Source organism: Dendropsophus ebraccatus, chromosome 14, assembly GCF_027789765.1.
Source record: "Dendropsophus ebraccatus isolate aDenEbr1 chromosome 14, aDenEbr1.pat, whole genome shotgun sequence".
NCBI classification, from domain to species: domain Eukaryota; kingdom Metazoa; phylum Chordata; class Amphibia; order Anura; family Hylidae; genus Dendropsophus; species Dendropsophus ebraccatus.
In genome coordinates this window covers 19,636,335-19,924,692 of record NC_091467.1, presented here as the reverse complement: position 1 = coordinate 19,924,692, position 288,358 = coordinate 19,636,335, and the positions used below count along the sequence as shown (strand labels likewise).

The 288,358-nt window shown below is 43.9% G+C and overlaps 5 protein-coding genes and 1 long non-coding RNA gene across 21 annotated transcripts; 4 read left to right on the top strand and 2 right to left on the bottom strand.

Annotated features, from left to right (window-relative positions):
* The first annotated feature begins 7,498 nt into the window (after positions 1-7,498).
* YWHAB (tyrosine 3-monooxygenase/tryptophan 5-monooxygenase activation protein beta) lies at positions 7,499-32,474 on the top strand. Its single transcript, XM_069954022.1, has 6 exons — positions 7,499-7,689; positions 16,288-16,589; positions 24,975-25,098; positions 27,420-27,583; positions 27,947-28,042; positions 29,978-32,474. Exons 2-6 carry the CDS (start codon positions 16,296-16,298, stop codon positions 30,032-30,034), a joined length of 735 nt encoding a protein of 244 aa, XP_069810123.1. The 5' UTR covers positions 7,499-7,689; positions 16,288-16,295; the 3' UTR covers positions 30,035-32,474.
* Positions 32,475-37,586: 5,112 nt separating this feature from the next.
* On the top strand, positions 37,587-56,790 carry LOC138773107 (embryonic polyadenylate-binding protein). Of its 4 annotated transcripts, none has more exons than XM_069954081.1 (15): positions 37,587-37,677; positions 41,257-41,455; positions 41,786-41,979; positions 42,504-42,619; positions 43,554-43,693; positions 46,141-46,235; positions 47,646-47,783; positions 48,465-48,560; positions 49,430-49,696; positions 50,947-51,034; positions 52,658-52,780; positions 53,064-53,197; positions 53,946-54,039; positions 54,675-54,805; positions 56,544-56,790. In XM_069954081.1, exons 2-15 carry the CDS (start codon positions 41,263-41,265, stop codon positions 56,622-56,624), a joined length of 1,890 nt encoding a protein of 629 aa, XP_069810182.1. In that variant the 5' UTR covers positions 37,587-37,677; positions 41,257-41,262; the 3' UTR covers positions 56,625-56,790. The 4 variants fall into 4 exon arrangements, 3 of the variants coding, with proteins under 3 accessions (XP_069810182.1, XP_069810181.1, XP_069810183.1); XM_069954080.1 differs by lacking the exon at positions 37,587-37,677 and adding an exon at positions 38,147-38,269; XM_069954082.1 differs by lacking the exons at positions 37,587-37,677; positions 41,786-41,979 and having other exon boundaries at positions 41,339-41,455.
* Positions 56,791-66,154: 9,364 nt separating this feature from the next.
* LOC138771698 (serine/threonine-protein kinase 4-like) lies at positions 66,155-110,254 on the top strand. Of its 3 annotated transcripts, none has more exons than XM_069951606.1 (11): positions 66,155-66,384; positions 71,815-71,895; positions 74,635-74,763; positions 78,550-78,664; positions 82,661-82,825; positions 89,242-89,409; positions 98,921-99,058; positions 101,318-101,446; positions 101,610-101,802; positions 106,585-106,739; positions 109,233-110,254. In XM_069951606.1, exons 1-11 carry the CDS (start codon positions 66,350-66,352, stop codon positions 109,389-109,391), a joined length of 1,467 nt encoding a protein of 488 aa, XP_069807707.1. In that variant the 5' UTR covers positions 66,155-66,349; the 3' UTR covers positions 109,392-110,254. The 3 variants fall into 3 exon arrangements, with proteins under 3 accessions (XP_069807707.1, XP_069807709.1, XP_069807708.1); XM_069951607.1 differs by lacking the exon at positions 66,155-66,384 and adding an exon at positions 69,994-70,056; XM_069951608.1 differs by lacking the exon at positions 89,242-89,409.
* A 1,465-nt stretch (positions 110,255-111,719) lies between these two features.
* LOC138771699 (potassium voltage-gated channel subfamily S member 1-like) lies at positions 111,720-123,406 on the bottom strand. The gene is made up of 2 exons (XM_069951609.1): positions 122,441-123,406; positions 111,720-112,109 (listed from the first exon to the last, which is right to left on the bottom strand). The coding sequence occupies exons 1-2, from the start codon at positions 123,404-123,406 to the stop codon at positions 111,720-111,722; spliced, it is 1,356 nt and encodes a 451-aa protein (XP_069807710.1).
* A 20,313-nt stretch (positions 123,407-143,719) lies between these two features.
* On the bottom strand, positions 143,720-282,174 carry MATN4 (matrilin 4). Of its 11 annotated transcripts, XM_069951488.1 has the most exons (15): positions 281,969-282,174; positions 246,499-246,629; positions 218,373-218,474; positions 164,841-164,943; positions 160,844-161,413; positions 160,244-160,366; positions 157,732-157,854; positions 156,902-157,024; positions 156,335-156,457; positions 153,486-153,608; positions 149,770-149,892; positions 148,940-149,344; positions 147,942-148,094; positions 146,708-146,811; positions 143,720-143,988 (listed from the first exon to the last, which is right to left on the bottom strand). In XM_069951488.1, the coding sequence occupies exons 4-15, from the start codon at positions 164,911-164,913 to the stop codon at positions 143,929-143,931; spliced, it is 2,103 nt and encodes a 700-aa protein (XP_069807589.1). In that variant the 5' UTR covers positions 164,914-164,943; positions 218,373-218,474; positions 246,499-246,629; positions 281,969-282,174; the 3' UTR covers positions 143,720-143,928. The 11 variants fall into 11 exon arrangements, with proteins under 11 accessions (XP_069807589.1, XP_069807586.1, XP_069807590.1 ...); XM_069951485.1 differs by lacking the exon at positions 218,373-218,474; XM_069951489.1 differs by lacking the exon at positions 246,499-246,629.
* On the top strand, positions 260,817-264,990 carry LOC138772059 (uncharacterized). The gene is made up of 3 exons (XR_011359703.1): positions 260,817-260,914; positions 261,302-261,368; positions 264,891-264,990. It is a non-coding gene; the product is annotated as an uncharacterized lncRNA (long non-coding RNA).
* Positions 282,175-288,358: the final 6,184 nt, after the last annotated feature.

Here is a 288,358-nt window from a genome sequence, read left to right as displayed (position 1 = left end):
TAACTATCCAGATTACTGTACAGTCCGAGGAACAGGGCAAGCAAATCCAAAAAAATGGCCATGTTAATGTGAATCCAAGGAGAGACTGGAATTGGCAATGATTGCAGGAATCTGGCTCATCTTTGGTGGAAAAGCTTGTTATGCGCTAGTTGGACATGCTGCTACAAAGTCATTTATATAAAACCAATATAAAAAAAAGATATTAAATCCAATGGCAAAAGGCCCTTTTACATGGGCCGAATATTGTTAATGAGCATTCCTAGGAAATCTTTATTCACCTTATAATCGGCCTGTGTAAATGAGCCAGTGATCAGTCGCAGGCAAGCAAACACTTGACTGATTTGATCTTATGAGCCGCACATCTCTGTGTCTAAACAGGAGAGGTAACGTCGATAAATGGCTGCACAAATGATACGGCAATCGTTCACATGGTCTAGCAGCTCCATTATGCTGTGTAAAGGTACTGCAAGCGAGTGCTGATCTCGCTGATCAGGCTGTGTAAAAGGGCCCTCATGTATTTTAGAGTAGCCAGCCAGTTTTGAATCGTGTTGCAGTCTGTGGAACAGAAGTCTTCCTGACAGAAATGAGAAAGTGCTAGGCCAAGTAATGAACAGTGGTTCGTCTGTGAGATCAGAGCAATCAGAAGAATGTGACAGAGCATCAGTCTTGACATTTTTCTCTGCAGGGCAGAAGTGAAGAAGGAAGTCAAATCTGTAAAAGAACAGAGACCAGCGAGCTCGATGTGGATTTAGGCGATGAGCAGTCTGAAGATATAGCAAATTCTTGCAGTCAGTATAGTCACAGAATGACAAGCTCCCTCCAGCAGATAAAGCTACTCTACCAGAACCACCTTAATTGTAAGAACTTCACAACCACCAATATTGTTTCATTTCTGTTGAATGGAAAGTAGTGATGAGCAAATCTGGTGACCGTTCGGGTTCATCAAAACCGAACCCTCTTTTTACTTCCGCTACATCCATGTTTTTTAGGACTGTTGGACATTACAAAGACCCTCCTATTCCACGGGCCGAGCAGGGCCTGATCAACGATGTAAACGAGCGCCGATCTGCTAGATCAGCGCTCATTTACTGGGCCTATTCCACGGCCCGATGATTGTTGAGCGAGGGCTGCAGGGACATCGTTACCGATGTCCTTGCAACCCTTGCACCATACATTACCTGGCAGGACTTCTCCGCTCCGTCTACCTCCCTGGGTCCCGCGGCGCAGCATCAACTCCAGTGCGGCCAGTCTAAGCTGTCAGACCACTCAGCCAATCACTGTCCACGGCGGTCCTGGCCTGTGATTGGCTGAGCGGTCTGACAGCTCAGTCAGGCAACTCCGGAGCTGCTGATGCTGTGCCGCGGGACCCGGGGAGGAAGACGGAGCGGAGGAGGTAATGTATGGTGCTTCTCAAATCATCGGTCGCCCGCCGCGCACAGCTATTCCACCGTAGCGATGCGCGGTGGGGGACCGATGATTTTAGGTCTGGCCCTAAACAAACGATCAGCCAATGACATGATCATAGGCTGATCGTTTTCTCTATTCCACCGAGCGATAATCGGCCGAATCTGATTATCTGATTTTTTGGAGCCAAAGTCAGGAATGGACTATAAACAGAGAACAAGTAATAAAGGAAAGACTGAGATTTCTCTTTTCAAATCTATTCCTGGCTTTGGCTTAAAAAAATCTGTTGGTGTAATAGCGCCCTAAGGGCCCTATTACACGGGACGATTATCGTGTGAAAAATCGTTATATCGTTCGAATTTAAACGATAATCGTTCTGTGTAATTGCAGGCAACGATCGAAAAATCGTTCGTATGTCGTTGATTTAGATCTGAACCTAAAATTATCGTTAATCGTTCGCTAATTGTTCTCTGTAATTCCACGTTCGTTCAAGTTCCGCATTTTTTCACTAATCGTTCAGTGTAATTGCACATTGTCCATTGTTTTCCTGAGATCAGAAGGAGTAAACGATCATTATAACAATCGTAATAACGATCGTATCTAACGACCATCGTTCTGTATAATATGGTGAACGATTTCAAGTTAACGATAAACACTCTTGTTTGCGATCGTTTATCGTTAAAAATCGCTCCATGTAATAGGACCCTAAGGGTGCATTTACGCAAACAGATAATTGACCAATTTATCTGACAGATTTTTGAAGCCAAATGCAGTAATGGATTTGAAAAGAGGAGAAATCTTAGTTTTCCTTTATGACCTGTTCCTGGTTTTGGCTTCAAAAATCTGTACGATAAATTGGTCAATTATCTTTGTGTGTAAACACAACTAAAGGGTCCTATTAGGTGAAGCGATTTTTAACTATTAATGATAAACAATCGTTTATTGTTAACCTGAAATTGTTCACCATATTACACAGAACAATAGTTGTTAGTTACATGATCGTTTGCTGATGCCAGTAAATGAATGTGGAATTACACTGAATGAATAGGGAACAGAGAACAATTAGCCTTGGTTTTGATGTCAGCACCAAACAGACGGTTTCTCGATGGTCATTTGATTGTTGCCTGCATTTACACTAAATAATTATAGTTTAAATTCAAATTATATAACGATAATTTGAACGATAATCGTCCCAATGTAATAGGGTCCTAAGAGATTGAAATGCCCACCTCTGGTGCTGAATGCAGTGTTCAACTCTTCTTTATGAGTACAGAACTGAAAGCCCTCTTAAATCTAATAAACGAGGTCCAATAGGCCAATATCATCCCGTTCGATAGGTAATCAATTAACTGATTAACGAGAAAAGGCTGCTGAAAAAAATCACCGACCATTAACTGTGTCCCCATGTAATAGGGACGTGTGGCCAATAGCTCAATGCCAGAAAGGACCACACAAACGATGAAGCAATCTCTCGGAAGCCCCTTTAAAGAACTAAGGCCAAAATGAAAAATCTGCTGAAGGCAGAAAGGGGCCAGGAACACAGTAAGAAATGAATACTTACCTGTTCCCATGCCCCCACAGTACTGTCTCACAGGCTCCCTGACTGTTGACGGGCTCCAGTTTCTCCTGGGTTCCAATGTTCTTCTTTAAGGGAGAAGTCCCGCGAAAGGGGAGTTCTGGAACATAATAAACAAAGTTTACTTACCTACCCTCCTGTCCTGTAGCACCGCTCCTGTGTCCAGATGACAGCTGCTGGCAGGGCTGGACTGGGACTGAAAATCAGCCCTGGCATTTAAGAGCACACAGACCCACTCGCCGTGCGGTGAAAAGTTATGAGACGATGTTATGAGTGCAGCATGGCTACATGTTGTATCATCACAGCCATGACTGGAATTACAGATAATAACACAGTAAATGGGGTCAGAAACTTCTCTCTGTACTGTGTAGCGGTGCTGCAGTTACAGGCCATCACCACTACACCGTGTACAGAGACAGACTGAGACGGTCACTGAGTTTAAAGCGACTCTGTACCCACAATCTGTCCCCCCCAAACCACTTGTACCTTCAGATAGCTGCTTTTAATCCAAGATCTGTCCTGGGGTCCATTCGGCAGGTGATGTAGTTATTGTCATAAAAACAACTTATAATCCTGCAGCGCTGTGTCTAACGGCCGGGGCTCACATTTGTATATGCATTAGGCTGGCACCACCTCTCCGTCCTTCCTCCCCGCCCTCCTCATCATTAGGAATGATCCAGGAACATTTACTGCTGTTTGAGCTTTGCAAAGGTGTATTAACGATCCAGCCCATGTTCATTATACACACAGGTGGGGAATAGGAAGTAATCTGCCTGGAGCATTCCTAATGATGAGGAGGGTGGGGAGGAAGGACAGAGAGGTTGTGCCAGCCTAATCCATATACAAATGTAAGCCCCGGCCGTTAGACACAGCGCGCTGCCGGATTAAAAGTTGTTTTTATGACAATAACTGCATCCCCTGCCGAACGGACCCCAGGACAGATCTTGGATTAAAAGCAGCTATCTGAAGGTACAAGTGGTTTGGGGGGGTCAGATTGTGGGTACAGAGTCGCTTTAACACCACCACCACATACTGACTAATACCACCGCATGCTGACTAATACCACCGCATGCTGACTAATACTACAGCATACTGACTAATTTCTACACATACTGACTAATACCACCACATACTGACTAATGTCACCGCATACTAATACCACCGCATACTAACTAACTAACACCACCGCATACTGACTAATGTCTCCACTGCTACTGAATAAAATCCACTTTAAAAAGACCAATATCACCTCACATGGTTATATAGAGGTAGACCCAGCTCTACACAGGTTCTGTACACCATCTACATTACAGTGGAGTTACATCAGGTGACTCACAGGTAGCGTCTTCTCTATTGGAGTTCTTCCCTTTGCATCTTCTCCATCTGCCCTGGGCCATTATGAGAACTTCTCCGAGCCACAAATCCACAGAATCTGATAGACAGACATATTAGACTCCTCACTCTAGCACCATCCTCATCTCTCTACAAATTGCACATCTGTATTGGCCCCTTTACACCCTTATTTAGTGGGTAGGCCGAGTCTATGTGACCTCCCTTATAGTATATGCCCCCCTCTGTGTAGGCTCCTTATAGATGGCCCCCCTCTGTGTATCCCCTATAGTATATGCCCCCTCTCTATGTAGCCACCTTATAGGTGGCCCCTTGTTCAGTCTTCCATATAAATGGTTCCGTGTGCATCTACTTGAGAGCCCCCCTCTGTGTAGTCCCCCTATAGTAGATGACACCCTCTGTGCATCCCCTATAGTATATGGCCCTTCTCTCTGTAGCCCCTCCTTATAGATGGCCCCTCTGTGTAGTCGATTATAGTAGATGCCCCCTCTATACATGTCGTTATATACACCCCCATGTAGTCCTCATTATAGACGGCCTCCCTGTGTTGTCCCCCTTATACATGCCCCCCTTATAAATGTCTCCCCTGCGTTGCCCCCCTTATAGATGGCTCCCCATGTTGTCCCCCTTATAGATGTCTCCGCCAGTGTTGTCCCCCTTATAGATGGCCACCTATGTTGTTACCTTATAGATGCCCCTGTGTTGTTCCCTTATGCATGCCCCCAAAAGAAAGCCCCTCTGCAGTGCACTGATTGGCTAAGCAGGACGTGAAGCCGCCAGGACCACCAAAGCAAGCCGGAGCGGGGACCAGGGGAAGTATACGCTCCGGCAGCTGTCGGGATAACGTGGGGGGCTGTGGACATACTCACTGCGGATCCTTTACACGTGAACACACACTTAATATACTACAATACAGTCAATGGTGCTTCTGGCAGTTGTGTCAACTGCTCACGGCAGGAGAGGACAACAAGCGTACCTGCTGGCAATTTACAATGTATCTTACCGTGCCAGCCAAATGATACACTTTTAGGCTATGTTTACACTACGTAAGTTTCCGGCCGTAGCGCGTCCCGTGAATAAGCGGCCGGAGACTTACGTAGTTTGCGTATAATGGAAAGTATACGAAGTACGGCTGCACGGTTCACACTACGTACGAACTTACGCCCGGATCGTACGCGGCGGCGTAAAAAATGAACCAGACCATTGTTTGTGGACGAAAATGCCGTAACTTACGCCCGTAGCGTTACTTGCGGTCCCGTACGTAGTGGTGATTTCTTCATTTTTGCAGCTTTTTGTGCCGATCCAAAAGGTTCTGTGGGGTGTCCGGGGCTAGGCTAAGATTTCTAAGTAAAAGACCACTGTCAGATCGCTACGTAGGGCGCTCGGGAAGCGTAAGTAGACTTCGGGCATAAGTTCGCGGTCCGTACGTAGCCGGCCGCAAGTAGCGTAAATCTCCGGCTGCGAAATATAGGCAGTGTGAACATAGCCTTAGGTAGGGTTCACGCTACGTATATTTCAGTCAGTATTGTGGTCCTCACACAATGTTGAAATTGAGTGGATGGCCGCCATTTAATGGCAAATATTTGCTGTTATTTTAAAACAACGACTGTTGTATTGAAATAATGGCCGTTATTTACTGTTATATGGCGGCCATCCACTCAATTTCACCATTGTGTGGACAGAGCCTTTCGTGTTTTTAATCCACTCCTGGTTTTGGTTGCAATATGAGGACCACAATACTGACTGAAATGTACGTAGTGTGAACCCAGCCTTAGGGTGGGTTCACACGTATCGGAATTGCAGTGGATTTCATGCTGTGATTCCCAGCAGTCAGTGTGAATAGGTTTACATACTCGCTGAGGAATTTTCACTCTGCTGCAAGTATGTAAAGCGACCCCTTAACCCGCCGCGGACTGGTGAATAAATTACCTGTCCACTCTCCAGCCTGCTTCTGTGGCTGACCGACCTACCGCTGCTGCCACAGATTGGCTGAGCGTGAAGTCAGGGAGCCGGCAACCACAGAAGCAGGCCGGGGTGCAAACAGGTAAAGGGGTACGGGGTTTACATAAAGAGGCTATATCCACACGTCCGTCGTTCTGTGGGCAACTGCAGACAGAACATAAAACCAATGTAATTCAATGGCCCTGTTCACACGTCCATACGGGGCCGCGATCCGTGCTGAAAAAAAAGACATGTTGTAATGCGGACCATTTTTTGCGGCACCGATTGCTACGCTAATGAAGTGAAGTACGGAGCACTACAGATGCACATTCGTAGTGCGGGCCGCGGCTCCGCAGTCACAGGCTGCACTACGGATGTGTGAATCCAGCCTCAGGGTATGTTCACACTGAGCAAATACGCCTTGCTCAGTGTCCCACTGTGAGTGAATGAGGGCGCGCGCTCCTCCGCATTCACTTCTTCGAGTGGAGGCTGTGGAAAAGCGTGTTCTCTCCCTTAGACGGGCTATGGGACATTGAGATGGGGGGATTCCGCCTGTGGACATACCCTAACAGCGGAATGAAAATTCCACTGCAAGTATGTAAACCCATACAATTGGACAGCTCCACGAATCACAGCAGATTTCGCTGCGGGATTCCAGTACTTGTGAACCCACCCTAAAGGGAAAAGATGGCAAACTCTATGCCATTTAGGATGTGAACTACACAGATCCCCTATGAGGCGGTAACACACCCGTGTATAGGATAATCTATGAAAGAACACCGATCAAGGTTTCCTCCGTGCATATATGTGAATTTCTGTTCAGCACATCGCGGTCACATGACTGGTTTCTCTCAGCAGGCTGTATTTGACGCCATTTGTTTTTAGTGAGGGAATTATTTTATATTTCTGAGGTAATTGCTTTACAAAAATGTAAATCAAGACCCACTCAGTCCACTGTTTGAGCTCTACGGCCAAAATGGTGGAGGATTACAATAGAAAAGGCTAATAGACAAAGCCGCGAGCACAGGCTGAGGTAGCTGCCCCTCACCCTCTATCAGTGACGAGATCAGGGCGCCATTAGCAGCCAGCGCCGACTGCCTCCACCACACACACTGACGCGTCTCTCCTTTCCCGCCCAGACGTACTTCCTCCCCTCTCTCCCGCACTGCTGCACCCAATGACGTCACTGCGGTTGCTACGGTGACGGTGAGATCACCCCCTCCCTCCCCAACCAACCTCTCCCGGCAGCCGCGGGCCCCGCGTCGAGAGGCGGGTGACGAGAGGGGAGGGGCTTGTAGGAAGCGGAAGTGGCGGGCAGAACGGAAGTAGAACGGCATTGAGTCTGCGGAAGGGACAGTGAGGAAGCTGAGCTCGCGCGGATTGACATCGGCACGTTATCACCGGACGGCGGTTCTCAGGTGCGGATGGCGGGGAGGGCTGACGGATGGGGGGAGGAGAGAGCGGGGGATGGGCGAGGCTCGGGCTTCCGGTGAGCTCTGTCGGGGAGTCGCTTCATACAAGGGCGGGGATGGTGGCGGCCTGCTGCCCGTCTTCTCCATCCCAGGGCCCGTCATGGCCGTCTCCTCGGCCTGTCACCTCACTGTCCGCCTTGTCATTGTCACCTCCATGTGCTGATGATGTCATCCCTGCTTCTACTATTACGTCATGTCTATATATATATATATATATCTATCACCGGCAATCCATTGATTTAGCTTTATCTCTGGAATTTTCCTTCTCGATCTGAATATCTCAGGAAGGGGGTGACCTTTAAGAAGACATCATTTAACCCTTTGTGTTCTGATGTCCTTGTGTAGCAGATCTATCACCTGCTGTTTATTGATTTACGGCTGGTCGGTAATCAATCAATCATTGATCTTTGCTGCTTAGCCCAATTACCAGAGGCCACATGCTGCACAGTGTGAACAGTGCTTAAAGGGAACCTGTCAATATATATATATATATATATATATATATATATATATATAATTTTTTTTTTTTTTTTTTTTTTAATGCCTGCTCATTCTGGGCTTGGAAGTCAAGTGGGTGGTCCTGCACAGTGATTGACAGCTCAGTATTTATACCCACAGCTGTCAATCACTGAGCAGGACCTCCCCCTTTACTGTATAGATTAGAATCAGCAGAGATATAGGTGAATGTTAGGTTTTTCTTGAGCTTTTTGCATAATCTATAGGTCGTTCCAGCTTGAATGTAATAGATTCCCTTGAAGTGTTTGTACCATCAGGCCTGGGCTGAAGCACTGGAGACAGGCTGACCCACCCCCAGTGGGAGGAATCCTCCGCCCCTCTATGACACTGCTCCATTTAGAATCAATGGAGCTGTATCATAGAGGAATGGGGGTTTCCTCCCATTGAGGGTGGGTCAGCCCACCTCCAGTGCTTCAGCCCAGGCCTGGTAGTACAGTCCTTTTAAAGTGACAGTGCCACCAGGCCCAGGCTAAAGCACTGGAGGCGGGCCGACTCAACCTTAGTGGGAGGAAACCCCAGCCCCTTTATGATAGGGCTCCATTGATTCTAATGGAGTCACAACATAGAGGGGCTGGGGTTCCTTCCCCCTGGGGGTAGATCGGCCCGCCTCCAGTGCTTCAGCCTGGGCCTGGTGGTGCAGTCACTTTAAAGAGGATGTACCACCAGGTACATCCTCTTAAAGCTGAACCGACGTATTGAGCGGCACCCGTTCTATGCACCAGAACCGGCCGGTGCTCAAGCACTGGAGGCCGGCCAGGCAGCCCCCAGTGGGAGGGAATTCCCTCCCCTGTATGATGGAATGCAGCCGCGTCATACAGGGGAGGGAATTCCCTCCCATTGGGGGCGGCCCAGCTGGCCTCAAGTGCTTGAGCACCGTCTGGTTCCGGTGCATAGAATGGCGCCATGCATGGGAACCAGGGCGCGGTCCGAAAAACGGACCGCGGCACTGGCTTCCCCGTGGCGGCGCCGTTTGATCCGTCAGTTCAGCTTAAAGAGGATGTACCTGGTGGTACATCCTCTTTAAAGGGAACCTGTCACCCCCCGTGCCGGGGTGACAGGCTCCCGACCCCCTCTTAGAGCCCCCTATACTCACCTAATCCCGCCGAGTCCTGCTTCTGGAGGTGGTCGGGTGATGAAGATCTCGGCCGCTGCAGCCCGGCGCGCGCGCTGAGAGATGAGTCCAACACCCATAGAGAATGACGGAGCGCTGGACTCTCCTGTCATTCTCTATGGGTGTTGGACTCATCTCTCAGCGCGCGCGCCGGGCTGCAGCGGCTGAGATCTTCATCACCCGACCACCTCTAGAAGCGGGATTAGGTGAGTATAGGGGGCTCTAACAGGGGGTCGGGAGCCTGTCACCCCGGCACGGGGGGTGACAGGTTCCCTTTAAGCGTGGGCGTGATGGTACATTCACTTGAAAGTGACTGTACCACCAGGTCCAGGCTGAAGCACTGGAGGCGGGCCGACTCACGCCCCAGTGGGAAGAAACCCCAGCCCCTCCATGACGTGACTCCATTAGAATCAATGGAACCTTATCATAGAGGGGCTAGGGTTTCCTTCCACTAAGGGTGGGTCAGCCCGCCTCCAGTGCTTCAGCCTGGGCCTGGTGGTACAGTCACTTTAAAGGGCCCGTTCTTACTATGGGATTGGTGCCCCCTTCCCCCATTCAAACAAATAGCAGGCAGGATTTGGCGCCGAGTCAGCACCCAGGGTTTCCGCAAGGAATTTTGGCGCCGATTCCGTAGTGTGAGCGGGAACTTAGGGTGCGTTCACACGTACCACATCCGCAGCGGGTTTCACTCTGCAAGTTCTGCTGGGGTATACGGTACAGCTATTCTCAATGGTCTCACAGCAGCTTTTCAATCAACAGCGAGAATGCAGCCCCTTTGCCTTATTAACCAATCGTCTACCAGGCGCTTGAAGAAGCTCATGCATTACCTGCCCACAGTCCATCTTGCTTCTTCGGCTCCCGGGTCACTGACGGTGATCAGCCAATCAGTGTCTGGCAGATGGTTAAAGGGGTTATCCAGCGCTTAACATGCAAGAACATGGCCACTTTTCCCCTCTCTTGTCTCCAGATTGGGTGGGGTTTCAAACTCCGTTCCAATGAAGTAAATGGAGCCTAATTGCAAACCACACCTGAACTGGAGACAAGAGAGGGGGAAAAGTGGCCATGTTTTTGTAGCGCTGGATAACCCCTTTAATATGGCAGAGGGGCTGCATTGTCGCAGTAGATAGAGAATAACTGCATACTGCAGCAGAACTTTCAACGTGAAATCCACTGCAGATGCGGTACGTGTAAACGCACCCTAAGGGCGCATGCACACCATGATTATGCCTTTCGATATGGATACGTCAACATTAGATATGAGCGAACCGGGTTTAAGTCGATCCGAACTCAAACGTTCGGTATTTGATTAGCTGGGGCTGCTAAACTTGAATAAAGCTCTAAGGTTGTCTGGAAAACATGGATACAGCTAATGACTATATCCATGTTTTCCACATAGCCTTAGGGCTTTATCCAAGTTCAGCAACCACCGCTAATCACATGCAGAAAGTTCGGGTTCGGATCTACTCGAGCATGCTCCAGGTTCGCTCATCTCTAGTCGACGTTCCAATTTTGTCAGAATGCAGAGAAAGGTGTACTCGTATCTCTGCTTGGTCCTGGTTTATTTCTGTGCTCTGTGTCTACGTTTGCATGTATATGAAGCCCTAGAAACCTTACTTATTAAAAAAAAAAAAAAAAAAGAGATGTATGTGTGCGACATGACCAGCTGACTTCATTCGGCCATTGAAGTAGATGGACAGAAACAACATCAGTACTCGATTTTGACAGGGTGCAAACCCTCAGAAAGCATAGCCGTCACGTGAAACTCTGAAGGATCTTACACTGATATCAACTCATCTTGTAGATCTTTAGTAATTTTTTTTTTGTCTGCTCGCCTATTGGCTTATTCTCAATATATTCTGATGGTTTATTCTCAGAATGGGACTTGTATCTGACCCCCAGCACCCTCAGGGATAAGTTGTGTGCCAGAGCTGCAATGCCAGAGCTGCAACACCCTTGTATACAAGAAACAGAGCTTGAAGCGTACAACGCCGTACATTGTGGAGTGGCTGTTTTGGGGTACTGCAGCTCCACTCTTATTTGCTTCAATGCAGCTACAACACAATATATAGAGCGGTCCAACTTCAGCTCATTTTGGTTTAGAAAGGGAGGAATCCGCCTTTAAAAATCATAGAACTGAAGCAAAAAGCAACACTGGAGGTCCCCAGGATTTATTTGCATTAGCCCAGTCCATGTCCTCCACAGCTAACAGCTGATCTTTGGGGGTCCCAGGACGCGCTCATCCGTTCAGGTTACATTCACACGTTTCCAGAGGGGAAAATCCGCAGTATGTTACAGGCAAGAATTCTCAAGGTAGCTTCACATTTCTGTCACATATTCTACTTGCTGTCATGGAGGCAGTAAAAAATGTGACAGAATGGGGCTAAACTAAGTCCAAGGGACACGTCACTTATTCTGTTGTATATGAAATACGTGCTCAAAAAATGAGCCGTGTGTCGTTATGTAAACTTAGGCATGCATCCCCCAGTGAGAACAGTGCATGGGGTAAGAGTGACAAAAAAAGGTTAACCCAGCCTAAAAGGGGTTTTCTAGGAATATCGATGGTAGAGATGACCAAAACTACAGTAAGTTTGGGTTTGAGAGATCCCGGCCACTTGGCATTTGACCTCTGGTGGCTGGAGAAGATGGATGCAGCCCTACCTGGATCCTTCTTTAATGCTGAGTGTTCAGGGTTTCGCCAACCCAAACTTACTGTAGTTTTGTTCATCTTTAATGGCTTGCGTACAGTAAATGCGGACAAAACAGAAAATGAGGGCTAGTCCATTAATAATAACTTAGTGCTGTGCCACAACCACATCATTCAGCTGATCAGTTGAGGTTTTGGGAGTATGACCCCCCCTGAAAAAACTGACTTAAGGCCCTATTCCACGGAACAATTATCGTCTGTATTCGGCCGATATCGACCGCTACGGACGATAATCGTCCCGTGGAATCGTTCATGTCGGCTGATCGTTGCAGTCGCTTGTTTTTCAACATGTTGAAAAACAAGCGACTGATATAGCAGCGATCTGCTGCCGTCGCTCCGTGGAATAGGAGCGGCGGCAGCAGACTCTGCTGTATCCTATGGTCTGCCCGGACGATCAGCGATCACCCAGGCAGCCCCCCCCGCCGTCCCTCCTGCTGAGAGCGCTCGTTTGCTCCTCTAGACGACCCGTGAAATAGGGCCATTAGATGATCTATACTATACAGTTGCTTTCAAAGTGCTCTGGTTGGGATCATGTGGGGCTATAGTGCAGCCTCTTCATTGTATTCTGTAGTGGTTGTGCCTGGTAATACAGTGTGGTATAATGCAGTATCAGAGACCGCCCCTGCAGAAGGAACAATGAAGATGTAGTCAATCACTTAGTCATTATGGTGACAGGCGATTGACCCCCAACCAGTCTGATATTGATGGCTCATCCTAAGGTAGTCTCAGAATACACTTTTAATATTAGGATGTCTTGCAGAAGCTTTAGCAACTGTAAAATCGGTTTCATTTTCACTTAGCGACAAGGACATGGACTGGTTTATCTGAATCTACAATGACATAAGGAATTGTCTTTGGGCATTCGATTAGCTGCGTTACGCCACACGCTCACACTCTGTAGATTACGGACGCTACGGAGCACAAAGCTACATGCTGGCATCGGAAACTCCCGGCGTCCTGTATCATTGTGACACGGAGTTCCAAACCTATTCAGAACTTCCCCCTACTGTAGTGACACTGTGCTATGGGATGATTTACACTTCTGTTGATGGACACTGATGCATTCACTGGCGCTGCAAGGTGCTGATGGTGATAAAAAAACCCTGAAGATTAAGAGATATTACTTTCAGGAGGCAGCACTGTGTACATACAATAGTAGCACAGCTGTAAAGATAAGAGGAAAGCCATGCTTTATTATTTACAGTGTATGTCCACTGGAGAAGACATGCACACAGTCCAGTTGTGTTCTCTCTTCTGCACACACCCCATGCCCTGTGTTCTCTGCTGGTCTCTTTAACTCTAGATGGGCTGAGCCTAACAACTGGCAGTGACTGTAGGGAAGTAAGGCATCTAGTGGCCAAGACCGTTTTTGGGGGGTACAGAGTCATTGGAGTGATTTATGGATATGTTATGGATCAAATTGACATGATTTTAGTATTTGGCATCCCTAGTACTAAGGGCTTCTGTTTCCATACATGTATACCAAAAGCAAAACCACAAGTTATGTCCATTGACTTGTTGTTCTCTGTTAGATTAGGCCCTACCTGGCAGCAGGGGCACATTGTATGATGTCCATTCTCGCCCCATCCCCTGTGGCCTTCAGGTGCCTGATGTGGAGACGCTGTGATCAGATGCATGTCACCAGTAAATCCTCTCAGGGCCGTCCGGCTAATTACAGCTGATCCATAGCAGATCCACACACAGCCAAGCACAATGCCGGCCTATTGTAAGGACATGTAGTCATTAATAGGAAATCTTTAGCTTCATGTCTTGATTTACAGATTCTCTTCTAGGCTTGTAAAAGTCATTCATGTTCCCTATAGAGTTCTGGAATGAGACTCGGGGCTTTGAATCAGAACATTAGGGAAGTGGACTGACTTAGGGCCCTATTCCACCGGAAGATTATCGTTCAGATTATCGTTAAATCGTTCGAATCTAAACGATAATCGTTCGGTAGAAATGCAGTTAACGATTAACGACCGAACGAGAAATCGTTGATCGCTTTATAAGACCTGGACCTATTTTTATCGTTGCTCGTTCGCAAAACGTTCGCAAATCGTTAACATTGAATAAGACATTGTTCAGTCGTTCGCAGTAGATACGAACGCAATAGTGAATAAGAAACGATCGCAATTACATTCATAAGTAACGATTATCGTTCCATGGAAATGAGTGAACGTTTTCAGGTCTTTCGCAATAGCTGTCGTTTGAGATCGTTAATCGTTAACGATTATGCGTACGATAATCCCTTACATGCGGCCCTTACAAGACTAAAAGAATCCATGAGCCGATTCTCGTTAAACCTTACTGAAAGAACGGCAAACTTACCACTAACATCTGAAATGGCTTGAGCCCAGCTATAAAGGAGTCAAAGTATGTGTTCGCTTATGATTACTATGGTGACAACTATATCCAATACCTATTCTCCTAAATAAAGGTTAAGTCCATCATCAGCGACCTATACCCTGCTGGATGTAATTTTTTCGCAGCTTTGGGGTATGTCACGACTTGGCCCGAACATCATGAACGGGTGGCTGTAGCACTTCCCCCCAACCCCCCCCCCCCGTCACTGACTGGCTGAGCGGGGCAGTCCTGACGTAGCAGGAGGGAGAGATGAAGAATGCCGACGGGGCTCTAGTAAGGGGACACAGAGCTGCGTGGGCAAGGGGAACAGTAAATATAAGTTATGTTCTCTTCTTGCTGGACGACGACTTTAATTTTCCTGAGGAAATCCTTCTAGTGACTCATCAGTACGTCACCAGTAGTTATACAAACCATGGGGGACAACACCTGGTCTTGTGCAGTCACCCACCTTCTGTTGCTAGACTACTGCCAAAACATGTATGGACACTGCCTAGCAAAGTCACATGGAAAAATGTTCATTATAAAGCCTGAATGAGTGGAGGACCTCCTGATGAATAGTAGTAATAGGTAACCCAGCTTCCATGTGTTACATGTATGGATGTTACATAGCTTTGCTGCGTTTTTACGTGCAACACACTTTACTGTATTACAAACAGGCAGTAGATATAGGAATCGGCACTACTGGTTTAGCCAGGCATATAATATTATGGCACGCCCGCAACACTAACATCTGAACGGACACGTACAGTGGTGCTCACTTTGGTAGTGCAGTTTCATTAACAATAAAGGAAGTCCAAGGGCACTCGCCATAAACACATTTTACCTTTATTGCTTTATTCAGATAAAACCTCAACGGGTACAGGTATTCAGAGACACAACCCCCCCCCCCCCCCCCCCCCCCACGATGACAGTCGTTTCACATGTCGCTGTGCGCGTCATCAGATCAATTTATTGTATGTAAAACAGTAGTCACAACTATTTATGTAAATGTTTTGTCACATAACCTTTCCAAACTGCACTATATTGTGAATCCAGCTTTCAGAATTGTGGTTTTCGTTACAATGGAGTGGCCATTGATCAGTGTCTGAGACAAAAAAAAACTGCTAGGTTTTTGTCTCAGACAAACTGATAAATCTGGGCCTAAATGTGATTCAGTAGCTAAGCATCTCATGGTCACATGGTTCTTCTCCAATCTAGTGATAGCGCTGCCCCTAGTGGTTAGAAATCAGAAAGAAGCTTCTTCAGACAGTTAACAGTGAGCTACTGTTCACACTGCTTCTGAAGTGTCTATGGGATATAAATGCATCTACCAGTCCTGTTCGTAGAGTCTTCCCCCCCCCCCCCTCCATCTGCCTCATGCTGCTTTATGCTTATATGGTGGCATGTATCAGATTTATTCTCCTGATTTGTGTATCTGACAGAAGAGAAGGCTCAAATCACCACCCATAAGTAGGGTTGAACGGGTCTGTCAAACTGTTCGGGTTCCAACCTGGAAGTCTCCACATTTGATTCCCCATTGCTGCAGACGTATCCATATTTCCAGGACTCCCTAGGGCGGCATCCAACTTATGCTTCTGTGGGGAATTGAATGCCGCACACTTGGGGTCGTAGAATGTTGGGGTCGTAGAATGTTGCAGAACCTGAACAGTTTGACAGATCCGCTCAACACTACCCATAAGGCATTGTGGACTTGTGTGTTTTTACACCTAGTTATTTGTGACTATTTCACCTCAGATTGTGCTGGCAAGTATACAGTGACAGAGCATGACTTAATAGTTTTTTTTCATTGTTGCAAAACACAGGATTTTAACACCACTATATCTCCACTGTGTTATTTTGTTTCCAATAGATTTCATCATGGACAAGAGTGAACTGGTACAGAAGGCCAAACTGGCTGAACAGGCTGAGCGGTATGACGACATGGCTGCTGCCATGAAAGCTGTGACTGAGCAGGGAGGCGAGCTCTCCAACGAGGAGAGGAACCTTCTCTCTGTTGCCTATAAAAACGTTGTAGGTGCCCGTCGATCCTCTTGGCGCGTGGTCTCCAGCATCGAGTCGAAGACCGAAGGAAATGAGAAGAGGCAGCAGATGGCACGAGAATACCGTGAGAAGATTGAGGCGGAGCTGACAGAAATCTGCACAGATGTTTTGGTAATATACACAACTTGGATTTTAAAGGGAATATATTATGCGCTGCAGAATCTGTTGGCGCTATAGAAATAAATATTATTATTATGCATTTAGTTAGATGGGACTACAGCTGAGTTGTTTGCTAGCAGTACAACTAACTGGGCTTCCTATCCAATACTTATCTTGCAAGTCACAGAACACCTACTTGTAACCTGCTCTTATGTCTGCCATGCTGGAGGGAGGTCACTGGACTGAACATGCTGGCACTAAATTACAATGCAAAACTATTATGGTATGTGGGAGGGAGAAGGAAGTTATTGATGCACTAGCTTTGCAAGATGCTATGTAAGCAGAAGCACAGCAAGGAATCTGGTACATTACAAAAAGCAGTCCTGGTCCAGTAACCTGCTAATAATGATGGATGAATGAAGTGTGTGTGTGTGTGTGTGTGTGTGTGTGTGTGTGTGTGTGTGTGTGGGATTACATTTAGGAGGCAGCATTGTGTACCTAGGAAAACTATTAAGGAAGAGTATTTACACAAGGAACAGCTGCTCAGAACTTTATGGGTGATAGGTGAGACACCTAGAGGCCAGGATTGTAGTGTATTGTAGGCCTCGGTGCTGGGCTTGTATGATACTCACCGGTACCAGGTAGAAGGTATATGGTAAAAACGCTTTATTGAGCAACGCATTTCGTCGACGTGCTGCCGTCTTTATAAAGCTTAAGCAAGAGGAGTTTGATAAAGGCGGCAGCACGTAGCTGAAACACGTTGCTCAATAAAAAGTTTTTGCCATACCTTCTACCTGGTACCGTTGAGTGTATCATACAAGTCCAGCACCGAGGCCTCATCACTTATCTACAGTCCTTCCTCTATATTTCTGCGAGCGACTGCATCTAGACGGGAGTCGTCAGCTGCATACTAAATGCCTGGCTGCGGACTACAATTACAAGCTATTACTAGTGTTGTGCCTGTTGTTAGCACAACACTATAAAGTTAGTTTCTTTTCTGCACCAATACCAAGTTTTGTTCACTATTTTGGAATACTACACTATACAAGCGCCCCTCTGTGTCTATTTATGTTTGTCCGTCCTTTTCTCTACTTTGTATAAACAAAGTTACAGATAATAGTAACATATATAGTTGTTGGCAGGAAAAGACCTAGTCTGCCCTATATTATTTCCTTCATTATCTTAGGATAGATATGTTTATCCCAGGCAGTTTTACATTTACCTACCCCAGCTGCTGGAACTGTTCTGAGCATCTACTCACTTTTTGTAAGGGTAAATTCACACGGCAGATCCTCCGGACTCTCACGCACGAAATCCGCAGCTAATCTGCAATACACGCATTAATAATAATAAGAATACGTGTATTGTGGATTAGCTGCGGATTTTGTGCGTGAGACTCCCGGCGGATCCGCCCGTGTGAATTTACCCTTATGTTGCTCCTGATTAGGATGAGTGAATTTACTGTACTAGTGAAGTGCAGCTCGGCTGCTGTGCAGCTCCATTTTGTTCCTCTCCGGGTGACTGAAAAGGCTGGATCCAGTCCTGGGGAAACTGAGAAGCTTCTTAGGACTTGATGCGGCTTGTCCAGGCACCCAGAGTGGAATGGAGTTCAAAGGGTTTGCTATTGATCAGGTTGCCATCGACCCATGTAATAGTACCCTTACTGACAGAGAAGTCTCTACTCGTCTCTCACCTTCATGACCTCTTTGCCATTGTTGTAGGCATTAGTTTTATTTGGCCCCCAGCTTGTAGCAAGGTTTTATTTTATTGTTTAAGGGTTAATCCCATCTCATAAAGTCACTAAATATGGCTGATTGTGTTCCTCATTGTAGACATTCAGTGTGTGTGTCTCACAGACATCTATGACCTAAAGCCGGATGTAAGCATGACGGTTCGGCTGATGGCCATCTCTTGTCACCATACACACAGTGACTACATTTTTTTTCAGCTGGCAGAGGGGAATGTGTCGGTGCCAGACAGCTGCGCTAGAGATTCACTATCGGAAGCAAAGGATTGAGCATGTTGCAGTCCCAGACATTTATTAGATCCTTCCCTGACGGACATTATGACCGCCCTATATACATCACATTGTGTATTTGGCTTCTATTTAATGTATACACTGGGAACGTTCCCAATGTATATTTTAAACAAGGGCTTTAAGAGAAGCCATAGAGAGCGGCATCTGTTACCCATAGGCTATGATGGAATCCGTTTGAACAGATGCATCACTAACAGTTTATGATGTATGTGTTAAATGGATGCTATGGAAGCCTTTGGATTCCACTGCATGGCTTCTGTTACAGGCATCTGTCACCCAATGGTTGTTATGGCATCTAACGGAGGGCGTATATGTTTAAAGGAAATGTTCAGTAAGTTTATGCCACCCTCCCTGATGACCACATAAACTAGTGACAGGCGCAGTCTACGATGACGCATTATTTACAAACCCCATCCAGCGTAGCAATGCTCCTCCCACCCATTAGCCGAGGAATAACAGACTTCTACTGCCTATACAACAGAGTATAGTATTGACAGACAGCTGTCAATCAGTGGTTGGTGGGGGATGGCGTGAGTCCCCATGAATATCAAGTACTACTCAATGTGCACATTATGAGAAGGACTGGGGGTTAGTGTCCTTGATATTATTAGGGATGGCTGCACAAGGAATACATTACTTTAACTGGCTTCTCTATCACTAGTTTAAATAGAGCGTCTGTATAGAGGCATCCATTCCATGTTACTGGATGACTGTGGAGATGTTAGGCTTGAAGTTGTTAGCTTTCCTTACATACACACTAAGGGTATAAACCCACACACCGTATACACAGCGTATTTATTGCTGCGATACGCAGCGAATACGCAGCAAAAACGCAACAAATACGCAGCAAAAACGCAGCAGATTAGATCTAAATAACTGAACTCAGCATTAAATCTTCACCATCAAACTGCTGCGTATTTGCTGCGTATTTGCTGCGTATTTGTTGCGTATTTGCTGCGTATACGGTGTGTGGGTTTGTACCCTTAGGGCCAGTTCACATGGAGCAAAAGTGGCGTACCTCTCTGCCCCAGAATCCCACCTGCGTCAGTGTTACACTGTGGAGAGTTCTGCCACTATTCTCCATGTGAACAGGCCCTAAAAGTAGAGGCAATAATGGATAAGGATAAGGGCCTCTTCACATTGTGTTTGCATGTTTTTTTTCTTTGCCTGCTGGGTTACAAGGATATTGTTGAAGTGGTGTATTCTCTCCAGTCTGACACAGTGCTCTCTGCTGCCACCTCTGTCTGTGATAGGAGCTGTCCAGAGCAGGAGAGGGGATTTGCTTCTCCTCTGGACAGTTCCTGACATGGACAGAGGTGGCAGCAGAGAGCAGTGTCAGACTGGAAAGAATACACCACCTCTCACAGGGCAAACAGCATCTGATAAGTACTGGAAGACTTGAGATATTTTATATAGAAGTACAAACTTATATAACCTTCTGACACCAATTGATTTAAAAGAGTTTTTTTTTCCCCCACTGGAGTTCCCCTTTAAGAAGTTTTTCACCAGCGAGGTTTTGTGAGTCCCTTAATAATTCCTAGGTACCCTATTTACCCTATTTAGTATTGCCTATGAATACGTACAATATACTTGCTGAGTGAGCACTTGTAGCAGTTCTGTAAATATATAAGTAAGGCCAACAATGATGATCTCAGTCCTATTGTTAAGTCTTCATATAATGTAAGAACACTCCCTGGCATTCAAGGGGTTAATCTGTGCATATTTTGGTTGCTATAGAAATACTTGTGCTCTGCATCTTTTAATAGCATTTTCCTTTCTATTGGTTGCATTTGGCGTTAAGCTAGAACTAGTGTGATCCGCAGCGGGGTCACTTCTCTCCTTCTCAATGAACATTTAGCTGGATGCCGTATCTATATATAGTCCCTTCTAATTTATAATTGACCTCTGGCTGCTTGGAATTAGATCTTTATTCAGTTTTTCCCACCACCTCCGTGTAATCCTGGTGGTGGTTGGGGGGGGGGGGGGGGGGGGTCTGTACCTTGTTCTTAGGGAATTTCCATACACATCTATTTTTTTCTGTCATGTTCTTTTAAAGTGTCACTGTCGTGATTTTTTTTTTTTTGCAGAAATCAATAGTCCAGGCGATTTTAAGAAACTTTGTAATTGGGTTTATTATCCGAAAAATGCATTTTTATCATGAAAAAGCAGTTTGAAGCTCTCCCCCCTGTCTTCATTGTTCTCCTATGGAGAGAGCTAAAGAAAAGACCAAAACAGGACAACAAAGAGTTAATCTACAAATCCCTCACGGGATATCTCCTGTGACAGTCACCAGTGACCTGTCTGAGCTCGGATTACAGCTGTCACCCAGCTCCGTGCCTGTAATCCTCTGTTATCTGCTTTCTGCTGCTGGCTAACTCCCTCCTTCCTCCTCCCCCCTCCCCTCTCCCTAGAACAGACAGGGGACGACTCCTGCAACAAGTCACAATTTTCAGATTTTTCAGAGTGGATGAAAAAGAGGAAGGAGGGGGGGACCTGGGAAAAGGCTTTTTACATGCAGATAATGGCAGATTTGGCTAATAAACCCAATTACAAAGTTTCTTAAAATCGCCTGGACTATTGATTTCTGCAAAAAAAAAAAAAAAATACGACAGTGACTCTTTAAGGTTACAAACCCACTTGGCGGGTCTGCAGCGAGTCTCCTTGCTGCGTTTTTGCAGGGAGACTCGCTGCAGATCCTGGCCCTATACTTTCAATAGCAGAGAAACTCGCAGCAGGGATGTACATCCCTGCTGCGATTTTGTCTGCAGCCCGCCCCATTAACCCCCCGGCCGCCGGACATTATACATTACCCGGTCCCCGTTCCTGCTTGCTTCGGGGCTCCCGGTGTCTTCACGGCCCGCCCGGCCAATCAGTGCGCTGCGGCAGGGCAGCGCACTGATTGGCCGGGCGGAACGTGCCGGGAGCCGCTGAAGCAAGCAGGAGCCGGGATCAGGTAATGTATATCCTGCCCGCCCCCCTGCAGCCACGATCGCCCGCAGCCCCCGGCCACACGATCGCCCGCAGCCCCCGGCCGCACGATCGCCCCGCAGCCCCCGGCCGCACGATCGCCCGCAGCCCCCGGCCGCACGATCGCCCCCGGCCGCACGATCGCCCCCAGCCCGCAGCCCCCGGCCGCACGATCACCCCCAGCCCCCGGCCGCACGATCGCCTGCAGCCCCCGGCCGCACGATCGCCTGCAGCCCCGCAGCCCCCGGCCGCATGGTCGCCCCCAGCCCCGCAGCCCCCGGCTGCACGATCGCCCGCTGGGGGCGATCGTGCGGTCGGGGGCTGCAGGGCTGCAGGCGATCGTGCGGCCGGGGGCTGCTGGGCGATCGCGGGGCTGGGGGCGATCGTGCGGCCGGGAGCTGCGGGCGATCGTGCGGCCGGGGGCTGCGGGGCTGGGGGCGATCGTGCGGCCGGGGGCGATCATGGGGGCTGCGGGGCTGGGGGGCGATCATGCGGTCGGGGGCTGGGGGCGATCGTGCGGCCGGGGGCTGGGGGCGATATACATTACCCAGGGCTCCAGATGGCGACTAAAATGGTCGCCAATGCGACTGACATTTTGCAAATGGCGCCCAGATTTATTAATCTGGGCGCCATTTGCGACTGGCCCCGGCGGCGGCGCGCTGTCTCTTTAAGATGCGCGGCTGATGCGCGGCTGCCGGGGGTGTCCCGTCCTATTCCCGGCAGCGCGGCGCATCAGTGAGCTGCCTGGGGCCCTGACTTCCGGCACAGGAAGCGCGCGTCAGAGACGCTTCCTGTGTCAGAAGTCACAGCCCCGGCGTACAGGGAGCTCACTGATGCGCCGCGCTGCCGGGGATAGGACGGGACACCCCCGGCAGCTGCGCATCAGCCGGGGACAGCACCTAAAGAAGAAGAGGATCGCCGGGGGAGCGGGTTGTCAGGTGAGTTTGTGTGTTTGTTTTTTTTAAATATTGCTTAGCATAGAGGAAAGGGGGGGCTTTATAATGGGGGGAGAAGAGGGGCCATATTCAAGGGGGGGAGAGGGGGCCATCTATAAGGGGAGGGGGTATCTATAAGGGGGGGAGAAGAGGGGGCATCTATAATGGGGGGGAGAGGGGGCATCTATAAGGGGAGGGGGTATCTATAAGGGGGGGGAGAAGAGGGGGCATCTATAATGGGGGGGAGAGGGGGCATCTATAAGGGGAGGGGGTATCTATAAGGGGGGGAGAAGAGGGGGCATCTATAATGGGGGGGGGGAGAGGGGGCATCTATAAGGGGAGGGAGTATCTATAATGGGGGGAGAAGAGGGGCCATATTCAAGGGGGGGAGAGGGGGCCATCTATAAGGAGAGGGGGTATCATTAAGGGGGGGAGAAGAGGGGGCATCTATAATGGGGGGGAGAGGGGGCATCTATAAGGGGAGGGGGTATCTATAAGGGGGGGAGAAGAGGGGGCATCTATAATGGGGGGGGGAGAGGGGGCATCTATAAGGGGAGGGGGTATCTATAATGGGGGGAGAAGAGGGGCCATATTCAAGGGGGGGAGAGGGGGCCATCTATAAGGGGAGGGGGTATCTATAAGGGGGGGGAGAAGAGGGGGCATCTATAATGGGGGGGGAGGGGGGCATCTATAATGGGGGTAGAGAGGGTCATCTATAAGGGGAGGGGGCCATCTATAAGTGTAGGGCAAACTGGCTGCAGACACTGGGAGATAGATATATGCACAATTATTATTATCAGGGCCCCTCAGGTGTCTGTATTGTAGGGGGTCACTTGCATTAGTCACTAGGTGAGAGATATAGCTATCTATATACACATCTTGTGGGGGGGTCACTATGGCTGCAGTGAGAAGTCTAGCTCAGTATGTATAGACTGTTGCAAGCTTTTAAAGGGAACCTGTCACCCCCGGTGCCGGGGTGACAGGCTCCTAACCCCCCGTTAGAATCCCCTATACTCACCTCATCGCGCCGGGTCCCGCTTCTGGAGGTGGTCAGGTCACGGAGATCTCAGCCGCTGCAGCCCGGCGCGCACACTGAGAGATGAGTCCAACACTCATAGAGAATGACGGAGCGCTGGACTCTCCCGTCATTCTCTATGAGCGTTGGACTCATCTCTCAGCGCACGCCGGGCTGCAGCGGCTGAGATCTCCGTGACCCGACCATCTTCAGAAGCGCGGTGAAGATGAGGTGAGTATAGGGGTCTCTAACGGGGGGTTGGGAGCCTGTCACCCCGGCACGGGGGTCGACAGGTTCCCTTTAAGTTCAAGTTCAGAAGAGTAAGCCTCATTAAAAGGCTAGCCAAGTGAAGCTGAAGTACTGAGTCAGACTGGATATGGTTGTCAAGTTGCAAGTTTCCATGTTGAACGTTTTCAAACTAAGAAAAGAGAGAATCTAAAGGAGGAGGATGCTGCCGTGGCCTCTGCACACAGTAAGTCCCATTTAACATAACATTAATTTTACATGGTTTAAAATGTTGGCGACCAAATATTCTATTTGGCGCCTAAATTTTTCAGGTTAGGAGCCAATGGCTCCTAGGTAAATTTTTTAGTCTGGAGCCCTGTTACCTGATCCCGGCTCCTGCTTGCTTCAGTGGCTCCCGGCACGTTCCGCCTGGCCAATCAGTGCGCTGCCCCGCCGCAGCGCACTGATTGGCCGGGCGGGCCGTGAAGACATCGGGAGCCCCGAAGCAAGCAGGAACGGGGACAGGGTAATGTATAATGTCCAGCGGCCGGGGGGTTAATGGGGCGGGCTGCAGACAAAATCGCAGCAGGGATGTACATCCCTGCTGCGAGTTTCTCTGCTATTGAAAGTATAGGGCCGGGATCTGCAGCGAGTCTCCCTGAAAAAACGCAGCAAGGAGACTCGCTGCAGATCCGGCAAGTGGGTTTGTAACCTAATAGTTTATTATTTTTGAGCTACAAATGTTACAGAATCCTCATCTGATGTTTTTTATGCTTTTTGTTCTTATTCTTTAGTTAGTTTAGTTACATTTATAATATATTATAAAAAGCTGCTGTCATATCAATGAGCACAGATCTCATTGACTTCTGTGCAGATGCCAAACTCCAATAGATATGGTTATGGGGCCATGAAGTCCAGTTTCAGGTGGGCATCTTTCTTCTATAAGGTTTTTATGTAAGGTCTTTAGTTTAAAAGAGAAAAGTGGATATGTATAAAAGCATGTACCATCTGTATTGTGTGTATTCATCCTAATTATTACTGCAGTAGTTACGTAACCTTCTCTGTGTGACTGCCACTGCCTTGCTCTATAAGGGTAAGACTACTTACAGCGTAGATCTTTTTTTTTTTTTTTTGTAGTTGAAGTAGATTTCGCTGTAATCATTGGGGGCCTGATGTTAAACAGGGATCTTGTTATATGTTGTTCTTTCTTGTTGCAGGACCTGCTGGACAAGCATCTGATCGCAAATGCGACACCACCGGAAAGCAAGGTTTTCTATCTGAAAATGAAGGGGGATTATTACCGGTACCTCTCAGAAGTAGCCAGTGGAGATCAGAAACAAGGTAAGGTGCTGGTGTCGCATGCGCTCTACTGCAGTGTGCGATACACCAGTGGACACTTTGGGTCTTCACAACAGCATTTAACATTTTTGCTTGGTGTCCTATAGTTTTACACATGACAAGTAGGACTGAAAGGGTAAAAGTTCTCTTTTGGGGGGTTAGGAAATCAGTCCTATTCCTCCAGATGGAGCTTTTTCACAAGTCTGCCACATGTAAAGGTACCTTAAAATTAGACTTGGGATACTATTACATGGGCTGATTACGTCCTAATCATTTTAGTAAACAAGCGCCGATCTAGTAGATCGGTGCTCGTTTACTTGACCTATTAGACGGCCCGATAATTGTGCAGTAAGGGCTGCATGGACGTTGTTACCTTGCCCAAACACCTGATGCCTTACCTCTCCCCGCTCCCAGTCTTTTCTCCTGTGCTATGCAGCTTCCTGGCGGCAGCAGCGTCTGAGCGGTCTGTCCACTGACAGGCCGCTCAGACGCTGCAGCCGCCTGGAGCGGGGAGAGTTTGGGCAATCGTCAGCCATTACATGTAGCAATGCGCGGTCAGCACCTGACGATTTTAGGTCCAAACCATAAACAACGATCAGCCGATGATCGTTTCATCGGCTGATCGTTGTCTCTATTACATAGAGCGATAATCAGTCGTTTATCGCTCCGTGTAATAGGGTCCTATTAGACTAATCAATTTTTAACTAACGAAACAATCGCAAACAAGATTGTTTATCGTTAACCTTAAAATCATTAACCGTATTATACAGAACAATAGTCGTTAGTTACCATTGTTAAAATGATTGTTAGTACGATCGTTTATTCCATCAAATCCCAGCAAATAAAGGAACGGATTGGAATTAAACTGATCGATCAGTGAACAAATGCAGAACTATAGCGAAACAAAGGAATCAAAACGATTAACAATGACTTTAGGGTCAGATCTAAATCAACAACATATAAACCATTTTTTACTCCTTGCCTGCAATTACATGGAAGGATTATTGTTTAAATCCGGACGATTTAACGATTTCCTGCACGATAATTGTCTTGTGTTATAGGGCCCTCAGGAGATCCTGTTAGATGGTAGAAAGTCTGCCACACACCACCAGCTGAATCCTCAGTAGGATTCACTCAGATTTAAACTAACTGCTCCCCCTAGTGACCGGCCGGAATAAACTGTGAAGGTGACCTGGATTCTAGCCTTGTTTTAGAGGACTGTAGTGTTCTCTACTTTGTCAGTGGAATAATAGACACATGACCGATTGGGGCCATAATTGATAAAGGAAAGGACTGGGAGTTTTTGATACAGAATGAGAGGCTTTAAATAAGAATGCAGTACCTGACTTACTAGAAAGTTATGTTTTTTGTTCTTTCTGCAGCACACAGGTGACTTGCGTTTTTATTGATTATTAATCATCATTTGCCACTTGGCTGTATATAAATGTCATCTAGTCAGTGACTGCCCCATGCAAATGACTAGCTGCTAGGCCCAGTGTTAGATCATTAGCACAATATGAAGGAAGTGGAAGGTCTTCAGTGAAAGTAGTGATCAAAGCAGGAAACTGTTGGTAGACCTTGGAATTTGGATCATCTTACCTTTTATGCTGACTGTGTCAAGAGCAGATCTCAACCCTGGCACCTGTTTAGAAGCCAAAGGCAGACTCCCTGTTGTAACAAGTATTCCACTCAGAATTTCGGCACCTATTCCTCAGTGTGAACTGACCCTTAAAGGGGTTATCCAGCGCTACAAAAACATGGTCACTTTCTTCCAGAGACAGCCCCACTTTTGTTTGGGTGCAGGTTTTGCTACTCAGTTCCATTGAAGTGAATGGAGCTTAATTCCAAACCACACCTGAACTGGAGATAAGAGTCGTGTTGTCTCTGAAAGAAAGCGGCTATGTTTTTCTTCCACCGGATAACCCCTTTTAGTAAATACTTGTATCCTCTATAAATTAGCAATCCTAGAACCTCTTATCCTATAGCTTTGTGATGTGCCATCCGTCTTACTAGAAATGCGTGACTAGCCAACTGGGTGTTACCAAATACGAGGGTGGGGGCTATATGTGTTGTGAATGTAAAGGGGGATGAGTCCCTGCCAAACTCTTCTCCCCAAGAACAACAGGAAAGGGCATATACATAAAATAGTCAACCCATTTAGCTGACACATGTCTCATCTGTATTGGAGGCCTTGAGACCTTAGTAAGGCATTGAGTTTTCCGGCTTTGACAGGTCACCTGTAATTGTGATAGATCAGATTGACATTTTGCCTGTGCCAGACATTACATTGTAGTCTAATGCTTTCTTTGTTCTCTCCTTTGTAGGTACTGTAGGGAACTCTCAGCAGGCCTATCAGGAAGCTTTTGAAATTAGCAAGAGTGAGATGCAGCCAACACACCCTATTCGACTTGGACTGGCCCTAAACTTCTCCGTCTTCTACTACGAAATTCTCAACTCTCCGGAAAAAGCCTGCAGTCTAGCGAAATCAGTAAGTGTTTCACTCTCCCCCCTGAGGTCGAGTCTAATCTCATGTGGTCTAATCTAGCTTCTCGTGGTGTTACTTCCACAGCAATCTGACAGCTGGCACCATGATGCCATTTTAATTATGCTTACCAGACATGACCCAGTTGTCCGACCCGATCTAATAATTGGCAGTAAACTTGTCTCTCTGTAAGGGAGCGATGAAATCGCACTGCGTTCAATAGGATTCTTGCCGTTTCTCATGATATACGTAGGAGATCTCAAGCTTGCTGGTTGTCGCTCTCTTATAGCTGCACTTCAGAGACTTCTATTAGTTTGGCAGACAAAACATAAGGCTTCCATGTTTAATAGTGAATACTTGTCTTTCCAGGCCTTCGATGAAGCGATAGCTGAACTGGACACATTGAATGAGGAGTCCTATAAAGACAGCACTCTTATCATGCAGCTACTAAGGGACAATCTTACAGTAAGTATATAGTCCATTCTTCCTGCTTAGTGGCTCTTAAGTATGGGAATATATATTCAGTCATCCATGCATGTGACCCTGCTGATAGTTCCCGATAGGTCCCCTTACTGCCTTCCCCCTCTGATGCTCATGCCTGCTGATGCATATTCCAGTCTGCCTGCTTATGTATGTATGTATGTATGTATGTATGTATGTATGTATGTACGAGTAGGCGTGAGCAATGGAGGCGGCAGGTGGGGTGGTGGGAATTTGATGCCCCAAATGGCAAATGGGACAAATTCAGGGGGTCAGCTGTGTATTGCAGAAACACTATCCAGGATTATGGAAAAGCTTTGTGTCAGATAGCATATATGTTCTTGTTACTCTAATGAGGAAAAGAGAAGAAGATACGGCACAAGGTCTTTAGGATTTAGGATCAAGGTTTTTGAATGCCGAAAAGCTGTCAGGTGCAGGTATACAATGTTTACACAGCTCCCGTCTTATCTGTAGCGCTGACACGGTTATAGATGAAATGCAATAAAGTGTCAAGAAGTTCTGAGAGAACTTTATTGTTTGTACAGCTAGAAATATCTTTGTGCCATATCCCGCCACTATATTCCAGGAAATGTTATACTTCCAAAAGCAATTGATCAAGCAAATGTGTCGCCATGTGTCTGTTCTTTTTTAGGACAAACTCCACTCGTAAAATCCATAACTATACATGAAAAGGAACCTGGCACATTGAACACTAGTTTGGCAGCTTTTCCTTTACAGCTTTGTTGCTGCCAGCCATTTAGTTATTTTCCGTGGTGTTAAAGGGACTCTGTTAGAGCTCCTTAACCTGCTGATAGTCTTACAGTATATAGGGACTTAAAGGGGTTGTACACCCAAACATTTTTTCTTTCAAATCAACTGCTGCCATAAAGTGCCAGAGATTTTGTAATTTACTATTAAAAATTTACTATTAAAAAATCTCAAGCCTTCCAGTACTTATCAGCTGTTAAGTGCACTGGGGGCACAGTACTTTTCCCCTCCCATACAGCCTTGCTTGCCCCCTCCTCTTACTACACTCCTAATAAGTATGGAGGCCGCTCCTCTGCAGTCATGGCCCCGGTGATGGAGGGGTGGCTGCCATACTCATTAGAGCAGTGCTTCTCAAACTGTGAGGCGGGCCTCACCAAAGAGGCGCCCCCTAGTTGTTGGTGAGGCCCAGCTGGGGAGCCAGTTTTCACAAAAGTAACTATGATTTGCACATAATCCATTTTAGCAACATTATTTATTTATTTTGTACTTGCTTTATTAGTATATAGAGCTTAGGAGAGGGGTGAAAGGTAGCCCTAGCATTATTTTCAGCGTTTAAATGGACTTTCACCACAGATGTTGAGGCGCCGGCATCCTCTTGGTCAGTCCAGTGAGGCCCAGGCATTGCCTTGGTCTGTTGGGTGAGGATCCAGTAGAAATAGTTTGAGAAGCGCTGCATTAGAGGGTGTAGTAAGAGGAGCGGGCAGGGTGCCCTGAAGGGTAAGTACCACGATTGCTAGGAGTCTTCGCTGAGAAGGACGCTATGTGATCTGGCAAGTAGGACTTTTCCAAATTGGAGAACCATTTTTAAGGGGAACTCCAGGATTTGAAAATTATAGCTGCTTTCCTCTAAAAAGGCACCACCTTTGTCTTTAGTTTGTGTGTGATTTTGCAGTTCCATTGAAGTGAATAGAGCAGAGCTGTAATACCACACACAACCTGAGGACAGAGGCGGTGCTGCTGTTGGAAAAAAGCAGCTGCACTTTTTTTTAAACCCTGAATGACCCTTTTCAGTTAGTGCACAGAGATCTTTGGGATCTTGCATTTAGGGGCCTGAGGTAGTCATGTAGCCGGATGTGGTGGATGTTTTCAGATCTTAGCGGTTGAATTGTTATCATGCCATTATGACGCACTAATACTCTGTTTCTTTTCCAGCTATGGACTTCAGAACACCAGAGCGAGGAGGCTGACAACGTAGAGGGAGACAACTAACAACTGCCACGCATCCAATTTTTTTTTCCACTGTCACTCTGTATTGTATACCCCCCCTCCCCCTCGTGCGACCAGTAAATAGAATAGTACATCGACTTTCACAACCTCCGTGTAGCAGAATAATTTGTGGATTTAAGGAAAAAAAAAAATTTCAGGTGTTTTACCGGACAAATACATACTTCTAATACTTCTGTATATATGATATATTTGTACTTGTATATCATATATATGATTTAAATATGTAATTAAGTCTTTTTTTAACTGAACACTGTGATTACGGGGTTTTGCTAGTAACATTCTGAGTCAGGATCTTTCCCCCCGCTCTCCCTTTCTCTCTCTTTCAACATTACAACTTATTTTAGGACAAAAAAAAAAGTCGAAGTACAATTCTGCTGTACCTGTTTTACAGGATGTTGGTGACCATACTGTAACCCCCCCCCCACCCCCACCCCCCGGGATGAATTGGGTTCATAACATGGTGTTTTTGTTCCTGTATCAATGATCGATTTTGATTTGAGTTGAATATTACATATGGAACTTAATTTGTAAGCCTGGATATAATAATCAGATTTTTTTTTTTTTTTTTTTAATATTTAGTCATGTTGAGTTTTTCTACTAGTGTGATGCGCACTTTTTTTGCCACTATGTGTTAAAGGAAAAAAAAAATACAAATTATAACATCAGGGGCTCAAACAGAATATACTGTAAAGTACAACTATATTGGTAACTATTGTTAGTAGTATAAACTGTCAGATGCTTAAAGGTAAAAAAAAAATAAAAAAAATAGAACGTATGTGTAAGGTCTTCCCATCTCTGTTGTGGAGTATCTTAGAAATCTGGTCATTTTCTTTCTTCCTTGCCATAGTATTTTAACTGTTTACATTTTGTTTCTTTTTAATGCTCATAAGTCCTGGTGGTTTCTTGTTCTCATTCTCCTTTCATTCCTGTCTATAAATTTTTTTTTTTTTTTTATAGAGGTCCTCGTCCTCGATTGTATAAAAATCTGATTAATAACTCTGCCTTTCAGGTATCTGAAGCACTCGGACCTGAAGTGAACTTAGATTGTTACAGGTTACTGTAGTGATCTGAGTTTCTCGGTTGTACCCGATCTGAGCGTAATACAGAAGCTGTATTAGAGATGTCTAACATGGGACGTGAGGTGCCTCTATACCTTCACTAGTCAATTGTTATACGCTCCCCCCCCCCCCCATCTTACACATGTATGCTCGGCTTGACTGAGTGTGCATGCGTTTGCAGTGTGAAGAGGGGAGTAAGCTGCAGCAGTAGCTAATCTCCACCAACTTGATTCCTCTTTTGCTTGATATCGGGGAGAATTGGGAGGCCGTCTATACATATAGGGTTGTTGCCTTGCCCTCTGCAATCAGTGGGCTTGGTAGACTTTGGCCCAGATAAGGGTGTAAACTATAGACTGGTGTAAACTGCCCTCAGCAGCCAATCACAGCTCAGCTTTCATTTCATGTGTATAAAAGGCCTTTAAGATATGGAATGACATGGCTTGGCTTCTACACTGCTGCATTGTTTCTACCGTACTGTCACCCACCCACTGACAGGTTGGTTACTAAGGAGAAACTGCTTGTCAGTTGTCAGGCAGCACATCCTTAGCAACCAGTTTGCCGGAATTGACAGATCTTCAGCTCAAGGGACAAGAAGACTTGGCGGTAGTAAAGCGCATTTTCCTTGTCTCTTACTCCCTTATTAATCAGATTTTTGTTAAAAAAAAAAAAAAAGGTGACGCACCTCCTTAGTACACTCTCTTCAATGCATGGCCCGGTTTGAGACTTTTACACCCTTTTTTTTTTTTTTTCTTTGCACGCCAACTTTTTGGGAGTCTTTTACAATCCAAGTTATTCATCACCAATATTCTAGGCATTTATGCAGTAAGACGTATATCTATGACATCGGTTGTTGTATTAAGGCGCAGAGTACTGTATTTAGTTAGTCACTGTTCAGGCTGTCACGGCATCATTCCGACTTTTTACATTCCACCCGGCTGTATCTCTTTCTCAGTGTCTGTCCGTCTGTCTGCTTCAAGGCAAAAATCCATGCACTGATCTTTTCAGTCTCCGAACAAGACGTACAGTTAATACTTGCGCTTTATAAATGCAGTAGTGAATGTGGAACTGAGCCTGTCTGTATATCTGGTAGCTCTTTATTTTTTTATTATTATTGTTTTGGCTTTGTTTTTACTGACCAGTATTCTGCCTAAGGTTTGCTTCTGTGTTGGTTTGATTACCTAGCACACACGTGGTTGTGAAAAATTTAGTCTAGCGCAAAAAAAAAAAAAGAAAAAAACCTTAAAAAAAAAAATGGTTATTGATGTACTCAAATTTGTGTATGTATTTTCAACAGTTCTAGTTTCACCCTACACAGAATAATCAGGAACATGTAACAATTCAAGCAAAATAAATAATCCATGTTATCTGCGTGTCCTGTCCTTCTTTTTTTCTTTTTTCTTTTTTTTATTATTTATATATTCTAATACTGCTTGGTTTTGATGTGTGTCTGCTGTATGTTCACCACATTTGGGAGTAGTTCTTATAGGGGTTTAACCCCTTCCCAGCCAAGGACATAACTGTCGGGTAGGGGTGTTCAGAGCGGAGCCGCACGGCGACCCCGCTCTGAACCGCTGTGATCCCGGGTGTTATTAATAGCCTGGGACTGCGGCTATTAGCGACCCGCTAATCCAAACAGCTATTTATCCCCCATCCCTGGTGTTCAGTAAGCAGATGCCCCCCCCCGCATCAAATACAGAAAAATTGGAATAAAAAGCGATCAAAAAGTCACATATATGCAATCAAGGTACCGATAGAAAGTACATATCATGGCACAAAAAATTACACCTCAATCCCATAGACCAAAGGATAAAAGTGTTACATATCCCACAAAGTTACATATCAATCAATTATTCTGGTCGCCATTGGAGTCGGGGGAGAGTTTTCTCCCTGTGGTGGGGCTATTGTCGTCTGCCTCGTGGGGGGTTTTGCCTTCCCCTGGATCAACACAGTAGGGTTTCCCTAGGTTGAACCAGATGGACTCTTGTCTTCTTTCAACCTTATTTACTATGTTACTAATCTGCTGAGTTCTTCCTCCTCCATAACATGATTGGGATCGATTACATAGCATTTTCTTGGTGACAGGTTCCCTTTAACAAAAATTTGCCATGTGGCATGGATTGGGTGGGAAATAAATTAAAGGGGGGGGGGCACTTTATACTCACTCTTTGCTCACTCCCAATCCATGGTGACATGCTAATGCACTGTGCATGTGACTGAGGCTGTACAGTGATTACATTGGGGCACTAAAGCTGTAGTAGTGCTGAACTTGGAGAAACTTAAAGGGAATCTGTCAGCTCCCGGGCCCTACCTGAGGTGCGGACAGTGTGCAGTCCCCCAGTGAGCATGGCGCCTTTTGATAATTTGTCTGTGCAGCAGATTATGTACAATCTCATGTCTCCTACTGTAATGAAGAGTTGTTTGTGCCACACTCTGGCCGCCTCACCGCTCCTTTCTCCTCCCTCCTCTTCATGAATAATCAATGCTGCTCGGCCTCCTGCTCATTCAGTTGTCAGCCAGTGTCTCTGATTGCAGATCAGTGCTCTGTAGGTAGTTTATTTCTGAAAGAAACACTCAGATATAGTTGAATCTCTGAGCCCGAATTTGTTGGAGCTGTGGTCTAGGGGTCACTCACCTGTCTAGAGACCTACCAGCAGTTCATTCTTTGGTTAAAATCCACTGATGGAAATTAAAAATAGGTCATTTATTTTTTTTCTCATTATTGTATTATTTTAAGGCTATGTTCCCACAGTCTTTTTGCTCAGTATTTTTCAACCAAAATCAGGAATTAGTTGAAAACACAGGCCATGTTTACACACTGTTGAAATTGGGTGGATGGTCGTCATTTAATGGCAAATAATTGTCGTTATTTACCATTAAATGGCGGCCATCCACCCAATTTCAAAAGGGATTTGAACTCAAGAATGAACTGCTGGCAGGTCTCTACACAGGTGTGTAACCCCTAGACCACAGCTCCAACACATTTGGGCTCAGAGATTCAACTGCATCTGAGTGTTTCTTTTAGACATAACCTGCCTACAGAGGACTGATCTGCAATCAGAGACACTGGCTGATAGCTGAGCAAGCAGCAGGCCGGCCTGCATTGATTATTCATGAAGAAGAGGGAGGAGGAAGGAGTGGTGAGGCGGCCAGAGTTCTGCACAAACAACTCTTATTTGCCTCTTCATTACAGTAGGAGACCTGAGATAATCCCAGGAGCTGACAGATTCCCTTTAACTTGGTGATTTGTTTTATACCAGAAAATGTCCCCTTTCAGTGAGTTTTAAAGGGGTTATCCAGCGCTACAGAAACATGGCCACTTTCCCCCCTACTGTCATCTCTAGTTTGGGTGGGGTTTTGAAACTCAGTTCCATTTAAGTAAATGGAGCTTAATTTGCAAACCGCACCTGAACTGGAGACAACAGTAGTGGGAAAAGTGGCCATGTTTTTGTAGCGCTGGATAACCCCTTTAACAGCTTATGCTGGGGTTTGGGCCTCCATCGATCAGAAGAACCAACAAGCCCATCTAATACTTTACACACTGCTGCTCTCGTTCATGTGGCTGCGTTTTGTACTGCAACTTTGGCCACTTCAGAATAAGTTTGAGTTGCAGAACCAGACACATAGATGGTTGAAAGGGCTCAGACCACCAATTTATTTCTAAGGCCCCTATTACATGGGTCAATAACTGACTCAATAGGCTTATAGCAACCAAGTGTAACAGACTAAGGGGTGTATTACACGGCCCACCCCTACTCTGTAAGTGAGCGCCAGTCTGCTCGATGGGCACTTGCTTACCTAGCCTACACACGGCTTAATAATTGTGTACAAGGGCTGTATATATCCTTAGCGATGTCCGTGCAGCCCTTGTTTTTTTTTTGTTTTTTTTTTACGGGAAAAATAAAGTTTATACTTGCCTATTCTCACCTGTTGTCCTGCAGCCTTTCACCTGTGTTCCTTGCTCACTGCTGATGCTTCTGCCCCGCCTCACCAGTGACAGACCGCTCAGCCAATCACTGACAGAACAGTGTCTATTATAACGCTTATGTGATCATCTCTGTTCAGTGCTAGGCCCCATTCACACGGAGCAAGAGCGGCGTAATGCCATTAGCCTCCGTGTCACAATGACACTATAGGAGGCGCACACGCTGCATCGCTCAGCGTCTCTCCCCGCTGAAGAATGAACATGTTCATTCTTCCACACTGAGAGATGCAGCACGCGCCTCCCATTGAGTGTCCAGCGCTACAAAAACATGGCCACTTTTCCCCCTACTGTTGTCTCTAGTTCAGGTGCAGTTTGCAATTAAGCTCCATTTACTTCAATGGAACTGAGTTTCAAAACCCCACCCAAACTGGAGACAAGAGTAGGGGGAAAGTGGCCATGTTTTTGGAGCTCTGGATAATCCCTTTTATGGCAAACCACACCTGAACTGGAGACAAGAGTCGTGTTGACTCTGAAAGAATGTGGCCATGTTTTTCTCTCCTTTTCGTGAAAAATTATTGACAAAAAAAGAAGAAAATGGACCAAATGGCAGAAAGAGGGGTTTTTTTTTTTCCCCACTCTTGGAGGTTGAAAAAAAAAAACCAACAGGCATAGCATGAAAGTATACAAGCAACTTGAGATGAGCGCAACTGGTGCATGTTCGAGTCAGATCATTGGGCATTTGAATACCAGTGGCTGAAGAAGTTGGAGGCAGTCCTAAAGAGTCCAGGAAAACATGGATACAGTTATAGGACATAGGTTGTATCCATATTTTTTTCAGGGCTCCCTAGGGCTGCATCTATCTCTACAAGCAACTTTAACACATGGAGACATTACTGGCTGTATTACGCAGCCTGACACAAGCATTGCTCTCCTAGATCGGTGCTTGACAAGGCTCAGTTATGGGGCAGACAGGGCTGTAGGAACAATCGCTGGATCGTCTGTGCGGCCCTTTTATCCTCCCTCTGCTGCACGTGACCTATTACACAGGGCTGAAAAACAAGGATTTTTATTTACTTTTTAAGGGTACAAACCCACACACCGTATACGCAGCAGATACGCATCAAATACGCAGCAGATTTGATGCTGTGTTCAGTTATTTAGATCTAATCTGCTGCGTATTTGCTGCGTATCGCAGCAGTAAATACGCTGCATATACGGTGTGTGGGTTTGTACCCTAAAAGTTAAAACCATGTGATCGGCCAACAACCAACCAGTGGTGATCATCGGCCAGACATATAGACATACAACTGTGTATCACCTCAACTTACACTTGGTGCACAACCGGTATTTATGGTGCGGTCTTAGGGTACAAGCACACACACCGTATACGCAGCGTATTTACGGCTGCGATAAGCAGCAAATACGCAGCAGATTAGATCTAAATAACTGAACACAGGATCAAATCTGCACCATCAAATCTGCTGCGTATTTGCTGCGTATCTGCTGCGTATACGGTGTGTGGGTTTGTACCCTTATGGTGCGTTCACACCTACAGGATCTGCAGCTGATTTTCTGCAGCAGATTTCATTCAAATAACTGAACACAGCATCAAATCTGCTGCAGATCCTGTAGGTGTGACCGCACCCTAATAGTAGATTCCCTTTATTGCTTATAGCAATCAATCACAGCTCATCTTTCATTTTACCAGAACAATATGAGAACTGGTTCCAATGGCCAACAACAGGAATCCAGTGAGGGTCCAACCTAAGGGTATGTTCACACTGAGCAAATACGGTGGAATCTCGCTGTGCTCAGTGTCCCAATGTCAGTGTATGAGAGGGCGCGCGCTCCTCCGCTGCCGCCGCTCTTCACTCGAAAAAGTGGCATGTCACTTCTTTAAGCAGAGAGCGGTGGCTGCGGAGGAGCGTGTGCTCTCCCATAGACGGGCTATGGCACACTGAAACAGGCCGGATTCCAAGGTGGAAAGTTACGCCGCAGAATTCCGCCTGTCTCAAGGTGCCATACCCGAAGGGTTTGTTCACACTGCTAAAAACAGGTGGAAATTCTGAGAGGAATCCCGCCTGCCTCAGTATCTCAATGTTAAGTAGGGGGCGCCTCCACTCCGGACATAACATTGAGACACTGAGTCAGCCCGGATTCCGCTCAGAATTTCCACCTGTTTTCAGTAGTGTGAACAGGCCCCAATACAGTACTGAGCTAAACAGAAGGCGTTCAGGCCACAGTAGCTGCTTAGGAGACAATGCGCCTTCCCGATTTTACGGCTGTACAATTGATGTGTCAAATATATCAAATCAAATATATATATATATATATATATATAATTTTAAAAAACTATGTGAAGGAAGGTTTGGGCCGTTTTTCATGAGGGTAATATGAACGCATCCACATAGATAGGCTGCCCAGAGCACACTGCATTACGACTGGTTGCTATGGGTGACGGCGTTGTTAGGCATGTTGCTGACTTCCTAGAGCACTGATCCCGCTTGATACCCGTATGTAGTGATAACCGGCCAGGCCCCGCCCCCATAGGAGGCTATATATGAGGCAGGCCCCGCCCCCCCGGCCTGTGTCCCGCTCCTGCGCTGCTTTTGTACGTGCGGCCGCTGTGTGTGACTGACTCCACGGTAATGTGCCGCCCGCCATGTGTGGAGTAACGGGGGAGCGCTACCGAGCGCATGGGGGGTCTGAATAGTAACAGCTGTGAGTTTAGGGGTATTAAGCTGGACAGTGGCCTATGTGTGTTGTGCATGGGGCCTCGGCGTCTCAGCCGCATAGTGTGTATTGTGCCTGTCCAGCCCTATGTCATATCACGTGTGTGAACACAGCCTTGTAGCCTATCTACTGGCTGTAGCATAAGGGTATGTTCATATATGCAGGTAGATATACATTACCAGTATACAGTAACTGTAAAGCGGTGGTGTCAAACCTTCATCCTACACTTGGTGCAGAACCACAATTGCCATTTGGACAGCCAAAGCTTCACCAGACATGATAAGAATTGTAATTTTGCAGCAGTGGTGCAGTAAAGCGTCAAACTAGTCACCCAGATTGTTTAGAGGCCAGTTAAAAGCCTCTTTTCCTGTCAATCCTCTTGCAGGCCGCGCTGACGGGCAGAGAGAGGCGACTAGTCACGGCCCAGATGACTAGTTCCCAGCTCTCTGCTCGGAATTAAAGACTTTGAGCAGCTAAACTTATTCAGAAGAGACAGGACACATGGTGAGATCTTCCAGGTGTTTCTTAAAGGGGTAGTTCACAAGGAAGGAAAGATTTTTTTCAAATCAACTGGTGCCAGAGATTTTGTATTTACTTCTATTTAAAAAAAATCTTGTCTTCTGGTACTTATCAGCTGCTGTATGTCCTGCAGGAAGAGGTGTTTTATGGGGATTTGCTACTGCTCTGGACAGTTCCTGACATGGACAGAGGTGGCAGCAGAGAGCACTGTGTCAGATTGGTGAGAGCACATCCTGCAGGACTTACAGCAGCTGATAAGTACTAGAACACTTGAGATTTTTTTTATTAGAAGCAAATTACAAATACAAGAAAAAAAATGTTGGTACCCAACTCCTTTCAGGTGACAATAAGGGTCAATTTAAACAAAGATTATTTGACCAATTATCTGCCAAAGATTTGAAGCCAAAGCCAGGAATGGATTTGAAAAGAGGAGAAATCTCAGGCTTTCCTTTATGACCTGATCTCTGTTTATAGTCTGTTTCTGGCTTTGGCTTCAAGTCTGGCTTTACGTCGGCAAACAGTCAGAGCTGGCAGCTGATTGACTCTAATGGGCCAAACAAGGTCAATTGTGACTGGTCCATTTTTCCTATACTATACACTTTCTAAGGCTAGGTTCACACCAGTGTTTTACCCTCCGCCACAATTCCATTTTTTTTCTGTCTTGATAATTAGAGATGAGCGAACCTCGAGCATGCTGGAGTCGATCCGAACCTGAACGTTCAGCATTTGATTAGCGGTGGCTGCTGAAGTTGGATAAAGCCCTAAGGCTATGTGGAAAACATGGATATAGTCATTGGCAGTATCCATGTTTTCCAGACAACCTTAGAGCTTTATCCAAGTTCAGCAGCCCCAGCTAATCAAATACCGAACGTTCGGGTTCGGATTGACCTGAACCCGTTTCGCTCATCTCTATTGATAACAGAGAAATGGAACCTAGCGAATCTGTCAAACATCCCGTTGATTTCAATGGGTTTTTATTGTGGTCCGTTTGCAGCAGTTGTGCTCCAATCCGCCAATGTTCCATTTTTTGGACGGATGTAAAATTTGTTCATGCACAATTTTTTTTATATATAAAAAAAAAAACGGAAGAACGGAGAGTGCACATTCAGTCATCGTCGACATCGTCAGATTTTTTATTTTCTCTGAGTATATGCAGAAGAGGAGAGAAACCAGCAGGGAGTATAAAATGATATGCAAACCGACACTGACTGAAGTGAATGGAAGGACAAAAGTCAAATTTTTTTTAGCCAAAATGCAAACAGACCATTAAAAAGAACTGATAGCGCAAACTGATTCCAAAATTATCAGGTTTTTTTTAATGGTCTGTTTGCATTTTGGCTTAAAAGGGAACCTGTCACCAAGACAATGCTATGTAATCTATCGCCGCCATGTTATAGAGCAGGAAGAGCTGAGCAGATTGATATATATCATTGTGGGAAAAGGTTCAGTATAACCTGTAACATGTTGAGTGAAATCCCTGCTCATTCTGTGGTAAGGAGTCCAGTGGGCGGTGTCACTCAATGGACTGGACTCTTTAGCATGGAGACATCAGAGATTTTAACCAATAACAAGTTTTACTGAATATTTTCCCATACAGATATATATATCAATCCGCTCAGCTCCTCCTGCTCTATAACATGATGCCCATAGTTTAGGTAACATTTTCATGCTACATCCGTCTGCATATCAGTTTATATTTCTTCCTGGTTTCTCTCTATCTGCACATGCTCCAGTCCACAATTAACAAAACTGCTGATGATGTGAATGGAGATACCTTCTTTTCACATTCTTGTTTGGACGGACAAAAAAAAACTTGTGCATGACCAAATTTTATGTGCCCCCCCCCCCCCCAAAAAAAAACCACTGACAGATTTGATAAAAATGGAGCACAATGAAAACTCATTGACGGGAAGCTTAATGGGTCTGGTAGGTTACGTATCTCTGTTACCAAGAGGAAAAAGAGAAATTGTGGTGGAGGGTGAAACGCTGGTGTGAACCTGGTCTACATGGGATTTGGTAGATCATGCTATAAAGTCTTGTACAGAAACCGTATACATATGAGGGGAGATTTATCAAACATGGTGTAAAGTGAAACTGGCTCAGTTGCCCCTAGCAACCAATCAGATTCCACTTTTATTTTTCCAAAGAGTCTGTGAGGAATGAAAGGTGGAATCTGATTGGTTCCTAGGGGCAACTGGGCCAGTTTCACTTTACACCATGTTTGATAAATCTCCCCCTTGGAGTCACAAATGACTTTCTTAGTCTTGCGAGTTTGTCTGCCCATAGAGTGTACAGGGCAGGGATCCGCTGCGGATCCGTTACGTGTGATGGCACCTAACTTGTCTACCCATCCCAGTGTAACAATGTCCACTGGTGCATTTTACACAGATCAGTGATCAATATGCGGTGATTTAATGAAATTGTGGTTTACAGAGATTGTCCTGGAAAATTCACTCCTCTCTCCACAGGATGGGTGGAAAGAAGGTGGTTGCGGGAGTCTTAATTCCCTCGCCGCCTCTGTTACGAATAGAGCTGCTGGTCGAGTGCCATAGCTGGGGGACCGATACGGAGATCGGCGTGGGGTACAGAGGTCGGACCTCCTGCGACCACCTACTTTTCTCCTTTGCTGTGGATAGGGGATAAGTAAATTTTCCCTGGACTACCTCTTTAACATAACTTTTTGCAAACACTGCATACAACTAAGTGTAGACTACATAGTAACTTTCCCTTTACACGAAGCCCAGGCTACATAGTAACCCTTGGTTTGCAATAGTTTACTAAGACCTGATCCACATGAGTGTAATATAAGCGTGATCCCATGTCTAATGACACTAGAAATGCACCATATTGCGATCAAGTGGTGCTGACCTATGAAGTTACTGACCATCTCACGACAATAGGAATTAATCTGTATTGGTCACATGATGCATCTTCCGAATTGAGAAAAAAGAATTTTTTAAATCCTCTTTTAGCAAACCATGAATGCAACAGGGGCGGGATACCCACTGGCCTCGCTGTATGTAGGTGATCTGCATGCGGACGTCACAGAAGCAATGTTGTATGAAAAGTTTTCTCCGGCTGGCCCGATAATGTCCATCAGAGTATGCCGCGACATCTCTACCCGCCGATCCCTTGGCTATGCCTATATCAACTTCCAGCAGCCAGCGGATGGTAAGTGCACCCATTTAGACCTACAGGTCTAGGTTGTAAATAGACTGGACATAGTTACACTGATTTTGTGTAGGATTCTCAATACTTCGTTGTTACAGTAACCCGCAGAAGTACATGACTGGGTTCTCTTTGCCATATACCTCCAATATATTCCCCTTGGTCATATATCACTTAGTGGCAGCATCCATTATACAAAGATTCCTATGTTATAAATGTATAATTTATGGCAGATATACCAAATCTTCTGTGAACCTAGCCGTAATATATGTATATATAATATGTATATATATTTTTGCGATGCTATCATTTGTCTATAACGTTCTCTCGTAGCTGAGCGAGCTTTGGACACGATGAATTTTGAGGTCATTAAAGGCAGACCAATCCGTATTATGTGGTCTCAGAGAGACCCCGGGCTGAGGAAATCCGGTGTAGGGAATGTATTCATCAAGAATCTCGATGAGTCTATCGACAACAAAGCTCTGTACGATACCTTCTCTGCATTTGGGAACATTTTATCATGTAAGGTAAGGTGGTTTATTGCTAAATTATACCACCCAAATATATATTTTTTTTGTTACAAATGTCCATGTGCAAGAGGCTGTACATGGTCCCGTATCACTAGAGATAAATGGACGGCATTTGATTACCGGTGGCTGAAAAAGTTGGATGCAGCTCTAGGAAGTCCTGGAAAACATGGATATAGCCATAGACTGTATTCATGTTTTCCTGGCAGCTCTAGGGCTGCATCTAACAAATTCTGCCGCCATGGCCAATCAAATACCGAGTGTTTGGGTTCAAACCTAAACAGCATGATATGAGTGAGGTCTATTAAAGGGGAACTCAGCAGGTTAGATAATAAATAACAATGCTTTTATTTGTACAGTGCACACAGATTCCGCAGCACTTCACCTATCTGTATGTCTTTGGGTGTGGGAGGAAACCAGAGTACCCGGAGGAAACCACATAAACACGGAGAGAACATATAAACTCTTTGCAGATGCCCTTGGTGGCATTTGCTAATTGCTACAGTCTTTTTTTCATCTTCTAGGTGGTTTGTGATGAAAATGGATCAAGAGGGTACGGTTTTGTTCACTTTGAGACACAAGAAGCTGCCAATCGGGCAATACAGACCATGAATGGCATGCTACTCAATGACCGCAAAGTGTGAGTACATTTAATGCGTTAGTTTTGCTGCTATTGTTGGGACTGGCCGACTCTATAATGTGTATAGGGGGTTTCCAGCTCCTCCCAGACGAATGAGTAGAGATGAGCAAACCTCAAACATGCTCGAGTCGAGTCGATCGGAACCCGAACTTCCGGCATTTGATTAGCGGTGGCTGCTGAACATGGATAAAGCTCTAAGGCTGTCTGGAAAACATGGATACAGCCAATGACTTTATCCAGGATTTCCACATAGCCTTAGGGCTTTATCCATGTGGAAATCCTGGATAAAGTCATTGGCTGTATTCATGTTTTCCAGACAACCTTAGAGCTTTATCCATGTTCAGCAGCCGCCACTAATCAAATGCCGATCGTTCGGATTCGGATGGACCCGAACCCGGTTCGCTCATCTCTAATAATGAGGGAAGAATAGGATCGACATGTTGAATTGAACTGTGCGATCCTTTTATTCTTGGATCTTACCCCTCCTCACTGTATTCAGAACACATGGATGCTCAGCCGAACTGAACGTTCATGTGTAGGAAGGGATTGAGAGACAAAGCTATTGGCAGAATGAACATTTAGCCTCTAGGTATCATGTGTGTATTGGTACCTTCAGTCCACCCATGGCAGATATTTGCTGTGAAGCATCGCTGTGGATTCACTGCAGTTTTCACACCTGCAATACTAAAAGGGGTGAAAATCCACAGCTGCAGAGATAATCCTTATCCTGCTGGCCACTTTACACAGCATGTGAATAAGAAATCTCATCCACGTGCCTGCTACTGAACTGTAACGGGCCCTAACAACCTGCTGTGGACTTCTTTTATTCTTACAATTCCAAATTGAATCATTTGTGACCTGTTTTTACAAAATTTTCTTAACAATTAAAGTTTGCGTACATGGGCCCCGATGCTTACTTTTCTTTGATTCTCAGATTTGTTGGCAATTTTAAATCACGGAGGGAGAGAGAACTGGAATATGGGGCAAAGGTTATGGAGTTTACCAACGTATACATTAAGAATTTTGGTGAAGATATGGATGACGTAAGACTAAAGGAAATCTTTTCTGCCTTTGGTATGTAGCGCAATAAATATCATATTGCAGGCCACGTCGATGAGCAGTTTTCTATTTGCCCCCTTGTTCCTTAAAGTCCAGCCAGACCCCCCCTTTTTTTTTTTTTAAAGCAAGTGCTGGGGAAGGGGAGGATATAAGAAATACCACGCTCTTACCTCCCCTGCCCCAGCACTGGTGGCTACATATAGCCGCTCTGGTCCCCGGCCGCTTCCTGGTCTGAGCGGGGAGCCCCGGGTCGTGACATGTGAGGTCTGCTCAGGCAGTCAGTGGCCGTAATGGGGTCCCGCCTCGCCCCCGCTGACTGGCTGAGCGGACCTCACACATCATGACCAGGCCCCCCCCAGACCAGGAAGCGGCCAGTGACTGGAGCGTCGGTATGCAGCCACCGGCGCTGGAGCTAGGGAGGTAAGAGCATGTTTCTTTTATCCTCTCTCCACAACACTTGCTAAAATTGGATCTGGACGGATTATTGAGTTATTTGTTGTGGCACATATGGTTATGCTGTAATCCATGGGGGTCATACCTGTCAGACCGTTTATGCACCCACTGTTCAGGGAACTACAAGACTGTCCCATTCTAGTGACTGGACTGAAGCCACCCCTATGCTGTGACAATCAGAAGGATCCTAGCAGTCAGCAGGAAATAAATGTAACATGTAATGATTCTTTGGCCGTCCGTGGCCGCAGTGTAATCCTGCTGTCTTGCAGCCTCCTTTTTTTTCATTTCATACAGTGTACACCTAGTGGTGATACTTTGTGATACACAGTAAGTAGTGTTCCCAGGTGCTATGAGATGGGAAGCACTGCTAACCGTACCCCTGATTTATAAAGATTGGGTATGTACAGAAGTTACTATGGACTTAGGGTTCTATTCCACGGGCCGAGGAGGGCCCGATCAATGATGTAAACAAGCGGCGATCTGCTAGATGTCCTTGCAGCCCTTGCAGCATCATACATTACCTGTCCAGGCTTCAGCTGACAGGCCACAATCAGCCAATCACAGGCCGTGGCGGTCCCGGCCTGTGATTGGCTGAGCGCTCCGTCAGCTGACCGGCCATTCTGAAGATAGAGCGCGCGGGACCTGGGGAGGAAGACAGAGCGGAGGAGAAGCCCTGCAGGTAATGTATGATGATGCTGCTTGTCAAATCGTCGGGCGCCCACCGCGCTCCGCTATTCAACCATAGCGATGCGCGGTGGGGGAACAATGATTTTAGGTCTGGCCCTAAATGAACGATCAGCCGCTGACTCGATCATCGGCTTATCGTTCTCTCTATTTCACCAAACGATAATAGGCCGAATCGGGCCAAATGGGGCCGATCCGTCCGATTATCATTACTGTGGAATAGGGCCCTTATACTATATCATAGGATGTAGAACTATACAGGCCACAGGTGTCAAACTCAGGCCCTCCAGCTGATGCAAAACTACAATGCCTACAATGCTTTAGCTTTGGTTGCTCAAGCTTAATGGGAATTGTAGTCTTGTAACAGCTGGAGGGCCTGAGTTTGATATCTGTGTTCTGTATAGTTTAGCACATTAATAGAACGTGTTTTCCTTCAAGCATTGCCCACTGTAGCGGAACTATTCTCCCCCGGGACATCTCTTGCATTGCTCCTCCTCTGGAATTTCCTTCCACAGACTGAGACACTTATCTCCTGCAAGCCGTTATATAGACCTTAATGGGGTGGTTCAGGCTAAGAAAATCATGTCTGATTTCTTCCAGAAACAGCACCACTCCTGTCCTCATTCTGGATATGGTTTTGCAGCTCAGTTGTGTCGAAGTGAATGGAGCTGAATTTTAATATCACACACAACCTGAGGACAGTGGTGGCGCTGTTTTTGCAAGAAAGTTAGCTGTGCTTTTTCTGATACTGTGTAACCCCTTTAATAATTCACCCCTTCGCAGAAAACCTGTCATCTGTCCTAAACTCTGCCTCATACTATTCACGCTTTATAGCCTTTGTTTACCTATGATGTATGTTTTATACTCTTTATACTCTTTGTAAACCCCAAAACTAAACATACTGAAATCGTGAAATGGAAACAAGCGCAGTGTGAACATAGCCTTAGATTTTAAGCCTGGTTAGGGGTGTAGTGTCAGTGTCTGTTATTGATAGATTAGGGTACCCTGAAGGTTCTGTCACTTTTCCTTTTTTAAAGGAGTTATCCAGCGCTACAAAAACATGGCCACTTTTCCCCCTCTCTTGTCTCCAGGTCAGGTGTGGTTTGCAATTAAGCTCCATTTACTTCAATGGAACTGAGTTCCAAACCCCACCTGAACTGGAGACAAGAGAGGGGAAAAAAGTGGCCATGTTTTTGTAGCGGTGGATAACATCTTTAATGCATTTTCATCTTTTTCATCCTTTGTATATTTATATTACCTTATTGTACAGGCCATGGAATTTAATGTTTCTATATAAATAAAAAATATGCAGTTTTCTTCTATAGGAAACACTTTAAGTGTAAAAGTAATGATGGACGATAGCGGACGCTCACGTGGATTTGGCTTTGTTAATTTTGGAAATCACGAAGAGGCCCAGAAAGTAAGTGTCCACGCCCTTTATTACATCAGCTCCACGACTTGGAGTTGTCCAGGAAATACTTTACATTGAGATGACAGGCGTAAAAACAAAAACTTCACCTGGTCACTGCTTTTGCCACAGATTGGGTTTGTACATCCGTGGACTGGTCATGGTCAAAATGGCATCTGCAGATGAGAACACGTTTTTGTTTGGACACTAGCTTTTGCTTTTTAACTAAAAAAAACCAAAAAACTACCCCTACCTGCCATAAATTTGCCGAGTTAGGCTTCATTCACACATTCAGTAGTTTTTATAGGACCATGTATGATGTCTGCAATCGGCCGCAGTCTTCATCTGCAATCCGAAAAAATGAGTCCGTATTGCGTCCGTAATCCAATTTTTTTTTTTTTTGTGGATCAGCGATAGTGATAAAGTGTGAATTGTTTAAAATTACTCGTCCAAAATTTTTGCAGACGTTAGACATTTCTTCCACAAATATTGCAGATGCTCCCATAGATTTCTATGGGACAGTTGGCGGTAAGTTTTGCGGATTACGTATCCATATACCTATGGACAGTGTGAACAGCTCCATTGACATCAGTGGGCCCTAAATTTGCAGATACGCAATTGCAGACAAAACTACGGAACGTGTGAATGAAGCCTAGGAGCTCCTTTTTACATGCAACACTTTACTTCCTTTGCATTAATACTTTTTTGTTTCTTATTTCAATCCAAAAAAAAAAAATTAAATCTTGACCCCACAGGAATTAAAGGGGTTATCCAGCGCTACAAAAACATGGCCACCTTTTCCCCTCTCTTGTCTCCAGATTGGGTGGGTTTGGAACTCAGTTCCATTGAAGTAAAAGGAGCTTAAAGGGGTTATCCAGCGCTACAAAAACATGGCCACTTTTCCCCCTACTGTTGTCTCCAGTTCAGGTGGAGTTTGCAATTAAGCTCCATTTACTTCAATGGAACTGAGTTTCAAAACCCCACCCAAACTGGAGACAACAGTAGGGGGAAAGTGGCCATGTTTTTGTAGCGCTGGATAACCCCTTTAATTGCAAACCACACCTGAACTGGGGACAAGAGTGGGGAAGAAGTGGCCATGTTTTTGTAGCCCTGGATATTCCCTTTAACTTTTCTCTCACTGAAACCTCAGCTCAGTCCATTAAATGCGGATGAGGCAGCTTACTGTTACAGAAACCTTCCCCGATCCACTCTCTCCAATATTCAGCCCCACCCCCTGGATGTAATGGGAAAGATCAGGACCTGTCTGCAGGACTTTTATTTATTTTTTGTACCAAAAATTTTTTAAAATAGTTTTTAGAGGGATTAATGGTAGAATTATTGCTCAATTTACTATATATTCTGTGTACTGAGGTTTTGTTATTGATTCATAAGAAAAAAATTCATTATCATTATCCACATCAGGCAGTTGCTGAAATGAACGGCAAGGAAATAAATGGACGCATGGTTTATGTTGGAAGAGCCCAAAAGAGGATAGAACGTCAGAGTGAACTGAAACGCAAGTTTGAACAGATCAAACAGGAGCGAATCAGCAGATACCAGGTAATAAATGTTGTTAGGTGTCACAGTGTCTAGTGTAAGGGTCCATTTGCACAGAAAGATTTATCTGACAGATTTTGGAAGTCAAAGCCAGGAATGGATTTGAAAAGAGGATAGATCCCAGTCTTTCCTTTATGACCTGATCCCTGTTTATAGTCTGTTCCTGGTTTTGGCTTCAAAGATCTGTCAGATAAATCTGTCTGTGTAAATGCACCATATGGGTCCATTTACACAGAAAGATTATCTGACAGATTATCTGCCAAAGATTTGAAGCTAAAGCCAGAAACAGACTATAAACAGAGATCAGGTCATAAAGGAAAGCCTGAGATTTCTCCTCTTTTAAAATCCATTCCTGGCTTTGGCTTCAAATCTTTGGCAGATAATCTGTCAGATAATCTTTCTGTGTAAATGGACCCTGAGGCTCATGTTCTGATACTAAAGAACAGGTGAAAGGTATTTGTTTATTGTCCCCCTGATGAAACATATCACAGGGAAACACGCTGAAGAGCAGTAGAAGTTTTCTGTTTTTTTTTTCTATCTTAAAATTATTTGAATTCTTAATCCCATAACCCATAACATACAATGTACATGGTAGATAATGCTGTGGTTAGTGTCTGTATTGCAGTTTCCTTCCATAACTGTGTCTTTTAAGCAGTTTAGAGTCTTAATTTATTTTTATTGCAGGGAGTGAATTTATATGTTAAAAACCTGGACGATGGAATTGATGATGACAAGCTCAGAAAGGAGTTTTCTCCGTATGGTACCATTACCAGTGCAAAGGTGAGCAGCCTGTATTATCAGACTGACATGGCAGCGCAAGATGAAGCTTTACACCTTATACTTTTACACTCGTTCTCTGAGGTGTATGGGACTCTCCCAAACGACCACCACCTTCTGGGGTGATAGTGGTCAGGTGTGAGGCCTCTGTTACGGCAATGCCAAATGTTCCTGTTTATGGAGGTCAGATGGGGAGATAATGAAGATGTTTGGGGGACCTTGATAGAATTTAGTGGCTTATCTCTTTCAGAACAAAGGGGTCAGGTAGTGATTTTCCCTCATTAACCTCATCTGTTAAGTGGACAGTAGGGAGAGCACTATACACCTTATAGTCGAACCGTGATATGTGTCACAGCCCTCCTTTGGAGTTATTCTTTAGGGTATTCTCCTGATGTTCTCCAGTACAGGCTTGAAAAAAATTGTGAATAGAGCCTTAGGGTACTATTACACTTAACGATAATCGGCCGAATCTACCCTATCCGGCCGATTATCGTTCCGTGTGATAAACACAACGATCAGCCGATGATTGTTGTCATCGGTTGATCGTTGATAGAGGCTTGGACCTATAATTGTCGGCCGCCGACCGCGCACCGCTACGTGTAATAACAGTGCACGGCCGGCGCTGACGATTAGCAAAGTAAATACATTACCTATCCATGCTGCAGGGCTTCTCCTGCGCTCTGCTTCTCCCCGGGTCGGTTAAGACAGGACGCTCTGAAGCTGCAGCGCGCGGGACCCGGGGACAAGCGGAGCAAGAGGAACCCTGGACCATGGATAGGTAATGTATGCCAGTTTATAGAGCATATATATCTATAGAGCAAGCTGTTTGTCAAGTCCTTTGAAGTAAATGCAGCTAAATATTTCAATTTTAGGTCATGACAGATGGAGGACACAGCAAAGGGTTCGGCTTTGTGTGTTTCTCCTCACCAGAAGAGGCCACTAAAGCAGTCACAGAGATGAACGGACGGATAGTTAGTACAAAGCCTCTGTATGTAGCACTTGCACAACGAAAGGAGGAAAGGAAGGCAATTCTCACCAACCAATACATGCAGAGATTAGCAACAATGAGGGCTCTGCCCGGTCCTATGCTGGGAGCATTCCAGCAGCCAACAAGCTACTTCTTACCTGCTGTGCCACAGGTAAGGTTGTCACTGCTCCTTTACATCTCTAGAATAGTCAGTAGAGATTTTGAGGGGTGGTAGTGTGTCTCTTTGAAGAGACCGCCTAAACTGCTTATGCAAAGTAGCTCCCCTCCAGAAGAAAACAAGCGTGCTCTCTGCTGCCACCTATTGGAGGAATAGGTGAAATACATCCATAACGTCTATTTACTCGGTACTCAGTAAAATTCCCATTGCAGGTTAGAGCCACATTGGATATAGTGTAGCTCTCTCAGATTTTGCTAGTATTAACCTTTTTTTAAAGCATGGTTCACATGAATCATATTGTTACTTGTACTATTTATGGCATGTACTTACAATGAATCTAATACTTGAGTATTTTTTTTAACCTTACACTGCGTAAAGAATAACTACACTATGACTGATTTGTGGTAAATATTGTAGAGGGTGGCATTTGCTCTCTGTGTTACTGGGGGAAGGGAGGCCTCTTCTTTATGTCAAAAACCAGAGACCTCCTCTTCCATGAGTACTAGCTATGCCACTGGGCTGGTAGCTGATCGCTTGGTGCCATTTGCAGACACCCTGTCAGTATTTCAGAGGGGTGAGAGGGGTAGGCTGAGATACTGACTGACGGGGGGTTGGACCCTGTGTGGCCTGTATAGTGCAGGTGACACATCTGGCAGGGTATCTGATAGGGGTGACCTTGCTTCCTGTGGCCGCTTTCTGTTGTGGGCTTTGAGGCGCCCTCTGATGCAGCTTCATACTAGTTGTTGAGGCAGGGTTAGGACAAGCAGAATTTTTTTTCTTACAAAATTTATGGTTCTGCTCTGTGCCACGGAGCAGCACTATGGCGGGCCTTGTGTTTTAAATGTGATGTAGAGTATTGGAGGACGGTTGCCTCATGGAATGTAGGCAGTTTAGGGCCCTATTACACGGGATAATTATTGGCCGAATAGGCCCATATTGTCCTGTGCACCGGGGCCATGTTCAGCTTTAGAGTAAGCAAATGTTCTTTTGTTGAATGATTGCGACATCCTAACCTGCCAAGAACCATGACCAGAGGTAACTCCATCCTGATCCACAGATCAATGGCTTCCGAGCTACATGACACACATTGTATTTTAGTGGCCATAACCCAGAAGCAGGTGGACTTGGTAAAGGCCCATTAGGTGAGACTGTCAGCTTGTATGCAGATGATGTGCTTCTATGCCGGCCTAACCCGACTCACTACATGTGTCGTCATGCTCATATGTGTTTTCTTTTGCTTGAAGCCGCCAAGCAGAGCCTTCTATAATCCAAGCCCTGTGGCACCTGTACGTCCAACGCCTCACTGGACAACCCAGCAGTCCAGGCCTCCACGTAAGTGAAAAGAAGATGGGAAGATTTATCAAACATGGTGTAAAGTGAAACTGGCTCAGTTGCCCCTAGCAACCAATCAGATTCCACTTTTCTTTCCTCACAGACTCTTTGGAAAATGAAAGGTGGAATCTGATTGGTTGCTAGGGGCAACTGAGCCAGTTTCACTTCACACCATTATTGATAAATCTCTCCCATAGTCTTCTCATAAAGCTTTGGCATCCATGATATATGCCCAGGTTAGACTGTATATTTAAAGTGCAATGTGAATTAAAGGGATTGACCACTTTATAGCACAATTTAGCAGTTTACTGCGTCAGTAACTTTTTCCCATATAGGCGCTTATGATTGCCGCCGCAGTTATATTATAGGAAGCTCTGCCCCCTCGCTGTGCCTTCCTGCTTGGTGCTCAGAACGGCGATCCCATCTTTGGTATAGCTAAGCATGTGACTATGCCTTTCTTTCGGTGTCCTCCACAGAGCCTGTATCTGCCATTGAAGGAAGAGCATGGTCAGGCCCCTACTAATCGGTTATTTATTACCTGTAAGGCTCCTTTTAGGTCAGCTCTTGTTTGCAGTGCCTTTACAATGTGCAAAAAAACGAGCAGCCAGGCTGCATAAACGATCCTTGGATCATTTGTTTAGCCATGGAAACTGACAGCACAGATATGTATATATCTGTGCTGTCAGTTTCCTGATAACAAGCGTCAGTCTATACTTACCTTCTGCACTGCTGTGTGATCCGGCATCACACTCTTCTGGCTCTCCCATCCTGCCTCCTCCCGCTGTCAATCATTCTGGAGGAGGCAGCCTTAAGATGCCAGATCACAAGAAGCACTGATGGTAAGTATGCATACTGCTTGCGATCTGAAAGCTGTCAGCCCGGATATATATCTATCCTATGTACATATCTGAGCTGTCCATTTCCTTTTTTGTTATCAGCTGCACATTCCCTGTTTACACAGGAAGAAGTGAAGCCGATAAAAATAATCTTTAAAGCCTGCTCTTAAGACCCGATCAGCCGAGGATAGGGTGTTTGCTTAGCCCTCAGCTAATCATTGGCACTTTCACACAGGTCTATTATCGGCCGAAGGAACACTAGCAACACTTCTGGCTGATAATCAGCCTGTGTAAAACACCCTTAAAGGGTTATCCAGTGCTACAAAAACATGGCCACTTTCTTTCAGAGACATAACTCTTGTCTCCAATTCAGGTGCAGTTTGCAATTAAGCTCCATTCACTTCAATGGAACTGAGCAAAAAAAAAAACAGCCCAAGTTGGAGACAAGAGTCGTGTTGTCTCTGGAAGAAAGTGGCCATGTTCTTGTAGCGCTGGATAACCCCTTTAAGGGGGTAACTTTTAAACTTTTGGATAACTTTTTTAACAATATTTTTTGTGCCCTTAGTAACCAGTATACAGTATAGGCAGCTTTCACTACATGGTACCATATGGTTCAGCATTACCTGAAGCAATATTCTATTGCAGGTACCAAGTCAAACTAAATAACAGAATTAGCAAGTCTCATATCTTCCTGTGTCTACTGGTGGTGGTGGGGGGGGAGGGGAGTATTCTTTCAGACAACTCTTATATATTAAGTTAAATTTGTTTGCCCTCCATGTGACTACAGAGTACCATCAGCCTCCACCTATCATGCGGGCTGTTCCTCCAAGACGCGTCGCTTCTAACATAAGTACAATGAAGCAAGCCTCCACACAGGTGCCAAGGGTTGGTCCACAGAGTCAAAGAGTCGGTAAGTTTCCTTTTTATCTTCTCCAAGTGGCAAGTTCCAGACTGTTTCTCATCTGGATGGAATATCTACCCAACCGGTATGTCTGATGTTTACCAAAGCCTAAATGTGTGGTGACAACCTAAACAAGCATCTCAGGCCTTTTCTGCTTTTGTATTGCACTTTCTTTATTTCATTACATTCTGATGAAGCCGTTTTATTACGTTGATTATAAATATTGGTTTCATCTGCTTTTCTTTTTCTTTTGTAATACCTAGTTTTTATCTGTTTTGTTTCCTTTCCCCAGCAAATATCGGCACTCAGACTGCAGGTGCTCGGGCCCAGGTTAACACATCGGCTATGCGCTCAATGCCACAGTATAAATATTCCTGCACGGTCCGGAATGCACAGCCAGTTGTGAACAATTCGCACTTACAACAGGTACATCAGTATATTATATATCCCTTACACTTTTATTTAAAATTTTATAGCGATGAGCACACATCAAGCAGGCTTCATTTGTCTGCATTTAAATACCGGTGGCTGAAGTTGGATGCAGCCCTAAGGCTGCCTGTAAAACATGTATACAGCCATAGCCCTATCCAAGTTTATCAGGACTTCCTTAGATTACATCCAACTTCAGCCACTGGTAATCAAATGCAGAGCATTCTGGTTCGAGTAACCACTCACTAAGGGTCCATTTACACAGATAGATTATCTGACAGATTATCTGCCAAAGATTTGCAGCCAAAACCAGGAATGGATTTGAAAAGAGGAGAAATCTCAGGCGTTCTTTTATGACCTGATCTCTGTTTATAGTCTGTTTCTGGCTTTGTCTTTTAGTATTTCCCTTCTTATGATCTTACAATAGATATATGTTAATCCCAGGAAGGTTTACATTCAGTTATTGTAGATTTACCAACCTTATCTGCTGGAAGTTTGCTCCAAGCATCTACTACTTTTGCAGTAAAGCAATATTTTCTCACGTTGCTTCTGATCTTTCCCCCAACTAACCTCTCATTGTGTCCTCTTGTTCTTGAGTTCTGTTTTTTACTAAAAACATTTCCCTCCTGAACTTTGTTTAGTCCTTTAACATACTCTTAAGGTTTAGTTCATTAAGACCTGACCCCTTTGTCGGACATGGTGGGTAAGTATCTAGAACTAAATAGACCCTGTTGTCTCTTCACAGGTCATGGAACCAGCCGTACTAATGCAAGGACAGGAGCCTCTCACTGCGTCCATGTTAGCAGCAGCCCCGCCACAAGAGCAGAAACAGATGCTCGGTATTTGTTTTAGTGTCTTAAGTGATTCATGCTTATTGTGTTTGTAATATCAATGACCATTTTAAAATGTTCGAAAGTCCCTATTTATAAACCTTAGAGAATGAAGCATAATCAGGAACTACAGATAAGTGTTGCTTTCGGCATTTGAATACTGGTAGCTGAAGAAGTTGGATGCAACCCTAGGAAGTCCTGGAAAACATGGATACAGGCTTAGGCCATAGGCTGTATCCATGTTTTTTCAGACTCCCTAGGGCTACATCCACTTCAGCCACCGGTAATCAAATGCTGAACGATCAAAACCTACTGTCAAATAATGTACCAAACACCATTGAAATTTTGACTGTTTTCAGCCCATTGTGGTCAGTGGGCCCATACTGAACACGTCTGCATCCCTTTGCCCTCCTAATACAAAAAAAAGTTGGTTTGAATGTATGCTTTTAAAAAAAAAAAGTATGATTTCCTATAAACAGATTAAAATATCAAAGGTCGGACTACATTGAATATTTCTCAGTTTTACAATCCGTGACTGAGATCGTTCACACCAGCATGGACCATGTAGCCACCAGTCAGACTTGGCTAGTAGTGACATGGGAGCTGCTGTCACATTACTGTATTAACCCTGCTATTATTTACAGGTGAGCGAATTTATCCTTTAATACACAGTATGCACGCAGCACTCGCTGGGAAAATAACTGGTATGCTGCTGGAAATAGACAACTCCGAACTTTTACACATGCTGGAATCTCCGGAGTCCCTTCATTCAAAGGTATTTTAATACTAAGGTTGATGGCCATTCTATTAGGGAATTGTTCTTAAAGTGTCACTGTCGTTTAATTTCCCCCCCCCCCCCCCCCCCCCCCCAGAATTCAATAGTACAGGCGATTTTAAGAAACTTTGTAATAGGGTTTATTAGCGAAAAATGCATTTTTATCATGAAAAAGCAGTTTGAAACACTCCCCCGTCTTCATGATTTTCTATGGAGAGGGGAGGGTGGAGGGAGACGAGGCACCAAAACAGGATAACAAAGAGTTAATTTACAGGGCTATCTCCTCTAAAGTCAACACTGACCTCTCTGACCTCTGAAAATCGACTCCCACTGTGTTTGTTCTGTGCTGGCGACTAATCTCCCTCCTCCCCCTCCCCTCTCCATAGGTTACACAGGGCTCAACTGATGTAAAAGTCGAGATTTTTTTATAATGAGCAGTGGATGACAGAGAGGAGGGAGGGGGAGGACCTGGGGAAAGTCTTTTTGAATGCAGATAATGGCATATTTGCCTAATAAATCCAATTACAAGGTTTCTTAAAATCGCCTGGACTATTGATTTCTGAAAAAAAAAAGTTTTTACCATGTGGCTTAGATTTAGGCCCATTTGTTTTTTACGCTTTTGTTGCATTTCTTGCCACATTTGAGCCACACCCTCTTTTATGCAAAAACACATCTATTGTTTGCTAAGCTCCGGCATTCGGTCAGGTGGCATGCATTTCTTTTTTTCCCTTGTTGGTCTTGTTTGTCCGTATTATCGTCCGTATTCGGCTGATATCGGCCATTACAAACAACTGGGATAGCAGCGATCTGCTGCCGTAGCTCCACAGAATAAGAGTGGCGGCTGCAGATGCTGCTATATGCTATAGGCTGCCCGGACGATCTAGCGATCACCCGGGCAGCTCCCCGCGCCCCCCCTCCCCCCTGGACTCACCCGCTCTCTGCCGCAGCATGTAATAGCGGCGTCAGTGAGCGGGGAACGAGGAGCAAATGAGCGCTGACAGAATACACAGAATCCACCCAAGGAACTTCCCACGGACTCTGCCACTTGCCCCAGCGTGTTCCCGCTTAAATCGTTGCCCATCCCGTAGTCTCCATACTATGTCAATTCTTTGGCTGGACAGCGGAATCCACCTTAGCATAGAATGGAGTCTATGGGACAGGCGGAGATTTAAGCGGGGGCGTGTGATGGAATCCACTGGAAGTTTTCTGCACAGATTCTGTAGTCTGAATGCACCCTAACCCTAGAATAGCCTCTGTGCCCCTTCCCCATACAGCCTAACTCCTCTTAGTACACCGCAGAGTCACTAGGACCTGTGTGATGTCAGTTACATGTTTAGGGTATAAACCCACACACCGTATATGCAGCAAATACGCAGCAGATGTGATGGTGAAGATTTGATGCTGTGTTCAGTTATTTAGATCTAATCTGCTGCGTATTTGCTGCGTATCGCAGTAGTAAATACGCTGCATATACGGTGTGTGGGTTTGTACCCTTAAGGTGCTACAGACTTATGCAGAAACATTGCTTTACAGTCTACCTGTGATTTTTTTGCAAAGTTGTGGTAAAAAAACGGCAGAACTACAGTATGTACATGCAGATGTAATGAGAAGGAATATTGGGATGTGTGTTATGTATACATTTCTAATCTGAGCATTCTTCCATTTAAGATACTTTATCCTCAATGTCACATAAAACAAGGTATACTGTTACTTTGTGTTAAAATATATTCTCTTATAGGTTGAAGAAGCAGTAGCCGTCCTACAAGCCCACCATGCCAAGGAGACTACAACTAAAAGCGGTCCCCCTCCCCACATGTGAAATGCCCCTGAGGATCAGAGCAATGTATGGACTTGTGACTTCACTACACTTTGTATCAGGTGCACAGTGGAAGGACATTGTAAGGACAATCAGATTTTGTTTGTGTGAGTAGATATAGTATTATGTAAACTAAATTACATTTCCAGAAATGAAGGACAGCTAGCTGTATATATATATTTTTCCTTTTATTCTTGTTTTCTTGTTTCATCTTTTTTTTTCTGCATTAAACAAAAACTTGCAAAAGCAAACCTGTTTAATATTCGTATGTTCTATCTTATACCTTGTAAGAGAGTTAAAGGGGCACATTACAATTTGGGATAAATAAAAAATTTCTCTTATGCTACCAAATAGCACTTCCTGGTTCCTTCTATGCCCAGTTCTTGCCATAGCGGGGGGGGGTTGCGGTGGCTTTGGACATTGCAGCAGGTGAGTGCAGTTTTTTTTGTTTCTCTTTTATTATTCCATCCTGAACCCTTTTAAGTGTATAATTAAAGGGGTTATCTAGGGTTAGAAAAACAGCAGCTTTTTTCCATTAACCCCATCCTTGTGCTGTGTGCTATTGCAGCTCAATTCTATTGAAGTGTATGAGTTATATTACCATAAACATGTCAAGGAAATGTACTGTGTTTTGTAGAAGGCAGCTTTGTTTTCCTAATCGTGGATATCCCCTTTAAGGCTGCATTCACTTGCAGTGGAATCTGTGATAGGATGCTGGGAGAGGGGGAACTTTATAAATATGCACTGTAATGACAGCGCCGCACAGCTGTTTCATTACAGCACGGTGTATATATATATATATATATATATATATATATATATATATATATATATATATATATATATATATATATAATTAGTCTATTCCAAGTGGAAACAGCGGAACCTCAATTGCAATTTTTTTTATATATATATATATATATATATATATATATATATATATATATATATATATATATATATATTAAAGGGACTCAATCACTATCTGGCTGATGTAGGTCCCAGCTGCAGCTCCCTATCATATCTGGGGTTTCTTCATCAGTAAGTGTAGTTAATGCAAAACATCATTTTATTCTGGCACAAAGCAGGCAAGGAGAGTCACAAACTTATCATCTGGGCGGTGTCTGAGCTGTTGATTGACAAGCAGAGAGACTGGTTAGCACCGCCTCTGCCTGTCAATCACCTCGACAGAACTTGCTGACAGGTAGAGAGACGTGACTAGTCATGACCCAGACACCGTCCAGATGACAAGTTCACAGTTTTACCCCTACTTTTCCAGTAACTACACTTACCGATAAAGACCCCACAGATACGGTAGGGGGCTGTGTAGGAGTGGTATCTGCTGCTTTATTTGGTATTCATGTTAGATTCCTGAGAGACCCCACATTCACTAATGCAGGGATTACAAGTCGCCCATTCCTCTTCAGCCATCCCACATTCAACGCGGTCCTCTCCCAACTCTGTCATGTTATAGGACAGGCTCATAATGAAAGTCTATGAGGCATGTCTTTTCTCACTGAGACCTCTCTCCGCACGTTCTCACAATCTGTCAGGGTCTGAACTCTCACATAAAAAACAAACGAATAGCCAGCACTCCACTAACACTTGTACAAACTATGCAGTGTGTACACTGCCGCAGCTAACATACAGACAAGAATAGAAAATTGCTGCAGCAAACTGCAAGTGTCAGGGCATACATGATCAACTAATCTGTGTAAAACACCCACAGGAGATGGGTGGAGTGTACAGCTAAAAGGAGGTAGCCAGACACCCCACATGTAACACAAAAAGCAAACGAATAACCAGCACTCCAGATTGTTCACGCTATGCAGTTTTCATGTTGCCATGGCTAATATACAAACAAAAATAGAAAAATAAAATATGACATGGAGAGAGAAAGGAGCACCTCACACCTATGGCAGACACTAATGCCTCTCGGCTACATTTTAAAACCAACGCCAGGATGTTGGTATATAATTTGATCAAACCATATTGCCTCATGTACCACGTGCAGGTCCCCTGGATCACATGAGTCCCTACACCAAATCAACACTCTGTCGGTCAGCGACCGCCAACCCAGCAAAGCGAGCGCAAGCAGGCAAGGGAGGCCATAGAATGGCCCTGCAACCCCACTGTCACAGGACCAAAACCCAAGGGCCCCCCCAAAACCCAGCAGGCGCCGCCGGAGAAGGCTGCCACGGATTTAATGTCGTTTTTTTACTTTTCTCCCTTTTCTGAGTGCTAGCACTCCTCCTTGTAAGACCCATGTGACCCAAATCACCAGGAAGCACCTGTGCACACATGGTAAGTAACTCCTATTCTTCCCATTTTACCTGCAGGAGCAATGGTGAGTAGTTAGACCTTGTTCACACTTGTGTTGCTTGGTGGCCAGACCTTAAAGGGGTACTCCAGCGAAAAGCTTTTTCCCAGTAATTGAAAAACATTATCAAAACTTTTGACATATCTCTGTGACATGTCAGAAGCTATGTATTATGGCAGGTTCTCTGTAAGAAAGAAAACGCCAAAGCCAAAAAGCCATACCTATAAGCTAAATTTTTTGGGGGGAAAAGGCCTAAAATGCAGTGCAAACATGCTACCAGAAATAACCACTCCTCCCTATTATGGTCAGAATTACGCCAGTCTATAGTTTAGTATCTCCACAGATATAAAAGATTACTATGAGGCCCACTATGATCATATGTTACTCACTTAGTACTGCCATACTAAAGAATACTAAAGGAAAATATTGAAGAAAGAAAAAACTTTAAAATCGAGTGAGAGGAGGCAAGTCTGTAAATTATAATTTACAAGTAGAACAGTCGCCAATGAATAATTCAGTCTATGGATCTATAAAAGTAATGCCCTTTTGATCTGCTATATAAGAGTTCTGCATTCTGGCTCTATCCTATACAGCAGTGGTTGGGATACTGCAGCTCTCCAGCTGTTGCCTGGTCATTACTTTTATTGATCCATATATTTATTTATTCCAATCTTTTATTAAGTCTTCATTGTCAGACTTTACATTCTTAATAGAGTGTCAGCGTTGTAGCAGGTAATGCGCTCGCTGTGTAACCATCCAGGTAATAGTCTGTGGAATGCAGGAACTTCATACAAGTTAGGTCAGGAATGGCTCATCTGTCAGCTATAGTGACAGCCTTAAATTCTGCTACCTCAGGGGATAGATTTAACATTACACTTAGATTGTTGCAGTGCTCACTTTTTTTTTTTTTTTTGGCTAGACTGATAATTCCTTCTATACCACTGATACCCTTCCTTAAGCCTCAGCCTCTAGGGTCCAACGTCACTAAAAGTTATTGTGAAACTTTGATTACTTTTTAAAAGTAAGTTACAAGTTGGAATCTAAAACCCTGAACAGTAAGGGTTAATGGGCTTATTGCCACTGGGCAACCTCTATTGTTTTGCCCTGTTAAGGCATATAGAGATCATAGCGGGTAGGTTTCCAATTTTTGTTAAGGAGCAATGTTGCATGTAAACGGGCGGAATTCCGTGCGCTTTTTGCGTCAGAATTCCCTAAGAGTGCATATACCCTTAGGGTGCGTGCACACTACGGAATGACGACGGAAAACCGACGGAAACGCGTTCATTGGACGGATGAAGGAATCCGCCCGTGCATAGAATGGAGTCTGTGACTCAGGCGGAGACGCGCGCGCCCGCATCAGTTCGCTGGCGGGTGCGAGGAATGCGCAATGGGTTTTCCGTCACCATTCCATAGTGTGCACACACCCTTAGAGAGGAAAGCCTATTAGTTTTCTATGTGTAGTGAAAAGCTGGATAACAATATGGTCACCATTACAGCTCCAACACTTAAAGGTTTTGTTCACATGATAATTTAGAGATGGAAAATTTACATGCGGATTTCACAGTGAGAAACTCGCTTTTATTCCATGCAGAAAAACGTATTTTTTAAATTTTGTGTTGAACAATTTTCAACTCAGTTAAAAACAAAAAAATATATACATTTTTATAAAGAAACACTTTAGGGGCAAAAATCAGTGCAGATTATGTAGTGGCAGATTACCCACAACATGTCTAAATGATACAAATGTTTATCCACTGGCTGTGGACAGGACCCTTCAATTTACTAAAGTCTGAACATTAATAAAGTTTAATAAAGAAGTGATGTTATGGGAATGGTATCTGTTATCTGCTGTTCTCATTGTGTGTCTATATTCCCATTACAGGGCTATGTTCACACAACCCTCCCCCCCTTCCACCTATAGGGAAAAAATGGCAGTGTTGTCTTTTCACAAGAGTGGCTAACCAAAAATTTACCATGTGTGAGTCTCCAAGATTATTTTTTTTTTAGGTCCAATTCAGATACAGTGGTGCCTTGGATTACGAGCATAATTCGTTCCGGGACCGTGCTTGTAATCCAAATCACTCTTAAAGGAAAGCAAATTTTCCCATCAGAAATCACTGATATGCAGACAATTGGTTCCACACACCAAAATAGATTTTTTTTTATTCTGAATAAAATTTACTGCACAGTATAGTAGGCAGCATGTGGAGTATAATGTATGGTAAGTGCATAAACCTGAAAAACAGCAGCAGTTTGTAGATACAGGAACGAGCTGCAGGTCCCCATAATGCAGTAGTGTAGTACAACAGGCTAGAATAGAGAAACAGGGCTGCTGTCAGAGGTCTGTGTGGTCACATGACTGCAATGGGGGGGGGGGTGTTCAACATGGACCAATCAGAAAGTGAGACTCACATAGCTGTGCAGGAGCACAGAGACAGAAGCTTTATATAAAGCAGTGTGAGTATAGCAGAGTGTAAGTGCAGGCACATTATAGCAGAAATGGAGAGGATGTGAAACACAAGGACTGACAGACTGCAGGGAGTATGAAGGCATGAGCAGGGCAGATGTGGGCACATAAATGTAATACTCTGTCCAGGGAGAGAGGGGTTACAGGGTTAAAGAGATTACCCCCACAGTCCTGTCCCCTGTTACAAGCCCCAGCCTGAAGTGGATCTGCTATGATTTGGAAGGTGAGGGAGACTTCCTGGGTCAGAGTACAGGGCTGTAGACCCCTCTATGCAGACCATGCCCCTCCCCAGTCCCCCTCTCACCCAGTACAGGGAGCTCTTAAAGAGGTTATCCAGCGCTACAAAAACATGGCCACTTTTCCCCCTCTCTTGTCTCCAGGTCAGGTGTGGTTTGCAATTAAGCTTCATTTACTTCAATGAAACAGAGTTTCAAACCCCACCCAATCTGGAGACGAGAGGGGGAAAAATGTCCATGTATTTGTAGCGCTGGATAACCCCTTTAAACCAAGTTACAATTTTCAAAAACTGTGAGCTTTTCTTGCAAAACGCTCTTAATCCAAGTTACTCTTGAACCAAGGTACCACTGTATTCTGTCACAAGCCTGTGCAGCAGGGGTAGGGAATCTTGGCTCTCCAGCTGTTGTAAAACTACAACTTTGGCTGTCCAGGCATGATGGGAATTGTAGTTTTACAACAGCTGGAGGGCCCCTGCTGTACAGCATCGCTGCTGCTCAGCGTACTGAAACATCCAAAACTAATCGCAAAGTCCTGATTCTCACGAGTCTTTTTTTTTTTTTTTTGTGCTGAATTGATTCACAAGTCCACATGTCTCTACTATTCAATAATGTTTATTGTAAAAGTCACAAAGCAGGTCATTTACTGATCGTTCCACTAACACTGATCATTTCTATTAAGGGGGGGTTCACACGTAACGGATCCGTAGCGGATTTCTCGCTTCGAATTTGCAGCGAGATTCGCTGCAGATCTCTGCCCTGTACACTCTATGGGCAGACAAACTCGGAGAGGGATGGATATCCTGCTGCGAGTTTGTCTGCCCTAGAGTGTACAGGGCAGAGATCCGCAGTGGATCTCGCTGCTGATCCATTACGTGTGAACGCACCCTAACTGGTTATGTACTTACTAGAGAGGAGCAGAACTAGAGCATGAGTCAGATTCTTTGGCATTTGAATACTGGTGGATGAAGAAGTTGGATGCCTGGAAAACGTAAATACAACCATAGGCAATACTGTGTATCTAGGTATTCCCAGACTCCCTAGGGCTGCATCCAACTACTTCAACCACCGGTAATCATATCCCTATCCCATATCCCTAGTGATTATATCCGAGCATGCTCCAGTTGCGCTCATCTCTTATTATTTCGACTGCTTGGAAATTAGTAAATCATGGCTAGTTGGTAGTGCCTCAATAAAGGAAGCCATAGATTAAACGGGGTTATACAGCGCTAAAAAAACATGGCTTTCAGAGCAGTCATTCTCTATGGGCGTCGGACTCATCTCTGATGAGTGTGCGCGGCTTCAGACGGGGATTTCTCGGCGGCGGGATGGTCTCCGGGACTTCGTTGAAGCGGTAAGTATATGGCAAAACTACCAACTCCCATCATGCCTGGACAGCCAAAGCTAAAAGGGAGTTTTAGTTTTGCAACAGCCGGAAAGAGCCAAGGTTCCCCTAACCCTGGATTTGTCTTTCCCAACCTGTACTTCTCCAGCTGTTGAAAAACTACAACTCCCATCCTAACCTGAAAGCAAACTAGTTCTCCAGCTGTTGCTAAATTACAGCCAGGGGTGATTCTAGCCTCTCTGCTGCCCGAGGCGAACTATAGAATGACGCCCCCCCCCCCCCCCCCCCCCCGTCAACCCGCCCACATTATAATCCACTACGGCCCCCCCCCCCCCCACTGCTGTCCCCACTAAACATAATGTTTGGTCCCTTTCTGCACAGAGGATGTCAGGAGAGGAGGGGGCTGACTTTATAGGAGAGGTCCCAGCAGCACAGAGGATGTCAGGAGAGGAGGGGGCTAATCCTATAGGAGAGGTCCCAGCAGCACAGAGGATGTCAGGAGAGGAGGGGGCTAATCCTATAGGAGAGGTCCCAGCAGCACAGAGGATGTCAGGAGATGAGGGTGCTAATCCTATAGGAGAGGTCCCAGCAGCACAGAGGATGTCAGGAGAGGAGGGTGCTAATCCTATAGGAGAAGTCCCAGCAGCACAGAGGATGTCAGGAGAGGAGGGTGCTGATCTTTTAGGAGAGGTCACAGCAGCACAGAGGATGTCAGGAGAGGAGGGTGCTGATCTTTTAGGAGATGGTCCCCCTCTTCCCCCCTTATAGATGGTCCTCCTCTTCCCCCCCTTATAGATGGTCCCCCTCTCCCCCCTCCCTTATAGATGGTCCCCCTCTTTCCCCTCCCTTATAGATGGTCCCCCCTTCCCCCCCCCCTTATAGATGGTCCCCCTCTTCCCTCTCTCCCCCCCCTTATAGATGGTCCCCCTCTTCCCTCTCTCCCCCCCCTTATAGATGGTCCCCCTCTTCCCTCTCTCCCCCCCCTTATAGATGGTCCCCCTCTCCCCCCCCTTATAGATGGTCCCCCTCTTCCCTCTCTCCCCCCCTTATAGATGGTCCCCCCTCTCCCCCCCCTTATAGATGGTCCCCCTCTTCCCCCCCCTTATAGATGGTCCCCCTCTTTCCCCCTCCCATATAGATGGTCCCCCTCTTCCCCCCCCTTATAGATGGTCCCCCTCTCCCCCCCCCTTATAGACAGCCCCCCTCCCGCCCCTCCCTTATAGATGGTCCCCCCTTATAGATGGTCGCCCTCTTTCCCCCCTCCCTTATAGATGGCCCCCCCTTATAGATGGTCCCCCTCTTTCCCCCCTCCCTTATAGATGGTCCCCTTCCCCCCCCTATAGATGGTCCCCCTCTTCCCTCTCCCCCTCCCTTATAGATGGTCCCCCCTTATAGATGGTCCCCCTCTTCCCCCCCTACCTTATAGATGGTCCCCCTCTCCCCCCTCCCTTATAGATGGTCCCCCTCTTTCCCCTCCCTTATAGATGGTCCCCCTCTTCCCCCCCCCTTATAGATGGTCCCCCTCTTCCCTCTCTCCCCCCCCTTATAGATGGTCCCCCTCTCCCCCCCCTTATAGATGGTCCCCCTCTTCCCTCTCTCCCCCCCCTTATAGATGGTCCCCCTCTCCCCCCCCTTATAGATGGTCCCCCTCTTCCCTCTCTCCCCCCCTTATAGATGGTCCCCCTCTCCCCCCCCCCTTATAGATGGTCCCCCTCTTCCCCCCCCCTATAGATGGTCCCCCTCTCCCCCTCCCTTATAGATGGTCCTCTCTCCCTTATAGATGGTCCCCCTCCCCCCCTTATACATGGTCCCCCTCTCCCCCCTCCCTTATAGATGCCCCCTTATAGATGGTCCCCCTCTTTCCCCCTCCCTTATAGATGGTCCCCCTCTTCCCCCCCCTTATAGATGGTCCCCCTCTCCCCCCCCCCTTATAGACAGTCCCCCTCCCGCCCCTCCCTTATAGATGGTCCCCCTCTTTCCCCCCTCCCTTATAGATGGTCCCCCCCTTATAGATGGTCCCCCTCTTTCCCCCCCCTATAGATGGTCCCCCTCTTTCCCCCCCCCTATAGGTGGTCCCCCTCTTCCCTCTCCCCCTACCTTATAGATGGTCCTCCCCCCCTACCTTATAGATCGTCCCCCTCTTTCCCCCCTCCCTTATAGATGGTCCCCCTCTCCCCCCCCCCCCCCCCCCCTGCACAGCAGATAAAACAAAAACAAAAAACAGCACACAACTCACCTGCCCTCCGTTCCCCCGTCGAGCCTCTCTGGTCTGGTCCCGGCTGATGTGCGGCTGCCCGGGGTGTCCCGTCCTGTCCCCGGCAGCGCGCGCATCAGAGAGGAAGTCACAGCCACAGGCGCACGGGGATCTCTCTGATCCGCGCGCTGCCGGAGACAGGATGGGACACCTCCGGCAGCCGCACATCAGCCGGGGGACTAAGGCTGCATTCCCACGTTCCGTGATCCTGACGGATCACGGACGTGGAATGCGTGTACCGGAGTTCCCCCGCGCCCGGACAGCATCTGTAATGAGATGCTGTGAGCGGGGGAGACTGTATTCATAAGCGCCGCGCTGTAGTAACAGCACCACGCGGCTGATTTATTACAGCGCGGCGCTTATGAATACAGTCTCCCCTGCTCACAGCATCTCATTACAGATGCTGTCCGGGCGCGGGGGGACTCCGGTACATGGTACGATCAGTGGCGGATTATAATGATCAGTGGCTCATATTATAATCTGCCACTGAATGCCGCCCCCATGAAGACAGCTGGTGGCGCCGCCTGAGGCAGACGACTCAGGTCGCCTCATGATTGCGGCGCCCCTGATTACAGCACCTATTATGTGACCCTCAAGCTGTTTGCACACTACAACCCCCATCATGTCACCCCAGCCAAAAGCTGCCATGACATGTTGGGAGTTGTAGTTGTGCATCAGCTGAGTGAACACTACCATGTATGATCCAATAGATCAGTTATGAAATGCTCATCCTCCTCTTGTCCCATGGTTATATCCTGGAACTCTGTAATAGTCCTAAAGCACCTGGCTGGACACAGCAGCACAACCAATGACTACTCCAGCTGCACTCCACCAGGACAGGCACCTGCAGGGATCTCCACCATAACTTATCAGAGGTGACATCACATTGCTGTGTCTGCCCGGACTCGCTTCCTGTTCCTACTTCCGTTCACTAGTATAGAGTGTGTATACATATGCGTGTGTACACACTGGTGTCTGTGCACTAACCACAAGCTGCGATCATCCTGTGCTGCGGCAGGTACATGTAAGAGCTGGGAACCCCGGGGAGGCTGCACCCCCGATCACTGGACATAGCGCAGAGCCCGGCCACTAACGGCTGCAGCAGCATCATGGAGACCGTGCAGCTGAGGAACCACCCGAGGAGGTAGCAGAACCGTCCACCCTGTCACTTCTATCGCCCGATCGTCTCATCTCTGCGACTATTTCCTGACTTTATAGCTTACACTGTGTGTATATATATATATATATATATATATATATATATATATATATATATATATATATATAGCACTATATAGTCAGGCAGATAAGTTCTCCTTTCTTTTTTTATTACATTGTTCTCCTTTCTTCAAGTTTTTGTTACATTGTATCATTTGCCCTAATAATTGTATTCTATTTACAGAACAATGTGTGTGTTTTCATAATATTGTGTATGGATTGAATATGACTAAGTGGATCTGGATCCTAATTTATGCTATTTTAATAATATTATTATTATATATTTTTTTTTTCTTGTCTAGTTCAAAGGGTCAAATTTCAAAGAAATATTATCTGCCAAATATTTGAAGCCAAAGCCAGGAATGGATTTGCAAAGAGGAGAAATCTCAGGCTTTCCTTTATGATCGCTGTTTCTGGCTTTGGCTTTAAATCTTTGTCAGATAATCTTTCTGTGTAAATGGCCGATTCCACGGAACGAATATCGTCCGTTACGGACAATAATTGTCCCGTGGAATAAAAGGCAACTATCAGCCGACATCGTTCATGTCGGCTGATCATTGCGTCGTTTGTCTTTCAAACATGTTGAAGGACAAACGACCAGGATAGCGGCGATCTGGTGCCGCCGCTCCGTGGGTTGGGAGTGACGGCAGCAGAATGCCACTATCCCCTATGGGCTGCCCGGATGATCTAGCGATCACCTGAGCAGCCCCCCCGCACATCCCTGCAGCCCCGCTGTACTCACCTGCTCGCTGCTGCCGTGCGGAATAGCGGCGGCAGTGAGTGGGGAACGAGGAGCAAACGAGCGCTAATAGCGCTCGTTTGCTCCTCACTGTTGGCCCGTAGAATAGGGGCTTTACTGAAAACATAAACTCCTGGCTGCTTTTTTGAAATGTTTTTTTTTTTTTTTAACCGCAAAGCTTAAAATATGCAGTTGTGTACGTTCGCAAGTTTGAATATAACCATTTGAGTATAACCATTCCGATCATCTGACAAATTGTTCGTGATCAGCGAACGCAAACAATATGTTCATACAAGCATGTTCGCTTTATCACTAGTGCTAGAAGTCATATACCATGTTAGGCAGGGTTCACACTGCATTTTAATTGGTTACATTTAACGGACAGAAAAACGCAGTCAACACTACTTTTGTGTCCGTTAAAAAAAAAACAAAAAAAAAAACATCCGCTTTGATCCTTTTTATTTATTTATTTTTTTATAATAGATAATGGATGTCAATGGAAAAACACACACTTGGATATCTTTATTAGCTGTTCACTGGATTAACGTTATCACAATTGCTATCATAGTATTAAGCAATTTCATAGTAACACTGTGAAGGTTCATGCGTAAGCTGGTCAGCCCATTAGTTTTTGCCGATCGCAGTAGCTTTTATAACACAGAGCACTGTTTTAGACGGAACAGAAAACAACATTTTCTACAGGACATCCAGCAGCTGATAAGTAGAGGAAGGCTTGAGATTTTTTAACCAGAAGTAAATTACAAATCTATATAACTTTCTGACACCAGTTAATTTGAAAGAAAAAGATTTTCATTGGACAACCCCTTTAATGAGGAGCTTGTAATTCATTATTACCCCTGTGGTGGCGCTGCAGGGTAACAGAACTACATCTGCCAGGTTTAGGGCTCATTTGCATCAGAGATTCTATGAGGAGCCACAACTGCAGGTTCCCATGTGTTTTTTATAGTAAAATGCCAAACACAACAGAAACCTGACGAACCCCATTAAAGTCAGTCAGATCTGCTGAGCGCCATTGTCGTCTAGCTTGTTGATCCAATACCTGTGTGCTTTGACCAAAGCCTGATAGATGTAGGTTATTTTATCAATATGTTATTCTTTATATGGTATTTTGTGTGCACCTAGTACTGTCTATGTATGGTGGCAAGAACATATGCTGTAGTCTAACCATCAGCATAGAGGAGGCTGTGTAGGAGTCATGATACAGGATGTCTTCTCAGACATCAGTATAGTATCAGTATAGTCAGCCTCTTTATTTCACTCACACAATGGTGTAGCTGTGTAACGTCCACACTGATATGACACGGCCCTTGTGGATGTTCTTAACCGTACCAGAGCATTGCATAATAAATCATTGGGCAAGCCTCCTTCCTTTGCTTCTGCTTTTTGTACATCAGAAACCGGAAGACACTTGTTCTATTACAGTACCCTGCTTTTCACTCTGACTTCCTGCTTTGATGCTTCTATCTATCTATCTATCTATCTATCTATCTATCTATCTATCTGTCTATCTATTTATCTAGCTGTCTATTATCTATCCATCTATTCCAACAGCACTCCAGATAGCGTAAAAAAAAAGTGCAAATTTATTCCATCTTCAAATGTGCAGCACAGCATACTATGCTGTACTGCACATTTGAAGATGGAATAAATTTGCACTTTTTTTTTTACACTATCTGGAGTGCTGTTGGAATATTTTGGCTTATATACTCAATCCGTGTTCTGGATTCTCCGGCTGGCACCCACCATACCATTGAGCTCCAAGCTGTGCTGCTGACATTCACGTTGTCTATCTATCTATCTATCTATCTATCTATCTATCTATCTATCTATTTGTCTATTATCTATCTATCTCCTATCTATCTATCTCCTATCTATCTATCTCCTATCTATCTATCTCCTATCTATCTATCTCCTATCTATCTATCTATCTATCTATCTATCTATCTATCTATCTATCTATCTATCTATGATAGATAGATAGATAGATAGATAGATAGATAGATAGGAGATAGATAGATAGATAGATAATAGACAGATAGACAGATAGATAATCTATCTATCTATCTATCTGTCTATCTGTCTATTATCTATCTATCTATCTATCTATCTATCTATCTATCTATCTATCTATAGTTCATAACTTTATTTGGTTTGCTATATTTGTTTTCATAGTTTATGTATATGTTATCTGTTGCAATGTTCTATACTTCTTCTATGTATTATTATTCACTTCTATACTCCACTGTTCTGTGTATGCTAACACAAGCCATATGCCATAGCTTACAGCCAAATCCCTATTCACTCTAAAAAATTATGTTCATTTAAAGGGGTTATCCTAATGGTGCCTTTAGACAGAGAGATTTATCTAACAGATTTTTTTGAAGCCAAAGCCAGGAACAGACTCTAAACAGGAAACAGTTCATAAAGGAAAGACTAAGGGCCCTATTCCACAGTAACGATAATCGGACGGATCGGCCCCATTTGGCCCTATTCGGCCGATTATCGTTCGGTGAAATAGAGAGAATGATCAGCCGATGATCATGTCATCGGCTGATCGTTCATTTAGGGCCAGACCTAAAATCATTGTTCCCCCACCTCGCATCGCTACGGTTGAATAGCAGTGTGCGGCCAGGCTTCTTCTCCGCGCTGTCTTCATGCCCGTGTCCTGGGCGCTCTATCTTCAGAATGGCCGGTCAGCTGACGGAGCGCTCAGCCAATCACAGGCCGGGACCGCCGCGGCCTGGGATTGGCTGAGTTTGGCCAGTCAGCTGACCGGCCATTCTGAAGATAGAGCGCGCGGGACCCGGGGATGAAGACAGCGCGGAGAAGACCTGACAGGTAATGTATGATGCTGCAAGGGCTGCAAGGACATCGGTAACAATGTCCCTGCAGCCCTCGCTCAACGATCATCGGGCCGTGGAATAGGCCCAGTAAACGAGCGGCAATCTAGCAGATTGCCGCTCGTTTACATCGTTGATCGGGCCCTCCTCGGCCCGTGGAATAGGACCCTAAGATGTCTGCCCTTTTCAAATCCATTCCTGGCTTTGGCTTAAAAAATCTCTCAGATAAATCTTTACATGTAAACACACCATAAGATGCAAGTCTAGGGGATAACTAAGTGATCAGATCTCTGTTCTTGGCATTAGTAAGGCTCCCAGTGACTGGACCCCACTGATAGGGGATAATGTTGGGAAAACGCCTTTCATTGTTTATTTTTAGATATAGAGGGAGATTTATCAAACATGGTGTAAAGTGAAACTGGCTCAGTTGCCCCTAGCAACCAATCAGATTCCACCTTTCATTCCTCACTGACTCTTTGGAAAATGAAAGGTGGAATCTGATTGGTTGCTAGGGGCAACTGAGCCAGTTTCACTTTACACCATGTTTGATAAATCTTCCCCATAATGTTTATGCAAATATTGAGTGAATTAAGTAAATATTGTTGGTTTATTTACTTGCTTTGTAATACCATGTTCACACAGAACGGCCACTGTCTGAGATGTTCAACCCAGCCGATACTGCAGTATCAGTTGGGTGAACATCACTTCAACTTAATAGGAATGTAGGCGCATTCAGATGTGCCCGCACTCTAATTAGCCCTAGCAGGCAATAGAAAGTACAGCCGGGAGCCATACTTTACATTGCGTGCACAGTCTATTTTATGAGGCCGCTGTTTACTGAATATCGACCACACAAAATAGACATGGTAATTTTCTGTGCCGCATTGAATACCTGCAGTAGTGTGTACACTACGGCCGGGATTTCATAGGGGTTAATCGGATTGGCCGCTGTGAATCGATAACGTCCGTTGTTGCAAACCTGCAGCCATTGTTTAATAAAAAAAATAAATACATTGTATGAACTTGGAATAAGGGTGTGTTCACACATACAGAATCTGCAGCAGGTTCAAAGCAAATTTGCAGTAGATCCTGTATGTGTGAACCCACCCTTACAGCATGTTATAGTCCAGAGCAGCATTCATAGTTCTACTGGAATCTAAGGGGGGTTGTCATCACATCCATGCAAGAGACTGTATTTAGGCCACGGCAGCCGTTCATATCATGTTTTTACTGTTTGCCACCAATATACATTGGAATGCCATTAAAACAGTGTTCAGGTATTTACTGCAGCACAGTCATAACCTTTAGGAGACTAAACGCTTGTGTGGTCTGTTTTACATTACTGCGTTTGATCCTTTGAAGGTTATGGCTACGCCATGGTATATGTCTGAATGCCTCTTTATCTGCGTTTTGACATATACTGCTGAATATGTGATTGAGGCCTTATACCCCTTGATACCTCTCCACACAGGCTAGTAGAGGGGGTAAAGAAATCCCTCGAAGAAAAATGGGTAAAGGGAAAGGAGATGGATCTTCATCTACAAAGGGGGAAGAGGAGGAGGGGGCACCTGCAGATAAAGAGAGGCTTACACTTAGCATTCTACTTTTTCAACACAGTTCACTGCTTATTACTGCTGTATAATGTCCTCCATGTTGCTGGTGTCTGTTTCTCTCCATGAGATATTAGAAGTACAGGTACATATAGGACTTGGCTCTGTTTGCTAACACAAATGTCTTTTCTCCTCCTTTTTTATAGGCAGTTAAAAAAACTAAGTGAAGACAACTTAAATAAACAACCGGAGGAAGTATTTGATGTCCTAGAAAAACTCGGGGAAGGGTAAGTGAAGAGGTTCCAGGTCTTGTTATACTCCCTTGAATGGAGAACTGGAGTCACTGGTGATGCTTCTATTCTTATATGTTATATAGGTTGGACACTTACCAGACTAAGGGTACAATTACATGGCCCGTTAGGGGCCCCATAATAACTGTAAAAGAGCTCCGGTCTGCTAGATCAGCGCTCGTTTACTGGGCCTATTACACCGCCCAATAATCGTTTAACAAGGGCTGCATGGACATTGTTACCGATGTCCTTGCAGCCTTTGCTTTAAACTCTATACATTACCTATCCAGGCTGCAGGGCTCCTCTTGCGCTCTACTTCTCCCCAGGTCCCGCGCGCTGCAGCTTCAGAGCGGCCTGTCTCAGCTGGCGGTCCCGGCCAGTGATTGGCTGAGCGGACTGTCGGCTAAGACAGGCCACTCTGAAGCTGCAGCACATGTGGGACCTGGGGAGAAGCAGAGCACAAGAGGAGCCCTGGACCACGGGTAGGTAATGTATGCACTTTGCCAATCGTCAGTCGCCAGCCGCGCACCGCTTTTATTCGTAGTCATGCGCAGTCGGTGCCCGACAATTATAGGTCCAAACCTATATCAACGATCAGCCGATGATCGTTGTTCTCGGCTGATCGTTGTGTTTATTACACGGAACGATAATCGGTTGGATAGGGCCAATTCGGCCGTTTATCGTTCCTTGTAATAGTACCCTTATGGCTAATAATATAACATAATATAATCATAACATGAGCAGGTTTCTTTAGAAAACAGTTGTAACAGACCTACTGGTTTTGCTGGGGATCCTCTGTGCTGCTGTGGTATTGTGTGGTACCATGCAAAGGAGCAGAATCTAAGACCCTGGTTTTTCATTAACTCTTGCAAGAGGGTGTGAAAGGGAACAAACTCCCACCCTTCACGTACTCGTTGTTGGCATCTGCTGACACAGAGGTAATATGGTCCAGAAGGATGTAGCAGAGGCACAATCATAGATAGTAGGTCAGGACTGGCAGGTTTTATTCGGGGTCAGGGCAGGCAGCAGACAGAGAAATGGTCAAGATGCCAGGTCAAACACGGGAGAAGAAGACTGGAGCCGCACCATCTCAGATTACTGTAGTATCTTTGGCAGGAAAGAATTCCATTCTATATAGGCAGCAGAATTGGAATATGTGGAAGTGCAAAGTGTGTCTCTTTAATGGGGTTGTTCACCAATTTTTTTTTCTTTCAACTGGTTCAAAAAAGCCCCCAGAGATTTGTAATTTATTTTTATAAAAAAAAATTCTCCAGTCTTCCAGTATTCATTAGCTTCTGTATGTCCTGCAGGAAGTGGTTTATTCTTTCCAGTCTGGAGAGCAGGAGAGGTTCTCTGTAGGGATTTGTTACTGCTCTGGACAGTTTCTGACACGGACAGAGGTGGCAGCAGAGAGCACTGTGTCAAACTGGAGAGAATACACCACTTCCTGCAGGACACAGAGCAGCTGATAAGTACTGGAAGACTTGAGATTTTTTAATAGAAGTAAATTACAAATCTTGCACTTGCTGGGACCAGGTAATTTGAAAAAAAAGGGGGGGTAAACAACCCATTTAAATATGAGTCAGGGCTCATGAGCTAGGTGTTTAAATATATATATATATATATATATATATATATATATATATATATATATATATACATACATACTGTATATTAGGTTCATATTTTTATTGTGCCTTCTGCATGTATACATTTCCAATATGTGGCACTACCACTACCTATATGAGCACAGACAGGTACGGGCTATATTGACCACAATGGCTTGAATGTAGTCAGCTGCTAGAGACTACATTCAGGTCATTTTCCGCCCAATTATGTATGTTTCTACGTTTTGAGGCTATAGGGGGAGATTTATCAAACATGGTGTAAAGTGACACTGGCTCAGTTGCCCCTAGCAACCAATCAGATTCCACCTTTCATTTTCCAAAGAGTCTGTAAGGAATGAAAGGTGGAATCTGGTTGCTAGGGGCAACTGAGCCAGTGTCACTTTACAACATGTTTCATAAATCTCCCCCATAGAGTGTATAGGTATCACTAGATGACTACATTCGGGCCATTGAAGTCAATAAGCCCCGTGTCTGTCTATGAGTCGGAAGGCACAATCATAGTGTGACCCTACACTAACCCTGAGACACCTGCTCATTTTTAGTCAGGAACAGTAGTGGATTATAATAGGGGCGTTTCGGGCGGCAGCCCGGGGCCCTGAGCTCCTGGGGGGCCCATGACCACTCAAAAAGACTTATATTTTCAGTGGTGTACTGTCTCCTAGCTACACTTCCGCCATGATTTGCAAACAATCGCTGTTTTTTTATGGCAATTTTGCACAAATCAGGACATCATGACATTATCTGTCCTGTACTATGAAGGCCAGGCTAGTGCCGCCATAGTTACAGTGGGGTGGGGGGCCCAGGCTTGGTGAACAGCCCGGGGCCTATGGTAAAGTTAATCCACCCCTGGTCAGGAACCCCCCGTGCCCCTTTTTGCAGTACAAGCGTATATCTTTTAGGTGTTGTATTCATACCCAGGGCTGTAATGTGTCTTATTCTAAGGAATAGTGGAGATAGATCCCAGGCAGAGGAGATAGAAAAAGCTGTGAATTATTTATTGTGTGACAGTAGAACCCTTTACCCATCATTCAATGTTGTACATCACAGATTCGTGCAAAGCAGCCTGATTATCTGACACATTTCGTGTTGTGTGTTTGTTCTTCCTCAGATCATATGGCAGTGTGTTTAAAGCAAGCCACAAAGAAACCAGCCAGATCGTGGCCATTAAACAGATTCCTGTGGAGTCGGACCTGCAGGAAATCATAAAGGAGATCTCCATCATGCAGCAGTGTGACAGGTATACACAGTACATTAGTGTCCTTGTCACTTTTGACATGTCACAGAAACATGTCAAAACTTATGATCTGTCAAAGTCTGGGTATACAGACCTACAGAACCTCACCAGTCTTTAGATATGGGAGATGGGAGAAGCGTCTGGTTGAACACTTCTCTCCCCAGCCTCCTGTAATCTGAGGTGGTAACTGGGGAGTGATTGGTGTTGGTTTGGAACTGAACTGATCAAAACTTGTGGCATGTCTCTAGAGACATTTAAAGGGAAAGTGTCATCAGAAAATGACTTATTATTTAAATAATGTTTTTATGATAAACATATTTTTTTAAGAATTTTTGGTGACATATTTTTTTTATTTTGCATTTTTCTATCTCTATTATAAAATAATCCTGAGATCTTGCAGTTTTCATTCTCATCACTGGGGCTAAAACTAAGCTGAGACTTCTTGTTGTCTCTGTGGTGACAAAAGGAGGCTGAAGTAAAGTAAAGTGATCTGTACAGCATTGCAGCGTCATGTGATACCAGTAGATAGAGGGGACAATAGCAGCTCCCTGTGCAATGACCTCTTCAAAGGTCTCAGAGCGCACTTAGTAATATTTCACATTCATCTCAAGGGGACAGAGTCTGTCTTTTGTCGTCTATGTCCATGAGGCTTGCTGTAAAGCATGTCGCTAAGTGCTGTTAAAAACAGCCCCTATAACAATGTACAAAAAGTAAAATAAAAATAAAAAATACTGTCAGAAAATAGAAATAGTAACAAGTTTGAGTATCTAATCAATAAAATAAAAAATAAGAAAATACAGTAAAAAAAAGTTTGAACTAAATTTCTTATCACTACATAATGTAATTATGAAGTGATAAGAAATTATCATGCTTTATAATATCATTACGTGCATTGTCTCTATGACTGTTCACAGAATCCCATTGAGAGTACCACCATCCTTCTGATGATACTTGCAGTTTCTCCATAGTTTTGCATTCCTATAAATGGAATTACTCTCAGTCCTGTCTTATTATGGGGGATGGAGATGATTGAGAGTGGGAAGTGTCCTGTTTTCCTGATGAGAAACCTGACCGATCAAAACTTTTTACACATCCCTGTAACTGGACCTATCTGGTATCCATAGGAAAGTATAGGAACCAATCAAAGTGTAAGCCTGGACTAAATCAAAAATTTTAATTTGGAATTTTTGATGACGTTCATACATGAAATAATGTTGCGGTTTGGAATCTGTCAATTAGAAAATTAATAGGGAAAGATGTTCATCCCATGTGTGAGCAATAGATGTGATTTCCTATGGGAGTTTTTGCCTCGTTTTCCCATCACCCTCAGTGTTTCTTCCTCTTTCTGGAGAGTCTATGGAGAGAATGCTGTCGGGACACCAGGGATCCGGGGGTCATCCAATATTTAATGCTTTCTAAATTATTAAGTCTTGACCTTTTTATACAGCCAAGTGATTTCCTCTTCAGTTCCTCTAAATGAGTTTCCTGTGAATACACTTCTCATGCGGAATGTTGCTGTACATAGAAATGGAAATCTTGTATCTGAAGTGGATAAATTGGATTACTTTTATGTCGGCTGACACGTGTCCTGGTTTTTCCAGGACAGATTCTGATCTTACATTGTTAATGCTCCATTGCTTCTTTTAGAATGTAAATGAACCAATTCCTGTATAGGCCGCCACTGATAACTATGTGGTGTAGTGTTCACAACTAGAGATGAGCGCAACTCAAGCTTAAGTTAGATTACCTGTGGCTGAAGAAGTTGGAGGCAGCCCTAGGGAGTCTGGGAAAACATTGATATATCCTATGGCCTATGTCTGTATCTATGCTTTCACGGACTCCTTAGGGCTGCATCCAACTTCTTCAGCCACCGATAAGCAAATGCTGAAGGATCAGTCTCCTGCTTGATTTGTGCTCATTTCTATTCACAACCAGTCCAGTAGTATAGATTCAGCTATCTAAAAGACGTCTTATAATGCCATGACATATGTCCCAATATTAGAGAGGTAATCCAGCGAAAATCTTTTTCTTTCAAATCAACTGGTGTCAGGGAGTTATACAGATTTGTAATTTATTTCTATTTAAAAATCTCAAGTCTCCCTATACTTATCAGCTGCTGTATGGCCTGCAGGAAATAACACAGTGCTCTCTGCTGACATCTCTATCCGAGACAGGAACTGTCCAGAGCAGGAGAGGTTTTCTATGGGAATTTGCTGCTGCTCTGGACATTTCCTGTTTCAGCCAGAGATGTCAGCAGAGAGCACTGTGTCAGACTGAAAAGAATACATTTCCTGCAGGACATACAGCAGCTGATAAGTATGGAAAGACTTGAGATTTTTAAATAGAAGTAAATTACAAATCTATGTAACTTTCTTAAACCAGTTGATTTGAAAGAAAAGTACCTCTTTAAGTCATCAAAAGCTGTGTACACATATAAAAGTTGGATGAAGTGGTCGACATTGTACACTTATATTCATACTGTCCTTTATGATGGTTGAGGCTGTCAGCAGGTTCACAGTCATGTACGTATGGGAGGATTGGCTGATTGCGACCGACCAATCACCACTGTGCAAGCTTATCTGTCCCTCATCTACCATTGTTCCTTCTCTAGTATTCCACCGTATTGTGAGATGAGGTGTCCTGTGACTTCTGGTCATAGTAGCCATCATTGTTTTTTTCCCCCCATTAAAATCAATCAATCAATTAAAAATGTCCTATTAGAATCAATTTCCCATTCAAATGAATAGACAGGTAGCTGCACATGAAATATATGGAAAGAGATGAGCAGTAGACAAGGACTAGAGGTGAGACCCACACCTGTAGATACGCCATGTATGTATCCTCCTATACTGAAACTAGCTTCAGATCTGTTCCTTATCTGTCATTTTTCCTACTATAAACTTAACCTGCTTCCTCCTTTGTCGATGTGAGCTGCTCAGTTTTCTCCACAGCAGCCTTTCTACAGTTTCTTACCCTGCATGGGCAATTCAGCTATCCACCTGTCTACAAGCCAATGGTCCTATCCTGCCCTGTACAGTGAAGGCCCTATTACACAGGCTGATCTGGAGGAGCAAGCGAGGGCCAACCTGTCATGTCAGCGCTCGCTCCTTTTTTCCCTCTTGCTGTTGGCCCTATAAAACATGCTGTTAGTGAGTGGATAAGAGCGGTGGGGCCACAGGGATCTGCGGGAGGGGCTCCCCAGATGATCTTTAGATTCCATAGGAAATATCAGTGGTTGGCTGCCGCCGCTCATGTTCCTTGGCGCGATGGTCAGCAGACTGTTCTATTTTTTTCAACATGTTGTAAGACAAGGATCAACCGACCTGACGGCTGATCGTTGCTTTTTAACAGAAGCTATTGCAACAAGCGATTATCAGCCAAATACGCACGATAATCGCTTGGTGTAATAGGTCCTTAAGGGTCCTACTTGACAAAGCATTTTTTTTTTCTTCGTTTTCTCTGATTAATGATGACAAAACGCAAGTTTGAGTTAGAGTTCTTATACTCTAATATATAAATGATCCTGATAATGAACAAGCAAAAAGTTTTTCAACAATGGTTGATGATCAACGACACCTGTATGATATCTTGCTAATTGTTTGATTGTTGGCCTCTGGAGCCAGTGGGATTAGGGTTTATAACACAAGAGCTCTCTCAATACAAGTCAAGTGCCACCTGTTCTTCTCTGTTTATATACTTATTGTATATAAAATTGTCTTTTATTGTCTTTTTTATTTTTTTTATTGTCTTTTATATACTTATTGTTTATATGCTTATTGTCTTTTTCAGTCTCCACGTTGTGAAGTATTATGGCAGCTATTTTAAGAACAGTGACCTGTGGATTGTTATGGAGTATTGTGGAGGAGGATCTGTCTCTGACATCATCCGGCTACGGAAACAAACTGTAAGTCTTGAAAACGACCCACAATCTGTCCCCCCAAACCACTTGTACCTTCGGATAGCTGCTATTAATTCAAGATCTGTCCTGGGGTCCGTTTGGCAGTTGATGCAGTTATTGTCTTAAAAAAACAACTTTTAAACTTGCAGCACTGTGTCAAACAGCCGTATCCTAGAGTGTGTATGCATTAGACTGGCACAACCTCTCCATCCCTCCTCCCCGCCCTCTTCATCATTAGGAATGCCCCAGGTAGGTATTCTCCTATTCCTCACTTGTCTGAACACTGCACAGATGCCTTAACGATCCAGCCCATGTGCCGTGCTCACACGTGATGAATAGTAGAAAATCTGTTAAAGGGGCATTCTAGGACTTCTTCATTGAAGGCCTATCTTCAGGATTGCTGTGGGCCTAACAATCGGTAATAGCTTTTTGCGTCATGTTCCTGGCATACTTACAATGAATAGAAGTGCATTTTGTAGTGGTTGTGCTGGTCTACTGCAGCTCAGCTACCTTCCATGGTTTTTAGACTCCCACCACTGTGATCTATCTTGAGAAGTGATGTGTGAACTTATCGAACGTTAGTGTTCATCCCAACCTGAACCATCCACATTTGACTCCCGGTGGCTGGAGAAGATTAATACAGCCCTAGGGCCAGAAAAACATGGATACAGCTTATGGCCTATGACTGTATCCATGTTTCCAGGACTCCCTAGGGCTGCATTCTAATTCTCCAGCCACTGGAAGTCATATGCTGAGTGTTTAGGTTCAGACAAACAGACAGCCAGGCAGCTCTGGTGACAGCTTTTCTCCATAGAAATAAAATAGTCATCCTGTCCCGTTAAGTCTGGTGGCTTCATCTGCTTTTCTCTGATATATTTGAGAATCTTTACAGAAAGCCTAGAGAATGGCAGGAGAATATACACACTTAACCCCTTATAGCCTGCCTATTTTGGGCCTTAATGACCAAGCCATTTTCATACTTTTTCATTTCCTCCTTCCAAGTGTTGCACCGTTGTTTTATTTTTGCCCACATAGCCATATGAGATCTTTTTTTTTGCAGGACAACTTATACTATTTATTGCTGCCATTTTCAGGTTCATGAAAGTTATTGATTGATTTTTTATTAACCCTTTTTTGGAGGAATAATAGAAAAAAATTCATTTCTTTTTCTTTTTCTTTTTTTTTTTAATATTAAACTTATGCTATTCAGCGTGCAGTAAAAATAACATAATAAATGTATTCTCTGGCTCACTACCATTACAGTGATACCAAATTTGCATAGTTTTTACTTTAACTTTGGCACAGTAAAAACTATTTTATATTTTGTGGGAAGATGTATAGATTTATTGATACCAGTTTTTACACACGCACGCATTTTTATAGCTTTGGTTGTTACGAACGTGCCAATACCAAACATGTATAGTTCTTTTAGGTTTTATGTTAAAATTTATTTTGGATGGAGGATAAACTGACATAAATTTTCATTTTATCATATGGGGGGGGGGGGGGGCAGTGTCAGCGGCATTTAATGGATTAAACTACCCAGAAGGGACGATTCTCTGCTTCAGGTACTTACGGTGGGAGTCCAGCTGTCACACTGACAGCTGATCTCCCGGGATACGGACACAGGAGTGCGCCATTTACTTATTCCAATAGGTCAGTAAAAAGGCGAACATATGAGAATAAGGCCCGCTTCTTAGGTCAGTAAAAAGGCGTATTAGCAGTCATTAAGGGGTTAAAGGGAGAGAATTATCCCGCTGTCTTATAGTATAGCGACCAATCAGAGCTCAGCTTTCATTTTACAAGAGCAATTTGAGAAATGGAAGCTGAGATCTGATTGGTTGCCATGGGCAACAAAGAGAGTCTAAGGGTCCATTTACACAGAAAGATTATCTGACAGATTATCTGTCAAAGATTTGAAGCCAAAGCCAGGAACAGACTATAAACAGAGATCAGGTCATAAAGAAAGGCCAGAGATTTCTCCTCTTTTTTTCAAATCCATTCTTGGCTTTGGCTTCAAATCTTTGGCAGATAATCTGTCAGATAATCTTTCTGTGTAAATGGACCCTAAGGCTAGGGCTGCACTGTGCAGAGTGCGACATAGTGCAGGTGTGATGTGCCACTTGCAGAAAGTCCGCCCTCAATAGATTTTTGGTCACAGGCAACTTTGCTGACCGTTATCTTAATGCAGGTCATGCGTGAATTGCCTTTGACTTCTCTGTTAACAGTTACGTTGTAGTTGTGATAAAGTCGCACAAAACATTTTAGTCACACAACTTGAATGAGACTTGCTGACGCTATATAGGACATAGGACCACTATAGGACAGCTTGATAAATCTCCCTCTCAGTGACCAGTGACTGATCACATACGGGGCATAAACCACAATGCAGCTACTTTGTCCAGCAAGGTTTGAAATCAAACATTTTGGTGGCCCCATAAAGAATGAATAGTAATGGTCGTTCAGGCCCAGTCCACACCATTCATTCTAAGGAAGAGGGTGTTCCTGTTCTTGGGATCGGTGGCCCATCGGTCAAACCACCGCCTATCTGCATGTTGTGAACAATGGAAAGGATGCTGGGGGACCTTGTGAGGTCCCAAGATGTCAACTATGAAGAGGACTAAGGCATCAATGTTTCTTGTATCATCTTCATTAAATGTCCCGGTTTTTAAAGGGATATTCCACTCAAACATAATTTTTCATATGTTGCTACCCATGGTGAGACTAACAATTCCTTCCATACATGTTATTATCTATTCAGTCTCTTTCCCGCAGTTCTGAGCTGCTGCTTTCTGCTGAAGATACAAAAATCTGTGTGTGAACTTTTCTCTCCATTTCCTCCTTCTACCCCCTCCCTTCTAAGACAGCTGATGTAAACAAGTCCCCGGCAGGCTGTATCTGCAACCTTGTAGCTTCTTCATAATGAGTAAATCTGGGTCAAGTTGCTTATGAACTCGCTGTGATTACTTCTCCTGGCATTTTAAAGTTGTAGATAGGGACTTGTTTACATGAAGCATCTTGGAAAAATAGGGGGAGGAGGAGAGAAAAGCTCTGTCTCCATTTTGGTGTCTTTAGCAGAAAGCGGCAGCTCAGAACTGGGGGAAGGAGACTGAATAGATAATAAACAAGTATGGAAGGAATTGTTAGTCTCACCATGGGCAGCAACATATCAAAGTTAAAGTTTCAACGGAATACCCATATTACACGACTGGATACTGTCTGGACAGACCTCTTATAGGTGTTCATGTGTACAATAATAAAGAATAACAAGGGTTTCATAGGATTTATGACAGGACACAATGCATACAGAGGGCCTGAGATCATTGTCCTTGACCATTGATGATATTTACCTTGTTCTCTATTTACAGCCTCATACAAAGAGGAAGCACTTAGATTGTAGTTTCACTTCATGTTTTACCCTGAACAGGTGTATAGTACCGTATGAGAGATGTGCACACCCAGGATAATGTCATTGAAATAGAATTTTTTATACTAATCACTGTCATTTATACAAACTATTCACAAGTTGCCCAGACATTTTAAAAATTTAGATTGCATCAGGTTTCAGTCCATAGATTTGTAATTAGCATCTTTAAAAAAAAATCTCAAGTTTTCCCATACTTATTAGCTGCTGTATGTCCTGCAGGAAATGTTTTATTTTCAGTTTGACACAGTGCTCTCTGCTGACATCTCTGGCCGAGACAGGAACTGTCCAGAGCAGGAGAAGTTTTCAATGGGGATTCATAGAAAGCCGAGACAAAGTTTCTGTCTCGGCCAGAGATGTCAGCAGAGAGCACTGTGTCAGACTGAAAATAAAAACAACATTTCCTGCAGGACATACAGCAGCTGATAAGTATGGGAAGACTTGAGATTTTTTTAATAGAAGTAAATTACAAATCTATATAACTTTCTGACACCAGTTGATTTGAAAGAAAAATATTTTCGCTTTAAATTATGGTATCCATTACTATGACAATATACCATTTTATTCTCTCTCTCCAGTTAAAAGAAGACGAAATTGCAACTATCCTGCAGTCGACTTTGAAAGGACTGGAGTATCTTCATTTTATGAGAAAAATACACAGAGATATCAAGGCCGGGAATATACTATTAAGCTCTGAAGGGGTGGCTAAGCTGGCCGATTTTGGAGTGGCAGGTCAGCTGACTGTAAGTATTGTGTCCCATATTATTTACATAGTAACATAGTAACATAGTAAATAGGGTTGAAAGAAGACAAGAGTCCATCAGGTTCAACCTAGGAAAATCCTACTGTGTTGATCCAGGAAGGCGAAAAACCCCTATGGGGCAGAAGACAAACGCCCCACCACAGGGAGAAACTCCCCCCCCTCCCCCGACTGCAATGGCAACCAGAACAATCCCCGGATCAACGTATCACCAGAAATCTAATGCCCATAACTTGTAATATTATATTTTTCAAGAAAATCATCCAGGCCTCCCTTGAACTTATTTAATGAATCAGCCATGACAACATCATGTGGCAGAGAGTTCCACAGTCTTACCGCTCGTACAGTAAAGAACCCGCGTCGATGCTGATGATGAAATCTTCTTTCCTCTAGACGTAGAGGATGCCCCCTTGTCATTGTTACAGACCTAGGAGTAAAAAGACCACTACAAAAATCTCTGTACTGTCCATTCATATATTTGTACATTGTGATCAGATCGCCCCTAAGACGTCTTTTTTCTAGCGTAAATAACCCCAAGCGTGATAACCTGTCCTGGTACTGTAACCCACCCATTCCCTTAATGACCTTTGTTGCCCTCCTCTGCACCCGCTCTAGTTCAGCTGTGTCCTTCTTATATACCGGTGCCCAAAACTGTACACAGTATTCCATGTGTGGTCTGACCAGTGATTTATAAAGAGGCAAAACTATGTTCTCATCTTTAGCATCTATACCTCTTTTGATGCACCCCATTATTTTATTAGCCTTGGCAGCTGCTGCCTGGCACTGATCACTAAAGTTGAGTTTACTGTCCACCAATACCCCCAGGTCCTTTTCGGAAGTAGTTTTACCCAGTGTTTTATTATTTAGCACATAACTGTACTTATTATTTCTATGGCCCAAATGCAGTGGCGTAGCCACCGTGGTCGCGGGGGTCGCCGCCGCGACCGGGCCCGCCACAAGGGGGGCCCGCGGGGCCCCCCGATCAATCACTCTTGTGACCGCAAGCATTGTTTTGCTTGCGGTCACAAGAGTCGGGCTCCGTCTTACCCCCGGCAGCGCGCGCATCCCAGAACTCCCTGCGCGCCTTGGGCCCTGACTTCCGGTTCCGGCGCGCAGGGAGTTCTGGGATGCGCGCGCTGCCGGGGATAAGACGCGACACCCCCGGCAGCCGCGCAGCAGCCGGGGACAGACCAGGAGGAGTGAGAATCAACGTGGGAGCGCGATGTCAGGTGAGTTAAGTTTTGTTTTTTTTATCAGCCTGTACGGGTGGGGGGAAAGGAGGGGGGCATCTATGAGGGTGGGGGGAAAGGAGGGGGGCATCTATGAGGGTGGGGGGAAAGGAGGGGGCCATCTATGAGGGTGGGGGGAAAGGAGGGGGCCATCTATGAGGGTGGGGGGAAAGGAGGGGGGCATCTATGAGGGTGGGGGGAAAGGAGGGGGCCATCTATGAGGGTGGGGGGAAGAGGGGGCCATCTATGAGGGTGGGGGGAAAGAGGGGGGCTATCTATGAGGGTGGGGGGGAAGGAGGGGGGCATCTATGAGGGTGGGGGGGAAGGAGGGGGGCATCTATGAGGGTGGGGGAGAAGGAGGGGGGCATCTATGAGGGTGGGGGGAAGAGGGGGCCATTTATGAGGGTGGGGGGAAAGAGGGGGCCATCTATGAGGGTGGGGGGAAGGAGGGGGCCATCTATGAGGGTGGGGGGAAGGAGGGGGCCATCTATGAGGGTGGGGGGAAGGAGGGGCCATCTATGAGGGTGGGGGGAAAGAGGGGCCATCTATGAGGGTGGGGGGAAAGAGGGGCCATCTATGAGGGTGGGGGGAAAGAGGGGGGCATCTATGAGGGTGGGGGGGGGAAGGGGACCATCTATAAGGGAGGGAGGAAGGGGACCATCTATAAAGGGGGGGAAAGGGGACCATCTATAAGGGAGGGGGGGAAGGGGACCATCTATAAGGGAGGGAGGAAGGGGACCATCTATAAAGGGGGGGAAGGGGACCATCTATAAGGGAGGGGGGGAAGGGGACCATCTATAAGGGAGGGGGGGGAAGGGGACCATCTATAAGGGAGGGGGGGGAAGGGGACCATCTATAAGGGAGGGGGGGGGAAGGGGACCATCTATAAGGGAGGGGGGGGGGAAGGGGACCATCTATAAGGGAGGGGGGGGGGAAGGGGACCATCTATAAGGGAGGGGGGGGGGAGGGGACCATCTATAAGGGAGGGTGGGGGGAGAGGGGGCCATCTATAAGGGAGGGTGGGGGGAGAGGGGACCATCCATAAGGGAGGGTGGGGGGAGAGGGGACCATCCATAAGGGAGGGTGAGGAGAGAGGGGGCCATCTATAAGGGAGGGGGTATAGGGGGCCATCTATAAGGGAGGGGGTAGAGGGGGCCATCTATAAGGGAGGGGGTAGAGGGGGCCATCTATAAGGGAGGGGGTAGAGGGGGCCATCTATAAGGGAGGGGGGCAACATAGGGGGAGAGGGAATACACAGAGGGGGGCATATATTATTAGGAGGTCACATAGAGTCAGGGCTACCCACTAAATGAGGGTGTAAAGGGGACAGTACAGATGTGCAGTGTGTAGAGAGATGGAGATGGTGTCAGAGTGTGGAGCCTAATATGTCTGTCTGGCAGATTCTGTGGATTCGTGGCTCGGAGAAGTTCTCATAACGGCCCAGGACGGATGGAGAAGATGATGAAAAGGAAAGAACTCCGATCAGAAAAGACGTCTCCTGTGAGTCACCTGATATAACTGCAGTGTAATGTATATGGTGTATAGAGCCTGTGTAGAGCTGGGGCCACCTCTATATGACTGGATGAGGTGATTTAGTATACTGGATTTGGTCAGTAACAATATGGTGGTGATGGTAGTGGTTGTGGTGTGGCGGTAATGTTTCCTCCCTATATACTGGTATTACTGGTAATATTGGTCTCAGTATACAGGATTTGGTCGGTAACAGTATGGCGGTAATAGGTAATATCTGTCTTGGTGTGTGTGTGTGTATATATATATATATATATATATATATATATATATATACATACAGTGGTACCTTGGTTTAAGAGTAACTTCGTTTAAGAGCGTTTTGGTTTAAGAGCTCACAGTTTTTCAAAATTGTGACTTGGTTTAAGAACATTGCTTTGGTTTAAGAACTTCCTGTATCGGGTGGGAGCGCGAGTGGAGAAGGGGCATGGCCTGCATAGCGGGGTCTACAGCACTGTACTCTAAACACCTTCCAAATCATAGCAGATCCCCTTCAGGCTGGGGCTTACATCAGGGGACAGGACTGTGGGGGGGGGGGGTAATCTCTCCATAGCTGTAACCCCTCTCTCCCCGGACAGAGAGTGCTGCATGTATGTACCCACATCTGTCCTGCTCATTCCTTCATGCTCCCTGCAGTCTCTGTCAGCCCTTGTGTTTCCCATCCTCTCCATTACTGTACAGTACAGAATAATAAATATATTTGGGGTGCGGAACCAATTGTCTGCATTTACATGATTTCTTATAGGAAAATTTGCTTTGGTTTAAGAGTGGATTTGGATTACAAGCACGGTCCTGGAACGAATTATGCTCATAATCCAAGGCACCACTGTGTGTGTGTATATATATATATATATATATATATATATATATATATATATATATACACACACAAACACACACAACAACAGCATCACTTGGTCGTGAAAGGAGGGGGGGGGGGCCCAAGTTGGCCTCTCGCACCAGGGCCCAGGAGACATTAGCTACGCCCCTGCCCAAATGCATAACCTTACATTTATCCACATTAAACTTCATTTGCCATTTCTCCGCCCAAGCCTCTAGCTTCTCCAAATCCCTCTGTAATATGATATTATCCTCCTCTGTACTGATTACTTTACCCAGTTTAGTATCATCTGCAAAAATGGAGATTCTACTCTGTAGCCCCTCTACAAGATCATTAATAAAAATATTAAAAAGAAGTGGACCCAACACTGACCCCTGTGGTACCCCACTAGTAACTAAAACCCAATCTGAATATGTTCCATCAATGACCACCCTCTGTTTTCTATCACACAACCAGTTACTTACCCATTTGCATACGTTTTCCCCGAGTCCCAGTATCCTCATTTTGTAGACCAACCTTTCATGCGGCACAGTATCAAATGCCTTTGAAAAGTCCAGATACACAACATCCACAGCCTCCCCCAGGTCCAGTCTATAACTTACCTCTTCATAGAAGCCGATCAGATTAGTCTGACAGGACCGATCCCTCATAAATCCATGCTGGTGCTGCGTCATAAGATTATTTTCATTAAGATACTCCAGTATAGCATCTCTTACAATCCCCTCAAATACTTTACCTACTATAGATGTTAGACTTACAGGCCTGTAGTTTCCAGGATCACTCCTTGACCCCTTCTTGAATATTGGTACCACATTAGCTATGCGCCAGTCCTGTGGAAGAATCCCTGTCGTAATAGAATCTTTAAATAATAGGAATAACGGTCTGTCCAACACAGTATTTAATTCTTGCAAAACCCTAGGATGGATACCTTCTGGGCCCGGTGACTTATGGATTTTAATGTTTTTAAGGCGTTTCCCCACTTCTTGTTGTGTTAGGCAGGTGAGATTTATGGGAGGATTAACATTATCCCTAGTCATGTCGTCTGTTATGGGATACTCCTCTGTGAATACAGTAGAGAAGAATGTATTTAGTAGATTGGCCTTTTCCTCTTCCCCCTCCACCATTACACCCAGATTATTTTTGAGGGGACCAACATTTTCGGTTTTAAGTCTTTTGTTATTTATATAGGTGAAGAACATTTTGGGATTTGTTTTACTTTCTGTGGCTATCCTTCTTTCTGTTGCTATTTTTGCTTCTTTTATTTGCGTTTTACACATTCTATTCTTCTGTCTATAGTTGCTCAATGCTTCCCCACTACCTTCTTGTTTTAGTTGTCTGAATGCTTGTTTCTTATCATTTATTGCACCCCTTACAGCTGTAGTTAACCACATTGGATTTCTCTTATTTCTACTACGTTTATTCCCATATGGTATGTGTCGTTCACACGATTTACCCAGGATGCTCTTAAATATGTCCCATTTCTCTTGTGTACTTTTATTTCTGAAGGCATTGTCCCAGTCTATGTTCCCAAGGTCCTCTCTTAGTTTTTGGAAATTAGCCTTCCTGAAATTTAATGTTTTTGTAGCCCCTCTGCTAATCATTTTATTGAAGGATAATTGAATTTGGCATTCTGTGTTCGTTCTCTATCAGGCCCCAGGACATTGCAGAGCATCTGTATTATCAGAAACATCCTCTATTAGGCTGGGTTCACACTGCGCTTTTTTTTCCATTGACTTTCATTATAAATAAAAAAGGGATCAAAACGCTTCCGTTTTTTAGGGTACACAATAACGTGGTCAACCATGTTTTTGTGTTCGCTAAAAAAAAAAAAAAATTTCTTTTGATCCCTTTTTTTTTTATAATGGAAGTCAATGGAAAAAACAGATGCACACAAATTTATCTGTTTTTCTTGTTTTTCCCCCCCATTAAACGGATCCGTTAAGCAAACAGCAAAAACATGGTGTGAACCTAGCCTTATGGTCCTTTTACACGGAACGATTGATCGTTCGTTTGTGCACGATACCGATCGAATTCGAACGATTATCGTACGTGTAAACGCAGCGAACGATCAAACGACGAGCGAGAAATTGTTCATTTTGATCTTTCAACATGTTCTCAAATCATCGTTGATCGTTCGCAAAAAATTCGCAGATCGTTCCGTGTAAACAGTCTTTCAACGATTTCACCTATGTGTGAGGTAGGCTTAAACGATCGCATAGAGAATTTTACGCACGATGTATCGTTCCGTCTAAACGCTGATCGTTATAAAAAAAACATTGTTCATTCAAAATCGTTAATCGTGCGATTGGGCGAATTATCGCTCCGTGTAAAAGTACCATTAGATAGGAGTTTTTGAAATTTTTTTCAAATCAACTGGTGTCAGAAAGTTATACAGATTTGTAATTTACTTCTATTTCAAAACATCCAGTCTTCCAATACTTATCAGCTGCTGTATGTCCTGCTGGAACTGGTAGTGTAGGAATTGTATTCTTTCCAGTCTGACACAGTGCTCTCTGTCTGTGTCAGGAACTCTCCAGAGGCAGGAGAGGATCTTGCTGCAGCTCTGGGCAGTTCCTGACATGGACAGAGGTGGCAGCAGAGAGCACTATGTCAGACTGGAAAGAAAACACCACTTTCATAACTGATTGCAAAACTACCCTCAATATTCCTATATTTTGTCCAGCAATGTAGGGGCAGGGGAAAGCCTCTGTATACCGATAGGCAAGAGTTTACAGTAACACCAAGTATAATATGTGGCTGCTTTGTATTGTTTAGCTATCTTTAGTTATTTCTCATCAGGATACTATGGCAAAGCGGAACACGGTTATCGGCACTCCATTTTGGATGGCTCCAGAGGTGATACAAGAGATTGGATATAACTGTGTGGCAGATATTTGGTCACTTGGCATAACAGCAATAGAGATGGCTGAAGGGAAGCCCCCATATGCCGATATTCATCCGATGCGGGTAAGAAGGATGTAACCCGTGACTGTTGGGGACCTTGTTTTCTGCTATTGAAGAAGCAATTTGAAGTCAGTTAAAGGGGTGTTCCATTTTGACGTATTCATAGGATAGTGCAGGAATGGGGAATCTTTGGCCCTACAGCTGTTGCAAAACTACAAAAAAAGCTTCGGCTGTCCAGGCATGATGGGAATTGTAGTTCTGTAACAGCTGGAGGGCTGAAGGTTCCCCATCCCTACACTATACGCAGTTTCTGCTTTGTTCTGGGAATTGGTGTAGGCTGCATCTCTGTGACACCTTATTATATAACATATTTTCTCCTGACATTGGGGAGATATCGATATGTGAATATATTGGAGCAATACCTGTGATATCCACAAGAGGGAGACAATGATCTACCAGTGAATTGCTGCAATCCTTATGGCAGGGGGATCCCACAGCTGTGACATGTTTACAGATTCAAATAAGAATAACGTCTCTGTATGGTGATTTGGGATATTATAATGGAAATAAGATAAGCCCTAAACTATCTAAATTAGCATAAAAACAAATAAATGCTTGTCATTTTAAGTTTCGGCAATGGATGATCGTTGTCCTTTGACCAATGAGAAATATTAAATGCATGGTGCTGTGCTGCCAATGTTCACCGTTTGCACTGCTGATGACCAGAGGGAGACAGAGCTTAAAGTGTCACTGCCGTTAAAATTTTTTTTGCAGAAATCAATAGTACAGACGATTTTAAGAAACTTTGTAATTGGGTTTATTATCATGAGAAAGCAGTTTGAAGCTCTCCCCCCTGTCTTCATTGTTCTCTATAGAGAGGGGAGGGGTGGAGGGAGATGAGGCACCAAAACAGGACAACAAAGAGTTAATTTATAGCTACATCACCGGGCTATCTCCTCTGACATCAGCACTGACCTCTCTGACCTCTGAATACCGGCTTTCACACAGGTCCTGCTGTGTAATCTTTTGCTCTCTGCTGGCGACTAATCTCCCTCCTCCCCCCCTGTAAAAGAGTTGGGATTTCCTGATATTGAGCAGTGAATGAGAGAGAGGAGGGAGGAGGACCTGGGAAAAGTCTTTTTGAATGCAGATAATGGCATATTTGCCTAATAAACCCAATTACAAAGTTTCTTAAAATCGCCTGGACTATCGATTTCTGCCCCAAATTTTTTTTTAAGGACCGTGACACGTTAAGATTAAGGCTGGGTTCACACTACGTATATTTCAGTCAGTATTGTGGTCCTCATATTGCAACCAAAACCAGGAGTGGATTAAAAACACAGAAAGGATCTGTTCACACAATGTTGAAATTGAGTGGATGGCCGCCATTTAATGGCAAATATTTGCTGTTATTTTAAAACAACGGCTGTTATATTGAAATAATGGCCGTTATTTACTGTTATATGGCGGCCATCCACTCAATTTAATCATTGTTTGAACAGATCCTTTCTGTGTTTTTAATCCACCCCTGGTTTTGGTTGCAATATGAGGACCACAATACTGACTGAAATATACGTAGTGTGAACCCAGCCATAGCAGTAAGGAGCTCTAGTGTAGGCAGCCTTTAGTTGTTTTCTTTTAAAGGGGTTATTCACCCAAATTTTTTTCTTTCAAATCAGCTGGTGTCAGAAAGTTCCAGAGATTTGTAATTTACTTTATGTAATGTAAATTCTCCAGTCTTCCAGTACTTTTCAGCTGCTGTTTGTCCTGCAGGAAGTGGTGTATTCTTTCCAGTCTGACACAGTGCTCTCTGCTGCCACCTCTGTCCATGGCAGGAACTGTCCAGAGCAGTAGCAAATCCCCATAGAAAACCTCTCCTGTTCTGGTTGAAAGAATACAGCACTTCCTGCAGGGCACACAGCAGCTCATAAGTAGTGGAAGACCAGATTTTTCAATAGAATTAAATTACAAATCTCTAGTCGCTCATCTCTAGTCAGGGTCTCACTGCTGAACTAGACAGAGGACAGCGCCTTCTGTTATTGGCTCGGTTCTATGGTTATGGCCAACAGCTAATGGGCGCTGCGTCGGGTATTGGATCTGTAGACAGTTGTTGCCCCTTTCAGTACAAAAAAAGAAAACGACATAAAATGCCAGTAAAAAATAGATAGGATCCTTATCTCTTGACCAGTTCCATAGAGCGTCTCTCAGTCTGGAGGACCTGTTCTGCATTATATATATGAGTACTGTGTAATACCTAATTTCTCCTGTGGTGGCGCTGCATGGAAATTAAACCCAGATTATTACAGCTGATTCCTGGGAGCCCAGCAGGGGGATGCGTCGTAGTCTCTGCTTATTGTCAAGGAACCCTATTAACAAGCTGAGATGGAGTGTAGAAGGTTGGTACCAAACAGGTTAAAGGGAACCAATCACGCCGAAATTGCCCCCATTGATAAGGAAACGTGCTGGTACATCAGCCAGCACGCTTCCCAAACATCCCCCTGTCCCCTCCGTCCCCTCCTTTATTACCCCGTAATCTTACTTTTGTGATGTCCCGCGCCGTATGCTAATCAGCCCCAAGTAGTCAAGGTGGGCTGAACTAGTCAAGGTGGGCTGAACTAGTCACGGTCCCTGGCGCTGTAATCACGCCCAGAGGGGCGTGATTCAAAGAACTGCGCTCCGCCGACGTCATCTCTGGCCCGCGCTCACGTCGGCGGCGCGCCGCGTCTTTCGCATGCGCAGTACGGCGGGAGAAGACGCCGACGTACTGCGCGTGCGCGGCGTGCAGAAGACGTCCCGACGTCTTCCGCACGCGCAGTACCTCAGCGTCTTCTCCCGCCGTACTGCGCATGCGCGGCATGCGAAAGACGCGGCGCCGCCGGCGTGAACGCGGGCCAAAGATGACGTCGGCGGAGCGCAGGTCTTTGAATCACGCCCCTCTGGGCGTGATTACAGCGCCAGGGACCGTGACTAGTTCAGCCCACCTTGACTAGTTCAGCCCACCTTGACTACTTGGGGCTGATTAGCATACGGCGCGGGACATCACAAAAGTAAGATTACGGGGTAATAAAGGAGGGGACGGAGGGGACAGGGGGATGTTTGGGAAGCGTGCTGGCTGATGTACCAGCACGTTTCCTTATCAATGGGGGCAATTTCGGCGTGATTGGTTCCCTTTAATTTGGTTCTTCTTGTGCTTGGCCTAGTATTTCAGGAGGGGGATAAAATATAAAGAACAAAAAGAAGTATGTAATAAAACTTACAATATACCAATGTACCGCCATATACTAAGTACGTGCAGGCATGACAAGCTCCGGATAATGGACGCGGCACATTGTCAGACTTGTATCTCTATATTTAGATAAAGTCCACAGGGTGCTCAGATAATTTATATGATGGAATACACTGATGAGATGAGAAAAGTGGGTCATCAGGTAAAACTTCATTGTCGTCCCAGCGTAGAACAGTATAACTTCATTTGTCTGCCATTCTTAATCACATTCTTGATCGCCTCCGTCTTGTTGGCCTTCAGCTAGGATATGTGCGATGGTTACCATCTACAGATCAGGAACATACGTTTTAGATCCATGTAACTGGTCAGGCATATACTTCTACAGATGAACACGACTACGGTCAGCCTGTGATCTGCTATCTGAACTAATGGGTTATACAACATCTGCGAGAACAGCATAGGGCTGTATTCGCCACTAGGCACCCAAAGGCCTGTCCCTGGGGGGCAGTTACTACTTGTTTTTGGACAATTGTGATCGGGTTGCAGGGGGGTAATTACTTGTTATTAACAGTGGCGTAGCTACCGTAGAGGCAAGGTAGGCAGCTGCTATGGGGCCCATGCGGGAGGGGGGCCCGGTGATGCACAGGAAAGATAAGAACCATCCCGTATCCTTTTGCTTAACCCCTTATGTACTGTTGTGCGTAAGTGACCCAAAGTTAACTTATGTGCTGCAACACAAAAAGGGTTAAAAAGCAGAAGACAAGGAGATCTCTGCGTCACTGCTCTGATAACGCCTGACCTCTGTTCTCCAGAGCTCCTGCAGAGGTAAGAAGTTATCAGTGCATGAGCAGTGAAGCAGAGAGCTCCTTGTCTTCTGCTTTTTATCCCTTTTTGTGTTGCAGAATGTAAGTGAACTGTGGGTCACTTACACACAGCAGTTTATAAGGGATTAAGCAGAAGATAGTCTGCTCCTGCAACTACGTATGTAGTTGCTAATGGCCCCTTTGGCTACAAGAGATTTTATTTTTTGCCACATCACGGAGCCTATATATATGCAGTTCTTTGTGTTGTGCATAGGCGCCCTGTACAGTTTTTTGCTATGGGGCCCCATGAATCCTAGATACACCCCTGGTTATTAACTTATATTAGAAAATTGTTGTTCTTTGAAGTTCTCCTCCCCTATCATGTCACAAGGGCAGCATCAAATCCCAAAAGCCTCTTTCATCACTGACAATTAAGTTTTACTCTGAAGTTTTAAAGGGGAACTATCAGCAGGTTAGACAAATCTAACCTGCTGATATGTGGTTATACTGAGGAAGAATGGAGGAGAGGGGTATAAGGGTCCTACTACACTGAGGGATTTTTAACGACTAACGATAAACGATCGTAAACCAGATTGTTTATCGTTATCCTAAAATCGTTCACCATATTACACAGAACAATAATCGTTGAATACAATCGTTACTGCGATGGTTACTATAATCGTTTACTCCTTCTGATCCCAGCAAAACAATGATCAATGTGCAATTACACTGAACGATTAGTAAAAAAATGCGGAACTTGAGCGAACGAATGTTGAATTACAACGAACGATTAATGTTAATTTTGAGTTCAGATCTAAATCAACGATCAACGACATACGAACTATTTTTCGATCGTTGCCTGCAATTATACAGAACGATTGTCATTTAAATTCGAACGATATAACGATTTTTCGCACGATAATCATCCCGTGTAATAGGGCCCTTTTGTAGGTTAAATAAGTTTAGAGTGAGTTATTGTTGATGGCGCAGGATTGGCAGGTTCTCTGATAAAGCAAGTAAAATAAATGGAGAAAAGTAGATCGCTCTTCTTGATTATCAATCGGTGTATTAACTTATCTTGATGAATGAAACAGATCGGGTAAATGTTATTAGGTCATAACTGTAAGAGATTATATTGTTATTGGTATCTTTCTGCCTAATGTTGGTATTATATATGCTTTTCTTTTAAAATTTGTATGGAAAAAATAATAAAATGATTGAATTAAAAAAAAAAGTCTGGTGGAAAGGGCCATTGGTTGAGTTGGTTCAGGTCTTAGTTCAGGTATGGTAAAAAAAAAAAAAGTACAGCAGAGCAGAGTTCCTGAGGATCCCCTTCCCAGGGCCTGGCCTGTGGCCAGATCATTTTTATAAATTATTACTGGTGACTTTTATGACACACTTTGGACAACTTATTGGAGTATATGTTGACATAAAAGCAGAACAGTATGCCAATGTAGCTATGCCAAGTCCATTAAGGTTAAGGTGGTTGTCCCATTGGGTGGATTATGTGTTGGGTTTCCCCCCCCCCCCCCCTCTTGGAGACTGGCAGTTCATTCCATGCATGTCATTGCCTTGTCTGTCTCATTCCCTTAGTTTTGGGTGTGCTGCTTTCTGCTGGAGACATAGAATGCTGTATCTGAGCTGTTCACTCTCAAACCCCTCCTCCCCCTCCCCTCCAAGTTGGCTGGTGTGAACAGGTCCCTATCTGCAACTTTGTGTTGCCAGGAGAATTTATCACATTGAGTTTTTTAGCAACTTGACCTCAGATTAACCCCCCCAGCATTACAAACACAGTGTTGCAGATAAAGCCTCCCAGGGACCTGTTTACATCAGTTGTCTTGAAGGAAAGAGGATGATGGAGAGGAAGGCTCACCCAGGGTTTTGTGTCTTCAGCGGAGGGCAGCGGCTCGAAACTGGGGGAGGGAGACAAACGTATTTGTCTGTGAAGAGGGAGCCTGTCAGGAATAGATGCTGCCCATGATTCAGGCAGCATAAATCTGCCGAAAAAGCACCCTTTAATGTCGGGCCCTTTTTTACATGCAGATTTTTTTTCTCCTTGTGAAAACACCTAACATATCCTCAGTGAGAACGGCCTGAATAAGGAACATGGATCCTCTTATATTATTTGTACAGTGAAACTTTGGATTACAAGCATAATCGGTTCCAGGAATGTGCTTTTAATTCATATTAAAGCAAATTTTCCCATTATAAATAATTGAAACTCAGACAGTTTGTTTCGCAACTCAACAATAAGGTAGGTAAAGTGTTCTGTATCAGTAAAGAAGGGGTTAATCTGTTAACTCTCCCTCCACACACAACTCCCCAGGCGTGACTGCAAACCTACTGGTGCTGGCACCAGTGAAGGGGTTAATTCAGGGGTCAGAGGGAAGCAGCGGTGATGCGGACAAACGTAAACTTGCTATATTGTCCGATCATAGTAAGATCAGCCCCATTATGTTACTGACAGTCATTGATCTTTAGGTAATGGATCCACTTATAGGTCCTCGTTGTACTCCCTTCTTATTGTAGGTCTTTGCCCAGGAAACTTTATTGATTGGAATTTGCTCAGATGTAAAATTAAATCAGGTTGGAATATTAGATAGAAGCTGAGGAAGGAAATGCATTGATGCTTTAGACTTCACACATCCAGAATTGTATGTTACATTGCTTTTAGGGCCAGTATTATAGGTGATATAGGGACAATTTTAGATTTTGAACCCTGAAATACAATGAATATTAGTCCTGGTGTGAAGGTGTAAAACTTTCAGCACCAGTTTGTGCTGTATTATTAGTGACGGCTTATTGACAAGCTACCTTAGATTTTTTTTTTTGTGCTTTGGTATATGTAGCCCATGTAGAAGCTGTAACCACAAACATATAGAATGGATAGTTATAAAAAGGTGCCGCATGTCCTGAAAACTAACATTTTCAGCATTATTGATGGATCCTGTCAGGGCTTTGTGTCTGCTAGCCTGCCATAGGATGACCAAGAAGGGTGAGAGGAGGACACGGACAATGAGCCTTGGATTGCCCCACCCAGCTGTCTCTACCTACTTGCTACAAGACAGCCACAGGCAACTGGGTGACATCCCCTAACTTGCGCCTAAGGTGTAAAACACGAAACGGAGACAAGACAAAAAGAACACCAAGGGATGGTTGTACGGGCCGGGGTCAAACCTAACAGACAACATGGTACAAAGTTAAAGCCCTATTACATGGAACAATTATTGGCCGTTGCAGACGATAATCGTCCCGTCTAATAGAGGGCAATGATCAGCCGACATAAACGATGTCGGCTGATTGTTGCAGACTTGTTCGTCTTTCAACATTTTGAAAGACAAACGACTTACATAGCAGCGGTCTGCTGCCGTCGCTCCGCCTAATAGGAGCGGCGGCAGCAGACCGCCACTATCCTCTATGGGCTGCCCGGGCGATCTAGCGATCACCCAGGCAGCCCCCCCCCCCACAGCTCCCGCGGCTTCCCCCTGCACGCACTCTCCCTGCTATTACAAGCGGTGGTAGCGAGCGGGGAACGAGGAGCAAACAAGCGCTCGTTTGCTCCTCCAGTCGCCCTGTGTAATAGGGGGTTAAACATCCAAAAAGTAGTCAGAGGTACCAGAGCTGAGATCAGATAACAGATATGGAAATACAGAGATAAAGATACAGGGTACACTTAGCACGCTCAGGTAAGACTAATAGCTAGCAAAGACTGCTGGACAAACAAACACTATATATGAGGTTAGGGACCCAGATTGGACCAAGAGGGAACTCCGCAGGAAGGCGATGGGGTTGGTGATGATTCAGTTACCAGGAATTGAGCTGTGTTCACACTTGTTCAATTGAAACATAGAATTCAAATATTAAATCATGGCTATACCCCGCACAGAGGTCCAAACAGGCACGGGAATGACACTTTTTTTTTTTTTTAACAATATTTTATTTCGCACAAAAAATTGGGTTTCAAGATATGAATCAGGTAATACCACAATCAAGATACATAAAGAGATATAAAAGCATATTTGCAGCGAGCAGGAACATCTTGCTTGTAAGGTGCCTTTTAATATTATGTAGAGACAAAAACAAGTCTTGATGACACTCCCTTGTTTAGATAGTCCATATAGGAAGTAGAAGAAACGATGGGAGGTCTCTGGTACTATCGACAGCGGATCTTCACGGTATTGTACTCTTATTATGGACTTGTAATTTACTTAGCAATACTATAAGCTAACCTATAACAACAAAAGCCAGTCGTATGTCGAACTAAGTAGCTAAGTCGGCTCTTGGTTCCAATAATCCAGCCAGTTGCCTCCTCCACTAGGTGACCCTAAGGATCTTGTTAGGATTACGTAAGGTGTCTAACCTTTCTAGAAACAGTGGGGGAGATTTATCAAACATGGTGTAAAGTAGAATTGTCTTAGTTGCCCCTAGCAACCAATCAGATTCCACCTTTTATTTTCCAGAGAGTCTGTGAGGAATGTAAAGTGGAATCTGATTGGTTGCTAGGGGCAACTAAGACGATTCTACTTTACACCAGTTAGATAAATCTCCCCCATTGTTTTTATTTTTTATTAGGTTCTTTTACTAATAACAAAAAAATGTTTCCACTTAAACTGGTTGTCGGAAGACTGTTCTTTATATGCAAATTTACTCAGGCAGGGCTTATAAAAACATACAACCACTCTCCTGATCCCACAATGCCACTGTGAATTTGAAGGAACGTTCCAGCAAAATTAGTATCTAAATACATACATAGTTGCCAACAGTCCCGGTTTTGAGGAGACAACCCTAGCAAAACCATGTCCCCCGTCGTGAGAAGCCCCACTCCCTGCTGGGCCTGGCGCAGGTGACTTCTCTCATGCAGAGCAGGGAGAGAAGTAGCTGGGGGATTAGAGGAACCATACAGGTGAGTTAAGTATAGCTTTTTTTGGTTTAATTACAGATGAAGAGGGTAGTGGTATGATGATGAAGTGGTAGTAGTATGATGATGGAAGAGCAGGAGAATAAAGGGGCTAGTAGTATTATGATGGAGGAGCAGGAGGATGAAGGGGCTAGTAGTATGATGAGGGAGGAGGAGGATGAAGGGGTAGCATGATGATGGAGGAGCAGTATGATGAAGGGGTAATAGTATGAAGATGGAGGGGCAGGAGGATGAAGGGGGTGATGAGTGCTATCTCTGGGCCACAGCTTGTGTACTGCTGAGTGGGGTGTATAATATACTGGGGACCTGATACTGGGGTGTGTAATGCTCTTTTTGTGTTGTTCTGACTTGAAATTTCTCACTGGAAATTTTTTTGGGGAAAAAAACACTGGTGACAAGCCACACTGACGATAGGCCACACCCCATCAAGACACACCCACAATAAACCACACCCTAAATTGTCCCTGGAAATTTTTTTTCGAATGTTGGCAACAATGTACTCATAAAGTAATGATTAGTCCTAAAGACTTTTTCCTTGTCAAAAGAAGGATTATACAGAGTATGTACCAGTGGGATTTCTATCTAAATGCAAGATAAATTGACAATCATATTTATTAAATTCCTTAGGCCATTTTCATGATTCCATCAAACCCACCACCAACGCTACGAAAGCCAGAACTTTGGTCGAAACAGTTCATAGATTTTATCAACCAGTGTCTAGTGAAGAATCCGGAGCAGAGAGCGAGCGCGACAGAACTGTTACAGGTATAACCTTATTGACTGCTAAAGCTTTGGCTGTCCAGGCCTGATGGGAATTGTAGTTTTGCAACAGCTGGGGGGGAGGGGGCAAAGGTTTCCCATCCCTGCTTTAGATTGACAGGCTGGATATTGCTGGGTTTGGCAGGTCAGGGGAATGCTCTGTGGGCCTTATTCCTAATTCACATACAATTTCTAAAGCTTATATCTTAGCACTGGAGTGATAGATTGAAATAAGAGTAATATCTCCTTATGAATCCTATTGTACACTGCCTTTACTTAAAGGGGTAGTGCGGCGCTAAGAAATTATTCACAAAATAACACAAATTACAAAGTTATACAACTTTGTAATGTATGTTATGTATGTGAATCGCCCCCTTCCCCGTGTTCCCCCACCCCCGCACGTGGACCCGGAAGTGTAGTGTACCATACATACCTGACGCGCGTCGTCCCCGACCCCAATCTTCTGTCAACGGCGTAATCTTCGGGAGGTCGGCCGAATCGCTGCAGCCGTCCCTGATGCTGGCCCCCCCTCTGCCGCGTCATCAGCTGCTCAGCTGCGATTGGCTGAGCATAACTGTGCTCAGCCAATTGCGGCTGAGCAGCTGATGACGCAGACTTTCACTGTTCTTTAGAGAAATGTTTTCAGCAGTGTCCTCCTTATTATGACTGACAGGATTACAGTAAAAGATGACGCCAGTAATAAATAGGACAAGATCAGGCCAATCACAATATGTGATGCCCACAGCTCTCCTTCACCCCCTTTCTGCATAATCACCTCTACACAAAGCATGCCCCATATACGTAAATAGGGTCTTCTCCAGACTATTTTTTCCTATGGCCCATGAGACTTGCTGTAAAGCATATCTTTAAATGTTGTGCAAAAAGCCAGTATGGGTTCACTATATTTACCAGGTTTTTATTGCAGGCCAGTGGACACCATGTCATAGTGTACTCGAGCACTCGAGTAGCAGCCAAAATTTATTAGCAATAAAAGTGTGAAGAAAAAAATGGATGCCTTCTCGGCCTTATAATGTGTGTTTCTTTAGCAGTACTTTTTAGTCAGCCTCCGATACTCGAGACACCTGCTAAAATTGCCGTTCCTTTTAATTGCCTGTGCATCTTAAATGTGACAATTCAGTCCTTGGGAACTCTCAGAACAAGGATTTCCCTCCATAACGTGAGGATTCCTCTCTGCTTTTTTTTTTTTTACATTCTGAGGAAATAAAGTGGGCAGACACTCTGCGAGGGAAGACGTGACTACAGGAAACTAGGACATGTTGTGGTGGGAATTGTATGTACTGTAAATTTTTCACTGAATTATTTACGGACTTAAGATTTGGCCTCTGCCAAATGTAACACTTATTAAATGTAAAATAAATAGAACCAAGTGTTGTGTGGCATCAGTAATGCCTTCTATTATTAATGATCAGATGGATGTGCCCGTAATGTGGTCACATCCGTGTCACCAGCGTTGTGCATCCGCAGAGGGAGTAAAACGTGACTCGGTGTATCCGTTCTGCTTAGGATGTAAAAAGGAGAATTTAAACACACTTGCTGTAATAGAGTTCAATGTAGCTACAAATAGTATGTAGTAAACGCGTAAGCTCCCCCTAGTGGTGGCATAAGAAAGCCAGAATTTTTACTCTTATACCTATAGGGGTTGTGTCGCAGAAAAACTAAAATTATACTATAAAGGTCAACAAATTAACCATGAAAATGGTATTGGAGTGGACATTTACTATAAAGACATCAATGATTCACAAATTGTAAGGAGACCTTTATGTGTATTAAAGGAGAACCCCAGCAAAAACAAAAAGGCAGGGGGGAACATAATAAAGAATGTATACTTACCAATCCCCATGCCCCTGCAGCGCCCAGTGAACAGGCTCCCATACCCCTGCCAAATGTTTTTTTTCCCTCTGGCTTCCTGGTACGTCACAACCTGACCTGGCTGATGGATTGCCCACTCAGCCAATCGTGACTGCAGCAGTGCCCTGCCCCAGTCACTGTCTGGCTAAGCAGACAATCCACCAGCTGGGTTGTGGTGTTGCAGAAGGAAGAGCAAATGGATGCAGGGGGGCACGGGGATGGGTAAGTATACATTCTTTATTACCCCCCGCCCACACTGTATTTTTTTTCCTTTAAATGTGTATTGTGATGACATTCTTTAATTATTTATTACCAGTTTTACTTCTTTAGATCTTTATAATAATTTTATTGGATTCTACATTTAGTGATATGCTATTTTTTTTTTATCTTACCCAGCACCCATTTGTCAAAACAACCAAAGGAGCATCCATCTTGAAACACCTAATAAATGAAGCAATGGAGGCAAAGATCAAACGGAGTGAATTACAGCAGCGAGAAGTAGAACCAGACGAGGAAGAGAATGCGGTCTGTATTTTTTAAGGAATTTTACTTATATTTTACCAGTTACTCTGATTAACTAAACGATTATCGGCTGGAACGGCCGGTAATCGGCCATGTCCTATATCACTAGATGACCTAGACTGTTTCTAAAGTTATCCTTGTATTATTTTCCTCTCTTTTTTTTAAGGACGAGGATGATGTGGATTGTGGCACAATGGTTCAGGCCCAAAATAAAGACATGAACACAATGCAGGAGTTCAGCACCATGAGCGAAGGAGCTGATGGCACAATGGTGGAAAATGAACACTTGGAAACACAGCTTGGCACCATGTTAATAAATGAGGATGAGGATGAGGAGGTGGAGTCTGGTACCATGAAACGTAAGCTTAAATGGGCACTGTCTGTACCAATAATGTTAAATCAGCAGGGAAGGTGATACACTACATTTTTGCCGTTGACTTTATTTCTTTTGGCAGTTTTCTATATAAAATATGATGCTATACATTCAGCTACTAGATGTCTCACTTACCGGAAAACTGCAGTCCAGGCTCTGTCACTAGGACCAATAAGTCTTTAGCAAGAGCAAAAAAGAGACCAAATACAGGAAGTGATGTCAGTTGACTCAGAGAAGATGAATGCTGATTGGCTAGCAGCTGCAGATGAGTAAACTAACTGATAAAAAAGGCCCTGCCCACCGGCTCAGAGTGGGATGCAGAAGCATGAACAGCACAATAGACCACTAAACAGGTCATAGGAGAGACAAAATTTTAAATAAAATGAACCGTATACATAATGCAAGCATTCAGTATATATTTGCTACTATTTTAAAAAAATTTTTTATGTATGTCATGTTTCACGTTCTCAGGGGGACAGAGTAAGTGTATTGTCGTCTATGTCCCTGAGTCTTGCTGTAAAACATGTCACTTAATGCTGTTAAAAACAGCCCAGTCAGTACGGCAGCCCCCATAACAATATACAAATATTAAAATAAAAAAAATTAAAGTCAGAAAATAGAAACGGATTACAATAAAAGAACAAGTTTTAGTATTAAAAAAAAATGTAGGTGACACATTCCCTTTTATGTGCCTTTTATCAGCTAAATGACACTCTGTAGTATTTCGCCAGCCACAAAGCGTTGAGAGATTTGTAGGAACATATAGAGGTTGCAAATTATATTACCAACAGCTCCCCCCATTGTACTGCCGAAGAAATTCTGTTGACAAAAGGGTTCTATTTTTCCTTTAAATGGTCCAAAAGAGCTATAAAGTGAATGTTTGTGTAAGGTTCTGCCAGCTTGCCTTAAGGGACAGATAAGGCAGGCAGCCAGGAACCTGCGCCAGCAGTGTCCACACACTATTGAAACTATACAGCTGCCATTACAAAGCGTCTATTGAAGTTAAAGTTGCACAATATAGTTAAAAGGCTTTTCTCATAATAGACTTTTATGACGAGCCCCATGCTGATATTTTAATGAAGAGATGACAGCGAATGTATCGCCGTCTCTCCACTTAAACCAGTGGGAATTATGGAAACTTGTAAGACTGGGAAAGCTGCAAGTCGTGTCTTGTGTAAGCTCCCGGAACTCCTACTGATCTCCATGGCTGCCCATAGGGGTACACGATCTGTGGAGGGAGTGCTCTAGATCTCATGGTCTTGACACTCATGGCTTGTATTTCCAATCCCTCCTGACCCATCTACATTAATTAGTTTATTGACTGGACATTGTTATTTAGGCAGCTATGTGGAAGTGCTATTTGGTCACCATGGTGGGGATTTATCAAACATGGTGTAAAGTGAAACTGGCTCAGTTGCCCCTAGCAACCAATCAGATTCCACCTTTCATTTTCCAAAGAATCTGTGAGGAATGAAAGGTGGAATCTGATTGGTTGCTAGGGGCAACTGAGCCAGTTTCACTTTACACCAGTTTGATAAATCTCCCCGCAGATGTTTACATTAAGTTATGGGGGCTTATTTTTTTTAGTATAAATATATATTCATTCCATCAAAATGGTATTCCAAAGCATACCATGTCATGTGTGTATAGCAATATGGTTGTATATACCAAACTTAATCTGTGTGTCACTATGTTTGGGTTGCTTCTTGCTATTTGCAGGACACCAAAGTTTAAAGGGGTTTTCTGCCCCATTCAATATGTTGCTGCCCTTGGGAAGAACATGACAAAGAGCCTATTCTTAATTTTCTACACTCCCCTGGTGTCCTCCTATGTCATCTTCAGGTCTTGGCTGAATGATCCTGCCTCTATTTCCAAGACAGACTTGTCCCGGGGGGAGCCAATCACTGACTGACAGAGCCACGGATAGTGCCACGGTTAGTGATTGGCTGAGTGGGCTGTCATACCCAAGACAAGCCTGTTTAGAAAGTGGAGGTGGGATTGTTCAGCCAAGACCTGAAGATGACTAAGGGTCCTATTCCACGGGCCGACCAGGGCCTGATCAACAATGTAAACGAGCGCCAATCTGTTAGATCGGCGCTCGTTTACTGGGCCTATTCCACAGCCCAACAGTCTATAGCGAGGGTTGCAGGGACATCGTTACCGATGTCCTTGCAGCCCTTGTTTCATACTTTACCTAACCAGGCTGCAGGTCTTCTGCGCTCCTTCTCCCGATCCCGCGCGCAGCAGCAGCTTCAGAGCGACCTGTCTGAGCTGACAGACCGCTCAGCCAATCACTGGCCGCGGCAGCCCCGGCCAGTGATTGGCTGAGCAGTCTGTCAGAAGGAGAAGACCTGCAGCCTGGACAGGTAATGTATGATGTTTTTAAATCATCGGTCGCCCGCCACGCACCTCGATGCGCAGGGGGCGACCAATGATTTTAGGTTTGAACCTAAATAAACAATCATCCGATGACACGATCATCGGCTGATCCTTGTCTCTATTCCACGGAGAAATAATCGGCCGAATCGGCCGATTGTCGCTCCGTGGAATAGGCCCCTTAGAAGGACACCGGGGGATCTGTTATGTTGTAATCTTCGCCAAATGTTATGTTGGCCAAATCAACAGCTATCTCTCTTGATCTTTCCATACACATGAACTTTGGTCGTTTGTGGAGGGAATGCCCGATCCTTCTCTTCCCTGACATCATCTGTGGGGGAGTCAGAAGGCCACCATACACTTTAGACAGTCAGCCGAAAACAGTGGGTTTGGATGACTATTCACTAAAGGGTCCATTGTGTACCATGCTTTTGTCTGCAGATAAAATGTATACAACTATTGAGTAGACAGACATACTGTACTCACTAAAATGCTACACCTGATCTATTCAGCCCTATGTTTATTCCAAACTAGTGTTGAGCAAAAAGGCTGAACCGTTCGCGTTTGGCAACATTCTCCGAACCCGAACGCTCTCCATTTGACCCCCTGTGGCTGCAGAAGTTGGATGCAGCCCTAGGGAGTCCTGGAAAACATGGATACAGCCCAAGTTCGAAAAACGTTGCCAAACCTGAACAGTTCGGCCTCACTGCTCAAAACCATGTTTTGCAGAACTTGATAACCGCTTTAGGCCATGTTCATACCGGTCTCTGAAAAGGTCATCCAGACGTTACGGATGATCTTTTGGGCCGCAGAGTTCTCATGGGGGCACATCCGTGTGCGCCCGCATCAGAACTCCTCACAGCACACTATGGAGGGAGCAGCCGGAGCCGCTCGCTCCATAGTGTGCACTGACAGAGTTTTCTGCGGCCGCTTTTTACTGAATACTGAGTAACGTCCGGATGACAGGCCGTACTTAAATATATGTTGTGTGAACATAGCCTTAATATGTATATGTTCTTGTCATGATCTCCCTCTCTTAGGAAATCAAAACTCTCTACAATAAATCTTTGTGTGTGTCAGTAATATACCATAAGGAAAGTTTGTGACCAGTTCCCTGCCCGTCCATTATATCTTTGACATTGTATTGATTAGTTATATTTTTGAAGTTTGTCCTTCTGCTTAGACTTTTGAGGTTGTTGCAGTCGATGTAACGTAACTGTATCCCACTGCAGTCTTTAATCTGTTCCTAGCAGTTTCACCAATACTTGAGTCTGAAAGAATATACTCCCATAGGAAGGAAAGCTTTTACCGTATCTCTCAATAGGGACCTGTCAGTCATAACCTTCACCGTTAAGTCAAGGTCATATCAAAACAAACATGTCTCACCAACTCGCAGGGAAACATCTAATTCTCAGGCTTGTAGGAAATGCGCAGCATTCGTGTACGGTTCTTTGGATTCAAAAACTGTCTAATTTTCTAGTAGTGGAACAGGCTGAATAACACATAAGACACAGGACGTTTATTGTGGCCGGTGAAAATAAATTTTGGAATATAAATATTTATAAAAAAATTTTTTTATTTAAATTCTTTCAAAGCTCTTAAAACATATCAGTTTTTTAAGCAACTTTTCAGGATGAATTGCCAAGTGTGTGTACATGAGGAGGAGCACTATTTCTGGCCATTATGTAACTTACATATGGCACATTTCACAAGTTTTCTTCTATGTAGGCTTCACCTCTGTTTTAAAGTTGTCCCTGAGCAAGTGGATGGAGCCATGCCCCTATAATGGGTCCTATACACTGCACACACACAGAAGGAATTCTGCATTTTTATGTCTTTATAGACACCCTAACAATCAGCAGCAGTATAAAGGACAATATAGAGCGGTACTGTGCAGTCTAATCTGTGAGATCTAATATTTACTGTGAACCTGTGTACTCCCGTAATAAGCTGATGGTATGTCTTGTAGAGACAATATGGCATTGAGATGCTTGAGTCAGAGAGATTTAAATTGTATGATAACATGCCACAGGGAGGCAACATGTATAGTTAGAATTTTTTTGTTAGAATTTTTTCGGGATAAGCGAACTTCAAGCACGTTCGTCCAAACCTGAATGCTCTGCATTTGATTACCGGTGGCTGAAGAAGTTAGATGCAGCCCTTAGAGAGTCCTACTTCTTCAGCCAATGGTAACCAAATGTTGAGAATTGCGGTTCAGACAAACCCAATCTTTAAGTTCTCCTATTTCTCATTATTATCTTGTTTCCAGTTTATTTGATAATGCTTCAGAATGCTTACACCATCCAACATCTGTGTGTCCTTGCAAAAAATATATATAGTACGATATACAGAACTGAGAACCAGATCTAATCTTTACCATTCGACTTTGCAGAAAGTAACCAGCCTGATGAACAAGTTGCCAAGCCCTCCTTCCTTGAGTACTTTGAAAAGAACGAGAACCAGTTGGGTGCCTCAGATAACAAGACTCCAGAAAACTCTTCAAATTCTTCAGAATTTAAGATACCTCTTAATGGGGACTACAGCTTCGTAAGTATCAAATAACATTGTGTAGGACTGATATGTGCAATATTAATTGGCTTTCATCTCTGTGATTGGCACTAGAGATGAGCAAACCTCGAGCACGCTTGGGTAATCTGAACCTGAATGCTCTGCATTTGAATACCGATGGCTGAAGAAGTTGGATGCAGCCCTAGAGAGTCCTGGAAAACATGGCCTATGGCCATATCCATGTTTCCAGAACTTCTTAGGGCTGCATCCAATCAAAGGCAGAGGGTTCAGGTTCAGATAAGCCTAAGTGTACTTGAGGTTTGCTCATCTCTAATTGGCACTCATTTACAGAGCTTTCACAAGGCATGAGCAGTCATGCAACTTGGACGTACAAGTGATCACCAGATTGATCGTAAGGCCCTTTCCTACCATAAGCCATCGACCACATATCACCTATTACACATCCAATGGCCAATAGTAGTCCTGCAAATTCATGAGAAGCAGAAAACTCCACCCACCAGCTGCTGATTGTCAGTTATCTATCAATGCTGTGTATAGTCAGCAACTGTCAATCAGCAGCTGGAGGGCGGGGGGAGGGGTGTGGCAAGAATCCTATTCTCCTGCATATTAGGAGAACAGCTGAACAGAATGATGTAAGTAATACACTGATCTGTTGATCATTTATATCAATAGATTATATTGCCCTTATTTAAGGCGGGATAAACCTAGTGATAGATTCCCTTTAGGTAGATTGTAATGGCCTGATCAACTGATAAGTGGTGGGCTAGGACAGATAACCCATAACTGCACTGTGTAATAGGGCCCTAAGTGTAGTTGTGTCTTCAGTAAATGTAAAATATTTCTAACACTTTACACCCAGTACTGTAAGATTACATTGCTTGTCTCTAATGCCACTTAGGTTCAGGATTCCTGGAAATAGCCATTTTTAGAGACAGATAAAAACACAATAATTTCCCTTTCTTATGGAGACACCTGACACATCCAACGCTGCAGACCATTATCACCCTGGTCAGAGACGCTCATCCAGTAATCAGATATGGCAGGTTTTACACTCAGGATCAATACAGTTTAGAGGCTTCACTCCGCACTTCAGTAAAATACGCTCCACAATTGTCAGATTTTTTCTTTTTTTTTTTTCTTTCTCTCTCTCTTCTTTGAATCAATCACGTTTATTTTAAACATAATGCATCTATGGATTTTCTACCAAGGTCAGGCAGGAGCTGCAGTAAGAGATGAATTTCAGGAAGCTGGGAGGTCCACATTTAAAGGGCACCCATACCAGACGTAGCAGCCATAACAAAGCTTATGAAGGGAAACGGCGCTGTCATTCATACATCTGACTAGAGATGTTAGTGTGTATGGATGTTACTGATATAGATGTTAATTCTCAGAACAAGTCGTAAGTGAGATCAATTAGATCATAGGGGAGACATTTTCCATTGAAGAACACCACAGTCAGTCTCCCATAAGCCTAAAATGACTGATAATACGGAGTATGTCATGATCTGTAAAACAAATAGAAACGTGAGTCTGTTGGAATAATGTTCTTTTTAGCAGGGTGTCTAAAGGTCCCTATACTGATTATTGCAAATTCAGCGTTTAAGCCAGTATTGGACTCTCTCAAGGGCATGTTGGATTTCAACTGGTGGACCCTTTATTTTAGGGGAGGTAAGCCACTGCCAGTTATCTGGCAGCAGCTTACCTCCCCCCTCCCCATTCAGGTACAGGAGAATGGGAGCGATACCTATCGGCCAAGAGAACGTTCAGCCAACAGCTATTGAATTGTTATATGGGCACCATAAAGGGGTTGTCTGGGAGGCAGAAGACTGCTGAAGCCTTTTACTTCCTGTCATTCCATGTCTCTGAAGTATCCCTTTCAAGACTTGGAGGGGCAGGTCTAAGTACTGATGTCACATCATGATCCAGACCTGCCCCTCAACGTCTCGGAACTTTCAGTGCGGGGGAGCAGAAGGCTTTAGCCCCCTTCCTCTTCCCAAACAACCCCTTTAATCTTCGAATAAATGGTCGTCTTCTTTTCAGAAACTGCAATATGGCATGACCACTCTTGTCCATTGGTCATGCCATATTGCCATATTGGCCAAGGTGGCAAGAGCCGGACCAGACCTCTGTCAGTCTAATAATGGTCAGCAAATTTGAAAAGCTGGATAATTTTCTTGACGTGGTTATACTAGAGCATGGTACTGCAGTTTAAATTTATTTAAGTGAATGGGGCTCAACTTTAGTACCAGGCACCACCGCTAGAGATAAGTGAAATTACAATAAGTTCGGGCTCGCGAAACCCCAACATTCAGCATTTGACTTAGCATGCAGCCCTGTATCTTCGTCAGCCATAGGAAGTCAATTGCCAAGTATTTAGGGATTTGCAAACCCAGATTTTATAAAATAATTTCAGCTCCTGAGACTATGTTTCCAATGCATTGCATGTACTACTAAATATTAACCCTAGAGTATAAACTAGTCCAGATATTCTTGTTGTTTTGTCCCTTTAAGTTAAAAGATTGGAACGTGGCCGAACTTCAGAAGAGACTGAGTTCACTGGATCCAATGATGGAGAGCGAAATTGAAGAAATTCATCAGAAGTATCAGGCCAAACGACAACCTATCCTAGATGCCATAGAGTCAAAGAAACGCAGGCAGCAAAATGCCTGAATCCCTTTACACCATGACTGGACTTATTATATATATATATTTTTTTTTATGAAAAAGTTTTTGTAATATTTTTCTAGTCAAATGTTTTTATATTTTACTGTGATTTATTATTATCAGAGGTAGGAAATTGCTGCAGGGGCACAGGGATTGGTAAGTATAAGGTCTTTACTATGTTCCCACCCTGCCAGCATTGTATTTCTATGTTTCGGCCGGATTTCTCCTTTAAGAACGACAATGCATGGTCTTTTAAGTGTATTAGACTTCTCTGAAAGGAGAAGTTCAGCCAACATGAAAATTTGGATGCAGGCAGAAGCAGGGAACATAATAAAGAAGCTCTACTTACCCATCACCCCGCAGCGATGCCTTTCCTTTCCCCGAGCCCTGCTGCTCTCCTGGATCTTCTGCTTCAGTGACGCCACAACACGGCTGATGGATTGCCTGCTCAGCCAATCAGTGACTGGGGCAGGACACCACTGCAGTCACTAACTGGCTAAACAGACAATCCATCAGCCAGATCGGGTACTTGAGTTCTAGAGGGGGTCTGGAAGCCTGTGACGTGATGCTGCAGGGGCAAGGGGACAGGTAAGTAGAGCTCCTTTACTATGCCTCCCCTTTAAGTCCTGCATCCTTGTCAGTTGGAGATAGCTATGATGGCTATGTGCAAAATTATGTTTTCCAAGGGTGTGCAAGGATATTGACCTTGTTCACTTATAGCAGTGGCATACCTTAAGTTGTTTCACAACTTGTGGAGGGTCACAGGCTGGGGAACACCGACTTATAGCATACTTTTTTGATACAGCGTTCATGCTTTAGCAGATGCTCATCTTATCCAAGGGCAGTAACATATTACTATTATCCATGGACACTTCAAAGCAAGTAATCTTCTATTTCCATGGGTGATGAAGAGTATGTTAGGTCAGTCATTTTGGGGTAACACAGGAACTATGGCACCAGACACGAACTATAGCAAAGCAAACATGGAAATGTTATCACAAGCATCCAAATAGTTCCTTAGAATAGAACTATACCAGCGACAGCCCATAAATCATATAGCATGGTGGTGAAATGGCCTTCCAGATGGTCTTGTTACTCAAGGCAGATCATCAATGCCCATGTCTTTTTTGACTGTTTTTGCTTATTTTAGTCCTTGCTAATAGCAGGTTTGGTCTTTTTGCCAGAGGAATCCATCCATGCCGGATGTAGGTGTTGCTTGTGCCTGCCCAAGGTTATTCAAGAAACCATTATAGTCCAGATGTCAGCACTCCGTAGCTATGTGGGGCTTGTAAACTAGGCAACAATGATAAGTATACAAAGAAGTTCCAGCACTTATGGAACTCTTGCAGAACAAAGAAGGATGCATTTCGGCATAGGCTGACATAGGCTTGTGCTGAAACATGTCCTTTTTTTTATCGCTGCATCATGTGAATAAACCACCAAGAGTTTGGTAAGTGCTGACACTTCTTTGTATTCTTACAATTTAAGGGACCATTGACATCTGTTGGCCAGCATATGTGGCTTTTACCTGTTCATGGTTTCCTTGAGACAGTTTGCGAGTATTATGTGGACAAGGTCTTACTGTTGGGTCTTCCTGTTTACGAGCAGGAAAAGGTCCCATTGATATCCACGTGGTCATCCACACATCCGTTTTGACAACAGATCCATTTTTGGCTGCTGATCTTTTCTGCAAAAATGTAGGACTTGCATGTTCCGTTTTTGTGGAATGGAAGCTCCAATGGAAGTCAATCGGTCAGTTTTGAATGAACGACATATGTATGCACCATCCCTGGGCCATTGGCTTTTACTGAAGCATTGCCTGGCAACCCCTAGCGGCCTTTTTATCCTCCTATTGGATCTGCATCACTGATGCTATACGGATGATTTCTGAGATCCCAGAAAAACACTGTGGACCGGGCCTAAGACCTAGGGGCATCTGAGTACAAGGAGCCATTATTAGATAGGTGGCTTATATAGGTCCAGCCTGGTTCTGCAGCCTAGTTACCCGCTAGAATAGTTACAGAATTACTTAAAAGAGTGGATTACCTTAGACGTCTGTATTTGTTACTCTGCATTGTGGGTTTTTCAGAAATGCACACAAGTCAATTTTTTTGGGAGATTTTATTTGATATTTTTTTGTCTGGAGAAGTTGGAAATAAAAGACCCATGTTCGAGCAACATTTTTGCATTGTGGTAGTTTAATAGCTTTTTGGAGTGTATGTATGCCTGGGGAGAGGCACTTGCAGGGCAAACATCATCGTTTTGGTTACCACATATGTATGCACATGCATAGTCACAGAAAAATAAATCCAGGTCACGCTCATTTGTTACTTCTTAAAGTTCGGTAAAGTTTTCTGATTCTCCTTCACCATTTACACTATGTTCTTTGCTCGGCTTCCTGTCGCTGTTTCTCACTGCATTTTCTAGAGCTTTCTGTCTTCGGTAGAAGTGTGAAAACTTGTTGAATATAATGGTTATTGGTAATGCCACAACTAATATCCCACCCAAGATACAGCCAGAAGCGGCTAGTTTTCCAGCTACGGTGGCGGGTACGACATCACCATAGCCTACTGTGGTCATGCTTACAGTTCCCCACCACCAACAAGAAGGGATAGTGTCAAACCCCGTGTCTTCATCCTTCTCTGCCGTGTATGCTATTCCAGAAAAGACGGAGACACCAACAGCCAGATAAAGGAGCAGGATGCCCACTTCTCTGTAGCTATGCTAAAAGAAGAACATAACACAAATGTACAGAATGTGCAGATCAAGTAGTAGGTAGAATTTTACTCTACATTGGCTTTACTGCTGTCTATAGCTATACCTTGTCAGCGTGAAAGATTTACAACCTACCTGTACCGGACAAGGGACCAGTTCACGATCCAGAAGAACCCGTTGTATTTAGAGGATCTCAATGTACATGGTTTTGACCTATTTTTATATACTTTGCACACCCCTGAGGTCAAGCAAACTGTTGGACATAGGGACTAGCTTCAGGCACAAGAGTTTAAAGGGAAAGAAGCATCTAGCCTGTCCCTATTGCGTATGGAGCACTGAGAATGAAGGTAAATTTTGTAATATAAGCAGTATGCTGGTGCACTGGGGGCGGAGCTGCAGTCTTATGTGCACTGGTCTACCCCGGCCACCCTTCTGTGCTGATTTCCCTTTAAGAAAGGGTTCCAATACAGAATGCTTATTCCTAATATGCCCATGTAAAAGAGTCAGTGAAGCGCTGATGAACGAGCACTCTTAAAATACAATCCAGGTATTGTTTGTGCAGCCCAGACGCCCAATTAATTGGACATTGTAAAGGCTCTGCAAATGAGTGCTGATCTTACTGATCTACACTCTTTTGCTTCCTCCCACTGGGCCATGTTAAAGGGCCTTAAGCTTTAATGTTGTTTTCCAGCTCCTTTGGCATTTTTTAAGTTCATGAAAAAAGGAGTCTTTTAGGGTCCTATTCCACGGGCCGAGCAGCGATGTAAACGAGCGCCGATCTGCAGGATCGGCGCTCGTTTACTGGGCCTATTCCACAAGCCGACAATCGTTAGCTAGGGCTGCAGGGACATCGTTAACGATGTCCTTGCAGCCCTTGTTTCATACTATACCTGTCCAGGCACAGGTCTCCTTTTCCCGGTCCCGCGAGGCGGTCCCGGCCAGTAATTGGCTGAGCGCTCTGTCAGCTCAGACAGGCCGCTCCGAAGCTGATGCTGCTGCACGGTACCAGGAGAAGGAGAAGACCTGCAGCCCGGACAGGTAAAGTATGATGCTTGTGAAATCGTCGGGTGCTCGCTATTCCACGTAGCGATGCGCAGTTGGCGACTGATTTTAGGTTTGAACCTAAAGGAACGATCAGCCGATGACATGATCATCGGCTGATCGTTCTCCCTATTCCACAGAGCGATAATCGTCCGAATCGGGTCAATTCGGCCGATTATCGCTCCATGGAATAGGCCCCTTACAGCTCTTAACAATGAACTGTGTTATTCTGTAGAGTCCATCATCCAGGTTGTACTGACTTAGAGGGTGGCCCCATTACGAGCCCAGAAACACATATAATTTTCTTTTACATTACATGACCATAGGTGACCACAAAAGAGCGCCGATCAGCGAGGTTTTGCAGTACTTTTACATGGCATGAGAAAGTGAGCATCCGGGCTGCTCAAACAATCCTTGTATTCTTCATGCAGCCTTGGAAACTGACTGCAAGGATATGCAGCAGTACGTACGTAGTGTGCTTCTGCTCTGATCCGGCATCCTGTTCTTTGGCTCTCCCATCCAGCCAATGTATTTTCAGGCTGCTGCTTGTCTCCTCTGGCTATCAATCATTCCGGAGGAGGTGACAGCCTGTAGATACAGTGAGTGGACAGGAGACCTGGAGAACAGGATGCCGGATCACAGCAGCAGGTAAGTATGCACTACTGTGTCATCTGGAAACTGACAGCACAGATATAGGCCTATCCGTGCTGTCAGTTTGCCTTTGTCATAATTGGCCCCACATCCCCTGTTTACACAGAAACGTGTAGCCGATAACGATATATTTTGAAGCATGCACTAAAGACATGATTAGTCGAGGATCGGGCGTTTTCTCCGTCCTCAGCTGATTGCTGTCACTTTTACACGGGCCAATTATCGGCCGAAGGAACAATTGTAGCAAAACTCCTGGCAGATAATCTTCCCTTTAGGAATAAATAATTGGTAATATTAGCTGAATTATATGTATTGATTGAATAGCTTTACAATAAACAAGAAAGGGGAGTGCTTCTTTAAAATGACTTTCTTTCCTGTGATGGGAGGGGGCATAAACCAATAGAAGAATGGGAGAACCATTGTTCTTTGAGCCTCTTGGTGGAGGTTCCTAATGGAATGTCAACACATCTGGCCAACTCTTTAAAGCGACTCCGTACCCACAATCTGACCCCCCCAAACCACTTGTACCTTCTGATAGCTGCTTTTAATCCAAGATCTGTCCTGGGGTCCGTTCAGCAGGGAATGTAGTTTAATGTCATAAAAACAACTTTTAATCCGGCAGCGCTGTGTCTAACGGCCGGGGCTTACATTTGCATATGCATTAGGCTGGCACAACCTCTCTGCCCTATTCACCACCCTCCTCATCATTAAGAATACTCCAGGCAGATTGCTTCCTATTCCCCACCTGTGGCAGCCCGGCACATGGGCTGGATCGTTAATACACCTGTGCAAAGCTCAAACAGCAGTAAATGTTCGTGGATCATTCCTAATGATGAGGGTGGGGAGGAAGGACAGCGATGCCGGATTGTTTTTAGGACAATAATTGCATCCCCTGCCGAACGGACCCCAGGACAGATCTTGGATTAAAAGCAGCTATCTGAAGGTATAAGTGGTTTGGGGGGGACAGATTGTGAGTACGGAGTCGCTTTAATATATATTTCGGCCTGCCAACTTTCCTTTGCCGTTTTTTTTTATAGCTGTTTTTGTATAAATAAATGCCATTTTGTTTTTTTAGCAGCTGAACATAATGGCCAAAACTGGTGCATGAACCACCATTGCCATAGAAGATGTGACTTTACATGCCTTTTTTAGGTGAAAAAAACAACATTTTTTTTATAATGATGAGTAGGGATGGTCCGAACCTGCCGAAGTTCGGGTTCGTAGGAACCCGAACGCTCGGCAGCAGATTCCCGCTGTCTGCCTGCTCCGTGGAGCGGGTGGATCCAGCGGGAGTAACGCCTATGGCTATGACTGTATCCCAGTTTTCCAGGCGGGACGGCCGCCATTTAATGGCAAATGTTTTCTGTTATTTTAAAACAACGGCTGTTATATTGAAATAATGGCCGTTATTTACTGTTATATGGCGGCCATCCACTCAATTACACCATTGTGTAAACAGATCCTTTCTGTGTTTTCAATCCACTCCTGGTTTTGGTTGCAATATGAGGACCACAATACTGACTGAAATATATGTAGTGTGAACCCAGCCTAAAGGCCCTATTCCACGGAACGATTATCGTTCGTATTCGGCCGATATCGGCCGCTACGGACGATAATCGTCCCGTGGAATAGAGTGCAACGATCAGCCGACATCGTTCATGTCAGCTGATCGTTGCAGTCGCTTGTTTTTCAACATGTTGAAAAACAAGCGACTGATATAGCAGCGATCTGCTGCCGTCGCTCCATTGAATAGGAGCATCGGCAGCAGACGCTGCTATATCCTATGGTCTGCCCGGACGATCAGCGATCCCCCGGGCAGCCCCCCCGCAGCTCCCTGCCACCCCCTCCCGCACTCACCCGCTCGCTGCTGCCGCGATGAATAGCGGCGGCAGCGAGCGGGGAACGAGGAGCAAACGAGCGCTGAGAGCGCTCGTTCGCTCCTCTAACAACCTGTGTAATAGGCCCATAAGGGCCCTATTCCACCGGACGATTATCGTTTGCATAATCGTTAACGATTAATGATCTCAAACGACCGCTATTGCGAAAGACCTGAAAACGTTCACTCATTTCCATGGAACGATAATCGTTACTTATGATCGTAATTGCGATCGTTTTTTCTTCGCTATTTATTCGCTATTGCGTTCGTATCTATTGCGAACGACCGAACGATGTCTTATTCAATGCGAACATTTTGTGAACGAGCAACGATAAAAATAGGTCCAGGTCTTATAAAGCGATCAACGATTTCTCGTTCGGTTGTTAATCGTTAACTGCATTCGAACGATTTAACGATAATCTGAACGATAATCGTCTGGTGGAATAGGGCCCTAAGGGTGCATTTACACAGACAGATTTATCTGACAGATTTTAGAAGCCAAAGCCATAAATGGATTTCAAAAGAGGAGAAATCCCAGTCTTTCCTTTATGACCTGTTCTCTGTTTATAGTCTGTTCCTGGCTTTGTCTTCAAAAATCTGTCAGATAAATCTCTCTGTGTAAATGCACCATAAAATGAGTTAATTTGGAAGCGAAGGTCCTCTCCACTCACCTGGCTACACTATCACTAAATGTACCAGACTGGACGGGATATCAGAACATCATTGTGGTGATAAAATGTTCTCTGTTACTTATTTAAAATGGTTTGTCTCCAAAAATAAATTAGGCCACACTTCTTAAAGTAAGTGTTGGCGAGGCTGAGAGCGCCATAAAAGCTTTGCTTATCTTTATTTCATAAGTTTAACTCAGAGCTGGATTGTTTATTGTGCATCTATAATAGGTAGCTCTTCGTAGTTAGAGCGGAAAGACCCGTCTCAGGCTTCTTTTTTCTTAGCACATTATAAAAAAACCTGAATCAAGGCTTTTTGATCCCTTTTACTACTAGGGTTTCACATTTTACTTCGAGTGTGGGGTATTTATTTTACTTTTAACATATGGCTATGTTCACACTATGGGGGAGATTTATCAAACATGGTGTAAAGTAAAACTGGCTCAGTTGCCCCTAGCAACCAATCAGATTCCACCTTTCATTTTCCAAAGAGTCTGTGAGGAATAAAAAGTGGAATCTGGTTGCTAGGGGCAACTGAGCCAGTTTTACTTTACACCATGTTTGATAAATCTCCCCTTATATTTTTTGCAAAAGACTGCGTGCATCCGTTTTGATCAGTTTTTCCATTAATTTTCATTATTAAAAAACGGATCGAAACACATCCTTTTTTTTAATGTACATAAAAATGTAGTTCACTACATTTTTGTGTACGTTACAAAAAAGGATGCATTTTGATCCGCCTTTTTATAATAGAAGTCAATGGAAAAACGGATCAAAATGGATGCACGCAAATGCATCAGTCTTTTGCAAAAACAGATGAAAAAAATGGATTTCAAAAAAGTGGTGTGAACCCAGCCTATATCAGTCTTTTCTCTCATGATACATGTTCCAATTCTGCAGGCAGTATGAAGCACATGGCTGAAAAGGATTGAGAATAGTCAAGTATCTAGATGTAATCCATAGTGTTTATCAGATACATTGACTGTGTACTGGTAGCAGGTATATTTAAAAAAAAAAACTGTAAAAAAAAAAAGAAAAAATAGAGCAGATATTGAAATTTAAATAAATTCAATATATAGTATAATTTTCTGGGTGACTGGTAAGGCAGGTTATAGATTTAATGGGGTATTCTGGAAAAAAAATGTTTTCAAATCAACTGGTGTCAGAAAATTATACAGATTTGGCTGGATCCCCCAATCCCCTGAATGATCCACTATCTCTGACCAGCTAGAAGCAGCTGCTGCAACTTCACTGATTGTGCAAAAGTCTGCAGTGATATTAGGGCTGTGTTCACACATTTTGGCGCTGCATTGCAGTACTGCAGCAAATTCACAAAAATGATGCAGTAACACAGGTAAATGATGCTAAACCGCACAGAGTATCAGAGGCGGCACTGCCAATCCCGTCTGGAGAAAAAAATGAGGCATAAACAGTATATCCCATGTAAGATAATATTGGATAAAGTCCTTACTGTGGGGCTCAACTTCAAAGATAAAAGATGCTTGATCATAATATGTGCGTAGAGACGGGGATTTTTTTTTATTAAATTCAAAAAGTTGTAACACCATACAGTGTGCTGTGTGGTGTTACAGGTAGAGAATACAGTGTGCTGCGTGGTGTTACAGGTAGAGAATACAGTGTGCTGTGTGGTGTTACAGGTAGAGAATACAGCGTGCTGTGTGGTGTTACAGGTAGAGAATACAGCGTGCTGTGTGGTGTTACAGGTAGAGAATAAAGCGTGCTGTATGGTGTTACAGGTAGAGAATACAGTGTGCTGTATGGTGTTACAGGTAGAGAATACAGTGTGCTGTGTGGTGTTACATTTAGAGAATACAGCGTACTATGTGGTGTTACAGGTAGAGAATACAGTGTGCTGTGTGGTGTTACAGGTAGAGATTACAGCGTGCTGTGTGGTGTTACAGGTAGAGCATTCAGTGTGGTGTGTGGTGTTACAGGTAGAGAATACAGCGTGCTGTGTGGTGTTACAGGTAGAGAATACAGTGCTGTGTGGTGTTACAGGTAGAGAATACAGCGTGCTGTGTGGTGTTACAGGTAGAGAATACAGTGCTGTGTGGTGTTATAGGTAGAGAATACAGCGTGGTGTGTGGTGTTACAGGTAGAGAATACAGCGGGCTGTGTGGTGTTACAGGTAGAGAATACAGCGTGGTGTGTGGTGTTACAGGTAGAGAATACAGCGTACTGTGTGGTGTTACAGGTAGAGAATACAGTGTGCTGTGTGGTGTTACAGGTAGAGAATACAGTGCTGTGTGGTGTTACAGGTAGAGAATACAGCGTGCTGTGTGGTATTACAGGTAGAGAATACAGCGTGCTGTGTGGTGTTACAGGTAGAGAATACAGCGTACTATGTGGTGTTACAGGTAGAGAATACAGCGTGCTGTGTGGTGTTACAGGTAGAGAATACAGCGTGCTGTGTGGTATTACAGGTAGAGAATACAGTGTGCTGGGTGGTGTTACAGGTAGAGCATACAGTGTGGTGTTACAGGTAGAGAATACAGCGTGGTGTGTGGTGTTACAGGTAGAGAATACAGCGTACTATGTGGTGTTACAGGTAGAGAATACAGCGTGCTGTGTGGTGTTACAGGTAAAGAATACAGTGTGCTGTGTGGTGTTACAGGTAGAGCATACAGTGTGGTGTTACAGGTAGAGAATACAGCATGGTGTGTGGTGTTACAGGTAGAGAATACAGCGTGCTGTGTGGTGTTACAGGTAGAGAATACAGCGCGCTGTGTGGTGTTACAGGTAGAGAATACAGTGTGCTGTGTGGTGTTACAGGTAGAGAATACAGTGCGCTGTGTGGTGTTACAGGTAGAAAATACAGCGTGCTGTGTGGTGTTACAGGTAGAGGATACAGCATGCTGTGTGGTGTTACAGGTAGAGAATACAGAGTGCTGTGTGGTGTTACAGATAGAGAATACAGCGTGCTGTGTGGTGTTACAGGTAGAGAATACAGAGTGCTGTGTGGTGTTACAGGTAGAGAATACAGCGTGCTGTGTGGTATTACAGGTAGAGAATACAGTGTGCTGGGTGGTGTTACAGGTAGAGCATACAGTGTGGTGTTACAGGTAGAGAATACAGCGTGGTGTGTGGTGTTACAGGTAGAGAATACAGCGTACTATGTGGTGTTACAGGTAGAGAATACAGCGTGCTGTGTGGTGTTACAGGTAGAGAATACAGTGTGCTGTGTGGTGTTACAGGTAGAGAATACAGCGTGCTGTGTGGTGTTACAGGTAGAGAATACAGCGTGCTGTGTGGTGTTACAGGTAGAGAATACAGTGTGCTGTGTGGTGTTACAGGTAGAGAATACAGTGCGCTGTGTGGTGTTACAGGTAGAGAATACAGCGTGCTGTGTGGTGTTACAGGAAGAGGATACAGCATGCTGTGTGGTGTTACAGGTAGAGAATACAGCGTGCTGTGTGGTGTTACAGGTAGAGGATACAGCGTGCTGTGTGGTGTTACAGGTAGAGAATACAGCGTGCTGTGTGGTGTTACAGATAGAGGATACAGCGTGCTGTGTGGTGTTACAGGTAGAGAATACAGCGTGCTGTGTGGTGTTACAGGTAGAGAATACAGTGCTGTGTTGTGTTACAGGTAGAGAATACAGTGCTGTGTGGTGTTACAGGTAGAGAATACAGTGCGCTGTGTGGTGTTACAGGTAGAGAATACAGCGTGCTGTGTGGTGTTACAGGAAGAGGATACAGCATGCTGTGTGGTGTTACAGGTAGAGAATACAGCGTGCTGTGTGGTGTTACAGGTAGAGAATACAGCGGGCTGTGTGGTGTTACAGGTAGAGAATACAGTGTGGTGTTACAGGTAGAGAATACAGCGTGGTGTGTGGTGTTACAGGTAGAGAATACAGCGTACTATGTGGTGTTACAGGTAGAGAATACAGCGTGCTGTGTGGTGTTACAGGTAGAGAATACAGCGTGCTGTGTGGTGTTACAGGTAGAGAATACAGTGTGCTGTGTGGTGTTACAGGTAGAGAATACAGCGTGCTGTGTGGTGTTACAGGTAGAGAATACAGCGTGCTGTGTGGTGTTACAGGTAGAGAATACAGTGTGCTGTGTGGTGTTACAGGTAGAGAATACAGCGTGCTGTGTGGTGTTACAGGTAGAGAATACAGCGTGCTGTGTGGTGTTACAGGTAGAGAATACAGTGTGCTGTGTGGTGTTACAGGTAGAGAATACAGTGCGCTGTGTGGTGTTACAGGTAGAGAATACAGCGTGCTGTGTGGTGTTACAGGAAGAGGATACAGCATGCTGTGTGGTGTTACAGGTAGAGAATACAGCGTGCTGTGTGGTGTTACAGGTAGAGGATACAGCGTGCTGTGTGGTGTTACAGGTAGAGAATACAGCGTGCTGTGTGGTGTTACAGATAGAGGATACAGCGTGCTGTGTGGTGTTACAGGTAGAGAATACAGCGTGCTGTGTGGTGTTACAGGTAGAGAATACAGTGCTGTGTTGTGTTACAGGTGGAGAATACAGTGTGCTGTGTGGTGTTACAGGTAGAGAATACAGTGTGCTGTGTGGTGTTACAGGTAGAGAATACAGTGTTTTGTGTGGTGTTACAGGTAGAGAATACAGCGTGCTGTGTGGTGTTACAGGTAGAGAATACAGCGTGCTGTGTGGTGTTACAGGTAGAGAATACAGTGTCCTGTGTGGTGTTACAGGTAGAGAATACAGCGTGCTGTGTGGTGTTACAGGTAGAGCATACAGTGTGGTGTTACAGATAGAGAATACAGCGTGCCGTGTGGTGTTACAGGTAGAGAATACAGAGTGCTGTGTGGTGCTACAGGTAGAGAATACAGTGTGCTGTGTGGTGTTACAGGTAGAGAGTACAGTGTGCTGTGTGGTGTTACAGGTAGAGAATACAGCGTGCTGTGTGGTGCTACAGGTAGAGAATACAGCGTGCTGTGTAAGTGGGACAACAATGAAATAATAAAGTACTGCAAATAAATCAGTAGCACAATGAAACTGCAATGTGTGAACACAGCCTAGATGTTCTGCAAGAGCTATGGGCAGGGTAGGGGACTGTGATAAACAGCTGAGGAAAAGCATTGCATTCTGGAACCTGTAGTACTATGTACAACTGCTCAACCAGGAAGTACAATCACAATACAGAACAACCCCTCCACCCCAAAACAAATGGTAACATTTTTGGTAGTTTTAAAACTGGGATAGATAGGTAAGTAATGATATCTGCTTCTGCAGAATGTTCATTTTTTTACCTCTACCTAGAGTTACCCTTTAACAATCCTGTATGTCTTGCAGAAAGTAATGTATTCTGTCCTCTTTCCTCTTCTGCTCTGGACAGTTCCTGACACAGACAGAGATGGCAGCAGAGAACACTGTATCAGACACGAAAAAAATACACCACTTCCTGCAGGACATACAGCAGGTGATAAGTAGTGGCAGGCAAGGTTTTTTTTTAAAGAAGTAATTTAGAAATCTGTAAAACTTTGAAACCAGTTGATTCATAAACAATTAATTTTATTTGGAGTATCCCTATATGTTGAGAGCTCTCACTTCGTACTCTCCACATATACATGAACATTCAGGAGGGTCGTATTCACGTGTTTATAAGCAGCTTATCTTTTGGAGAACAAAAGGGTCAGGCAGTTAAAAACTCAACTTACCCAGTGATTCTCTCCCCCCAATATGGTGGGCTAGGGAAAGTCAGGGCCCATGTGTAGGTTAACAATAGAGATGGGTGAACCTTGAGCACTCTGCTTCCTCCGCTCAAAGAACTGACATGTCAATTCTTTGAGCAGAGAGCGGAGGCCCGCAAGCCCTCCCATAGACACACTGTTTGACACTGAGGCAGGCGGGATTCCGCTTCGGAGAGCTCCGCGGTGGAATTCCGCCGAATTTGCTCAGTGTGAACAGGTCCTAAGAGAGAAGGAAGAGAACGGCTCAGTAAATGTACAATATAAGGTTCAAGGTTATGAATGAGAGAAGGTGTTCAATATCTGTCCATACTTTTTGGGGTCAACATCTAAAAGTTCATTCATTTAGTTTAGTCTACAGAATAAAATGAATTTCTACACTTGAGAGTCTTAAGTAGAAACGAGCCTCTGCTACTTTTACCTTGAGTGTAGCGCCAAGTGATCGAAGGCCTGTTGAATGTCTTGCCAATTTTAGGACTCGAAAAATCCTCATTAGCCGAAACACTTGGACAACCTTCCCCACATTTTCTAACTCATGATCGCTGCCGATAGTCAGATCCACCAAGAGGGTGAAGTAGAACGGGAGGACCGACACAATGTCTATCAAGTTCAATGGATGTTTGAAGAACTTCTTGAGATTGGGAGCAAGAAGGAGCCTAGAAGATACTTCGAATGTAAACCAGGAGATGCAGAAATATTCCAGATTGTGAAGGTTTGGGTCATCGATAGGAACATCGTCTTCGTCTAGGTTTTGATACTCTGGCATGCTGTTGATACACATGGTGGATATCGAGATGAGAACAACGCAGATGGAGATAAAACTGAAAATCTTGCTGGGAATTGAATATCCAGGATTTTCCATAGTCAGCCAGAGCCTTTTGCGCAGGTTGCCACATTGTAAGGTGTTAAAATGCATAAGGTCCTGGTTAAAGTCCGAAATCTCATCCACCGATGTGTCCACGCTGCTCACCTCACTCTCATCATCCCAGTTACGTCTTCTGCTTTCCAACTTTCGTTCATGGTACCGATAACTGCAGCAAGAATCTAGAAAGAACTCACTGATTCCCCAGTATTCTATTTCCTGGGAGAATGAGAAGGCACATAGGTCATCCATCATGTGCAGTTTCCCCGTCTCGTAAAAGTACAAGACGTATGGAAAAAGACCCGGATTTCGGTCAAAGTAAAATTCCTTCGATACCAAGTCGTAGTCATCGCAGATTTGCAGGATGGATTCTTCCGAGTCACAAAATAGTAAACGCCCAAGCCTGGTGTCCGGGAACTGCGACAGTGTGATGGGGCTGATTTTCTTCTTTAGTCCTCCAACGTTGATATTGATGGCATGGTCTTTGAAATTTCCGATCCAAAAAGATTTACTTTTATTAACCATGGTCATTGGTTATTGCATTGCTGTATCTGAAAACATAAAAAATTATTTTACAGTATAGTCACAAAGGGATAAACTCAGACAGTACCTCTAGAAACAAAACTGGATGAGGACAACAATCCAAGCTGGATGCAGCACTAGAAGAACCACAACCTATGGGCGTAATCTCGTCCAGCTCCACCATCTTTGTATGGATAGAGTGGACATTAATATTACACATACGCATATGAGATGGAAACATAACAGTTTCACCGCTGGAAGTAATAACCACATGTGCGTCTATGGTCTGTGATATCCATCACGCACCTTTATTCACTGAAGTTTCTAGATAAGTGGGTAAGCCGGTGTACACTAGAGACTGTGGACGGAACAGAGACAGAAAATCGGCGGGATAAAAGTCAATTTACATTGATTTGGACTCGACCAAGAAATTATAATTATCAATGAATGTTTGTGTCGAGCCGATTATAGCCTTTTGGTCCCCTAGCCACCTACTCCCCCTCATGTATAGGCAGACATGTCTATGAGACTATAGGTACGGAGGACGACCTGTGGGTGCTGTGATGGTAGTTGTTACAGTAATAGAGCTGCTATTATTATCATCATAGTGCATGTTGGTCTATGTAGAACATACTAAGTATGTCATACCCTGCATGCCTGGAAGTCATTATCTAACAGCTCTGACCTTTCTATCCGGTGTAGAATACAATATATATATATATATATATATATATATATATATATATATATATATATATATATATAACACCTGATAGAAAGGTCAGAGCTGTTAGATATTCCATATACTGTTCTATCTGTGGTGTACGCTCGACTGATCACTTGCCAGATGGTGCTGTGTGACGCCACTACTGTGATGGTTGGTCGGGATATAGCTCAGCCAGATGTTAGGTTGTCGGGACGCCAGTGGGGCACACTGGTATGGTGGCACACCTGCTTTTATTTTAGATAGGCTGGCTGTACCCTTTCCCATGTGGTCAGTAACCTGCCGGGCTATTTGGGGGTCCCTTGAGTACTTATCACAGTTGTCCGGAGTGGAGTTATGACTCACCCGGACTATTGGTACCGCCACCCACAGAAAGGGGAGATGACCCAAGGAGGATGCAATGGCTGTGTAGGTGCTTAGTGAATCACCACTGAGTCCAATTAGAATAAATAAACTTCTTCTTTACTGCAGGAAAGGCTTAATACAGTGATATACAGCACGATCTTGCCTTGATAATATCCTTGCATCTTTAGCAACCCGATCTGTGCTGGGAGATTAGAGAGAGGTATAGTTGTGCTGACTGAGTTCAGTGCTGAGAGGTAGAAGAGGTTCAGAGAAGTAGAGAGGAGTATGTCGAGAGAGTCCCAACCCAGGGTAGAAGTGTGCTCTGCTGGAAATTCAGAAGGAGAATAAGTAGAGTACTTGAGAGTAAAGAGAATACTTGTGCCCATGTTTTGACTCTTTGGTTTTTTCACCACCTATTGTCCACCAGTGTCGGGCGACCCGTCCTAGAGGGTGACACAAGCCCCAGACCTTGTTACCTGGGTTGAGCAGAGTGGTCAGAGTTCTCTGATGAAACCCGGGCTGCGAGATAGAGTACGTAGGCTTCTAGCAACTTTGCTCTATCCTGATCAGTTCCTTTCTTATGTTGGATACTGTCCTGCACTTTTAGACTGGTTCGTAGGCGTAGGTTGGGGTGATTGCTGACTTGTCCTCTCTAAGTGTGCGTTCAGCACTGCATAGTGTATGGAAGTGCTGCTTTCAAGAAAGAAGTGTTTAGGTGTCTCACATGTGTCCGTTCTCTATAGAGACCAACCCAAGACTGTCCACAGGGGACCTGGCAGAAGCCAGTGCCCTCCTTGGCTACTACAGGGATCTTTCTGGCTTGCGTCCTTCCTCTACAACAGTCAGAGTAAGACTCACTAAGGTGTGGCTACACTTCCTCTCCCCATGTGACTTCTACAGCATTTGTAAGGTGTGCTGTGAGTGGGTGAGAAGAGTGCAAGAAAAAGAGAAGGGAAGAGATAGGTAGAAAAGCGAAAGAACTCCCATTGGTGCACAGATCCTAAAACAATAACCCTTTAGTTACATCCAGCTGTGCAATACTTAGGTACACAATATACATACTAGCTGCATCTAGTGGCAGAACTTAGGTACTACTTCATTACCACTTTTGCGAGGGTGTAAAGACTAGAAACACCCATGGTGGGACACCACGTCTATCTATCTATCTATCTATCTATCTATCTACATAGGACTGCAGGTAAACCTATCTATCTACCTATTTACAGACTAAACAGCTGTGCTCCATGTACTACATACTATTATATAAGATGTAGATTAGATGATGGGAGACAAAATAAAGTGAGTGTGCCACTAATACTTATACTATACACACCCTACTGAGTTATAATATAGTCATCCCAAAAAGTTCCACTTTGCCACTAATGTCTTATACTATACAAGTATAATGCTAACCAACCCAAAGTGAGCAACGGCATCTCCCTTGCTAATATCTATTTATCTTACATGTCATATTCTGTCTTCCATCTCCTATCTATCTATCTATCTATCTATCTATCTATCTATCTATCTATCTATCTATCTATCTATCTATCTATCTATCTATCTATCCATCCATCCATCCATCCATCCATCCATCCATCCATCCATCTATCTATCTATCTATCTATCTCCTATCTATCTATCTATCTATCTATCTATCTATCTATCTATCTATCTATCTATCTATCTCCCATCTCTTATCTATCTATTTTTTATCTATCTATCTATCTATCTATCTATCTATCTATCTATCTATCTATCTATTTCATATTCTATCTCCCATCTCTTATCTATTTTTTATCTATCTATCTATCTATCTATCTATCTATCTATCTATCAATCTATCTATCTATCTATCTATCTATCTATCTATCTCATATTCTTTCTCTCTCTCACTCTCACTCACGCACTCTATTTGCCAATTTACATAGGACTGCAGGTAAATCTACCGAGTTATCTAGTAATCCAAATAAAAAGCAGTAAATCACCTGCAGCTCTTCTACATCTACTTCATCCTGTTACATAACAGTGGGCAAAACACATACCTGTACCGGCTAATACTTCTATCCTAGGCTCCCTACTACATTACAACTCATTCATCCTAAAAAAGTTTTATTCTGTTAATAGATTAGGAGAAGAGAGTTCATACTGCAGAACAATACAACATTTTACTCTATACAGATGTAGCAGTGCTGAGTGTGTCATATGGCAGTACTCATTGCTGTGCTGCCTGTGGTTTCCTATAGGACTGCACAGAAACCTATAGATAAATGACACTGTTAGCTCTGCTACATTTCCAAAGCACAGACAGTAACCAGACGCATAGTATATAGTATCTGTACTCACCCCCAGTCCCCTCTCCTTCTTCTGGGATTTCGTCAGTCTTTGCTAAATCCAGCTTAATGATGAAGTTGATGCAAAGGTGCAATGAGGGTTATGGGCTGGGGGCCATGGCTGCTCGTGACCCTGTGCACAAGGTTTGGGAATGAAGCATGGAAGCCCCAGGACCAGGGCTGAGCTGCTGTCATGTGAATCTCCTCCCAGCTTTCTTGGGCTTGTAGTGGGATCTAGTTACTTAAATATTGATGTACTGTACACATACTTCCAGGCAGCATCAAATCTGGATTGTTACGTAAATTTTCACAAGCCGCAGCTGTTAACCTCCTGGTAAAGGAGCAGACGCCTCTGTGCAATGATAGATGTAAGGTATATAGGGACCTGTCCCATCCTTATCCCATACCTTCTACCTACAAGGTGAAACTCTGGTGTGGTGTCGCTTTAAATCTTATTTTTGGTGATTGCATTATGAGCAATTCTCTAATATAGTGTAATCTTATTCTCAGAATGGCTACCATAACTGTCCCCTGCATTCTGCTAAATGACTGTGGGAAGTAGGAATTAATTTCCCTGCCATTGCACGGCTCTATCACCAGGACTGCGCCTTCCTCTAGGTAGAGCAATAAGAGTATGAATAAAATTATATTAGGAAATTGCTCATTATACAATTCTTTATTCTCTAATTTGTAGCCAGATCTTTTGTATAAGAATGGATGTACAGAGCCCCTCTTTTATATGCTGTTTGGGATGGTGAGAGCCCCCCACTTTATAGATTAGACCTAGTGTCAGACTTGGTCCTCCAGGCCAGTGGCGGATTAAATGTACCCTGGGAACTTGGCTGTCCAGTCGTCTTGTGTAGTCCCCCTATAGTAGATGGCACCCTGTGTAGTCCCTCTATAGTAGATGGCCCCCTGTGTAGTCCCTCTATAGTAGATGGCACCCTGTGTAGTCCCTCTATAGTAGATGGCACCCTGTGTAGTCCCCCTATAGTAGATGGCCCCCTGTGTAGACCCCCTTTGTAGATGGCCCCTTGTGTAGTCCTCCCAATAGTAGATGGGGCCTTGTGTAGTCCCCCTATAGTAGATGGCCTCCTGTGTAGTCCCCCTGAAGTAGATGGCCCCCTGTGTAGTCCCCCTATAGTAGATGGCCTCCTGTGTAGTTCCCCTGAAGTATATGGCCTCCTGTGTAGTCCTTCTATAGTATATGGCCCCCTGTGTAGTCCCCCTATAGTAGATGGCCTCCTGTGTAGTCCCCCTATAGTAGATGGCCTCCTGTGTAGTCTCCCTATAGTAGATGGCCTCCTGTGTAGTTCCCCTGAAGTAGATGGTCTCCTGTGTAGTCCTTCTATAGTATATGGCCCCCTGTGTAGTCCCCCTATAGTAGATGGCCCCCTGTGTAGTCCCCCTATAGTAGATGGCCCCCTGTGTAGTCCCCCTATAATAGATGGCCTTCTGTGTAGTCCCCCTGAAGTAGATGGCCCCTGTGTAGTCCCCCTGAAGTAGATGGCCCTCTGTGTAGTCCCCCTGAAGTAGATGCCTCCCTGTGTAGTTCCCCCTTTAGTAGATGGCCCCCTGTATAGTTTCCCCTTAAGTAGATGGCCCCCTGTATAGTTCTTCTATAAAGATGGCATCCTGAGAAGATCCCCTTTTTAGTATTTTTCCAGATGGTGTTCCCCCTTCAGCAGATGGCCCCCAGTGCAGCTCCCTTTAAGCAAATGTCCTCTCGTACACCCCCCCCCCTGTAAGTAAATGACCCCCATGATGGCAATAAATACAAAAAACAAAAACAAATTACTTTCACCTGCCGCCTGCAATTGACGGAGCGCTAATAGGCAGCAAACATGTCTCCCTCTCCTGATATGCCGCTGTTTACATCCCATTGTTGACAGATCACTATCTAGGCTACAGACCACCACTCTGTTATAAAAACAGTGGTCTGGTTTAATATCCCCAAGCAGCACCAAATCAGCTCCAAAGTGTAGACATAAATACTGAGTCACCTGTAGTAACCCAACACCACACTAAAGTAAGAAATACTGCCGCTGTAGTTATCCAACAGCACAGTGCAGAAATACATACTGCCTCACCAATCACCTTCAGCAACCCAACAACACTGTAGAAATAAATACTTCCCCAACTGTATTACCCAACAACACACTGCACCAAACATACTGCACTATAGTGCAGAAATTTGTATTGCTCCTCCTGCAGTAACCCAACATCACACTGCACAAATACATACTTCACCTGCAATAGCCCAACATCACACTGCACAAATACATACTTCACCTGCAATAGCCCAACATCACACTGCACAAATACATACTTCACCTGCAATAGCCCAACATCACACTGCACAAATACATACTTCACCTGCAATAGCCCAACATCACACTGCACAAATACATACTTCACCTGCAATAGCCAAACATCACACTGCACAAATACATGCTTCACCTGCAATAGCCCAACATCACACTGCACAAATACATACTTCACCTGCAATAGCCCAACATCACACTGCACAAATACATACTTCACCTGCAATAGCCCAACATCACACTGCACAAATACATACTTCACCTGCAATAGCCCAACATCACACTGCACAAATACATACTTCACCTGCAATAGCCCAACATCACACTGCACAAATACTTACTTCACCTGCAATAGCCCAACATCACACTGCACAAATACATACTTCACCTGCAATAGCCCAACATCACACTGCACAAATACTTACTTCACCTGCAATAGCCCAACATCATACTGCACAAATACATACTTCACCTGCAATAGCCCAACATCACACTGCACAAATACTTACTTCACCTGCAATAGCCCAACATCACACTGCACAAATACATACTTCACCTGCAATAGCCCAACATCACACTGCACAAATACATACTTCACCTGCAATAGCCCAACATCACACTGCACAAATACATACTTCACCTGCAATAGCCCAACATCACACTGCACAAATACTTACTTCACCTGCAATAGCCCAACATCACACTGCACAAATACATACTTCACCTGCAATAGCCCAACATCACACTGCACAAATACATACTTCACCTGCAATAGCCCAACATCACACTGCACAAATACATACTTCACCTGCAATAGCCCAACATCACACTGCACAAATACATACTTCACCTGCAATAGCCAAACATCACACTGCACAAATACATGCTTCACCTGCAATAGCCCAACATCACACTGCACAAATACATACTTCACCTGCAATAGCCCAACATCACACTGCACAAATACATACTTCACCTGCAATAGCCCAACATCACACTGCACAAATACATACTTCACCTGCAATAGCCCAACATCACACTGCACAAATACATACTTCACCTGCAATAGCCCAACATCACACTGCACAAATACTTACTTCACCTGCAATAGCCCAACATCACACTGCACAAATACATACTTCACCTGCAATAGCCCAACATTACACTGCACAAATACATACTTCACCTGCAATAGCCCAACATCACACTGCACAAATACATACTTCACCTGCAATAGCCCAACATCACACTGCACAAATACTTACTTCACCTGCAATAGCCCAACATCACACTGCACAAATACTTACTTCACCTGCAATAGCCCAACATCACACTGCACAAATACATACTTCACCTGCAATAGCCCAACATCACACTGCACAAATACTTACTTCACCTGCAATAGCCCAACATCACACTGCACAAATACATACTTCACCTGCAATAGCCCAACATCACACTGCACAAATACATACTTCACCTGCAATAGCCCAACATCACACTGCACAAATACATACTTCACCTGCAATAGCCCAACATCACACTGCACAAATACTTACTTCACCTGCAATAGCCCAACATCACACTGCACAAATACATACTTCACCTGCAATAGCCCAACATCACACTGCACAAATACATACTTCACCTGCAATAGCCCAACATCACACTGCACAAATACATACTTCACCTGCAATAGCCCAACATCACACTGCACAAATACTTACTTCACCTGCAATAGCCCAACATCACACTGCACAAATACTTACTTCACCTGCAATAGACCAACATCACACTGCACAAATACTTACTTCACCTGCAATAGCCCAACATCACACTGCACAAATACATACTTCACCTGCAATAGCCCAACATCACACTGCACAAATACATACTTCACCTGCAATAGACATACATCACACTGCACAAATACATACTTCACCTGCAATAGACCAACATCACACTGCACAAATACATACTTCATCTGCAATAGACCAACATCACACTGCACAAATACATATTCACCTGCAATAGATCAACATCATACTGCACAAATACATACTTCACCTGCAATAGCCTAACATCACACTGCACAAATACATACTTCTCCACCTGTATAACCCAACAACACACTGCACCAAACATACTGCTCCTCCTGCAGTAGTCCAACATCACACTGAACCAATACATACTGCTCCACCTGTATAACCCCACACCACACTGCACAAATACATACTGCTCCACCTGTATAACCCCACTGGCTGAAACGCGTCTGGAGTGTGATGATGTGACCACCTTACCTACACTGGGATGTTACTCCCTCAGAAGATTATAATAGGGGTGCTCTGTTCGACCCGCTTATATTATAATCTGTAACATCCTGAAGTTCATGGCAAAAACAGGGCCTCACCAGACTGTGAGCTCACAGGTTGAGAAGCGTTGATATAGTGAGTAGTTGTTAGGCAATTTTGCCAGTGCTGTAGTGCCAGAAAGCAAACGTTCTCACAGCATAGTGCTATGTAAAAATGATCATTTACTACACCATGGAGGAACTCCAGAAACTGTTCTCCCTCCTGGGGAAACCCCTTACATTCACTCTACTGCTTGGCCCGGAACTTTTTATTCTGCTTCTTGACCCTTTTATCAAGCTTATTTGAGCAGGATACATCTAGTCAATCCCTACTGTACTGTAAGTGACAACTCTGTGTTCTGGGGAAGCACTAACCAATCTCTTGGAAAATACTTATATTAATTCTTAATAAAGATGGTAATGTTAGATACGACTGCACTTGGGGGGGGGGGTATATAATCATTACATAATCATATCACGGATATATATATATATATATGTGTGTGTGTGTGTGTGTAGTGAAAGAGGGAGAGCTGTATATCTACAACGGCCAGCCCAGTTGCTCTATGTATGTGCTCCTTCTATCTTCTAGCTACAACAATTACATTCCCCTATTCACTGCTAAACTTCCGCATCCTGCCATGATATGATTATAAAACTATGTGAATTAGCTGCAATTCAAACATATAAGTAGATGTCAGAGTATTGTTTCCCAGACATTATAATTTAAAGTGGTGTTCAGTTTTTTTTTGTTCTTTTAAATCAACTGGTGTCAGAAAGTTATATAGATTTGTAATTTACTTCTATTAAAAAAAGTCCAGTTACTTATCAGCTGCTGTATGTCCTGCAGGAAGTGGTGTATTCTTTCCAGTCTGACACTGTGCTCTTTGCTGCCACCTCTGTCCATGTCAGGAACCGTCCAGAGCAGTAGTAAATCCCTATAGAAATCCTCTCCCACCTCTGGACAGTTCCTGACATGGACAGAGGTGGCAGCAGGAGCACTATGTCAGACTGGAAAGAATACACCACTTTATGCAGAACATGCAGAGGCTGATAAGTATTAGACTTGATTTTTTTTTATAGATGTAAATCACAAATCTATTTAACTTTCTGACACCCCTGAGTACCCCTTTAATGTTGAAATATACCATATGCCTTGCTGTTTCAAAACCACAACTCCCATTATGCTGCAAGAATGTGATCCACCTCAGAGGGAAGAATAAGATGAGCTGTATGTGCTCTGACAGCATCAAGGCTTCTAAATATGAGAGGACCCCTCGGGGCAACATTTTCTTGTGTTCTTTGCTGTGTACTATGAGCAGAGACAATAAGATAATAGGGATTTAATCTGAATGATCCATTGGCAGGAAGAAGGGAATGCAGGTGATGACGTGGTATTGGTGGGGGGTGCAATCTATCTGCAAAGTTGATTATTATCTGTATATAAAAAAATGATCATTTTTATCATCACCACCATCATCCTCAATCTTCCTATCAATCTCATTACTGGTTTAGAATTTCTATTGCCTGTGGTAACTAGTATTCACCACTAGATGGCAGCATTCGCTTTGATATATTATACCAGTGTGTCCTAATGACCTAATGTCTTAATAAAATACTGATCAGACATAGTCAATGACAGTCTGAACAATGAAATCTAATGATTCGTAGGTGATGTCTTCTATGATTGAAGTCCTTTACTTAGGGTACTATTACATGGAACGATAATCGGCCCTATCCGGCCGATTATCCTTCCATGTAATAAACACAACGATCAGCCGATGATCGTTGTCATCAGCTGATCGCCATCAGCCGGCGCCTGACGATTTGCAAAAGAAATATATTACCTATCCATGGTCCAGGGCTCCTCTTTCTCCTCTTCTCCCCGGGTCCAGCTCCAGAGCGGCCTTTCTTAGCTGACAGGCCACTCAGCCAATCACAGACCAGAACCGCCGCGGCCAGTGATTCCCTGTCAGCTAAGACAGGCCGCTCTGAAGCTGAAGTGCACGGGACCTGGGGAGAAGAGGATCCCTGGACCCGGGATAGATAATGCATACCAGTTTAGCAAGGGCTGCAAGGACATCGGTAACGATGTCCCTGCAGCCCTTTTAAAACGATTATTGGGCCGTGTAATAGGCCCTGTAAACAAGCGCCGATCTAGCAGATCGGCGCTCGTTTATATTTATTATTGGGCCCCTATCGGCCTATCTAATAGTACCCTTGCAGTTTTCCTCTCTATCCAGCATACACATAACTTTTCCTGAACACCATTCGTCTGTGCAGAATATTCTTCCTCTCTTAGTGCCCCACACAATAATAGTTGCTTCCTAGTGCCCTCATAGTACTAGTGTCTGCTTTCTACCATCCCACAATAATAATGCACCATACACAGTAAAACTGATGCCCTTTATTGGGGTCACCTTGGTGCCCTTCGTGCAGTAATTGTGGCCCTACTCTGTAATTGTGATCCCACTCAGTAGTGGTAATTTCAAAGAAATACAGATGGACTACACAAGTCCATAGTAAGTTCTGTATCTCACCTCAGAGCTTGCTTTACAGCTTACACTGCTTAGTATTGCTCTATGGCGTTCTCTATGTTGCTGCTGCTTCTGAAAGTTTATTATAGAAGATAGAGGGGAGCAAGTTCCCCTCCTCTGTGTGTGCAGTGTATTGGAGATATCATAGCAGTTAGACATTATCCCAGCAGTGCCACCACTGGCGAAATGAGGCATTACACAATTCTCTTTCAAATTAATAGGTTGTCTGTGTAGAGCAGGACACGATCGGTCCTCCAGAGGGAGAGACGCACTTTGTAATCTCTCTTCAATCTGATTAAGAGATGAGAATCATAAACTGGTGACCCCCCCCCTCCCCCTCCATTAATTCCCTAATAGGAAACATTATATAGAAACTAGTTTTCCAATGTAGTCAGGACACATATATATATATTTAAATATATATAGATATATTAAATATTATATATAAATATATACAGTGGTACCTTGGTTTAAGAGTAACTTGGATTTAGAACATTTTGCAAGGAGAGCTCACAGTTTTTCAATTCCAATTGTGACTTGGTTTAAGAGCATTACTTTGGTTTAAGAGCTCCCTGTACTGGGTGGGAGGGGGAGTTGAGGAGGGGCATGGTCTGCACTGGGTGGTCTACAGCCCTGTACTCTGACCCAGGAAGTCTCCTTTACCTTCAAAATCATAGCAGATCCACTTCAGGCTGGGGCTTGCATCAGGGGACAGGACTGTAGAGGTAATCTCTTCATAGCTGTAACCCCTCTCTCCCCGGATAGAGAGCGCTGCATGTATGTGCCCACATCTGCCCTGCTCATTCCTTCACGCTCCCTGCAGTCTCTGTCAGCCCTTGTGTTTCCCATCCTCTCTATTCCTGTTATAATGTGCCTGCACTTACATTCAGCCATTCACACTGCTGCTATAATGTGGCTGCACTCACACTCAGCTATACACACTGCTGCTATAATGTGCCTGCACTTACACTCAGCTATTCACACTGTGGTATAGAAAAATTTCTGTCACTGTCCTCCTGCACAGCTGTGTGATTCTCACTTCCTGATTGGTCCATGTTTAACACACACCCCTTCCCCATTTCTGTCATGTGACCACACAGACCTCTGACAGCAGCCCTGCTTCTCTATTCTAGCCTGTTGTACTACGCTACTGCATCATGGGGATCTGCAGTTCCATCCTGTAAATACAAACTGCTGCTGTGTTATCAGGGTTATGCCCTTACTATACATTATACACCACATGCTGATTGCTATACTGTACAGTAACTTATAATATCACATATTTAACTGTTTCTAAATTTTTGTTTCATTTGTTTACATGTTATTAAGAATAAAAAAAAAACATTATTTTTGGGGTGTGGAATAAATTTTCTGCATTTTAATGATTTCTTATGAGAACATTTGCTTTAAGAGTGTAAGAGTGATTTGGATTACAAGCACGGTCCTACAACAAATTATACTCATAATCCAGGGGAACCTCTGTGTATATTAAAAGCTCAGAAATTATATAGTTAATGCTTACCTCAGGTATGCTGTCCAGTTTGGTTTTAATTTTATCACTCTAGTGACCCGTTTAATGCCTCATTGTGCTGCTCATGCTTCTGCATTTCACTCTGAGCGGGTGAGATTTTTCTATTTAAAAATCTCCAGCCTTCCAGTACTTATCCACTGCTGTATGTCTTGCAGGAAGTGGTGTATTCTTTCCATTCTGACACAGTGCTCTCTGCCACCTCCTCTGTCCATGTCAGGAACTGTCCAGAGCAGGAGCAAATCCCTTTAGAAAACCTCTCCTGCTCTGGTCAGTTCCTGACATGGACAGAGGTGGCAGCAGAGAGCACTGTATTATACTGGAAAGAATACACCACTTCCTGCAGGACATACAGCAGCTGATAAGTATGGGAAGACTGGAGATTTTTAAATGGAAGTAAATTACAAATCTATATAACTTTCTGACACCAGTTGGAGTACCCCTTTTAGATGATTGAGATCTCATAAGGCTTGATGGATCTGCTGATCATCTCTATGCAAGTTGTGATGGATCAACAGAATTTTATTCGCTGCCACACATAATAGACCCTCTCTAGTATTTTGGAGTTGGATTGCCACATCAGGTAGAGGCCAGCTATAACATACTTGTGAATGTTCACTGTATACCACCAGGTTCTCACACTAATAGTGTTAGAAATATGGTATTAATTACATTGTGGGAGTCGGCTTCGGAACTAGTGGTATTCATGGGCTATTAGCTGCTAAAATAGCAATATAGATGTATGCGTACTGTTCACCCCTTGTGGTCCTGGAGAGCAGGAGAGGTTTTCTATGGAGTTTTGCTACTGCTCTGGACAGTTCCTGTCATGGACAGAGGTGGCAGCAGAGAGCACTGTGTCAGACTGGAAAGAATACACCACTTCCTGCAGGACATACATCAGCTGATAAATACTGGAAGACTGGAGATTTTTTAACAGAAGGAAAATACAAATCTGTATAAATTTCTGACACCAGTTGATTTAAAAAAAATAAATATTTTTTTGCCAGAGTATCCCTTTATTTATGCAAATCCCAGGTGACAGTGAATACTGGTGCAAGATTGTGGCACAGTTTAATAGGATTCTCCAGACTTTAAAAACATGGACACCTTCTTCCAGAAACAGGACCTCTCCTGTCCTCAGTTTGGGTGTGTGGTTTTGAAGCTCAACTGCATTGAAGTGAATAGAGCTGGGTTGTAATACCTCATACAATCTGAGGACAGGAGTGGCGCTGTTTGTGCAAGAAAGTAACTGCGCTTTTTCTAATTCCTGTTTAACCCCTTTAAGCCGAAACATTATTGTTTTAAACTAGTCTGTGACAATCTGGTGACTGTCTAGTCCAAGTTTACACTGTATAAGAAATAGTATACCTAGGTCAGTGCTGCTGCTTTAAAGGGAATATGTAACCAGAGAATTACTTATTGTTTAAATGAAATCTTTTATGTTAAACATAAGAATCCTTTTTATATCATATATAATTTATATATGATATATGGTATATGACAGGGGTCCTCAACTGGCGGACCGCGGAGGCCAGCTGTCCTGACCCCTGCTGCAGCGCAGTATACCTGTATACTGAGCTGTGCTGCTCCCCTCTGCACAGTAACTATGAGCACTCATAACGAGCGCTCATAGTTACCGTGCCGGAGCAGCACTGACAGAGAGGGACCCATCGGCTCCCTCCCTGTCAGTCATTCTTGTGGCCGCAGCGGTCACAAGGGGTCGCTCTGTCCTGTCTCTGGTCTCTGTCTCAGCGCCGACGCCAGAACAAGGGGAGAGCGGCCTCTTCTGACTGCTGCAGTGCGGCCACAAGAGGGGAAGAGAAGAGGAGAGGCCCGGACCCAGGGGAGTATAAGTGGTTTTTTTTTTTTTTATGTTATATGCTATATGGGAGGGGGAGCACACAGCAGGGGTGCTATATACTACTGGAGGAGCACAGGGGTGCTAGATACTACTGGGGGAGCACAAAGCAGGGGTCTATATACTACTGGGGGAGTGCACAGGGGGGCTATATACTACTGGGGAGTGCACAGGGGGTCTATATACTACTGGGGCTGCTTCTCGATATCACTCAACACGCTACTCAGTCAGCACGACTGTATTCAACACTATATTCCTGTCGCAGATTTGGTATCGCTAAGTATTTGTCTACAAGTGTGATCAAGTGTACTATTAAGTGTTTTATCCAGAGAAACGTCATAACCTTGTAACCTGCTGCAAGCACGTACTCCAGTAAAAACAGCCTTATTTATGATAAAGAGACTTTGTGATCCTTTGCCTTACACTGACACAGCACACACCACAACCTTGGGACACTACCCCTTTCTGTGGGTGGCAGATCCGATAGTCCGGGAGGGTCACTACACCGCTTTGGCCATCCGTGATTACACTACCCTAAGGGACCCCGTAGCAGCCTGGCAGGACACTGTCCACTGGGGGAAAAGGTACAACCGGCCTTGTAAAATAAAAGCAGGCGTGCCATCACACCTGTGTGCCTAACGGGCACTGGCGTCACAAAGTAACACCCCAAGGTCCGTCTGTATCATGGCCAACCACCACCGGAGTGGAGTCACACTTCACCACCTAGCAAGTGACCGGCCGATCCTCCGACAGAACATCATCACCGGGGGCATCCACCACACATACATAGGACATTTTTCCAGTGACCAATAAAACCCTGTGACAGTAATGTATACTTACCTGTCCTGCTCCGCTCAGCTCCTGATTCCTGGCACTCCTTCTGTGCCGCTGTCAGCAGATAACCAGCTTCTCCTAAAGTGGCATTTCCACAGGAAATGGCCAGTCGGCATAGACAGTATAGACTCCATGCTCCCCAATTTACAGACTTGGACGGCACTCTTTTAGATGTGAGAGCCGTATTCATCGAGTTCCAGAGTATGGGGGAAGCTCTGGCAAAATCTTGAAGGGGGTTGTGTGAGGTATGAGGGAGCACAAAAGGATGTCATTGTAATTGGAGATTGCGTGAAGGACGGTAGCAGGATATCCCCTCAGAGATATACAGAGGGGACAGGTTGTGGACAGCCTTGTATGTTACAGTCAACAATTTGAAATGAATTTGTTGGCTAATGGGGAGCCAGTGAAGGGAATGGCAGAGGGGAGCGGCAGAGCGACGGGATCGCTCACATCACATCTCAGTACACACCTGCATCCTACAATAGGAAACTGCAGCTCCACTTCCTTGAGTATGTTATTCCTACATAAGTCAATCAGTGAATATCCAGATAATATCCCCCCATCTCACACACACCTGCCTGCACTCTGGGTAAAAAGGGGTATCTCCTCTGATGCACTACTGTGAACAAAAGACTATTCTTACAAAAATTAGTAGAGAATTTCTTCTGTCAAGTTAAGAACTTTTCAGCTTTCGTGTTAAACCTGGCTACTTTGTTGCACTTTGAATACCACTGGTACCCCATTTACTGTCACCTAGGCAAACTACACAGGCAGTGCTCCAGGGACAGAGACTCTTACTGACAATGTACACCCCATGTGTACTGTGGCAGAGGTCCCACGCCTACCATCATAATAACTTATTATGACAAGTCACCATTCACTGGCCCCAGGGTCACCACACCATCTGGGTTGCACACTGCACATAAGCAGCACAAATGGAAAACTAACCTTTAGACTGCCCATGTGTCATCATGGTGCTCCCAAGGATGATGTAGCATGTTGCATTTCTGGCCCAGGTAAAGAGCAGGACAGGGCATGTAGCATCACACTGTACTGTAGAGAGGAGATACTAGACACACACAGCAGTACAGGACATGTAGTATCACACTATGCTGTAGAGAGGAGATACCAGACAAACACAGCAGTACAGGACATGTAGTATCACACTATACTGTAGAGAGGAGACACTAGACACACATAGCAGTACAGGACATGTAGTATCACATTATACTGTAGAGAGGAGATACTAGACACACAGCAGTACAGGACATGTAGTATCACACTGTACTGTAGAGAGGAGATACTAAACACACACAGTAGTACAGGACATATAGTATCACACTATACTGTAGAGAGGAGATACTAGACACACAGCGGTACAGGACATGTAGTATCACACTATACTGTAGAGAGCAGATACCAGTTACACACAGCAGTACTGGACATGTAGTATCCTACTGTACTGTAGAGAGGAGATACTAGACACACATAGCAGTACAGGACATGTAGTATCACATTATACTGTAGAGAGGAGATACTAGACACACACACAGCAGTACAGGACATGTAGTATCACACTATACTGTAGAGAGGAGATACTAGACACACACAGCAGTACAGGGCATGTAGTATCACACTATACTGTAGAAAAGAGATACTAGACACACATAGCAGTACAGGACATGTAGTATCACACTGTACTGTAGAGAGGAGATACTAGACACACAGCAGTACAGGGCATGTAGTATCACACTATGCTAAAGAGAGGAAATACTAGACACACACACAGCAGTACAGGACATGTAGTATCACACTATACTGTAGAGAGGAGATACTAGACACACACAGCAGTACACAACATGTAGTATCACACTGTTATATAGAGAGGAGATACTAGACACACAAAGCAGTACAGGGCATGTAGTATCACACTATACTGTAGAGAGGAGATACTAGACATACACAGCAGTACAGGACATATAGTATCACACTATGCTATAGAGAGGAAATACTAGACACACACACACACAGCAGTACAGGACATGTAGTATCACACTATACTGTAGAGAGAAGATACTAGACACACACAGCAGTACACAACATGTAGTATCACACTGTTATATAGAGAGGAGATACTAGACACACAAAGCAGTACAGGACATGTAGTATCACACTATACTGTAGAGAGTAGATAATATACACAGCAGTACAGGACATGTAGTATCACACTATACTGTAGAGAGGAGATACTAGACACACACACAGCAGTACAGGACATGTAGTATCACACTATGCTGTAGAATAGAGATACTAGACCCACAGCAGTACAGGGCATGTAGTATCACACTATACTGTAGAGAGGAGACACTAGACACACACAGTAGTACAGGATATATAGTATCACACTATACTGTAGAGAGGAGATACTAGACACACACAGCAGTACAGGGCATGTAGTATCACACTATACTGTAGAGAGGAGATACTAGACACACATCGCAGTACAGGACATGTAGTATCACACTGTACTGTAGAGAGGAGATACTAGACCCACAGCAGTACAGGGCATGTAGTATCACACTATACTGTAGAGAGGAGATACTAGACACACAGCAGTACAGGGCATGTAGTATCACACTATACTGTAGAGAGGAGATACTAGACACACACACAGCAGTACAGGACATATAGTATCACACTATACTGTAGAGAGGAGATACTAGACACACACTACTAGACACACACAGCAGTACAGAACATGTAGTATCACACTGTACTGTAGAGAGGAGATACTAGACACACATAGCAGTACAGGACATGTAGTATCACATTATACTGTAGAGAGGAGATACTAGACACACAGCAGTACAGGACATGTAGTATCACACTATACTGTAGAGAGGAGTTACTAGACACACACTGCAGTACAGAACATGTAGTATCACACTGTACTGTAGAGAGGAGATACTAGACACACATAGCAGTACAGGACATGTAGTATCACATTATACTGTAGAGAGGAGATACTAGACACACAGCAGTACAGGACATGTAGTATCACACTATACTGTAGAGAGGAGTTACTAGACACGCACAGCAGCACAGGACATGTAGTATCACACTATACTGTAGAGAGGAGATACTAGACACACAAAGCAGTACGGGGCATGTAGTATCACACTATACTGTGGAGAGGAGATACTAGACACACACAGCAGTACACAACATGTAGTATCACACTGTTCTATAGAGAGGAGATACTAGACACAGAAAGCAGTACATGACATGTAGTATCACACTATACTGTAGAGAGTAGATAATAGACACACAGCAGTACAGGACATGTAGTATCACACTATACTGTAGAGAGGAGATGCTAGAAACACACACAGCAGTACAGGACATGTAGTATCACACTATGCTGTAGAAAGGAGATACTAGACCCACAGCAGTACAGGGCATGTAGTATCACACTATACTGTAGAGAGGAGACACTAGACACACACAGTAGTACAGGACATATAGTATCACACTATACTGTAGAGAGGAGATACTAGACACACAGCAGTACAGGACATGTAGTATCACACTATGCTGTAGAGAGGAGATACTAGACACACACAGCAGTACACGACATGTAGTATCACACTATGCTATAGAGAGGAGATACTAGACACACAAAGCAGTACACGACATGTAGTATCACACTGTTCTGTAGAGAGGAGATACTAGACACACAAGCAGTACAGGACATGTAGTATCACACTTTACTGTAGAGAGGAGATACTAGACACACAGCAGTACAGGACATGTAGTATCACACTATACTGTAGAGAGGAGATACTAGACACACACAGCAGTACAGGACATGTAGTATCACACTATACTGTAGGGAGGAGATACTAGACACACACAACAGTACAGGACATGTAGTATCACACTGTACTGTAGAGAGAAGATACTAGACATACACAGCAGTACAAGACATAAAGTGTCACACTGTACTATAGAGAGGAGATACTAGACACACACAGCAGTACAGGACATGTAGTATCACACTGTACTATAGAACGGAAATACTAGAAACACACAGCGGTACAGGACATGTAGTATCACACTGTACTATAGAAAGGAGATACTAGACAGCCAACCAGTGTATGCACTTCACTAATGGTGTTATTACACGGGCCAATGAGGGCCCGATAATAACTGTAAAGGAGCGCCGATCTGCTAGATCTATTACACGGCCAGATTATCGTTTAACATGGACTGCAGGGACATCATTACCGATGTCCTTGCAGTCCTTGCTTAACTTTATAAATTACCTGTCCAGGCTGAAGAGCTACTCTTGACGTTTTCTCCCCGGGTCCCGCACGCTGCAGCTTCAGAGCGGCTTGTCTCAGCTGACAGGCCGCTCAGCCAATCATTGGCTGCGGCGGTCCCGACCAGTGATTGGCTGAGCCGCGGCCTGTCAGCTAAGACAGGCTGCTCTGAAGCTGCAGCGCGCGGGACCCTGGGAGAAGCAGAGTGCAAGAGGAGTCCTGCAGCCTGGATAGGTAATGTATATCGTCAGTGGTCAGCCGCGCACTGCTATTACACGTAGCGATGTCGTATCGGTCGGCGCCCGACACTTATAGATTCACACCTATATCAACGATCAGCTGATGATTGTTGTCATCGGCTGATCGTTGTATTTATTACACGGAGCAATAATCGGCCGAATTGATTATCGTTCCATGTAATAGTACCCTAATACTGGGAGTTTACCAGTAAAATGGCCACTTACATTGGTCGATCAGCTAGTTTTTTTTACATGTTCCATAGATCCTGACTGTCTGTAGTATTGTATGTTGAGTTCAAGTTACGATGGTCCAGAAAGTAATATTGTATGTTGAAAATATTGTATCTTGAGGCCATTGTAAGGTTAATGGAATTCCTGTATTTTCAAATGGTAACCAAGAGCCTAATTATTTTTTATAGAGATTTTCTTTAGCAGTTTGGTGTGTGTGTGTGTGTGTGTTTTTAGTGTTTTTTTATCCATGTCTTTCAGGTCTCCCTAGTGCTGTATTCAACTTCTTTAACCACCGTTATTCAAATGCGCTCATCTCTTATGTGTCCATATGCTTTTCATTTTGCATTCAAATGTGGTCTTCTTGCATATGACTCTTTGCTATGATGGAAATCATGAATAAACTGTTCTCCACAGTAGCAGTCCCGACTTTCTATTGATGTTGACAGCAACCACTTGTATATTTTTCAACAGGCTATATGCCAGATGTAACTTCTATACAGCGTTAAACCAACTGGTCATACAAAAACTTTTAGCACTCAAGCACGTCCCAAAATAAAGTACCGTTCTCATGAAATATGATTTTTTTTTTTAAGTTTTATTAAAAAGTTAAACAAAAATTAAATAAAAAATATCTCCTAACACCCTAGACCACTAACATGGTTTCCAATTTCTAGAGAAGAAAACAGTAAAATTCTTATAATAATAAACAACAATCTATTCACATTTATTTATAATATAGATAGTTTTACAGCTCTGCCCGGCATGTCAGTCGATGCCTCCAGAAAGGGGTTACAAAATATTACCACGTGACATCCAGAGGTCACATAGATCTTCATAGCTTCATTAGGTTTTTGGTTTGTTTGTTTTATTTTTATTATATTTTTTTTGCAAAAAGGATCTTTACTTCTTATCGGCTAGCTGGTTCTCCAGGGATTCGAGTCTTGCTGTCAGCTGGGCTAGTGAGGACTGTTAAGGGAAATGTTATAGGTGTTGGTTGGTATAAGGGTGGTGGGCTGGGGTCACATCTGCATTGGAGCCTCGGTTGCCGCTTTCTTCACAGTCGATTTCTTACAGCTACATTTCCAGCCAATACAGGTGAGTTCGGACTGACCCGACTTTGCTATGAAGTATAGTTAACCCTTCGGTAAAGCCCCTATTACAGGGGGCTGTCAGCGCTCGTTTGCTCCCCGTTCCCCGCTTGCTGCCGGAGCTATTACACGCGTCGGCAGCTAGTGGGTAAGTGCAAGAGAGCCCACAGGGAGCTGCGGGGGGACTGCCCAGGTGATCACTAGATCGTACGGGCAGCCCATAGAGGATAGCGGTTTCCTATTTCACGGAGTGACGGCGGCAGATCGCTGCTACCAAAGTCGTTTGTCTTTCAACATGTTGAAAGACAAACGACTGCAACGATCAGCCGACATCGTTCATGTCGGCTGACCGTTGCCTTCTATTACATAGGATGATTATCGGCGATAGTCGTTCCATGTAATAGGGCCTTTAGTGTGGCCATTCCATACTTTTCGTCAGTAGTTATAACTTATGGAATTTTTGTTATATATTGTACATTTTTGCCTAATATATTGCACATTTTTTACTGTCATGGCAGCGGTTGTTCCCTTGTGTCTCCTGCTGAGATGGGCGCCGCATCCCAGGTCCACCTGCACTGTCGCTGCCTTTTCTGTCCCTGCTCCTGCCATGCTTCCTCTTGGCCACCATGTGCGTTTCCCCCTTTTAGGGCCCACACACATCATCTTAGTGAGATTTAAAGGGCCGGTGCACCCTTAATGTGTAGCACCTGCCAGCATACATTTATAAACTCTGCTGCTTCCTGGGACCTCAATTTGTTCCCCCAAGCCTTCAATATAGTGTCGCCCAGTTATTCCTGCCAGTATATCTGTCAGTTGGCATCTTCCCTGACCGACCAGCCTGTACCTATCCTTGTGTAGTCCCTTGTTCCTGACCCTTGCTGCACCTCGTCCACCGCTGCTACCTACTGAAATCAGGGGTAGTGACCTGGGGGTCGCCTGATGCAGCAAGTCCCTCCTGCCTTGCAGCGGATTATGGTAAAGACCAGCAGCCCCGTAGACCCTACTCCCTGGTGAAGCTCAGTCATCTTCTGCGGATCCACAACCCCACAGTCCTGCAGATCTCAGATTATCCTGCTGACAGTTTAAATAGTGGATTGTGCTTGCTTTTATTTCAGTATAAAGGGCTATTAGTATTTTCTTTATTTTCTTGAATTCTGGCCAGTTCAGAACATGGTAGCTGTATATATATATATATATATATATATATATATATATATATATATATATATCATACAAGGTGTTAAGTGAAAGTGCCTCAGCTGCCCCTAGCAACCAATCAGATTCCACCTTTCATTCCTCACAGACTCTTAGGAAAATGAAAGGTGGAATCTGATTGGTTGCTAGGGGCAACTGAGCCAGTTTCACTTTACACCATGTTTGATAAATCTCCCCCATAGGGCCTAGTCTCCTCCTGTACTTAGGAATAATACTGTCATGTTCTCAGTGGTGTATATAGAAAGAATGGAGTCCCATAGCAAAGATCAAAATAGGCCTCCTATTACATTAATTGCCTCTATTTTTGCCCCCCTCAGGGCAGACAGGCCTGGTGTTTATTTCCCCTTTCTTTCCGTGACCCTTAGGTCAATAGCTTTATCCCTGTATTTGCTGACAGAGCAGTTCCCTGGGGACAGGAGTCTTGCACAGTTTCCTTTCGGTATCATAGGGAATAGAACCAACTAGAGCCACAGCCACATGGTCAGTCTCTATAGTATGTACGCTAGGATTCATGTGGTTCCACCATTAATCATTGTGTTGTTAAAGCAGTACTCCGGAAGAAAAAAAATGTTTTTAAATCAACTGGTGTCAGAAAGTTATACAGATTTGTAATTTACTTCTATTTCAATTCTATTTCTTCCAGTACTTATCAGCTGCTGTATGTCCTGCAGGAAGTGGTGCATTCTTTGCAGTCTGACACAGTGCTCTCTGCTGCCACCTCTGTCCATGTCAGGAACTGTCCAGAGCAAGAGAGGTTTTCTGGTTCAATGTTTTTTTTAGTTTTTTTAAGGGTGCGTTCACACGTACAGGATCTGCAGCAGATTTGATGGCACAAAATTGAAGTTGCAGATTCAAAGCAAATCAAATCAGGACCATCAAATCTGCTGCAGATCCTGTACGTGTGAACGCATCCTAAGAACATATTGCAAAAGGGAAAGTCTATAAGCACTGACCTTAGTGCCAACAGTAAAGTTAACATGTTTGTACAACAAGCTAACATATGGGTTAACAAAGAATATAGAAACAACAGTAATAACATTCGGTATATTATGTGGAAATAAAATTGTGGTAACATACATTCAGCATGGTAGAATTACATGGTAGGTGTAGCAGATTTGCTACTGCTATGGACAGTTCCTGACATTTTTTATTTATTTTTATTTTATTTTTTCCTGACCGTGTCAGACTGGAAAAAATACACCACTGTCTGTAGGACATACAGCAATTGATAAGTACTGGAGGACTGGAGATTTTTTAAATAGAAGCAAATTACAAATCTATATAACTTACTGAAACCAGTTGATTTGAGAGCAAAATTCTTACCATCACCTGTGTATATTGTGAATAACAGTATACCAGTATGTAGAAAGGATATGCTTTTCTGTCAGGTTTCCTAGCGTGGTGAGGGTGTTTGTCTGGAAGCTGATGAGATGCTCGCAGTCACAGGGGTTCTTAAACTCTGTCTCTCCCTTTATCTCTTCTGCAAATACAAAGTATCATTTATTTACTGTAACCATCCATTAATAAAACACATGGCATCCGGATCGCTGCTTCCAGTATCCAAAGAGAACGCTGTGGTTATTGTAGGTAAGCCTGACATATGTTCCTGTCTAATCCGATCTCATCTAGAGATCGGCCATATTACAAATCAGCAAACGGACCTCATGTACGTACTGTCTTATCCGTGTGACTGGTCTTGAGAAGCATAGACTGACATTAAATAATGAAGCAGATGCTTATGTGTAGGACTTATTTATACCTATTTTAGCTGATTTATGGGTCATCTGCATTTTTAGTACTTATTTTCCTATCTCCTTAAAGAGAATCTGTCATTAGGTTTATTGGACCTTAAATGAGGGCAGCAGAAAATAGTGACAGAAATGCTGAACAGATCAGTGTATTACTTACATCATTTTGATCAGCCGTTCTCCTAATATGCAGGAGAATAATTCTTGCCACACCCCTCTCCCTGCCCTCCAGCTGATTATTGACAGTTGACAGCATGGATAGATAACTGCCAATCAGCAGCGGGTGGGCGGGCTTTTCTGATTCTGATGAATATCCAGGTCTACTGGGCTCATGCACATAATGGAGAGGACTACTTATTGTCCGTGTTATTTAGGAGGATATCTCTGGATCAGGTGCACAAAACAATGTAAGTGATACATCATTCTTCTCAGCTACTCGGTCACTAGTGTATGCTACCCTGAGATAGAACAGCCTAAACCTACTGACAGAGTCTCTTTAAGCTGTCTACATATCCCATGATGCCTCTAGTTTTGCAGAGACAGAGGAAGTAAAGACTTATCCCTACACTAGCAATTGACAGATCAGAGACATAGATCTTCTGTCCCCTAACTCATAATCAGGTATCATATAAGATACAGCTTCAGCCTGCCTTCTTTTTTCCCTGTTAGCTCTTACACAGAGGAGAATAGTATCAAGCTCATAGGACACTAGAGAATCTGCTCACAGCAGACAGAGACAGGCAGTGTGAGTCAGGGGAGTTGTATAACTCTGCAGCCCCTATACCTCAAACAAGGTACTTACTATAGATACTAAGCTAATGCAGCATTTTTTGAGCTCTGGGTGCCAATCGACACATCTTACCTGGGCAAATGTTCAGCTTTAAATCTTCAGCGATTAAATTCATTGTGGAAAAGTCAGCTGTGTAGAAGGAATGCTTGTTCACAGGCTCTGATGCAATTTCATTCAGTTCATCTTCAACTGCTTTTCCAACACCCACGGCATACATAGTAATTCCTGCGGCACAGAATGTGGAAAATAAGCAAACACCTACAGTAGCCCAGTCCCTGCTCCATGTGAAATTTTGCAAATCCCTGTGATTCAAGATGATGGATTTAGTGTCAGTAGGAGCCTTAATATAAACAAATAAGTCAAATTTCCCAGCTGAGACTCCAATGTATCTTCACAAGCATTGTAAAAACAAAGAAATTCTGTAAAGCTTATGTAGAGAGGCAAGGATATGCAAAACTACTCTCTATCACCTTCTTTTGGAGGTAACTTTTGTATCAAGTAAATGGTTGACTCTTTTGAGAAGCCTTAGAACATGACTGGGGACTTAAAGGGAATATCAAGGTTTAGAAAAACATGGCCACTTTCTGCAGCGACTACACAGACACACTACTCCGGTTTGAATGGGATTTGCCATCTTGGTTCAATTGAAGTGAATAGAGCTTAACTGCAAACCACATCTGAACTGGAGACAAAAGTTGTGTCGCCTCTAGAAGTAGATGGCTAATACTGGATAACCCCTTTAATTAACTAAGCCATTACAGGTGGGGTAGATTCTGGCTTGGCTAATTAAATTTACAGTCGTATTTTAAGGCTTCTTAATGGAATCAAACATTGACTTAAAGGGAAAGCTACCTCCAAAAGGTCAGAGAGATGCTTTGCATGTCCAAATTTCCAATGAAGGGCCTAAATGCCTTTATGGTGCTCTCCTCAAGGAAAAACATCCTCAGGAAATGCCTTTGGTTTAAAGTACACACGTAAGGTAAGAACACCATAAATACCAATATAAAATCCATTGTGTTGTACTAATAGGATAATATGGTACATTACATATGACTTTTGTGTACTCCCACCTGCTTCCTTGGCTTTTTTGGCCCATTCAGAGATGTCATCTTGGGAGCGACCATCAGTAAACACCAGACCTATTTTAGGGACATTTGGCCTGGCACCTTCCTGTTGAGAGAAGCTGTGCTCAACCATATGTTTCAAGGCCAGGCCTGTCATGGTGCCCTTCTCCATGTAATCTATGTTCTTCACTGCATTGTTAATATCCTTTGCTGTTTTAAACTGATTCAGGGTAAACTCTGTGCGCACACGGCTGGAATACTGAACAAGGCCGACATGTGTGCCATGGGCAGAAACATCCAAAGTGTCCACGATCTTGTTCACAAACTGCTTCACGAGCTCAAAGTTTTGGGGTCGGACACTCTTAGAGCCATCAATCACAAATACTAAATCGATGTATCCAGTGGAGCATTCTAGAGAACACAGAAACATACTGTTACTTGGAACAATTGCTGATATCTTAACTAGAGATGAACAAACTGGGCCAAGGTTCGGGTTCGTATGAACCCAAACCATCAGCATTTGAATCCAGCTGTCTTCCCATTCTAAGGGGAAGGTAGAGACAGCCCGAGTCCCGTCTGAAAAACATGAATACAGCCTAGGGATGGGAAGACGGCGGAAGTCAAATGCCAATGGTTCGGGTTCGTATGAACCCGAACCTTGGCCCGTTTCGATCATCTCTAAATTCTTAACCCAACCGAAGCCAAGCCAATGTATTCAATGAGATTTTCTAAAAGGGGTGATGGGGTAGCTATGCATATGACCAGTGGACTGGCGTCACCTTGACTTCTTTCTAGTATCATTACAGTCACCATACATGCAACCCATGAATACTCACTATTGCAGGTTTTTCCATCTGCTTGAAGCTCTTGTCCCTCCGGGCAAATGCAGTGGTATGATCCAGGTGTGCTGACACACTTAAATTCACATCCGTGATCCACAATATTACACATGTCATTAGCTGAAAATAGATTAGAAGATAAGGTACAGATATAGTATGTCTATGGAGAAGTCAGCAATATTGCTTATGCGACTTGTACCCTGTCTGAGGATCAAAATTGTATGGTTAATATATATAGTGGTCATGTTGTTGTTCACAGTAATGTATGGTTAACCTCTTATTTACAGACTTATTACCTATCCTGTCTATGATTGCTGGGAGTCTTACCACTAGGACACCTGCAATCTCGAGAATGGGAGATCTAAATGGAGAAGCAGTTGAATATGAATACTGCCCCTCCATTGATTATCTATTAGACTACTTAAGATGGCTGAGTAGGCCAGGGGGACTGTTATGCTCCTGGTTGCCAAGTCAACCCATCAGTACGCTGTATTGCATCAATGGGATTACAGAGAGAGCCCCCTTATTTTTGGGGCCTATATGGCCGAGAATAGAGGTTCCTCAGATCCAGGCCATTAGAGCAGAAGCGTCACAAAGCTCCCACACCACTTGCCTGAAAGAGGTGCATTGGAAGTTCATAGGTGGTTGAAGAGTCTATCTAGATGAATACTACAATTGACTATAGAGTTGCAGATGTCTGCCATTGACCCCCACAGTAAATAAAAATAGGGAACATATAACTAGAGATGTGCGAACCTCGATCACGCAAGACTGCCTGGAAAACATGGATACAGCCATGGGCCATAAGCTGTATCCATATATTCTAGAGCTACCTCCAACTTCAGCCATCAGTAATCTAATGCCGAGAGTTTGGGTTCAGATGAACCCGAGCGTGCTTGAGGTTTGCTCATATATTTGGCTAGTGATGGTCTATGGGCACTTTGCCATCAATGCTAATTGAGTAGAGCTTGGTTTCTTTGACACATTAGGACATAAGGTCTTCATCGATGAAGAAAGGGTTTTGCCTTTCAGTTTTTCAAAAATATGAAAGAGGAATCATCCACTGAACCAGGCTGAATGATTCTCCTTACATTGTTATTGCAGCGTGTCATTTATTATTAAGGAAAATTGGCAAGGATGTCTACAGAAGTGGTTACTCTCTTTCAGAAGTGACTAAACAGGAAATACCAGGCTTGCAGACCATGAACGTGAAGGATGATATTCATAGACTGAAGACAGAGGCTAAAACAATTATTTTGCATTCTTCGCTTTGGATTTTTCCCTTATTGGAGGAAACCATTCTGCTCATAGATCATACTCGCTTCTGAATCGTCTCCAGTCTGAAATTAAATATGGAACTTTAACTACTGTTCCCGTGATTTCCTGCCCCAGAGGGCTCTAGAGTATAAAACCTGCCAAGAAAAATTACATCAAGTACTCATCAAAGCCATAAGGTCTATTAAGTGGAATTAGATATAACAAAACAGTATGGGAATAGCTGCATAAACATATGATGGCTACTGGTGATCTTGCTATCGATGGAAGCAGATTTAGGAATAAGCAGATTTAATAGATCGCTATCTCGGGTCATGAGAAATTCTGTTACAACTTTCCATGATCCTTAATAAGCCATAACCTCCAAGGTACCTTCTAAACTAAATAAGGATTTGCCCTGATATATTTATTTTACTGTGACATTGCTTCTCTAGGCTTAGATTATACAAATAAGAAACAACTAGAATATATGAGACGATTAAGGCGTAAGATGCTTGAATTAAGTCAGGGTTAAGAAGTCAAGGAAAGATTTGTATCTGTAGCATGACCGATCACTAAATGGCCACAGAACAGTAATTATTACAGAGGAACCCTTAAAAAGATGAGGAACCGCTTATGAAGAACATTTAACCAGGTTGGGGGCACTAGTTGGGAAACACTATCATAGAGTTTATAAGTCAATTACTAGTCTAAATAATGGACCCGTATGCCATAACTAGTGTTGAGCAGACCTGTCAAACTGTTTGGGTTCGGCAACGTTCTCCGATACCAAATTCTGGGCATTGTATTCCCTGTGGCTGCAGAAGTTGAATGCCGCCCTAGGGAGTCCTTCCTGGAAAGCATGAATACAGCCACAGGCCATAGACTACAATATATCCATGTTTTCCTGACAGTCCTAGGGCTGCATTCAACTTCTGCAACCCCTTTTAAACCTATTGAATGAAGGGGAACGATTATTGGTGCACGCCTGGCAAGGGCATCTTTGACATCTTGATAGAAGGACGAGAAAATCACTTAGTCGAATAGTAGACAATAGCTCTATGAGTGGTGCACACCTGATGTTCTTCAGATAATGGTGCCCTCAAACTTGCATTTGACTCTGTAGTAACCTGAGGGGGTGCAGTTTGGTGTTTTGGCTTCAATTTGGAAAAGTGTTTTTCTGTCCCTTGACTTTCGACCCCAGCTACGTCTACATCAGATGTTTTAGTGGTCTTTACACACCGAGATGTGATAAACGAAAGTTGACATTGAAAAACCCATCAACCTGGATCACAGATGCCCCTACCAGGGGTGCGATAACAATCATTCCCCTTGGAAACTCAGGTTTGACATGCCATATTTTTAGAACAGCAAGAAGTAGAGTTTAACAATTGCTACATGAGTGAGATGTAATGGCAGGTAGGTTGGGAAGATTTCAATGTGACTATGTAAAAATCGGGGTGTTCTAGTTAATTTTGACCAACCCCTTTACATACTGTGGATACCTGATGCTGGGGCCATTGCGTTCTCGGAAATAATTTGTATACATCTCCCAGTGTCACTCCATCAGAACTTATCCTCTTAACTCTTAAATGGTTAGCCTCATTTCTAAACATTTAAAGGGGTTGTGCAGGAAGCAGAAAACGGCTGAAGCCTTCTGCTCCCCGATTCCCACTTCCTGTGATTCCATGTCTTGGAAGAAGTAAGGCTTCTGAGACGTGGAGAAGGTAGGTACTGTATAAATCCGATCATCCGAATCAACCCCTTTAAGGATCTTTCCTATGAATGTTTCTGTTTTATCAGTAAATTATCATTATTTTCCACTATAGGTCAGTCATGTCTGGAACTATTTATTCACTTCTGAATACAAAGCTGCTCAACTGGACCTTCAAAGCAACCACCTAATACTGGTCTTCAACTCTAAAATGATAACAAAAAAACTCCATAGGGGTGATGTCCTTCCAACTCCTATCCTTAGACAAATGTCATGAGATGATGGTACCTTAATTTCAATTGGACATGAGAAAATATTGGAAGACAGTCCATATGGCATCTATTTTTTCCTGTAAGGATAACAATGGTCAGTGAGTATAAGAACAAATTATGTTAGATATATGAGTCGTTGTGGACCCTTCTTGAAGGCAGCTGTATGATAGGCGGTCCATCTGTCGTAGAGACCCCCATCTTATGTATGCATGGTTCCAATATCAATATAGACTCCAACACCTATGAAGATGCATACTGTACCTGGTATGAACAGAATAGAAGTCAATAGGAACTTTTCACATTAAGGTTTAGACTTCACTTTTTCTTACAATCACCCATTTATCAACCACCCTTATGGCTTTATCCTCCACGTAATTATTCATGAAGCAATTGATCAAGGACATGAATGGAACCAACAATGGTGACCCATTCGGGGGCACCAATCATGTGAAAGCACTTTGCACTCCACTTACGCAGACATGTCTTCCCATCGCTCTGAAGAGTGTAGCCCTCATTACAGCGGCAGTAATAGCCATTCAGGATACCCACACACTCATGCTGACAGCTGTGATTCCCATATGAACAGTAGTCAATCACTACAATCCAGAAGACAGATATTAATATTACACAGATATGTGACTTGGACCCCTCCAACCCCATTGTAAGAACGTCTTCGTAGCATCTGCAGGAATGTTAAACATTTTGGATTATTTGATGTTTCAGAAAGAAATCTTTGTGGAGAAAGGTCAGGAAAATGAGGTAGATTTCAGCTCCGGCTGGAGCAACATGAAAGTTAATTTTCATTATTATTTTAATGACTCAAACACTGGTATCTAGTTCAGACAGATCTTTCATGGTGGATGGGAATAAAAGCCTCTTGTTGTCTTTATGGGATTTCTTCAGGCTCTTAATCGAGACCATAAAAATGTTGTCTATGAAGAGTGACCGGACTATAACATCCCTTTCCTGATCAAAAGCACAACACAAAAGTGTAATGACAATAGCCATGCTGTAAAAGGAGTCAGACTTTATTTCCGGATAGGTACTCAGGTGTGACATGTTTAAGAGGATGAATATGGCGGTGACATGTGAAGGCTGGTTCTGCCAGACAGGGTTATTCATTGACTTGTTCAAAAGATAAAGATTATAAGCATAAAATAAACTAAGGGTCTTTTTAAAATGCCTGATACAAGCATTGATCTAGTAGATCGGAACTTATTTGATGACTCTTTAAAGGAAAAATGTTTAATAAAGTATTGTATTGTCCCCCCAAAATTCTACAAATTACCAATGTACACTTATTACAGGAAATGCTTTTTCCCCTGCACTTACTACTGCATCAAGGCTTCACTTCCTGGATAACATGGTGATGTCACGTCCCGACTCCCAGAGCTGTGCGGGTTGTGGCCGCTAGAGAGGATGATGGCAGAGGGGACACTGAGGGACACAGGGCACTGGAGGGACACTGAGCATCCCCTGCCATCATCCTCTGCAGCAGCCACAGCCCGCACAGCTCTGGGAGTCGGGTTGTGACATCGCAATGTTATCCAGGAAGTGACATCACCATGTTATCCAGGAAGTGACATCACCATGTTATCCAAGAAGTGACATCACCATGTTTTTCAAGAAGTGAAGCCTTGATGCAGTAGTAAGTGCAGGAAAAAAAGCACTTTATAAGCATTTCCCGTAGTAACTATATATTGGTGATTTGTATAACTTTTTAGGGGGGGGGGGGTTATATAGCTTTAATGAAAAAAAAATGCCGGACTTCTCCTTTAAAATAGCTCATTCTCAGTTAACAATAGATTCCCATTTAAAAGGAAACTAATCATTATCCGCAGTAAAGCTATAAATACATCCCTATACAGCCCCTATAAACGCTATGAGCAATACTTATATGTCTCGAAAATTTAGTTTGTAATACTTACCTATGTAGTTATGTGGGCAGCGATCCACTGGTAACTAGTCACTGCTGCGCGAAACAGAGTCAACAATTACATCTCTCTAGCAGTGTAAGCGCTCAGGGACAGCCCCTCTTTCATAGGCTCCTATACGCTGACACTGCTAGGGAGGTGTCACTGACAAAGCTATTTGCCACCAGTGGTAACTAGTTAGCAGTGGAGCACCGGACAGATAGGTAAGTATTAAAAGCTATGTTTTCGGGACATATAAGTAACATACAGAGCATCATTGGGGGGGGGGGGGGGGTAACTACAATACTAGCAGCATCATTGGGGATTAACTACACTACTAGGGGCATCATTGCGGGTTAACTATAATACTAGGGACGTCATTGGGGGTTAACTATAATACTAGGGACATAATTGGGGGTTAACTATAATACTAGGGACATCATTCAGGATTTAATAGAAATACTAGGAGCCTTGCTCTTGCTCACGCTATGCCACAGACGCGCACAGTATAACATATAGTGCGGCCGTGTAGTGTAAGGCCCTAGAACAATTTTAGAAATGGCCCTCGACAGGAAAAAGGTTCCCCACCCCCGTTTAACCATCAAATTGAAATGAGCAGCAGAACAACAAGTGTTTGCTCATAATATGGCCCTTTTTTGTGGACCGCCAACAGCTAACTGTATTAATGGATATATTAGAAGACAAATTATGCATTTGCTTATATTTGGACAATGAGTAGACCTCCCCATACAAATTTTTTTGCTTTGCCTGATGTTGGATGTATTGCATTATTACATAGTTAAGACTGACCAACCATGGAATAAATCATGGTTTTGTCATACATGAATAAGATCTATGCTACTAAAAGTTATTTCCATGGTAATATGATCATAAGAGGTTGTCTCGGGGTGGGTACAATATCTATTTGGGGGTGGTGAAGAAATAAATACTAAGCCATACTCACTTTCCCTGATCCCATGCTGCTCCTGGTCTACAGCAATCTGATCCAGCTTGTAATCACTTCTGACTGCTTCTGAGTCATCTCAAGAGGAACTGCCCATTCAGCCAATAGCCAATCAATAGCCACACCTTAGCCACTGATTGCTTACACTTGTTCTTGGAAGCAGAAAGAAGCAGTGACAAGCAGGGACTGGATAATCTCAGACCAGGGGCTGTTGGAGATGGGGGGAAGGTGAGTATGACATTTTTTAATTTCGCATCACTCCCAGACCAATCTAAGAAGAATTATTAAGTGGACAGTTGAAGATGGAGGCAAAGTATGTGCCAAATGGTTCACTGTCTATCATGGTAGCCATAACTCTAAGATGTAGCTGAAGAAGGACCCGAAGTCAATGAATGCCAAAAATTTGCTGAATATGTATATGACATTTAAAGAATGATCTACTTACTTGTGCAGGTCTTCTTGTCGTTGTTTAACTGGAAGCCAGTACGACAGGCGCAGGAATATGAGCCAAGGGAGCTAATACAGAGCTGTTCACAGCCATGATTGCCTTGAGCACACAGGTCTATCACTAAGAAGAGATGATCACATATTAAAGCCAATCTTAAAGGGGTAATGCTAAGTAGTAGGCCTTCTTTCTTGGTTAACCACAATTTGGATTAAGACACATTCATCTGAGGACTGAAGGTAGAAAACAATGCCAAGAGATAATTCTCACTTTTTGGGGCCCTTTTTTGGAAGTGCTTTTTTGTAGTTTATATTTAGTAGTTTGAATTGAAAATCGAACATTTTTTTTCAAATGGAATATATATATTTTTTATTTTAAACTTTTTTTTTTCCTGTATGGGACTTTCACATGTATTGACTGCTTATACAGTACACTGCAATAGGTTTTTATTGCAGTGTACTGTCCTTTTGATGTCCTACTCCGATATGCATAAGACAGGGTGTGATAAAAGTAGTATTATGGCAACCATATGTATAGAGGTAACAACATAATTGAGTATTGTCTTACTTGAACAAGTCTTCTTGTCATTGTTGAGTTTGTAACCTGTACGACAGGCACATGAGTAGGATCCGGGGGAGCTGACACAGATATGCTCACAGCCGTGATTTCCCAAAGCGCACTGGTCAATTGCTGGGAAAGAAATACACTTGTATATAAGATCATTTTCCATCATTTTAATTTTATATAAATATATTATAAAAACATTTGTGATGTTATGTTTACAGTTCTGTGACTTATACATCCATATCCTTTAAGGACCCTAACTTACGAGGTGTGTCTGACCATCCATATGATGAAAAACCCCTAATGCCCAGGCCCCCAGACGTATCATCTTGTAAATGGTTAAATAAACAGTTGGACCCCCAATAATCAGCTTGTTATCCCCCATCCTGTTCATAAGGGATAACTTTTGATGCTGGGAATACACCTTAAGGCTATGTTCACACTACGTATATTTCAGTCAGTATATGTATATTTCAGTCAGTATTGCAACCAAAACCAGGAGTGGATTAAAAGCACAGAAAGGATCTGTTCACACAATGTTGAGATTGAGTGGATGGCCGCCATTTAATGACAAATATTTGCTGTTATTTTAGAACAACGGCTGTTATATTGAAATAATGGCCGTTATTTACTGTTATATGGCGGCCATCCACTCAATTTCAACATTGTGTGAACAGATCCTTTCTGTGTTTTTAATCCACTCCTGGTTTTGGTTGCAATACTCACTGAAATATACTGACTGAAATATACGTAGTGTGAACCCAGCCTTAAATCAGTCCTGATGTACCTAACACCACACATCCCTGATACAATTATATGACCCTAGTGCTTACCTGAGCAAGTCTTCTTATCATTGTTTAGCTTGTAACCGGCTCGGCAGGCACAGGTATAAGATCCAGGAGAACTGATGCAGAGTTGTTCACAGCCATGGTCTCCTTGGGCACACAGGTCTATCACTAAAAAAAGAGAGTTTTTCTTATTGTTTTTATTACTTTTAACTGTTTTTGGACTGTCTCACCTTGTACTGTGTAGTTCAGCAATTTATAATAGAAAGTTTATGGTTAGAGATGAGCGAACCGGGTTCGGATTCCAGTCAATCCGAACCCAAACATTCAGCATTTTATTAGCGGGGGGCTGCTGAAGTTGGATAAAGCCCTAACGGCCCTATTCCACAGGACGATTACCGTTCAGATTATCGTTAAATCGTTTGAATCTAAACGATAATCGTTCGGTTGAAATGCAGTTAACGTTTAACGACCGATCGTTGATCGCTTTATAAGATCTGGACCTATTTTTATCGTTGCTCGTTCGCAAAACGTTCGCAAATCGTTTGCATTGAATAAGACATATTTCGGTCGTTCGCAATAGATACGAACGCAATAGCGAATAAATAGCGAAGAAAAAACTATTGCAATTACGATCATAAGTAACGATTCCGTTTATCGATTATCGTTCCATGGAACTGAGTGAACGTTTTCAGGTCTTTCGGAATATCGGTCGTTTGAGATAGTTATTCATTAACGATTATGCAAACGATAATCGTTTGGTGGATTAGGGCCCTAAGGCTATGTGGAAAACATAGATATAGTCATTGGCTGTATCCATGTTTTCCAGACAACTTTAGAGCTTTTTCCAAGTTCAGCAGCCCCAGCTAATCAAATGCCAAACGTTCGGGTTCGGATCGACTCGAACCCGAGCCCGGTTCGCTCATCTCTATTTATGATACAGAATGTAAATGTGTTTGCCCTTTTTCCTTACAGCAGCACACATAGTGGGGATTTCTCTGCCCTGTGGACCGATAGGACAGATGGAACTTATAATGATTAGGTTACTGTTAAAATGATCCTCTTAAAACTCCATCCCTTTTTGTATACAGACTGCAAAGAAAAGAGGAGGGACTCTTGTGCTGCTAAAAAGACAGATTTACTTCTAAGTAGTAATGAGTGAACTTGCTAAATGTTAGGCTGTATCCATGTTTTCCTGGCAGCCCTAGGGCTGCTCCCAAATTTTCCAGCCACTGGGAGGCAAAAGCAAAGCATTTGTGTTTGGCCGAACCAAACATTCAGCAAGTTCACTCATCACTACTTCTTAGTCATAAATTTCCCTTACATCCTATCAGCAACACATATAGTGGAGATCTAGCATGAAGAATCTCCTAGGGAGGGATCTCCTGCTCAGATCTTAGAACCGACCTTCTAAAGGATTTATCCTCCTCCGAATATTATGACCATGAGGCATAGCTACAGATCTGTTCTATAGAAATTTAAGGGGTTATCCAGTGCTACAAAAACATGGCCACTTTCTTTCAGAGACAACACGACTCTTGTCTCCAGTTCAGGTGCGGTTTGCAATTAAGCTCAGTTCACTTCAATGGAACTGAGCAGCAAAACCTCACCCAAGCTGGAGACAGGAGTGGTGCTGTCTCTGGAAGAAAGTGGCCATGTTTTTGTAGCGCTGGATAGCTCAGCTATAGATGTAGAATGAGCCCTGGTAGAACATGGTCTAAGGAAGGATGGAAATTCCAGGTCTACTAAGGAGAAGAAGGCTATTATTTCTTATCTTGTGCGATATAGACATTTTGGAAGCTGGGCAGCTTCTGTTGAGTCAACAAATGGAAACCAATAGGTTTTCTTGTCCTCCTCTGAAAAGTTTGAAGACATCAGCCTAGATCTAAAGAGATCGAAGTGATGTCATCTTGAGAGGATCTGTTGTGGAAAAGAACTCTGGGCCACAGTGCTAGGAGCCTGGGACTCATTTAATCTCTTAGCAGATGTAATTGCTAGGGTTAAAGTAGCCATCCAGGAGAAATAAAGGACTTTTATTTAAATGTTTAGACAAAGGCTGGCAAAGTCTCTTTAGGACCAAAGACAGATCCCAGAAGGGTAACGCAAACATTTGGACCATGGTAATAGACTAGGCGAGAGCTTTCTCAAAGCTTTGCTGTACTGCAGACACAAATTAAGGGTGAGTAGAAACTCTTCAAAGTCAACACAAATTTAGGAAGTGAGATCTGCCTCTCGAGTAGATCATGTCCTACCTGTCCTACCTCTAAAGAAGAGAAACCCCCCCACAAAGGGCGGAGTTTAAGGGGCTCTTCAATAGGGTGGCTTAGTCATTAAAAGTTTTATCTGTCTTTTTAGTCCACAGGTTGGAGACATCCCCGCTATTTGTCCAACCGATAGGATGTAAAGGAAAGTTACATTCTCATACCAACCCAGTGGAAAATAGGTGTTGGCCGCATGACTGTTGAAGTAAATTTAAAAATATAAAAAAAAAATTCTGCCCCCAATAAGTCTACGGTAAATTTGTAACTAATAATAAAGATTATTTGGTGAATGCACTTACTAGAACATGTCTTTCCATCGTCATTAAGTCTGAAGCCGGGGTTACATTCACAATAGTAGGAGCTGGGAATACTAACACATTTATGTTGACATCCATGGTCCATTTCAGTGCACATGTCCACACCTGGGAAGAAGGTAATGTTTCATTCAATCAACTTATTTTGTTAGAAACATCAATAAGCATTGGTATTTATTCTACATGACTCAGTATCGGGTTGTTTGCGTAGGCTGGGTCTCGTGTGAGATGGATACTTTTTAGTTGTTGCCTCTGGCAAAAGCAAAGGAATCTTGGAGGTCGCCATGCCTGACTGCTGATCTTAAAGACTGTGGCAGTTCTTGTTCATATAAGGGTGTTTATATTTGGAGGATATGATTGATGATATTGTTTCTAGATGTTAACAAAAAGTATAATGGCAAAGAACATGCTTTCTGCAAAAAAATCCATTATTAACAAATTGTCAAAATTTTTTAAAATTGGCAAATTTCACTTCACTTTTACCTAAAGTGGTGGGTACTTTGGTTGATTAGATATTTAACACTTTATGTTGAATTGAAATGAATCCAGTGGAAAGTCTATGTTACAAAACTTGGGGACACTCACCACAGAGTTTATCTTGGAACTGAAGGGCAAAGTGTTCAATAAGATCAAATGTCTCTACATAAAACACATGGTCATCAATTGGAGGTGATGCCATTGCCCGAAGAGAGTTGACATCTGCTCTCTGTACCCCGACAGCATAGATCTCAATTTTAGCTTCTCGGGCTTGAGCAGCCACTTCCGTAACACGATCCTGAGGTCTACCATCGGTCACAATAACAGCGACTCTGGGAATTCTTTTGGCCAGTGGTCGAGCTCCTTCTTCCACAGTAAATGCAACATTCATGGCGTACTGTATTGCCAGACCGGTCATGGTTCCTTGTGCTAGAGGAATGATATCATTGATGGCCTTATGCATTTCAGCCTTTGTAAAAAATGACTTGAGAGAAAACACATTTTGTACTTGGCTAGAGTATTGGACCACACCGACCCTCGTTTCAGTGGCTCCAATTTCAAGTGAATTAATCATATCGATCATAAACTTTCTCATGCTTTCGAACTCGAATGGTCGAACACTTCTTGAGCTGTCGATAATGAAGACTAGATCCATAGGGCCAGCTTTGCATTGTGGTTCTAAAACAGAGAACAGATGACTAACATTACCAATGCATTGGAAACATTGACATATAGGATGGGGGGGGGGGGGGTTACCCGTTCATACAAATTGACCTCAGTTAGGTTTATGTACAACTTCCTAATTTATACCAGACTACTAATCTACCTCCTTGGTTAGATCATAGCCCACTGGTGCAGAGTAAGGGGGAGAGCTCTCCTATGTTCAGAAGCATTAATGTAAATAGTTATGAAGCTTCCCTGACATACTGATAAGGTGGGGCACTTATTACTATGTCCCGGTAGCTACCAATGGTGCAACTTTTTATTTAAAGGGAACCTATCACCCTGAAACTACTAACTTAACTAACTCAACATCATATTATAGAGCAGAAGGAGCTAAGCGAGTTGATATATATATCTTATAGGACAAGATACAACATAACTTATTGATAATTTATTGATTAAAATCCCTGATGTTTCCATGCTAAAGAGTCCAGTCCATTGAAAGACACCACCCAATGAACTCCTTACCACAGAATGATCAGGGATTTCTATCAACATGTAACGAGTCATAGTTAATCATTAAATACATTTTAAATAAATCATCCAGAATATAACCTACATATCTATTAACTATCTAGATAATCCTCTATTCTGTACAATACTCCTATAATGTACTGTTGGCAGTTGTACTTCAATGGGCTATTGATCGAAGAAGTCCCACTTTTTCACAATATACACATTCTTTTTTCCACCCCGAGGAACAGTTCTGGGTAACTCAGCTTAGTTCAGACTTCAAAATGTAACCACATCGGGGAAGGAAGTAAAATGTGTTTTATTGACATAAACTTGGCCCGATCCAATGTTTGCTCTCAGCTCAAGTATGGGTATGCCAGACAAAAGCCTTCTCTATAAATATGCCGTTTCAAGCTACAGCCCTTTCCCCGCAGTGTCTCACACAGTACGGTGAATGACATCTCCTGAAGCTTGATGGATCTGTCAGCTGCCTGTAGGCTCCTCTGCTCTACTGAGACCACCTCCTATGCTGGATCAGCAGGAATTCACTTACTGCCATATAATGACCTCTTTATTTTATAATAGATGAGTTATATTGTAGAAGGAAACACAACCACAGCTACTAAATGGTCAAGTTACAGAAAGAAATAGCTTCCAGTCACTTCTATGTAATATGGATCATGCATTGTTTTGCTGAGTTTTTTTCTTGCCCTGCATACGTATGACAACTTTCAGTAATGCTGATTTTCTACTATTTGTCCGATAAATATTTTGCTGTGAATAACTTCATAACTAAAGTTGAGCTAAACTCCCCAAATTCATTAAAATCAGCCATCAGGTTTAGTTTGTTTAAAAGAGATTCGGGTTGTTACAAAAACTTTTTGCAAAGATTGTAACAAGTCCGTAAAGATGGAGGCTGCATATTTTAATACACATAGAAAAAAAAAGAGACTATGCTTACCTTACTGTGCTCCCCCGGTGTCCTCCTAGGGGTCTTCGGTGCCCCCACTGCAAGTTTAATTATCAATACTTACCTGCCCTTACTTCCTGGCTGAGATGGGAGTGACAGCCCGCTCAGCCAATCACTGAATGAGACTGTGTCATGGCCAGTGATCGGCTGAGCGGGCTGTTGTTCTTGTCTTGGGACTGAAAGCCTGCTCCATCAGTCACAGGCCATGGTGCTTTCCTAAATCAGTCCAATCACTGACCGAAACAGGAAAGCACTATGGCCTGTGATTGACAAAGCAGGCTTTCAGTCCCAAGACAAGAACAACAGCCCATTAGCTGACCACTGGCCATGGCACAGTATCACTCAGTGATTGGCTGAGCGGACTGTCACTCCCGTCTCAGCCAGGAAGTAAGGACAGGTAAGTATTGATGATAGAACTTGCTAAACAGCAGAAAAACAGCTAAACACCTGCAATCGTTTAGCTGTTTAGTGTGATGTGTTTAAGGTTTGGTTCAGACAAACCCAAACTTTTTTTCAGCTCACAATTGAACTTTTAAAACTCTGCTCACCTCAAGTCAAAATACATTCAGCTGGAATCCAAAGTGCTCTGACTGTCCTGAGAGGCTGTGCATGACACTCTGAGGTCTCCTAGAGCTTTCCTGTACAGGGGAAGGGTTTAGTAGGAAGTAGTAGTAGTACAGTATGGAACAGGATAGACAAGTAAGGAGATGTACGGCTGCTTAGGTTAGTAGTAGTATAATATAGGATGGAACAGGGGGACAAGGCAGGAGATGTGCGGATGCGTAGGGTAGTAGTAGTATAGTATAGGAAGGAACAGGATAGACAAGTGAGGAGATGTACGGCTGCGTAGGGTAGTAGTAGTATAATATAGGATGGAACAGGATAGACAAGTGAGGAGATGTGCGGCTGCAAAGGGTAGTAGTAGTATAATATAGGATGGAACAGGGTGGACAAGGCAGGAGATGTGCGGCTGCGTAGGGTAGTAGTAGTATAGTATAGTATAGGAAGGAACAGGATAGACAAGTGAGGAGATGTACGGCTGTGTAGGGTAGTAGTAGTATAATATAGGATGGAACAGGGTGGACAAGGCAGGAGATGTTCGGCTGCGTAGGTTAGTAGTAGTATAATATAGGATGGAACAGGGGGACAAGGCAGGAGATGTGCGGCTGCGTAGGGTAGTAGTAGTATAGTATAGGAAGGAACAGGATAGACAAGGCAGGAGATGTATGGCTGTGTAGGGTAGTAGTAGTATAATATAGGATGGAACAGGATAGACAAGGCAGGAGATGTGCGGCTGCGTAGGGAAGTAGTAGTATAATATAGGATGGAACAGGATAGATAAGTGAGGAGATTAGCGGATGCGTAGGGTAGTAGTAGTATAATATAGGATGGAACAGGGTGGACAAGGCAGGAGATGTACGGCTGCATAGGGTAGTAGTAGTATAATATAGGATGGAATAGGGTGGACAAGGCAGGAGATGTGTGGCTGCATAGGGTAGTAGTAGTATAATATAGGATGGAATAGGGTGGACAAGGCAGGAGATGTGTGGCTGCGTAGGGTAGGAGTAGTATAGTACAGGAAGGAACAGGATGGACAAGGCAGGAGATGTGTGGCTGTGTAGGGCTAGTAGTGGCATCAGTATAGTATTGAACATAATGGATAAGGTAGGAGATATGTGGCTAAATACTAGTAGATGTACCATCAGAGAATCCGGGGAGAAATCTAGGAATCCTATGGCAAAAAAGTGTGTTTCATTCAAATAACTTTCTGAAAGTGGATGGCTGACCCATGCAAAAGATTTATGTATTTTGTCTTTGGAAAACCCTTGGCTATTGAGTAGACTCTTCTGTAGATACAACTGGCAACAGGGACCCAGCAGAATGATCACTGACGTAGGTGACTTGGTAATTTTCCCTGTCCCTATAAACATTTCCAACCCCTTCCAGAAACCGTCTTACCATCAGTCTTTGGTCTTGCTTCGAGTTGTGTCCAAAGGACGAAAAGTAGTGTTGATAAATACAGCAGCTTCATCTTGCAGTTTGGAGATATGATTAAGATTTGCTGCACGAAACAACAAGACAGAGAACTATTAGCAATAGTATAGAAACAAACCTAACAAGCAACAAGTGTGAAATATGGTATGGAAATGATTTAGAGACCTCCTGACTCTTCCCCGATAGGTGATGTTGGGGGAGAGAAGGGTTGGGCATGTTGTATTTTAACTGCCCGATCCTATTGTTTTCGCAGAGATAAGCCATCGCCAGAGCTGTCAGGCAGCAGCTTATCGCCCCCTACCTGTAGAGAACATATAAACACTTGGCCCTTTCAAACCTTAAGGTGTATGCAGGGATCAGGAGAGATAGTTGTAGGCCAAACAAAGTTTGACTAATGGCTGTTAAAGGGTGTATGGCCATCATAACTCCTGTTACACCACACACTAAGTTAGCTTGGTAAATGTGTTCAGGTCAGTGTCCTCCGCTGTGATTTCCTATATGTAAAAAACCATAGAACTGAGCTGCTACTCTTTGAGACCTCTTGCACACCTCCGTGGCCATTTTAACGGTCAGGAAAACCACGGGTATTTTCTGACTGTAAAAATGGTCACCTGCTACATGGCTTCTCCTTCTCTCTGCAAGCACACAAGTGATGTTGCTCACGTTGACGAGGGAGATAGCGGCCAGTGACCTCTTGTGGCTGAAGGCATAATGCTGCCTCGGGCCAGAAGAGTGGTTGACAGGGCAGAAAGCCAATGGCTCCATGCCCTGTCAAACACAGCACCACATTTAAGTGTATGTACTCCATATTAGGAGCACATAGAGTTAAAGGGCCAGCGTCTGCACCTAGCGGCACTTGCTGGGTTCTGGCTAGGAGCCCATCTGGAAATCCAGAAAGTTTTCAGATGAGTATCTGGAGCTGTCCGGATATCTAAATGCTACCATAATTCTATGGGACAATTATAGGACATATGTATTTTTCATCAGAACCCTATTACATACTGCACTACCTGAGAAACATATCCTGTGATAAATAATAAAGATAAATAACTATAGTAGACTAATCCTTAATGGACTCCATGGTTTCTTATGGTCCCAAGTTTTTGTAATCCATTGTCAAATACCCCACTTAGGAGAAAGGGGGGGGGGGGGGGTTCCGCATTCGAAACCCATATCTATAAGGTAGAGAAAAGAGTGATCAACAAGGGCATCTCCCACATTGGAGGACTTGGCACATATTACATGGACAGCCTATTGATATCAGTGGGCACCGTGTAGTATTAATTGTTATAGGACAATATGATATTTGTTGCCATGCTCCTCTATAGATCTCAGCTTATTGGTGGAATTCCATGTGATCCACCTATTGATAAAGGACCATTCTATTGTATACCAAGATGGTGTTAGTAGAAGTCCATGGGCGAGATTTATTAAACATGGTGTAAAGTGAAACTGGCTCAGTTGCCCCTAGCAACCAATAAGATTCCACCTTCCATTTTCCAAAGTCTATGAGGAATGAAAGGTGGAATCTGATTGGTTGCTAGGGGCAACTGAGCCAGTTTCACTGTACACCATGTTTGATAAATCTCCCCCTATGTGTTTTAATGATGGTATATATATATATATATATACAGTACACACACATATATACAGTATATATATATATATATATATATATATATATTAGTCTATTCATACAGTAAAATAAGCGCCTGCTTTTCATTTTAATCATTCCCAAGATTACGCAATACAGTATATATGATTCCATCTTCTATTAATAAGGTCGAGCACATTGAATAGAGTTTTGACTTTGGTCCAGTTTTTGGATAAGATCTCTTTGCAAAGTCAGCTTTGCATTTTGACTGGCCAGGTGTCAGGGAGTATAGGTCTTACTGATATACACACGGTAAATTTACCTACACAGACGCTTCAGTGTACCGAGACATATTTCACAGTGAGAATGACGCCTGGTTTTCCCCCTAGTATATATTCAGCATATATAATAGTCTGCATATTCACCACCAATAAAGTTATATAGATAGGAAAATTAAAGTTATATATATGCCTTAATATGAGAAGTTGACCGTTCAGTCAACCATTACGGTTATTGCGTAAATGCATGTAACTGGAGTCCTAGAAATGGAACTGTATCTGGGAGCCAGAACGGGTGAGATTTAGGGGGGGAGGAGAGGGATGACCTGTTTAACTGGAAAGTAGTTATATCAGTGTATGGCATTTATTGTGGCCTAAGTATGTATCCCTTAAAGCGAATGTACCATGAGGTACATTGCTTGAAGTTTTTTACATGAATAGACTGGCACCAGCACGGGGAAGCTGGTGCCACAGTCCTTTTTTTGAACTGTGGCCTGGTTCCCACGCATGGCGACAATCTATTCCCGGGCACTAGTCCAGCCTGAAGCACTGGAGGTTAGCCTGCAGGCCCCCAATGTGATGATCTACCTTCCCCTCTGTGACGTGGCTCCATCAGAACTAAAGGGGAGGGGTTTCATCAAACTGGTAGCCGGCGGGCCCACCTCCAGTGCTTCAGGCCATGTTTCAGGTCATGCCCAGGAATAGATCGTCACTGTGCATGGGAAACAGGCCCCAGTTCAAAAAAAGGACAGTGGCAACGGCATCCCCGTGTCAGCACTAGTCTATGCATCTAAATAACTTAAAGCAATTTAATTGATGGTACATCTGCTTTAAAGGGTCATTTTGACATGTCAAAAATTTGATCGGTCAGGGTCTGAGTGTTCAGACCCCATTCAATCGCTAGAATGAGCAGAGAGAAGCACCCTCCAGGATGTTTCTCTTCCAAGTCATTGTGTGCATGGCTGTGATGATTCCATAGACCTTCTAACTTCTTGGTTGGATGGTTCCAACTTCTTCAGACACCATAATGCTCGTGTTCTGCTCAACTTCAACTACATATATATATATATATATATATATATATATATATATATATATATATATATATATATTTATTTATTTATTTTCCCCCTCCAAAATTCCTAGTTACGCCATTTTATTATAGAACAAGAGGCAGCATTTATAAAGGACTAAGTAGATAATATCACTTTATTTCCTGTGTTTTTAATGCAGGGAAGCAAATACAAGGCTCTTTTAGAAAGACAATTCACTGTTGCACAACATGGTTCTTGGTAATCTGACACATCAGAAAGATCTGTGGTAAGGTTAACTTGCTTCGGAGACTAAACACTGCAAAAAAGTCATGAAAGACCCTCAAAAGGAAATAAAGAACACATTTCCAGCTCGCTTAGTTTATATAAGGTGAATTGAATGACCCAATATAGTCTTTTTTATGGGATCACAGAGGATATTATCGTGAGTATAGTATACCAAAACAATATAATAGTAATGGTGTGTGTCAGATTTCCTCTTGAAAAACAACAATAAAACCACAAGCTATGGAAGAATAAACAACTACACAATTCTCTCTATTTTGTTTTTTTTTTCTTCAATTTTTTTGTCTTATACTGTATAACATGAGACAACGCATTATTTCCTTTTAAGTTTATGTGCATGAAAAATATTTAGACCATTGTCTAAGTTTAGCCATCAGTTATATATCCCGTCTGTTTTCAGTCTTCTCCATACACAGGAATTGTGGAATGGCTGAGCACTCCTGTGTTCTCTATGGGAAGGGATAAGCTGCACCAAGAGTGCTCGTGTCTCTTTCTGAACAAATGGGTTGGCTGTGATTTTCCATCACGGCCGACCCCTATCACCATTGAAATTATCCAGAATTATCCAGAATGGACCCATACATGCTGTGGGCTTGGCCTAAAATAGTGTATGAGGACCTTTAGATAGTTGTCCGGTCCCACAAAAATCATTAGGTTTGGCTGACTTTTTACTAATGTCTATAAGAACCTAGGCTTCCTTCTACATCAGGTTCCCTGGACCCACCAGAAGACCACACTCCACCTATATAAAGTATCTGTAATGCCCACTTCTACTTGATTTATAAACTTAGATTTCATTGTGCATGCAGGACCTATCATTGATAAGGACTAACAGGTTACTTCTGAATAAACTCTTTATAAACAGACCCTAGTGCAAAGTGATGGTTCCAAAGTCTACTCCAAATTAGGTTACCTTACACTGGACCTTTGGTCCCTATAGTTGTCTAAGAACCTGGACCAAAAGGATGATACTTAGGGCTAATTCACACGTCCGTTGTTCTGTCCACAATTGCGGGCCTTAGGCCACATTCACACACCCGTAGTGCAGTCCGTGGCCGCGGACCGCACTACCGTATGTGTATCCGTAGTGCTCCAAGCTTCACGGAGCACTACATTCACACATCATTACCCCAGAGATCCGTGGCCCCGTACACACGTACGGACGTGTGAATGGGGCCATAGGATAACATTGGTTTCATGTTCTGTCCGCAATTGCGTGCCCGCAACTGCAGACAGGACAACGGACGTGTGAATTAGCCCTTAGACCATTCTGACCCTGACTTTGCTTATATCACATTATAATTTGCTATTATTACATTGCTATTTGTTCAAAACATTGATGAAACCTATTAGATGGAAGCAGAAAAAGTTAATAAGTTTTTTTTTTCCAAATGGTTTTATACCTTGGCCTCATTTAAATAATTTCCTAAATGGTTAAAGTCTTCAAGGGAATCTGACAGATTCACTTTAATTATTCATTTAGGTACAGTTTACTTGATGTTTGTGTGAAGCCATAATGTGGCCACGTGTATGAGCACTTATAGTTTGGTGCTTTCATTATTGGGGTACAATACATGTAACTACTCCTCAATGTAAGTTGTGTGCAAAGTATAACAACACTGTTCATAGAGTCACCTAAGGACAAGGTTCTCATGTGTCCTTGGCAATCAGTGAAAGGCGTTTTGTTGAACCCACTGAAGTTGACTTTATCTTCATCAGTTCCATCTTTTGGCAGTCCACTCAAAAGCGATCTAATTTCTGAAATAGCATTTCTTCAACTGTCTATAACTCTATCTGTATATTCCCCCTTCCCGAGAAAAGTGCCAATTGCTTATCTCATTGGTGGAAGATTATTGCGAAATGAAAGGGCTTGTTTACCCAATGCACCTAACTTACTTGGATTGGATCACAAGGGTTCTGGCTGCTGGCACAAAGTACGAGTGATCTAGAACATTTGCTGACCATGATTAAGAAACACAGGGGCTGATTTACTAACAATTCGTCAATATTAAGCTGTTATGCTGTCGGTTGTGTCTGGTTTTTCGCGTGGACAAAACTAAAACCTGACCATCCCACATCTCTGGAAGTGGTTGTTTTTAAGAATGGAAAAAGCTGTAAAAAAATTGTTGGTTCGCTTATTAAATCTGTTGGTTGTGGCGGGTTTTAAAGGACAAACCCCATGACACATCCACGGCACGCCAAGTTGGCGGGTTTTTGGACAAAAATAATGGGTTTGTCAGGTTTTTGGAAAAAATTTGTGGCACACCTTTAGTAAATTAATATGTAGGAACACTACACCAACAAGGAACATGGACAAAAACTTGACAATTTTCTGATGGGAACACATTAGTAAAGCCCCACGGTCTCAAGATGGGTTTACAGTTTATTTTTAAGGAGACCAAGATTTAAATTACTCGTAACATCAACCACTCTACCATTAAAAAAGAGAAGAACTAGACACTGGAACCAGCTACTGCATCCTTTGATCAGTGGGATCATTCTAGAAAAACACTGATACATTGCTAAAAGAATATTAGCCGTGAAGGACTTGGACAAAATCATAGTGTTGCTTCCCAGTGACCAGTTATAGGTGTAAAAGTTGGTCAGTGCAGAAACAGGACAAAATTAAGATAGATGGTTTGAACTTTGGTGCTGGAGAAGGCTACTGGAGATACCTTAGACTCCTAAAGAACAAACCATTCAGTGATAGAAGAGATCAAACTAAAGATGTCTTTGGTGTCTCAGATGACCAAGCATAGACCTTGGACATGTTACGAGAAGAAAGAGATAGTTATGGAAAGACGTCATGCTGGGAAACACAGAGGGAAATTGTAAGAAAGGAAGACCTGCCTGCCACAGTCTGGCTTGATATGAAGCTATCAATGGTCATTTGGCCCCAGACAGAGCATATTACAGAGAAGCTCTTCAACTGTTCCCTATACGTTGACAATGACTTGACAGCACATAACAACAATATTCTACAGCATCTATTGAAATCAATAGGCAAACATGTAATAAATGGTCTCATGGAATCCTCCAGTCTTCATCAAGGCAGGGGGCTCTATGTTCTGATCTGATGTTCTGTGGATCTTCTCATGACATCCCTATACCTCAATAAAGTATATGGATCTAGGTTGTCCTGAATGGACAATCTCGCAGGTCCCACTGGCCGAAAGTATTTTGACTGATTTTAACACAAAGTGATAAATTAACAAATTGAGTAAAACAGAAGCAGACATTTTAGGTTCCAATCATATTTTTAGGAATTGCTCTTGGAAATATTATGTTGTTAAACTCCGTAACTATTTTAGGATGGGCTATGTGAGAGAGAATTAGATCTGCTGACTGTTGGGGAAGTCATTGCAGAACAGCTTCTTGCCTTTTAACCTTCACCATATAGCTCTTCTTGACACCTTGCCCATTAGTCTTGTACTATTCTTGATGCTGGGGTAATATTTTACATGCTGCACTGACTCCTGCCAAGACCAAACATTATCCATCATGTTTATTTGCTACAAATCAGAGTCTTATAGATGTAACGCACAGTTCTAGAGGCTAATAGACGCTTTCTTATGTCAGTTTTAGCTTTAATAAATAAATGCCATGTGGAGAGTATGAATTGAGTCCAAAGCCTTTGAATGTGTTCATTACGTGAGGGCTATAGAAGAGACAACTCACAGCAACATTGCTACAAATGACCCGATGCTTAAGTGTGGACAGACACCTGTTCACATGGAACCTGCATTAATATCAGGTGGTGAAAAGCTCTCTTTGTTCTTTCCTAGATGAAAGAATTAACCTCGTTTGGACTTGCCTTCTTTTGTTTCTTTTGACTTCACTTTTTTTTTATTCGAGAGTCATAATTATTTAGTTTTTCCACTAATATAGGCGCATGAGGACTGGGTGATGGACATTAGTACAGATTTGGGCCCACAAGCGTTAATCGTGAGACTTTAAGTAAGAAGAGCAATTATTTGAGCATGTTGACTCTACATAGCGTAACCGCAACAAGCAACGGGTGTAGACCTGCTGTGCCACCCAACTAGTTTAGCTTTGGGTCATGCCCAGGAATCTAAATAGTAGGTTTCATTCTTTAACCCTACCCCAGGATGTGGACCATAGACTTAAGGTCTCCTGCGCACATCTGTATGGTTGTGTGGTCTACAAAGCCATGGTCCACAAAATGCACAGATGTCCCACACAATGTCATCTCTGGGCCGCCAGCAAACACTGACGTGAGGTCAATAAAATCTATGGAGCCCAAACCCGTGAATACAGTCCCTATAGTGGCAAGCCCTTATTTTATTGCCATCCAGGTTTCGGATAAATGCACAGACCATGGAATCCATGGTCATGTGGCATTGGGCCATAGACTAGAATTGGTCTGATACTGTCTGCAATTGCCTGCAGTTGGTGGGCCCTGAATTATGGAAGTGTGCAAGGGGATTTGGCTGCGATTGGGTACCAGGTACCATTCCAAGAGTGGCTCTTTTGTCAGTAGTGGCTGTCCCAGCAAATCAGAAGACACTGGGAGGAGGCATCAAGGAGTCAAGCAAAGAAAGGTAAAAGTCCAGGCATGGATGGTGGGCAGTCAGGTAGAAAAGCTCGGTACAGGTAAGAGATTCGAGGAAATGCAACACAGGTTTCAGGTCAGGCATAGGAGATGGTAGGGCACACACAGGTCAGGCAGAAGTGGAGTTAGACATAGATCAGTATATCAGGAAAATCATACATGTTCACTATGGACACAGAAAACCCGAATATTGCCTAGGCAAAGGTCAAGTGGGTGTGGCTGCCTTAAATGCGGAATGACCTGTGGTAATTGGCTTGGGACAGGTTCAGGAGGACACACGGTTTCTACAAGAGACAATAAGAGAGCACACACATACCCTACAGGTAGAGTCAGGAACTGCAGAGGCAGAAACCAATACATGGCAGATAAAAGGAGCATTGAGTTGTGGCATGCATTGGAAGTATCCCAGTAGTTGTGGCTAGCAGTAACGGACCCCTGGCGTTACAGTAAGTAGAGTAAAGTAAGTTCCTTGGCACAATATTGACTTGGGCAGTATGGTTGCTCAGTGGTTAGCACTGTAGCCTTGCAGGGGTCCTGGGTTCAAATCCCACCAAGGGCAACATCTGCAAAGAGTTTGCATGTTCTCTCTATGTTCGCGTGGGTTTCCTCTGGGGTTTGGAAGTACTGTATATTACTTCTTTCCTCTTATTTTCAGCAACTAACAAAATCAGCATAATCACAGGCCATTAAACACCACGAATAAGGCAACTGTCCGGGCACCACGGGCTCTGCAGTACTAAATTGCTGCTTTGTATTTTCTTGCTATGTTTCATGGAGAAGGAACCGCACTATATAAGTCACACCTCACTAGCCGTCCGTTTCTCTACAACCCTGACTTCCTGTCTACTGTATACAATGCCATCCTTTAGTATAATGCACCCCTCTAAACCCAATGCATCTCAATGTGTAATAACCCAAAGACAAATACGTCTGGAGTCGTATGTGGTTTAATTTAGTGCGGCACAATGGTGAAAAATGTTACATGACACTTAAAAGGAATGTCTGTTCCTGCTATCTACACAAAGGGTCAATTCTTCTAAAGGAAGACGGTAGCTAGGAAGAGTTTACTGCACTGAGCAATATCTAGAGGCAATAAGCTCTGCTCTGTTGATGTGTGTGGTCAGGAACAAATGAGAATATACAGAAAGCAACAGAGCAACCTCGATTTCTATAGGATCAAGATGTCCATGCAATGCTTATTTAAAGGGGTAGTTCACAAAAAAAAGGTTGTTCAAATCAACTGGTGCCAGAAAGATTTGTAATTTACTTCTAATAAAAAAAATTCTAGTCTTCCAGCTGCTGTATGTCCTGCAGGAAGTGGCATCTTTTTTCCAGTCTGTAGACAGGAGTGGGTTTCTATTCTATGGGTATTTGCTACTGCTCATGGCAGTTCCTGACATGGACAGAGAAGGCAGCAGAGAGCGCTGTGTCAGACTGGAAAGAATACATTATTTCCTGCAGGATATACAGCAGCTGATAAGTACTGGAAAACATGAGATTTTTTTTATAGAAGTAAATGATTAATTTTTGGCACTTTCTGGCACCAGTTTTTTTCCGTGAACTACCCCTGTAAAGCTAGCCATAGACGAAACATAGCTATTGGCTGAATGCGATCTTTCCTGATCCCCTAAACGTTGGTGGAAACTTATCTCCCTTAGAAGTCAGTGGAAATTCAGGAGTCCCCTATATACACCTTGGATGATTGGGCAGTCTAGCCGGAATCAGCAGGTTTAACTGACACGTGTATGGGAGGTCTTTAGTAAAGGGGGCAATTTGTATGTTGTATGTTTAAAGGGGTTATCTGGTTTAAAGGGGTTATCCAGCGCTACAAAAACATGACCACTTTTCCCCCTCTCTTGTCTCCAGTTCTGGTGTGGTTTGCAATTAAGCTCCATTTACTTCAATGGAACTGAGTTTGAAACCCCACCCAATCGGGAGACAAGAGAAGGGGAAAAGTGGCCATGTTTTTGTAGCGCTAGATAACCCCTTTAAGGAAACCCAGTTTTAAACACTTATGTTTTGCAGTGTATTTTGTCTGATCACATTGTCACCAGGCATGTCAGAAAATAATGATTGCATCTGGTCTCATTGCTGAGACCAGCTGTGATCAGGAGATATAGCCGAGGAGAGAGAATAGCAGCAACACAATCCACTCCCCAGCTGCTAGCTAATCCGGCAATGCAGCCTCATAGACTTACAATGTCGGATATAGCCAATCAGGAAATGTAGCCAGGGAGTGGATCACACAGCTGCCACAGTCTCCCAGGCTACATCTCCTGATCACAGCGAGTCTCAGCAGTGGTTTGTCCAATACCTAGTGCCACCATTGTACAATAAATAAGACAGGGCTCCCAGCCCCCTTCACTGTGTAGTGCAGTGCGCCCAACAGCTGTTCGTTGCTGCTGATCAGGTGGTTGTTATAACACAGGCAACACATTTCAAGAAGGAGGAAAAGAATGAGTTGCACTCATCAAAGGAGTCTTCATAGGCTTTATTTCTTCATATCAATCAATAAAAAACTGGACATAGTGCAAACATGGACAAAGCAGATGCTAGACAAAACAGGGCGGAGACAGACTGTTTCACGCGTAACCGCGCTTTTACGGACCAAGGAAGGTCCGAAAAAGCGCGGTTACGCGCGAAACAGTCTGTCCTTCTTGGAATGTGTTTACATTGGACTATATATTGCTTTTTGAGTTCGCATGACTTGTTGAGTCCGTTTTCACAGCAGACTGTCAGCTGATATTGTGTTCCTTACATACCGCTTTTATCTCCCTATTGTGCCGCCTGTTTCTATTTTCTGATAACACAGGCAGAGATGAGCAAACCTCGAGCACACTCGAGTTAGTCCAAACCCGAGCATGTGGCATTTGATTACCGGTGGCCCTAGGGATTCCTGGAAAACATAGATACAGCCTATGGCCTGTGGTTTTCTAAGCAGCCTTTTCTAAGCAGCCTTAGGGCTGTATGCAACTTCTGCAGCCACCGGTAATCAAATGCTGAATGTTCGAGTTCAGACAAACCCGACTGTGTAGGTTTGCTCAGCTCTAGTAATTACAATGCATGTCTCTTGCTCCGAAAGACCCAGCATATGCATGCATTACATACACAGTTTATTCATATGGGAATTATGTAATACTTTGTTTTACCTGCGGGGGTGCTGTGAGTAAATCGACCATTTGCTGCTTAGGTTTCCCTATAATCTACAGATAATTGCTGGGGGATTCGGCAGCAGGATAATCTTTTATAACCTTTTATTGTTTCAAATCAACTGGTGCCAGAGATTTGTAATTTACTTCTATTTAAAAAAAATCTCAATTTTTCCAGTACTTATCAGCTGCTGTATGTCCTGCAGGAAGTTGTGTATTCTTTCTAGTCTGGAAAGGAGGAAAGGTTTTCTATGGGGATTTTTCCACTGGTCTGAACATTTCCTGACATGGACACAGGTGGCAGCAGAGAGCACTGTGTCAGGCTGGAGATAATACACCACTTCCTGCAGGACATATAGCAGCTGATAAGTACTGGAAGACTTGAGATTTTTTAATAGAAGTAAATTACAAATCTCTGGCACTTTCTGAAATATTTTTTTGTGTGATAGATACAGAAATAGTGACGCTATTGCATCTGGTTTTGTTAAATGGACGGTACAACCTTGCTTGAATAATAGAAGTAAATGCAACAAGTCTGGTATGGCAGTATTTCCTATGGGAGTGACTTGTGCCATGTCAGCAGTCTGTCACCTTGGCTGTTGACCTCCAGTGATAAAGTAATAAAGACCAAACATCTTGAATATTTCACAGATGCCTCGAGGCAAAGATTATTATGCAGGAGAACGTATACATTTAAATCAATTAGACCCCAGGTCAAGATTCTTCTCCAAAGGTGAATGGCGGGAGGTCGTGTAACAGAAGGCGTTCTGTGCCGGGCCTAGCGGTGCACAGACATCTCCTGAATACCTGCATTCAAGCATCTTCTCTACCATAGGAAAATAGCTCGGTAGAATCCACATTCCAATCCTATCGAACAATCGCCCTTTCTAACCACAGCCACACTGACGGCTATTTTTACCCCAGACCATAAAATCCAACTGTTCCTTAAATCTCCTCTGCTCCATATGAGAAAATAATTCAGTCCATGAAAGAAACACCTGAACAAATAGATAGAATGTCACTTTTTGTCTTTTCCGGGGTCTGATTTACAAAGGGATGCTCTGTCCATTGTGTAATTACTAGGTTTATTTTGATAATGCACATATTTATATATATATATATATATATATATATATATATACACATCTAGGATAGATAGACAGCACAACTTGCTGATACAATAACTCATGTTATACATTGCAAAAGGGACAAGCAAATAGAGAAACACTGGATTAGGGCAAAAGTGCAAATATACAATAAATCAGCAGCTACATGAATAAGACATTGCCTGAGCAACCTCCATTTGATTTACTTAAAGTGACACTGTCACCCCCTTTTTGCATTCTGACTTCTCTACACAGGTGTAAAGGGTAAATTTAGCAGTCTTCATACCTTATTTTCTATCATACGTCATGGTGCTTGTTCCAGTAAAAAGTGATCTTTTATCAACTGCAGATTGTGCTAAGTGGGCGGGGCTTCACAGCAACAGCGCCACAGTTGGCCCCACCCCCGTGATGTCATCTGCAAATAGGCTACGCCCCCTCGGTCGGCTGGGCCCTAGGCCACGCCCCCTCAGGTGGGGGCTAAACCTTTAGGCCACCCTGTTCCAATAGTAATGGGGGCGGGGCCTATGTGCCTATGATGTCATGGAGGAGTGGGGGGCTAAGTGGCGCTATTACCATGAAGCCCCGCCTACTTAGCACAATCTGCAGATGATAAAAGATCACTTTTTACTTGAACATGCACCATGATGTATGCTATAAAATAATGTATGAAAACTGATAAATTTACCTTTTACACTTGTGTAGAGAAGTCAAAATGCAAAAAGAGGAGTTGTCTGGTTTAGAAATTCTAAGAGTCTCTTGTGCTCTGAAGGAGCCAGAACATTAATACATTACATGAACTTATGTGTAATACTCAAAGTCTCCAGTGGTGGCACTGCAGGGAAGTACATTCTTACAGCTGATTTCCCCATGGACTTTTTTTTTTAACAAAAACCTATAGTCTACAGAAGACCTTGCCTTTAAGTGAAAACAGATATTAATCAGAAAGCATTAAACTCCCTCAAAGAACTATATAGAGGTTCTCTAAAAAAAAAAAAAGTCATACTTACATACCCTGATTCCCTGCCGCTGCCTTACTGATGGTACACTGTTCTGTTCTCCTCTTCCTCATGGTTCTTGTGACATTCTGTTCCTGGAGAGAATGCTCGTTCAACCCACTGATTGGCTGAGTGGGCATTTCCTACATGAACGTAACGTCATCAGAACGAGGAGGAAGAGAAGTGTCCCATCAGTACAGTAGCGGCAGGGGATCAGGGTAGGTGAGTGTGCTATATTTTATATTTTTTATATTCACTGCACTTTGAGGCATTTAAAAAAACTGCCTTAAAAACTTGTTATAGAATACTGTATATATTTCTTTCTTTCTTACATTGAAGAGAAAAAGCTCTCCTGTTAAATCACTTTAAAAACAACCCTGCATCCTTCTGCTATACTTTATGCTCCAATTTTTAACCACTGTAGACATTGCCTCTTCCTTTCAATGAATGGGAACATTGTTTTCTACATCTAGAAGCTCAGTACATATCATGACCACAGGCAGAAGATAGAGTTCTGAAGGCCAATAGACACGATCCATGATCAATCCACAGACAGCAAGCAGAGATCTGGGCAATGGTTAGCAATGGACAAGAAATCTATTTGAAGACTACAAAAATTTCAATATCCAGTTCTAAGGTAGCTCTCCTCCAAAAGCTTACTCTCCAGTTCCATCAATTGGAGGTAGCATTCCTATTTACAATGCTTACAATTACAATCCTTTTTACAAGGATTACAATACTTTTTATTTTGCTACACCCCCTGTGTCTGATATATAGGGATTTTACTATTTGGTTGACTGTGTGCACTTTTCTCTGAATGGTCATATATACAGGAACTTTATTCTAAATAGGAGTGTAAAAGATAGGCTCATGGGGTGTGATCCTTGTTCATGCACCTCAGCCTCATGTTTACACCCCCTGAGCCTCATTTATATGGCTTCAGTCTAATATTTGCATCACCAGTCTGATTCATACCCCTCAGGCTTATATTCCCACCCCCTGAGCCTGATTAATATCCTTCAGTCTTATATTTTTACTACCTGAGCCTGATTCATGGCTGTCAGCCTCATATTCACAACCCCTAAACCTGATTCATGCTCCCTAGAGTTCATATTCACACCCCCTGAGCCTGATTCATGGCCCCTAGGGTTCATATTCACACCTCCTGAGCCTGATTCATGGCCCCTAGGGTTCATATTCACACCCCCTGAGCCTGATTCATGGCCCCTAGGGTTCATATTCACACCTCCTGAGCCTGATTCATGGCCCCTAGGGTTCATATTCACACCTCCTGAGCCTGATTCATGCTCCCTAGAGTTCATATTCACACCCCCTGAGCCTGATTCATGCCCCATAAGGTTCAAATTTACACCTCCTGAGCCTGATTTATGCCTGCCAGCCTCATATTCACACCCCCTGAGCCTGATTCATGCCCCATAAGGTTCATATTTACACCTCCTGAGCCTGATTTATGCCTGCCAGCCTCATATTCATACCCCCTGAGCCTGATTCATGCCTATCATCCTTATATTCACACCCCCTAAACCTGATTCATGCCCCCTCAGATTCATAACCCCTGAGATCGATTTATGTCCCTCACCCTCATATTCACACCCCCTGAGCCTGATTCATGCCTATCAGCCTTATATTCACACCGTTTGAGCCTGATATATGCCCCCCAGACTCATATTCACACCCCCTAAACCTGATTCATGCCCCCCTCATGTTCATATTCACACTCTCGACTCTAGACTTTCACAGCCCCCCTGAGTCTGATTCCCACCCCCCACAGACTTATACTCACACTACCCTAAATCTAGAAATCTTGCCTCCTTTTTAGATGAAGTTCCACCCACCTGACTATTCAGGGCAAGGTGCAATCAATTAAGTAGTAAAAATTTAAATATATCCTTATATTCAGAGTACCTGAGACAAAAAAAACACTAAAAAGAGAGAGAGAGTGACTGTGTCGAGCAGCACCCCTTCAAGTTCTTGACTACTCATAACAGAGTGGGCCAGATTCATCAATGTGTGGAACAAACACTAGTGCAATTGTCCCATAGCAACCAATCACAAATTGAAACCTGAGCTGTGATTGGTTATTACGGGCAAATGGCACCAGTTGACACGATCTGGTTAGGTCCATCAAAACCCTTTCAAATGTGTCCAGAAAGTCCAAAAGCTCAAAATATTACTACTATAATATACTATATATTCGTAAACCATAACAATTAACCCTTTATAGTGACCTTAAAATGCTTTAGTCTGATAACTGATACAGGTTACACCCCCCATTTACAATTTACAATTAGGTTGACTAGTCAAATTGGTGGGGACTTTAAATGGGGGCATGAATGCCAGGGGTGTAAATGCAAGGCTCGGGGAGGTGGCAGGATCATGTTTAGGGGTGTGTGAAGTGAATAGGAACTTCATAATCACCAATCACCCCCCTCCTTAGTATAGCATTCACACCCCATTTTGAAATAAAGTTCCCGCCCATGTGACTATTCAGTGAAAAGTGCAGGCACTTAACCAAATATTAAAATATTTATGTCTTGGGAGCAGGAGGGCATAGTGAAAAGGAATAAGGGGCCTTGGAATAAGGGCACCCAAGGCTATAAGTTGAGATTAAAAAAAACTTTTTGGGACTGACCACAGGTCCTCTTTAAAGCCTGGATATGGAAAACATAAATAATGGAACATTTAGACAGTTACTTTTAAAGGGGTACTCCAGTGATCAACTGGTGTCAGAAAGTTATATAGATTTGTAATTTACTTCTATTTAAAAATCTTAAGCCTTCCAGTACTTATCAGCTGCTCTATGTCCTGCAGGAAGTGGTGTTTTCTTTCCAGTCTGACACAGCACTCTCTGCTGCCACCTCTGTCCATGTCAGGAACTGTCCAGAGCAGGAGAGGTTTTCTATGGGGATTTGCTCATGCTCTGGACAGTTCCTGTTATGGACAGAGGTGGCAGCAGAGAGTGCTGTGTCAGACTGGAAATAATATACCACTTCCTGCAGGACATACAGCAGCTGATAAGTACTGGAAGACTTGAGATTTTTACAAATCTGCATAAATTTCTAACACCAGTTGATTTAAAAAAATAAATAAATCACCGGAGTTTCCCTTTAAAGGGGTAGTGCGGCGGTAAAACATTATTCACAGAATAACACACATTACAAAGTTATACAACTTTGTAATGTATGTTATGTCTGTGAATGGCCCCCTTCCCTGTGTCCCCCCACCCCCACCCGTGTACCCGGAAGTGTAGTGCATTATACATACCTGATCCGTGCCGACACGCGTCCGCCATCTTGTGCCGAACGTCACGGGTACACAGGTGGGGGTGGGGGACACGGGGAAGGGGGCCATTCTCAGACATAACATACATTACAAAGTTGTATAACTTTGTAATGTGTGTTATTCTGTGAATAATTTTTTTACCGCCGCACTACCCCTTTAAGCAAGGTAATTTGTACAGATTGTTTCCCAAAATTGTTCATCCCCACCAATCACAAGAACAAATCCCAGTCTAAAAGTTACAAACATAGCAATAGTTAAAGACCGTGACTACGCCAATGAGCGGTTCCTATGGTTATATCCCTTCCCAAACCTTTCAGTCTTCGTCGGCTATTGACAAACCTCTGCTGATAATAGACCCCATTCAACTCTATGGCGATAAATCACTCTTGTTTGGATGAACTGTCTATATACCCATGAAGGAGACAGCTGGGGGGGTGTTAAAACCGTCTGTAAAAAGTGCCTGGGACAGCTGAGGGGGGTCTACATACCAAACATAGTAAGGTGCTGCCTAAGAAAGGGAAGATGGTGGAAGAAGGTAGATATGCAAAGGTTACTTTCACTGCACGTCCATCAATAGCTGCCGATCATAAGGAAACAATTATATTCTGGTATGTCCCCTATGGTCATGGAAACGGATCTGTCGCATGTAATTACCAGGGGGCTTTAGGTTATAATGGATCAAAGCTGGATTTCAATCAGAAGAGAAAACAGAGATGTGAGGGGGGCACAGCTCATTTATAATAGGGCACAATGTCTCCACTATATACAGATCCATCACTGTATAAGGTTTCTTAATGTGCGATCCTTAAAGATTAAATAAGGGCCCTATTACACGGGACGATTATCGTGCGAAAAATCGTTAAAAGGTCCAAATTGAAACGATAATCGTTCTGTGTCATTGCAGGCAACGATCGAAAAATCGTTGATTTACATCTGAATCTAAACTTATCGTTAATCGTTCGCTGTAATTCCACGTTCGTTCGCTCAAGTTCCGCATTTTTTCACCAATCGTTCAGTGTAATTGCACATTGTTCATTGTTTTTCTGGGATTTTCTGAGAAGGAATAAACGATCATAATAACGATCGCAATAACGATCCTAGTCGCGATCGTAACTAACGATTATCGTTCTGTGTAATGTGGTGAGCGATTTCAGGTTAACGATAAACAATCTCGTTTGCGATCAATCGTTAATCATTAGTCGTTAAAAATCGCTCAGTGTAATAGGACCCTAAGCAGCGACATTAGAATTCAAATTGGGTCACATAATGGTATAGAACAGGGCTAGGCTCTCTAGTTGTTGCAAAACTACAACTCCCATCATGCCTGGACAGCCAATTGGCTGTCCAGGCATGATGGGAGATGTCGTTTTGCAACAGCTGTAGGGCGGAAGGTATATAAATGAGGTATAGAATCCCTGGTATATAGAAAAAGTTAGTAGTTATACTGCTCTAAAAAATAAAATAAAGAAAATATACTATAATACAATGTATCACTTAAATGAGCAATCACATACAGTACATGAATATGGGGGACAGATAGAATTCTAGAATTTGTGGTTCTAGAACTTGCTATCTGCTGGGAGTTGTAGTCCAACAGCAGAAGAAGATATTTAAAGTCCTAAAACAATGCAGGTTCTTAGCAATACAAGGAAATGGGCGGCCAAAGATCTCATGCTGCCTGCCAAGGACCACTGATCAAAGCTATTTTAATGAAGTAATGTTTCCAAAGCGTCTACATGTGTTTAAACGCTGAGCCTTTCTTACGCCTGGACCAATGAGAGAATAGTGAGAGTCGTAGCATCCTGCTGGGGCAGACTGCACAATCCTGGCTCCCATCAGTATAATAAGACTGAATGCAGCCTGCGTACTGCGCTATGGTATATGGCATTGATAGATCAATAAACAACAAATAAATCATTCAGACATGCATTAGACAAAGTCCCCCCCAAAATGCGTCCATGAGCATCCAGCAACCTACTGTACATCCTACCAGGTCAAACTGCAGCCAGCAACATAAGGGTCAATGGGGGTTCCTTACTGTAGGGTCTGTCCACCTTCTCTTTTCTAGCCTTGGTTTGAAGAGCACTGAGCACTGTGCAGGTTTTTAATTCTGGGAGGTAAAAAGGGGGCCCCTCCCATCCTGAAATTGGAACTGCTGCAGCCAGCCTAAAGAACAACACAGATTAGCACTAAAGCTGTCACAGTCCAGTTGCACAGGAGTTTTCCTGCTTGGGAATATACTATGTCTGCTGTTTCACTGGGAAGGAAGCAAGTCGGGGCCACTAGTATGGTTATCTATTGATACATGGTGTAAGAGTTTTATACAGTGTCCATTCTGCTTTTAGGGCTCATGCACGCTGAGCATAAAGGCGAGGAGTTGAAGAGGAATCCGCTCTTAAATTCCGCTCGAAAAATTTCCCCCGTAAAATATGTTGTTCACACTGCAGAATTTTCTGTAATCTTCAAAATTTACTGTAGATCCGCTTTCTGCTCAAAGAAAGGGCAAAGTAAGTGTAGGTTCACACTACGGAACACAAGAGCGGAGAATTTCCGACGGATTCCGTAGCTCTTACCTGTTCACGGCCGCGCGCCTTTCCGCCGCCTCCATAGACACCATTCTATGGGCGGCCCGATTCCACTATTCGCCGAAAGCATTGACATGTAATTTCTTTTGGCGGAATGCGGAATCCGCCCGGGTATAGAATGGTGTCTATGGAGACGGCGGAAAGGCATGCGGCCGTGAACGGGTACGAGCTACGGAATCCATCGGAAATTCTCAGCTCGGGTTCCGTAGTGTGAACCTACCCTTACTTCTTTGGGCGGATTCTGCTAGAGGAATCCTATAGACGTCAATGGGACTTGAATTCTGCTTAAAATCCTGCTTAAATTCAGCTTGAATTTCGTTTGAATTCTACTCCTATTCTGCCAGAGCAGAATAAGGGTATGTGCTCAATTTTGACGGAAACTCCGTTGCGGAATTTTCAGCTCGCGCCCGCTCGCGAACTGCGGCGGGTGCGTGCGTCTCCACCCGTGTCATAGACTCCATTCTATGCACGGGCGGATTCCGCCCTCCGTCCAAAGAATGAACTGGATCATTCTTTGGACAGATGAAAGAACGTGCCCGTGCATACAATGGAGTCTATGACACGGGTGGAGACGCGCGCGCCCGCCACAGTTCGCGAGCTGAGAATTCCGCAACGGAGTTTCCGTCAAAATTACTCAGTGTGCACATACCCTTTGGCCCCGTTCACACTGAGTAAGAACGTCGGAATTCCGTGGTGGAGAGGTCCTACCGTGCTCAGTGTGCTGCTCGCGCGCCCTCTCCTTCACTCAAAGCAGCACACTGAGCACGGCAACGTTCTTACTCAGTGTGAATGGGGCCTTTGGGCGGATTCTGCTAGAGGAATCCTATAGAAGTCAATAAGGGCTTAAATTCCGCTTACATTCTGCTTGAATTCTGCCCAAATTCTGCAAGAGCTGAATAGGCGAGGAATTTCAAGCAGCAAACTTTCTGCTTCAATTCCTCGAGAATTGCTTAGTGTGCACATACCCTAAGATGGTGCATAAATAATTTCACAGTCATCGGCCAGGCAAAATCCATTGCACCATGTGCTCGAAATTCAGCGTAATAAATCACATATGGATGCAAATAAATAATTCTATAAAGAAATTGTTGTTTTTTTCTGGCCATGATATAACTTACTATCTGTCCTGATCCCGCCATACACATGCACACCCAACTCAAGCAAGCATACAGTAGTAGGGCACCCTAGGCTATAGAATGGTAATAAAGTCTAATTTGTGTAAGACCCCCGTAAGGACTGTCTATTATAATAACAGGACCCTGGGCTATTGTGTTCAATGCCACAAAATATATAGTGGGTATATATATTTATAGTGACATTTGGTCAATAGCCATGGAGAAGAAATATAGCAGACTCATAGTCCATTGTATTCACAGCCATCAATTACTGGTGAGGGGGTTGGGAGAGGTAGACAATAGACTCTATCATTCCTGTATATATTTTATGTTCTTGGATTTTGACTTTTTATAATATTCCTAATGAACTGTCACTATAATATGTAGCACAAGATGGTGAGTGATTGGCAGGGATTGGAATGCTGGGACCCCCTACTCATCATGAGAACAAACGTCTATAGGACTTCACAAGATAGTTGAGTACAGCGCTCGGCAATCTTCAGAAGTCCCATAGAGAATGAATGGAGGGCCATTTGTGCATGTGGGGCTCTCTCTATTCTTGTAATTGCTGGGGGTCCTCAAAAAAGAAAAAAAGTTATTTTCCATCTTTTGAATATGGAGTAAACTTGGAATATCAGTATAAATACTTTACTACTGGCTGCGTTGGAAGTTACCATCAGATTACCATAGGACTATATATGATGTGGGATCTGACTTAAAGGGGTAGTGCAGCGTTTTTCTTTTTCTGCTTAACACTCATTACAAAGTTATATAACTTTGCAATGTGTGTTAATAAGCTAACTGTCCCTGTTCTCTCCCTTCCTCCCCGGAAGTTAAATAAAGTATACATACTGTCGACCCCGTCCTCTTCTCCCGGGCGCCTTCTTGGGTCGATGTTGTCACAGCAGGGGGCGGTCCTTGTCTCCTTCCTCTTCGCTGTCTTCCACAGCAGTGAATGGGAGAAGAAAAGGCTGCTGGTGGACATGCACACCAGCAGCCTTTTCATTGGCTGGAGCGTATCACATGGCTTCCAGCTTGCTCAGCCCTGATTGGCTGCGCACCAGCAGCTTTTTCTCTCCCATTCACTGCACCCGGACCCGGAAGTGAGGACGGCGGCCAAAGATGACGGGGACGTGGCCGGTGGGAAATTCGAACGGCGATCGTCATCGGTGGGATGGTAAGTATATTTTTAGTGTTTTTTTTAGTGTTATATTTATTAGTGTTTTTTAGTTAGTTATATTATTAGTGTTTTTTAGTTAGTTATATTTTTTAGTGTTTTTGGGGGGCCCCCGCACTACCCCTTTAACAATTGAGCCTAAAGGTCCAGCAGAAGACAACCACTTTCCTGGAATGTCCACTTTCCTATAGACTGACTTCCAAATAAGCTACTAGACCTTATTAATAGTGATGAGCGAACATATTTGTAAATGTTCATATGTTCGTACAACATGATGCTAATTGTTCATGTTCGCCGATCCCGAACAATTTTTGGATGATCGAAATGGTTATAACAATCATTTTCAAACATATTTGAACATGTGAACCTTTATCTCGCGATGTACGCAACTGTGTAAGTTTCCTTCCACCACTTGGAAAGAGCCAATGAATGTGTGGGGAAGGAAGGGCACACCAGGTAATGTAGTAGCCATGGTCACTATTGGTATTACTGTGATTGGCTGTACGATTAGCGTCATTACACTTATGTACATGCTATAAAAACATGACGCTGAGACAAATTTTCTCAGTCTTTCCTGATTCTTGTACCGTTTAGTAGGGAAAGTGACACGAGCAGGGACAGCATCTAAATTTAGTTAGGCAGCAATACTCACAGTGCTAGTTACTCAGTGTAGGGAGGGAGAGCTGACCGAGTAGGGCTTAGAACAACCGCAATTTTAAGTGTTTAAGTGCTATAAGTATTGATTTCTTAACCCTGTAGTGACCAGGCATCCATCATAGTCCATCCTGTCCATTATCTTCACAATGTATTTGAGTTCTCCAAGGCCAAAAGGGGAAGCTTGCTGGGACATCTTGACTTGCTAAGCTGACTGGACGCTGTGGCCTAGCATTCCTTGCGCATATTGCATGAAACATGTATGCGCGTCATTGCGTATATACGCACAAGCGAATAAAAGATACACTAATGCAACTCACCACGTAATTGCGCCGCTATTACGTATTTTATGCTTTGAACCTGATAATCTGTACGCACTGAAACGTACGTTTCTACTGTAAATTCGTTATTTGTGAATGTTCGGCGAACACGAACTGCACCGATCACGATCATTTTTTTTCATGTTTATGTTCATATTCGGGATCTGAACAGAACATCGGGATGTTTGCTCAGCACTACTTAGTAATATTATATTCTGTATATATAAAGATTAGATAAAGAGTAATTACCTCTGGGGGGCTCAAGGAACCTGAGCATGATACTGACAATAGGAACAACTATGATACCTTCATAGAGAAATAAGAGTTCTTGAAGCAAAGAAGGCATCCGTAATTACTTGTACGTCCCTTCTCCACTGCTCTGATGATATAAGAAACAAGTCTAAAGGAAAGAAAGAAGATTTCTTGTCTACGGAATCCTCACACCTCTATGTATTAGTTTAGATTTTAGAGCTGAGGCGTACCAACCTTGTGCCAAGTGCAACAGTAGGAAAATCAATATGTCCTAACAAATAAAGAAGTAACAAATTCCACTTCCTACTTGATGTGTGCATGCATCACACAGCAAACTTAGATTTTGGGTTGGCTCATTTTGAACATTGCTTTCTTGTTAGGAAGTATACAGATCCCCATTGGTTCCTCCAGAACATGGTTGTTACCTGTGCGGAAAACCTGACTGTATGTAGGTTGGTATTCCCCAACCTATGGCTCTCTAGCTGTTACTGGGTATGATGTTTTGGCACGATGAAACAAGTTGGTGAACTATTGCCATGGTGTTCAGATTTCCTGCAGTGCCCCCTCAGGAGGAATTAAAGGGGAAGTCTGGCAAGACCCATTTTTTTTAGCAAGTGTTGGGGAGGAGGATAAAAGAAATAACATGCTCTTACCTCCCCGCTCCAGCGCTGGTGGACGTATACCGCCCCTCCAGTCCCCGGCTGCTTTCTAGTCTGAGCGTGATACGTAAAGTCTGCTCAGCCGACCTGAGCAGACCTCACACATCACAATCCGGGTCCCCACTCAGACCAGGGAGCGGCCGGGGACCAGATCGGCGGTGCGCGGCCACCAGCGCTGGAGCGGCACTTGCTAAAAAATTAGGTCCGGCCGGACTTCTCCTTTAAGCATTACTTGATACCAAATAAAGTTAAACATTTCTGTGTAATGCAGAACAAGGCAGGTCCTCTACAATATTCTCTACTCTCACCAAAAGTTGAGTATCTCCAATTGCTAACACTCAATGCAAAATAAATAAATAAATAAATACACCTTTACAATTACTATACTCTTCAAGTTATATAACGTTATTAAAGAAATGTGATTTTTTTTTTTTTGTTTTTTACATAATTTAATAAAAGTTTAGGGGAGCACTTTTTTGGCTCCATCTAACAATCAATGGGGATATGAAGATCCAGATTCCGACCAATCAAAACTTTTGACATGTCTATAGGACATGTGTGGAGTAGAGATGAGAAAACTTCGGCAGGTTCACTGAACTTTGAAGCAAACTTCGGGTTCGTCTGAACCAAACCTTAAACTAATCGTGCTGAAACAGATGAACGATTGCAGGTTTTTAGCTGCTTTAGTGAGGGTCATTTAAGGTTCGGATCAATTGAACCTGAACATTAAGGTTCGACAAAAGCTTGCTCATTTCTAACTGGGACCCTGTGACCACTTCCAACCCATTTAGCCAATCACTGACTGAGACGAGTCAGTGCTGTGGTCAATGATAGGCTGAGTAGGCTGTCACTCCCAAGAGGAGACTGAAAGTTTGCTCAACCAATCACTGGCCATGGCCCTGTCCCATTTCAGCGGGTCGGAGGCAGCTGGAGACACTGGAGACTCATAGGAGGACACTGGGGGAGCGCGGACAGGTGAGCATACCCCATTTTTAATATGTATCAAATTGTCTAGCTGCCATCTTTAGGAACTTGTTATGAACTTTTCAAAAAAATCGTTTCAGTGCCGAATCAAATTTTTTGCAAAGTTCGAAACGAATCCCGGTTTGTAAGATTCAGTTTGCTCATCTCTAGTGAGGAGTTTATTTAAAGTGACAGCAAAACCCCTCAAAACATTACCATTGCGTAGTACCACAAATTACCTGTCTACTCTATAGTCAACATTTCCAGAACTTTTATTTTTGAAAACACTTGGAACACTTGGGAAACCGTCCCATCTCGAAAACATTACAAACATGTTGGGTAAGATCCTGAATATCTACTATTAAAAAAAAATCTTTACCAAAACAGTTGCCTAAGCAGTTAATCGTAATTACCCTTATTTTACACTCATTTATTATGCCGCCGGGTGAAAAATGTTTATTTACCAAATAATCCAGTTACTATTGACAATGAATTAGACCTTGTAAGTAATAGTACTTGAAATAAATATCTATTAAGGACTTTCAGTAAACTGTCTGTTCTTCTAATTTACAGGCCCTTGGCGTCATTGTGTCATCTTAGTCATAAGCGGAATCCGGGCACCAGAAGCCGTCATCTATTTGGATGGTTTTCCTTTAATGTAATAAGAAGCTACAGTACTTACATCAGTGATCGAGTCTAATGATAATGAAAAATTTTACCATGACTTCAGTATGAATGCCAGAGCGGCCATTTTTTTCTGTTTACTCTGAAATCCAGACACCAAAGAGGACTTTGAACTTTCTAGGAAAACTTCTCTAAAACTTTTCTGTTTGCTTAAATGTTCCTGCACATGTCAAGAAAATTATATTATAAATGGTCACGGTTTGTTATGACTCTTGTCAGGCTTTGGCTTTCAAAGATATTTGAAAGGCAACCAACATTTTTGGTTCATGCATAGTACACCAGATAGTGAATAAAAATATTTTTACACGTACATTAATTTACTTACTATCGGGAGAAGTTTTCTAAATGAATGTACTTGCAAAAATATTTAATTGGACGAGTCCTAGAAGTATAACTGTATTAGTTGAGATGGCAATACCATTTTAACTAGAGATGAGTGAAGCAGCCGGAAATTTGTTTACAAGCTTTGCGAATTTTCAGTCAAACTCGTTAAGATTCGATTTGTGAATTTCATTAAAAAAGCCAAAACTATAGTAGCTACAGTACTGGGGCTATTTACAGAAGGGTGAATTTGTTAAAGCATGTTGTTGTAAAAGTGTCTAAAATTGGAAAATCACAATTAAAAAAAAAATCAGTCATTCATCCAATTTCCGCCATTCCTCTCCTCTCTGTCCCTATATCACTCTGTTAGTCTCTCCCTGCTCTGCTCTAACTGCCTGCAGCCATCCTGCTCTCTCCTCCACACGCAGCTGACTGGCCACCTCCATTACCGAACCGCCTTATATAGAGGGGGAGGTGCTGACATCACAGAGGGGCCTGCAGCTGATTGGACAGCCGCTAAGGATTATGGTTAATCCCTGCCGCCATTTTTGGGGAAGAATTTTCTTAACAAATCCGAGTGAATTCGCTTCGCAGAACGAAAAGAATTGACAGATTCACTTTGCTCCTCTCTAATTTTAACCTCTTAAGGACACAATGGATTTTGGCCTTCTAGCACTGAGGAATCTGTTGGCACTATACAAATAAATATTATTAGTATTATTATTATTGTTAAAGACCAAGCGGCAGTTTTCCTTTTTGCATTTTAGTCTTTTTCCTCCTTGCCTTCTAACAGCCATAGCCCTTTTATGTTTCCATCTATGGGGCTGTTTGGGATGTCTTTTTCGGACCCATTTATTGGTATCATATTTGTGTAGATGGGAGATTTTTGGGAGATGGAAAATAATGTGACAAAACAAATCAGCAATCCTGGCGGGTTTTCCCCCTATCTGTTTATGCCGGTCAGGCATGATTCTATTTTAATAGATCAGACAATTGTGCACACTACGATATTACCCCCTAGGCAACCCAAGCCATATAGGTATAGCATTGCTGCCTGTTCCCAAATGACCCAGGGGGCCACTTTTTCCAAAATGGCTCTATGAAGGAGCTGAACTTGCTTCATAGAGGGTGAGGTTTGGCTGCTATTAGCTGGGTTTTCACTGTTTATGATAGGCCACAGAGAATTACCCCTTAAATTTTGCGATCATTTAAGTGTGAGTGACAGGAGCCGCTCCTTTCTGATCTGAATGCCTGGAGTGTAACTGCGAGGGCCCCAAACGATTTCCAGGACTGCTCATAGAGTCTTCTTATAGAGTCTAATAGAGTCAGACTCTAAGGGGGGGATTTACCATCATGTGCCCCTGGCATATGTCATGAATAAGGGGCAGATTAGCCCCCTTCCAGGGGGAATGTCAGCCTTATCCCCCGCTTGCCTGATGGGTGGGCAAGGGGAGGCACGACAAGGAGGGGACCAATAAAAAATAGAGATCATGGTGCATTCCTTTTCTACTTTCTTTTTTCTAATTTCATTCATACACTAATTTCCATCAGACACTTTATGGTAGACTGAAAGGCGTCATTACAAAGTACACTTGTTCCTGAAAAAAAACAAGCCCTATAGATGGAGAAATAAAAGCATTATAGCTCTTAAAAGGTGAGGAGGATAAAAGAGAAATGCAAAAACGAATTGCAAAATTTAGATGTTTTTCAGAGTGAATGAAATTTTAGAGGGAAGGCTTGATAAAAAAAAGGGGAAAAGCATTATTTCTCTGGTAAGATATATTGTCGAAATTTTCCCATTTGCCTGTGTTATTGATTAATGCAAAGTTTGTAGAGTACTGTTCATGGGTATTTACACACCTCATGTGATAATTACAACTAAGAAAGACTATTAAAATTAAGCTTTTGCACGTACCACTAACCACTAAGCCTATTGTCTCTCTATGTGAGAGAAGAATTATTTCCCTGGTAAGATATATTATAATTTTTTTTTATGCAAATACATTTTGCATACATGGTCTGTTAAAAAAAAGTCTCTTTTTAATCCAACATGATTTCTAAACAGACGCTATGTATAGGATTTGTTGAAATGTTGCTGCTTTTTTTTTTAATTTACACTTATTTGACCCGATCCGCTCATATTAAATTCATATAGACTGGAGACCTGTGAATGTTATTCTGGATTCTTCCCCCCGGTTCCTTTGCTCCCTATTCGTGCTAATAAGCCACTCTTGGTGTGTGTACATTCCAGCTTCCAGTCTCCCCATCTGCTTTTCATAACTTGTCAGATTAAGGTTTTACTGCGATTCTTCAAATATGCGGTCCTTCTTTATGTTGTCATATCATTTATTTGGAGTTCCAGATTCCATCAACATACCTTCTTCCTATGGCCCATAGAATGTGAGTTATTCTGACACTATATTAGCATAGTCACCGAAGTTCGGATGTAGGAGAGTTGAAACACGTTGAAAAGAAGTGAGAAAATCTATCATTCGGAATAATAAGGAAGCGCATGTAGACTATTCCATGATCAATGGGGAATTTAATGGAACATAGACATTAAAAAATGCGTACTTTGCAATTTTGTAATAATCTGAGCTTCTAGGGTTTCAATATTACCCAATACACCTTAACTTTGTCCAAAAACTAAAATAAGCTCTATTAAAGAGGTAGTTCAGCAAAAAAAAAGTGCTAGAGATTTGTAATTTACTTCTATTACTTCCAGTACTTATCAGCTGCTGTATGTCCTGCGGGAAGTGGTATTCTTTACAGTCATGGAGAGCAGGATTGGTTTTCTAGAGAAATCTAGAGATTTGCTACTGCTCTGGACAGTTCCTGACATGGACAGAGGTGGCAGCAGAGAGCACTGTGTCAGACAAAGAATACACCACTTCCTGCAGGATATACAGCAGCTGATAAGTAACGGAAGACTTGAAAGTTTTTTTTTTAAATAGAAGTAGAATACAAATCTTTGGCACTTTCTGGCACCAGTTGATTTGAAAGATTTTTTTTTTTTTTGCCCGCCCCACTGTGCGGCCTCTATGACGCAACTCCATTAGAATCAATGGAGCCTTGTCATAGAGGGGAGGGGGTCTCCACCCATTGGGGGGTGGGGTGGGGGGGTGGACCCACCTCCAGTGCTTCACCCCGCAGGAACTGGGCCGTGGTTCAAACAAAGGACTGCGGCATCGGTATCCCCACACTGCTCTATCCATGCAAATATCTGAAAAGTGATGTACCGGTGGTACATTCACTTTAAGACCCCTCAACTTCTTCTCTACCTGACTCTCCTGTACTGTATTAATCATCTGTATGACTGGCCACCTAACGTGTCTATCTTTCCTGTACCAGACTTCACTACTGTGTCACATGCCCACGACCAAGAGTTGCCTTTGAGTTCAGTGCGGACTTTAAAAAGTGATAGCTGTAAACGATGTAGCTGTAAATTAACTCCTTGATGTCCTTTTTTGGTGCCTCATCTCCCTCCCCTCTCCATAGAGAACCATGAAGACAGGGGGGGGGGGGGAGATCTTTAAACTGCTTTTTCATGATAAAAATACATTTTTCGGCTTATAAACCCAATTATAAAGTTTCTTAAAATCGCCTGTACTATTGATTTCTGCAAAAAAATTTAAACAACAGTGACACTTTAGGGTACAAAACCTTTCAGGATGGCCCATTATGTATGGCACTGGTGACTCTAATCAATAACTCTTCTGTGTGCTGAATTGCACAGGATGAATAAGTAGTGTCTCATTGACATGATGGCGTCCATCCAACACAGTGGTTTGTGTGACATCATCATAGCCCGCAAGGCAAACCAGGAGACCTTAAGCCGTGAGATGTGATTACCACTTGTTAAATATGTCCCTACCTAACGTATTATTTGTGCAATAAACAGATCGGCAGTGTTAATTCTGAGAGTTCTGCTGGAAAGAATCTGGAGTCAATGGATAAAAGTGATCCTCAGATAGATTTTCCTGTTAATATGGGAGCTATATATAAAACTTTGACCGGCGACTGTTCATTGAAGAAAGGACTGAAGGTGCTGTAACCACTAACAGCTCCCACCACAGCCGACTGGACTGTCGCTTTGATCGGAGAAGATTGGCTACAAATAATATAAATATTTTATTTTATAACATTTCAAGTAATGGAGTCATAAATATGATATACCAAGATGTCCGCCCCCCCCCCCTCCCTCGTATAGTCAAGACCATATTGCAAGTCTGTTCCTTCCTCGAAATTGTATAAATGTGGCGATATAAAGTGTTTCTCCTGTTTCCTTCAGAATAGATGACCCAAGGATTTTATACTGTATATAAATGATTAAAAAACAGCGACCCTCTAACTGAATGCTGGATACAGGTTTATCATGGATGACACACTGTATGAACAGACAGAATCAGGCTATGTTCACACAACGTAAGTTCCGTAATTCCCACGGAACTTATGTAGTGCTGCCTTCTGAGGGAATCCCAGCCAGAGTGTATACACACTCGTCTTCTAGGAGCCATAACTCTTTAAGGAAGTGCCAATCGGCCACCAAACACCAATGTAACAGGTCAGTGTTAAGGGGGTACTCCAGCAAAAAAAAATATTTCTTTCAAATCAACTGGTGCCAAAAAGTGCCAGAGATTTGTACTTTACTGCTTTTAAAAAATCTTTAGTCTTCCAGTACTTATCAGCTGCTATATGTCCTGCAGGAAGTGGTGTATTCTTTCTAATCTGAAGAGCAGGAGTGATTTTCTATGGGGATTTGATACTGCTCTGGACAGTTCCTGACATGGACAGAGGTGGAAGCAGAGAGCACTGTGTCAGACTGGAAAAAATACACCACTTCCTGCAGGACATACAGCAGCTGATAAGTACTGGAAGACTGGATTTTTTTTTTATTAGAAGTAAATTAAAAATCTCCAGTTGAATTGAAGACATTTTTTTTACACTTATGTATGCCTTTAAATGCTGTGATCCTTATTGAGCATCACCAATTAAATGGTTAAATAGTCACTCATTAAAAATAACTTACACCTGCTGATATGTCCCTGTAGCCGCCTACCTCCTTGTACCAGCACTGGTTTTCTTATCTTTGTAGGCGCCACCATTTTTTAGTAATCCGTTCCATGAAGAAAATATGCTAATTAAGTCCATTGGTGCACTGGGGGCATTCCTCGACCAATAAGTGCACTGTCCCACCTGCCAGATCTGACGTGCGCGCCTACTTATGTATATGCAGCTGACGAGTCTCATTCTTGCACAGGCACTGTTGCTGCGCATGTACATGAACGGGACCTGTCTGCTTACGCACAGCTGAATATACATAAGTAGGCGCGCACGTCAGAGCTGGCAGGTCGGACGGTGCACTGAGCGGGCGAGGGATGCCCCCAGTGCACCAAAAGACCAAATTTTCATATTTCTTTTGAAACAGATTGCTCAAAAACGGCATCACCTACACAAATGGAAGACCGGTGGCGAAACAAGGAGGTAGGTGGCTACAGGGACACATCAGCAGGTTTGTATGGATGAACCATCTCATACTTTCCTTTAAATTGATAGTAATTTTAGTTGAGGCTATGTTCACACTACGTCACTACGGGTCATGGAACGGCCGGTGTCTGAAAAGATCAACCCGCTGGTACTGCAGTACCAGCTGGATGATCTTTAGCGCCACTAAGTTCTGATGCTGGTGCATCGGTGCGCGCCCACATCAGGACTCCCCACTGCACACCGCTTGCTCCACAGTGTGCACTGACAGGGTTTTCTGCGGCCGCTATTCAATGAATAGCAGCCGCAGAAAACTGTTATGTCAGCTTTTTACGGTGACGCTAGCTATCCCGGACGGGGTGTATACCATGGGGGAGATTTATCAAACATGGTGTAAAGTGAAACTGGCTCAGTTGCCCCTAGCAACCAATCATATTCCACCTTTCATTTTCCTAAGAGTCTGTGAGGAATGAAAGGTGGAATCTGATTGGTTGCTAGGGGCAACTGAGCCAGTTTCACTTTACACCATGTTTGATGAATCTCCCCCGAGGAGTCAAAGATGAAAAGGCAAAACTGAAATTTTACTGCAATTTTATTTTTTGTATAGATTTAACACATTACTTTTCTGCATTTCTATTTGCTACATTCATAACTATAAAGCAAAACTGTCTTTTAGGCCGCCATGCCGATGCCGTTTAAAGACATTTCAAGGCATCTCTGGTGGTATTCAGGTCGTCGAGAAGAACACAATGAACTTTAACATCTCTGGTGCCAGGAAACATTTTTCCATGTCCTGTCTGATTCAGCGGCTGAAGGAGCGATGACACGGTAATTACTGACTCATCCAGCTCCAACATTCTCATCGGGACGCAGATGAATGTCCCTAACATCCCTTCCACATACCACCTTCTGCGGCACGTCCAGCCTGACATAGACGGCCTTCACAGATCAAAAATATCCAGTTGGTTCTCATTACATTGAACTTAACAAATCTTTACGTTTTTCAGAAAAGATGTGAACTTTTGCATATTATTATTGTATACATTACAAGAAGCGATCTACAAGTCAAGGACATTCCACGTACCGTAATCCATAGCTGTCATCCCAATAATGGAAGATAATAGCATATATATAATTGGGATCAATTAACACCAATGGGATTGGTTCTAGTATCAATTTCCCTCTTTGGGTGCAATGGGTGAAATAATAATAAATACAGCTACGTCAGATGAAATGAGGCCTTAAAGGGAACCAGTCACCATGAAAATGCTACCTAATCTATCGCCATCATGTTATAGAGCAGAAGGAGCTAACCAGATTGATATATATCTTTATGGGAAAAGATTCAGTATAAGTTGTAATTTATTGATAGAAATCTCTGATGTTTTCATGCTAAAGAGTCCAGTCCATTGAGTGACACCACCCACTGGACTCCTTACCACAGATTGAGCAGGGATTTCTATCAACATGTTACAAGTTATACTGAATATTTTCCCACAATGATATATATCAATCTGCTCAGCTCCTCCGGCTCTATAACATGATGGTGATAGATTAGATAGCATTGTCTTGGTGATAGGTTCCCTTTAAATATAAGAATGAATAAGGCGGGGTTCACATTTGTCTAGTGATATTCCACCATTCCTGATGGGAATAGATAGGAACACTGGATGCTACAAGGTGGAACTTTTGGATCTGATGTCCCATCTTTTGTCCTATAGGCTGAAAGGGGTATGGGGCCTGGTATGTGGACCATCTGGCATAGTTGCCATGTGGTGTGGATTTTGGATAAAAAAAAACAAACAAACCATCATACAGTGTTTTTTCTGATGCAGTGCCTGCAGGCCAGATGGCTAACAGGCCTATGACGTATATGATGTGCATGAGGCCTAAAAAAAAATCAAGTAAACAATCAAGATATGAGGAGTGATACCGCATACAACCCAATGACAAGAGTGAAATGGCTTCTGGAAAAGTAGGCCTATTTTACTATCCCTAACAACTACATTTACTATGATATGGTGTTTTATGGTGTAAATGGCCCAATAAGAATTCCCTGAAACAAATTTCACAGGTGAATGATTGCTCTGTGTTAGATTACAGGCCTAGCATTGCCTAAAATCGCCTTCCACTTTGGTAAGCCACTGTATTTTCCATCGAAAACTCTTCTCAATTGATCCTGTGTAAAAATCAGTGCAACTCAAGCATGCTCGAGCACGATCGTTCGGCATTTCAATACCGGTGGCTGAACAAGTTGGATGTAGCCCTAGGGAGGCTGGGATTTCAATTCAAATGCATACAATTGGACTTGATCATCCTTAAATTGCGCTCATCTCTAATCCTGAGTATATGAACAGAGAAACAATGGTGCTACCCACCCCCCAAACTGCAGGTACTGTCGGTCTGCTGAGCTGAAGTCCTTCATGGTTACGTGTTCCAAAATGCGGACAGTGACTTGGTTTGGCGAAAAAAACTATCTTTAATCCAGTCAATAGCTGAGTCAATGAGGCACGGCCTATGGTGTCTTTGCCCTAGGCCTGCTACACCTCTCCTTCCTTCTTCTCCACCCTCCTCGTCATCTGTAATGCCCTCAAACAATATGGCACATGCGTAAGGAGATGAGGAGGAGGAGGACTACTTTCCAGGGGTGTTGCAGATGACTAGGATGATAAAAAAGAAGGAAGGAGAGGAGTAGCAGGCCTAGGGCGTGGACACCCTAGGCCACACCTCATTGACTCTGTTCTGCTGGTAATTTTTTTCGTCAAACTAAGGAATCGGACTCATTTTGGAACACACGATTGGGACGGACACATCTGGTTGACGGTACCTGCGGTACCAATTACATTCCAGAATTGTGCAGTATCACAGCAGCTGTCCTATGGATTTGCCAATGCTTCTGTGATCATATGCTCATAAATCTATGATGGTGCTTGGACCTTGGTCGGCTCAGAACAATTACAGTCGCCTCAGTAATAATATATCCTCCCAATGATCTCTAACAACCACTTTATAGCACATGGTACATTGCCCCCTTTCTCCCGCCATCCACTACTCTATAAATTGCAGTTTATAGAGCATTGTGTAGTAATGATTTCTCCCCAGTATTCCGGCTCTCCGTTTTTACAGATGGCCGTAATGTGTGGTCACTGACACTTTTACATGAAATCCCATCTGGACCTAGCACAAAGCACGCCTTGTTTTCTCAGTATTGTGTGGACTTCTTTGGAAATAGCTCCTGCATCGGTAGCCAGGCCTTTTTACTGCTGATAAGACCGATCCGGACTCTAAAGGTCACTCTCACACAATGTAGTGTTCACTTGGGTTTATTTCAGCATTTTACCATCGCTTTGCACCAGGTCAAGTTTCTGAAACAAGTCTTCCATCTGGAGAGGGAATGAGGAAGGCAATGTGAGAGAGTACTGTGTCACACACCGATACATTTCAGATAGACTGTAGTCTGAAAAAAATCGCAGCAGAAAGAGGCTTAAAGGGGTTATCCACAATTTAAAAAAAAAAGGACATATACTTTTTTGTAGAAACAACGCCACCCCTCTCCCAAGGTTGTGTGTGGTATTACAATTCATCTCCATTAACTTCAACGGAGCTGAAATGCAAAACCACACCAAGGACAAGAGTGGTGGAAGAAAGCTGCCATGTTTTTCTAAGCCAGGACAACCCCTTTAAGATAAAATTCTAGCATTGGGAAAATTCTAGGAAAAATTTTAGACTTTTCTATACTTTTTATTTCAAGGATGCATTCACACATACAGGATCAGCTGCAGATTGATGTAATCACACATACAGGATCAGATGCAGACTGATGCAATCACGTACACCATAGATTAAAATGTGCTGCACATGTTGGCTACTCGAGTCGTGAATCGCTGTACCAGTGCTAGCGATGGCGTAAGCCGCTACATGGAGAGGGGCTGCTGGTCTTAACCTTAAGTTCAAGGCGGATGGACTTGCTGCGGCATGTGACCCCCAGGTCGCTACCCCTTGATTGGCTCGCTAGTGGTGGCAGGCGAGGTGCAGCTTCAGACACATAGGCAGGCAAGGTAGATCACAGCAGAGCTCACGGCTGGAACCAGGATAGCAGACACAAGCTGGAACCACAGGAACCAGGAACAGCAGACACAGGGCAGGAATCACAGGCAGGAAGTACGGGCAGGAATCATACACTATGGGAAGCATGCAGAGGCTCCAACAGGGAATGTCAGCACAGCTGTTTTATTTATAGGGGGCGTGATTGGAGCAACTAACCAATTAGGGACACTCTGTCCCTTTTAATCCAGTGCAGCACGCACGCCCTAGGAGGTGTGGGCACCCCGCGAGCAGGAGACTGGAGCGGGACCGGGTGAGGCGTCAGTAGGGGCCAAAAAGAAGGTGGTGGCAGGCCCCTGCACGTGGGCTCCGGTGTCTGCCACGCCCGTTACAACTACCTCCAGTGTAGATACTTGAGAACACAATACTCATGGTTAGGTCTGGCATGATACCTTATTGCAGGGCCTACAGTAAATATGACAGCTACACAGCACTATCTCTGCCTAGAAACCCACACACAGCTCACAGCTATATTTCCTCTTCTGACTAGACAATTCTCCCTCTTGGAGCAGGTAGAGGCCGCCGGTCTCACACGTCCTCTTTTGCCCCCTCTTTTGCGGCAGGATTTACTAAGAGGCGTACCCGGCCGGCCGGGCGCCCAAATCTGCTTCCAGGAGGTGTAGATTTGCGGCATGATTTGGGCCTAAATCATCATAAATGAGACGCGGGAGGAGGCCACGCCTCCTCCCCGCCTCATCACTCCCCCGCAAGCTCCGTCAGCCCACCCATCAGGCGAGTGGGGCGCACGGGAGGCGTATGCCATTGAGAAGGGGCGAATCTGCACCTCCAAACCTAGATGCTCGGCATATGACTCTGCGCCTGCCACAGGAACGTGAACGTTGCCAAACCTGAACAGATTTCCTTCTTGCCGCAATTTTCTTTTATTGATGCAGTCCTCCATTGCTTGTGTACCTTTCCATTGTAAATGCAGCATTCAATGTTTATACAAATGTCGATTGTTAGGGCAGCATCTTGAGTCAATTTTCATTGTTGGTGCAGTCTTCAGTTGTTTGTTCGGCTCTCATTTTGGACCACCCTTATATATCCCAGTTCAGTACCATAGGAGATACATTATCCATCAGAAGATGGCCCATGTGAAGAATAGAACCAGTCCGCTGTTACTTTCTTGAATATAATCTAATATAATTTTCCGACCAAGTGCAGAAGTGCAGCAGAGGAATTTGTAAACTTTAAGTCATAGAAGCTCATTCAGGGGATCATCTGCTATGTCTCTATGAGACAGCTGAAGTGTATCCTGTCTATAGGGATCACTCAATGAGCCCACCACTATAACTGACTTTTAGCATAACTCTGAGTCACTGAATCTTTGCATTTCTTATTCCTATAGTGTAGTGTACGGTATGCTGCTGCCTGTGTATGGTCATAGATGAAATGTATGCTGTATAATAACCAAGCCATGGCGACCATGAGACTTGTTAGTCCGTAGTGCGAACCGCGAATATACGCACGTAGTTTTGAGGTTGATGCGTTTGCTTGAAAGTATACGATATACGCCCGCACAGTGCACACTACGTATGAGCTTACGGCCGGATCGTATACGGCGCCGTGAAAAATGAACAAGACCATTGTTTGAGGACGGAAATGTTGAAACTCACGGCCGTGGATTTCCATGCCGTCCGATACGAAGTACTCATTTCAGCCAAATTGAACTTGATTTTTCAATCCAAAAGGTTCTGTGTGGTTTATTGGGCTGGGCGAAGATTTCCAAGTAAATGACCTGTTTCAGATCGCTACGAAACAAGCTAGGGAAGCATAACTGTACTACGGGCGTATGTTCGCGGTTTGTACGCATCCGGCCGCATGTCGATTTTTCCCACGCCCGTAGTTTCAGCCGCACATGTACGGCGGCGTACGAACTACGGCCGGACTCATACGCAGTGTGAACATAGCCTTACACTGTATGGTTAGACTCACACTATGTAAAAATGACGCCCATCTTTTTTTAACAACTGCTGTCATTGTGGAAATAACATGTACTATTTAAAAATAACTGCAGTTATTTAAAAAAAAAATAACGGTCGTTATTTATGCAAACGGCGACCATTGTTATGAAAGATGGCTGTCATTTGTACATGTCCTGGGCTAGGTTCACACTATGTCATAATAACAACGGGTTGCATTGTGCATTATTTTTTTAAATAATGTCCGTTAATTCTGCAACCGTTATTATGTAAGATGGACATAATTTTTACAGTGTGAGGCTACGTTCCCGCAATGCCTTTTTAAGGCCATTTTAATGGTCATGTTCATGAATAAGGGCAGTGAAAAATGGCTGTTTTTCACCTAAAAAAGATGTGGGAACATAGCCTATACCTAGCTGTTTTCTGCAATCCTGTATAGACATCACAAATTAAAGTGTTACCTGTCATCAAAAAAGACCGGAGACCCCAACTGATCAGAAGGAGCAATATGTAGCTGCACCCTGCACTTACCTGCTGTCATCTACATCTAGAAAGCCCCATAGACTAATCATAGAGCAGCCTAGAGAGAGATCGCTGTGAGCCAGGGAGTGAAATGCGCCACCATGCACTCCTATATTCTATGGGACAATCAGGCCTACTTACATTCCCATTCCTATATTCTATGGGACAGTCAGGCCTACTTACATTCCCATTCCTATATTCTATGGGACAGTCAGGCCTACTTACATCCTATTCCTATATTGCATGGGACAGTCAGGCCTACTTACATTCCCATTCCTATATTCTATGGGACAGTCAGGCCTACTTACCATCCCATTCCTATATTGCATGGGACAGTCAGGCCTACTTACAATGCCAATCATATATTCTATGGGACAGTCAGGCCTACTTACCATCCCATTCCTATATTGCATGGGACAGTCAGGCCTACTTACCATCCCATTCCTATATTCTATGGGACAGTCAGGCCTACTTACATCCTATTCCTATATTGTATGGGACAGTCAGGCCTACTTACATCCTATTCCTATATTGTATGGGACAGCCAGGCCTTCTTACATCCTATTCCTATATTGTATGGGACAGCCAGGCCTACTTACATCCTATTCCTATATTGTATGGGACAGTCAGGCCTACTTACATTCCCATTCCTATATTCTATGGGACAGTCAGGCCTACTTACATTCCCATTCCTATATTCTATGGGACAGTCAGGCCTACTTACATCCTATTCCTATATTGCATGGGACAGTCAGGCCTACTTACAATGCCAATCATATATTCTATGGGAGAGTCAGGCCTACTTACCATCCCATTCCTATATTCTATGGGACAGTCAGGCCTACTTACAATTCCATTCCTATATTCTATGGGACAGTCAGGCCTACTTACAATCCCCATCCTATATTTTATGGGACAGTGAAGCTTACTTGCAATCATTTGAAGGCCGCTCATAATTGCCTTCTACACTTACACTACATATTGTTCTGTAGATTGAGTGAAGTGTTGCTGTATGCTATTCTATGGCTTTCTCAGTGTTTCATGCTAGTGTTTTCAATGTTTTATGTTATATCCACATTAAAAATAAATCTACTATTTTTGGGATTTTGAAAACCCCCAACCACCCAAAGATTATGGAAGCAAACGCTGTAAAGAGCCACAAGCCACTCAAATATTTGTTGTGCATAAACAGCTTATTAATATCTTTGGCATTTATACATATTTTCACAGACCTTTGGGTTTTGCATTAAATTACATTTTTTTTTACTTTGATAGACACTTATACGTACATAATGCGGAGGAGACGTTTCCACCATTCACAATTGCAGTGGGAGTGGGATTTGTGGGGACAATGATTTTATACTGCCTTCCTATTTTTAGTTTTGAGAAAAATAAATTAGAATTGTGAGATTTATTCTATTACTTATTATTATTATTTATTATTATTATTATTATTATTATTATTATTATTATTATTATTATTATTATTATTATTTTTAAACAATATTTTATAAGGCAGGCAAGTTATCAGGTGTACATCACATAATAGCCAAAAAAGTAGACAAGATAGAAGTGGTGTATTCTTTCCAGTCTGACACACTATTAGGGTCCTATTGGACGCTTTTCTACGCTTTTCTACTATATACACATATACAATGTAATTTCTCCAAAACAAAGGATCAATATTCAGTCCCAAGTAAGAAATCTAAAGAAACTTCAGAGAATAGGCACATACTTTCAGAAAGAAAATAATTCTACGAGACATAACTTAGTATTGACTCCCAGCAGGAAATAATAGGGAGAATGCTATCGAGAGAGGCCACCAACAGAGGTAAGATAACCGGAGGAGTTCCATCACTGAGATAAGAGAGACTGTGCACACAACTGTTACCCAGATGCTTCACCAGTCCCAGCTCTATAGGGGAAGGACAAAGAGAAAACCACCATGGAAGACTCAGAAACAAGGAAGGAAAAAGTTTTGTTTGGGACCAGTTGAATCCTTTGGTTATTCCCAAGTTCCAAAAGTTCAACGTTCCAACCCAAATATCACGTTGATGGCACAAGGGAATGTTTTTGCCACCACTGGCACTACTTTTTCTGGTAGCTGTCTGGCCAATCACAGCACAACACATAATCTATGCCGTAACAGTTTACCCAAGAAGGAGAATGAATAAACTTTTAATGTCGAAATGTTCGAAGCTTATAGAGGCCTATGATCACCATAGTCCCACAAACTGTGATGACTAGTCGGTGACACACAGACCCAAGGACAGTGTGAGACCCTGACGCTGTTCCCGCCAACTGCGCCAACGACTCCTTAACAGGCCGGCCAAGCTACACTGGCTAGGTGCAAAAACACAAGACAAGGACAGTACAGACAAAACACAATAGAAGCAACGTAAGCAAACAGGGTCGGCAACAAACGATCTACGAAGTACAGAGTCAGAAGGCAGAGGAAGGGTCAAAGATACAAAACCAAGGTCCAGGTAACACAGGGTTACAGTCAGTGAGAATAAACGCTAGCATAGGCTCTCCAAATGAAGGCTTTATAGCAGGTAACCAGGAACGATTGGTGTGGCAGTTTATAGGACCCTGATTGGGGCAGAGACTTCAGCCCCCTGCAACACATCCAGAGCTGACTGGCAGTGCTGTCTGCCAGTCAGCATAATAACTATATAGCTGAGTGACGCAGCTAGGGAGCAACGTGGCCTCAACCCCGGCGCTAGCAACCAGGGACGCTGTTGGCACTTCCCTTAAAGACCAGTGGAGCTGGTTACTAGGGAAGCCATCAGTGCGTTCCTGTGCTCCACTACCGCCGCACACTTGTGTCAGGTGCCAGAGGCGCTAGCAGGCGCAGACTCCTGACACAAGCATTCAAATTACAATGTGGTAGCATCGAGGTAGATATTTGGAAGCATCCGATTACTTTCCCCTACAATTTCTTTCTATATTGTAAATATTGTTATATTTAATTTTTGAGAATCAGTAGAGAAGATGCTCCAGTAGAGTCTAAGCACAGCTTTTATTATGTACTATGCTTTTACCTCATTTACCTTTACGGTTACATAGGGAGCCACAATAGTCACGCTTACTACTTTTACTAACTAGTTACTGCCTCCAATCCCTTTCCTGCAGTGAACCTATAAATTCCAAGCCTGTCTATTCTCTGTTTATTATTCCGTCACAGTATGATGTGAAATATTCCCAGCAGACAAGTCCTATCTCCAACACACAATCTCTGCTCCACCCTTTAGTATTATTATTATTTCTACTAGAATTTTTTGAGTCTTGAACTTTACAATAATTTATATGAGCTATAAATGTAAAATATAATATAAAAACTGCAATCTAGAAATGATTTTAGCCCTATGAATGTGGTGATTCATTACAATATCCATACTAGAGATGAGTGAATCTCAAATACGACATTTGGTTAGCCATGGCTGCAGAAGTTGGGTGCAGTCCTAAGGCTGCCTGGAAAACACGGATTCTGCGTTGGCCTATGGTTGTATCCATGTTTTCCAGGACTCCCTAGGGCTGCTTCCAACTTCTTCAGCCACCGATAATCTAATGACGAATGTTCCGGTTTGGACTCCAAAAATCGCTCATCTCTAATACATGCATTTATGTTAGCATTTCTGGCTTATGTAAGAATACATTGCAAAATATTGCGGAAGGCACTTTTGGGCTATGTTCACACCGCTGTTACATTCTTTAATTTATTCATATTAAAAAATTTTTGAACATAGCTTTAATCTGAGATTTTTAATCTACCTTTTGAACAGGGTGTGACTTTCTTCCCATGGTACAGCACCATTGTCCTGCTCCCTGTGGTTGGCCATCTGCTTCCACCATCTCATTGCTCTTCCGTTTTATACTGGATCTCTCCCATCCTAATATAAGTTAGGAATTTTACATATCCCAAATTCATTTTTGCTTTGCCCTTTTGGATTTATGCTTTTTGGATACCCCTTCTTCATCAGTCTACATCTCAGGTAAAGCCTTGTATTTCTTCACTTTTCTTGTGCTGTCTACCAAATGTTGACCCTTGGTTATCCTGACTTAACCTTAAGCACTTATAGCCACTTTTTTTTTTTTTACTAAGATGGTCTGTAGTGCCTCTTTTCAGCAATTGATAAATACTGTAAGGACTATTGCCTGATGATCTGACTGATCGGGAAAGTCCATACATACATGCATACACTGAGATCTTGCAGCCCAGAGTATCTATGTCAATGAGTTTCCTTTCACTACCATCTAACAGATACTTGGAGATATCCTTCCCCTGGTAGGGCCAAAATTTATAGGAACAGAGCCCAAGCAGGAGTTTAATATTTTAGATAACTGCATTTGCATGATCTACATTGTCTTTTTTGGTAGTATCCTGGTTGCTTGACCTTCTAGCTGGCAGCCCTCTCCATGTTTATGGTACCTTAAATCTGGGATGATATGCAAAAAGCCCAAGGAGCAATATGGTGAGGCCCCTGCCTATCACATGTGGGCCTATAGGCTGCTACTACTATTACTGTATCACACAAGGCACTGCCCTCCATTGTTTATTGTTCTCTCCCTCCCACCCATCACATTTTTGCCTTTTGAGGTAGATACATTGTGAAGAAATCATGAACAAAAGGCTGCAACATATTCCACTGTAAAGGCAAGCAGTGGGTCACATTCTTACCTCTGTACGCTCTAGCGCTGATCATGCATGTTCCTTCCTTCCCACCACTTCTAGCTTGGTGGCGTACGGTGTTACACCATCCTGAAGACTACCGCCCTTACTGGTGCCATTTAGGCAATCATTGCTTCAGGACACCGTGCCTATTAGAGCCATCATTGACGTCTCATTCTTGCATGCACAGGCTATAGAAATAATGTTCCTGCCTATGGCAGGTGCCTGTGATTGTTTCGCCTTTAATGTCACTAGTATTTTAAACTATTATTGGACCTCTGTGTTTCTGACCCTCTACTTGGATCATTTTCAACCTTTTTTTTTTTTTGTGCTGATTTTGCATTGTCACCTGTGACCCCCTGGCTTCAACATTGGGCTATATCTTTATGACCCTCTGTCTTCTGGTTCTCTTCTGGCTATTGACCCCTGGGCTGTATCCAGTTATCTTCTGTTTGCTGCTTAGTAAACTATGTGGCTTCCAGTTACTGACCCGGCTAGTTGACTTCACTTTCCAATTTTTCAGTTCCACTTTCCCTGTCACTTAGGAAGGGATGGTCTTCATGGTTGGGTTCTCCAAGAGGCAGAGTTTGGGGCAGATTACACATGTCTACCCACTATTATTACTCTTTGCCTAGTCTTAGAAGGAAGCCTGTGGTATACCTTATATATATTGTAACTTCCTTGGGGAAGCCAGTCAGCCCTCCTCTTCTTCTTCCAAGTTTCATTCAGAATAATGATACTGCTGGCATATACATGACACTCTATGGGTATCCTTGTAGAAGAAGATCCCCGCATTTCTGAAGGAACCTTCAATGCTAGTGTCCATAAACGGACATTGGCAGCACTAAATGTATACATGTGACAGATGCCAACAGGCCAATATGCTTTCCCAGTGTTCATGCTATTCACAGTGACACAATGTGATGTGAACAGGACCTCACCTGTTCAGATACCATACCTAGACCAAACATGATGGATCTAACACAACATAGTAAGAAGATAGTGGCCATATAACCTCTAATCCCGTATACATTTGGATGTTGTGTCCTACTGGTACATTTATCCATACCAATATCTTAAGACTTTGCATCAAATACGGAATAGGTTAAAACTTGTAAAATAAATAAAAACTTACTTTAAACAACAAAAACGTGATGTCCTTGGCACTATAAATACATACAAGACCTTGTGACGTAATCTTATATGTATTTATAGCTCCAGGTAACTCTATGGACAAACACGTTGACTTCCTCAGTCAACACTTTCTGTCGAAATACTAATTATGTGTAATATTTCCTTCAGCGACCAGCACATGGTCTCCAGTCAAAGACGTCTTTATGCCTCCAGTTAACGTTCACTGTGTAAACCAGGCCATGGAGTCCGAAGGCAATCCGGATTTTCTCCGAGAACACCATGGATACAATTACACCGTAGAACATGTCAATAAACATTGTAAACTTTACTGCTCACTCTACAACTTGATCTCCCACTAAGCTATTTGCTTGAAAATGAGACCATCTTGGAAATGTTCTGTGCACTCAATGTAAACTTCCTTTGCCTCCCAGCCAAATAAAAATCAACCAGTGTTTTGTCTAGATGGTTGTGATGGAGAATGTGGAATTCTCGCTCTCCTGGAAAAGTCTTTTTTCTTCTTCATTTAGCCCTTAGACTATAAACGTGACTACTGTTCCTAACTGGTGGGAAAGATTAATGGAGACCGACTACAGAACAGCATTGTGAGTTGGAGGGAGAGTAATGATATTGGAGCTAGGGGATTGGATTTGGGAATGAGTACAATGCTGCTTTTTTTTTGTTGAGTAAGTGTTTAGAGTAACTTCTAGCTTTGGAAAAGCAATGGAGTTGCCTGGAGCTCCATCTGCTTCTATGAATAACGATGGCGCCAAGGAGAGACTATTCAAAGTAATACAAACTATTAAGGCTTGTGTAACTAAACAAATTGCATATACCATAAATATGAGTCCTCTATGTTAATGAAGGGTGGAAATCAACAATGTTTACTAAATAGTCCTGGTGATGGTAAAGGTGACCATACAACTTCGATAGTTGTTGACCAAATACTAAGCTATCTCTTCCCGCTCTCCCCATACCCATAAACATATAGACATGTTGAGCGGACCTGTCAAACTGGGGTTGTCAACGTTCTCCAAACCTGAACACTCAGCATTTAATTCCCTGCGGCTGCCCAAGTTGGATGCAGCCCTAGGGCCTATAGCTGTATCCATGTTTTCCAGGACTCCCTAGGGTTGCATCCAACTTCTTCAGTCAAATGTCAAAGACTCAAATATATATTTGAGTTGGGCCCATCTAAAGTCATTATGGGGGGGGGGGATTTATGAAGACTGGCGCTGGTCTTAAATTAGGCCCCACCTGCATTTCCCCAGCCAAATTCACTAAGAGGGGCAAGCGTACCAAATCTGCTTCCAGTACGTGTAGATTTGAGCCTACAGCACTTCTTGGCTCACATTTACTAAGATTGTTGGGTTTTCAAAATTTTTTTCACATTATGATTTTAGTTTCTCATCTGCTTCTTCCTGCTTCCGAGGTTGTGCCAACACTGCTTGATATGCCTGCTCCGCCAACCACTGGTTGTTGTGGTAAGAGGTTGGTTGAACAGGTAGTTTCTGCAGGGTAGGCACATCATCAGAAGCAAGAAAAAGCAGAGAGCACCAGGCGCTGGGAGCCATCAAAAGGACAGCAGCGGGATCAGGGAAAGTGAGTATGATTTATTGTTGTTTTTTTTTGCAACACTAAAAAAATAAGAACCAGTATAAATATTCTTATGGTACGTACTCTTTGTCATGGGTAGCTGTGATCTAGCCCTATTCACCTATAATGTATAGACCAACCATAACCACAAAATGGGTTTCCATATGCTCATGTCTCCTGGCTAGCTTCAACATTAATGGTCTTAAGGGGGTGGGGACAGATTACTTTATGTAATTCTAGTTGTTGATTGGTCAGGCATCTAACCTGTAAAATTAAAAAATACTCACCTTTTCCCTGCTCCGGATCAGCATCTTTTTCTGCAACTTCTAGTGACCACTTAGTTTTCTGTCTGCAGTGCTCTAGCAATTACTATATGAACCGTAGAGGGCTGATCTTGGTCTGTGCACAGACAGGAGTGGGGAGCAGGTAAGTATTTTCTCCGTTCCAGCTCCTTATTTTACAAGGGGTTGATATTCATTGCCATATAACTCCTTAAATTCGCTATACCTGGACCAGCAAGTATTCAATAAGTAGAAGGTGTATAGTGTATACCTCCTGATCAGCATGTAGTTTTCATAGCGCCCTAGGGTATGGTAACATGGAAACTACATAGATAACAGGGACTCCTGTCATCTTGACAGAAGTCCTGACTCCCATATATACACTGATGTGCTGTGCATCCCTGATTACTGTTACAGTTACAATGCTATCCTTACACAGCATGGGCTGGGTGAAGCTATTCAAGGTGTTCATATCCTTTAAATCTATCCTAACCTGGCTGTTTACTAGTCAAACATTACTCTCTTTAATATAATTGGTATATGGAACAGAAGTTCATGTAAGGAGAAATATGGCACAATTACATGTTTGACATTGCATCTAAATATGAAATCCTTGCAGGTAAACTCCGGCCCGCTCTTGTTTGTGTTACGTATTCCAAATCTTATTTGATACAATCTAAATACACTTATATTTAAGCCTTTCGGCTACTTGGGCAGTGTGGTTTCCCGAGACCTCACGTTTGATGTTTGAAGAGGGTTGTATGTGGTTTTCTGAAATTCTGGATCTCCTAAGTAAACAGGTCTTGTGTAACGCAAGTTAATAGGAGCTGCACAAAAATATCTAGGAAGAGCGGATCTCATCTCATGTGGTCTGCAGTTAGATTCTATGCAATCATGTCTCCCAAAGGGAAGTACATTATATACAGTGTCAACTGACATCCAGATATTGCAGTGTATATCACAGAGAACCTTTGTAACCCAGTCCTTGTGCAAGAAATCACTATCCTTCATCCTATGATCTTTCCTTCCAATGGCCTTATATTTAGTATAGAACAGTAGTAGCCTACATAAAGCTGTTTATTTCTGGTGTCCCAAATCTCACTACAATTCTGTAAGCAAAATAAAAAGTAAGTTAAAATTTTTTTTTTTTTTAAATGATGTAGTTTTTGTAATGATGTAGTTTAAATGAGGCTTCACGGGCTCTTCTTTTGCATATTCATGTTTCCCAGGGGGCAATGCACCTAGGATTTCACTGCATTGAGCGCTTTAACTAGCAGCTGGCAGTATTATCGTTTGGCTGGTCTCCCTGAGATCAGTAATCTGTTTCTCTTATGGCTCTACTAAGCATTGCTCCCACCTAGCCAGAATCCTGCTCCACACTGATGAGGGGCAACACCCCGAAACAGCTGTATGTGGATGGATACCTGGACTTGGTTTTTCCCTTGTCTTTACATTGACTTATAGGGCAACTTAATATGGTGGTTTTGTTAGTTTCCCTTGAGGAGCCCCCCAATGGCTGAGTCCTTCCCGGAGGGATATCTGGCTAGTCCTGTGTTTCAATGAGGCTCCACGGGCTCTTCTTTTGCATATTCATGTTTCCCAGGGGGCAATGCACCTAGGATTTTACTGCATTGAGCACTTTCATTAGCAGCCGGCAGTGTTATCGTTTGGCAGGTCTCCCTGAGATCAGCGATCTGTTTCTCTTCAGAGGAAAGGCAGGGTACTGTATATTACCATCCCACCATCACAGTTTTGCGTGGAGAGCAGTTGGAGCGGAGGCGTACAAGCCCTCTCATAGACAAACTATGGGACACTGAGGCAGGAGGGAATTCCGCCACATTTACTCAGTGTGAACATACCCTAAAAGTATCCTATCCTCTCTGTCCCTATATCTCTCCCTGCTCTGCTCTAACTGCCTGCTGCCATCCTGCTCTCTCCTCCACACACAGCTGACTGGACGCCTCCGTTACCGAAGGGCCTTATATAGAGGGAGATGTGCTGACATCACAGAGGGGCCGGCAGCTGATTGAACGGGCATTAGGGATTAAGGTTAAAGGAGAAGTCCAGCAAAAATTTTTATTAAAGTATTGTATTGCCCCTCAAAAATTATACAAATCCCCAATATACACTTACTTTGTGAAATGCTTATAAAGTGTTTTTTTCCCTGCAATTACTATTGCATCAAGGCTTCACTTCCTGGATAACATGGTGATGTCACTTCCTGGATAAAATAGCGATGTCACGACCCGACTCCCAGAGCTGCGCGGGCTGTGGCTGCTGGAGAGGATGATGGCAGAGGGAGACTGAGGGACACAGGGCACTAGAGGGACACTGAGCATCCCTCTGCCATCATCCTCTCCAGCAGCCACAGCCCGCACAGCTCTGGGAGTCGGGTCGTGACATCACCATTTTATCCAGGAAGTGACATCACCATGTTATCCAGGAAGTGAAGCCTTGATGCAGTAGTAAGTGCAGGGAAAAAAGCACTTTATGTGCATTTCCCGTAATAAGTGTATATTGGGGATTTGTATAACTTTGGTGGGGCAATATAATACTTTAATAAAAATTTTCACTGGACTTCTCCTTTAATCCCTTTCTCCCGCCCAGTATCGCTCCAGACAGCATGTGCAGACGCCATTTTGGTTTTTCTGAATTTCCTTAAAGTGTCACTGTCGTTATAACTTTCAAAATCTAAATTAACAGTAGATGTGAAATAAAGCAAGTTTGCCACATACATTCATTATTTTTTTGTTGTTATTCTGCTGTAAAACAAAGCTGAACTTACCAGAAATCCAGGTCCAGTCTCCTGAAGGCAGATTTTCTGACAGATGTGCTGGTTTAAAAAAACAGACTAAACACAGTAATTCCGTTAGTGAATCTAACTTTGTGTTACTATATATTAAAACATAGTAACACAAAGTTAGATTCACTAATGGAACTAATTGAGATAGCAATAAGACCACTGGATGGGAGGATAAATATTTCAAAAATGAAACAATGGATTAACACATGGAATAAAGTCAAAGGTTTATGTGATATACATTATAGCACTAAGTTCACCCCATTGTGGGGTAATCACAAATTTGATAAAGGGAAACACTTAGATTATAGTTTTTGGACCCGTAAAGGATTGAAGCTAGTATCGCAGATGTTCCATGGGGGACAGCTTGTTTCCCTGGAACGGTTATGTGCGGACTATAACATTGGAAGAGGGTCGGACTTTAATTATGTTTAGCTTAGGGTGGTATTACACGAAGCGATTATCGTTCGAATAATCGTTCAATCGGTCGTATTTGAACGATTATCTTTAAGTGTAATAGTAGACAACGATTAAACGACGAACGATTGGTCGTTGGTCGTTTAATAGGTTTTGGATCTATTTTTATCGTTTGTCTTTTACACATCGTTCGCACATCGTTCGTTTGAATAAGATGTCGTTAGCCGTTCCCTGTTCATTCGCAAATTGAAAGGGGAGTGTTCTTGAACTTTGTTGCTCCAATTCAACCGATAATCTTTCCGTGTAGTAAAACGAACGATTATTAGGCAACCACTATTGCGATCGTTGGAGATCGTTTATCGTTAATCGTTAATTGAAAAAAATCGCTTTGTGTAATACCACCCTTAGTCAAGCGGTGAAACACACTGATAATAAGGATTTGTTTTATGAGGAAAATTACGTAATAATGGACACGCTTGATAAGTGCACAGGTAGAAAGAGGGGAGAGTTAAGGAAAATATATCACTGTTTATTAAATGAAACACTGAGAGATTCTAGAAATAGGAAAAAAGTGTCATTTAATGAATATATATATATATATATATATATATATATAAATAATATATTTTTTTTTTCTTTCTTTTCTTTCTGCTTTATCGGAAGTCAGTCCACTCGATCGGGGGGAGGGGGTTGGAGGGGTTGTGGGTTATGAGGGAGAGGGGTAGGTAGGGGGGACTATGGGGAGATTTTATACTGAATTATGATAGCATACTGGAATGTGACGTTACTTCTAATATTGTGAATTATATAAGTATGTTATGGTTGTTATATGCTTTTTAAAAGGAAAAAATAAAGATGTTAAAAAAAAAAAACACAGGAATTCCGGCCAGTACAGAGAGTCACGGCTCAATGTGTCCATCAGTCACATGACTGCCTTCTCTCTGTGAGCGCTCAGATGGCCTGGGATGAACAGGACTTTCTGTTTTCTGAGAAAAAAAAGTCAAAAAACAGGAAGTGCCGTGTTCTCCATGATAACTAAAAGAAAAAAAAAAGAATGTAAATTGCAAACTTGCTTTATATCACATCTGCTGATTTAGATTTTGAAAGTTATGACGATAGCGACACTTTAACAAATTGGAGGGAATTCGCTTTGCTTTGAATTTAGGGCCTGATTCGCTCCTCTAAAGTAGCAGGTATTCGCAGAAGCTAGACCCAGGTCAGCTCTGTAGAGTGGCAGCATGAGCTGTATTCTACTAGGGAGATCAGCAATAATAAAAAAAAATGTATGCCACAATGACACCCCCCTCCCCCATGGTCTTTTATGACCTTTGGGGGTGGGGGGAGTACAATATTTTAACCAGGATAAAGACAATAGCCTCAGCTCTACTTTTGATGTTATTGTATATCTTGTAAAAACATCACCATAATACTGATGCGATTTGGACCTGAGTGTTTGTAGTCATGGCTGAGCATCATATCCATATGTTTATAAGTCACAACATATGCTGTTAGGCATCTGCTCATAGGTATAAGATCCAACTTCGGATTTTTCCAAAAGTCCAAGTCCGGTCGGATTCGTATTTTTGGAAGTCCGCTCCGAATTTTTTTGAAAAGGAAAAACATCTAGTGATTGAAAGAGAAAAATAGAGAAGGCGAAAGATAGATAGGTAGTTAGATTAGGCATAGGAGAGCAAAGGGTGCACAGAACAAAAACGTGCTATACAGCTATACAAGTACTATAGTTGGACCCTTGGAAGAGTGTATATGACATAGGTGTTTTCCTGAGGCACAAATATATACCTTGTGTGTAGAATAAAACTCTAAAAAAATGTGCTATACAGATATACAAGTACTATAGTTGGACACTTGCGAAAGTGTAGTGGAGAGACTGCTCCTTCACTGCATTTGTGACCTTTTTCCTGCATAGACTCTGTAATGGTGAATTTCCTGCATAGACCATGTAATGGTCAATATTGAAGTCTAAAAAAAAAATTGATATTGAAAAGATAATGATGTTACTGACATGTAGAGCCCTAAATTCAACCAAATACACTACCCCCATACCATATAGATGCTTTAAACTATGAAATCCGAAGAAATCCATAATTCGGTCGAACCGAACTTTTCAAAAAAATCCGGTCGGAACGAACTTTTCAAAAGTTTGCTTATCTCTAGCGATGACGTCATGCCTGTCCCAGATAATAAACTGGCCGCTCAGCCAATCAGTGACTGGAGCAGTGACCTGCCACAGTAACTGACTGGCTGAGCGGTAAGTCCATCAGCCGAACCATGATGCGTCAGCGCCGGAGATCCTGGAGCCCGGTGGGTGTCGCCCCTGCCGGCTGCCAGATCTAAAAAATGGACAGACTTCTCCTTTAATGCCAACACTAGTCCAAGGTTACATGTGGTAGAGGGTATCTCCACCTTTCACAGCCTGATTCATGTGGTCCCTTATTCAGACACATATGGATACTATGCCGTAAAGGTCATTGCCACATTGGACACACGAGTTTAAATAGTGTCCGCATCATGGTTATGTCTTAAAGGGGTTATCAAGCACTACAAAAACATGGCCACTTTTCCCCCTCTCTTGTCTCCAGATTGGGTGGGGTTTGAAACTCAATTCCATTGAAGTAAATGGAGCTTAATTGCAAACCACACCTGACCTGGAGACAAGAGCGGGGCAAAAGTGGCCATGTTTTTGTAGCACTGAGTGACCCCTTTAAGACATAAAGTAAAGTACAGTTAAAAAAAGGAGCTAGAGCTGTGTCTGTATTCTGGTTGCAGTGGCGTAGCTATAGGGGTCGCCGGGGTCGCCATGGCGACCGGGCCCCTACGCTAGGGGGGCCCGCACGGCCCCCCTTGCCACTTGTGACACTGTCACCTTAAGCATCCCGAGAAGCTGCGGGCGCGCAGCTTCTCGGGATGCACAGATCGCTTTGATGTTCCGCCCGCACAGTGAGCGGGCGGAACATTAAAGCGATCAGAATACAGGAGAAGGACCTGTCAGCGTCCTCCTCCTGTATTCTCTCCCATAGGCTGCCGGCACTTCATGCCAGCAGCCTATGGGAGGCCGGACCGTGACCTCTCCGGCAGGCGTGATGATGTGACGTCATCACGTCTGCCGGAAGTCCCGTCCCTGCGGCTCGCAAGATGGAGCCCGAAGAGGAGGAGGAGAGCTGCTGCCTGCAGCCACATAGCGCGGATTAGGTGAGTAGGATGTTTGTTTTTTTAGGGGCACCTCTGGGGGCGTTATTAGTTCATGGGGGCATTATTAGTTCATGGGGGCACCTCTGGGGGCATTATTAGTATATGGGGGCACCTCTGGGGGCATTATTATTGTATGGGGGCACCTCTGGGGGCATTATTAGTATATGGGGGCACCTCTGGGGGCATTATTATTGTATGGGGGCACCTCTGGGGGCTGTATGGGGGCACCTCTGGGGGCATTATTATTGTATGGGGGCACCTCTTGGGGCATTCTTAGTATATGGGGGCACCTCTGGGGGCATTATTAGTTCATGGGGCACCTCTGGGGGCACTATTAGCTCATGGGGGCACCTCTGGGGGCATTATTAGTTCATGGGAGCACCTCTGGGGGCATTATTAGTTCATGGGGGCCACCTCTGGGGGCATTATTAGCTCATGGGGGCACCTCTGGGCGCATTATTAGCTCATGGGGGCACCTCTGGGGGCATTATTAGTTCATGGGGGCACCTCTGGGGGCATTATTAGCTCATGGGGGCACATCTGGGGGCGTTATTAGGTTATAGGGAGCAACTCTGGGGGCATTATTAGTTCATGGGGGCACCTCTGGAGGCATTATTAGTTCATGGGGGCACCTCTGGGGGCATTATTAGTTCATGGGGGCCACCTCTGGGGGCATTATTAGCTCATGGGGGCACCTCTGGGCGCATTATTAGCTCATGGGGGCACCTCTGGGGGCATTATTAGTTCATGGGGGCACCTCTGGGGGCATTATTAGTCCATGGGGGCACCTCTGGGGGCATTATTAGCTCATGAGGGCACCTCTGGGGGCATTATTAGCTCATGAGGGCACCTCTGGGGCCATTATTTGTTCATGGGGGCACCTCTGGGGGCATAATTAGCTCATGAGGGCACCTCTGGGGGCATTATTATTGTATGGGGGCACCTCTGGGGGCATTATTAGCTCATGGGGGCACAGCAGGGAATCCTACATACAGGGGGCACAGCAGGGAATCCTACATACAGGGGGCATCCCACATTCCTACTCACTTTACTGCACATTACACCAAACAGTGCAGTTACTATGGGAGCCTACAGGAGGGAGGAAGGGAAGGAAGTTGCTAGAAATGTGCGTAGCCTAAATTGTTTGTCTCGCAGGTTCTAAGGGGATGAAACGTATCTGGAAGGAATCATCTTGGAGGACTGGGCCGGATGAAGAGGAAAAGGGAAAGTGACGCCTCAGATCAAAGAAGACATCACCGGTGAGTCCCTGTATGACGATTTTCTTATTTTGTAGAACATCATTTAGTAGGGGTGCCCCGAGGTGGAAAAGGTTGGGAAGCACTGCGCTAATCTGTCCCGCTGCGCCCGCTGGCACATGCTGTCATCTGATTGGGCCTCTTACCTAATCAGATGACAGCAAGTACCAGCGCCCCCTCCTCCAGACATCTGCCTTGGCGGCCCAAGCTGTGTCCTATGGCCGTATCTTTACCGCGTTGAGCTCCAGCTTGTGCTGCATCTACATTATCTGTACTCAGAGATATCACTGTGTTATCTGTGCTGTTACATAGGACTGCAGGGGACATCTACATTATCTGTACTCAGAGATATCACTGTGTTATCTGTGGTGTTACATAGGACTGCAGGGGACTACTACATTATCTGTACTCAGAGAGATATCACTGTTATCTGTGGTGTTACATAGGACTGCAGGTGACTACTACATTATCTGTTCTCAGAGGGATATCACTGTTATCTGTGGTGTTACATAGGACTGCAGGTGATATCAGGTGACTTCTCCAGGTTGCAGAAGTTCAAACTTCATCGTGCCCTGCTGACAGTTTATAATGGGAGTTGTAGTTTTGCAGCATGTGGCTCTTCAGGTTGCAGCACTACAACCCCCATCGTTTCCAACTGGCAGTTCATGGTGAGAGTTGTAGTTTTTCAGCTGTAGAGTCAAAGATTGGAATACAATGATTAGTCAATGACACAGTACAGTCCATTAATTATAGGGGGCAGTAGTGCAGTACATGAGGTGGAGGCAGTGACAGGGCATTAGAACATGGTGGCACATTAGAGTAATTGGATATAACGTTAGATATGACTTTGCCTGATCGGGTGAGATGGGGGGGCCCCAAGCTAAAATTTTGCACCAGGGCCCATCAGCCTTTAGCTACGCCCCTGTCTGGTTGGCTTTAACCCAGGATACAATGGGGTTTTTTTCTGTGCCTCTTGGGTGAGAATGTGTCTGATTTTAAGTGGTTGTGCTGGACTTCATTTTATTTTCACACTTACTTTGGTGAAATTACCTGTCCCGAGTTAGAGGGCTCTGGAAGGCGTCCTGCTGCTCCAAATGAGAGGAAAATTGGACAAGTGGCAGTTCAGATAATTTGTTTGCTATTCAGTAAAAGAAAAAAAAAATAACGCTCAAAAAGTTGCCGATCAGTATTCTAGCTATACAAATCACTGTACAAATGTTCAATATGTCTCCCATAGATTTCAACAACGCTCTCCATATATCACACAGGGCGAGATCAGAGATCAGGCAATGTTTTAGAGATTAGCAAACCTCCGGCATGGTCTGGTTTGTCCAAAGCCTACTGGTAAGTGAAGAAGTTGGATGCAGCCCTAGGGAGTCTGGGAAAACATGTATACAGTCATAGGCCTATGGCTGTGTCCATACATTCCAGACAGCTGCATCCAACTTCTTCAGCCTCTCGAAGTTCGCTCATCTACTAATACCCCGTGCATATGCTAAAGGAGTACTTTCAAATCAACTGGTTTTAGAAAGTTATATAGATTTGTAAATATAATTCTTTTAAAAATCTTAAGTCTTACCATATTGGGGGGCCATCTATAAGGGGGAGAGAAGAGGGGGAGAAGAGGGGGCCATCTATAAGGGGGGAAGAGAGGGGGCCATCTATAAGGGGGGAGAGGGGGGCCATCTATAATGGGGGGGCATTTATAAGGGGGGGAGATGGGGCCATCTATAAAGGGGGGAGAGGGGGCCATCTATAAAGGGGGGAGAGGGGGCCATCTATAAGGGGGGAGAAGGGGGGCCATCTATAAAGGGGGGAGAGAGGGCCATCTATAAAGGGGGGAGAGGGGGCCATCTATAAGGGGGGAGAGGGGGCCATTCATAAGGGGGGGAGAGGGGGCCATCTATAAGGGGGAGAAGGGGGCCATCTATAAGGGGGGGGGAGGGGGCCATTTATAAGGGGGGAGAGGGAGAGCCATCTATAAGGGGGGGAGAGTGTAACTGCACTGTGATGTATATGGTGTACAGAGCCTGTGTGGAGCTGCGTCCACCTCTATATGACTGTATGAGGTGATAGTGATCTGTGTACAGTGGGTCTCATTCAGTAGCAGCGGTGGGGTCAGTCAGTATGTGGTGGTATTAGTCAGTAGCCGCTGTGGTGTTAGTCAGTACGTGGTGGTGTTAGTCAGTAGCAGCATTGGTGTTAGTCAGTATGTGGTGGTGTTATTCAGGAGCAGCGGTGGTATTAGTCAGTAGTGGTGTTAGTAAGTATGTGGTGGAATTATTTGTTAATTGTCTGGTACTGTGTTTTATTGGTCTTAGTATACTGGATTTGGTCAGTAACTATATGGTGGTGATGGTAGTGGTAGTGGTGTGGCGGTAATATTTCCTTCCTATATACTGGTCATATTGGTCTCAGTATACAGGATTTGGTTAGTAACACTATGGCGGTAATATGTATGGTGATATTTCCTCTTCCTATATGCTGGTGTTATTGGTAATATCTGTCTTGGTGTATATGTATGTATATATATATATATATATATATATATATATATATATATATATATATATATATATATATATATATACCAATAGCATCACTTGTTCATGAAAGGAGGGGGGGGCCCAGGTTGACCTCTCGCACTAGGGCCCAGGAGACATTAGCTACGCCCCTGGGCATAAACCTGAAAATACAGCAACAGTTTCTAGATACAGGATGGAGCTGCAGATCCCCATAATGCAGTAGCGTAGTACAACAGGCTAGAATAGAGAAGCAGGAATAGAGAGGATGGGAAACACAAGGACTGACAGAGACTGCAGAGAGCAGAAAGAAATGAGCAGGACAGATGTGGGCACATACATGCAGCCCCAGCCTGAAGTGGATCTGCTATGATTTGGAAGGTGAGGGAGACTTCCTGGGTCAGAGTACAGTGCTGTGGACCCCGCTATGCAGACCATGCCCCTCCCCCGCTCCGTTAGTAAAATTTAAGCTCCACAAAATAAAAAAAAAGGTCAAAATACACTTCTATCCCCCCTCACATGGTATATTGTTTATATAGAAATGACTGTAATAGAAATGGAGGGCAATATTTTAAAAAAAAAAGGATTTTACAGGCATTTATTTCCATTTTTCTTTACCATTTCCTTGAATATGACAAAAAAATTAAATTTACTTAAAAACTAATGTAGTAAACCGAATGAGAATAAGCTTTAAAGCTTTCAAATCTGCATAAAGTAAAAAAAAAATTATATATATATACGAAAAGGCGTCTGGTCAGGAAGGGGGGAAATGAGCTGAGTGTGGAAAAGGTTAAGGAACCTGTCAATTGACATGTTTATGGAAAGGTATCCACGGAGAATACCATCTTGGAACTACGTTTCGGTCAAACTTTTGCCATTGTTTATCCTTCTTTTGGATAGATATTGATAGAATGCATCATCAATACTTTTTTTTTACCTTAATATTAGGGAAAAACGTTAAACTATTGTTTACACTAAAAGAATACCATAATTTTTTTTAAAAAAAAATTTGTGACTATATAAAATTTGCTATTTCTTCCCAGCTGTTTTTCCTAGAAATGAAAATGAAGGTTGGTGTGAATAGGTAACAGTGAATATACTGTAGACTATAAATATATATATCCCCCTTATATGAAGAATGTGCTCACACAGTAGCGTTACCCGTCTCCGCTAGATGTACAGCTCAGCATATTCTGGATGTCTTGGAAGCCGTCCACAGATTCACTGCTTGAGCAACCGATGGAAAATGATGTTTTTCTAAAGCTCGGTCCTCAGATAATCATCTCCACCTGGCGCAGACACTGCTCCCTTCTTTCCACTGTCCAGTCTTTCGTAAAGCTTTATATTAACCCTATATGACAACGCCATACCCATCTCCGCTTTAAATCGCTAGCATAATTCTAAGTTAGTTTCTGATGTTTAAATTAATATTATTATTTTTACAGAGAATTCTTTTGATTTGGTTTCTAGGAAAGCCAAGCAATGTGGTCTCCATTAAGTTTCATAAAGAGTTTCGTAACACATGGGGGGGGGGGGGGACTAGCGGTGATGGCTTCCCTGGCTCCACTCTCACAAGCTGAATCCTACTCTAGTCTCCAGCCCACCAGTGCTCCCACTGTCAGGGTCTAGAGACCTCATAGATTGACCATAGGTTCTCTAGGCCCCTTACTAGTTTTCACCGCACTCTCCCTCTCTAGTGCTACATGTCTTTCCTCCAACAAGCTTACAGCCCAGTCTACCCTTGGCTGTCTACCGGCACAGACTGTGGAAGTCTGCCGGAAGTCCGGGCTGCTTGTCAGTGCCTTATCAATTGTGTGTGCATCTTAAAGGTGCACACACAATTGAATAGTGCGTTTACCTGGGAATCCGGATTTCTGGGACTGACCTGCAGAGCTGAACATCATTAGGGAACCACTGGAGGAGTGGAGGATCCAATGCCACTTGGCATCCAGCAATTTATGAACAGATGAGAGCAGTTTGGGTGCCCATGCCCCCCCCCTGCAGCCCAAACCACCAACAATAAGCTCTACCACTCCTCCTGCTGCTAAGTTACTTAGATGGGAAATGGCGTCGCTGCCACTCACAATGGCCCTCAGGTCCATTAGACATTGGACAATAAAGATTCATACACAGGGAATAACACAGTACAGTGCAACAAAGTATATACAGTACCTGAACGGCATATATACATTAACCCCTTAAGGACCAGGCCAATTGTCACGTTTGCGTTTTCTTTTTTTTTCCTCATCGCCTTCTAAGGCCCATAACTTTTTCATTTCTCTATCTACAGGGCCATGTAAAGGCTTGTATTTTTCAGGAGCAAGTGTACTTTGTAATGGCATCTTTCAATCTGCCATAAAATAAATGACGGAGCCCCCAAAATGTCATTTATGTGGTGAACTTAAGTAAAAAAAAAATGCAATTCCGCAAATTTTGGGGGGCTTCCATGTTTATGTAATGCACTTTACGGTAGAACTTTTTTTCTTCATTCTATAGGTCAGTCTGAACACAGCGATGTGCATGTTTACTAGGTTTTCTAACGTTTTACACACCAACAAAACAACAAAAAATAACATTTGCATACCATCATAAGAATTAGGCAAGGGTACATACTTGACCTTAAAGGGGTAGTCCACAAAAAAAAAATTTCTTTCAAATCAACTGGTGCCATAAAGTGCCAGAGATTTGTAATTCACTTCTATTAAAAAATCTTAAGTCTTCCAGTACTTATCAGCTGCTGTGTGTCCAGCAGGAAGTGGTGTTTTCTTTCCTGTCTGACCCAGTGCTCTTTGTTGCCTCCTCTGTCCATGTCAGGAACTGTCCAAAGCAGCAGCAAATCCCCATAGAAAACCTTCCCTGCTCTCCAGCCTGGAAATAATACAACTTCCTGTTGGGCATACAGCAGCTGATAAGTACTGGAAGACTTAAGATTTTTTAATAGAAGTGAATTACAAATCTCGGGCACTTTATGGCACCAGTTGATTTGAAAGAAAAATTTTTTTGGTGGACTACCCCTTTAAGGCATATACCTCCTAACACTATGTGGACCAAACCCATTGCTGTATGATTTTTTGATTCATAAAGAGTAAAGAAAAAAATCTTGCTGTCTGGTATGGCTTCCAATAGGTGGCATCAGAGAGCAAGTTTTTTCTTTCTTTAAGCTCATTTACATATTTGTTTTCCCAAAATTCCAGTGGAGCAAGTACTGTGTATGTCTGTTACAGGATTTTATGAAACTCTCCTCAAGGAGAGAAAAAAATAATGGCATGTTCTGTGTTATACCCTACAACGTAGTACTTTTATTTATTTATTTTAAAATCAACTGGTGTCAGAAAGTTTTACAGATTTGTAAATTACTTCTATTTAAACATTTTCAGTCTTCCAGTACTTATCAGCTGCTGTATGTCCAGCAGAAAGTGGTGTATTCTTTCCAGTCTGAGACAGTGCTCTCTGCTGCCATGTCAGGAACTGTCCAGAGCAGGAGAGGTTTTCTATGAGGATTTGCTACTGCTCTGGACAGTTCCTGACATGGACAGAGGTGGCAGCAGAGAGCACTGTGTCAGACTGGAAAAAATACACCACTTCCTGCAGGACATACAGCTGCTGATAGGTACTGGAAGACTTAAGATTTGTAAAGAGAAGTGAATTACAAATCTATATAACTTTCTGTATCCAGTTGATTTACAAACATTTTTCCCCAGAGAATCCCTTTAATTAGGCACTATACCAAGACACCATAAAGAGACATGGCACCTCAATGGTTTTGTACATACAGAACTGGGGAGAATTAGTACATGGTGGCATTGTAACCCAACATTCCATAGTCTGGAAAATCCAATAACATTAGTCTACTCCACCCTACAGTTATTCTACAATATAGTGAGTGTATGAAGAATATGAGATACAACCTGTAGTTAGATGCAGCTCACATTTCTCGGTTCTTGGCCTGATTTATGAGTATTTTGTGGCCGTGCCTACTGAAAACAAGGTCGTAGGAACCATGTGGGAAGTAGGTTCTTCCAAATACCAATAGCTTTTTTATTTTTATTTTTGGAAGCCCAGAATAGACCCCTCTGAGCTGGAAGAGTGCGGCTGGACACATTAGAAAAACACTTCATGTATTAGCCAAAAAGAGAACATTTAATGGAAAAAGTAAAGTGTAAGTCCAGATTAAACAGCCGTAAAATATGGATTTGGTGCTAAGTTCTCAGCTGGAACACTGGTAAACGGATGTGTCCTGAGTAATGGATCCCATGGCTGTAAACCACGTATCACACGTCTCGCTGTTTTCTTTAGAAGTCGGATCAGGGGACTTCTCAGCAAATCACTTGGATATGATCACTACAGGATGGTATGGGGGGGGGGCGTCTTCCTCCTTTTACACAAGGATCTTTTGTATGTGACATTCTGTATGTGAGAACGTGCCGCTAAGATAGACATAGTTAAATCAGGATAAAGTTACATTCTGTATAGGACATACTATATGTTCAGTGGCGTAGCCACCGTGGTCGCGGGGGTCGCCGCCGCGACCGGGCCCGCCACAAGGGGGGCCCGCGGGGCCCCCCGATCAATCACTCTTGTGACCGCAAGCATTGTTTTGCTTGCGGTCACAAGAGTCGGGCTCCGTCTTCCCCCGGCTGCTGCGCGGCTGCCGGGGGTGTCGCGTCTTACCCCCGGCAGCGCGCGCATCCCAGAACTCCCTGCGCGCCTTGGGCCCTGACTTCCGGTTTCCGGCGCGCAGGGAGTTCTGGGATGCGCGCGCTGCCGGGGACAGACCAGGAGGAGTGAGAATCAACGTGGGAGCGCGATGTCAGGTGAGTTAAGTTTTGTTTTTTTTATCAGCCTGTACGGGTGGGGGGAAAGGAGGGGGCCATCTATAAGGGAGGAGGGGGGGTGAAGGGGACCATCTATGAGGGTGGGGGGAAAGGAGGGGGCCATCTATGAGGGTGGGGGGAAAGGAGGGGGCCATCTATGAGGGTGGGGGGAAAGGAGGGGGCCATCTATGAGGGTGGGGGGGAAGGAGGGGGGCATCTATGAGGGTGGGGGGAAAGGAGGGGGGCATCTATGAGGGTGGGGGGGAAAGGAGGGGGCCATCTATGAGGGTGGGGGGAAAGGAGGGGGCCATCTATGAGGGTGGGGGGAAAGGAGGGGGGCATCTATGAGGGTGGGGGGAAGGAGGGGGGCATCTATGAGGGTGGGGGGAAAGGAGGGGGCCATCTATGAGGGTGGGGGGAAAGAGGGGGCCATCTATGAGGGTGGGGGGAAAGGAGGGGACCATCTATAAGGGAGGGGGGGGAAGGGGACCATCTATAAGGGAGGGGGGGGAAGGGGACCATCTATAAGGGAGGGGGGGGGAAGGGGACCATCTATAAGGGAGGGGGGGGGGAAGGGGACCATCTATAAGGGAGGGGGGGGAAGGGGACCATCTATAAGGGAGGGAGGGGGGGGGAAGGGACCATCTATAAGGGAGGGGGGGGGAAGGGGACCATCTATAAGGGAGGGGGGGGAAGGGGACCATCTATAAGGGAGGGGGGGGGAAGGGGACCATTTATAAGGGAGGGGGGGGGAAGGGGACCATCTATAAGGGAGGGTGGGGGGAGAGGGGGCCATCTATAAGGGAGGGTGGGGGGAGAGGGGACCATCCATAAGGGAGGGTGAGGAGAGAGGGGGCCATCTATAAGGGAGGGGGTAGAGGGGGCCATCTATAAGGGAGGGGGCCATCTATTTGGGGGGGCAACATAGGGGGAGAGGGAATACACAGAGGGGGGCATATATTATTAGGAGGTCACAGAGTCAGGGCTACCCACTAAATGAGGGTGTAAAGGGGACAGTACAGATGTGCAGTGTGTAGAGAGATGAGGATGGTGTCAGAGTGTGGAGCCTAATATGTCTGTCTGGCAGATTCTGTGGATTCGTGGCTCGGAGAAGTTCTCATAATGGTTCAGGACGGATGGAGAAGATGATGAAAAGGAAAGAACTCCGATCAGAAAAGACGTCTCCTGTGAGTCACCTGATATATCTGCACTGTAATGTATATGGTGTATAGAGCCTGTGTAGAGCTGGGGCCACCTCTATATGACTGGATGAGGTGATTTAGTATACTGGATTTGGTCAGTAACAATATGGTGGTGATGGTTGTGGTGTGGCGGTTATGTTTCCTCCCTATATACTGGTATTACTGGTAATATTGGTCTCAGTATACAGGATTTGGTCGGTAACAGTATGGCGGTAATAGGTAATATCTGTCTTGGTGTGTGTGTGTGTGTGTGTATATATATATATATATATATATATATATATATACATACAGTGGTACCTTGGTTTAAGAGTAACTTCGTTTAAGAGCGTTTTGGTTTAAGAGCTCACAGTTTTTCAAAATTGTGACTTGGTTTAAGAACATTGCTTTGGTTTAAGAACTTCCTGTATTGGGTGGGAGAGCGAGTGGAGAAGGGGCATGGCCTGCATAGCGGGGTCTACAGCACTGTACTCTAAACACCTTCCAAATCATAGCAGATCCCCTTCAGGCTGGGGCTTACATCAGGGGACAGGACTGTGGGGGGGGGGGTAATCTCTCCATAGCTGTAACCCCTCTCTCCCCGGACAGAGAGTGCTGCATGTATGTGCCCACATCTGTACTGCTCATTCCTTCATGCTCCCTGCAGTCTCTGTCAGCCCTTGTGTTTCCCATCCTCTCCATTACTGTACAGTACAGAATAATAAATATATTTGGGGTGTGGAACCAATTGTCTGCATTTACATGATTTCTTATAGGAAAATTTGCTTTGGTTTAAGAGTGGATTTGGATTACAAGCACGGTCCTGGAACGAATTATGCTCATAATCCAAGGCACCACTGTGTGTGTATATATATATATATATATATATGTGTATATATATATATATATATATATATATATATATATATATATACACACACACACAACAATAGCATCACTTGGTCGTGAAAGGAGGGGGGGGGGGGGCCCAAGTTGGCCTCTCGCACCAGGGCCCAGGAGACATTAGCTACGCCCCTGTATATGTTCACCATGTATAGAGGCCCAGTTGGTAAGGCGGCCCACTTACAGATTTTAGAAGCTTCCTACTGTCTACTAGATTGCACACAATGAATTTCATAGCTCACTACTAGCTCTATAATAAAATATTACAATATACTGAGTGTACTTGTGAGTTGACCCATGGGGGGGATTTATCAAACATGGTGTAAAGTGAAACTGGCTCAGTTGCCCCTAGCAACCAATCAGATTCCACTTTTCATTTTCCAAAGAGCCTGTGAGGAATGAAAGGTGGAATCTGATTGGTTGCTAGGGGCAACTGAGCCAGTTTCACTTTACACCATGTTTGATAAATCTCCCCCATAGGCTCTTTGTTAGGTATTTTTCCTGAAGGGTGTCCATTCTGGAACATAGGTCAGAAAATTTATAGATTGTGTTCTATTTCCGTGACCCCATAGAAGAATCCGGAATTTCGGGCAGCTCCAGATACACATCCAGAAACCAGGCAGCCGGGGCAAGTGCCAGCACCTAGGTAAGTACAGCTGGGCACAACATCTGGCCCTTTAACTGTATGCACTCCTAATCAGGAGCGCATCGAGTTAAATGTGGTGCTGTGTTTGGCAGGGTGATGAGCCATTGGCTCCCTGCCCTATCAATGAAGAAAGAAGTAGAAACTGGAGGAAAGCATTGCTTCAGCTGTGTTGCAGGTGAGTATGCCTTTTTTTCCCTCCAGTTTTTACGTTCAGAATATAGTGATGATTTCCTGAAGTCTCCTGAAAGACTTCCATCCTGATCAGTATTTCATGACCATAAAAACTGACACAGACATGTACGTGCGACCTTAGGGTTACCGTGCCTTAACATGTTTTAATGTTTATATACTGTAAAATGGTTAATGATAAATTGTCCCTCTAATTTGTACACAATGGTCGAGAAAAGGTTTTAAATTAATTAAAACTGTAGGAACCTTCTAGAAGAGAGACGGAGCTTAGGCCTAGTTCTTCCCTTTTAGGAGGGAAGTTACTCAGTGTAGTGTGTATTAGAGTGCAGGAGAGTGTGGAGCAAGATAGTGGAGATAGACTGGAGAAGCCTGTAAGGACACCGTCCATATACCCACTAGTACTCCAGCAAGTATACGGATGAATCTGAATTGTCCATAGAATCAAAATCATATTGATGACCTATTCTCAGGGGTGATTCTAGCCTCTCTGCTGCCCGAGGCGAACTATAGAATGACGCCCCCCCCCCCCCCCGTCAATCCGCCCACATTATAATCCACTACTGCCCCCCCACTGCTGTCCCCAATAAACATAATGTTTGGTCCCTTGCTGCACAGAGGATGTCAGGAGAGGAGGGGGCTGACTTTATAGGAGAGGTCCCAGCAGCACAGAGGATGTCAGGAGAGGAGGGGGCTAATCCTATAGGAGAGGTCCCAGCAGCACAGAGGATGTCAGGAGATGAGGGTGCTAATCCTATAGGAGAGGTCCCAGCAGCACAGAGGATGTCAGGAGAGGAGGGTGCTAATCCTATAGGAGAAGTCCCAGCAGCACAGAGGATGTCAGGAGAGGAGGGTGCTGATCTTTTAGGAGATGGTCCCCCTCTTCCCCCCTTATAGATGGTCCCCCTCTTCCCCCCCTTATAGATGGTCCCCCTCCCCCCCTTATACATGGTCCCCCTCTCCCCCCTCCCTTATAGATGGTCACCCTCCCCCCCTTATACATGGTCCCCCTCTTCCCCCCCCTTATAGACGGTCCCCCTCCCTTATAGATGGTCCCCCCCTTATAGATGGCCCCCCTTTATAGATGGTCCCCCTCTTTCCCCCCTCCCTTATTGATGGTCCCCCTCTTTCCCCCCTCCCTTATAGATGGTCCCCTCCCCCCCCCCCCCTATAGATGGTCCCCCTCTTCCCTCTCCCCCTCCCTTATAGATGGTCCCCCCCCCTTATAGATCGTCCCCCTCCCTTATAGATGGTCCCCCTCTTTCCCCCCTCCCTTATAGATGGTCCCCTTCCCCCCCCTATAGATAGTCCCCCTCTTCCCTCTCCCCCTCCCTTATAGATGCCCCCCCCTTATAGATGGTCCCCCTCTTTCCCCCCTCCCTTATAGATGGCCCCCCCCCTTATAGATGGTCCCCCTCTTTCCCCCCTCCCTTATAGATGGTCCCCCTCTTCCCTCTCCCTTATAGATAGTCCCCCTCTTCCCTCTCCCCCTCCCTTATAGATCGTCCCCCTCCCTTATAGATGGTCCCCCTCTTTCCCCCCTCCCTTATAGATGGTCCCCTTCCCCCCCCTATAGATAGTCCCCCTCTTCCCTCTCCCCCTCCCTTATAGATGGTTTCCCCTTATAGATCGTCCCCCTCTTTCCCCCCTCCCTTATAGATCGTCCCCCTCTTTCCCCCCTCCCTTATAGATCGTCCCTCTCTTTTCCCCCTCCCTTATAGATGGTCCCCCTCTCCCCCCCCCCCCCCCCCCTGCACAGCAGATAAAACAACAAACAGCACACAACTCACCTGCCCTCCGTTCCCCCGTCGAGCCTCTCTGGTCTTGTCCCGGCTGATGTGCGGCTGCCGGAGGTGTCCCGTCCTGTCCCCGGCAGCGCGCGCATCACAGATCTCCCCGTGTGCCTGTGGCTGTGACTTCCGGCGCACGGGGATCTCTCTGATGCGCGCGCTGCCGGGGACAGGATGGGACACCTCCGGCAGCCGCGCATCACCCGGGGGACTAAAGGCTGCATTCCCACGTTCCGTGATCCTGACTGTAGTATCAGCACGGCGCGGCTGATTTAGTACAGTGCGGCGCTTATGAATACAGTCTCCCCCGCTCACAGCATCTCATTACAGATACTGCCCGGGGGCGGGGGGGCTCCGGTACATGGTACAGTCAGTGGCGGATTATAATGTGGGCGGCCGCCGAACCGCTCATATTATAATCTGCCACTGAATGCCGCCCCCATGGTGACAGCTAGTGGCGCCGCCTGAGGCAGACGACTCAGGTCGCCTCATGATTGCGGCGCCCCTGCCTATTCTATGTAGATCCAGAGGATTGCTGATCTCTATCCCTGACTCATCCGCGAAGTTTACTCTCTGTCTATTCTACTTCTGATTGTAGACCTCATCCAAATGACCCAGACAGGTGTTTGGACAGCCAAGCAGTGGCGTAGCTATAGGGGTCGCCATGGCGACCGGGCCCCTACGCTAGGGGGGCCCGCACGGCCCCCCTTGCCACTTCCTCCTGTGCTCCCCCAATCCGGGGGGGGGGGGGGGGCGCGGCAGGGGATATGCCCCCCGGACCTCTTTCAGTTCAGTGAACTTCCGGGATGCCGGCCCCGGCCGGAAGCTCACTGATGCAGGACCGCGTTGCCGGGATTCCTCCTCGGCAGCTGACATGTCATCACGTCACATGTCAGCCGCCGTGCAGTAGAGAGGAGAAATCCGGGCGCCGCGGTCCTGCATCAGTGAGCTTCCTGCTGGGGCCGGCATCCCGGAAGCTCACTGAACTGAAGAGAAGCTGCCAGGCCTGAGGGAGATCAAGGATCCAGGTGAGGTGAGTTTATTATTTTTTTTTTTTTACATAAATGTTGCGATGTGGGGGGCTGCACAAGGGGTCTATACAGGGGGGGGGGCTGCACAAGGGGTCTATACTGGGGGGGCTGCACAAGGGGTCTATACTGGGGGGGCTGCACAAGGGGTCTATACTGGGGGGGCTGCACAAGGGGTCTATACTGGGGGGGGCTGCACAAGGGGTCTATACTGGGGGGGCTGCACAAGGGGTCTATACTGGGGGGCGGGGGCTTGGCTGCACAAGGGGTCTATACTGGGGGGCGGGCTGCACAAGGGGTCTATACTGGGGGGGGCTGCACAAGGGGGTCTATACTGGGGGGGGCTGCACAAGGGGTCTATACTGGGGGGGGATGCACAAGGGGTCTATACTGGGGGGGGCTGCACAAGGGGTCTATACTGGGGGTGGCTGCACAAGGGGTCTATACTATGAGGGGGGGCTGCACAAGGGGTCTATACTGGGGGGGGGCTGCACAAGGGGTCTATACTGGGGGTGGCTGCACAAGGGGTCTATACTATGAGGGGGGGCTGCACAAGGGGTCTATACTGGGGGGGGCTGCACAAGGGGTCTATACTGGGGGGGCTGCACAAGGGGTCTATACGGGGGGGGCTGCACAAGGGGTCTATACTATGAGGGGGCTGCACAAGGGGTCTATACTATGGGAGGAGGGCTACACAGGGGGTCTATACTATGAGAGGGTTACACAGGGGGTCTATACTGTGGGGGATCTACACAGGGGGTCTATACTGTGGGGGGGCTACACAGGGGGTCTATACTGTGGGGGGGCTGCACAAGGGGTCTATACTGGGGGGGCTGCACAAGGGGTCTATACTGGGGGGGCTGCACAAGGGGTCTATACTGGGGGGGCTGGACAAGGGGTCTATACTATGAGGGGGCTGCACAAGGGGTCTATAATATGGGAGGGGGGCTACACAGGGGGTCTATACTATGAGAGGGTTACACAGGGGGTCTATACTGTGGGGGATCTACACAGGGGGTCTATACTGTGGGGGGGCTACACAGGGGGTCTATACTGTGGGGGGGCTGCACAAGGGGTCTATACTGGGGGGGCTGCACAAGGGGTCTATACTGGGGGGGGGGCTGCACAAGGGGTCTATACTGGGGGGGCTGCACAAGGGGTCTATACTGGGGGGGCTGCACAAGGGGTCTATACTGGGGGGCTGCACAAGGGGTCTATACTGGGGGGGGCTGCACAAGGGGTCTATACTGGGGGGGGGCTGCACAAGGGGTCTATACTGGGGGGGGCTGCACAAGGTGTCTATACTGGGGGGCGGGGGCTTGGCTGCACAAGGGGTCTATACTGGGGGGGCTGCACAAAGGGTCTATACTGGGGGGGGCTGCACAAGGGGTCTATACTGGGGGTGGCTGCACAAGGGGTCTATACTATGAGGGGGGCTGCACAAGGGGTCTATACTGGGGGGGCTGCACAAGGGGTCTATACTGGGGGGGCTGCACAAGGGGTCTATACTATGAGGGGGGCTGCACAAGGGGTCTATACTATGGGAGGGGGGGCTACACAGGGGGTCTATACTATGAGAGGGTTACACAGGGGGTCTATACTGTGGGGGATCTACACAGGGGTCTATACTGTGGGGGGGCTACACAGGGGGTCTATACTGTGGGGGGCTACACAGGGGGTCTATACTGTGGAGGGCTACACAGGGGGTCTATATCTACATTATCTGTACTCAGAGATATCACTGTGTTGTCTGTGGCGTTACATAGGACTGCAGGTGACTACTACATTATCTGTACTCAGAGATATCACTGTGTTATCTGTGCTGTTACATAGGACTGCAGGTGACTACTACATGATCTGTACTCAGAGATATCACTGTGTTATCTGTGGTGTTACATAGGACTGCATGTGACATCTACTACATTATCTGTATTCAGAGGGATATCACTGTTATCTGTGGTGTTACATAGGACTGCAGGTGATATCAGGTGACTTCTCCAGGTTGCAGAAGTTCAAACTTCATCGTGCCCTGCTGATAGTTTATTATGGGAGTTTTGCAGCATTTGGCTCTTCAGGTTGCAGCACTACAACCCCCATCATATCCAACTGGCAGTTCATGATGAGAGTTGTAGTTTTTCAGCTGTAGAGTCAAAGATTGGAATACAATGGTTAGACAATGACACAGTACAGTCCATTAATTATAGGGGGCAGTAGTGCAGTACATGAGGTGGAGGCAGTGACAGGGCATTAGAACATGGTGGCACATTAGAGTAATTGGATATAACGTTAGATAGGACTTTGCCTGATCGGGGGGAGATGGGGGGCCCCAAGCTAACATTTTGCACCAGGGCCCATCAACCTTTAGCTACGCCCCTGCAGCCAAGTAATGTAATACTCCAACTACTGGCAGGGGCTCCGGCTGCATCATGGTACCTGCTGACTTGGAGTAGGGTGTTCCCAACCAGTTAAAGCTATTGCAATGCAGCGGGAGTTCCCATAGACAGTCGTACGTTTAGTTAGCAGGGGGATTAAAACAGAACATGTACTTTTCACCTAACTTGTTGGCTCATTACACAAAGTCAAATAAGACAAGTGTTCTGTTAAGGAAGACATATATCTGTCACACAGATGTGCCGGTGTGGATTCTGTGTCTAGTCATTACGGCATTTCCTCTGCTAACTGGAGACATGGTACAGGGACAGATAACTCACTCACCTTTCCTCATAGTTCTGCATCAGGACAGGTGCTCTATGGAAATACAATCATTTATTTATAGAGAGTTTTATCTATTATTGTAGAACATATACAGAGGAAGATATTGGTAGAGATATATAGATTAGATAGATAGACAGACAGACAGACAGACAGATATATATATGATAAATAGATAGATAGATAGATAGATAGATAGATAGATAGAAAGATAGTAGTATTAGAAAGAAATAGTAATGGGATTCACTATTTAGCACCGTGACTCTGGCTCCTGTGGAAAGAGTAAATATAGGCAGCACTCCAGATAATTTCAGCAAAGCCCCCACTTAATTTACAATATTTGGTGCAGCAATGGGTCAATGAAATGCCAACTTTACTTCAGTGAAATCATCTGGAGTGCTGCCCACTTTTTTCTGTTTGTGGATATAAGAGGAGGGAACACTGGCATCATCCTAAGGAAAGGTAATGGGGTCAGCCAGAGTTAAGGACCCTTATCAGGCACATAGGCTACCTCTTTGGTGTGCACATATACAATGTGTTCCTTTATTATTAAAGTGATATTCTATTACCTTCCTGTCCTCCTATAGCAGAATACATAGAATATAGCTAGGCTAGAACTATAGGTTTGGTTAATAGAAAAATCTATCCACATCTATCTATCTATCTATCTATCTATCTATCTATCTATCTATCTATCTATCTATCTATCTATCTCTCATAATTATCTTTCTATCTTCTCATTTATCTATCTACTTATCCACGTACTATCTATCCTTCTATCTATCTCCTATCTATGGGCCCTATTACACCAACAGATTATCTGACAGATTTTTTTTAAACCAAAACCAGGAATGGATTTAGAAAGAGGAGAAATCTCAGTCTCTGTTTATAGTCCATTCCTGGCTCTGGCTCAAAAATCTGTCAGATAATCTGTTGGTGTAATAGGGCCCTAAGTTTTATTTATCTACTAATCCACATACTATGTTTACTCATATCTATCTACTATATATTTATTATCTATGTATTTTACATTTTTATGATATTTACATATTATAAATCAAAGTAGATTTATATTTTTGGTTTCTATTAGATTTGTATTTTTGTCCGGTTGCATTGTTATTATCTATAGCCTTATACCCCATTCATTTACTCTTTTCATTGCAAAGATACAAGTTTACATTATGTAATTCATACAAAAAAAAGTCCTACATATGGTCCTCTTGGAAGGACAATGATTTCTTCTAGGCTTCCCTGTCATGGTACATACAGCTGTTGAACTAGATGGTATCTTGATTTTTCCTATACAGAACCCTGTGTTGTTCTACCATTCACACAAGTAGCTCCTGGCAGCCCGTATTTACAAAGCTGTCTCTGTGCAGGGTAGCCGCGAGTGTGAGCTTGATTGTTTGAGTCCTCACTAATAAAAGGAAATGAACCTTTGACTCTGATCAACTGCAGGGATTTTTTAAACATTGAAGACAGATGTGTTATATGAAGTTCATGAAGTTAATAGGGACGACAAACAATATAAAAATTTAATTTTTCACAAAATGTGAAAATCTGCTTTTCTACAAAAATAGAGACTTCTGAAGATTTGGTTATTGCATTGATCTGATTCTCATAACAATTACCATGTTAGTTAGATTTTTAGTCTTCCTTATGTGTTAAAGGTAATCTCTCATATTGAAAATACAGGCCAATTTGCAGGGATACATATATATATATATATATATATATATATATATATATATATATATATATATAAGCATTCAGCGTGAACTGTTATTTATTCAATAAAATCCTTGCTCATTAGGGGCTTTGGAGTCCAGTGGGTGGTCCTAATCAGTGATTGACAGGTATAACTAGGGCTGTATTACCATCTGCTGCTGCCCCCGGCACTACACCTGCCGACGCCCCATCTTCTTTCACCAATTTACATCATGATTTTCTAGTTTCTGAACATCATTGTGATATCTGATCAGTCTTAGGCAGCGTTCCCACATTTACTGTACGTCACCACATGCAGCCGAAACCAGACCCTCATGCTGTAACCAATAGGTGTATGGCCACTAATCCTGGTAATAGCACTTGACTACTGAGGAAGAGATGGGAGCGTAGTTTCGTCCACCTGCATTCCTCTACATGTAGGCGTCACATCAGATAACACCACCATACTAGACCTGACCAATTTTACCATACAACCCCCTCCCCCCCCCCTCAAAAAGACACTAGATTTACTGACAAGTATGAACTGGAGGTGAGAAACTTTTAAAAAAAGCTGTTTCCTTCCCCCTGCTCCCTGGTGCTGCCCCCCCTAAAAGATCCTGCCCTAGGCACTGGAGCATGGGTGCCTAATGGTAAATACAGCCCTGGGTATACTCACTTATGAAGGGAATGCTGTTAATGAGTAGCCCACCAGCCCGCTAATCATAGAAATAGCTGTGATTTCAATGAATGAAATACATTTTCCCCACAAAATTTTTCAATCTGTCTGGCTTAGCCCGCTCTATAGTATGATCAGGGTTGAAACAAAGGGTAGGCCAGGTCTGCACCCACCTAGGGTGTTACTGCCTAACTACCCTAAGGGGGACACAATTGCTGATGATAACTAGAGAGCAGAAAAGAGAAAGAGGGGACGGGCATATGTCTACTGAGGGCACATAATTACATACATATCTACACCTATCTACCTATGGGGGGCCATCTGGCTACCTACAGGTGATAACTACCTTTTTAAGGAGGAACCTATCTACCTACTAGGGAAAATACCTACTGGGGGCACTAGATACCTACTGGGAGAAACCTATGTAACTGCTGGGGGCTTATACCTACTGGGTGGACAAATCTACGTAATTTGAGGAGGAGGCAACTACCTACTGACAGTGGCTATCTACCTACTAAGGTGGGGCACTTGGCTACTTGCTGGGGGTAACTACATATTGGGGAGTACCTATTTACATACTGGGGGGGCACATACCTAAAAGAGGCACCTAAATACCAAGAAGGACATATTAATGGATTCTATAGATATAATTTGTGGATGGCATAAGTTGTCATGGTGTTCTGGGCCAGACGGAGAAGAAAAGGAAAGAGAATGTCTACTTTTAGAAAAGACCCCCTTGTGGGTTGCTGGATGTAGCAATACCTAATCACTTATACAGTCTGCAGAGTCTGGGTATCTGTAAATGGTAACTGTATGGGGTAATATCGATCCGTGTGCTGTACTGTGCTCCACAACAGTATTAAAGTAATATGGTATTATACGATCATGATGTGGCGGTATTATTTGGCCCTTGTATAATGGTTATATTGGTATCATTGGTCTTGATATACAGTTTTTTCTTGTAATCGAATGTGGTATTATTCAGTCACTATATGGCGGTCATGGTAGGGCTGGATTATGTGCCCCTTGCCCTATTGACATTATTTAGAATCTCATCTTCTATCTATCTATATCTTTCCATCTTCTCTATCTATCTATCTATCTATCTATCATCTATTTATCTGCTATCATCTATCTATCTATCTATCTATCTCTTTGCATCTTCTCTATCTATCTATCTATCTATCTATCTATCTCTTTGCATCTTCTCTATCTATCTATCTATCTATCTATCTATCTATCTATCTATCAATCATCTATTTATCTGCTATCTATCTATCTATCTATCTATCTATCTATCTATCTATCTCTTTGCATCTTCTATATCTATCTATCTATCTATCTATCTATCCATCTAGCCATATCTATCTCTTTTGCTCTCCCTTCATAAACACAACATAGCGATTGTTGCTATACACTGTCAGGGTGAGGTATAAAATACATTTATAGTCACTGGAGATTTATCAAGTGAAACTGGCTCAGTTGCCCCTAGCAACCAATCAGATTCCACCTTTCATTTTCCAGAGTCTGTGAGGAATGAAAGGTGGAATCTGATTGGTTGCTAGGGGCAACTGAGCCAGTTTCACTTTACACCATGTTTGATAAATCTCCCCCATGGTGTACTTGGGTTATCGGTATCTTTGGGGTAGTGGTAAAAAGTTGAGCAATGTTAATGACATACTGTATAACTGTAGCCTGCAGGGCTGAAAACATGATAGTCCATTCAGTTCCACCTATTATCCTTTAATGTTTCAGAAGAAATCAAAAACTCCCATCTTCTCATCTTTGGGGCAAACATCCCTTCCTGACTCTAGATCTGGAATATAGAATAAATTCCTTGGTCAACGACCTTCTTAACCTGTACCTATAACCTGTAATAGTATCACACACCAGAAATGTATACAGGCCCAGTGTTGGTGAGGAGACCATGAGAACTTCCTCTGTTAGAGAGCTCCATTCTCCAGCTGCTTCATCTTGGTTCTATCAGACCACTTGTTAAAATAACAGCTGGTTTCAATAACTGGGAACTGGGAATAACTGTTTGCCATTGGTCCTGATTCATCTGCATCCTCATCCTTAGGACATGGATACAACTGAATAATCGGGTGCTAACCAGTAGATACTAGAGTCCCTGCTTATATAATGCATCAGCCAGTGTCGGACTGGGGTGTCTGGGGCCCACCAGAGGAAATGATCCTGGGGGCCCACCACTGAGAAAGAACATGTCAGTCAGTGTTTCTGCAGGTTCTAAAGCTGGGGGCTCAGCGGAGAATCTTCCGGTCCTCTGGTGGGCCAGTCCGACACTGCAGACAGCATGATGGTCCTTTGTGGCCTCTGTCTGCCCCACTGGTCTGCCCCACTTTCCTCTGTCTGCCCCACTGGTCTGCCCCACTTTCCTCTGTCTGCCCCACTGGTCTGCCCCACTTTCCTCTGTCTGCCCCACTGGTCTGCGCCACTTTCCTCTGTCTGCCCCACTGGTCTGCCCCACTTTCCTCTGTGTGCCCCACTGGTCTGCCCCACTTTCCTCTGTCTGCCCCACTGGTCTGCCCCACTTTCCTCTGTCTGCCCCACTGGTCTGCCCCACTTTCCTCTGTCTGCCCCACTGGTCTGCCCCACTTTCCTCTGTCTGCCCCACTTTCCTCTGTCTGCCCCACTGGTCTGCCCCACTTTCCACCCCATTTGAGGTGGAAAAAAGACACCAAGGACAATCCCTATAGCACTTTGGCAGCATTACACCTCCCGCACCACGGCCGGCCTGTCAGAAGAGGCCAGATTGCCATTTCCTGATGACAGCATGGGCAGCAGTACAGGTAAAGATTTTGGGTAGGGAGTAGTGTTGAGTGGATTTCTTCAGGTTTGGCAACGTTCCCCGAACTCTCTCAGTCTCTAGAGAAGTTGGATGCCCTAGGAAGTCGTGGAAAACATGGACACAGCCATAGACCATTGACTGTGTCTGTGTTTTCCTAGCAGCCCTGGGGCAGCATCCAACTTCTCCAGTTCAGCAACGTTCTCCGAACCCAAGCGCTCGGCATTTGACTCCCGGTCTTTGGAGTAGTTGGATGCCCTGGGAAGTCGTGGAAATCATGGATACAGCCATAGGCCATAGGCTATGTCCATGTTTTCCTGGCAGCCTTAGGGCAGCATCCAACTTCTCTAGATGCTGGGAGGCAAATGCCGAGTGTTTGGCTTTGGAAAACGTTGCTAAACCCGAACAGTTCCGCAAGTGCGCTCAACACTAGTAGGGAGCATTATTTTAATCTTGGGCGGCATGGAAAAATTCTGTCTCTTTAAGGGACAAATTTGATTGTCTTGAGGGCCCACAGTATGATAGAGATATTCAGGGGTCCAGTATGTGACAATGTTATAGAGTTGCAATGTGCTGCTCTATGAGAAGCTTGTTTCATTATGGTGAATGAGTATTTACTGTGAAAGTAAGGAGCCAAAGACATACAGGAGGCAATGTACCTCCAAGCCTTAATGGCTGTCTGGGCCTAATGGAAATAAAAAAAAAAAAGGAAAGAGAATGTCGACAATAAGTGAAAACGTTAGATTTGAATTACCGGGTGTAAATATTTATAAATACATCATGACCATATTTATTTGTATGATCCGATGTGGTAACATTCTTGTTTGTGAAACAACATCTCCAAGTCATAGTGAGAGCTGTATATATATATATATAGCATGCATGACCTAGGCTTAGAAATTAGTCTGTTTGATTGATTAGTCTGATTGAGTGGAAATAATTCTCTACGGTACACAACCCTGCGGGCATCCTGTACTCCAAGTAGGACCTCTAAAAGGGGTTGTTCACCTCATTTTTTTTCTTTTAAATCAACTGGGGTCACAAAGTTATACAGATTTGTAATTTACTTCTATTAGAAAATCTCCAGTCTTCTAGTACTTATCAGTTGCTGTATGTCCTGCAGGAGGTGTCTGACACATTGCTCTCTGCTGCCACCTCTGTCCATGTCAGGAACTGTCCAGAGCAGGAGAGGCTTCCTATGGGGATTTGCTACTGCTCTGGACAGTTCCTGACATGGACAGAGGTGGCAGCAGAAAGCACTGTGTCAGACTGGAAAGAATACACCACTTCCTGCAGGACATACAGCAGCTGATAAGTACTGGGAGATTTTTTAATTAGATCCAAATTAAAATATTTTTTCTCTTTTATGATCATTCAAATAAACCAATAGAGACCAATATTAATGTATAGGATATTATCATAAAATACAGTTATGAATAGAGTTGACCTGAGATAGTACATTTGCCATGGAATCGCAGTGACATCTAGTCAACCCGGTGGCTGGCTGCAGAGCGTGGTGAAAGGCACAGGGATTTAATGGCACGGCTACAGACCTGCCAGATGTCTTCAGCTATGATATATTTTTTAAAACTAAAATGGGTGAGTAGTCCGAGTATAAGACAAGAAAAGAAAACATTCTACAAGTCATCTACCAGCATGGAGTAAGAGTGGGGTTTCCTCTAGGATCATGACAAAATGGATGGCAAACATTCAAATGTCAAAATCTGACTCTGGGCACCAGCTAAGCATATACATTAGAGTCTATGTTAAATCTAACTACTGTGCATATATTAGCTCTCCTATTTCACATTACCACAAGGACTCACATACATAAGATTGAATGCAATGGGAATAGAAAAACCTGGTCAAGATCTCTCCTATTGCTTTAGGTCCAAATATATATTGAGCTATTGGACCATTCAACAGTCTAAAGTTTAGACTCTAAACAGTATCTACCTTACCTATCTTTGGTAACAATGTTTAGCATATTTTGAGATACATGATGTCTTCTCTGGAGATGAGGGAACCGAACCTGACCAACCCAGATTCGTTTCGAACTTTGCAAAAAATTTCTGCAAAGTTTGGAGGGATTCGGCAAGATGGCTCATGTAAAAAAACATAACAAAAAAACAACAACATGTTCTCCCTTGTTCGCGGTCCCTTGGTGTCTCCTGGTGTCTCCTGGTGGCTCTCTGGTCCCGTCCTGTCGTCTTCTGTGGTGAAGGCTCGCTCATCCAATCACAGGCTGACTCAGATGGGGCAGCACCATGGCCTGTGATTGGCTGAGCGGGCTGTCACTCTTAAGGCAAGAGTGACAGCCTGCTTAGCCAATCACAAGTTGCTGTGCTCTTCCGTCCTAATCAACCTGTGATTGGCTGGATGGGCTGACACTGCCACTCAGCCAATCACAGGCTGTTCAGGACAGGAGACTGTGATTGGCTGAGCGAGTTTAGCCAGGCACAGGCTGACTAGGACAGGGCAGCACCGCGGCCTGTGATTGGCTGAGCGGGCCTTCACCATGCAAGACATTAGGATGGGATTGGAGAAGAAGGTCCCTTCAAGAGTGTGGACATGTAAGCATAAGGAACGTCCTTTAGATACCGCATTAAAACCGCTAAAAACCTGCAGTCATTTAGCTATTTTAATGCGGTTAGTTAAAGTTCGGTTCGGTACGAACCCGAACTTTCCATTAAAGTTCAGCAAACCTGCCGAACCGAACTATCATCTCTAGTCTCCGATCACATTGCAACCAAAATCCAATGGATTGACATTTGGAATCTACCAATTTCAGGTCCTATTACATTATTAAGGTCAAGGCTCTATGTAGCCAGTTCTTCTCCACCACACTCCCCTTCCATGCCTTTATGGACCTTTCTTTGTGCTCTTGGGTACAGTCCTACTGGAACAGGAATGGGCCAAACCCAAAGTGTTCCCACAAATATGGAAACTTATTGTCTACAATGTCTTGGTATGATGAAGAACTAAGATATCCCCTTACTGGAATGAAGAGGTTTAGGCTGACCACTAAAAAAACAAGCCTATGGCATTGTCCTTCTTTCCTCAAACCTTACAGCTGGCACAATGCAGTCAGGCAGGTAAGGTTTAACTGGCATTCACCAAACTATGGTGCTTTACACCTCTCCATCAGATGCTTTACACCTCTCTGATCAGATACTTGGCACTAAACTTGCATGCAGCTGCTCAGCCATGGAAATCCATCTCTCTCTCTCCATTTAGTACCAAATATGTATGTCTACTTATGACTACTACTCCTATTATGGTACTCTCTTGGACCAGTTCAACCCTGCATGTAGCGCCTTGTAGGAAATAGCTTTATTAATTGTATTATACGTTTGGAGACCTACTGTACTTAATATTATTCTTGCGATTCACTTTGAATGAATCGGGACATGTATGGTAAGCAATATTCTATGAGCTTTATGTATTGATACATTCATTGTTCCATTTATTGACTTTTCACCTATCATCTATAGCGCCCTGCCTTCACATTGGAGTCAGCAAGTCTTACACTGGTCTTTTGTGCAGGAATTGAAAGGCTTCTGTATAAGTACGACTGACATGCCAAAAATAAAAACCTTTTGTAGATTTGAATAATCCTACAAAAAAGTCCCTGTTGTAGAGGCTGTCGGGTATGTTTGTGCATTGCGTTGGGGTCAGGAAATGGACAAACAAGCATTTACTCTTACAGGACCTCAAACAAGGATTCCATACCACTGATTGTTTGCCTTGTCTGTAGGTAATCCCTTCGCTTTGGTGTCCATCAAATGCTCCAAGAACACACATGACCTTTCCGAGGATTTTTGGGGCCATATTGCTGGGTCACTGCTGCCAATAATATGTTAGCAAAGACCATTTTAGAAGCTGTTTGGTTTTGTAGATGTGAATACTAAATAAGTAATTCCTAAGGAGAACAAGTTGCCTTATCCAAGGTTTCAGTGCCCAATGGAGACAGCACTGGGTACTTAGTAGAGATGAGCAAATTTCGAGCATGCTCCAGTTCCTCCACACCTGAACTCTCGGCATTTGACTATCATTTGGCTAAAGAAGTTAGCTGCCTGGAAAACATAAGCTGTATCCTTGTTTTCCAGGAGTCCCTAGGGCTGCATGAGACTTCTTCAGCCTGGTAACCAATGCTAAGAGTTCGGGTTTGGATGAACCTGAGCATGCTTGAGGTTTGCTCATCTCTAGTACTTATCCATCTAGAATCATGGCATAGTATGCAGTAGTGCACATAGGGGGAGATTTATCAAACATGGTGTAAAGTGAACCAATCAGATTCCACCTTTCATTTTCCAAAGAGTCTGTGAGGAATGAGCCAGTTTCACTTTACACCATGTTTGATAAATCTCCCCCTATGTTTGATAAATCTCCCCCCATAGTGTCTTGAATGCTGGACAAGACCAAGACCTAGTGTGGTGTCTACAAGACTTGTAGGGTAGCCTTTGAGTGACAGGTAAGTTCAGGGTAAAGGTTAAGTATATAGAGGGGTCTAGTTGTTGCTGTTAAGACTTCTAGCTCAAAGGTGGTGGTTGAGGTATATGGTTCCAAGAAGACCAGGCAAGGTTGGTAGGGATTTGTTTTTTTAAGGGGAATCAAGTTTAAGATGTGAAACTTGCTGGTAATCTAAGGGGTGCCCCTGGGATTGGGGTAAGAAGATCTTCTGGCAGGGTTATAGGTGCACCAGGTTTAGGGGTTCCTATATAATAAGAACTTCAGGAAGAATCTGGGGGCCTTAGTTGTAGTTACTCCAGACAATGGGGAGTAGACTTCTCAGCCCACAACTAAATGAATTTGGGGTGTCTGCCTAGGTTAAGGTGTTTGCTCGGGAGTCTGAGTGTAGGCTTCTTCATCCTGCATTAGAGGTTGCTCTGGTATATGAATTTATTTAGTAGACCTGGTTTAGGGTCTAAATTAAGTTTGTGACAGAAACTGTGCAATGGTCAGGATTAGAGATGAGCGAACCTGGAGCATGCTCAAGTCGATCCGAACCCGAACTTTCGGTATTTGATTAGCGGTGGCTGCTGAAGTTGGATAAAGCCCTAAGGCTATGTGGAAAACATGGATATAGTCATTGGCTGTATCCATGTTTTCCAGACAACCTTAGAGCTTTATCCAACTTCAGCAGCCCCAGCTAATCAAATACCGAACGTTCGGGTTCGGATCGACTGGAACCCGGTTCGCTCATCTCTAGTCAGGATAGTTGGTCACAGAGGTCTAGATACGGTGGATAAGAAAGGAGAAGAGGACATCTACAATCTGAGATAATACCGCCTGTCAGATTTTGTAAGTAGATCAGCCTGGGTAGATCCACAGCTTAAAGGGTTATGCAAGATTGAAAACAAAAACAACACATAGCCGTTTTCTTCCAAAATCAGCACCACAGCTATCCTCAGGTTGTGTCTGGTATTAAAACTCAGCTCCATTCATGTCAATGGAACTGAGCTCCAATACCATACGGAAACTGAGAACAAGAGTGTTGCTGCTTCTGGAAGAAAGCAGCCATGTTTTTCTAATCTTGGAGAACCCCCTTAAAGGGGTTATCCAGCACTATAAAAAATGGCTACTGTTCCCCCTCTCTTGTTTCCAGATTGGGTGGGGTTTTAAACTCAGTCCCATTGAAGTAAATGGAGCTTAATTGCAAACTACACCGGAACTGGAGGCAATAGAGGGGAAAAAGTGGCCATGTTTTTGTAGCACTGGATAACCCCTTTAATGTCTGATCAGCACAATGACAACACCCAGTACTTCCACCAATTGGTTGTTTGGCATTGTCATAGTTCCAGCGTACAGGCAGGCGGCTCCGTCCATTGCGTAGTGATGGCACCATGTTCCATTAAAGTGAATGGGAGCTGAACTACAGTAGCCCAATGCCACCAGTACACAGTAAATGGAACCATCTGCTTCCGACCCTATTTATTGTGTAGGGCTGTTGGGTAGTGGGGGCATCTGGCATCGTTCTTATACCCTATACTAATAATATCACAAAATGTGAAAATCCATAAGAAAATCAAAGTAAAACACCTAAACAGAGTAATAACTATTTGGAGTAATAATACATTCATCACATCAATGGACCTCTCATACGTTACAAAGCCAACCTGTCGAGCAATCTGTCTTCATCTTTCACTGCCATTTATACAGAGGATTACTTTACTCCTATGTCCAATTAAACACTTCATTATTCACTATTCATGAAATATTAACCTGCCCCGGGACTTACGCTGCTAATATACATCCTTTTCAAATGATAATTTGTCTTTCAAGACTTCACATAAGTATTCTTACTACTCCATTAGGACTGGAAGCCTGGGGGATGTGAAATGGAAAGATTGTTGTCAGCCATTGCATATAGGTTTAGCTGACAAGAAAGAAATGTTTGTTTTGCTAGAATCTGTATATATATATTTTTTTATAGTGAATGGAGACTAATAGAATGTGTTATTACAGCGAAAATCCCAGTCCTTTTTGTGTAGTCTAAGCTGTAATGTCTTAAAGGTGCCAACTCATATGAGGGCACTCTCATAATTAGCTGAGTGAGGGATTAAGCTGACTGCTTTAGTGGGTGCTAAGACTTTTTTTTAAATATGGTATATCCAAGCAGGGGCATAGCAAGGGGGGGAGTGGCTAGCAAGGGGGGGGGGGCAGCTGTCCCAGGCACAGGGCTGAGGGGGCGCCATCAGGCTAAGTGAGTGAAAGATCTACTCACCCATCCATGTGCTCCCTGACTACTGCGCTCAGCACTTTAACTACAAAGCACTACACGGCTGCCATTTAATGGCAAATAACGGCTGTTGTTTCAAAACAACGTCCACCGTTTTAAAGTAATGGCAATTATTTGCCATTAAATGACAGCCATCCGTTTTTTTTCAATCAACTCCTGGTTTTGGTTGTGAAATACTGACCAATATACTGTGTGCAGCACATTGATGTGGGCGCTGACTGTGAGTGTAGCAGGAGCTGTCCCCTACACTGAGGAGAGGGTGGTGCGGCATTGTTCTCCCTCAATTCCTCTCAATTAGCTGGTGAGCGTGGGCCACAGCGCCCTCTATAGTCTAAACAATTAAGATAGAGAGAGATAGAGAGATAATCATTAGGAAGCAGTCAAACTGATCGAATTGCTCTTGAAGAGTTTTAAAAGAGAAGTCCGTCGATTTCTAAAATCTGGCAGCCGGCAGGGGTAGGAGGGAATTAGATTCCAAGTATGAACCTCTCCCTGTGCCTGCGGTGAGCTGCAGGACCGGCCTCAGGATCTCCGGTGCTAACACGTCACAACAGACACTGATTGGCTGAGCGGCCAGTCCATCAGCCGGGACAGGCCTCGGGGGAAAATGCCTTCCGGCGGGGGTCCTGAGGCCGGTCCCACCGCTCACCGCAGGCCCAAGGAGAGGTAAGTTCCTACTTGTAATCAAATTCCCCTCTGCCCCTGCCAGCTGCAGGATTATAAAAATCGTAGGACTACTCCTTTAAAACTTTTTCTTTCTCCCGGTATCAATGGATAAGTGTAGCTATAAATAGGTATCTGCCCACCCAAAAATTGCAAATGACACCAAAAGAGAAGTCAACAAACTTCCTACAAATGTATCTTGTCACTTCTCCCAAATCTTCTATTTATTAGTCATTGCTTGTTTGCGGAGCGGTGCTCTTTTTCAGCACTATTTACAGAGTACACAGTGGGAAATATTTTGTTTGTTTTTTATATAAAATGTTCTTTTTATATTAATAATTTGAGACGTAGGGAACATACATAAGACAGAACTCCTACTGACAGGCTGGACATCAGTAGGTTTTACATGATATTAGGTGATTGTGAGTAAGAAAAATTATCATAAAAGATTAAGCATGTTTAATTAAAAAAATAAAGGGGTTGTTTAGACTTAGAAAAACATGTCTGCTTTCTTCCAAAAACAGCTACTCTCCTGTCCTCAGTTTGGGTGTGGATTTTGCAGCTCAATTCTGTTGAAGTGAATGGAGCTGAATTGCAATACCACACACAACCAGGGGTGGTGCTGTTTTTGCAAGAAAGTAGGTTTAACCGTTTTTAATGATTTGTCAAGTGACAAACCATAAAGTACCTGTCATTAAAAATAATTTTTGACATGTCATCGGGGATGACAAAAACTTATTGATCATAGTGGGTCTCACTCAGGGCCGGCGTCAGCACAAGGCTTACCTGGGCAAGTGCCGGGGCCCACAACATCTCTAGGGGCCCAGAGAGGGAGAGGGGCCCGGTTTTCTGATGTTCAGCCTGCTCACTGCAGTGCAGGGTGAGGGGATCAGAAGACACAGGAGACAAAGCAGGACCTGCACAGAGAGAGAAAAGGGATAAGGACCTGATCACATGACCTAAAGGTCCTCAACCTTACAGTGTGGAGAGCGCATACGAAAGAGAGGAAGAGGGAGAAGACTGAGCTGTAACTGCTGTGTGTCAGTGTCTGAATGTGTCAGTGTCAGTGTCTATGTCAATAATGTATGTTTGTACATGTTAGTGGTGTCTCATGTTATTGTGCATAGTGTGTAAATGAGGGGCCCGCTGAGGCTCTGTCGCCCATGGGCCCGCAAAAACCTGGAGCCGGCCCTGGTATCACTGCTGAGATCCACTGTGATCAGGAGATGTAGCCAGAGAGAAAGCGAAGCGGCCATGTGATCCACTCCTTGGCTGTATCTCCTGATCAGTTAGCCAGCAGCCAGGAAGTGGATTGAAGTGCCGCTTAGCTCTCTCCCACCGGCTATATCTCCTGATCATAGCGGGTCTCAGCACCGTCTCTACCAATCCATGGATTCCTATGGATCCAGACTATAGGCTGTGGACATATAAAAAGGACTGGAAGGTATCACAAAAGTTAATGCAGACATAGAATTGAATGAACGCATCAATATTTGGAAAAAAGGGAGGTTTTCATATATAATTCATCTGGCAATGTATCTACATTGGTTGAAGAGATAACAATTAAAGGGGTACTCTGGTGAAAAACAATTGTTTTCAAATCAATTGGTGTTAAAAAGTTTTACAGATTTGTAATTTACCTCTATTTAAAAATCTCAAGTCTTACAGTACTTATCAGCTGTTGTATGTCCTGCAGGAAGTGGTGTATTCTTTCTAGTCTGACACAGTGCTCTCTGTGGCCACCTCTGTCCATGTCAGGAACTGTCCAGAGCTGTAGCAAATCCCCATTGAATACTACTACTGCTTTGGACAGTTCCTGACATGGACACATGGACACAGGTGGCAGCAGAGAGCACTGTGTCAGACTGAAGAGAATACACCACATCCTGTAGGATATACAGCAGCTGATAAGTAATGGAAGACTTGAGATTTTAAAATAGTTTTTGTTTTTTAGATTTTTATTTTTTGTTGAATGTTGGAGCAAGATCCTTATGTGATATAGGATTTTTACTTTAATCAACAATATGTCCAGGTTTCCCTGACACTGGGTAGTCTTATATTTTAATCGCTTAATACCAGACATACCATATTGTTATTGTAAAGCTGGTTAGTTGTCAAGAATAACCTCCTCCCCTGTAGAATGTAACACATTCGCTCTCGGCCAATACAAATAATTGGGATTGCGGCTTTAGTTTAAATAACTTTAGCCTTGGAGAATGTACTCCTGAGGATTAGAGACAATCATAGTATCGTATGGTAGGAGAAGAAAAACAGCTTGTCAATAGAAAAACTGAGAAGGGGTCATTTAAATGGTCAGGGTCAAGGCTGGGAATTTTCATTCTCCACTTTCACAATAATTTGTTAACTCCGTTTTCTCAATGAAATTCATAAATAAAGAATAGCCATGGTTTCTAAATATATATACTGTGTTTCCCCCAAAATGAGACAGTCTCCTAAAATAAGGCACCCCAACTAGCCTAAAGTAAAGCATACCTCCCGAAAGTAAGGACCCCCCCCCCCTACCCCCCCCCGGAAAGTAAGGCCACCCACTGCTACCTGCCACCCTCTGGGAGTCACCTAATCCTTGACCTAAATTGACCTTCACAGCCTGTGCCGCAGGCATACTGGTCCATGGCCCCCCCATCCTGCCGCACATCCAGACACACGTTGGTGGTCACCTAAAGCATGTTCCACCCTGGTCCCGCTGCTGGTCATTCTGAGGACGATGGTGAGTATTACAGGGGGTCGGGAAATAAGACATGCTCTGAAAAAATAAGACATAGCGCCTCTTTGAGAGCACAATGTCGATGGTGTACAGCTATCTCATGTTCTCTATTTCAGGGGACAGGACCAGAGTTGGGCTGTTTGCCAGCAGTAGTCATACATGCACTTCACTTCCCTTACTTCTCTGGCCAATCACAGGACAAGACTTTGAAACTTATTTCTAGAAAAAAAAGCAATTTGGTACCCATAGTCTGGATGGGTCTGTTGCCACTCAACACAAAGCAGGTACCAACATCACACCTGCGTGCTGGGCAAGCACTGGCATCATGACAATACCATCTTTGGCTGAGCTGGACAACAACACCTATACCTGTACCTCACCACATCAGGATACATGGAACAGCAATAAACGGATAACACTCAGTAACACAAGCAACCAACAGCGCTCAGGCAGGGAGGAACAGCCCAGATGATCTAATGATTGGATGGCCCCTCCCAATGCTCCCCTCTCGTTGTCAGAGAACGAATATCATGCCAGTAAAAAGGCCTTTACTTTCTCAGTTCTTGTGACTGACTGTGTTCCTACCATGGCCAGTATATAATTGTTCAATGTTAACAAGACACCACACCCCAGTTTACTGCATCCATATCCTCTGGTGTCATCTCCTCCAAAATATTGAATGCTTACACACATGGAATCCTATATTGTGGTGTCCCACCTTTGGTACTGTCTGGAGCACCAGAGTAAGTCAATCTTTCAGGTTCACAAGTGGGAGATGTAGTACTGTGTTTTCCCCACAAGGTGTTACCACTGTTTTTGTTTCTCCTATGCACAGCTGAAGCCAAGGGTAAACTGTTTTCTACTACGTGTTTGTGTGCTGACCAGTGACGGTTGCTCTTTCTTCTAACCTCTCTCTTTTTCTCTCTCTTACACACACTCAATCCCACCACTCACAGGAGGGTTTAGATTAACCCCTGTAGGAGGAGTTAGTTTTTAGTGGAGGAAGTGAGGACAGTCTAGACTTAGTTTCCAGAGTGGGAGGACTAAAACAAACTAGTTCCTGCAGAAGTTAAGCTGGGGCCTGGCTTAGCCAGGCCCCCTTGACAGGGACCAAAGATGCTGCAAAATACTTTCTTTATGCAAACAGTTAAAACAACTATGCAATGCTAAGCTCCCCATAGGGGAGAGAAGCCACCTAGTATAACCCTAGCCCACACCAGGAACCTCTCTAAGCAGTGCAGGGAAGTCTCCTGAAACAAGAGGAACTGACCCCAGTAGGACAAAGGGAAAACGTCTATGTATCCTACAGCACAGCGCAGTACAACTAGAAAGTCTCGGCAACCTGCTACACCCAGATAACCGACGACTGGGGCTTGTATTACCCACCTAGGACAGGTATCTCGCAACTAGGGGACATAAGACGGTTCAGAGCCACAACTGGCATCCATGAGTATGAGTATCTTCTTATCTCTACCTCTACACCTGTTTCACCAGAGAATAGGCTCCTCTGGCAACTCCTCTCCTCTTCCTTCTTTCTACATAGCACCTACTTTTACAAGCACTGGTTCTACCTCACTGTCAGCCACAACATTTTCAAGTCAGGATTTGTACTGCTGTTTCACCTGTACTGTTAAACTCAAGTCTTTTTTAGTGTTCTATTTTTGTCTAAACACACTGGACACCCGCACCCACACACACCACCATACACTTGGGTTATCTCCCCGTTCTGCGAGTGGCGGTACCAACTACCTGAGTGGGTCTACTACCACTCCAGTTTACCGTGACAAGTGCCCAAGTGACCTTCAACACTCCCAGAGGTTACCGACCATTGGGGACAGTAAACCGGTCAAAGCAGGTACCTGTACAATAAAAACACTTGATAATCAGTTATCACAGAAGTGGCCAAGTATCACAAATTACAGAGAAGCCAAGAGAAGAAACTCTGGTGTCTCTACTAGAGTTGCACGAATTACGAGCACACTCGGGTTCATCTGAACCCAAACGCTCTGAATCTGATTACCGGTGGCTGAAGAAGTTGGATGGAGCTCTAGAGAGTCGGGGAAAACATGGATACAGTCTATGGCCTATGACTATATCCACATTTCCCAGGCAGCCATAGGGCTGCATCCAACTTCTTCAGCCACTGGTAATCAAATGCAGAATGTTTGAGTTGAGAGGAACCTAAGTGTGCTCAATATTTACTCATCCCTAGTCTCTACGAAACAGTAATTTATTTAATAAAGTGTTAGATATTCTATAGTTTATTTAAATATTTTATTCCCCAGTCAATTAGAATAAACCGGAGAGCTTTCAATTGCCAGGATTGCCAGCAATGATATTTGGTGTCTTGTCTCTGCACTTGGCCCTCACAACTCTATTGTTTCCTTAGAGTGTCCTTATGTACCCTCATATATCCTTTCTCTGTCATGCCAGCTAATCCCAATTGACTTACCACTGATGCCAATAGTACAAGTAGTTGCTTTCAGCAAAAAGTCATAAATCCCTTTGTAAGTGAAGCCAGGGCATTTGGTAATTTTCGTCCAGACATCCCAATCTGTAATTAATTTGGAGGCTTACTGCACTTGGCAAAGTCGGGGACCAGTTACTTGAATATGTGCAGAGTTTGAGTTTCATTTGTGTTGCGATGCAATGTCCGGCCTATGTAAGAAAAACTAATAAAAATAGCTCTAATAAAAAAAATGGAATTTAGTATTCATGACGTTCAGAAAAATCTGTAGCCCCAGCACATACATCTTCCATAGGAGGAACCATCAGAGGCATTGCACCCATTGGCATATGCCACAGAGCACATAAATAGGAACAGAACATTGTGGATAGTAAGAAGTTTATTGGATCGTTAAAAAAAAAAAAAAAAAGGTCTCACACCAAGATAACAGAATTCTTTTGGTTTAGATAGTTTGGGATTTTTTTTAGAAAACTAACTTTTTTTTATTTCTCTTGTAAGAATTATAGAGGTTCTTCATCCCATTTGGAGAATTCCTTTTCATGTGTTCTATTGGAGATGAGAACCCTTCTCAAAGCACGGCTCTTGCTGGAGCATGACCAGGTGTTACATTATTGCCTATTTTTTTTAAATAAGTGCCATGTAATACCCCATTTTTCCAGTAGTGGCCTCTGCAGAAGAATCCTGCAGCCAAGTGCCTCCTCCCCTAATGATGACAGCTGATTGGTTGGGCGCTGGTTAGGCTGACTGGGGGCATGATCTACAATCAGTAGCTACTTCCCTGCTGAGCCAATCACTGCCATACAGGTACTGCCCTGCTCAGCCAATCACTGCCATACAGGTACTGCCCTGCTCAGCCAATCACCGCCATACAGGTACTGCCCTGCTCAGCCAATCACCGCCATACAGGTACTGCCCTGCTCAGCCAATCACTGCCATACAGGTACTGCCCTGCTCAGCCAATCACTGCCATTCAGGTACTGCCCTGCTCAGCCAATCACTGCCATACAGGTACTGCCCTGCTCAGCCAATCACCGCCATACAGGTACTGCCCTGCTCAGCCAATCACTGCCATTCAGGTACTGCCCTGCTCAGCCAATCACTGCCATACAGGTACTGCCCTGCTCAGCCAATCACTGCCATTCAGGTACTGCCCTGCTCAGCCAATCACTGCCATACAGGTACTGCCCTGCTGCCATACAGGTACTGCCCTGCTCAGCCAATCACTGCCATGCAGACCGTCCAAGTGGGCAACGAGAGAGGCAGGCATTGTGGATGAGAACAGGTCAGGATACACAGGAATACAGCAGAAAGAGCAGATTGATTATATATATATATATATATATATATATATATATATTTATTTATTTTTTGTAGCAACATTTAGCAAGCACAGGACAGGACAGTAGGCTCTTCACTACAGAGTCTGAGCTTGCATTCGTCTTGATAAACCACCAGTTATTTTATCCTAAGCGGGTGCAGACTGTGCAGATTTGTGGGTAGAAAAATACAAACGCACTGTGAAATCTCTGACTCGAATGACACCGGCCAATAATCCTACTTCAAAACCGCAGTGCCTACTGAGTGATGAAAAGCCTATAGAGAAAAAAATTACAAAATCCATTGGCTGAAAGGGCAATAATAATGTATAGCTGTATTATAAAACCGACAAATTGCGAGCAGCCCAGCTTAATCACACGTAAATACGCGTCGTATAGTTAACCGAACCGACATTTCCATACAAATCGACTTTTCCGCTCCTGAATCTAGGCATACATTGCTTCCAGGAATCCCCTGGCATGCTTGTGACATTGAATTCAGATGAAAGCGACTTTTCAACAGGCCATCTGAAAAGGTTCTTTGTTAATTTGGTCTAATTATACCTGACGAATGCAACATAAATATATGAGATCATGAAAAAACTGACTTTTTGTGTGGGACCAAAAAGAATTAAAAAAAAAATTATTATTTTTAGTTGTTGGGATGCTATTTTAAACTTTGAGGAAAAATAAAATAAGCCGTTTTCAAACCGAAATTCAAATTGTTGCATTTTTTTTTTTAATTTGGAATAATTTGAGAAACCTACCAATCATAGAATAGAAGAATAGGGAGCTAACCCCATTTGACCTCCTTCTTCCTGTAGTGCACTCTAAGTAACTGCAGCATTAAAGGGGTATTCCGGCAAAAATCTTTTTCTTATAAATCAACTGGTTTCAGAAAGTTATATAGATTTTTAATTTAGTTCTATCTAAAAATCTCAAGTCTTCCCATACTTACCAGCTGCTGTATGTCCTGCAGGAAGTGGTGTGTTCAGTCTGACACAGTGCTCTCTGCTGCCACCTCTGTCCATGTCAGGAACTGTCCAGAGCAGCAGCTAATCCCCATAGAAAACCTCTCCTGCTCTGGACAGTTCCTGACATGGACAGAGGTGGTGGCAGAGATACCTGTGTCAGACTGGAAAGAATAAACCACTTTCTGCAGGACATGCAGTAGCTGATAAGTACTGGAAGACTTGAGATTTTTAAATAGAAGTAAATTACAAACCTATAAAACTTTCTGAAACCAGTTGATGTGAAAGAAAAAGATCTTCGCTGGAGTACCCCTTTAAGGGTCTATCTACCATAAAGGCAACCCATTTGACTGCTATGATGCCGTGAGAGAAATGGCCCCAGCTATAGTTCATCCATTCTCTTTCCCAATGGGGTGATGAGAACCTGCAGAATGCCCCCCTTAACTGTATTTTAGGGGACTTAGCTAAAGGGTTCACAGATCGGGGTGAGATTAAAACCAACACCAGGCCATCCTGTTCTGAGGGGCAAAACCCAACAAGAGCAGCCCTCACTGATGTCCATAATGGCCCAGGGTGAGCACTGAACATCAGAAGACACAGGAGACAGAGCAGGACCTGCACAGAGAGAGAAAGGGTGAAGGACCTGATCACATGACCCAAAGGTAACCTTACAGTGTGGAGAGGAGCCCGACAGAGAGGAAAAGGGACAAGACTGAGTTCTACATGCTGTTTGTGTCGTCAGTGTCAGTCAGAGTCAGTCAGTGTCAGTCAGTCAGTGTCTGTGTAAGTCTGTGTCAGTCAGTCAGTGTGTGTGTCAGTAATGTGTGTGAATGTTAGTGGTGTCTCAAGTGATTGTGCATAGTGTGTGGATGATGGGTGCATAGTGGATGGATGAGGGGCTCGCAGAGGCTCTGTCGCCCAAGGGCCCACAAAAACCTGAAGCCAGCCCTGCCTGGAGCGATACAGTAAAAAACAATGGGGGGAATTTACGAAGCGTACACCAGGGAGAAGATTCACCCCTTCTCCCTGGCGTACGCCTACCGTATGCCCCGCTCTCCCGATGGGCGGGCTGGCGGAGCTTGCGGGGGCGTGATAAGGCGGGGAGGAGTCGTGGCCTCCTCCCGCACCTCATCTATCGTGATTTACGCCTAAATCATGATCAAAATCTACACCTGTTGGAGGCAGGTGTAGATTTTGTATGCCGGGCGCAGGTACGGGCGCCCGGATGGATTCACTAAGCGGTGTGCTCCTCTGAATCCTGCCGGGGAAAAGAGGGCAGGGCCTAATATAAGACCGGCATACTTGTACGCTGGTCTTCGTAAATCCCCCCATAGAGTTCAGACAGAAACAGAGTCAATAACAGGCAAAAGAGTAGAGGCAGGCAGCTGGGTCAACAATGTGGGTCAGTCACATGAGAGTTGGCAGGTTACAGGAGGGATCCAAAAGGCACCATTCATTATAGAGATATCAGCCTCCAGGAAGCAGGTAGGACTGGCTGAAAGAGTCACTGTCATGAAACCAAACTTTTGACATGTCAGGAAGATCGGTCTGGGTCTAAGGTGCCCTATTACACGGAGCGATAATCGGCCAAATCAGGCCGATGCGCGGTTGACACCTGACGCCTTACCCTCTCCTCACTTCCGGTCTTCTCTCCTGTGCTCCGCAGCTTCCCAGTCCCGGCAGCTGCAACGTCTGCGTGGCCTGTCAGCTGACAATCCGCTCAGATGCTGCTGCTGGCAGGACCGAGAAGTTGCGGAGCACAGGAGAGAAGACCTAGAGCAGGGAGAGGTAAGGTGTCAGGTGTTTGGGCAAGGACTGCATGGACATCGTTAACGATGTCCATGGAGCCCTTACTGCCCAATTATCAGGCCATCTAATAGGTCCAGTAAACGAGCGCCGATCTAGCAGATCAGCACTAGTTTACTAAAATGATTGGGCTGTAGTCGTCCCGTGTAATAGTTCCAATAGTGTTCAGACCTGTGCCAATGGTTAAAACAAACAGGGAGAAGTCACGCTCATATGAGAAGATGGCCTCAGAATGAAAGTCTATGGGACGTGTCTTTTCTCACTAACACAGAGTAGGGAAAGGACCTCATGATCTATTGATTGGTCAGGGTCTAAACACTCAGACCCTGACCAATAAAAAACTTTTGACATGTCTCTGACATACCGCAAAGCAAACGTAGTGCAACAGCTCCAATAGATCCAACTGCAGGTAGAGAGGGATGCATGCTGGAGGTCCACAATCCCAATAACATGGACCAAAACAATCCAAAGAATCCAACAGCAACCAGATCAAAACTCTTCAAAAACCTTATTCAGGTACAACATACAACATTTGGGTCAAAAGTACCTGGAACTTCAATACATTTTTTAAAGATTACTCCCTTACTGTCTGGATGCTGTTGGATTCACTGGATCGCGTCTCTCTAACATGGCAAACGTATACTTTTTGGCGACAGATACACTTTTAATTGGTGTTGCAGAGTTGGCATTGGAAGGGACGGGTGACGGGATGAATGCGGCAGCCCTTTAAATCTTTGAGACCACGCATGTGCTGTCCCTATGGGCCAGACCAGGAAGGGCAAGGACAAGAAGATTATCAGCCATAGTGATGATGGTGGCAGCCAGAAGAAATGAGTTGGGGCATGGGGCAGGGGATGTTGGAAAGAGGTCAGATGCCCGGCAGAAAACATCTCACAGTTACAGAACAACTCTCAAAATTAGACCTAATTTTTTTTTTTTTTAATTCATCTATTTTCTGGAAATCCTGATGATGAACATCTTTCCAGATCATCGAATTCTAATCTAGAGTCTGGAATCTGAACAGTCTAAAGCTTCTTTATTATATTTATTATAGGGCGGATCACATATCAGTTGAGATGATGCCACCTTCTTGACCATATAGGAGCCACCATTGACTATTTTGTTGTAAAAAAAATAAATAAAAAATCCATACCCCTGCAGAATACTGTAAGTATGTCATTGGTCTGAAACAACCCTTGTAGTTAGAATGATATGTTTTACTTTAAATAAAAGTACTATACAGTGATGTTCTGTGCACCAGGTAGGCCTTTCATATGCTCTATGCACCACATCAGAGATGGCACCTTTAATACTGGTCCATCATTGCGCCAGGTTCTGCTAGATTTAAATGTATTTGCTAAGTGAAGGGAATACTCTAATGTGGCCATCATGGTTTTCACTTTAATAGTCATGCTATAAACTATTCAGATCCTAAACTGCTCCCAGACATGAATTAGAAGGGATGGCCTTAAAACATAGTTTTCTACCGTATTAAAACAAATTGCACAGCGAAATATTCCAAATGTGCAAGGCGTGCAGCCTCAAGCACAACACGGCCGACCACAGACGCGAACATTTACAGCCCCTCCAAGAAAACTTCTCTTATAAGAAAATATCACCATTACCAAAAGTCATGTTTTTACACCAACCAAAGGGACAGCAAGTAAATGTCTTCTGTGGTTGTATGCTTCGGCAGGGAGAATATTGCTGATACAGAATACTTGTCTAGTCTCCGCTTTCAAAATTTCACTATGCACAAATTTAACCTAATAAGTGAATGAATGAGTCAATGCAATGGTTTGTCAATTTGGCCAAATTTTTACCTGATGGAGGTTGTTTAGTATAGTGTTTATATAATGCAGTTATCCTGTAATGCTCATTTTCCCCTGTTGTGGCGCTGCAGAGATATTCAACACTTATATTTAAAAGGTATACTTTTTCTGGTGTCAAAAAGTTATACAAATTTGTAAATTACTTTTATTTAAAAATCCCAAGGCTTTCAGTTCTTATCAGCTGCTGTATGTCCCGCAGGAAGTGGTGTATTCTTTCCAATCTGACACAGTGCTCTCTGCTGCCACCTCTGTCCATGTCAGAAACTGTCCAAAGCAGCTGAAAATCCCTATAGAAAACCTCTCCTGCTCTGAAAAGTTTAGGTGGCAGCAGAGACTTTCTGGAGGACATACAGCAGCTGATAAGTACTGGAAGACTTCAGATTTTTAAATAGAATTAATTTACAAATCTCTATAACTTTCTGACACCAGTTGACTCGAAAACATTTTTGTTAACCCCTTTTAGTGGCCAGTTTAACCTCTTAAGGACGCATGACGTACCGGTACGTCATGCGTCCGCAAGAGGTGTTCAGAGTGGGGCCGCGCGGCGACCCCGCTCTGAACTGCCGCAATCCCGGGTGCCCCGTGTAGCCTTGGACCACATGGTCTGATCACCGTGCCCGCTTATTCAGTAATCGCATGCAGCTGTCAAAGTTGACAGCTGCATCCGAATACTGTATGCAGCACTTCCCTGGTGTCTAGTGGGGTGGACCGCTTGAGGAACATGCATAACAAGTCAGTTTTACCCCAGGGTGAATGGCGTAAAAACAAATACGCCCCAAATAAAAGAAATGCGTTTTTTTGTTCAATTTCACCACACATTGAATTTTTTCCTGGTTTCGCAGTGTACTTTATGCAAAAATACATTACTTCTATATCCCTGATTTTACAGTCATTATGTGGATTATTTATCTATTAAACAGTCCATGCAATTGATTAATCCTGTGGTGTTGGATTAGCATCTATGGGGTATAGGCTTGGCTGCAGTTGTGCCACAGCTGGAGGGCCTAAGGTTCCCCATCCCTGGTCTAAGTATTGAGTATGTATTGTCCAGCCTTCTGCGGCCCTTACATGCTGTCATTGAGTTTTACTGTCATACCTTCTAGATACCGTCTGGACGCTCGCCTGTTTATGGAACAACATAAAACTTTGTGTGAAACCACAGAACGGGATTCTGAGACCGAGAAACACACTAACCAAATTGTAAACCTAGAAATCGGGCCGCTCCTCAGAAATGAACAAATTAGTTTGGGTCAATATTTGCTGTGTGTATTGGTGGCTAGCAGAAATCTATGAAAGGAGCCGTGCAGAACTCAATATTTGTCTTGGAGTTTCATTATACTCCTATAAGGAAAAATATGATGGCCCGCTTTGAACTATTTATCCAGGTTCCTAACCACATACCACTTGGGCTAACATTACCACCATGAAGTTACAACTTTCGATACAGTGTAATTGCTGGGTCCGAATGCTATACCACTCAACAGGTCAGGTAGTGTAGAGTAATAAAACCACTGGGGAAAAAAAGTCCTTCTCAATTGGGGGGGGGCAAGACTATTCATGCTAATATAAGGGGTGTGCGCACCAATACTATGTTAGTTTAGAAGAAAATTAAGGCTTAAAGGAGAAGTCCGGCCATAATAAATTGTTAAAAGGGGCAGGGGAGAAAGGGAGAACAATTGATTTCTTACTTATCCCCATGCCCGCAATGCACCACCTGACTGACCTCGGGACCCCAACCGGAACGCATTTCCCCCTGAATTGTGATGACGTCATGACTCGGTGGAAAATGCCCGACCCAGCTGATGGACAGCCCACTGAGCCGTTCAGTGTCCTGCCCCAGTCACTGACTGGCTGAGTCAGCTGTCAATCAGCCGGGTCGTGATGTTAGCTGAGAAGAATATCCCAAAGGCCGTCGGGGAGCTGGAGCCTCTAGTTCATCACAGCACGTACTCACGAATATAACTATATACAAAGATCCTGTATACCATCTCTACATATTATGGCTTATAGTTACGAGTAGTGTTGAATGGACTTGCTGAACTGTTTGGGATACCACCCTAGGAAGGCCATAGCCTGCATCCATACGGCATCCAACTTCTCCAGCCACTGGGAGTCAAATGTCGAGCATTCAGGTTCCAGATAATGTTGCCGAACTCAAACAGTTTGGCAAGTCACTCAACACTATTTAGGAGTGTTATCTTGCTATTTCTCCTTTGTTCTCATCCAGCTGTATAAAAAATAATCAGTTCAAAGAAGCTAAAAGGATCATATTTAACCCCTATATTTAATTATATCCACATCCAAAAGGTGTCTGTATACAGTCAGCCTAAAAGGGTTGTTCCAAATAAGATATATGCATACCATACCATACCATATATATTACCATACCATATTGTATATATACACACAAATCTGATGTTTTTAAGTAAAGTAACACGTATCACTGTATAGTTTTCCTCCCCCATGGATCTTATCACTTCCTGGTTCCTCTCTGAGCTGTGACCTTGCTGTTGCCATGCAACAGTGCCCAGTGAAGAGCAATTGGCTTTACTAAAAGGACAGTTCAGCTTGTCTGGGTACAGCTCACCTCTTTCCCTCCACAACAGATGAACATTTAATCATGGCGAACGTGCATGAGGATATCAGGAAAGATAGCTGATGGAATAACGGAGCATTCAGCCAATGGCTATAGAAAGAGAAGACCAGACATGGCTGGTTACGTTTCCTGTCCTTGAAAAGAAGATAAAAAGAGTTTGGTGTCATAATACCTCAGCCAGTGACACACCTAACACAAAGGGGGTCCCATAGCAAAGATCGAAAGCCTCCTCCCATTATGGCATTTGATTTAGCTCACATAACGGATAGATCAGGAGCGTATTACCCATTGCCTTCCATAACCCTTAGGCTGGTACACTTATCCCTTATTTGCTGATGGTTGGTCAAGATTTCCTATCAGTTACAAAATAAATTGGGACCAATCCCCTTCCCCATTGTCCCTATTGCAGCCATATGCTCTAACTCTATGGTGTGTGGTGTCCCACTGCTAGTGTTTCTTTTATGCACCTGTCCTAAAGTTCTCAGTGGTGGATGAAGTATGCAGTTTCCCCACTAGGTGTCAGTATGTCTTATATATACTTTTGCAAAGCTGAAGGAGGTAATGGGTTAAGTTTTTTGTACCAGGTGTTATGTGCTGACCACTAAGAAGTGCTCTTTCTCCTTTATCCTATCCTGTTCTTGCTCTCGACCACTCACAGCCCTGTAGGAGGAATTAGCTCTGTGTGGGAGGAAGTTAGTTCAGTTCAGACTAGGTATCCAGATGTAGGAGAGTCTAGCTCTCACAGAGAGTTCTTCTAGTCAAGCAACTACAGTGCTAAGCTAAAGTAGGGGAGAGCAGCCACCATGGAACACCCTAGCCCATGCCAGGAACATGTCTAGCAAGTGCAGGACAGACTCCTGAAGGAAGAGGAGCTGATCCCAGTAGGACAAAGCTACTGGTATATAAAGATCTACGTATCCTACTGCGCAGTGCAGGTAACTGGGAAATCTCAGACACCTAACTACACCCAGATAACCACGACTGGGGCTTGTGCTACCCACCTGGGGCAGGTTCTACAATACCAGGGGGCAGAAGGCGGTCAGACAAGCTAGTCTAAATGTGAGTACAAGGGCTGCATTGGGCACAGGGCTCCTCTGGCAAACTCCTCTCCTCTTCTCTCTACCTTCTACAAGCACTACTACTTCTACTCTTTCCAAGCACCTACCTCAAGCACTAAGTCAAGCACTCAAGTCCATGTGCATTATAAATATGGTGCTTGGCTTGACATTCACTGTCCAGGGTCCCAACCAACCATTATGGTCTTACAATGGTATAATATGGGCCATTCCCCTAGATGCTTCTGCGCTGTACTCTTAGTATGTTATGTTAGTGTTGGCTTCTCTTACCGGTGTCAAGAACTAATAACGTGATCTTGATTTATTTAGTATTCCTCCAAGTTACTGTTATTCCGAAAACTTTATGGTGCAGACCAACCATGCAAGGTTTTTACGCGATATTCTAAAATATACAGAGAACTACTACAAATACGGTGAGATATAAAGGTGGCACAAACATAAGGCATATACACTGAATATGCTGTGAGTTATGGATGGCCATTAACTTAAAGGTATGGTTTATTTGGGGCATAAGACTTTTAGAGGTCTGCTGAGTGTATTATATGATGGCAGAAATGAGTCATTCAAGGGCACCAAATACAACGCTCTTCCTGGAATGAAATCCCGTTCCACAAGAACATTGTATGGTTGTGTTATGCTTTACATTGCACCACAGCGAGTATAGGCATACAAAGAAGCAGTGCATGCTAGACGTACAAAGAAGACTTGTCCTCATTAGAATAACAGGAAGGTTTGCAGTGTTTATGTCTATATTTGTCAAGTTTTTTGGAATTTCGAAAATGAAATATAGTGTTTTATAGAAGCTGCCTGGAGACAAAAACACAGACGGGTCTACAAAACAGCTCCAACTACTGTGTTTCTCTGAAGGTAAGAACTACCACTAAAATAAGACCTAGCGTCATTTTGTAGGCTTTTTAGACTTGCAATATAAGCCCTACTCTACAAATAAGCCCTAGTTATAAGTTTTAAGGAGCTGTGAATACCCCTTGTTTTTTGATACTATTCATACGGGTGACGGCCCGCAACATTTTTCACATGCTCCTGCCTCCCGGAGAACTGCATGATATTACAACCACGAATTGCCTAATGGTGAGCTGAAGTTTCCTTCCTTTTGTTATACAAGCCCTAGTTATAGTCAGCTGACCAGATCCCTGACACCGGGTGCTGAGCATCAGCCAATCAGGGCCAGACTTCTTATGCTCCGCCCCCACCTGCACAAGCTGCAGGGGAGGCAGGAGGGGTAAGAAGATGCACAGTAGGGGACTTAGGGGGACAGATGGTACGTGGCCAAGTACAGAGGGGGAGGTATAAAATAGGGAAGCTACCTGCAGAGGGAGGATGTATACAGTATGAGGGGACTACTACAGAGGGGGGAGAGAGGTATACAGTATGGGGACTACCTGCAGAGTGGGATGTATACAGTATTATGGAACTACTACAGAGGGGGGAGGGAGGTATACAGTATGGGGGACTACCTGCAGAGGGAGGATGTATACAGTATGGGGGGACTACTACAGAGAGGGGAGGGAGGTATACAGTATGGGGACTATCTGCAGAGGGAGGATGTATACAGTATGGGGGGAATACTACAGAGGGGGGAGGGAGGTATACAGTATGGGGGACTACCTGCAGAGGGAGGATGTATACAGTATGGGGGGACTACTACAGAGAGGGGAGGGAGGTATACAGTATGGGGACTATCTGCAGAGGGAGGATGTATACAGTATGGGGGGAATACTACAGAGGGGGGAGGTAGGTATACAGTATTGGGGGACTACTACAGAGGGGGGAGAGAGGTATACAGTATGGGGACTACCTGCAGAGTGGGATGTATACAGTATGATGGAACTACTACAGAGGGGGGAGGGAGGTATACAGTATGGGGGACTACCTGCAGAGGGAGGATGTATACAGTATGGGGGGACTACTACAGAGAGGGGAGGGAGGTATACAGTCAGTATGGGGACTGCCTGCAGAGGGAGGATGTATACAGTATGGGGGGACTACTACAGAGGGGGGAGGGAGGTATACAGTATGGGGACTACCTGCAGAGGGAGGATGTATACAGTATGGGGGGACTACTACAGAGGGGGATGGAGGTATACAGTATGGGGGAACAACTACAGAGGGGGGAGAGAGGTATACAGTATGGTGGACTACCTGCAGAGTTGGATGTATACAGTACGGGGGAAGTACTACAGAGGGGGGAGGGAGGTATACAGTAAGGGGGACTACCTGCAGAGGGAGGATGTATACAGTATGGGGGGACTACTACAGAGGGGGGGGGAGGTATACAGTATGGGGGACTACCTGCAGAGTGGGATGTATACAGTACGGGGGAACTACTAAAGAGGGGGGAGGGAGGTATACAGTAAGGGGGACTACCTGCAGAGGGAGGATGTATACAGTATGGGGGGACAACTACAGAGGGGGGAGGGAGGTATATAATAAGGGGGAACAAATAAAGAGGGGGGAAGGAGGTAAACAGCATAAAGTCCTAACTACAGGGGAGCTTACAGTATAGGAGCCTAACAGTGGGACATACAGTATGGCGGCTAACTACCACATGGAGTGAGGTATATTGTGTTTCGCGGAAAATTATATCTACCCCTCAAAAAAGCCCTAGCTTTTTGCTGAGAAAAAATAATATAAGACCCTGTCTTATTTTCGGAGAAATACAGTACTACCAACAAGTATGTATTATAAGAGTTGCTTTGATTCGTTCTAAGATAAGGTTAGATTACTTTACATATAAACGTTGCAATATTTTTTGTGTAGATTAAGTCAGTATTGGTTACAGCAATGGCTTTCAACCAGTAAAAACGCTGAAAAATTCACATTCCTGATGTTAGGTGCGCCTGGGGTCTTGTAAAGGAGCTCTGTTTCTTAAGTTAAGATTCACTTAACTTCTATCACTCGCAGAAGTTGACAGTCAGCTTAAAGCAAATGTACCACTTGGTACATCACTTTGTGTTTTTTTTACATGAATAGACTGGCACCAGTGCAGGGATGCCGGTGGCACAATCCTTTATTTTTAACTGCGGCCCAGTTCCCGTGTACAGCGACAATTTATTCCCGAGCACCAACCTGGCACGAAGAATTAGAATCTATGGAGCCGCATCACAGAGGGGAGGAGAGATTGTCACACTGGGGGCCAGCGGGCCTGCTTCCAGTGCTTCATGCAGGGCATAGACCGGCACCGTGTGCGGAAACCAGGCCATGATTCAAAAAAAGGACTATGCCACCGGCCTGGAAAACAGATACAGCCATAGGCCATATGATGGATCCCTTTTTTTTTCCATGACTCCCTAGGGCTGCATCCTACTCTCCTGGTACAGACTCAGCTAGACAACCACATTTTACCCTCTGAAGGCACCTTTGTGGCCTTCTGACCAGTGCCATTACTCCATCTTTGTCTTTGGCAACCCAGTCCACCCAACCTCTGGTGAAGCCACAGTAGAGTTAAGCCCCTATTACACGGGGCAATGCAGAGGAGCTGTCAGGCCTTTAGAAGAGGAGCTTTGGCTGTTTGTCTTGATCTTTTGGTTGTCATTCAGGATCAGACCCCTAATTTAAGAATACATAAGTATTCTTTATGCAGCATTGGGAATGTTTGTAGATGTCATGGGAATAAAGGGGTGAGGGGTACTTGTCTCCTTATCCTGATATACTACTTTTTCCCTACCATTGTTGACAACTCATTTTCTAGGTTACCAACCACCACTCTGCTCTAAAAGCAGTCATCTGGCTGATGTAATTGTAACTATATTATACATATTTATGTATTATGCCACGGGTCTCCAAACTGCGGCGCTCCAGCTGTTGCAAAACCACAACTCCCATCATGCCTGGCCAGCTAAAGCTTTGGATTTGGCTGTCCAGGCATGATGGGAAATGTAGTTTTACAACAGCTGGAGGGCCGCAGTTTGGAGACCCATGTATTATGCAGTATATATACACTATAGGGGAGATTTATCAAACATGGTGTGAAGTGAAACTGGCTCAGTTGCCCCTAGCAACCAATCAGATTCCACCTTTTATTCCTCACAGACTCTTTGGAAAATGAAAGGTGGAATCTGATTGGTTGCTAGGGGTAACTGAGCCAGTTTCACTTTACACCATGTTTGATAAATCTTCCCCTATATCTCTGTATTTCTACATTATAACTATATTTACACCAGCCAGACCACTGCTTTTAGAGCAGAGTGGTGGTTGGTGACCTAGACAACAAGCTGTCAACAATGGGAGGTATAGGTAAAGGGAAGTTTGCTCAATAAATCTGCAAAAATATTAACCCTGACGAGCATAACTATGTAAGTTAGGATGGTAATACCCCTTTAAGATATCACATTTATATACTGTCATTTTGCATATAATTCTTCCTTGCAGATCGATGTGTCACCATTGTTCCAGCATAAAAACAGAACTGTGCATGTTCTCAGACACTGTTGCCTCCTTCTATCTGCCTCTCCGCTATTGCCTGCAGGACTAGACTATACAATAGAGACATAAACGCTGTATGCACAAAACAGTAGTGTGATTTTATATTTTTTTATGTTTATATATATATATATATATATATATATATATTTTTTTTTTTTTTTTAATATTTCATATATTTAATTTTTTTATTTTAGGATTTCTCTATTTTCACAATGCCATTATCCACACTGTACCTGTTGTTTCCCTAAAAACTTTCTTCTCCATTTTCTTCTTCTATACGTACTATTCAAAAAAACACTGTATCCAGCCTGTGGAATGGTCAACCTCAAGCTGCTAATTGAAAAACCTGACCTCTGGGGAGGAAGTCTGTGAAATCGAGTCTTGTGCTGAGATGTATGGGATTCTTTGTCTCTTCTGCATCAGGGGTATTAATATGCGATCTTTGATCATAGTTACATATGTTATATTACCACTGTAAATAAAAAAAAAAGTCTTCCTTCTGCATATTATAACCCTGCTGCACCCGTGTGGCTAGAAACGGATCAACTTAAATCGCTGAAAAGCTAAAAAAAAAAAAAAAACACCATCGGGCACCACCAGAGCCAAATATGATCATCGGGGGTAAATGGTCGAGTTTTATAAAGATAGAAAAGAAAATCCAGAGCTGAAAATGTAATTTATCCAACAAAAACATATACAGTATATATATATATATATATATATATATATATATATATATACACATATAATAAAATATAATGCAAAATGATGAGAAGTTAACTTTAGAAAATGAGGATAAGCACCGCAGGAGTCCTCAAATTTCCGACGACTCCCCCGGCCGGTACAGGTAAGATGAAGCATCCCTTCAGCTCTAAGGGTTTAGGGCTGCGCAGGGCAGGGCAGTGCAGCTTGGCGGTTGGGGCATAACTACTGCCATAGCAGCTACAGGGTCCACTACATCAGGGCAATACACTGGACCCCCTGAGCCGTTATCATTTGCAGCATTCAATGGCCAAGCTATCCTCCCGTGTGCTGCAAAAGTCCCTTCAACTGCAAGAGCTCCTGACAAGCACTTGCAGTTAAATGCGGCACTGGGATGACAGAGTGAGGAGCCATTGACTCCCCGCCCTGCCAATCACTCTAGTGAGCACAGGCAGCACTGTGCCTCCGGCCACAAGAGGTTCCTCCCACCTTTCCTCATTGTTTCGGGGCATGAGTACAGTAGGAACACTGAATGGCGGGTGGAGAGCCCATTCAAAAGTTTGCTATTGGGCCCAGCTATTTCTAGTTATGTCCCTGGGGGTGGTGGTTTCTGGCAGGGCCTCAGTGTACAGCAGCACTATATACTAAGGCCCCGCCAACAACAACCAAACCACCCCCACGGAATATTGTACTCTGCTATGTGTGGACCGGCACTAAACCCTTAGAGCTAATGGGACACCGCACAGTGTGCTCCCCTTTGAGGTGGCGTTCCCAGTCCACGGACCGGTAATTGGGGACCCCTGCACTAGTATATACTGGTACCAATGGTCAGATTGACATGCCTTGGCCCCACCAGTGCAAACCCTTCTAAAGACCCCCTGCAAAATCTTCCGATACTTCGGTGGGCCAGTCCAACACTGACTGGCGCTATATAAGTTACATTTATTAAACAAAAATAATGTCAAAAAGGTATTTTTACTATTTCTTGCACTATTACTATAAATACCAAAATACCATGGAGGTGTATAATCTCCATCAATAATATACATCATACAACAAGGTATGCATTTATAAGTCCCCAGCAGCTGAGAATATATACATGAGTTATTATTGGTCCAGTGTGTAAAACAAAATATACATTCTCCGAATAGCTAAAATACCTTAATATCCAATAAAACGGGGGCTTTATGATTGCGCCTCCTGGTATTTTTGCTCCCTGCTTTTACTACGCTATGTAAGGTCTAGTAACAGTTTAGATTATACCTATATATATATTTATATTTTTCATCACTGGCGGGAGGCAGGAGACACAGGTATTTTAGCTCCCCGACAATTCTTCTCTTTATCTATTCATTTTTGGAATTCCTGGAGTTGTGTTGAGGAGATTCACACATGGACTAGACGCTGATATAAGTGGACTACAAAGACGTCTTTGTTTAAAGCCTTAGACTGAGAGGGGAAAACTCAGAGAAAGACTTCCTATACATTACAACTAGTCGCTAGCAGATGGATTTTCACGAGAGCAAAGGTTGTGTAACCAGCGTTGGGGATATTGATAGAAAAGGGTCTCTTTTACAAGAAAAGAAAATCTCTGTGTAAATGTGCTCACTACAAGAAGCCCTCTGTTTGTATTGGTAGGAGACAGACACAATATGCATTGAGAGGTGTCCTTACTATGACACCAGAGCAGCCTATAATAACAGAGGGAATAGGCATAGGCTTGATAAATCTCAAAGAGTCAAAGAGTAGGAGGGGGGCAAGTGTGGCGCATGGTACCAACAATTCTCTAATCATTTTGAATTGCGCCAACCTGGGGGGAGGGTGTTGGATGTAGCACCTCCATTCCACATGCTGAGTCCATCTTGTCGACGTAATATTTGGATTTTGACACCATAATCATGTACATAAGGAAAGCAAGGTCATGCCCTCTAGGATGCTGTTTTTCTGTGACTTAAACACTTTCTTGCTGGACTGGGCAAAGTGCACTGAGCATAGTGTGTGCGGTCAGACCAGTGAGGAAGTGGTTAAGTCACGTAACTCCAACCTTGGTGGGCTCGGCACAGTACCCTCAGCCCAGAAAGTGGGACACTGGCTTCAAAAGGATTAACCCTCTGGGAGCCAGCATTCATTTGCTGCACTGAGTGCATTGAGCCTGACCCAGCAAGGAAAGGGGTTAAAGTGTCACTGCCATTTAAGTTTTTTTTTTTTTTTTTGCAGAAATCAATAGTACAAGCGATTTTAAGAAACTTTGTAATTGGGTTTATTAGCAGAAAAATGCATTTTTTATCATGAAAAAGCAGTTTGAAGCTCTCCCCCCTGTCTTCCTGGGAGGGGTGGAGGGAGATGAGGCACCAAAACAGGACAACAAAGAGTTAATTTACAGCTACATCACTGGGCTATCTCCTCTAAAGTCAGCACTAACTTCTCTGACCTCTGAATACCGGCTTCCACACAGCTCCCACTATGTAACTCTTTGTTTTCTGCTCTCTGCTGGCGACTAATCTCCCTCCTCCCTCCTCCCCTCTCCATAGGTTAGACAGGGCTCGACTGATGTGAAATAGTCGAGATTTCCTGATAAAGAGCAGTGAATGAAAGAGAGGGGGGAGGGGGACCTTGGGAAAGTCTTTTTGAATGCAGATAATGGCATATTTGCCTAATAAAAGCAATTCCAAGTTTCTTAAAATCGACTGTACTATGACAGTTATGCTTTAATTGATCTCACCTCTTCCTATCTAGGATAGGTGCAGTGCACTTAGCACAGCAGGTGGGGCAGCACTGAACCCGGCCCAGCGAGGAAGGGGTCAAGTGACTTGCAGCGCTGTGCCACCCATCTGCTGTGCTGAAAAATCATAACTAAGAAAATTTTACATGCAGAAAATGGTCAGAAAACAACAGTATACCTACATATAATAGTCATACAGGTACCAAATAATACCATACATATTACCATTGTACTGCTACTAAACAAAGCCACTGTACTGAGATCAGCATCATATAAATACCAAATAACACCGCCTTACAATGACCACATATCACCACCCCATAGTGATAACATATTATGACTGAAAAATACCAACAGTACAGAGTCCAGCATTAGCACCACATAGTGACAGTATAGTGATTACAGTGGGGCATTTTGGGTTTGGTCCTGTGACATTGGGGTTGCAGGGCCATTCCATGGCCTCCCTTCCCTGCATGTGAACGCTTTGCAGGGTTGGCGGTCACTGACCGACACGGTGTGGAGTTAGCGTAGGGACCCGTGTGAACCAGGGGACCTGCATGTGGTACACGGGGCTATTATGGTTTGATCAAATTATATACAGACACCCTGGTGTTGAATTTTAAAATAGGCCTAGCAGCATTAGTATTAGTATTAGTGCAGCCGTTCCTTTCTCTCCATGTCGTGTTTTACAGTTCTCCCTTTTCTGAACAGCTCGCACTCCTTTATAAGACCCACATGACCAAAATTAGCAGGATATGTCTGTGCTCACATGTCAGTACCTTATGTCTTCCCCATTCTGTGTGACCAGCAGTGGTGAGTGTAATACCTTATTCATACTTGTGTTGTTTGGGGGCAGCCTTTCCTGCCGGTGGTGCTGGCCAGGTTCTGGTGGGGCATTTTGGGTTTGGTCCTGTGACATTGGGGTTGCAGGGCCATTCCATGGCCTCCCTTCCCTGCATGTGCACGCTTTGCAGGGTTGGCGGTCACTGACCGACACGGTGTGGAGTTGGCGTAGGGACCCGTGTGAACCAGGGGACCTGCATGTGGTACACAGGGCTATTATGGTTTGATCAAATTATATACGGTGTTGAATATTATATGGTTTTGAATTTTAACCCTTAGACGACCCAGGGCGTATAGTTACGCCATGGAAGTCTGTCCCCAGACGACCTAGGGCGTAACTGTACGCCCTGGGTGTTTCTCCCGCTATGAAGCGTGCTCCGGAGCGGAGCGCGCTTCACAGCAGGTGGGGGCCGGCTGCAATCAGCAGCCGGGACCTCACTGGTAATGACACGCTGCAGCGATCGCGCTGCCGCGTGTCATTAACTCCTTAAACTCCTTAGCGATCGCAGCGTTTAAGTGTAAGTGACAGGGAGTCCCCTGTCACTTACCGATCGGGAAAACGGACCGCCGGAGGTCTCTCGCCTGCCTCCGTGCGGTCCGATCGGCAATCTGCTGCACAGGCAGGCTCAATGAGCAGATCACCGATAACACTGATCAATGCTATGCCTATGGCATAGCAATCATCCGTGTAAAAATCCAAGTACTGGATGTAAAAGTCCCCCAAAGGGACTTCAAATGTGTAAAAAAAAAAAAAGTTAAAAACACTAACACACAACCCCAAAACCCCTCCCCCAATAAAAGTTGAAATCACCCCCCTTTCCCATTATATAAATAAAACATATATTAAAAAAAATAAAATAAACATATAATATACCGTAGCGTGCGTAATTGTCCAATCTATTAAAATATAACAAGCGTCATTGCGAACGGTAAACGGCGTACACGAAAAGAGGGGAAAAAGTGCGCGGATTACAGATTTTATGTTACATTATATATATAAAAAAAATAATAAAAAGTGATCAAAACGTCCGATCTTCACAAATATGGTATTAATAAAAACTAGAGATCATGGCGGAAAAAATGACACCCAATCAGCCCCGTAGGTGAAAAAATAAAACCGTTATAAGCGTCACAATAGTCCCATTTTATTTATATTTAATTGCCAAAAAAAAGGATTTCATTTTAAAAAAATATATAACATTAGAGAATCTGTGTAAACCTGCATATGGTTGTGTTCGGGCTGACCTATAGAACAATTGTATCATGTCGCTTTTACCATATAGTGCATTACGTAGACACAGGAACCCCCCAAACGTTACCATATTGCATTCTTTTTTTCGATTTCACCAATTTATATCTTCATAAATAATATATTTGGGATTCCGTCATACATGTTATGGTAGAATGAAAGGCGCCATTACACAGTACAACTATTCCTGTAACAAATAAGCCCTTACATGGCCTTGTAGATAAAAAACTGAAAGTGCTAGAGCTCTTAGAAGGGGAGGAGGGAAAAACGAAAACACTAAGATCAAAATTTGCGCGGTCCACTGGGTCATTTTGGGTCTGGTCCTCAAAGGGTTAAAATAGGCCTAGCTGCATTAGTATCAGCCATAGATGGGATGTGCAGCCGTTCCTTTCTCTTCATGTCGTGTTTTATAGTGATTACAGTGCAGTTACATCCAGTGATTCACAGGGCGCATCTTCTTTCAGAGGGGTTCACTTTCCCTTTTCCATCATGAAGACTTATTTTAGTCATTTGTTTGCCCGCAGCATCTATCGAACAAACATTTTAGGCTCTGCATGTTTCTAGCACCCTCCTCACCTTTATACAATATCCAATCCACCAATCCATAGTGTCACAAACATGAATAGCCCCTTCTGTTCCTCCCCACGGTAAATACATTCCTTTTTGCCCTAAAACTTAATAAGATCCCTTCTGCGCAACCAAACTATTATAATGCACCCTACTTTACCCCCAAATAGCAATAACCGCCCCTTCTGTGGCACCAAGTAGCAATAATCCCCCCTTCTGTGTCAAGAAATAGCAATAATAACTCCTCCTGCACCCTCCTAATTGTGATAACCCCCTTCCTGTACCTTCAAGTAGCAAAAATCCCCCTTCTGTCTAGAAATAGCAATACTATTCTCTCATGTGCCCCCAAGTAGTGATGATCCACCCTCCTGTGCCTCCCAGTATTGATTACCCCCTCTCCTGTGTCCCCTTGTAGTGATGATCCCCCTCCTGTACCCCCCAGTAGTGATGAACTACCTCCTGTAGTGATGATCTTCCCCTTCTGTGCCCCCAGAAGTAATGATCTTCCCATCCTATGCAAACCAGTAGTGATGACCCCCCCCTCCAGTGCCCCCAGTAGTGATGATCCCCCTCTTGTACCCCCAGAAGTGTTATTTCCCTCCTGTGCCCCCAGTAGTGATAATCCCCTCTCCTGTGCCCCCAGTGGCGATAAACCCCCCTCCTAAGCTCTGCAGTAGTCATGATCCCCCCTCCAGTACCCCCAGTAATGATGATGCCCCCTCCTGTACCCCCAATAGTTATGATCCCCCTCCTGTGTCCCCAATAATGATGATCCCCCTTCCTGTGCCCCCAATAGTAATGATCCCTCTCCTGTGCCCCTCAGTAGCAATGACCTCCCTTGTGTGTCCCCCAGTATTGCTAAAATACTCCTGTGCCGTCCTAGGACCTGGACCAATGACCAGTGGCAGCCAAATTTCTCACACTTGATATATGATGATATATACAATGATATATTCAGTTTCTAATGATAACCAATATGGCTTCACCTCCTGTTCCCACAATCTGAAAGCTACAAATAAGGATCAGTTCGCAAAGGTCTCATCAAACCAACCACCAGGGCAACAGAAGTATGACATATATTTGTTCTCCAGTAAGATTCACCCAGTTTTACCCCAAACCTTGGTCTATAAACTCCAAGGAATGTCCAGGACTATTTCATTGTGCTGTAAAAGCTTTTAGCATGGAGTGGACATGCACAAGTGATAACATGATGACCCCTTCCTGCCATATATAACAGAGGGTGTTATAGTGTGATGGTAACAGATGCCGATAACATAGGCTGGTGGTCATGGTCCTGTAGAAACAGCCTTAAAGGGGTTTCCAGTACATAAAATACAGGCTGGGAAGAGCATAAAAGGTAAAACGTTTACCCATCTATGAACGGCCCATCACCCAAATATCATTCATAAAAAAAGAATGGCCAACGTGTTTCAGGTGATATACCACCCTTAGTCATGGCTGTATACAATAGTATTAAACCTGATAAAGAGAGTAAGCAATAGTCATACAAAAATGTGTCTATATTTGATCTAATCTCTTAGTAATGAGTAATCAATAATCAATATCACAAACAGTATGTACTAGCAAGTTATAAAAGGCAGGTGGAGCAACTATCCAACAATAGAGTATCCTCAGACATCCCAAGTAATCCCAAGTCATAACATAATAGACCTATGTTGTAATTAGGCACCAACATAAACGCACACAACAATAATTAAAGGGGTACTATATATTTTTTCAAATTGAATAGTTTGAGAAAGTTATATAGATTTGTAATTTACTTCTATTTTAAAATCTCCAGTCTTACCATACTTATCATCAGCTGCTGTATGTCCTGCAGGAAGTGCTGTATTCTTTCCAGCCTGACACATTGCTCTCTGCTGCCACCTCTGTCCATGTCAGGAGCTGTCCAAAGCAGTAGCAAATCCCCATAGAAAACCTCTCTTATATCATTGTTAATTGTGACTTGCAACACGATTATGTCAGATAAACCGTTGGCATCACTTGCGTGACTAACACCTTTCCACAGTCTATGTACCCATGATAACTACGTAAGAGCTAACCCCTCTAATAACTGACCCATGAACAATGAAGATGGTTCTGTTTTAGTTTATATTAATGTTCCTGTTTACTCCTCTTTCACCATGGTCCTAGTTAACCGGACTTTTATGTTACCATATCTCACATGTAACCATAAGCTTTATTGTATCCTACTATGCCGCGTTTTGTACAAATACATGTTTTATTGGGCATTTGTTAAAATACTTTTGAAAAATTTTCAATAAAAAGATTGAACAGAAAACCTCTCTTGCCCTGGACAGTTCCTGACATGGACAGAGGTGGCAGCAGAGGGCGCTGCGTCAGACCTAAAAGAATACACCACTTCCTGCAGGACCTACAGCAGCTGATAAGTAGTGGAAAACTTGAGAATTTTAAATAGAAGTAAATTACAAATCTATATAACTTTGGGAAGTTTATTTAAAGGGAAAAGATTTTTACCGTAATACCCGAGATGAGATCTCGAGATGAGACTGAAACGTTGCACTTGCTTTTTGATGTACCAATAAATAGCACAACTTTTTTCATTATACGGATGTGCCGCAAAATTCTTGGATTTATATATATATATTTATCATGTAGCATAAATATATATATATATATATATATATATATATATATATATATTATTACTGATATTATTATTATTACTATTATCATCATTGCTGGTATTAATAATAATAATAATATTATTACTGATATTATTATTGCTGGTATTATTATTTTTATTATTAATATTATTACTGATATTATTATTATTATTATTATTATTATTATTATTACTGATATTATTATTACTATTATTATTTTTATTGCTGATGATATTATTATTACTATTATTATTATTGCTGATAATATTATTATTATTATTATTAATAATAGCAGTAATAAAAGCAATAATAATAGGATAATATTTACTATTTACGTGATATTAAAGTTAAATAGGATGTCTTCTGTGGGATCCTGTATTTTCTGCACCATAAGAAGCCCCAGCTCTGGAGTAAGGTGTAATAGCACAAAATGAACACTAGAGGGTACCATAACATAACTGCAGCAGCATCTCCACAACATAGGACCATTTAACTCTGTTTTCAGGCTTATTTCTTCCATCTTTTATTAAAATATCATGCGCAGTTTCACAATGAGACGATATTTATTAGTAAACATATAGTTATCGGCTTACGGAGAGCGGCCTTATTGCTTCAAACACAATTATTGCCAATAAAGAGGTCATAAAAGGAGGATTAGGCACATCAGTTGTGCAAGTAGCTACACCCCAGGCTTTTATATTACTTAGGCTTGTAATATTACGGTCTGGATCTGCAGGTTCTGTACCAGGAAGGATTAAGGGAGAGACGTATGCAGGCGCTATCTACACGTTACAGGTTTATTATAGTGATAGAAAATGAGAGGCCCAGAGGTGAATCAGGATGTCATGAACGGAGACATATACCGCACATGGATTATTAGCAGCTTATAATAGAAAGAGGAGGATTGGTATCAGATAGAGGCATTGGAATTGTCTGCATTTATTTAGATGGATACATGAACTTCTGGTAGGATATGCAGAGTAACTAGGAACCAAAAACACTGCCACATTGCCCTATAGATTCAAAAAAGCATGGAGAACCAGACTTAAAGGGGTACTCAAACAAAAATATTTTTCTTTCGAGTCAACTGATTTCAGAAAGTTATATAGATTAGTAATTTACTTCTATTTAAAAATCTCAAGTCTCCCCATACTTATCAGCTGCTGTATGTTCTGCAGGTCTGACAAGAGTGCTCTCTGTCCATGTCAAGAACTGTCCATAGAAGAATAGGTTTTCTATGGGGATTTGCTGCTGCTCTGGACAGTTCCTGACATGGACAGAGGTGGCAGCAGAGAGCACTGTGTCAAGACTGGAAAGAATCCACCACTTCCTGCAGGACATACAGCAGCTGATACATATGTGACGACTTGGGATTTTTAAATAGAAATAACGTACTAATTTATATAACTGAAACCAGCTGATTTTAAAGAAAAAGATTTTCGCTGGATAACTGAAAGCAGCCTCTTTTCTGGGGTCCAAATAATGGCTGCCCATACTCAGATACCCCCAGGACTTATGGTTTGGCAGGATAGTAAGAGAAGGAGAAGGGAGGAGGAGGAGGAAAAATAATACATCATGGTATAGCACAAAGTAGTACATGTTGTGCTATGACTGGCCAGAGAAGTAAGGGAAAGCAAGAGTTTCTGGTCCAGAAAAGCTGTGCACCATAGAAGCTGAATAACAGTAGTCAGAGCAATAAATAAATAAAAGTTGTAAGTTGCTATATTCACACAGAATTTTTTTTTTGTATAACACCCCAAATTAAATATGGAAAAAGGCCTGCACTGCTCATCTCATTGTATTGACAATGCACTCTGTGAACTCTGGTCTATACATTTCTGTATACATCACTCGTCAGACATTCTGGTCTTACCATTATAATAGGGATTGCTCATTCAGAAATAAAAAGCCTAAAGTAGCTCCAAAAAGAAGCAACGCTTTAAAAACCTGTGCACAAATAACACACAAAAAAGTAGAAAAACTGTATTTGATGTCATGAAGGTAACATTTTGCTGCAACACTGACACCTTGTGGCCAATCTGCAACATGCAGCAGAAAGTCAGGTTATAGTGCAAACTAGTTATAGATTTCGGAGAACACTAAAGCACTGCTGCTTCCTGTGTGTGAGTAACTGGTGCAATGTGAAACATAGGGTCATCTATAACATTAGTATATTTGTATACAATCCTGTGGAAAGATTTTTTATAGTATACATCATAAATAGTGGCACAAAAGTAAAGGAACTGGCAGGTTACAAATTTCCCATAATGGGGAAATGACAACCTTATTACTAATAGACGGCCACCTAGAAAGACGGCCCTCAGTTTCTCATTAGGGAACATATCAGATCAGGGATCTTCTAATAGTGACTGCCACTGGCAGACTCTATGACAAGATCTCAAATAATACTGATCATAGCATAGCATTGACCAGTATACGCAATCTAGTCATTGCTGGACTTGTAAAAAAATAAATAAATAAATAAATAAAAAGTTTTAAAAATATGACATATAGCCCCCCTCCCAATAAAATCACACCCTTTGCCATTAAAAAAAAACAACATGTAAAAATAAATATACATATTATATCTCATAGTTTGTGTAATAGTCCAATCTAGTAAAATGTAACAATATTAAAACAATAATAACATAAACGAAAAGAGGGGGGGAGAAACACAAGACTTTTTTTTTTACACATTATCAGAAAAAGAAAAAAAAAGCGATCATTCTACACAAATGTAATACTAGCCAGCCCTGTAGGTGGAAAAATAAAAGCACTATGAAGAGGAGAAAACAAAATATAAAATGGCCTGGTCCTTAAAGTGTCCCTGTTGTTATAACTTTTAAAATCTAAATCAACAGTAGATGTGATATACAGCAAGTTTGCAATTTACTTTTTTTTTTTTTTTTTTTTTGTTATCATGGAAAACACAGCACTTCCTGTTTTCTGACAGTTTTTTTTCTCAAAGAGTCATAAAACAGGAAGTCCTGTGTATCCCAGGCCATCTGAGTGCTCACAGGGAGAAGGCAGTCATGTGACTGATGGACACATTGAGCCGTGACTGTACTGGACGGAATTCCTGTGTTTAGTCTGTTTTTTTACAACCAGCACAAGTCAGAAAATCTGCCTTCAGAAGACTGGACCTGGATTTCTGGTAAGTACAGCTTTATTTTACAGCATGACAACTGAAATGATGGATGTAAATTGCAAACTTGCTTTATATCACATCTACTGTTGATTTAGATTTTGAAAGTTATAACGACAGTGACATTTTAAGGCCAAAATAGACTTCAGAGGCAAGGGGTTAAAGGGGTATTCGGCTCAAACATAACTTTTGATATGTTGCTGCCCATGGTGAGACTAACAATTCCTTCCATACTTATTATTATCTATTCAGTCTCCTTCCCCTAGTTCTGAGCTGCTGCTTTCTGCTGAAGAGACAAAAATCTATGAGCTTTTCTCTCTGTCTCCCCCTCCTGCCCCTTCCCTTCTCTTCTGAGACGGCTGATGTAAACAAGTCCCTAACTGGCTTTATCTGCAACATTGTAGCTTTACAAAGTTGCAGATAGGGACTTGTTTACATCAGCCGTCTCAGAAGGGAGGAGGAGGAGGGGGAGACAGAGAGAAAAGCTCACACACAGATTTTTGTATCTTTATTAGAAAGCAGCAGCTCAGAACTGAGAGAAGGAGACTAAATAGATGGACGGATTTTTTTAGTCTCACCATGGGCAGCAACATATGAAAAGTTATATTTCACTGGAATACTACTTTAAAAACTTAGATAAATAGATAGTCAACAAAATCCAGAGTATGCACCCGGGGCACCTTCCTCACCTGTAAGATGCATACAATTCCCAAAGGCAGTTCTCAGACATGGAGTATGATAACTTGTCAGCAATGAAAAATGGAATGAAAAAAAAAAAAAAAAGTCACCATCAATACTATGTGAGTCATTTGTGACTGATTAAGAGGAGAAGTGGCACTCTCACTTTCTGGCGGAGAGTAACATCAGATAGCAACGTGCATAAAACATTCCGATCAAGTTAGCAATGCCTCTCCGAGCTGCCCCCTCCACCGGCTGCACCTCAGGCTGAAGAGTCAGACTTTAACCTTGCAAGAAAAGGGTGTGAGACGGACAAACCACAGGCAGTGCTATAAAGACGTCTGCAATGTGTAACACTCTGTAAGCAGGAGGACTGTTATACTACAAGTGGTCTTGGCAGTGACCAATCCGTCAGCATTGCAGCTTTATAATAACTAAAAGGGAACCTGCAACCTTGAAAATACAGTCCAATCTACGGGCAGCATTAGAGCAGAAGGAGCTGAGCAGACTGATATAAAGTTTTGTGGGAAAAGTTTTAGGATAACTTATTATTAATTCATGTAAATCACTGCTCATTCTGGGCTAAATAGTCAAGCGGGCGGCTCTAACAGTAGACTAAGACCGCCCACGTGACTACTTAAAGGGGTACTCCGGTAAAAAATATTTTTCTTACAAATCAACTGGTTTTGGAAAGTTTCATAGATTTGTAATTTGCTTCTATTTAAAAATCTCCAGTCTAAAAGTACTTATCAGCTGCTGTATGTCCTGCAGGAAGTGGTGTATCCGTGCCAGGAACTGTCCAGAGCAGCAGCCAATCCCCATAGAAAACCTCTTCAGCTCTGTTCCTTGGCTCATCTCATGCCTTGGACCTAACACCCTCTCCTGAGTGCAGCCAATACCTTCTAGCTTGTATAAGAGTTATGTTAGTTAGTTTTCTTCTTACAATGTGTAATTACCGCTTACTGTCAGCAACTGTCCAGAGCAGCAACAAAACCCCATAGAAAACCTCTTCTTCTCTGTACAGTTCCTGATATGGACAGAGGTGGCAGCAGAGAGCACTGGAAAGAGTACACCACTTCCTGCAGGACATACAGCAGCTGACAACTACTGGAAGGCTAGAGATTTTTAAATAGAAGTAAATTATAAATGTTTATATCTTTCGGAAACCAGTTGAAAAAAAAAAAAAATTCGCTAGAGTACCCCTTTAACCCAGAATAGGTTATCCTGAAACTTTTCCCCCAAAACTATATATCAGTCTGCTCAGCTCCTCCTGCTTTATAACAAGCTGCCTGCAAATCAGACTGTATTCTTAAAGAGACAGGTTCCCTTAAGAGTAGCTTTACATGTACCGGATTCGCAGCGGATTTCACGCTGCAAGTTTGAAGCGAAATCCTCTGCAAATCCTGGTACTGTGAAGTTCAATGGGGTTACATGTCACGCCTGCCCCTTTAAACCCCCCCCCCCCCATTTAAATGAAAATTCTGCTGCGGGTATGTAACCCTATTGAACTTCACAGTACAGGGATTTCGCAGCCGATTTCGTTGCAAAATCGCAACGTGAAATCCGTTACCTACTGGGCCCCGACCTCTTTCCTTCCTGGTGAGGCTGATGGAGAGAAAGGGGACCACACACACTTTCTGTGACTCCCATCGAAATGAATGAGGTGAATATGCACAGCCATTTCTGCAATCATTCCCTGAGGAAGTTGCATACATTAAAAGAGGTACTCCAGAGGAAAAAAATGTTTTCAGATCAGCTGGTGTCAGAAACTCAAACAGATTTGTAATTTACTTCTATTTAAAAAATATTTAGTCTTCCAGTACTTATCAGCTGCTGTATGTCTTGCAGGAAGTGGTGTATTCTTTCCAGTCTGACACAGTGCTCTCTGCTGCCACCTCTGTCCATGTCAGGAACTGTCCAGAGCATGAGACGTTTTCCATGGGGATTTGCTACTGCTCTGGACAGTTCCTGACATGGACAGAGGTGGCAGCAGAGAAGACTGTGTCAGACTGGAAAGAATACACCACTTCCTGCAGGACATACATCAGCTGTTAAGTACTTGAGATTTTGAAATAGAAGTAAATTACAAATCTGTATAACTTTCTGACACCAGATTACCCCTTTATTGTATTGGTGAGGACTGCAGGCTCAATGACAAACCTGGTGATACATATAAGTGTTATACCTCCCAGACATATAGCTTATTATTGGAATCTTATACACAGAGGGATTGTGCTGTTAATATATTCATAGGGTTTAGTGTGGGATATTAGGCAGATGTAAGGACTAGGTTTTAGTCCAAAGCGGGCCCCATAGCTGTGAGCCCCCTGGGTGGCTGTCTGTCCCGGCCGGAATATATTAACAGCAAGTGGTAATTACACAACGTAAGCAAAAAACAAACATAAATCCTATACAAGCTAATAAGGAGAGGTCCAAGGTATGAGATGAGCCAAGGGAGTGTCCGGTCCTTGGCGATAAGAAGTGCTGGGAACAGAATTATCAACACTCCAAGATTCAAAGACTTTCCCCAACATTCCCCTGTGACATTTCTGGCAGCGCTCACACTAGAAGTTTTGTTCTCTTGTGTAAGTCATCTTCATAATTTTCCCTTCAAAATTTTCAAGATTCTTTTATGCTTACATCACCGACGGCTAGGTCTGTTTAATGTGTTAAAGAGCACTAAACTACCTGCACAGAGATGATATTTCCAATCGTTAACATTGCGCAGCCCTGAATATAATATACATGGGAAAGAAAGGTAAAGCGTTACAATAAAATAGCTGCTTTCTTTCAAAAACAGCGCCACCCTTGCGCTCAGTTTGTGTGTGGTATTGCAGCTCAGTTCCATTAAAGTGAATGGAGCCGAGTTGTAATACCACACATGACCTGAGGACGGGAGTGGTGCTGTTCTGTTCTGGATAATCCCTATAAGTTATTTTAGAATTCTTCCATGGATGCAATATTGCTTACAGCTACTAATCACATCCATCTCGCATCTGAATAAGATCTACAGCACTGTTCATTCTGAGCTTCCTGGGTCACCGAAAATGTACAAAGATGTTTAAGATTGACATAGATATATCACAAAAAAAAAACGTGGCAGATAAAGTTACTCCACTGGCAACACTGCAACATTGGAGAAGTAAAAAAACATACTTACCTGCTGCACGGCTGCAGTGTCGCTCCCTTTCGACTTCTTCTTTCATCTAGCTCAGTGAATGCGCAAGTGATGTCACAGTCTCTTTTAGCCAGAGGCATAATGCTGCCTCCATCCACAAGTGTGCTTGACAGGGCCGGGAGTCAATGGCTCCATGCCCTGTCAAACACTGAACCACATTTACCTGTTTGTGCTCCTGATTAGGAGCATATAAGTTAAGGGGCCAGCGTCAACACCCAGTGGGTACTGGCCTGGGCTGCTAAACAGGGCCTCCAGAATTCTGGCCAGTGAATTTAGAGCTTTTTGAATTTTCAGATGCCCCCTCATAGGGTTCTATGGGGCATCCATGCTGGAATTCCGGACAATTATAAAAGTATAAAAATCCGGAAGCATGTTCGTATAGATCCCTATAGATAAGGAAATCTATACGGATTTCCTGATCTGTCAAAGGGGCCTTACCTGGGCTCTTGCTGTGCTGGGAACCGCCCCTATGGCACTCGAGCCTAATTTACATAATGACAAAATGGCTTCTATCTTATATGGATACACATATCAGTATGAAATTGGTAACAAGCAATGGGACAGTAGGGGTCAATTTAGTTTCCAAATTTTCAAATATTCTTAATAAATTTTCCAGTTTTCAAATATTCTTAATATATTGTTCCCTTAGATTCTTTGTCTATTAGAAAAGCTCGCAAAGCTGAAGGTTTCTCCTAATGAAAAGCCGATCTCTTCCAGGATTCACCTGAGAGGCCCCTGAGATTCCGAGTCTGCCCCCTGACCAAAAAGACTATTTATTCTTAAGAATGTGAGAAATCTGGTCTGGGCCATTACTATGACTACCTAGAAAACAAATGATACACATCAAGGAAAGCACCGAGAAAAGCGAGTGCCGCACTCACATGTGAACGGAAACAAGGGGAATAGGGGTGGAATAAACACAGGGGAAACCCAGAATAAAGAGATGGAAATAAAGTAATAAAAAAATAAAATAAAAACATAGTAATCAGAACAAACACAAAGTCACAAAATCGGAATAAAAAGACGGAAATAAAATAATAAAAAAATAAAATAAAAACATAGTAATCAGAACAAACACAAAGTCACAAAAACGGAATAAAAAGTCGTATATGAAATAATAATAATAAAAAATAAAAAAAATAATCAGGAAAAATACCACGTCACAAAGATGGAATAAAGAGACGGCAATAAAATAGAAAAAAATAATAATAATAAACAGAACAAACACAGAAGTGCAAAAACTGAATAGAGACACACACACACAGGGAAAAAAGAATTAACCCCTTACTTACCATTTATTTTAAGCTTTGGCTCTCCGGCTGCTGCAAAACTACAAGTCCCTGTAACACCTGGAGTAGTGGATCCACTGGACCGACACTAGCGATGGCACAAAACCGCACCAGGGAGCGGAGTCTAAGGGGCCGCTGGTTTACACCAGAGCCCGCCGCAAGGCGGGATGGGTTTGCTGTGGCAGGCGACCCCCAGGTCGCTACCCCTGGCTTGGTTGCTAGTGACGGCAGGCGAGGCGAGGCAGGAGCAGTAGGCAGGAGATGGTGCTGGCAGAGGTCTGTAGGCGTAGCCGCAGGTGACAGGCTGAACACAGGAGCGATAGTGTGACAGAGGAGCAGGAACCAGGAACAAGGACTAGGGACCAGGTAGCGGAGAGGAATCAGGAACAACAGGGAGCTGGGCCAAACGCTATGGGAAGCATGTAGAGGCTCCAACACCTGGAGTGGGGCAGGGCTGGAATTTGTAGGAAGTGATTAGTGCACCTTCCAATAAGGGGCGGACTGGCCCTTTAAATCTGAGACAGCCGGCGCGAGCGCCCTAGGAGGCGGGGACGCGCGCGCCGGCCGGCACAGCGGGTGACAGGAGCAGGGCGAGGTAAGGCGCCCCCTGGGGCCGAACTAGTAGCAGCGCCGGGTCCCTGTACATGGACCCCGGCAGCTGCATGGAGAGGTCGCGGCGGCGGTCTGGAGCACGGGACGCCACCGCGGCCGTGACAGTACCCCCCCCTTTGGCCCCCCCCTCTTTCGTGCCTGCAGATGGAGGCAAATCAGTGATGAAGTCCATCCCTATGTGGCGAGGGGATGTGGATTTGCGGATGAAACCCTTCTGTAAGTTCTCCCGGATGTAAGAGGACATGGCCTCAGTTCTCCGACCTTGTGGAGAAGTTCCAGGAAGGAGGTCTATGGGATAATCGTACGCCCGATGAGGTGGTAGAGAGTCCGCCTCCGTGGCAGAGAAGGCATCAGGCAAGTCTTGGTATTCCACCGGTAGGCCGGATAGAGGCTTGGCGGGGTCGGGTGACAACATAGAGTACTTGGGCTGAGGTGACCTCAGACACTGGTTGGAACAGTCCTGACCCCAACTAAGAATCTCTCCGGTTCTCCAGTCCAGCTTAGAGGCATGTAAATGCAGCCAAGGGAGTCCCAGGAGGATGGTGGAAGAAGAATGGGGCATGACGTTGAAGGAGATCTTTTCCTGATGTGAAGTGCCCACCTGGAGGACTAGAGGTGCGGTCTGGTAATGCACATGGTCGGTAAGAATCTCGCCCGTGACCGAGGAGATAGTCAGGGGTCTGGCTAGTGGGGTCACGGGTAGCCGCCATCTTTGGACCAATGTAGCTGCAATAAAACTGCCTGCTGACCCAGAATCGAAAAAGGCAGTAGTCTGGTGAGTTTGTCCTGAGGGTGTCTGGATGGAAACTGGCACAGACAATCTTGGAGAGGTGGCATTCACACTAATGGCCCTATTCCACGGGTCGTTTTAGAGGAGCAAACGAGCGCTATTAGCGCTCGTTTGCTCCTCGTTCCCCGCTCGCTGCCGCCGCTATTCAACGCGGCTGCAGCGAGCGGGTGAGTGCGGGAGGGGCGGCGGGGAGCTGCGGGGGGGCTGCTCGGAGGATCGCTGATCGTCCGGGCAGCCCATAGGATATAGCAGCATCTGCTGCCGATGCTCCTATTCAACGGAGCGACGGTAGCAGATCGCTGCTATATCAGTCGCTTGTTTTTCAACATGTTGAAAAACAAGCGACTGCAACGATCAGCTGACATGAACGATGTCGGCTGATCGTTGCACTCTATTCCACGGAACGATTATCGTCCGTAGCGGTCGATATCGTCCGAAAACGAACGATAATCGTTCCGTGGAATAGGGCCATAAGGGCCCTATTCCACCGGACGATTATCGTTAGCATAATTGTTAACGATTAACGATCTCAAACGACCGCTATTGCGAAAGACCTGAAAACGTTCACTCATTTCCATGGAACGATAATCGTTACTTATGATCGTAATTGCGATCGTTTCTTCTTCCGTATTTATGCGCTATTGCGTTCGTATCTATTGCGAACGACCGAACGATGTCTTATTCAATGCGAACGATTTGCGAACGAACAACGATAAAAATAGGTCCAGGTCTTATAAAGCGATCAACGATTTCTCGTTCGGTCGTTAATCGTTAACTGCATTTCAACCGAACGATTATCGTTTAGATTCGAACGATTTAACGATAATCTGAACGATAATCGTCCGGTGGAATAGGGCCCTTAGGGAGACCTCTCCCACCGGACCTAGGTGCTGGCGTTTCCCGGACGCTTGAGGACATTGGGGACATCTCAGCCGAAAGTGATCCGAACCACCGCAGTAGAGGCAGAGATTCAGCTCCAGTCGACGGGCCCTCTCATCAGTCGTCAGGCGAGCTCATTCCACCTGCATAGGAACTTCTGGAGACGACTGGGGCATAGGAACAACGGGATTCTGGAACACCGGCGCCAGCCGGGGATGGCGACGGGGCAGACTCAAACGCCGTTCTTGCCGGACCTCCTCCTCTCTCTCGGAAAACCTGGTGTAGACTCTGGTAGCCAGTAGAATGAGTTCGTTCAGGGAGGTAGGTAGGTCTCGGGCAGAAAGCACGTCTCTCACTCGGCTGGATAGACCCTTCTTGAAGGTGGCTATTAGAGCGGCCTCATTCCAGTCTAATTCTGCCGCCAGGGTGCGGAACTGGATGGCGTAGTCACCAACAGAGGAGCTCCCTTGAGAGAGGTTGAGGAGAGCAGTCTCAGCTGAAGAGGCACGGGCAGGTTCCTCAAAGACGGAGCGAAACTCGGCCAGGAAGGTACGGAGATTGACAGCAGCAGGGTCATCTCGGTCCCACAGCGGCGTGGCCCAAGCCAGAGCTCTTCCTTCCAATAGGCTGATGATAAAAGCCGCTACCCCTGGTTTGGTTGCTAGTGACGGCAGGCGAGGCGAGGAAGGAGCAGTAGACAGGAGATGGTGCTGGCAGAGGTCTGTAGGCGTAGCCGTAGGTGACAGGCTGAACACAGGAGCGATAGTGTGACAGAGGAGCAGGAACCAGGAACAAGGACTAGGGACCAGGTAGCGGACAGGAATCAGGAACAACAGGGAGCTGGGCCAAACGCTATGGGAAGCATGTAGAGGCTCCAACACCTGGAGTGGGGCAGGGCTGGAATTTATAGGAAGTGATTAGTGCACCTTCCAATAAGGGGCGGACTGGCCCTTTAAATCTGAGACAGCCGGCGCGCGCGACCTAGGAGGCGGGGACGTGCGCGCCGGCCGGCACAGCGGGTGACAGGAGCGGGGCGAGGTAAGGCGCCCCCCGGGCCCGAACTAGTAGCAGCGCCGGGTCCCTGTACATGGACCCCGGCAGCTGCATGGAGAGGTCGCGGCGGCGGTCCGGAGCACGGGACGCCGCCGCGGCCGTGACAGTCCCATCATGCCTGGACAACCAAAGGCTTGCGGTAGATTCAGCCACTAGTATAAGTTATATGGGGCTCATCCGACAGATGATGTTGGTGAAGATAGGACTCGGGCGTGATGCAAAATCACTGCCCGACCCCTTTGTTCTGGGAGAGATAAGCCACAGCCACCCCTTCCCGTAGAGAACACAGGAACGCTCAATTGTGTCAAACATTCCTGTGTATGGGGAGGACGGGAGAGATAGTAACCTTCAGTTATTAAAGGTGTATGGACATCTTAAGAGAAATGCATTACAGCTGCCACATAGACTGGAGAGAACCTATTGACTTCTATGGAAGAGTGTTCTAGGCATGCTCTTTGACCTGTGCAGAGATCACTGTGTCTGAATAGGGAGGAAGGGAGCTGTGACTAATTGTGTATATACACACAGTGGTGCCTTGGATTACGAGTGTAATTCGTGGAGTATAATGTATAGTAAGTGTATAAACCTGAAAAAAATGCACTAGTTTGTAGATACAGGATGGAACTGCAGATCCTCATAATGCAGTAGTGTAGTACAACAGGCAAGAATAGAGAAGCAGGGCTGCTGTCAGAGGTCTGTGTGGTCACATGACAGCAATGGGGAAGGGGTGTGTGTTCAGCATGGACCAATGAGGAAGAACTGTGCAGGAGGACAGTGACAGAAACCTTTTTATGCAGCAGTGTGAATGGCTGAGTGTAAGTGAAGGCACATTATAGCAGGAACGTCCGAGGAGAGAGGGGTTACAGCTATGAAGAGATTACCTCCACAGTCCTGTCCCCTGATGTAAGCCCCAGCCTGAAGTGAATCTGCTATGATTTGGAAGGTGAGGGAGACTTCCTGGGCCAGAGTACAGGACTGTAGACCCCGCTATGCAGACCATGCCCCTCCTCCACTCCCCCTCCCACCCAGTACAGGGAGCTCTTAAACCAAAGCAATGCTCTTAAACCAAGTTACAATTTTGAAAAACTGTGAGCTCTTCTTGCAAAAGGCTCTCAATCCAAGTTACTTGTAAACCAAGGTATATATATATATATATATATATATATATATATATATATATATATATAGGCTAACAGATGACTGAAGGAGACATGAACTACTTTTAATGATTCATAATGACAGTAAGGCAGGCCGGGCCGATGTGTGACCATTGTTGTTGGATCACACCCTGCACTACAGACAGTCACCAGACACTGCACAGTCCTCCTAGAATTCTAATGACGAGGACAGCAGGGGCCAATGAGAAAGCTGGACTCACGCCCCGGGGCGTCATACTGACAGATAATGCCTCAAAGACACATGACTCAAACATTCTAGTGACACAGTCATTTATTTTATCTACAAACAGGACAAAAAGTTATATAACTGCAGCCATACATAATGAAACAAAGGAAAATGATAGCAATTCACTAATATATTTCTACTATTGGAATCGTTCCCTATTGATTATGTAATACTAATCAATGTAGGTGGCCATACACTGATCGTTCGCCATGAGTTATTTCTCACATTCTGTCCCGGTCCTTCCCGTACACAGCACGGCTGAACCTTCCCATGTTCATTATTGGGGAGGGGTAAGTCCCTGCGCTGACTGTGGCTTAACTTTTCAAGAACAAAAGAGACAGGCAGTGATTTTCCATCATACCTGACTCTCAATCTCTCCATCAATATCATCTGAAAAGGCCTGTCGGGAAAGCCCCATACACTTAATACTGACAGCCTATCCCATCGCAAGCAGCGTGTTTGGCGATAAAAGTGTATGGGGACTAGTCTGAAATGTAGCAAGGGTGTGGACCCTCTGTGCTTTAGAATGTGGGAGTTGGACTTAGTAGCAGGTACCAGGTCACCTCCGAAGAGTGGTCGTATTGTGGGGTAGCTGCTGGCCCAGTGGACTAGAAGACACCAGTGCAAGGACCTAAGGAATCAAGAAGGTCTACATCCAGGTGGACAGGCGGTAGAAAAGGTAAGTCAGGAACCGGCAGGAGAATGGTAGCAGGTGGCACAGGTTTGTAGTCAGCAGCCCAGGTCACACACGGGAGGGTCAATATAGTACAAAGAAGACAGGTAGAGAGAGCCTGGAGAACAAAAACAGGTCAGACTAAAAATGGGCACAACTCGGGCATCCTTAGGTCTGTCCAAACCTGAGCGTGCAGCATTTGATTATCGGTGGCTGAAGAAGTTGGATGCAGCCCTAGGGAGTCCTGGAAAACATGGAAACAGCCTATGGCTATACATGTTTTCCAGGCAGTCCTAGGGCTGCATCCAACTTCTTCAGCCACTTCTAATCAAACGCCATCTGCTCGGGCTTGGACAGACCTGAGCATGCCCAAGTCCAGTCTAGTTGGACAGGATGACGGATGATGCAGACCTTTGCTATAGAAAGCCACCCTATTACTGAGGCAACACAAGGCAGGTGGACAGTCTGAGCAAGGGCAGGTAAGGGACAGGTTTTGTCACTATGAGGGGAAGAGAGCACATGCGCTCCCTATGAGCCAGAGGAGGAACAGCCTTGCAGGAGGCAGCAGGAAGAGGAGGAGGACCTGGCTGTATGGTGGTACCTGCAGGTGAGCCAGGGACCGAATCTACTAGAAGTCATCATGTAACAAGGACCAGCTTCCAGTGCAACTATGTCACTATAGTACGTTAATACAGATTCATAGGTACTCATATATGTGAACACTGTGTAGCCACCAGGTCCTGCTCCATAGCCCTTTTTGTCCAAGCAGAATGGAAACTGTGGAGGATTAGCAGGGAACTAGGGCTAGGTAAGTATGTTTTTTTCTATATCTTCGACATATCCTTCCTGAGGAAGCCGGGTGGCCAGCAGAAGACATGGGGCGCTCTGTCCTCACTGACCCCTTATCCTTTTACCACCTGTGAAAGGTGTTTGATCTTCCGTTATATAATTTATCTGAGCTATTGCAGGTTCCTACCACATA

Coding starts and splice junctions, on each gene's coding strand:
- YWHAB (XM_069954022.1), top strand. CDS start 16,296: ATGGACAAGAGTGAACTGGTACAGAAGGCCAAACTGGCTGAACAGGCT. Junction 16,590..24,974: donor AAATCTGCACAGATGTTTTG/GTAATATACACA, acceptor TTCTTGTTGCAG/GACCTGCTGGACAAGCATCT. Junction 28,043..29,977: donor TACTAAGGGACAATCTTACA/GTAAGTATATAG, acceptor TTTCTTTTCCAG/CTATGGACTTCAGAACACCA.
- LOC138773107 (XM_069954080.1), top strand. Junction 42,620..43,553: donor CTACTCAATGACCGCAAAGT/GTGAGTACATTT, acceptor TTTGATTCTCAG/ATTTGTTGGCAATTTTAAAT. Junction 54,040..54,674: donor AGAGCAGAAACAGATGCTCG/GTATTTGTTTTA, acceptor TATTATTTACAG/GTGAGCGAATTTATCCTTTA.
- LOC138771698 (XM_069951606.1), top strand. CDS start 66,350: ATGGAGACCGTGCAGCTGAGGAACCACCCGAGGAG. Junction 74,764..78,549: donor ATCATGCAGCAGTGTGACAG/GTATACACAGTA, acceptor TGTCTTTTTCAG/TCTCCACGTTGTGAAGTATT. Junction 82,826..89,241: donor GAGTGGCAGGTCAGCTGACT/GTAAGTATTGTG, acceptor ATTTCTCATCAG/GATACTATGGCAAAGCGGAA.
- LOC138771699 (XM_069951609.1), bottom strand. CDS start 123,406: ATGGTTAATAAAAGTAAATCTTTTTGGATCGGAAATTTCAAAGACCAT. Junction 112,110..122,440: donor CACTTGGCGCTACACTCAAG/GTAAAAGTAGCA, acceptor TTCTTCTTTTAG/CATAGCTACAGAGAAGTGGG.
- MATN4 (XM_069951483.1), bottom strand. CDS start 166,314: ATGTTTAATAAATCTCGCCCATGGACTTCTACTAACACCATCTTG. Junction 149,345..149,769: donor AGATGGAAAAACCTGCAATA/GTGAGTATTCAT, acceptor TGTGTTCTCTAG/AATGCTCCACTGGATACATC. Junction 143,989..146,707: donor TAGGAAACCTGACAGAAAAG/CATATCCTTTCT, acceptor TAACAGTCCTCA/CTAGCCCAGCTGACAGCAAG.